General features: G+C 46.5%; 1 protein-coding gene and 1 long non-coding RNA gene across 2 annotated transcripts in view; one reads left to right on the top strand and one right to left on the bottom strand.

Moving 5' to 3' along the window:
• Positions 1–12227, bottom strand: part of PAH (phenylalanine hydroxylase) — a 277534-nt gene extending 265307 nt beyond the window's left edge. Inside the window, exon 1 of the mRNA XM_073575163.1 lies at positions 12071–12227. Coding sequence (XP_073431264.1) covers positions 12071–12112 — 42 coding nt within the window. The 5' untranslated portion in view covers positions 12113–12227. The remainder of the gene's footprint in view (positions 1–12070) is intronic.
• Positions 12228–149573: 137346 nt separating this feature from the next.
• On the top strand, positions 149574–273410 carry LOC141089001 (uncharacterized). The gene is made up of 3 exons (XR_012232124.1): positions 149574–149682; positions 232673–232876; positions 272676–273410. It is a non-coding gene; the product is annotated as an uncharacterized lncRNA (long non-coding RNA).
• Positions 273411–288358: the final 14948 nt, after the last annotated feature.

Genomic DNA, 288358 nt, shown 5'->3' with positions numbered 1-288358 from the left:
CATAAACCCACAGCAGCAACATAAAGTTCATATAACAGCATAGCGTTCATGACAGAGCTTCCCTCTGTTATCCCTGTGGTCATACAGGTTACGCAACGTCCAGTACTCAGACTCTTCAGCCTCACAGATATCTCACCCCGTCAGGGTTTACCTCGTGGCTGCTTCAGCTCACTGCAGACGTTCATTCCCTCCAGGTAACTATCAGGCACTTCCAGCCATAACACACAGCATTCACATGCTGTCAGGAAAGGAAGCCCCATCTCCCAGCGGGACCTTCCACAACGGACCAACCGGGTCCCAGCATTCACTCCATGTGACCTACCCTGGCCATTTATATGGTCCGTAGCCACGCCCACCGGGTCACATGGCTATGACCTCATCACAGGTCCTTCAACCACTCATACACACTTTACAATAGCATTCTTAAACACACCCTCTGGGTGGGTTTGTAGGTAACTGGTTGCGCCCATCTCACAAGTTACCTGGAGACTTCCCAAACACATTGAAACAGCACCTCAGCAGTATCACTGCTGATCAACATACACACAAGTCTCCATCCAAAGGCCACCCACCTTGAGATACATAACGGTCATTCGGTATTCTGCCACTCATCCTCTCTCCTGGGACATCCACACATCGCCCCCTAGCAGACACAGTGGTCACTACACCACATACCTCCCCCCTCTGTTCAAACTTGTGGGATTGAGCACACAACATTACACCAGGATCTCGAGACCGGGCACTCATTACACCTTGCCCCACAGGTCGAAAGAACCGTCTCCATCTGTCATACGGCCTCATCCCTACGTTAGGCATCCCCCACCCCCAGTGGTCAGAATTTCGGTAGTTATCTTTGGCCCTCCAGTCACGGTCTGTCTGCGTCGTCAGACACTGTTTAGTCACCATCCTTTCTCTATCTAAGCGTCTTGTAACAAATGGTACCCCACCTCGTCTAAATTTGCTTTTCAGTGCATTAACCTCACGGTTCATTGCACTTGCTGTCTCTGTAAAATCCTCCAGTTCACACTGTAATCTATGGTGCAACGTATTGGCACGTTGAGCCTCTTTCTCTGCTACCTCCACCTGGCATTTCAGCTGTTTCAGATGCACATCATTTCCCTCCGCCAGGTCTTTGTACTGCTCAGAATTTTGCCTTTCATCATCCATTTGCCTTAGTACAACCTTCAGTTTTTTTCTGTACGACGTACTTGTTTGCTTGCAGATTGTCGCACTTTAATTTCCGCATCAAGCTGTTCCTCCAGTAGTGCAACCTTTGCTTCTAACTCCTTATTCTGGCAAACTAATTGCTGATGGGCACTCTCATTCTTCTGAGCATTACTACGTTCTGTCTTCAGATCAGCATTTATCTGGTCAACCTGAAGTGTGGCCTTTCTCAGCCTGTCATTGGCTAATTCCATGTTGCCGTGTTCTTCCTCCACTTCTTCTTCCAGCTGAACAATGCGAGACTCTAACCGCCTCTTTTCTTCCAAAGCCAGAGCATCTTTACCACTGTTGTTGGCAATCACATCAGCCAGTTCATCTCTTTCCTGCTGTGCTTGTCTTTTAGTACACTCTGCAGCAGCAAGCTTCTCTTGCATATGGATCATCTATGCTTCCATACTCTCCAGTTTCTTCTTGTCTTCACTCTGTTCATCACTCAGGCTTAGCCGCTGTAAGTCTTCGTCCCACTTCTTCTCCCGCAGAAGACCTCTTATAGTTTCTGTGAGTACTCCTACCTCTTCTCTGAGGGACTTATTCAGACCTTATAGGAAAAAAGCAAAAATCACACAAGTGCTTACCGACAAAAAAGGAGAACTGCGTCCTCAGCTGCTAAGGTCAAATAAGGGTCGGTGACAGCCCAAACTAAATAAAATGGCGAAAATATACAAATTGACCTGCGCTATAGGACTTAGAAAAATAAACAATAATAAAAATAAACAATAATAAAAACCAGACAAAGAAACAACTCACTCTAAAATGTATGTATGGATAAAATAAAATAAATATATATGTATAGAATAATAGCATGTACAGTATATACGACATATCACTCACCAGTAAAAGGCAGATGAATAGATGTGATGCAAATTAGTTGCTGTGACTGCCAATCTTTGACAGAGGTGAGAAGACACACAGCAAGTGTCTTAAGGCCCTTTTAAATTTAGCGATGCACCAGCGATCCGACCAGCGATCCGACCCGGTCAGGATCGCTGGTGCATCGCTAAATGATCGCTAGTGAGCTTTCACACAGAAAGATCTCACAGCGATGCAGCAGCGACGCAGCACACGATACTCACCTTTCACACACAGCGATCCTGACGTCCACCCGCCTGCGTCCAGCGTCGCTCGTCTCACACAGCAGGAAGCCCCAACAGGAAGCAGACGACGAGAAATGGAGCCGCCCGATCTCGCGCGATCAGCGACGGACAGCAGGGGAGCCGCTCGGAGGTAAGTATCACACATAGCGATATCGCTAGCAATATCGCTATAACGTCACAAAATCAGTGACGTTTTAGCGATATTGCAAGTGATATCGCTATGTGTAAAACCCCCTTTACTCCAAGGAGTTAAATGAGCTGTGCTCCTTAACAATGCAAATGACAGCTTGTGAAAGCTGAAGAGAGTGAGCGCTACTAACAATGGCCTGAAGCCTGATAAACTCCAAGGCAGTAGGGCTGTAATAAAACCCAGCACAGGGAGAGAACTGTAGAGAGGCCAGACGCTGACTAGCACAGAGTGGAGGAAGGGCGGGAGATTGAAAGCGTCCCTGGATACCCGCTTAGAAACAGCCGCCCGAAAGTACCTGAGTGTGTGACGTCACAGCCCGTACAGGGCAACACAGGGATCAAAAAGCTGACCAACGTGTTTCAAAGGCCCAAGCTGCCTTCTTCATCAGGGTCTGATGTCACACGCTCAGGTACTTTCGGGCGGCTGTTTCTAAGCGGGTATCCAGGGACGCTTTCGGCCGGAGCGTTCCCTGTTCTTACCTTGCACTTTCAATCTCCCGCCCTTCCTCCACTCATTTAACTCCTTGGAGTAAGACACTTGCTGTGTGTCTTCTCACCTCTGTCAAAGATCAGCAGTCACAGCAACTAATTTGCATCACATCTATTCATCTGCCTTTTACTGATGAGTGATACGTCGTATATACTGTGCATGCTATTATTCTATAAATATATATTTTATTTTATCCATACATACATTTTAGAGTGAGTTGTTTCTTTGCTTATTCAGACCTTGCCACGATGCCAGGTGACCTTTGAGCTCGAAGACTTCTTTCTCTAGCTCATCTAGTCTGTGCTCCCTCTCTCTCTCAGAGCCACAGTCACCCCTAGAGTCTGAGTCACGTCGATCATCCAAGAGAACGCTTGAGTTACCCTCTGACCATGTGTCCACTCCAGTAGTCTCATCTCCCAGCTCACCATCCGTCATGTCACGAGATATCAGGTCCGTAAGCTGGGCAGATGTACCCCTTCTTACGGTCACTTTTACAACTGACCTGTCCAGCTTAGCAGGCGTCACCGTCACAATGTCTGCTAACCCAACAGTAGGAACGTCTCCATCCTCCTGCATTATATCATCAAACAAGACAAAGTTCCGTCCCCTCTCAAAGGTATGCACTAAGTTTGGTGGCATACTATCACCTTGACACTTAACCCCCTTTGTCATATCAATCATGACTCTGTCCACCGTGTAGTTCACAACGACCCCGTGGTCGCAGCGAACTCTGACGTTTTTCTCAGTCAGAGATAAAACGAGCGGAGTTCCTGTCAGAGTCACCTGACTCTTTGAGTCCAGCCTCCCTGATACTCCTTCCCAGTGCAGCATCACGGTACAAACCTGTGGCCCGTCATTATCTGGAAAATACATGCCACACTCCTCAAAAGACATACACACACACTGCGGTTCCCCAGACATGTCCACTTCGGTACCCAGTGCTGCCTCTTTTGCAAACTCGGCCCCTTTCTTGGCCACCATCCCAATTTTGGCCACTGCCTCCCTCTGGGACTCCACCCCTTTTTGGGTTACCATCTCAATTTGGGTCACTGCCCCCTCTGGGACTCCACCCACTTTTGGGCTACCACCCCAATTTGGGTCATCGCCCTCTTTCAGGATCTCCCCATGTCCGTTCTACAGGTCTTCTCAGACCACAGTTCACACAACACAGTTTGTCTCTTTTACAATACCACACAAGTCCTTGCTGGCACCACCACAGCTTCTGCTGTCACCAATCTCCGACACCTGCCGCTCACACACAACTGCTGGTGTCACTTTCGTAACCACGCCGAGTTACAGGAAGCCGCTTGTCCACTTCGCAACCCCGCCGAGTTACAACAAGCCACTTGTCACCTTCTTGACTCTCCTGAGCCACCACACGCTGAGTTGAGAAAAGAGAAAAAAAAAACACACTACACAAAACTCATGTGTCCTGTCTTTGTGCTCTTCAGGATGTCCGTCTCCTCTCCTGAGACCGTCCATCACACAGGGCGCACCGGGTGCTATTCAGGGAGCCGACCCTCCTCCCAGGGTTTCCCAACACACCGGCCTCACCAGGTCCAGGTGCTCGGCGGGTGCTATTCAGGACATTCGTCTCTGCCTGAGACTGTCCAAAACTTATGCCTCACCAGGTCCAAGGTCATACCACGTGCTCCAGGGATCCGATTCTTCTCCCAGAACCTCCCAACACTGACCCTCCAGGACCTTGCTCACTGAACCCTCCAGGTACACAGTCCTTCCCACTGACCCAGGTCAGTACAACACGAACACCTGCCCATTACCTGTGTCGGCCACACAGGTCCTTGAGTACCTCATATCCACAGAGGCACCCTAGCAATCACCAGTCTCTTTTTCTGACCCCGGTCAGTACAACACGGCTTTCATGACCGTCACCTGCTGGCCGTGCAGGTTCTCGGACCCCTCTACCACAGAGGTGTCCTATAAGTCTCTTCCACTGACCTGCTGTCAGTATATCACATGGCTTTCTAGACCATCAGCCCTCCTGGCTCAGCGTTGCCAGCACTGCACCATGTGCTTTTTGGAAACCGTTGTCCTTAGCAACCGAATTTTGCAGTCCTCTTCCATTGCTCCTAGCAACAAGGCTACAACACTGCCCATAGCATTCTCCACCAATTGTAAGGTAGCGCTATCATTCAAGGTTGGGGACACTCACTTGGCAGCGAAATAATCACGTACGGCACGGGTTTTCTATAAAACAATAACAATCCATGCGGTTTAATAGGTATCATAATGCCACAGCAGCAACATAAAGTTCATATAACAGCATAGCGTTCATGACAGAGCTTCAATCTGTTATCCCTGTGGTCACTCAGGTTACGCAACGTCCAGTACTCAGGCTCTTCAGCCTCACAGATATCTCACACCGTCAGGGTTTACCTCGTGGCTGCTTCAGCTCACTGCAGATGTTCATTCCCTCCAGGGAACTATCAGGCACTTCCAGCCATTACACATAGCATTCACGTGCTGTCAGGAAAGGAAGCCCCATCTTTCAGCGGGACCTTCCACAACGGACCAACCGGGTCCCAGCTTTCACTCCATGTGACCTACCCTGGCCACCTTATATGGTCAGTAGCCACGGCCACCAGGTCACATGGCTATGACCTCATCACAGGTCCTTCAACCACTCATACACACTTTACAATAGCGTTCTTAAACACACCCCCTGGGTGGGTTTGTAGGTAACTGGTCACGCCCGTATCACCAGTTACCTGGAGACTTCCCAAACACATTGAAACAGCACCTCAGCAGTATCACTGCCGATCAACATACACACAAGTCTCCATCCAAAGGCCACCCACCTTGAGATACATAACGGTCATTTGGTATTCTGCCACTCATCCTCTCTCCTGGGACATCCACACATCGCCCCCTAGCGGACCCAGTGGTCACTACACCACACCTTGCATAGCAATACTATTAGTACTATTAGTCAGGCAGTAAATATTGATTCCCTTCAATATTAGGCACAGTCATATTTATAATTGAGACCCAAATCTGGAACTGAATTTCAGTCCCAGTCCGTTCCTGACTTTCATCTATGGGTTCCTCCTAAATCCCTGAAAAACAGAGTTCAGGTGTTCCCCTGAGTGAGCAATTCATTAAAAAGAGAAAGATGGAGTTCAAGTGGATTCTGTCTATAGGTGCTGATTCAACAAAGTTTTTAGGGTAGAAACCTGTCCTAAAAGCTTTAAAAAGTTGCAAATTTTGTTGCCCAACAGTAAGTGAAAAATTTTGCCACTTTTGGCATTTTTTTGTTAGTTTGATTCAGCTCCACTGAAAGCGATGATGCTGGGGTGGGACAGGGGGCATGGCCACAAACCTGTCATATTAATCAAAAATGCCAGAACTTTGTACGCAGAAATGCTACTAGTAGCATTTTTGGTGTGGTGCATGGAGGCACACACCACTTAGAAGAGGAGTGAACTTCACTGAATGATGTGCGCCTCTTCTATTTTGGCAAGACTGGTTCAGCGTGTTTGTGCACTACGTCAGCCTTGATAAATTAGCCCACTGCTCTTTAGTGGCTGGGTCTATTTTATAGACAGGCAGAAATGTAGAAAACTACATACTTGTTCCCCTCTTAAATGACAGACATGACCACAAAAGAGCAGGTAGAGAGTCCCCTTAATTTCAGTTTGTCATCCCTTGACGAAGGCAGACGCTGAAACGCACATCGGGGTGGTCTCATACAAGGGACAGCCTCTGCTAACAACCTAACAGGTAATATTGATACCTACACCATCCCTCTTACCTACAGGGTGTCACTCTATGAAACCCTGACCTCGACACAATATATCTGTATATACATGTAACTGTCTATGTGATTCCTCTGGCACTATCCATAGGTGGAGACTGGGTAATAGGCATTATTGCACATGCACTTTATTTGACTTTGCAACCTATTTATAATAAAAATGTACTATGTCAGTCATTTATCAGCGTCATACAATGTAACTACCTTCATAGTAACATAATAACATAGTTAATAAGGCCAAAAAAAGACATTAATCCATCCAGTTCAGCCTATAAAATTTTGTCAGAATAAATCCCCAGATCTACGTCCTTCTAAAGAACCTGACAATAACTGTAAGATACAATATTGTTACGCTCCAGGAAGACATCCAGGCCTCTCTTGAACCCTTCGACTGAGTTCATCATCACCACCTCCTCAGGCAGGGAATTCCAGATTCTCACTGCCCTAACAGTAAAAAATCCTCTTCTATGTTGGTGGAAAAACCTCTCCTCCAAACGCAGAGAATGCCCCTTGTGACTGTCACCTTCCTTGGTATAAACAGATCCTCGGAGAGATATTTGTATTGTCCCCTTATATACTTATGTATGGTTATTAGATCGCCCCTCAGTCGTCTTTTTTGTAGACTAAATAATCCTAATTTTGCTATCTCTCTGGGTATTGTAGTTCCCCCATCCCCTTTATTAATTTTGTTGCCCTCCTTTGTACCCACTCTAGTTCCATTATATCCTTCCTGAGCACCGGTGCCCAAAACTGTACACAGTACTCGATGTGCGTACATGTTTTTTGGCTTTCTCTATTAGTGTGATATGTAGACATCATGGTCTTTTGAATCAGTGTAATGCACATATGCACTTGATTCTTTAATATACCAATCTATAATAATAAATGCCCTAACCAGCTTCCGGTTGTAACAACTTCCGTCCAGTTGTAACCGGTGACGTCACCACACACACATGCACATGTTAACCCTCAACACACCACACCGCCTCAACACACACTCCTCTCACCTTTCACCTCCACTCACGTCCACTCACTCTTTCACTCCACATACGTTCCTTTCTCTCACTCCGTTTCTCATACTCACACCGTCATCGTCGCTGCCCCGACATCTTCCTCCGCCGCCGCGATCCTGATCCAGACGTTCTCCAGGCCGCCGACATGTTCTTGCGGCGACGCCATCTTGGATTTCGTGAAATCCCGCGAGATTCAAGATGGCGTCGCCGCAAGAACATGTCGCTGGCGTGGACGACTCGGGATCCAAAAAGATGGCGTCGGCGAAATCTCGCGAGATTACGCCGACGCCATTTTGGATCCCGATGTCGTCCACGCCGGCGACATGTTCTTGCGGCGACGCCATTTTGGATCGGCGAAATCCCGCGATAGTCAAGATGGCGTCGCCGCAAGAACATGTCGCCGGCGAGGACGACGTCGGGATCCAAAATGGCGTCGGCGAAAACTCGCGAGATTTCGCCGACGCCATTTTGGATCCCGACGTCGTCCACGCCGGCGACATGTTCTTCCGGCGACGCTATCTTGACTATCGCGGGATTTCACGATACTCAAGATGGCGTCGCCGCAAGAACATGTTGCCGGCGTGGACAACATCTGGATCCAGGATGGCGCCGGCGGAAGAAGATGTCGGGGATCGTGGAGCAGCGGCGATGACGGCGTGAGTATGAGAGACGGAGTGAGAGAAGGGGTCGTATGTGGAGTGAAAGAGTGAGTGGAGATGGTGAAAGGTGAGAGGAGTGTGTGTTGAGGAGTGTGTGTGTTGAGGGTTAACATGGCAAGAGGTGTGATGCTATCGCATCCTCCCGATGCGATAGCATCAGGCCATAATCTAGTAGGTATATATTCTTATCTTCATTGTATTACAATATACATAGTTTTTCTATTTTACTATTTATATATATAATTCAACTGTACCTATACTTTTTAAACCGTTGATGTCTATATATATATAATATTCTGTTGCGGCTATTGTACATATGTATTTATTACTACTTGTCACCGTCTCTTGGGCTTTGCATTCGCCATCTCATCTCGTTGTTTTTCTCACTCTTACCTATTTTATTTTCCAAAAATCTTTATTGGGTTTTAAAGAATTTTAACACACATAGGGAAAAGAAAGGGAAAGTATAGGGATAAGGAAGGAAAAGAAGGGAAAAAGGGGGAAACAGGGTAATACAATAAAGAACTCAAAGAGTAAAATATTGCTTACAAACAGATCTATACAAATGCATAGAGTATCAGTGTTTTCTGTACTGCCTGCACAAAAAATTCAAGGCATTAAATATTTAAGTATAAACCTAACAATATAAACCTAAGACCTATTATCTAAATCTATATTCCAAATTCTAGAACTTTTACCTATTTTAATATTTTTCTCGTGATTAGTAAAGTTAGAAAGTTTATCCATTATGAACACCTAAATATGTTGTTTCCCTGAGTTACTGAATCAATATCTCTACCGATGTGTCCTGAATGATTCTATATGCCATACACACGTGTGGTGCTTAGATTCTTTCTCACCCATAATTACCCTATTGTTGGTTATTATTTATATCCTTACATGTGTTTTTTTATCTGAGACTCTCTACCGATCAAGACGTATTGTCTTTTGTAATATCATTCTGAGACTTATGTTGCAAGATTCTGTGATATCTAATAAGCCACAATTTTTTCTTTTTTTAATAAATTATATTAGTAATTCTTTTACGTGTTGACTTTTAGTAACTATCCGATAAAAATTACATTTTAATTCTCATATCGACATCTCTCTTTCCCTTTTCCTTATTACATATAAATCCCTAAAAAACAGGATTCAGCTGTGCCCTTGAAGTTCATTAAAAAAAGAAAAGTAATGCTCAATTGGATTCCGTCTATAGGAGTCACTTCACCAGAGTTTTTAGGCCAGATAACTTTCCTTAAAGCTTTAAAAAGTTGCAAATTTTGTTGCTCAACAGTATGCAAAAACTGTTGTGAATTTGGCATTATTTTGATAGTTTTTCTCAGCTCCACTGAAATCAACGGAGCTGGCATGGGACAGGGGGCATGGCCACCAGCTTGTCATATTATTCAAAAATGCCGGCGCTTTGAACACAGAAATGTTACTAGCTTACTACATCAGCCTTGATAAATTGGCCCAGTGCTCTTTAGTGGTAGTGTCCATTTTTTTTTAGAAAAGCACAAACATAAAAAAAAATGCATTCTTGTTCCCCTCTGAAATGACGGATACCACCACAAAAGAGAAAGTAGACAGTCCCCTTAATCTCCGCTTGTCTGCTTTTTATGAATGGCTCCATCAGAGGCTCATCAGCATCCAGCTTCTCAGGGACTCAGACACAAACCAATAAATCACTGATGAAGGCAGTGTACACTTAGCCTAAGGTCGGGATCACACATAAGAGAAACACAGCCGAGTCTTGCATTTTAATACCCGGCACTAGCGCCGGCACTCGGACCAGAGCATGCGGCCACATAGCAAAACATGGAGCCACACACTCTGCTCCCGATTGTCGGCGTCAGTGCATGTGAGACTCGGCCGTGTTTCTCTCATGGTTCTAGGCCCCCTCCTCTTCTCTTCTCTTTTTACAATGCCCCTATTGGTCAAACAATCAGTAGATTTGGTTTCCAGTACCATCTCTATTCTGATTACACCCAATTATACACTTCTCCTGACATCACGCCTGCCTTCTTAGAAAACACCAGTGATTGTTTAAACGCTGTGTCTAACATCATGTCCTCACTACATCTGAAATTGAACCTGTCAAAGACTGACCTCCTTGTGTTTCCTCCCTCTACTAATGCACCTATGCCCAACATTGCCATTTCTGTGTGTGGTTTCACTATTACTCCCCAGCTAAATGACCGCTGTCTTGGGATCATACTTGACTCCGAGCTTTCATTCGCCCCCCCACATCCGATCACTGGCTTGCTCTTGTTATCTGCATCTCAAAAACATTTCTAGAATTCGACCTTTTCTTACTTTTGACTCTGCAAAAACTCTTACTGTTTCTCTTATTCATTCTCATCTGAACTATTTTAACTCTCTTCTAATCAGTCTCCCTCTTACCAAACTCTCCCCACTCCAATCTGTCTTGATTGCTGCAGCCAGGATCATATTCCTCGCGAGTCGCCAATCATTACACCGATGCCTCTACCTTGTGCCAGTCATTACACTGGCTACCCATCTACTCCATAATCCAGTGCAAACTTATTACCCTCACCCACAAAGCTCTCCGTGGCTCAGCACCACCCTACATCTCCTCCCTTGTTTCAGTATTCCACCCTACCCATCCCGTCCGTTCTGCTGATGACCTGAGGTTAGCATCCTGAATAATCAGAACCTTCCACTTCCGTCTCCAAGACTATACACGTGCTGCACCAATTCTTTGGAATGCACTTCCCAGGTCAATACGATTAGTCCTCAATCCCTACAATTTTAAGCGTGCCCTAAAAACGCATTTATTCAGACTGGCCTACCGCCTCAACACATTAACCTAACTATCTCTATGTGGCATAGTCAAAAGTTTTACCATAACCAGGTTCCCCGCATCATGTTCCCACATGCTTTATGCATCTATTAGCCCTCTGTATCTGTACTGTTACACACTTAACATTATGGCTGGTCTGAACAATGAAGGCAACTGTTACCACCCACCTTTCGTGTCTACCTTTTTTCCTCATAGATTGTAAGGTTGCGAGCAGGGCCCTCATTCCTCTTAGTATCTGTTATGATCATTGTGATTATTGTTATGCTGTAATGTCTATCGTCTGTACAAGTCCCCTCTGAAATGTAAAGTGCTGCGGAATATGTCGGCGCTATAGAAATAAAATTATTATTATTATGTGTGATCCCGACCTAATAAAGATTTTTAAGCTAATATACTTCAGGGAGGTAAGAAGGACATCAATAAAAAATGATGGGTAATTAACGTACTCCTATGCATTAAAATTTTGCTATAGAAAAAAACTGCACCACAAAAGCATACTTAGTACTCAGATTCAGAAAATCATTTAACGTCCACCCACAATCTGGTATACAGAGTATAAAACATACCCAAGGTACTGACTGCTAAAGGTGACAGAATTCACTCTGACTATGATGTATAGCTTTTTTGTATTTAATTTTAGTTAAATAAAGTAAAAGTAGAAAAAACTATTGCACAGTTACTGTATTAATACGTTAATGTTTGGAAATTGCTTACAAATAAATAAAAATGTACAGATCTTAATATTTTCTATATGAAAAGAAAATCCAGTAGAATAATGAGTTTCTAAGTTGCTCCAACTTACATATGCATGTCCCCCATTCATATTGCAGGTATCTGCATTCATTCTTGTTTGAGAAATGATTCAGTCAGGAGCTGTGAGGTCACGGAAATCACCTATGTGAAGACTGAGATGTCAAAGCCAAGAGAAGAGTATTTAAAGCCCCCTCTGCTCCCAATATGCTAGTTATTTAAACACTCCTTATCTATGTCACTAAAAACACCGCTTTTCCATCATGTGAGTGGCTGGATTCAGCCATCGCCTCCTTAGTTATTTGCTTTTAGAGAAATATACACGTGGTTCCCATCAAAAAACAAATAGCAGAGATTCTAGTCTGATTTTCATCCAAAACATGTGTGGTGCACCAGAGTGGCAACAAGTCCTTCTGTTTACTGTCTGCATTTAGGCAACTCTCATTTATAATTGTTCATGGTTGTGAAGTATGATCCACACTGTTATAGGGTGGTTAGAGGGTTGTGTTCTTCCTTTCCTTGTATTCTTATTTCTCTGTCTTTTTTTTTGCTACATTACACTCGTTATGACTTGCATCATACCGTCTTAGTATACAAAACATATAAGGCTAAATTCAACATGCAACACTACAATCTCTATATATAAAAGTGGATGTACAGTTGTGGCCAAAAGTATTGACACCCCTGCAATTCTGTCAGATAATACTCAGTTTCTTCCTGAAAATGATTGCATACACAAATTCTTTGGTATTATTATCTTCATTTAATTTGTCTTAAATGAAAAAACACAAAAGAGAATGAAGCAAAAAGCAAAACATTGATCATTTCACACAAAACTCCAAAAATGGTCCAGACAAAAGTATTGGCACCCTCAGCCTAATACTTGGTTGCACAACCTTTAGCTAAAATAACTGCGACCAACTGCTTCCGGTAACCATCAATGAGTTTCTTACAATGCTCTGCTGGAATTTTAGACCATTCTTCTTTGGCAAACTGCTCCAGGTCCCTGATATTTGAAGGGTGCCTTCTCCAAACTGCCATTTTTAGATCTCTCCACAGGTGTTCTATGGGATTCATGTCTGGACTCATTGCTGGCCACCTTAGAAGTCTCCAGTGCTTTCTCTCAAACCATTTTCTAGTGCTTTTTGAAGTGTGTTTTGGGTCATTGTCCTGCTGGAAGAACCATGACATCTGAGGGAGACTCAGCTTTCTCACACTGGCCCCTACATTATGCTGCAAAATTTGTTGGTAGTCTTCAGACTTCATAATGCCATGCACACGGTCAAGCAGTCCAGTGCCAGAGGCAGCAAAGCAACCCCAAAACATCAGGGAACCTCCGCCATGTTCGACTGTAGGGACCGTGTTCTTTTCTTCGAATGCCTCTTTTTTTCTCCTGTAAACTCTATGTTGATACCTTTGCCCAAAAAGCTCTACTTTTGTCTCATCTGACCAGAGAACATTCTCCAAAAAAGTTTTAGGCTTTTTCAGGTAAGTTTTGGCAAACTCCAGCCTGGCTTTTTTATGTCTCGGGGTAAGAAGTGGGGTCTTCCTGGGTCTCCTACCATACAGTCCCTTTTCATTCAGATGCCGACGGATAGTACGGGTTGACACTGTTGTACCCTCGGGCTGCAGGGCAGCATGAACTTGTTTGGATGTTAGTCGAGGTTCTTTATCCAACATCCGCACAATCTTGCGTTGAAATCTCTTGTCAATTTTTCTTTTCCGTCCACATCTAGGGAGGTTAGCCACAGTGCCATGGGCTTTAAACTTCTTGATGACACTGCGCACGGTAGACACAGGAACATTCAGGTCTTTGGAGATGGACTTGTAGCCTTGAGATTGCTCATGCTTCCTCACAATTTGGTTTCTCAAGTCCTCAGACAGTTCTTTGGTCTTCTTTCTTTTCTTCATGCTCAATGTGGTACACACAAGGACACAGGACAGAGGGTGATTCAACTTTAATCCATGTCAACTGGCTGCAATTGTGATTTACTTATTGCCAACACCTGTTAGGTGCCACAGGTAAGTTACAGGTGCTGTTAATTACACAAATTAGAGAAGCATCACATGATTTTTCGAACAGTGCCAATACTTTTGTCCACCCTCTTTTTTATGTTTGGTGTGGAATTATATCCAATTTGGTTTTAGGATAATTCTTTTTGTGTTTTTTCATTTAAGACAAATTAAATGAAGATAATAATACCAAAGAATTTGTGTTTGCAATCATTTTCAGGAGGAAACTGAGTATTATCTGACAGAATTACAGGGGTGTCAATACTTTTGGCCACGACTGTATGTATGTATGTGTGTGTGTATCACCAACCAATCACGAAGCATCCTTCATTTTACCAGAGCTGTTCAAAAGAAGATGAGCTATGATTGGTTGCTATGAGCAACAGTTTTCCTTGCAACCAATCACTAAGCATCTCTCATTTCACCAGAGCTGGTTAAAAGTAACTGAGCTGTGATTGGTTGCTATGAGCAAGTTTTCCCACTTGACAACACCTCAGCAAACACTGACATGGTGGGAGAAATCTAGCATCCCCGGGAACATAAGCTCCCAGCCATTGTCTGCCCCCCTGAGCAGAGAGCACATGACAGAAATGAAGCCCCCTCCCTGCCCATATCCCCATCACACATCCTCCATCCCATAGGCACATCTTCCCTCTTAAAGGGATCATTGATATGGAAGTCAGAGCAAATCCATCCAGGGCTTTGGTTTTGACCCCAGGCCACTCTTAAAGGGATCCCTGGTATGGAAGTTAGGACCGTTCCACTCAGCTCTGTGGTTCCGATCCCAGGGTCTCTTAAAGGGATCATTGGTATGGAAGTTAGGGCAAATCCACTCTGCAATTTGGTACTGACCCCAGGCCTTTCTTAAAGGGATCTCCGGTATGGAAGTCAGGGCAAATCCATCCAGCGCTTTGGTTCTGACCCCAGGCTCTCTTAAAGGGTTCTCCTGTATGGAAGTTAGGGCAAATCCCTCAACACTCTGATTCTGACCCCAGGGTTCTATTAAAGGGATCATTGGTATGCAAGTCACGGCAAATCCACTCAGCGCTCTGGTTCTGATCCCAGTCTCTCTTAAAGGGATCCACGGTATGGATGTGAGGGCAAATCCACTCTGCGCTCTGGTTCTAACGCCAGGCCTCTCTTAACCCCTTCGCACCCGAGCCTGTTTTTGCCTTCGTGATGGGCCAATTATTTCAATTCTGACCAGTGTCACTTTATGAGGTCATGACTCTAGAACGCTTCAACGGATCCTGCTGATTCTGACATTGTTTTCTCGTGACATATTGTACTTCATGAAGGTGGTAAAATTGCTTAGATATGAACTGCGCTTATTTGTTAAAAAAATCAAAATTTGGCAAAAACTTTTAATTTTTATGCCCTTAAATCAGAGAGTGATATCGCACAAAATAGTTAATAAATAACATTTCCCACATGTCTACTTTACATCTGCACAATTTTGGAAACATTATTTTATTTTCTTTAGGAAGTTATAAGGGTTAAAAGTTGACCAGCGGATTTCTCATTTTTACAACAAAATTTACAACACCATTTTTTTAGGGACCACCTCACATTTGAAGTGAGTTTGGGGCGTCAATATGACAGAAAATACCCAAATTGACACCATTCTAAAAACTGCACCTCTCAATGTACTCAAAACCACATTCAAGAAGTTTATTAACCATTCAGGTGCTTCACATGAATGAATGGAATTTGGAAGGAAAAAATAAACATTTAACTTTTTTTCACAAACATTTTACTTCAGAACCATTTTTTTTATTTTCACAAGTGTAAAAAGAGAAAATGAACCACAAAATTTTTTGTGCAATTTCTCCCGAATACGCCGATACCCCGTATCTGGGGCTAAACCACTGTTTGAGTACACGGCAGAGCTCAGAACTGAAGGAGTGCCATTTGACTTTTTCAATGCAGAATTGGCTGTAATTGAAATCGGATGCCATGTCGCATTTGGAGAGCCCCTGATGTTTCTAAACAGTGGAAACCTCCAACAAGTGACCCGATTTGGGAAACTAGACCCCTTAAAGAACTTATCTAGATGTGTCGTGAACACTTTGAACCCCCAAGTGCTTCACAGAAGTTTATAACGTAGAGCCGTGAAAATAAAAAAATCATTTTTTTTCCACAAAAATGATCTTTTAGCCCCCAATTTTTATTTTCACAAGGGTAACAGGAGAAATTGGACCCTAAGAGTTGTTGTCCAATTTGTCCTGAGTACGCTTTTACCCCATATGTGGGAGAAAACTACTGTATGGGCACACGTCGGGGCTCGGAAGGGAAGTAGTGACGTTCTGAAATACAGACTTTGATGGAATGGTCTGCGGGCGTCATGTTGCATTTACAGAGCCCCTGATGTACCTAAACAGTGGAAACCCCCAATTCTAATTCCAACCCTAACCCCAACACACCCCTAACCCCAACTCTAACCATAACCCTAACCACAAACCTAACACCAACACACCCATAACCCTAATCCCAGCCCTAGCCCTAACCCTAGCCCTAACCCTAGCCCTAAACCTAACCCTAACCCTAGCTCTAGCCCTAGCCCTAACCCTAACCCTAGCCCTAGCCCTAACCCTAGCCCTAACCCTAGCCCTAGCCCTAACCTGCGTGTCTGCTTTTTTTTTCTTTACTTTTTTTTCTTTTTGTGACAAGATCGCTGCCCTGCGATCTGACTCATAGTAACGCCACTTCTCCTCTGATCTCACACTGACAGATGATCAGAGGAGAAGCAGCGTTACTATGTGACAAGATCGCTGCCTGGCACATAGTAACTCGACTTCTCCTCTGATCTCACACTGACAGATGATCAGAGGAGAAGCAGCGTTACTGTGTGACAAGATCGCTGCCTGGCACAGCTGTGCCAGGCAGCGATCAGCTGTGCCAGGCAGCGATCTAGTCACACAGTAACGCTGCTTCACCTCTGATCATCTGTCAGTGTGAGATCAGAGGAGAAGTCGCGTTACAATGAGTGAGATCGCCGGGAAACAAGCAGCTTTCCCAGCGAGCGCTCTCATTGGCTGCTGTGATGCTGACGTCATCAGGACCTGAACCAATCAGGTCTCAATGACATCGGGGGTCCCAGCATGCATTGTGCACCGGGATCCCCGTGTTATAAGGTATGTGGGGGTCCCGGGGGGCACAAAACCGCCGACAGTAGATAAATGTTGGCGCTGCACAAAGCCCAGCAAGCGCCAACGTTTATCTACTGTGGGCGGTCGGGATGCGGTTAAAGGGGTCCCTGGTACTGAAGTGAGGGCAAATCCACTCTGCACTCTGGTTCTGACCCCAGGCCCCTCTTAAAGGGATCCCTGGTTTGGAAGTGAGGGCAAATCCACTCTGCACTCTGGTTCTGATCTCAGTCTCTCTTAAAGGGATTCCCGGTATGGAAGTGAGGTCAAATCCACTCTGTGCTTTGGTACTGACCCCAGGCCTCTCTTAAAGGGATCTCCGGTATCGAAGTTAGGGTAAATCAGCGCTCTGATTCTCACCCCAGGCTTCTAATTAAGGGATCATTGGTATGGAAGTCAGGGCAAATCCACTCAGCGCTCTGGTTCTGACCCCAGGCCTCTCTTAAAGGGATCCCCGGTATGGAAGTTAGGACCGTTCCACTCAGCGCTCTGGTTCTGACCCCAGGCTGACGGGATGATGTGGGATATTAGGGGGAGTAGTCCGGCATCTGTGATGGGATGATGTGAGATATTAGTGGTAGTTGTCTGGTGGCCCTGGCTGATGGGATGATGTGAGATATTAGGGGTAGTAGTCTGGTGGCTTTGACAGGACGATGTGGGATATTAGGGTAGTCGTCCAGTGGCTCTGGCTGACGGGACGATGTGGGATATTAGGGGTAGTCGTCTGGTGGCTCTGACTGATGGGACGATGTGGGATATTAGGAGTAGTAGTCTGGTAGCTCTGGCTGACGGGATGATGTGGGATATTAGGGGGAGTAGTCCGGCATCTGTGATGGGATGATGTGAGATATTAGGGGTAGTAGTCCAGTGGCTCTGACGGGATGATGTGGGATGTTAGGGGTAGTAGTCCGGTGGCTCTGGCTGATGGGATGATGTGGGATATTAGAGGTAGTAGTCCGGTGGCTCTGACGGGATGATGTGGGATATTAGGGGTAGTAATCCGGTAGCTCTGGCTGATGAGATGATGTGGGATATTAGGGGTAGTAGTCCCATGGCTCTGACGGGATGATGTGGGTATTAGGGGTAGTAGTCCGGTAGCTCTGGCTGACGGGATGATGTGGGATATTAGGGGGAGTAGTCCGGTATTTGTGATGGGATGATGTGAGATATTAGGGGTAATAATAATAATAATAAATAATAATAAATTTTATTTTTATAGCGCCGACATATTCCGCAGCACTTTACATTTCAGAGGGGATTTGTACAGACAATAGACATTACAGCATAACAATAATCACATACAGTAGATTATAACAAATAACAAGAGGAGTGAGGGCCCTGCTCGCAAGCTTACAGTCTATGAGGAAAGAGGTAGACACGAAAGGTGGGTGGTAACAGTTGCTCTGATTGTATGGACCAGCCATAATGTTAAGTGTGTAACAGTACTGACACAGAGGGCTAATGGATGCATAAAGCATGTGGGAACATGATGCTGGGAACCTGGTTATGGTAAAACTTTTGGCTCTGCCACACAGGGATAGGTTAGGTTAATGTGTTGAGGCGATAGGCCAGTCTGAATAAATGCGTTTTCAGGACACGCTTAAAATTGTGGGGATTGGGGACTAATCGTATTGACCTGGGAAGTGCATTCCAAATAATTGGCGCGGCACGTGTAAAGTCTTGGAGACGGGAGTGTGAGGTTCTGACTATTGAGGATACTAACCTCAGGTCATCAGCAGAACGGAGGGCGCGGGTAGGGTGGTATACTGAAACAAGGGAGGAGATTTAGGGTGGTGCTGAGCCATGGAGGGCTTTGTTGGTGAGGGTAATAAGTTTATACTGAATTCTTGAGTGGATGGGTAGCCAGTGTAATGACTGGCACAAGGTAGAGGCATCGGTGTAATGATTGGTGAGGAATATGATCCTGGCTGCAGCATTCAAGACAGATTGGAGAGGGGAGAGTTTGGTAAGAGGGAGACCGATTAGAAGAGAGTTACAATAGTCGAGACGAGAATGAATAAGAGAAACAGTAAGAGTTTTTGCAGAGTCAAAAGTAAGAAAAGGTCGAATTCTAGAAATGTTTTTGAGGTGCAGATGACAAGAGCGAGCCAGTGATCAAATGTGGGGGGCAAAGGAAAACTCAGAATCAAGTATGACCCCAAGACAGCGGGCAAGTTGCTGGGGAGTAATAGTGGAACCACACACAGAAATAGCAATGTCGGGTATAGGTACATTAGTAGCGGGAGGAAACACCAGGAGTTCAGTCTTTGACAGGTTCAGTTTCAGATATAGTGAGGACATGATATTAGACACAGCGTTTAGACAATCGCCAGTGTTTTCTAGAAAGGCTGGCGTGATGTCAGGAGAAGAAGCGTATAATTGGGTGTCATCAGCATAGAGATGGTACTGGAAACCAAATCTACTGATTGTTTGACCAATAGGGGCAGTGTACAAGGAGAAGAGGAGGGGGCCTAGAACCGATCCTTGAGGAACCCCAACAGTAAGGGGAAGGTGAGAGGAGGAGGAACCGGCAAAAGAAACAGTAAAGGAGCGGTCGGAGAGATAGGAGGAGAACCAGGAGAGAACGGTGTCCTTGAGGCCAATGGAATGGAGCATAGTGAGGAGGAGCTGATGATCCACAGTGTCGAATGCTGCAGAGAGATCCAAGAGAATTAGCATGGAGTAATGACCATTTGATTTAGCTGTTAGCAGATCATTAGAGACTTTAGTGAGGGCAGTTTCAGTGGAGTGTAAAGAGCGGAAACCGGATTGGAGAGGGTCGAGAACAGAGTTTTCTGAGAGATAGCGGATAAGACGGGAGTGGACCAGGCGTTCCAGGAGTTTAGAGATGAAGGGAAGATTAGAGACAGGTCTATAGTTAGCGGCACAGTTTTGGTCGAGGGATGGTTTTTTAAGTAATGGATGTATGATGGCATGCTTAAATGAGGAGGGAAAAATACCAGAAGAGAGAGAGAGGTTAAATATTTTAGTTAGGTGAGGGGTGACAGCAGGGGAAAGGGACTGGAGGAGATGTGACGGAAATGGGTCACTGGTGCAAGTAGTTGGGCGAGAAGATGCAAGGAGCCAGCTTACTTCTTCTTCAGTGACTGGTTCAAAATCAGAGAGTGAGTTAGATGCAGTGGGGGAGGGAGGACAGTGCATGGTATGAGGGGATTTGGAGATAATTTCCTGTTGGATCTGGTCAATTTTTTCTTTGAAGTAATTGGCCAGATCGTCAGCTCGGAGCTCCGTGGTTGGGGCCTGTACTCTTGGATTGAGTAGAGAATGAAAAGTGTCAAAGAGACGTTTCGGGTTATTGGACAGTGAGGTGATGAGGGTGTTGAAATAGGTTTGTTTGGAGAGGTGAAGGGCAGTGTTGTATGTTCTAAGCATAAATTTAAAATGGATGAAATCTTCGTGTAGATTGGATTTTCTCCACAGACGTTCGGCGCACCTGGAGCACCGCTGCAGGAAACGTGTTTGCACCGTGTGCCAGGGTTGTCGCCGTCTGTGTTGTGGTGTTCTATTTATAGGGGGTGCAAATTCATCCAGGGCACTTTGAAGTGTTTCATTGTAATGCTTCAATGCAGAATCAGGACATGAGAGGGAGGAGATAGGGGCCAATGAAGACTGCAAGTTCTTCAGAAGTTTCTGGGTGTTAATGGCCTGTATGTTTCTATAAGTCTGGACAGTGGGGGTGACCTGAGCAGCCTGGCAGTTCTTTATAGAGAATGAAAGAAGATTGTGGTCAGAGAGCGGGAGAGGGGAGTTTGCAAAATCATCCACTGCACAAAGCCGAGAGAAGACCAAGTCGAGGGAGTTTCCGTCTTCATGCATTGGAGAATTAGTAAGCTGCGAAAGGCCAAATGAGGAGGTTAGAGATAAAAGGTGAGTAGCAGATGGGGAGAGGGGAAGAGCAATGGGGATGTTGAAATCTCCCATGATGAGGGTAGGGATGTCACAGGAGAGAAAATATGGAAGCCAAGTGGCAAAATGATCCAGGAACTGATGGGAGGGGCCGGGAGGACGATACACCACCGCTACTCGCATGGAGAAGGGGGTGTAGAGTCTGACGGCATGGACCTCAAAAGAAGGGAAGACAAGTGAGGGTAGTTGAGGGATAACCTGAAAGGTACATTTTGGTGATAGGAGCAGACCAACGCCTCCACCAGCTCTATTGTCTGATCTTGGGGTATGAGAGAAGTGTAGCCCCCCGTATGAAAGAGCAGCAGCAGCAGTAGTATCTGACTGCTGGATCCAGGTTTCAGTAAGAGCCAGGAGGTTAAGAGAATTAGAAAGGAAGAAGTCATGAATGAAGGAGAGTTTGTTACACACTGAGCGAGAATTCCAAAGTGCACAATTAAGAGAGACAGATGGCATGCAGGGAATATTAATAAGATTAGAGGGGTTTCTGAGTGTAGCAGTGGGGGGGTTTGACTTTCTATAACATGGGGGACCAGGGTTGGGAGCAATGTCTCCTGCGACTAGGAGAAGGAGGATAGAAAGAGTGAGCAGATGGTTAAGTGATTTGTGAGAGCGTCTCTGGTGTTGAATGGTGGGACTGCCTGGATCTGTGCAATTTAACAATGTGAAAAGAGCGTGAGTGCTATACATAGGAGAGGAAAGAAGCGAGGGGCCAATATGGATGGAGTATAGAGAGTTAATGCCAGGGCGGTGGATGTGTGTGAATGCAGCGGCCAGGATATAAATTACACAAATGCATATGGTATATATTTGTTGTACTCCAAATGTACAGGGAGTAGATGTATATAAATGTCTTACCTGTCTCCTGCCCTGTCTAACTGCCATGTTATAACTGCCAGAAGTACTTTGATACATGTACTTCGATTACATGTGCATAAATGCCACCCCTGCATAAACGCTCCCCCTAGCTATGTCTGAATATATAGGAGGTTAAGGCTAAGTTTTTTTTTTTTCTTGGCTCTCTCTTCTCGTTAATCAATCACACTAAATTGAGACACCAGGACCCAATAAAATGTTGTGGTCAAATAAACACATGTCCAGCACTACATGGATCATAAAGCACTTTGAAAAGTTTCTTGACCTCACAACATAAGGGGACAAGCAGAGTAAGTTGAAAAAACTATATACCAGATATAAGTTTGCAGAGTTGAAAACACATAGATAGCATTCAGGATTAACTGCTTGCTGACATTGAATGGAGACACAGGAGTGGATTCAGAGCAGAGATTGGAAAAGCTGGTTACCAGATATAAGTTTGCAGAGTTGAAAACACATAGATAGCATTCAGGATTAACTGCTTGCTGACATTGAATGGAGACACAGGAGTGGATTCAGAGCAGAGATTGGAAAAGCTGGTTACCAGATATAAGTTTGCAGAGTTGAAAGGGGTAGTAGTCCAGTGGCTCTGACGGGATGATGTGGGATGTTAGGGGTAGTAGTCCGGTGGCTCTGGCTGATGGGATGATGTGGGATATTAGAGGTAGTAGTCCGGTGGCTCTGACGGGATGATGTGGGATGTTAGGGGTAGTAGTCCGGTAGCTCTGGCTGACGGGATGATGTGGGATATTAGGGGGAGTAGTCCGGCATCTGTGATGGGATGATGTGAGATATTAGGGGTAGTAGTCCAGTGGCTCTGACGGGATGATGTGGGATGTTAGGGGTAGTAGTCCGGTGGCTCTGGCTGATGGGATGATGTGGGATATTATAGTGAATGTGGCTATGCGGAGTGGGCAGGGCTCTACACTCAGCTTCATATATATAGATATAATCATTATTATTTGCTATAACTAGGCGTAGTTAGTTACTATGCCTGGGCAGCGCCGGGTTCTTCAGCTTGTAATATATAAAAGAGTATCAAATCCATGCAATAAAAACAAATATGAAGTTAATTTACTACAAATTAAACACAATTACTATAATAATCTAGTAATATATCTTTACCCACACATTTACAAATGCAAAATTACTCCCCTGCTAATCTGTTCCATTTTTATATGAGGAATAATGTGTAATAAGGAATTGCTTAAAGGTGAACTATACTTTCAAGTAACTTTTCGGAATAAACTTTCAAATGTGAATTAACACTATATCTGTCCAGTATATGAACTGTAACCTGCAGTCCAAACACTTTATCCTACTGAAGGCTCTATCTTTATTTTACAACCCTCTCTGAGCTGGTGGGAGGTGAGTTGTTGCTATGATGTCTTCCATAAATGACATATCACACAGAGAGGGATTCCTGCTCTTTATTTCTCAGCACACATAGAGCAGCATGGAGGAATTTATATAGCAGTATGAAGTTGTATATATGTGAATCCAGATCTGGGGTGAGACTTCTTTGAAAGCTCAACATGATCTTTCTGTGCCTGCCTCTGCCTATTTTTTGATTCTACTCATAATTCCTCCCCTTCTTTCTGTAGAGTATGATAGGCTGTGTAATCTGACACTTCATTGTGCTGGCAGTTCCTCTTCTCTTGAGCAAGACAGAGTTGAGCTGTTTATTCAGGGTGGATGGCAAAGGAAGAAGAAAATAGTCTCATAAGAGGAGAAGGAATCAGAATTCTCTGATAACACATATTACAAACTTTATTTCAAAATTACTGACTTTCTTATATTTGACAATATATTAATGATTTATGCAAAGATTGTTAAAAATGCCAATCCCTTTTAAAGAGGAACTCTCACCAAAAGTCCTCTTTAATGAGTAATTGTTGGAATATGTTTGGTGCAACAACTCCATTCCTGTCTATGAGTGTTTAGTTGCTAGATTTGTATGCTGCTCATAAAGTTAAAACAAAAAAAAACTCCCAGAGGATCACACAGGGAGAGCATGTGACTGTATTTCCTGTTTTCCTGTGTCTGTGTATGAGAGAAGCAGCCTGATGAAGATGCTGCATAAATAGAGACACACAAATGATTTATTCCTGATCTATTAAGCTTATCATATATTGTTCCTGATTGTTCCTGAATAAAGAAGCTCTGTTGTCACATGCTTGGAGAGTATCCTGTATTGTCCGCTGCCAACAGTAATGGATTATATGTGTTAGGCGTCAGGTTTCTGCGTCTGCTCTGCAGGAATCTAGAGCCTCACATTCTGCGGTCTCCTGCTGTCTTTCTACTACAGAGGAGATTACTTTGCAGCAGACCGCTTCAGAGACTAAGTCCCTCTGTGCTCCCACTGGGCATGCTCATGAGACGATCTCCCATTGGAGATCTGGAGTCATGTGCCCAGGTCCTGTTCCAGATCTCATTGGTCCATCTCGGAAATCTGGAAGGTCCCGCACGGCTATAAAAAGCGCGCATGGCCGTTCCGCCATGCGCTAGTATAGACTATACTGCTATGTGTGAATGGTGACGGATGTATGACTCTGGTGACTGAGTCATTTGAAACCCCTTCCCTCTGATATTACGCATGGTGATAGGGAATTAGTTTAGTAGTCAGCACCAGTCAGTGGCAAGCCTTAAGCCACTGTGCTCACCGCACCGCTATGCTAGCGTCCGACATCGCGCTTGCCTTCCAGCCTTTTCGTCGAGCGGCAGTGTCCCACGCCGCGCTGCAGTTGCAGCCCCCCTTGGCGCCCGCAGTAGCGACGCCGCACACACGGTAGGTCTAGAAGGACACAGCTTCTCTGTCTTAGGGCCTGCTCCTGTGACCAGATACCGTGTTTGCATTTTAACTGAACTCTGTGACACTAACAGGTTCAGTGTTCTTTGTGATTTTGTGTTGCGGCATCTCTGTGTGTGAACAGAGCCCGCTCTGCGCAATATGGGTGAAGTTGAACCCGTGCGCATTATACTGCCATATTGCTCCTGCCATCACTCAGCAGCGGTTGTAACACCTACTGCACGGTGGACCCCGAGCGGCGAATTCACTTTATTATCAGTTTTATTTAGTGCGTTCTGCCGCTCCTAACAATATGGATGGGTGCAGAGTATATGATCATGGGGTGTGGAGGATAGCAAAAACAAAATATCAACACAGTCTAAATCACAGAAACAATAATACACAGAACAAACACGTGCATAAAAGTCATCTTGGTCCTAATATTGTGTCCCTATTACCTTCCATAAAATACAAAGAAACAATAAAATCTGATCATGTGAATAACAATGATTATCTAGTGACATGATATTATGGTTGACAACTTAATTTTTTTGGGGGGGGCAGCTCATTAATAAATCATGAACAGCCAACGATTTTTATGGACAAACCAGAAAACCATGATAAATTTTTAAGATTATAAGTGATACTTGTCTACAGTCCATAATTCTGATGTGAAAATATTAGAAGAATTCACTGCGAAGTGATAATTACAGTCATAATAATCTGTACAAGTTTCTTCAAAAATCATGGATAAATCAATTTTTTTGATTGGCAAGGTAAAAAAGTTGTGCATTTTTACAGACTGTCCAGGAAATTCTGGATAGGTCGTTACACTGAATGATGCCAGACAGGGTATGGGATATATTGGGCAACATTTGATTCTTGAACGTAAGGTGTTAAAAGGAGGAAAATGGCGTCTGAGAAACTTGCACTGGTTAGTACCTTGATTTTGGACAAATATGCTTTAGGTTTTTGATCTATAGAGTTCTACTTTATCTATCATCGCAAATACTGTGAGTGCATCTACTCATTTTAACTTTAATATCTGTGATATCTGTTTTGCTACATTCTGGGATATCTCTGGCTACCTTTTTAATTTGATTTTAAAGATATGAAATAATATTAAAGTTTCAATTATTTTAATGATCTTAGCATCTTACCTTCTTGTACAGAGATTTAGTATCCTTGGTAGTGTTTTCTCACAAAATCTGAAGAGTCACATATTTATATACAATAGGACATAGAAGAGTGCAGTAAATTAGACAAGAAACGTGAAGCAGGACTTTCAGTGTGAGAAAGGGATAAAACAGTTGTGGCAGTACATACTGAAGCAGTTCATAGATAAGGAGTTTGAAAGTTTTATTTTCCCCTGATTAAGGTCTGGTCCAGGGTTGTCATGGCCCAAAATGGTCTGAGGAGCACATTCCTTAATTGATGTAAAAAAAACATAAATCCACTACCTAAATATTGTTGCAGAACTAGTACATTAGGATTCAATATGAAATGTTAGTAATATAAAGCACTTTGCTATTCTATAAAAAATCGTATGTACTGGTTTGAGAAACATGACAGAATTCTTTAGTTGATGGTGTGTATGAGCGCAGAACCCCTTTATAAGCAAAGATAGAAAAAAATAGTATGTTCCTTTAAATATATTTTTACTGATCAGACAGCCCTGTCATTTATGCTTTTGAGGTGCTATAATGGGCAAGTGGCATTTTAAACTTTATACATTCTTTTGACACACAGTGAAAGATCTTTTGGCTAACCTGGTGCTAACCAAGACTTCCTATCTGTTACACAGTGACCTATTACTGCACCTGCTGTTTGGCACAAAAATAGGGATGAATGAACATGCTTGGTGACACTAATATCACTCGACTATCTAGGTGCCCGGATGTGATCGGCAATCAGCGAGCATTAGCCAGTGCTCTATCTGAAACTCAAATGTCCGTCCCGCATGTTTGGTGCATGTTACACACCCAATAAGCATGAGGGAATTGCCTGCACATCACTGTAATGCCATAGCCATCTTGGTAGTGGTATTGCTGTGATTGACTGGCCGTGTGACATTATCAGGGGTTATAAAATGACAATCACCCCCAGGCTCGGCTTGTCTTGTCTAGGCATTTGTGTGCACTATTTAAGTCCTGTAGTGTTGATACTGGGGCTGAAGCTGAGGCATCACACTAACAGTCCTTGTAAGAGCAAATTTTGTGCTTTGTTGATTGTATCAAATGCAATCTGCATTTAGCCTAGGGAGGAAAAGAGTTGCAGGAGCAGGGAAAGTGGCTAAATACAGTTTCCAGGCAGAAATTAAGGCTTTGCAGTTCGTTGCTAAATATATAGCTGGAGCAGTTGACCACATTTTTAACTTTTGAGTGAAAACATTGCATATATTGTCATCTATATAATACTAGGTGCTCTGTGGTACATTTTTGTGTTATACAACACAAAAAAGTGTTGAAACATTTTTTGGGATTCAATTACTCACCCATATTCTATTACGTGGACTGTGTACATTTTGATGTTATATAACACTCCAATAAAAATATTGAAACATTTTTTCTGTATTCAATTACTCATCCATGTACTATTATGTAGTCTGTGGTACATTTTAGTGTTACATAACAGTCCAAAAAAGTGTTGAAAATTTTCTCTGTATTCAATTACTCATCCATATATTATCACGTAGTCTGTGGTACATTTCCGTGGCTTGTAACAATCCCAAAAAGTGTTGACATTTTTCTGTATTCAATTACTCATCCATAGACTATTACATGCTCTGTGGGCAAAAAAACGGCATAATCAAGAGAGACTCCTGAGCGACTGACCAGAGGAATATCAGAGCCAGTGGAAGCTGCCACGACAGTGGAGATAGCAGAAGCCTTTGGTCCAGAAGTAGCTGCTTTGTTAGAACCACCAAGGTCAGATCCCAGGGGTTCCTGCATACTCAGAACGGGAGTGCAGGATCCAGGAACTGATGAGCAGACTGGAGGCCTAAGCTGGTCAAAAGAGACAAGGAGGCGAGCAAGGACCAGGGTTGGAGAAATGCTAGCTGGGCATCTAGCCGCAAGGTACCAACAGTTGGCATCCAGGAGGTTGTTACATACGACCGACAGAGGAGATGGGAGTCTATCGAGTTTGGAACCCATCATCACATCTCATTCAACCAGTGGGCAGTAGACATGGAACGCTTTCTTCAGAGGCAACATCGCTGGTATGTGATGGGTGGGTGAAGGAAGGGAGCAGGATGAACCCTCTTGAGGAATTAACGGCCTGGGAGAGGCTCCTCGAGGCCGCTCGAGATGGGGATACTACCATCCCCAAGAGATCATACTGTCTTTGGGGTTCTCCACCTCCTGTGTGAGAGCAGATGATGGTGCAGGTGACACAGGGGCTGTTAGGAGCTCCGGCACTGTCCGAAGCCAAGTAACTTACAGCCCAGGCACCTGGGAATTGGGCTCCAGGAAGCAGGTTAAGGCAGTACTCCTTTATGAGTGTAAGAGCACAGCAACTACACTTTAAAAATGTTTAAATGAGGCCCACCAGTTGTTTCCTTTCTGGGGTATATGAATGACCGGATGACCTTTATTATAATTTTTTCCTGGCTTTGAACTTTCTGCAGATATGTTAAAGTGTACGAGTATATCAGCTAAAATTTCAAAATTTTTAAAGTTCAAAAAAATTTACCCATTCAATTAGTCACCATATAGTTTAAAGCAGTCCTTGTTACATTACAGTAGTATGCAGCACTTCAGAAAATTGCTATTAAAAAAAATCTGGATTCAATTACTAATCCATACAGTATTACGTTCTGTGTGGTACATTACAGTGGTATACAACACACCAAAAAAGGGTTATACAGTATTAGGGGCTTTCTCTTACTTTGTATTGGTATATAACACTCCAAAAAGAGTTGAAAAATGTGTCTGTATTCAAATAGTCATCCATAGAGTTTTAGGTGCTCTATGTTACATTTTGGTGGTACAAAAGACTCTCAAACAGAATTTAAATATTTGTCTGTATATAGAAAGTCATCCATAGAGTATTAAGTGCTTTTAGTGCCATTTTGGTGGTATATATAAAACTCAAAAAAGGTGTTTAAAAATTTGTCTGGATTCATTTAGTCATCTATATAGTATTTGATTCTTTCTATGACATTTCAGTGGTATATATGTCTCCAAAAAAGTGTTTCAAAAAGTGTCTGGATTCAATAAGTCATCCAGACACTATTAAGCGCTTTCTGTTAAATATTGGTGGTATATAATACTCTCAAAAAGCATTGAAAATTTTTTCTGTATTCAATTAGTCATCCATAGAAAATTGAGTGCTTTCTGTGACATTATGGTGGTATACAGAACTCCCAAAAAAGTTAAAACATTTGTCTGAATTCAATTAGTCATTCACACAGGTTACACAGTACTTGCTACATTACACTGTTATGTAACAATCAAGAAAATTGTTTATTTTTTTCTGGATTCAGTTACTAATCCATACAGTTTTACGTGCTTTGTGGTACATTACGGTGGTATATAGCAATCCAAAAAATTGTTGAAACATTTCTTTGTATTAAGTTAGTCATCCATAAAGTATTAGGTGCTTTCTGTTAGATTTTGGTTGTATACAACACTCCAAAAAATCGTTGAAAAATTTGTCTATATTCAATTACTCATTCATAAAGTTTTAGGTGCTTTCTGTATAATTTCAATGGTATACAAGACTCCAAAAAAGAGTTGAAAATTGTCTGTATTCAGTCATCCACAGAGTGATAGGTGCTCTCTGTTACATTTTGGCGGTGCTTAAAACTTCCAAAAAGTTTTGAAAAATTTGTATTCAGTTAGTCATCCATAGACCATAAAGTGATTTCTGTGACATTTTGGTGGTATATAACACTCCATAAAAGAATTGAAAAATTTGTCTGTATTCAATTACTCATCCATATACTATAATGCCGGGGTCACACTAGAGTGAAATACGGTCGAGTGAGAGGCGTTAAAACCATGCATTACACACGGACAAATGATTCTCTATGGGGCAGCTCTCATCAGCCGTATATTTCTCGTCTGCATTCTACAGTCCGTGCCAATCACAGCATGCTGCGATTGTCGGCGTACTACGCCCGTAGTACGCCAATGCAAGTCTATGGGTGCACAAAGAATACGCATTACATACGGACCACACGTGTGACTTGCGAGAAATACGCAGGTCTTTTGGCAGGTGACAGGAAATGGGCCAATCCATCATCAGGAAGCTTAGACATGCTAATTAGCTCAAAAAGCGCTCCAAGCATCCAGGAAGTATGCCTCCACGGAGTCCTGCTGCGTCATGGCACCATACTTCCTCAATGTGGAGATGCTGATTGTACTAGTGCAGGAGCGCCCGGAAATCTGGGACAAACGTGATGCCCATTATGCCAACCAGGCAAGAAAGGAGGCGTCATGGAAGCGCATATGTCGCCAGATGTTCCACAATTTTGGTCATCGGTCACATGAGGAGCAGCAGCAAATGAGTAAGTACAACCCAAAAAGTGTTTAAAATTACCTCACATCAAAAAAGGCATTTAGCATCAGGCCCCCCTCTTCCTGTGCTTGGCCTTTTTGCCTCAAGAGGCGTGTAGATTTTTATGTGATCCATTGTTTTACACTGACATAATTTGGCCCAGGCCACAAGCTCCTCATCCTCCTAGCCAACCAAGTTATTGAGTGTAGTTACTTGACCCCTGAACTGTTGTGACCCTGTGTATCTGGCCTGGATGTCCCAATTATATATGCCACCCTGGGTAGAAAGCATACTCTAGAAGGCCACATGCCTAGGCTACTTGCAGCAAATTTTAGCAAGCAAATATGTGCAATTTAGAATATTTCCTGTCACATTGCAGTGGAAGATGTGATGAGATGCTGGCGCAGCATCCGTGACCAATACAGGCAGGAACGTGTAACGGGGTCTACCAAGCTGGGGTACCTCTTTCAGCACCACCCCATGTTTTCGGAGGTCCGCTCTGCGTTGGCTGGAGTCTGAATGAATCTCGCTGGCTGGAATTCCTTGGTTACATGGGCGCATATAAAAGATCACTGCTTCTCCATGTATTTCCAGTCTGACAACACTTTACTCACAGGACACAGAATATATCACACAGATACAGAGGGCAGGCCAATAGAAAAGCTGCAGGCCAGACATGCATTACAAAAGCCGAAGGTGGCCGGAGCCTGCCGATGTTTACTGTGGGAATTACAAAGGTGGGGGGAGGGCGGACAAAAGGGGAATGCTGATGCATTAGGGACATGCATCTCACATAGAACCTATTATACATACATACAACTGCACAACACATTTTGGGTGCTAAGTGGCTCCGTAACACGGCTCCCCCTTTCAGCGACGCGATCGGCATACACAGTCTGATCCTCAACGGATTGGTTTGGGGATGACCGAAGTTTATGGGGTTGGTACAAGTTCCGTTTGTCGACTTAGTCCATCGGCGTTACCGTTTTGTTTGCCGAGTCTGTGGTGGATGGTGAAGTCCAGAGGTTGTAGGGCTAAACTCCACCGCAGCAATCTGGCGTTGTCTCCAGAGATCCGATTAAGCCAGACTAGGGGATTATGGTCCGTTAGGAGGGAAAACTGTCGTCCATACAAATATGGTTGCAACTTCTTGAGTGCCCATACTACCGCCAGACATTTCTTCTCGATGGCCGCATAGCTTACTTCACGGGGCAGTAGTTTCCGACTCAGGTAAGCTACCGGGTGTTCTTGGCCGTCCTGCCCGACTTGGCTCAGTACTGCCCCCAATCCAAACATAGAAGCGTCTGTGTAAACCAGGAAACGTTTAGTTGGATCGGGTGCGGCCAATACAGGGGTATTGGTGAGGGCGTCCTTTAGTTGGCGGAAGGCTTTCTCACACTCTGAGGTCCAGGTTACCTGGCGGGGTTGGTTCTTACGGGTCAAATCAGTGAGGGGCTTGGCTACGCTGCTGTAATTGGGAACGAATTTCCTGTAATACCCCGCTGTCCCTAGAAATGCCATGACCTGGGTTTTAGTGCGTGGGATGGGCCATTTGGCTATGGCCTCAATCTTGGCTGGCTCTGGTCGCTGTTTCCCACTTCCCACCCAATGCCCTAAATACTGAACCTCTGCTTTGCCCACGTGACACTTGTTTGGGTTCAGGGTGATTCCGGCCTGGTGGATCCTGTCCAATACTGTCTCTAGGTGATTTAGATGCTCTGTCCATGTCGCACTGTAGATGGCAATGTCGTCCAGGTAGGCACAAGCATAGTCCTGGAGACCATCCAGAAGCCGGTCAGCCAGCCTTTGGAAGGTCGCCGGGGCATTCTTCATCCCGAATGGCATAACTCGAAACTGGAATAAGCCGAACGGGGTGACAAATGCCGACTTGGGAATAGCGTCAGGACTAAGGGGAATCTGCCAGTAGCCTTTGCATAGATCGATGGTGGTGAAATACTTTGCCCCCGCCAGCCGGTCTAACAACTCATCCACACGTGGCATGGGGTATGCATCCGTCACTGTTTTCTCATTGAGCTTACGATAGTCTACACAAAACCGTGTAGTCCCATCCTTCTTGGGCACTAACACTATGGGGGGATGCGCAGGGACTATCTGACTCTTCAATGACCCCTAAATGCAACATCTCTTGTATCTCTTGTCGCATCCCCTCTCGTACAGACTCAGGGACGCGGAAGGGGTTTTGTCGCAGGGGGGTCTGATCCTGGGTCTCAACCTTGTGTTGTGCCAGGCGAGTGTACCCCGGTCTCTCTGAAAACATCCTCTGTCGCAGCCTCAACAACACCTCCGCCTGCTGTCTCTCCCGGGGGCCTAGGTCTTCACCCAAGTGTACCTGGTCCCATGTTTTAGACTGAGTCCTTTCCCCTAAGACATCCGGCAAGGGAAGTCCGGCTAAATCCTCTGCTTCAGGTGCACAGATGGCCACTACCTCTTCAGGGCGCTCCCGGTAGGGCTTCAGCATATTCACGTGGAACATGCGGATAACCCTGGGGTCGTCACAATCGGCGACATTATAGGTTGTGTCGGCTATTTTCCCCACTACCTGGTAGGGCCCCTGCCATGCAACTTGAAACTTATTCTGCTTAGTGGGCTCTAACACCAGGACCTTCTATCCTATTTCCAAAGTGCGTTCTCTGGCCCTCCGATCGTACCATATGCGCTGGCGCCGCTGGGTCGCCTGCATGGTCTCACGTACAACCTGGGTCAGCTCCTGTAGGCGGTCCCGGAATTCCAGCACATAGGGTACAATAGGTACCCCTTTTATGAGGCCCTCCCCTTCCCAGTGTACCAGCACTAAGTCTAGGGGTCCCCTTACCCGTCTCCCGCATACCAGCTCGAACGGGGAGAACCCCGTGGATTCTTGGGGACCTCCCGATAGGCAAACAGGAGGTGTGGCAAGAATTTCTCCCAGTCCCTGTAGGTCCTGGTAAAAGTCCCAATGAGCTGTTTTAATGTCCCATTAAAGCGTTCACACAACCCATTGGTTTGTGGGTGGTACGGGGCGCTTCTAATGGACTTTACGCCGCACAGCTTCCACAGTTGGTTGGTCACCTCTGCTGTAAACTGGGTACCCTGGTCCGAGATAATCTCCTGGGGAAATCCAACCCATGAGAACACCTGAAGCAGGGCGGCTGCCACCGTCTGCCAGTATGTTAGGTAACGCAACCGCCTCTGGATACCGTGTGGCATAATCTACCACTGTCAATATATACTTTTTCCCGGCCGGACTGGGTTTGGCTAACGGCCCTATCAGATCGACCGCTACTCGGCTAAATGGTTCCTCCAGAATTGGGAGGGGGTGTAATTTGGCCTTGCATCGATCCCCCCTCTTGCCAATGCGCTGACAACTGTCACAGGTCTGACAGTACTGATGAACATCATAGGTTACCCCCAGCCAAAAGAAGTTTTGTGTCAGACGATGCCTGGTGCGACTGACACCAAAGTGCCCGGCCAAGGGTATATCATGAGAGATTCGCAGTAACTCCTGCCTATACTTCTCGGGAACTACCAGCTGTTGTTTTATAGTGGGGCTCGTCCCTGTGTTGTGCTGCTCTGTCATCCGGTAGAGGAGTCCCTGCTTCCATACAAACTGTTCCCCTTCCAGTACTCCTCTCCCCTCCTGTGCCTTCCCACGATATCCCTCTAATGAAGGATCCTCAAGTAACTCCCTCTTAAATTCATCTGGGGTGGCCCAAGAAATGTGTCTGGCTATGGGAATACGTGCAGGGCTGGGATGTCTTACCTGGGCCTCCTCTGAGTGTGATTCTGCCTCCGCAGCTCGAGCTTGTCTCCGGGTGGTCACAGGATAGGTCTCAGCCAGAGGGGCCACGAAGAATGCAGACAACATGGGCCCCAAGTCATTTCCCAGCAAGACGTCTGCAGGCAAATCCTCCATCAAGCCGACCTCAACAAAACCATCCCCGACTCCCCAGTTCAGGTGAATCCTGGCAGTGGGTAGTCGATGTATAGCTCCCCCTGCTACACGGACTGCCACTGTCCGGTCTGTCTTCTCTTGGTCCCTGATGAGATGAGGCTTCACAAGGGTCAAAGTTGCCCCGGAATCTCTTAGTCCCTGCATACGCTTCCCATTAACCCACACGACCTGTCAATGCTGTTGTCGATTATCTGCCCGGGCTGCCTGCACGGGGTCTACTTCATGCAGCGCTTCCTCCATCTCTTCCACCCCTTGGTTAGTCGTAGCCCCCAATGCCGGGTCAGCTTCTCCTTGGTAGCAGTGTACAGCAGCCCGGCTGAAGGTAGCTTTTCCCGCCTTTGGCCACTGGGTATGCTGAGTCCGGTTGGGGCATTGCTTTGCAGGTGGCCCAGCTGACGGCAGGTGTGGCATCGCACCCCAGGGGGACTGTGGTAGGCCGGGTTTCTAGCTGGTCCCCCTACAATCTTCGGTGGTTTGGGGCCCTCCAGGTCCATGGGCGGGCCCCTAGTGACCACCTTTGATCTGGAGAACTGCGGCCTCCTGGCATCATGATGTTCATCGGCCAGACGAGCGGCTTCCTCAAGAGTCGCTGGCCGCCTGTCCCGAAGCCATTCCTGTGTCTCGGGGTTTAGTCCATTAAAGAATCGTTCTAACAGGAAGAGCTGGAGGACGTCCTCCTTAGTGGTTGCTTGGCTCCCTTGTACCCACTGTAGCAGTGACTGCCGTAATTTACAGGCCCATTCAGCAAGGGTATCGGTTATGCGTTTTATAAGTCCGCGAAACTTTTGGAGGTAGGCCTCTGATGTCAGCGCATACCGGCCAAGATCACTTCTTTGATCCGCTCATAGTCCATACAGTCCTCATCAGCTACCGTGCGATAGGCATCCGCTGCCCGGCTTGTCAGCTTGCTGGCCAGAATCTGAACCCGTTCCTCCGGCTTCACTTGATGAAGGGCACACTGCTGCTCAAAGTCCTGCAGAAAGCCATCAATGTCTTCCTCTGCCTCCCCCAAATGTCGGAAGGCATTATACTGGATCTTTTTGTGGCTTACTGTTGAAGGTACCTGGTCGAAGGCCAGAGCTCCCCCTGCTCTCTGGCTCTCCTCTCTCCACTCTGCCATCTCCATCTTGGTCAGGTCCACTTTGGTCCGCTCTGCCATCTCCATCTTGGCTAGCTCTATCCTGGTCCGCTCGGCCATCTTTTCCTTCAGATCAGTACGCACATCAGCCATCACCTCTCGTATGATCTCTACTGCAGGGTTTAGGCCATAGAACGCCAGTCTGTTCTTTACCTCCCTCTGGAATTCGGTCTCCTCCACGTTCACATTGGGGGGCGCTGCACTGTCGTGTTTCATGATGGCTGCTCTCAAATCCGCTTTTGTTTTGTTGCTGGCGATCAACCCTCGGGCTTCCACCAGATCTTTTAATGTAGTCCTCTTTAACTTCTGGAAGTTATTTTCCATTCATTCCTTTCCTCCTGTAGAAGGGGTATCAAATCCCGCTGTCTTCCACCAGTGTAACGGGGTCTACCAAGCTGGGGTACCTCTTTCAGTACCACCCCGTGTTTTCGGAGGTCTGCTCTGCATTGGCTGGAGTCTGAATGAATCTCGCTGGCTGGAATTCCTTGGTTACATGGGCGCATATAAAAGATCACTGCTTCTCCATGTATTTCCAGTCTGACAATACTTTACTCACAGGACACAGAATATATCACACAGATACAGAGGGCAGGCCAATAGAAAAGCGGCAGGCCAGACATGCATTACAAAAGCCGAAGGTGGCCGGAGCCTGCCGATGTTTACTGTGGGAATTACAAAGGTGGGGGGAGGGCGGACAAAAGGGGAATGCTGATGCATTAGGGACATGCATCTCACATAGAACCTATTATACATACATACAACTGCACAACACATTCTGGGTGCTAAGTGGCTCCGTAACACGTAACAGAACGTCAGCAGCAGGCCAGGAGTAATGATACGGGCCACACAAAGCAAAAATATATTTATTATGATCGCCTCTCCTTCCTCGCTCCAATTCTGGATCTGAGACCATAAGTAGATACCTCACACCACGTTGCACAGATACTTTACAGGGACAAAAGTAATGTTTAGAATTTTGTCTCTGTTCGATTTCATAACAGAACTCAGTTCAACCTTACGGAGAGAGAAACTGGCTCAGATACAGAGGCCATAATTGATCCTGTGGCTGGAGGAGAAGAGGTGGCTGGCCCATCTTCTCCCCCTCCACGAAGTAAGGGTGAAGATTCCTCTCTGGAAAATCCAGTGTCTGCACCACAAACCCCACCACCAGGACTACATCCACAAGCAGGACCATCTGCTGCACACCATCTGCCATACAGGAGGAGCAGGGCAACATCAGCACCAGCCCAACTGCCCAGATCAAGGGCTCCCCACAGCCTGCTGGACCATCCCAGCGAGGAAGAAGAAGGCGCCAGATCCCTGCTCAAGATACCTGTACCAATGTTGACACGGATGTACTGAATTATCTGGCTAGAGTCAATAATGATGATGGCGAGGAGGCATACTCACACAGCCTGGCCCATTGTCTTCGGACCCTTTCCCGTGAGGTGAGGCTACGTATTTGAGGATGTTTTCAGATCCTGCTTGATGCAAGCACACACCCCAATACCCCATATGAGATACCTGAATATCTGGAGAGGTATCTGGAGAGGTGGCAGCTTTCCCCAAGGAATCTGATGCGCCTTAGACACCCCACACACATGCTTGCTCAAGAAGGCTCTGAGGATCCTCAAATACGTGGGCCTACACCTCACCCCCTTCCTCCCCCTAACCAACCTTTCCCACAGCAGCCACATATGTCTGCCTCTAGCCAACCTCACCAATAGGGCCACTTGTTCCCACCCAGTGCTGGAGGCTGGTCCCAACCTGGTTGGGGATGACATGGATTTTTTGGTGGGTATGAGCCACAGGCCTATCAGCCCCAACAAGAGGCCCCTCTACAATTTCAATCAGCCCAGTACCCACCACAATCCCAGGAGGCAGTACACTACCCACATCATGGGCAACAGTATGCCCCCACACAGGGCGATGGCCAAGTTTGCCAAAGTAGCCAGCAGCAAACACAGGCTGGTCTTCCGCCTTCTCCCCTGACCTACCAAAATTTGTAATGTAGCCATTTTGGTCTTGCATAATGGTTTTGTTGTATTTTTGCTTTTCTGAAAATGTTTTGTTTCTAAATTTTCACATATGCAAAAAGGCCACTTTGGGCCATAGCCACATTTATCATATGGCAATAATATGTTTTTCAAAACAAAAAAAAATGAGGCAAAAGTAAACATTTGTCTACTACATTTTACATCTCTGTCTCAATTATAAAAAAAAGGAGTCAGCATACTAACATATGCTTACCAAGGCAATTAAACAGTCAGAGAATCATAAGGGGTTTAAATATACAGTATATATTTAGACAGACATAAACAAAAAAATTATAACCTAGACCCAGCATGCTCTTGCATTTGCAAGCTTACCCCTCAGGTGACATAAAATAATTTGTGAAAATATCACGCACTTTGAGCCCAGAGAGCGGTCTACGTTGAGGGTTGATAGGTGGTCTCACCCTGCGCACAATGTCCGACCCACGCACAACACCAGCAGAGGAGGAACAATAATGTATCCTGGTGGTTATGAAGAGCGAAACATGCTTTGATAACTTCATTCACATTTTGTTCACTCAGCTGAATGGCAGAATGTAGGACCCGCCATTTGGCACAAAGAATGCCAAAGGAACACTCCACCAGTCGCCGAGCACGTGATAGGCGCAAGTTAAAAACTCTGCGCCGGTGGTGCAGGTTGCGTCGGGGATATGGCCTCATGTCATTGCACGTTAACTGAAACGCCTCATCTGCCACAAGGACACAAGGGACTGATTCTTGAGTGGAGCCTGGTAGCTGGCGTGATGGGGGTAGATCCAACTGGTTGGTGCGTAGCCGCCGACCCATAATGGAAGTATTGAAGACTCTAGAGTCTCCCGTCCTTCCATTGGCCCCAATGTCGACAATTATAAACTTGTATTGAGGGTCGGCCAGAGCCAACAATACAACAGAAAAGTATTGTTTATAATTGAAGAATTGGGAGCCAGAGTTTGGCGGCTTACGCACCCGGATATGTTTGCCATCAAGGGCCCCAATACAATTAGGAAACTGGCATTCCTCCTCAAAGTCCCTTGATATCCTCAACCAGTCTTCCATCATGGGCTCGGGTATGATGAGTCGATGGAGTCTTGACTAGAGTTGAGCGACTTTGCCTTTTTTTTGGGTCGAGTCGGGTTTCATTTTCATGAAACCCGACTTTCGCAAAAGTCGGGTCGAACGAAATCGGCCGATTTTTGTGAAAAGTCGAAGGCCGACTGAAACACGAAACCCAATGCAAGTCAATGGGGAACCAAAGTCGGCAGGGAGTGGAGGCCAGGAAACACACCTACAGTGCCCTTTTGAATGCCAAAAACATCAAATCTTATTCATGAATCTTTTCAACCTTAATTTACTTCATAATACTAGTTACGCACTGAAAAATGGGGGTTATTTGGCTAAATTTGTGGGGGTAGGGCTGGCTCCAGGTTTTCATGTACCCTGGGCCAAAGAGCGCCCCTTTAACACATACCACAACTCATGATGCTCCGATACGGTAGAGAAATAGCGGTATAGTACAATGAAAAATACTTCACTTTTTACATCTCATGACTGATATCCATTTTAAATTCTCCAATAGCTCCAAAAACGGACAGTATCTTACTCCATACAGTATTATGGCCACCGCATAGTGCGCTATACAGAGTAATGAGGCCCATATATTTCACCATACAGAATCATTGGTCCCATATAATGTTTGAAACAGTATATGATGAGCTCCACATAATGCTACAGTATATGTTGGTCCCCAGGAGCTAGAGTGTTTTTCTCTGTGAAGACGGCACTTCTGAACACCAACTGGCGTTGTTGGAGCCATGGATCAAGCATGGAGCAGGCTGAGGCCTGATGGTTTTTGAATGTGGAGGCAGCAGGAGACTTTGTCGTCCACACAGCAGGGGAACAGCTGACATTACTGAACCCCAATAACACAGGAGCTAGTGTGTTTTTCTCTGTGAAGACGGCACTTCTGAACACCAACTGGCATTGATGGAGCCCAGGATCAAGCATGGAGCAGGCTGAGGCCTGATGCTTTTTGAATGTGGAAGCAGCAGGAGACTTTGTCGTCCACACAGCAGGGGAACTGCTGACATTACTGAACCCCACTAACACAGGAGCTAGTGTGTTTTTCTCTGTGAAGACGGCACTTCTGAACACCAACTGGCATTGATGGAGCCCAGGATCAAGCATGGAGCAGGCTGAGGCCTGATGCTTTTTGAATGTGGAGGCAGCAGGAGACTTTGTCGTCCACACAGCAGGGGAACAGCAGACGTTACTGAACCCCACTAACACAGGAGCTAGTGTCTTTCTCTGTGAAGACGGCACTTCTGAACACCAACTGGCGCTGTTGGAGCCCAGGATCAAGCATGCAGCAGGCTGAGGCCTGATGGTTTTTGAATGTGGAGGCAGCAGGAGACTTTGTCGTCCACACAGCAGGGGAACAGCAGACGTTACTGAACCCCACTAACACAGGAGCTAGTGTGTTTTTCTCTGTGAAGACGGCACTTCTGAACACCGACTGGCGTTGTTGGAGCCCAGGATCAAGCATGGAGCAGGCTGAGGCCTGATGCTTTTTGAATGTGGAGGCAGCAGGAGACTTTGTCGTCCACACAGCAGTTCCCCTGCTGTGTGGACGACAAAGTCTCCTGCTCCCTCCACAATCGAACTACTACTGATTTTTAACCGTGCACCACTTAGGCCTCTGGCTCCACTGTCTCTAGTATTTCCCCTGGCCTCCAACCCCGCCAGTTGCTGCTCTGAAGTGGCGTCTGCACAATCCACACTACTAGTAATGGGAATGTGGACAGAGCAGGAGACCTTGCCAGACACACATCAGGGGATCAACTGACGTGACTGAGCCCCAGTAACACAGGAACAAGTGTGGATTGTGCAGACGCCACTTCAGAGCAGCAACTGGTGGGGTTGGAGGCCAGGGGAAATACTAGAGACAGTGGAGCCAGAGGCCTAAGTGGTGCACGGTTAAAAATCAGTAGTAGTTCGATTGTGGAGGGAGCAGGAGACTTTGTCGTCCACACAGCAGGGGAACAGCAGACGTTACTGAACCCCACTAACACAGGAGCTAGTGTTTTTCTCTGTGCGGACAGCACTTCTGAGTAACAACTGGCTGTGTTGAAGCCCAGGATCAATCATGCAGCAGGCGGAGGCCAACTTGCAGCAAGTTTGATATAGGTTGTGTCAGAGACACCGCACTACACTTGCTCATAGAGCCAGTTCGCGTGTCCTGAGTACAGAAGCAGTGCTAAGAGTTACCTGGGGAGCAGGGCAGCAGAGGTGACCAGGCGTGCTTCAACTATTAGTGTCAGGGTCCAGTCAGCGCTGGAAAGTAAAGAGGCACGGGACCTGCGGACACTGAAAATGAGCAAGCTTGCACGGGACCTATGGTCATGTGACTGCAAGGGGGCATGGCTTAGCGTCCTGCTTTCAGATATGACAGTACACCATACAACAACTCAGAGTCAGGCAAAACGGAGGTCACAACAGTACGGGCAAACGAGGTACAGGAGGGATAAACAGACGGGAGGTCAGACAAAGCCAAAGGTCATACACAGGATCACAGTACAGTACCAGGGATGAGACAGAGCGGATAATCAGGGCCAAGCAGAGATCAAAACCAAACAGACATAGGAGGTACCAGGCAGAATCCAAAGCGATATCCAGGGAACAGACCGAGTCATACACAGAATCAAGTAACCAGAACACAGCACTAACACACTCAGGGGTCACCACACAATGCCAAGGGCGAAAGTATAACTGACAGGGATGGGAGCATCCTGAGGCTATAAGAAGCCTCCCCCAGAACCAGGGAGAGGCCACAATCATAGCCCCAGGTGTGCAGGTAAGCCTGCATCGGGATCACAACCTTTAACCCCAGAAATGCCAGTCATCAGCACTGGTTCCAGACATTAACCCCACGTGTGCGAGTCAAACCCGCACTGAGATCATGACAGTACCCCCCTCTCAACGGGGGCCTCTGGACCCCCAGGCTTGCCCGGGTACTTAGCATGGAAAGCCCGTACCAGGCGATCAGCATGCATCAACCGGGCCGGTACCCAGGACCTGTCCTCCGGTCCATACCCCTTCCAATGAACCAGGTACTGAACCGACCACCGTACCAACCTGGAATCTACGATATGACCAACCTCGTACTCCACCTGCCCCTCGATCAAAACAGGAGAAGCAGCAGACTCGGAGTCTCCCCGAACTGCTTCAAAAGGTTTCAGTAGAGATTTGTGGAAGACTTTAGGGATCTTGAAAGAGGGTGGAAGGCACAGCCTATACGCCACTGGATTGATTTTTTCCACAATCTTGTACAGGCCAATGAATTTGGGTCCTAACTTGGCTGACGGAATCTTTAACTTAATGTTTTGCGTGGAGAGCCAAACTTTCTCTCCCACCCGAAACATGGGACCAGGTGTTCGTTTCCTGTCCGCGAAAGACTTATACCTGCCTTGAGACCTGGATATACGCCGCTGGACTTCTGCCCATGTATCTTTTAACCGCTGAACAGAGTCCTCAGCCCCGGGGCACCCCGAATCCAGACGAGAAAACTCACCAAAATGAGGACTGAACCCATAGTTAATCAAAAAAGGGAACCTACCAGTGGATTGACTCACCCGACTATTGAAGGCAAATTCAGCCAATGGCAGTGCATCGCACCAGTCACTCTGTCTAGCAGAGGTTAGACACCTGAGGATCTGTTCCAGGGACTAGTTAGTGCACTCCATCTGCCCATTGCTCTCAGGATGGTATGCAGACGAAAAGGACAGAGACATACATAATTTTTTGCAGAAAGCACACCAAAACTTAGCCACAAACACACCACGATCAGACACCACATTCAGGGGTACCCCATGCAACCGGATCACATGCTGCACAAACAACCTGGACAACGTCTCAGCTGACGGTAGTGCGGACAGGGGTACGAAATGAGCCTGCTTAGAAAACCTGTCCACCACTACCCATACCACTGAATTACCCTTAGATGGAGGGAGATTGGTAACAAAATCCATGGATAAGTGAGTCCATGGCCTTTCGGGCACTGCCAAGGGTATCAGCTCCCCTGCCGGCCGGCTATGAGAGCTTTTAGAACATGCGCAGACCCCACAACCAGCAATGAATTTTTTTATGTCCGAACCAAGGGTAGGCCACCAAAAGATCCTAGCCACCGCCAGACGTGTGGCTGAAATACCAGGGTGAGCACTCAGCTAGGATTCATGGAACTCCTGCAAGAGTTTCAGGCGAAGTTGCTCTGGGACAAACAACTTCCCCTCCGGCTTGGCCGCCGAGGCCTGCGACTGGGCCCCCTGAATCTCCCGTTCCAATTCAGATGAGACCTCTGCTATCACAACCCCAGGGTGAAGAATGGAGGACGGTGGCTCAGGGGGCGACACCGGCTGAAAACTGCTTGATAAGGCGTCAGCCTTGACCTTCTTAGACCCTGGACGAAATGTAATTGTAAACTGAAAACGGGAAAAAAAAGTGACCAACGGGCTTGTCTGGGCGTTAGTCTTTTAGCAGACTCAATGTACGACAAATTTTTGTGATCCGTGATCACCGTAACTGGGTGACTGGCCCCCTCCAAATAGTGCCTCCATTCTTCAAACGCCAATTTGACCGCAAGAAGCTCTCTATTGCCTACGTCGTAATTTCTTTCCGCAGCAGAGAACTTCTTGGAAAAGAAAGCACATGGCCTGAGGTTGGTTAGAGTGGCAGGCCCTTGGGACAACACCGCCCCCACCCCCACCTCAGAGGCGTCCACTTCCACGACGAATGGTTTGGACGGATCTGGCTGCACTAAAACAGGAGCAGACATAAAACATTTTTTCAGCATCGCAAAGGCCTCTTTTGCGAGCGAGGACCAGTTTCTCACATCCGCACCTTTGCATGTTAGATCCGTGAGAGGTTTGACCACTTGCGAAAACCCCCGGATAAATTTGCGGTAATAATTGGCGAACCCCAAGAAGCGATGAAGACCCTTAAGATCTCGGGGTTGCACCCAATCCGCAAGGGCCTGCACCTTCTTGGGGTCCATGCGAAAACCCTCACCGGATACAATTAACCCCAAAAAGGACAACTCTTGTACACAGAATACACATTTTTCCAATTTGGCATACAAATGATTTTCTCTCAGCCTTTGGAGCACAGTTCGTACATGTTCCAAATGAGAATACTTGTCGGGGGAATATATCAAAATATCATCTAAGTAGATAACGACAAAACGACCAATGAGATCCGAGAATACCACGTTGATGAAATTCTGAAATATGGCAGGGGCGTTGGTAAGACCAAATGGCATGACTAAATTTTCAAATAGTCCCTCGGTCGTGAGGAACACGGTTTTCCATTCATCCCCCTCTCGGACCCTTATCAAATTATATGCCCCCCAAAGGTCCAGTTTAGAAAACCACTTTGCCCCTGATAGTTGGTTACATAAATCGGGAATCAACGGAAGGGGGTACGTATTCCGTACAGTAATTTGATTAAGCTCCCGGAAGTCGAGACAGGGACGTAACCCGCCATCTTTTTTCTTTACAAAAAAGAAACCTGCCGCCACAGGTGAGACTGAAGGACGTATGTGTCCTTTGCGCAGACTTTCAGTAATGTACTCCTTCATAGCCAAGCGCTCAGGACCGGACAAATTAAACAGACATAGGAGGTACCAGGCAGAATCCAAAGCGATATCCAGGGAACAGACCGAGTCATACACAGAATCAAGTAACCAGAACACAGCACTAACACACTCAGGGGTCACCACACAATGCCAAGGGCAAAAGTATAACTGACAGGGATGGGAGCGTCCTGAGGCTATAAGAAGCCTCCCCCAGAACCAGGGAGAGGCCACAATCATAGCCCCAGGTGTGCAGGTAAGCCTGCATCGGGATCACAACCTTTAACCCCAGAAATGCCAGTCATCAGCACTGGTTCCAGACATTAACCCCACGTGTGCGAGTCAAACCCGCACTGAGATCATGAAAGGTTGTAGACTACTACTGATTGTAACCGTGCTCCACTTTGGCCTCTGGCTCCACTGTCTCTAGTATTTCCCCTGGCCTCCAACCCCGCCAGTTGCTGCTCTGAAGTGGCGTCTGCACAATCCACCACTAATAGTAATGGGAATGTGGACAGAGCAGGAGACCTTGCCGGACACACATCAGGGGATCAACTGACGTGACTGAGCCCCAGTAACACAGGAACAAGTGTGGATTGTGCAGACGCCACTTCAGAGCAGCAACTGGTGGGGTTGGAGGCCAGGGGAAATACTAGAGACAGTGGAGCCAGAGGCCTAAGTGGTGCACGGTTAAAAATCAGTAGTAGTTCGATTGTGGAGGGAGCAGGAGACTTTGCCGTCCACACAGCAGGGGAGCAGATGGCGTTACTGAACCCCACTAACACAGGAGCTAGTGATTTTCTCTGTGCAGACGGCAATTTTGAGCGACAACTGGCTGTGTTGAAGCCCAGGGACTACAGTTCAGGTGGTAGAAACATGAACACAACAGGAGACCTGGATACTGTTGCCAGCCAATTATTTATTCTGGTAGAGGACTGGCAAATTCTGGCGAGATCCAGGCCTTGTTCATTTTCAGAAAAGTAAGCTGGTCAACGTTATTGGAGGATAGTCGCGTGCGACGGTCTGTTAGTATACCACCTGCGTCACTAAAGACGCGTTCCGATAATACACTGGCAGCAGGGCAAGCCAGAACCTCCAATGCATACTGGCTAAGCTCTGGCCATGTATCCAGCTTTGAGACCCAAAACTTGAAGGGGGAAGAGCCATCTGGGAGTACACTGACAGGGCAAGACATGCAGTCTGTCACCATCTGATGGAAACATTGCCTCCTGCTGACTGGAGCCGTCTGTGATGGTGTAGATATTTGTGGCGGACACACAAAACTTTGCCACATTTGGGCCATAGTGGTCTTGCCTTGTGCTGAGGCACTGCCTCTGCTCCCTCTTTGTGCCGAGCTTCCTCCACTGCCTCGACGCACAAAGCTGCTTTGTAAAGCACTAGTAGCACTGCTGTCGGGTGGAATGGAGAACATGATGGACTGCACCAGTGTGTCTTGGTACTCCTGCAGTTTACGCTCCCGGTTCAACGGTGATATGAGGCTTTGTAAGTTGTCCCGGTAGCGAGGATCTAGGAGGGTGTACACCCAATAATCAGTCATGTTGAGAATGTGTGCGATGCGGCGGTCGTTTCTCAGGCACTGCAGCATGAAATCAACCATGTGCTGCAGACTTCCAACTGCCAAAGAAATGCTGTCCCCTGCTTGAGTCATCATCTCTGCCTGCTCTGCATCACCCCACCCTCGCTGTACATACTGACTAGAGCATTGTGTACCTCCGTACAAAAAAAAGAAAAGAGAAGCCAGCGTTGCCAAGGTCAGAACGCATAACATAAAGTGCATTTGCACATAACATCTAACTGTATTCAAAATGAAATATTTAGCAAAAAAATTGATCAATTCAATTGAGCCACCCCGCCGCGCCAAGGCAATCTCATGTGGGGGGTCCTACTCTACGTTTTTAATAAACACTGTGCCATTACGGCCTCCTAGATACATTAAAAGCAAGACCACTTTAAATGCAATCCGTACCTGAGCATTTCTGGATCGCTCCCATGATGCCAGAAAAGGCAAGTGAGCATGAAGGCCAACCAGGTCTGAATGCAGACGTGTCAGGTTTAGCCTCCACACATTGCCTGACCAGCAAGCATAGATGAAGGGCAATGCAGGTTCAGATACAGGTGCACAATTAAATAAAGCTTGGGGCAGGGTGGGGCTGCTGTGTATGTGTGCACAGCAGCCTAGATCCATCACAGTGAACACAGAAAAAATGGCGAACACAACCCAGCGCGCACGGCAACAGTGGTGGTCAGCCACATACCAATGTACAAAAAAAGAAAAGAGAAGCCAGCGTTGCCAAGGTCAGAACGCATAACATAAAGTGCATTTGCACATAACATCTAACTGTATACAAAATGAGATATTTAGCAAAAAAATTGATCAATTCAATTGAGCCACCCCGCCGCGCCAAGGCAATCTCATGTGGGGGGTCCTACTCTACGTTTTTAATAAACACTGTGCCATTACGGCCTCCTATATATAATTATATAATTGTGCACCTGTATCTGAACCTGCATTGCCCTTCATCTATGCTTGCTGGTCAGGCAATGTGTGGAGGCTAAAACCTGACACGTCTGTATTCAGACCTGGTTGGCCTTCATCCGCACTTGCCTTTTCTGGCATCATGGGAGCGATCCAGAAATGCTCAGGTACGGATTGCATTTAAAGTGGTCTTGCTTTTAATGTATCTAGGAGGCCGTAATGGCACAGTGTTTATTAAAAACGTAGAGTAGGACCCCCCACATGAGATTGCCTTGGCGCGGCGGGGTGGCTCAATTGAATTGATCAATTTTTTTGCTAAATATCTCATTTTGAATACAGTTAGATGTTATGTGCAAATGCACTTTATGTTATGCGTTCTGACCTTGGCAACGCTGGCTTCTCTTTTCTTTTTTTGTACATTGGTATGTGGCTGACCACCACTGTTGCCGTGCACGCTGGGTTGTGTTCGCCATTTTTTCTGTGTTCACTGTGATGGATCTAGGCTGCTGTGCACACATACACAGCAGCCCCACCCTGCCCCAAGCTTTATATAATTGTGCACCTGTATCTGAACCTGCATTGCCCTTCATCTATGCTTGCTGGTCAGGCAATGTGTGGAGGCTAAAACCTGACACGTCTGTATTCAGACCTGGTTGGCCTTCATCCGCACTTGCCTTTTCTGGCATCATGGGAGCGATCCAGAAATGCTCAGGTACGGATTGCATTTAAAGTGGTCTTGCTTTTAATGTATCTAGGAGGCCGTAATGGCACAGTGTTTATTAAAAACGTAGAGTAGGACCCCCCACATGAGATTGCATTGGCGCGGCGGGGTGGCTCAATTGAATTGATCAATTTTTTTGCTAAATATCTCATTTTGAATACAGTTAGATGTTATGTGCAAATGCACTTTATGTTATGCGTTCTGACCTTGGCAACGCTGGCTTCTCTTTTCTTTTTTTGTACATTGGTATGTGGCTGACCACCACTGTTGCCGTGCGCGCTGGGTTGTGTTCGCCATTTTTTCTGTGTTCACTGTGATGGATCTAGGCTGCTGTGCACACATACACAGCAGCCCCACCCTGCCCCAAGCTTTATATAATTGTGCACCTGTATCTGAACCTGCATTGCCCTTCATCTATGCTTGCTGGTCAGGAAATGTGTGGAGGCTAAAACCTGACACGTCTGTATTCAGACCTGGTTGGCCTTCATCCGCACTTGCCTTTTCTGGCATCATGGGAGCGATCCAGAAATGCTCAGGTTCGGATTGCATTTAAAGTGGTCTTGCTTTTAATGTATCTAGGAGGCCGTAATCGCACAGTGTTTATTAAAAACGTAGAGTAGGACCCCCCACATGAGATTGCCTTGGTGCGGCGGGGTGGCTCAATTGAATTGATCAATTTTTTTGCTAAATATCTCATTTTGAATACAGTTAGATGTTATGTGCAAATGCACTTTATGTTATGCGTTCTGACCTTGGCAACGCTGGCTTCTCTTTTCTTTTTTTGTACTTTGGTATGTGGCTGACCACCACTGTTGCCGTGCACGTTGGGTTGTGTTCGCCATTTTTTCTGTGTTCACTGTGATGGATCTAGGCTGCTGTGCACACATACACAGCAGCCCCACCCTGCCCCAAGCTTTATATAATTGTGCACCTGTATCTGAACCTGCATTGCCCTTCATCTATGCTTGCTGGTCAGGCAATATGTGGAGGCTAAAACCTGACACGTCTGTATTCAGACCTGGTTGGCCTTCATCCGCACTTGCCTTTTCTGGCATCATGGGAGCGATCCAGAAATGCTCAGGTACGGATTGCATTTAAAGTGGTCTTGCTTTTAATGTATCTAGGAGGCCGTAATGGCACAGTGTTTATTAAAAACGTAGAGTAGGACCCCCCACATGAGATTGCCTTGGCGCGGCGGGGTGGCTCAATTGAATTGATCAATTTTTTTGCTAAATATCTCATTTTGAATACAGTTAGATGTTATGTGCAAATGCACTTTATGTTATGCGTTCTGACCTTGGCAACGCTGGCTTCTCTTTTCTTTTTTTTGTACATTGGTATGTGGCTGACCACCACTGTTGCCGTGCGCGCTGGGTTGTGTTCGCCATTTTTTCTGTGTTCACTGTGATGGATCTAGGCTGCTGTGCACACATACACAGCAGCCCCACCCTGCCCCAAGCTTTATATAATTGTGCACCTGTATCTGAACCTGCATTGCCCTTCATCTATGCTTGCTGGTCAGGCAATGTGTGGAGGCTAAAACCTGACACGTCTGTATTCAGACCTGGTTGGCCTTCATCCGCACTTGCCTTTTCTGGCATCATGGGAGCGATCCAGAAATGCTCAGGTACGGATTGCATTTAAAGTGGTCTTGCTTTTAATGTATCTAGGAGGCCGTAATGGCACAGTGTTTATTAAAAATGTAGAGTAGGACCCCCCACATGAGATTGCCTTGGCGCGGCGGGGTGGCTCAATTGAATTGATCAATTTTTTTGCTAAATATCTCATTTTGAATACAGTTAGATGTTATGTGCAAATGCACTTTATGTTATGCGTTCTGACCTTGGCAACGCTGGCTTCTCTTTTCTTTTTTTGTACATTGGTATGTGGCTGACCACCACTGTTGCCGTGCGCGCTGGGTTGTGTTCGCCATTTTTTCTGTGTTCACTGTGATGGATCTAGGCTGCTGTGCACACATACACAGCAGCCCCACCCTGCCCCAAGCTTTATATAATTGTGCACCTGTATCTGAACCTGCATTGCCCTTCATCTATGCTTGCTGGTTAGGCAATGTGTGGAGGCTAAAACCTGACACGTCTGTATTCAGACCTGGTTGGTCTTCATCCGCACTTGCCTTTTCTGGCATCATGGGAGCGATCCAGAAATGCTCAGGTACGGATTGCATTTAAAGTGGTCTTGCTTTTAATGTATCTAGGAGGCTGTAATGGCACAGTGTTTATTAAAAACGTAGAGTAGGACCCCCCACATGAGATTGCCTTGGCGCGGCGGGGTGGCTCAATTGAATTGATCAATTTTTTTGCTAAATATCTCATTTTGAATACAGTTAGATGTTATGTGCAAATGCACTTTATGTTATGCGTTCTGACCTTGGCAACGCTGGCTTCTCTTTTCTTTTTTTGTACATCGGTATGTGGCTGACCACCACTGTTGCCGTGCGCGCTGGGTTGTGTTCGCCATTTTTTCTGTGTTCACTGTGATGGATCTAGGCTGCTGTGCACACATACACAGCAGCCCCACCCTGCCCCAAGCTTTATATAATTGTGCACCTGTATCTGAACCTGCATTGCCCTTCATCTATGCTTGCTGGTTAGGCAATGTGTGGAGGCTAAAACCTGACACGTCTGTATTCAGACCTGGTTGGCCTTCATCCGCACTTGCCTTTTCTGGCATCATGGGAGCGATCCAGAAATGCTCAGGTACGGATTGCATTTAAAGTGGTCTTGCTTTTAATGTATCTAGGAGGCCGTAATGGCACAGTGTTTATTAAAAACGTAGAGTAGGACCCCCCACATGAGATTGCCTTGGCGCGGCGGGGTGGCTCAATTGAATTGATCAATGTTTTTGCTAAATATCTCATTTTGAATACAGTTAGATGTTATGTGCAAATGCACTTTATGTTATGCGTTCTGACCTTGGCAACGCTGGCTTCTCTTTTCTTTTTTTGTACATTGGTATGTGGCTGACCACCACTGTTGCCGTGCGCGCTGGGTTGTGTTCGCCATTTTTTCTGTGTTCACTGTGATGGATCTAGGCTGCTGTGCACACATACACAGCAGCCCCACCCTGCCCCAAGCTTTATATAATTGTGCACCTGTATGTGAACCTGCATTGCCCTTCATCTATGCTTGCTGGTTAGGCAATGTGTGGAGGCTAAAACCTGACACGTCTGTTTTCAGACCTGGTTGGCCTTCATCCGCACTTGCCTTTTCTGGCATCATGGGAGCGATCCAGAAATGCTCAGGTACGGATTGCATTTAAAGTGGTCTTGCTTTTTATGTATCTAGGAGGCCGTAATGGCACAGTGTTTATTAAAAACGTAGAGTAGGACCCCCCACATGAGATTGCCTTGGCGCGGCGGGGTGGCTCAATTGAATTGATCAATTTTTTTGCTAAATATCTCATTTTGAATACAGTTAGATGTTATGTGCAAATGCACTTTATGTTATGCGTTCTGACCTTGGCAACGCTGGCTTCTCTTTTCTTTTTTTGTACATCGGTATGTGGCTCACCACCACTGTTGCCGTGCGCGCTGGGTTGTGTTCGCCATTTTTTCTGTGTTCACTGTGATGGATCTAGGCTGCTGTGCACACATACACAGCAGCCCCACCCTGCCCCAAGCTTTATATAATTGTGCACCTGTATCTGAACCTGCATTGCCCTTCATCTATGCTTGCTGGTTAGGCAATGTGTGGAGGCTAAAACCTGACACGTCTGTATTCAGACCTGGTTGGCCTTCATCCGCATTTGCCTTTTCTGGCATCATGGGAGCGATCCAGAAATGCTCAGGTACGGATTGCATTTAAAGTGGTCTTGCTTTTAATGTATCTAGGAGGCCGTAATGGCACAGTGTTTATTAAAAACGTAGAGTAGGACCCCCCACATGAGATTGCCTTGGCGCGGCGGGGTGGCTCAATTGAATTGATCAATTTTTTTGCTAAATATCTCATTTTGAATACAGTTAGATGTTATGTGCAAATGCACTTTATGTTATGCGTTCTGACCTTGGCAACGCTGGCTTCTCTTTTCTTTTTTTTGTACATTGGTATGTGGCTGACCACCACTGTTGCCGTGCGCGCTGGGTTGTGTTCGCCATTTTTTCTGTGTTCACTGTGATGGATCTAGGCTGCTGTGCACACATACACAGCAGCCCCACCCTGCCCCAAGCTTTATATAATTGTGCACCTGTATCTGAACCTGCATTGCCCTTCATCTATGCTTGCTGGTTAGGCAATGTGTGGAGGCTAAAACCTGACACGTCTGTATTCAGACCTGGTTGGCCTTCATCCGCACTTGCCTTTTCTGGCATCATGGGAGCGATCCAGAAATGCTCAGGTACGGATTGCATTTAAAGTGGTCTTGCTTTTAATGTATCTAGGAGGCCGTAATGGCACAGTGTTTATTAAAAACGTAGAGTAGGACCCCCCACATGAGATTGCCTTGGCGCGGCGGGGTGGCTCAATTGAATTGATCAATTTTTTTGCTAAATATCTCATTTTGAATACAGTTAGATGTTATGTGCAAATGCACTTTATGTTATGCGTTCTGACCTTGGCAACGCTGGCTTCTCTTTTCTTCTTTTCTTTCATTGTGTACCTCCCTCCTCTGGAGAGATGTCTTCCTCCTCCATTGAGTCCTCCTCATCCTGCTCACAAAGTGTCCCCTGCCTAGGCCTTTGTGAGGAACCACGTAGCGCAGACTGTCCAGAAGCAGATGGCATTTGTGACTCCTCATCCTCCACCTCTTCCAAAACCTCCTCCCTTAGTGCTTGCAGTGTTTTTTGAAGCAGGCAGATAAGGGGGATAGTCATGCTGACTAGTGCATCATCTGCACTCGCCATCCGCGTGGAATCATCGAAGGCACGCAAAACGAGGCAGATGTCCTTCATAGAGGCCCACTCAGTGGTGCTGAAGTGTGACCGGCGCACAGTGCGACTTGTTTGCGCCTGATGCAGCTGGTACTCCAAGACTGCTGCCTGCTACTTACACAACCGCTCCAACATATGTAATGTTGAATTCCACCTGGTGGGTAGGTCACATATGATGCGATGTTCCGGAAGGCGTAATCGGCGCTGCAGAGCAGCAAGGCGCGATCTTGCCATGCTGGAACGCCGCAAGTGAGCGCACTCTATGCGGACCTTGTGCAGCAGTGCATCAAGATCCGGATAGTCCCTCAGAAAGCTCTGCACGACCAAGTTCAGCACATGTGCCAGACATGGGATGTGAGTGAGGTTGCCTAGGCCCAGAGCTGCCACCAGATTTCGGTCATTGTCACACACTACCAAGCCCGGCTGGAGATTCGCTGGCGCAAACCACACGTCGCTCCCCTGCTTGATGGCATTCCAGAGCTCCTGCACTGTGTGGCTTCGATTCCCCAAAGAAATTAATTTGAGTACGGCCTGTTGACATTTGGCCACGGCTGTGCTCATATTGGTCATAACAGGCTCTTGCAGCGCTGTTTCTGAGGAACTGGAGGAGGAGTCAATGTGTAAAGACTGGATTGATTCCTGCAATCCGTGGAGTTGGCAGAACACGTACAGCGCCACTCTCCAGATCTGTACCTGGCTCCACAACATTGACCCAATGGGCAGTGAGGGAAAGGTATCGTCCCTGTCCATGGTTACTGGTCCATGCATTGGTGGTCAGGTGGACCTTGCTACTGACGGCGGTTAGTAGCGCATGTTTTATTTTTCCCTCCACATGTTTTTGCAGGGCAGGGACGGCTTGCCTGCTGAAATAAAAATGGCTGGGCACGGTGTATTGTGGGACTGCCAATGCCATGAAGTTCCGGAAGGTGTCAGTCTCCACCAGCCTGAATGAGAGCATTTCAAGGGCCAGTAGTTTGGCAATGCCAGCATTCAGAGCCTGTGCTCAGGGATGGTTTGCCGAGTATGGCCGCCTTTTATCCCATGCCTGTGCTAACGATGGCTGTAGAGTGGCCTGGGATTGTGAGGATGACTGGGAATGTGGTGCTGTGGGTGGAATGTCACTGAGTCTCCGGACAACAGTGCCAGAGGTTCTTCCTTGGCGATCCTGTGAGGAAGCCGAACCAGCTGTGTGTGAGCTGGAGGAAGACGCCCCAACACGAACTGAAGAGGTGGTAGGTGGGGCTGTACATTGGCCTACGTCTTCAGTGTGTCTGTGTAACTCCAGCTCGTGCTTGGTCCGCACATGTTTCCACATATTTGTGGTATTGAGGTTGCTGACATTTTTCCCTCTTTTGACTTTCTGATGGCACAGCTTGCATTTGACAAAGCAAATGTCATCTGCAACTGTGTCAAAAAAGGACCACGCACTGCAAGTCTTGGGAGCGCCCGTTTTGGCTTTTGGAAGAGGATTGCTCTTAACGGGTGCCGAAGTGGAGGCTACAGGCAACCAAGTCTGCCCCCTCCCTCTCCCTCACCCTCCTGTTTTGGCCGTTCGGGGAATCTCTTCCTCAGATCTGCTCCCACCACCTCCCTGTTCCTCACGCCATGATGGGTCAAGGACCTCATCATCTACACTCCCCTCTTCAAACACCTGCTTCTCCTGGGTAGTCTCGCCAGCACCGTACGCACCAGAAAGTGGCACCTGAGTCTCGTCATCATCTGATGCGTACTGAGGTGTGCTGACCATAGGCACTGGCCCACCCGCCTCTTCAGATTCGGAGGGACAAAGAAGTTGCGAATCACTGCATACTCCCTCTTCTTCACATTCTTGAATGCTGCTTGGCTGTCCCCCTCTTTCCAAGCCAACAGATTCAGACAACAGATGTAGAGACTGTGATGGCTCCTGTCCAGGGCTCTCTGACTGCCTGGGCACTTTGGCAGGTGATGAAGAGACAGATGGTTGCTCTTCAGTGCTCTGGCCCTGAGAGGACGTGGAAGTCATTGAAGTCGATGCATTAGCTGACATCCATCCGACAATGGCTTCAATTTGTTCCTCCCGCAGCAGTGGGGTACGGCGAGGTCCTACAAAGCTGCGCATAAAGGACTGTTGCCTGCTAAAACTGGGGGATGCTGACTCACTGGTGCCCGTAGCAGGCACAGAATCCCCACGTCCTCTCCCTGCAGAATCCCCACGTCATCTCCCTGCTGAAACTCCACGCCCACGCCCACGTGCCTTACTCCCTGCCTTCTTCATCTTGGTAGACTGATAAAGATAGGCAGAAAAGTACAAAGGGGGGGCTTAGTGTGCTTATTCCTGAACAGCTGGTAACAGGTATAAGAAACACTAATTTTATGAAGTGTGTGTGTGGACTACGCTTTAATAGGAGCTAATGTGGCCTACACAACTGTCAAATGGAGTGTTTGGTGAACTTTATTTTGTTTGTTTTTCTTGAAGAAAAACTAAAAGGATGTGATCAAAGATTTGAAAGTGATAGTATCACTAACTTTTTGGAGCTATTACAATGCAGGAAGGTAATCTACAATGCAAAAGATGAGGCTCCAAAAAATAGGGTAATACTAATCTGGCTGCAGCTGAAGGGCACAAGCCAGAAAAAAGGCTCCTCTATCTACTCCTATATAGTGTTTGCAACCAACCAATGTAGATGGATACGGATGGATGCACACTAATAGGAGAATAAAAAATGAGCTGCAATAAAAGAAAAATATGTGTGATGCAGTGACATACGCTAAGCGGCCTACAACCAGACGTAGCTGCAGGACACACTACTCAGCGTGAGCTGCACTCACACACAGTCAGAGACCTCTCAGACAGCCGTGAACAGTGCAGATAAGTGGGCACTAGCACTGAAAGGCTGCAGAGAGGGTCTGCTGTCTACTCCTATAGTGTTTGCAACCACCATATATGGATATGGATGGATGCACACTAATAGGAGAATAAAAAATGAGCTGCAATAAAAGAAAAATATGTGTGAGGCAGTGACGCACGCCGAGCGGCCTACAACCAGACGTAGCTGAAGGACACACTACTCAGCGTGAGCTGCACTCACACACAGAGACCTCTCAGACAGCCATGAACAGTGCAGCAAACTGGGCACTTGCACTGAAAGGCTGCAGAGAGGCTCCGCTGTCTACTCCTATAGTGTTTGCAACCAACGTATATGGATACGGATGGATGCGCAGTGCACACTAATAGGAGAATGAAAAATGAGCAGCAAAAAAATAAAAATATGTATGAGACAGTGACACGCTGAGCGGCCTACAGCCAGACGTGGCTGCAGGACACACTACTCAGCGTGAGCTGCACTCACACAGACCTTGCAGACAGCTGTGAACACTGCTGCAAGGCAATAGAAAGCTACAGTGGTGGATTATGTAGCCTGGGTAAAGCACACTATGATTGTGAAAATCGCTATCTCTAACTGTCCCTCACAGTCTTAAACAGCAGCCTGTCCCTAACTGAATTCACAGCAGAGTGAACCAGAAATGGCGGCTGCGGCGGCTTTTATAGTGCATCATGACATCATTTCAGCAGCCAAACACAGCCATGCCAGTAGTTAACATGCCTACATGCGTAACAGGATGTGCCCACACTTCTGAGGATTGTCATTGGCTGAATCAAATCAAACTGGCTCATAGCATTATGGGAACTTCCGATTCTGGTATTCGATATGCTAAAAGTATCGGAACTCAGTATCGGAATTCCGATACAGTGAATATCGGCCGATACCCGATACTTGCGGTATCGGAATGCTCAACACTAGTCATGTGATGAAAGAAGTGAAGTATTTTTCATTGTACTATACCGCTATTTTTCTGCCGTATCAGAGGATCATGAATTGTGACATGTGTTAAAGGAGCCCAGTGACACTCTTTGGCCCTGGGCCCACGAAAATCTGGATCCAGCCCTACCCCCCCACAACTTTAGCCAAATAACCCCCAGTTTTCAATGCCTAACTATTATTATAAAGTAAATTAAGGTTGACAAGCTTAAGTAATAAGAATTTATGTTTTTGGTTTTAAAATGGGCACTGTAGGTGTGTTTCCTGTCCTCAACTCACTGACGACTTTTCTTCCCCATTGACTTGCATTGGGTTTCGTGTTTCAGTCGGCATTCAACTTTTCACGATAATCGGCCGATTGAGTTCGATCAGACTTTTGCGAAAGTCGGGTTTCATGAAACCCGACTCGACCCGAAAAAAGGCAAAGTCGCTCACCTCTAATAATGACTCCAAACTGGATATAGCCCTCACACTATATAATGGCCACAGCATTAGACCCCGAACTGTTTAATGGCCACTGCATTAAACCTCATAGTGTATAATAGCTTCCACTTTAGACTGCAAACTGTATAATCGCCCCCACTTTAGCTTCCATGCTGTATAATGGCCACCACAGTAGACCCCAAACTGTATAATGGCACACACATTAGCTTCCATACTGTATAATTGCCTCCATGTTAGCCCTCATACTATATAATGGCCCCCACATTAGCCCCTAAACTGTATAATAGCCCTCACATTAGCTTCCACGCTGTATAATGGCCACCAAATTAGCCTCCAAACTGTTGAATTGCCCCCACATTAGCCCCATACTGTATAATGGCCCCCATGTTAGCCCTCATACGATATAATGGCCCCCACATTAGCCCCTAAACTGTATAATGGCCCCACATTAGACCTCAAACTGTATAATGACTCCCACTTTGATCCCAAACTGTTATATGGTCCTTACATTAGCTTTCACACTTTATAAGGGTACCCACAGTAGTCCCTATAATGTATGAAAACCTCTCACAGTGTTTTAGGGTCCCTCATAGTAACCCACACACTGTATGGGGGTATCCCAATGTTTATGTTAACCCCACAAATTTTTATTAAAATAACAATTTACTTACCTGCAAGACCTCGACTGAACAATGGACTGTCATACCGCCGGCGCACGCACAGGATGTCATCGCACTGCGCCGGAACTCTGACATCCTGTGTGTGCGTCACCACCTTGGCTGTTCTATAGACCACAGGCTTCAAGTGACCCGCTTGCCTTGTGCTGTCTGTCTGTCATGATCTGCTGAGTTCGTGGGATCAGGTAGTTTAGAGGTTAATCTGACAGCCTCACTCTGAGATTCTGGGAGGCTCACTCCTTGTCATTTATACTCAGTCCCTTGGCCGAGTGTGTGACCCTGGTGTGCTTTGTGACTGTGATACTTTATGCTTGCTTGGTTTTGATCCAGTTCTGTCCCTGTTACGAGTTCTGCCTGTTCCTTTTGTACTGCTCTGCTATTCCCATGTATGACTCTTTTGCCTTGGACCTGACTACTCTCTGACTGCCTCTTTTGTACTGCGTTGCTATCTCTGTGTATGATTCAATGCTTATGTTTTGACTATTCTCTGTTTGTCCCTGTGGAACCGCGCCATCCTCCCCGTGTATGACCCCCGCTTGTCTGACCTGAGTTTCCCTAGCCTTTGCTCCAGGATTCCTGTAATAGAACCCTATCCTGCAGCAGGACCCTAAGCCACGCCCCCTGTGGTCATATGATCATAGGTTCTTGTACTGCTAAACTACTTTCAGTGTCGCAGGTCCTGTTGTCTGAACTTTTCCTGCAATATCGGACCCCGGGTCCTCCCGTAGTCTGGGTGAGTTACCCTGTTCAGCCCCGGCAGCCTGCCGGCGCTGACAGGGTCCTGATAGTGTCACGCCACCTCCGCATACTCACCCGGCCTCCGCTCCCACGCTGCAGCCCCCCGCCGCCTGACAGCCACGGCAGTCCCTTCTGACAGGCTCGCGGCCGACGGGGTCTCTGCATGCAATGCACATGCGCCATAGGCCGCGACCGTGCCTCCCTCCTGTTACTTGTGCTCCGGCAATGCCCTGACCCGGAAGCACCTACGGACCAATGACAGTCCTGACAGGGCCATATCAGGCAGCTACCCCCTGAGGGAGGCGCCTGATCGTTGTGTTTGCTAGCACACTGGGCCCTGTTTCCTCGTGTGCTCTCTGCAGTCTCGCAGTCCTGCCTTCAGTGGTCCCTGCAGTAGCCCTGCAGTCTGGTGCTCCGTCGGTCCAGCTATCTACACTCCAGTCCTGCCTCCGGTGTTCCTGCTCCCTTCAGCTATCCACATGCCAGTCCTTCAGTCCTACTCCAGTCCTGCCTCCCATGTTCCTGCTCCACCCTGTTGTCTATGCTCCAGTCCTGCAGTCCTACTCCAGTCTAGTCTCCAGTGATCCCGCTCTGTTGTCTACGCTTCAGTCCCGCACTCCTACTCCAGTCGGTCCTGAGCCGCCCCTCTCGGTACTGGCAATCGTGGTACCCGAACCCCTGGGCCTGCTCCTATCGATCCCTATATAGGGGTCGGCTCCACCTGGCAGCTCGTCCGGGGCCCCTCGGTGCCACGGTCCAGAGGGTCCACTCCTGGAGATTTGTCTCCTGACCAGCCGTGGTAACAGTACGATCAGGCCATGGACTCCGCCGGTACTACTGCTGCTACCCAGAAGGATTTGCTCTTTTTGCGGGAGAATTAAGGACGCATCATGTCCGCCATGAAGTCTATGGACACCCGTTTGTCAGCCCTGCAGGTGCCTGATCCTGGAAATGCCACTCAACTGGCCAGTCTTAAACAGGAGCTGGGTCAGCAACGAGATACTCAAACCCAAATTCTTAGTTACATGGCCTCCTTTGATAGCCGCTTGTCAGTCCTCTAGTCTGCCACCACGATCCCGACTCCTCCCCTCGTGTCTACAGCTCTCCGGCGCCCCGCCTCGCCAAGTCGCCACGGTTTACTGGTGATCCCAAACTCTGCAGGTGGTTCTTAAATCAGTGTAGCCTCCATTTTGAATGGTTGCCTCAGCAATCCCATCTGGAGGGAGAGGCCCTGTCTTGGCTGAATCCTTTCTGGGAACGTGACGATCCCGTTGTCTCGAGTCTTCCGGTCTTCTTGGATACTTTTCGCAGGGTTTTTGACGAGCCGGGTCGGCTAGCCTCTCTCACAGAGTCTCTTTTTAACCTACATCAGGGTTCTCTCGCGGTCGAGCATTACGTGATCCGCTTTCGCACTCTCGCCTCTGAGCTTGGCTGAAACAACGCGGCTTTGGTAGGGGCATTCTGGCGCGGCCTTTCGAGCAGAACAAAGGATGAACTCGCGGGTCGGGATACCCCGACCACCTTGGAGGACCCTATCTCGCTGGCCACCTGCATTGACCTACGCTTCCAGCGAGAGACAGGAGGTCCACCAGGCCAGCGTCCTTTTCCATCCAGTCTGTCAGTCCCCTGCCAGGTCCTCGTCTCCCTCCTCGGTCAAATCCATGCAGGTAGATCGCCTCAAGCTGGCCGAGTTGCATCGGAGTGAAAGGCGGGCACAAGGTCTATGCCTCTATTGCGGAGGCTCGTCACACTTTATCCGTACCTGTCCTGAGAAACAGGGAAACTCCTCTACCTAGGTCAGGTAAGAGAGGCCTCCCTAGGTACTAATGATTCCTCTCAACCTCTTACTATATCTGTTATTTTAGTTTCAGGGGAGAGACGTGGGTCCGAGGTGGCCTATGTGGATTCGGGCTCGGCAGGTTACTTCATCCTGCGTGAAGTGAAGAGGTGGACAAATACCAGATTCCCGTGGTTACCCTATGTATTCCTCGCCTGATTGCCGCAGTGGATGGCAAACCGCTACAGGAGACCATCACCTTGGTCACTGAGGAAGTGGAGTTGCAAGTCGGAGCCTTACATCGAGAGAAGATAGCCTTTTACGTTCTGCCAAAGCTCTCCCATGCGATTCTACTCGGTCTTCCATGGTTAAGGACTCATCAGCCTGTCCTTGACTGGTCTTCAGGGGAGATACTACGCTGGGGGCACCCGTGCCAAGCTCGCTGTCTTACTTCTGTCCATCTAGCGGACTGCCCTCGGCCACCCCCAGACCTTCCGGGCCTTCTTTCAGCCTACAGTTCCTACGCTGATATCTTTGATAAGAAGGAAGCAGAGGTTCTTCCTCCTCACTGGCCTTTTGACTGCCCAATTGAACTAGTCCCCGGTTCAACCCCCAAGGGGCAGAATCTACCCCCTGTCTCCCGCAGAGACCGTAGCCATGTCCGAGTACGTCCGGGAGAACCTCACCAAAGGCTTTATACGGAAGCCCTCCTCACCCGCACGAGCCGAGTTTTTCTTCGTCAAGAAAAAGGACGGATCTCTACGGCCATGCATTGACTGTAGGGGCTTGAACGAGATTACCATCAAGAACAGGTACCCTCTTCCACTCATTCCAGAGCTGTTTGACCGCCTCAGAGGGGCTCGGGTCTTCTCCAAGCTAGACCTCAGGGGAGCCTATAATCTGGTCCATATCCACGCATGTGACGAGTGGAAAACGGCTTTCAACACTCGAGACGGCCATTACGAGTACCTGGTCATGCCCTTTGGTCTCTACAATGCTCCTGCAGTGTTTCAAAAGTTCGTCAATGAGATCTTCCGGGACCTCTTGTACTCCTGTGTGGTCGTGTACTTGGACAACATCCTCGTCTTCTCTTCGGATCTCTCATCCCACAGAAAGAGTTTCTGTCTGGTATTACAGCGTCTTCGGGAGAATAGCCTGTATGCTAAGATAGAGAAATGTCTCTTTGAACAGACCTCTCTGCCGTTTCTGGGATACATTATCTCCAACTCTGGATTTAGGATGAATCCCGAGAAGCTGACTGCCATTCTCAAATGGCCTCGCCCCGTCGGAGTAAGGGCGATACAACGGCTTCTCGGATTCGCCAGTTATTACAGGCAATTCATCTCTCACTTTTCCACAATAACCAAACCTATATCTGCTCTCACCCGTAAAGGGACTACTCCGAATGATTGGACTGCTGAGGCGGAGGAGGCCTTTCAGACCCTAAAACAGGCTTTTTCCACGGCCCCGGTGCTGCATCGTCCAAAGAGCAACCGACCCTTTGTACTCAAAGTGGATACTTCCTTGACAGGTGCCGGGGCAGTATTGTCCCAGAGATCCACCTCCGGTCATCTGCACCCCTGTGGCTTCTTCTCTAAGGCCTTCTCTCCATCCGAGTGTAACCACTCGATCAGCGACCGGGAACTCCTGGCCATAAAGTTGGCCTTAGAAGAATGGCGTCATCTCCTGGAGGGGGCTGTCCATCCCTTTGTAATCTTCTCGGATCACAAGAATCTGGTCTATCTTCAGTCGGCCCAGAGACTCAACCCTCATCAGGCCGGATAGTCCTTATTTTTTGCCCGATTTGACTTCGTGCTCCGTTTTCACCTTGGCAACAAGAATACCAAAGCCGACGCTCTGTCCAAGGTCTTCCAGCCACACGAAACAGTGGAGGAACCTTCGCATATCATTGACCCCACTAGAATCATCACAGTGGCTCCAGTGAACTGGCTTCCTCCACCTCCTGGCAAGACTCTTGTGCCTGAAAACCTCAAGCTAAAGGTCCTTCTATGGGGGCACTCCTCCAGACTGGCCGGCCATGCCAGAACTAAGAAGACCCTTGCCCTTATCACGCGTCACTACTGGTGGACCACGATTCGCCAAGATGTGCTCGATTTCGTGGCCTCTTGTCCCTCCTGTGCAAAAAACAAAGTGCCATGACGACCTCTGCCCGGCTTGTTGCTTCCGTTGCTCGTCCCTGCGGTTCCTTGGGAAAACATTGCCATGGATTTCATCACCGACCTACCCCGTTCTTCTGGCTGTACAGTCATCTTGGTGGTGGTGGATCGTTTCTCCAAGATGGCCCACTTCGTCCCTCTGCCCGGTCTTCCCTCGGCTCCTGAGTTGGCCAAAGTTTTTATCCATCAGATCTTCAGACTCCATGGACTAGCTCAACGCATTGTGTCTGACCGAGGGGTTCAGTTCACCTCCAAGTTCTGGCGGGCACTTTGTAAGCTCATGAACATTTCCCTCGACTTCTCCTCTGCCTACCATCCACAGTCCAATGGGCAGGTGGAGCGTACCAACCAGACGTTGACTGGGTACCTACGTCATTTCTCCAACGCCCACCAGAACGACTGGGTTGACTTACTCTACTGGGCAGAGTTCGCCTATAACAACCATGCTGGCGAGTCCTCGGCCAAGTCTCCATTTTTCATTGTGTTTGGCAGACATCCTGGTGTTCCCCTTTCGATAACCCCTGCCTCCAAGGTACCCGCGGCCAACGCCTTGTCCTCTGAATTTTCCAAGATCTGGGCTGAGACCAACACGTCACTCAAGAGGGCTGCTGATCGGATGAAGAATTATGCCGACAAGTCTGGCTCTCTTCCAAATTTATCCAGTTGAATCTGCCTTCTTACAAGTTGGGTCCACGCTACATTGGTCAGTTTGAAATTCTTGGACGTATCAACGAAGTCGCCTACAAATTGAGGTTGCCTGCTTTGCTCCGGGTCCCGAACACCTTCCACGTCTCTCTCCTGAAACCTGTAGTACTGAATCGCTTCCATTCCATGTCTGATCCTGGTTCTCAGCCGGTTGGTGCCGATGATGTCTTTGAGGTGGAGGACATCATCGCCATGAAGAAGGTTAGAGGTAGGACTCTTTTTCTTATTGACTGGAAGGGCTTTGGTCCTGAGGAGAGGTCCTGGGAACCTCGGGAGAATATCAATTCTCCCTGTATCCTCAAGAGATTTTTTGCTAATCTCAGGGGAGGGCGGCTTAGGGGAGGGGGTACTGTCACGCCGCCTCCGCATACTCACCCGACCTCAGCTCCCACGCCGCAGCCCCACATCGCCCGACAGCCATGGCAGTCCCTTCTGACAGGCTCGCAGCCGACGGGGTCTCTGCACGTAATGCGCATGCACCATAGGCCACGCCTCCCTCTTGTTACTTGTGCTCCGGCAATGCCCTGACCCGGAAGCACCTACGGACCAATGGCAGACCAGACAGGGCCATATCAGGCCACTTCCCCCTGAGGGAGGCACCTGATCGTTGTGTTTACTAGCACACTGGGCTCTGTTTCCTCGTGTGCGCTCTGCAGTCTCGCAGTCCTGCCTTCTGTGGTCCCTGCAGTAGCCCCGTGGGTCCAGCTATCTACACTCCAGTCCTGCCTCCGGTTTTCCTGCTCCACCCTGCTATCCTCACTCCAGTCCTTCAGTCCTACTCCAGTCCTGCCTCCGGTGTTCCTGCTCCATTCAGGTATCCACACACCAGTCCTTCAGTCCTATTCCAGTCCTGCCTCCTGTGTTCCTGCTCCATCCTGCTATCCACACTCCAGTCCTACAGTCATACTCCAGTCCTGCCTCCCGTGTTCCTGCTCCGTCCTGTTGTCTATGCTCCAGTCCTGCAGTCCTACTCCAGTCTAGTCTCCAGTGATCCCGCTCTGTTGTCTACACTTCAGTCCCGCACTCCTACTCCAGTCCATCCTGAGCCGCCCCTCTCGGTACCGGCTATCGTGGTACCCGAACCCCTGGGCCTGCTCGTAACGATCCCTGTATAGGGGTTGGCTCCACCTGGCAGCTTGCCCGGGGCCCCTCGGTACCACGGTCCAGAGGGTCCACTCCTGGAGATTTGTCTCCTGACCAGCCGTGGTAACACTGTGGTGTGCTGTGCCTGTCTACAATAACATATTGCCAATCTACCAGTTTTCCGAAGGACTGTCAGTACAATGATGAAGCTGTTCACCTGACATTGCCACTGATGATCCAAATCCCAGTGGACCCTGGTATCTGATGAGGTTTGTCTGGTGATAACGCTAGCCTTGACCTCAATATCAGTACAAGAGAAGTAATGCAATGTATTTACAAAGTTTCTCAACCTTTAGCTTTGATTATACCTACAGTATGTGTATACACTGTAAAATGGTACAACCCAAGATCAAACTCTAGTTTAAAGTTCAGATCAAACACAGAGCATTTGAATAGTAAACCATCGTCTCTTTTATTAGTACAAATATCAAAATTTAAAAGGCATTCATGTTAACAAAATTAGTGCAAGAAAAAAGGGACAGGCGACTCCCATTAGAATGTATTTTGCTGCATAGTATTGAACCTCATAGCTAATAAACATAAGACCAATAACCCCTTTGATTCAATTTGTATATACTGGTAGAAACCCATACTAAAATATCTGCTGTTCAATTAGAAACATGCAAGGTGCACACACTCAACGGCTAGTGCACATAGGCTGAGATGACCTCCAATCTAGGCTAACCTAATGATGTATTGGCGTTATGTTTATAAATAATAACTCACTATGACCTATACAAAAAGGTATACATAATGTCCAATAAGTACTAGAGCTACTGAGGCCATTACCTGGATCCTGGCAGCATTAATATAAGTCCCGTGGGAGACACTTCCCTCCACCCCGACGTGCACGTTTCGCCCAGCTTCCTGATTTGTCCTGTTGCGTTTAGCTGACTTTGCCCGTGTCTCTCTAGCCCTCTCCTACCCGTCCCAACTCTGTGGGTCCCTGTGTGTTTGGACTCTTCGGTGCCCGACTTTGCTTTGGCTCAGACCTGATTCTGTCCCTTCCTTCAGGTACTTTCACTACGGACCGGTACTGACCATTTTGGCTCCTCTGACTCTGTGTGTGGGATTCCCCTTGGTACTACGCTACTCTCTGGAATCGACCCGGCTTGTCTGACTATTTTGCTGTCACCTGGTGGTAGCCTCGCTGCAGTGCTGCTGGTTTGCTCTGAGCAGGATTCCAGCCCTCTCTCTACTCTGCTGCCATCTACTGGGGTTTGCGTTACTCTGCATTTGCCTGCAGTGTGAGATTGCTGCTGCAGTGATCACAGATGAGTCACACAGACCAAACAACAGACAGCACAGCTCTGGATCAATGAGGATCGCTTGCCACTGGACACCAATTATTTCTTTCACAGGAACACAGAGTGGCGATAGAACCACTCTACATGCCAGATCTGTGGGAAATATGGTATGCAGAGCAGCGATCATTATTTTATATTGACCATTTTGGCACCGATTGGTCAGTAGCTATTGATTGACCAATAGGGGCCAAAACTGTTTATAAACAGAGATGATGCCACAGTCACCCCATCCCTTTCACTTGCTGTATTTGCCACCTTCAATTTTTTTTTTAAACTTTATTGATAAAACATGATTGGCTGGTCAAAATTGATCCGTCAATCACAGCCAATGCCAAAGTGCAGGATGGTCTTCTGTCAGAGACAGCAGTCATCTGTACTCGGTCAGAGAGCGAATCAACGCCGTTACTGAATCTTGCAGCTCCACACATGCGGTTTGAGGGAACGTACTTCCTGCAGCACCACATGTCTTGAAGAGGTTAAAGCGAAAATAAATTACTTTTCTCTTTTGCACTGTGAAGACTGACAAACCTTCCTTGTTGTTTGAGATACTGTAGCACACTGGAAGTATTACCCTCAGCTTTCAAGAATCCCATTGAGACAGAACCCATGTTCAAGTATTTCCATAATTCTTAAAAAAATTTGCAAAAATGAAGTTACATAAGCAAAGAGACAGATGTCTACCGCACCAGCCGCAAGACACTTTACTGCTAGGAAGTTGAGCAGTCTTAAGATGAACTAAGTCATTATTTAAGGGAAAATATGTATTGCATGTCACAATTAACTTTAGGGACAGAATTATAATGATTGCACAGATTGCTTCCTTTTGATGCAGGCACAGATTATTGTGTATAAAATGTCCTTTTCTCATGGTATGTTTTGCATTGTTCTTTGGTGACTGTAAGTCATAATAGGTATTAGTTACATATTTACATCCATAGCATCATTTCCCGTTATTATAAAACATTGCGTAAAGTATTATCACTTTACTGCTTAGTACATGCTTTTAGACAACGTTTTGTGTTATAGTCTATGCTTGCATGCTTCAGAATAGAAGTGGGAAACATTTTTCACAACTGATTTGACAATTTCAGGAAAATTCCACAATGATATAACAAAGCTAAAAAGATAGCAACTTGCTTACAGCTTTGCAAGGAGAAAAAGGCAAAAATGTGGAATAAAGTTTACAGATAGTGTGTGACAATACAACAGTGTAGAACGGTTCTACTATCCTTTTACCCATATCCATATATGTGGAAGTCACTTTGACATTACTAAGGCTGTGTTTGCTTTAAAGAGCTTGAAGGTTGGATACAATTGTAGGAGACCTGTAGGAGTTTTACATACGTCTTTTCAGGACAATTTATTCAAACTTATTTTGGGGAAAAATTTGCTTAAGTTGGTGAATTTGAATATCAAAAGATTACATCATCTCTATTAAAGACCCATAACAAATGGGGGTGCTGCTGTAGTTTTTGCATTGGAGCCTACAAGCTACAAGTGATGCTACTGTAATCACAAAAATGACCTACCTAAATAGCAACTAGGGATGAGTGAATGCAAACTATAAGGTTTGGGGTTCGTACTGACCACCCAGTGTCCGGTGCTGAACTTTGGACACTGATTTTTTCCTGGATGTCTGTTTTACTGTTCGAGCTCGGTGCCTAATAATGTTTGTTGAAAGGCTGCAGCGCAGCCAATCAACAAACATTTAGGCTGTGGGCACTTCAGGAGCCATCACAGCCATGCAAAGTATTAGCATGGCTGTGATTGGCCAGCGCAACATGTGACTTGGCCTGAATAAAGGTAGGATCACAGATTGTGCTGCCATTTTACTCTTAGCCTGGTGTAAAGTTCCATAACAGTCTGGTGTAGCCTGCCCTTACAGCCTGGTGTAGAGTACCATAACAACCTGGTACAGTGTGCAATAACAGCCGGGTGGAGCATGGTCTAATAGTCTGGTGCAGTGTTCCCTAACAGACTGATGCACAGTGCCATAATACCTAGTGTAAAGTGCCATAACAGCCTAGTTGAGCCTACTCTAACAGCCTGGTGCACATTGCCATAACAGCTTGCTTCAGAGTGCCATAATAACCTGGTGCAGCCTGCCCTAACAGTCTGGTGCACAGTACCATATCAGCCTGGTGTAGCATGTCAAAACAGTCTGGTGTAGCGTGCTACAAGAGCCTGGTGCAGTCTGCCCTAACAGCATAGTGTAGAGTGCCATAACAGCTGGGTTCAGCGTGCTCTAACAGCCGGATGAAGCTTGTTCTAATAGCCTTGTGTATAGTGACATAACAGTCTGGTGCAGCCTGCCCTAACAGCCTGGTGCATAGTGCCATAACATCCTCATATAGAGTGCCATAACAGCCTGTTGTAGAGTGCCATAACTTCCTGATGCATCCTGCTCTAACCGCCTGGTGCAGAGTGCCATAACAACCCAGTGTAGAGTGCCATAACAGTCTGGTGCAGCCTGTCTTAACAGCCTGATCCACAGTGTCATAAAAGCCTGGTGTAGCGTGCCATAACAGCCTGGTGCAGCATGCTCTAATAGCCTGGTGCAGCATGTTCCAACAGCCTGGTGCACAGTGCCATAACAGCCTGGTGTAGAAAAATATAAAAGCTTGGTGCAGCCTGCCCAAGCATCCTGGTGTCAATGCCATAACAGCCTGGTGTAGAGTGCTATAACACAGTAGTTTAGCATACCCTAACAGCCTGGTGCACAGTGCCATAACAGCCTGTTTTTTTAGTGCCATAACAGCCTGATGCAGCGTGCCCTAATAGCATTGTCATGATCCAGACCAGGTTTTGGGTCTTGTCTCTCCTATCCTGGTCTGGACATTCAGGGGTTAATTTTCTCTGCCTCATTCTGGTTCTGGGTCTGCTATTTCTCTGCGCTGCATCCTGCAGGCAGTGCCAGTTATATTTCCTGCCTATGGCGTGTGTAGCTGGCTCTGGTGAGACCCTGATTTGTCCTGCTGCACTTAGCTGACTTTGACTGCGTCTGTGTACCCTGCTCCTGCCTGTCCCATCTATGTGTGTCTCTGTGTGTTTGGACTCCCTGATTCTGTCTCTTCCTCCTGGTACTTCTGCTTCGGACCAGTACTGACCTTTTTGCACTCCTCTGACTCTGTGTGTTGGGATTTCTCTTGGTACTACGCTACTCTCTGGTATTGACCCGGCTTGACTGATTATTCTGCTGCCACCTGGTGGTTGCCTTGCTGCAGTGCTGCTGGTATGCTCAGAGCAGGATTCTAGCAATCTCTATTCTGCTGTCATCTAGTGGAGTTTGCGTTACTCTGCATTTACCTGCAATGCTACAGCGTGACAAGCATAGTGCACAGTGCCATAACAACTTGGTGCACAGTGCCATAACAACCTAGTGTAGAGTGCCATAACAGCCTTTTCCAGAGTACCGTAACAAAGTAATAATCTGCTGGGCACTTTCTCTTTTCTACTGTACAATTTTTTTGAGTGAAAAAAAATAAGATGAGTGTCAAATAGGGAATGTGGGCTTGACTGTGATGCTGGTGGTGGTGTAGCTGCTTCAGGGAGAGGATGTGGTCATTCTGTGCCTGCTATGTGCCCAAATGAAATAACTTACTCTGGTGCACGCAGACAACAGAACGTTCTTTGTAATTTTGTAGGCCTGAGTATCTCTGGATGAATTAAGAGGCCCAAACATGTTCAGGCATTATCTGTTCCTTCACATTATCTTCAGCCCGATTCCCTGCTGAAAGCGAAGAGTTGGCACCTGCAGACCATAGTCATCTGGCTTCTACCTCAACCCCTTGCAAATCATCCAAGGAGTCTTAGCCCCAAGTTATACTGCAGTCACTTTTGCATTTTGATAATTCTGCTGGCTGGGGTTCTGTGGGCCATTCACCTTGCACTATCCCAAAAATGAAATAGATTTAGTGCACTGATGCCCTACCACTTGTTCAGTTGAAGAATAAGTACGTGAGACAGTTAGCGCACACAGTCATCGGACCACCACCGCACATATCTGATGATGATGAAACACAGGTACCAACTGCTGTGCCTTTCTGCTGTGTGCAAACCATCAAGGAGTGCAGGTAAGGAATGGGTGGAAGATAATGTGGGTTACGATGAGTTACTAGACCCCACGTGGAGTGAAGGCGATTTGTGTGGAATGTGCAGCTTTGAGGAAGAGCACGAAGCCACGCTGTCCCAGCTGCACAGCAAAAGAGGGAACGAGATGCAAAAGCGACACCTAGCCAGTACTTTATCTGCTCCTGCCCACTTGCCAGCGAAGCACCATGACTTTTTAATCAAAAAATGTGCTGATAGCTCACCTGACCCACAGATGCACGGAACTACATTGGGATGAAACGAGACATCCAAAATCAAAGGTAGATTTTTCCAGCTTCTGAATAAAAAATCTTGAAAACTTTATTAATCCAACATGGAAAATAAATAAAAATGCCTTACAATGAAAAGTGAACCACAGGGGTTAGAGCTCTAACCCCTGTGGTTCACTTTTCACTGTAAGGAGTTTTTATCAATTTCCATGTTGGATTTATAACGTTTTCAAGATTTTTTTATTCAGAAGCTGGAACAATCTACCTTTGATTATAAATGTTCTGAAACTGAGCAACACCTGCATGACAAGGCATCTACATTTAAAGCATGAGCTGCAGTGGAGAACACACCTGAAAAACCAGGGAAGAACTGCTCCTCCTGCTCCCTCTTCAGATGCAATCTCGGCTTCTTCCTGATGCTCCCAATTAAGAGGGCCACCTGATTGTCTGCAAAGAGTGCATGTGACAGCACCACCAGCAGCATTACCAAGCATCTCCACACTGTCCCATGGAAGCATTGAGCTATCCATCCCTCAAAACACTGGAGAGAAAGTGCAAGTACCACCCTATCCACTCACGCATGAGCCCTGGTCCTGAATTAAAGCATTTCAAAATGTCTGGCCTTTGAAATGCTGCCATTCCTAGTGGTGGAAATGGACAGTTTTAAAAAACTGATGTCGGTTGCTGTCCCACAGTACGTGCTTCCCAGCCGCCACTACTTTTCCAGGTGGGTTTTCCCTACCCTGTACACACATGTTGAGGACAAAATTAGGTGTGAACTACGAAACTCCATCAATGGCAAGGTCCATATAACCACCAATACGTGGACCAGTAAACACGGCCAGGGACGTCTCCCTAACTGCCCATTGGGTATATGTAGTGGCAGCTGGGCCTGATGCAGAAGACATTCTTCATCCACCTAGGATTGCTAGATGTTTCTCTGTCCAGGTTGTCTCCTCCTCCTACTCTGCTTCCTGCACCACCCCCTCATCCGGTCAGCGTAACACCTGCACCACCAACTTCAGCACAGCCAGGGGAAAACAATAGCAGGCTCTACTGAATTTCATCTCTTTGTGGGATAGATCACACCCCAGCAGTTTCTATGGATTATTATTATTATTATTATGCTTTTCTTATATAGCACTCTTATTCCGCAGCGCTTTACATACATGATCATCACTGTCCCCAATCACAATCTAAATTCCCTATCAGTATGTCTTTGGATGGAGATCTAACAGAAGATTGATGAGTGGTTGGGGCCCCTGAACCTCAAGCCTGGTCTAGTGGTGTGTGACAAAGGGAAAAATCTTATAGCAGCTCTGTGCTTAGCTGGTTTGACACACATCCCTTGCCTGGAGCATGTGCTGAGTTTGGTGGTGCAGATCTTCCTGAAAAATGACCCTGATATGTCAGAGTTGCTGCAGAAAGTGTAAGTCATCTATGCATGCTTTTAGTGTTCTCACCCTGCTGCTTGCCTCTCTGTGCTGCAGTATCATTTCTGCCTTCTTTCTCACCGCCTCATATGTGACGTATCCACAAGGTGGAACTCTACTTTGCATATACTGGACCTAGAAAGGACAAAATGAAAAAACCCTGCTATAATTAAATAAGTCAAAAGTGCATTTAAATCATACAGAGTTCTTAGTAATACTGTATTTGATCAAACATTGTCGATGGTGGGACGGCTTTTATGCAATGTTTGAGGCCTGGACCCTGCAGTGGTGGCCGCCGGCGGTACTGTATTTGCCGCGGCCACTGGTGAGAACAGGGCAGCTGCAGGTGGCAGGGAACAGGCCGCAGCCGCGGGCTGGGGCGAGATGGCAGCGGCCACGGGCGACCGCGGGTAGGCCGCAGCCGCGGGCTGAGGGGAGGCGGCAGCAGCCGCGGATTGAACTGGGGCCGCAGTGGCTGCGGGCTGGAGCGGGGCAGCAAGTCCCGGATAATCGCCTCGGTACCGTCCTTCTGGAGTCCTCAGTGAGCGTCCTCCCTGGCACTGGTGAGTCGCTCCCGCTTTCAGCCACTCCCACGGTCTCCTGCTGTCTCTGTGTCGGTCTGCTGACTCATCGCCCCGGGAATTCCCCGCCTCTTTTGTACTGGTCCCTCCCCCAGCCCATCTGTCTGTCACAACGGTCCGTCCCTGAATTCTGTCCCCCGGGGACAGTTTCCCCGGAACCCAGATGACGACTCACCTTGTTCTGGCCCGGACACTCGACGGGGGCCGTTCCTCCCACACTCCCCCGCCCTGTATGCTCACCAGTCCTCGGGCGAGGGTTTTTGTAGATTCTGGTTAGCTTTTTGGGACGACAGTCCATGTCGCCATACGAACTGATCCTGTTCGTAACGTTCAGGGGGTTTGCCAGCTGTTGACCACTCGGAGCGTCGAAGCTCAGGTGTAGTTGAGTCTTCTGGGGTGATGGAGGGTGGTCGATTAGTTGGTTCTGGTGGGGTGCCCGGGTCTACTGTAGTGCCACTATTAGGGCGACCCGCAGATGTGACGGGGAAGTACTCTTCGTCATCCAGGTCCCAGACCGGGGGCAGGAGCTCAGGGACCTGGAGGGTCGCTTCAAGCCGCGGGGGATCAGTAGACGTACAAGGTCGTAACATGTTACGGTGCACAACCCGAGTGAGAGGTGCGTTGTTTCCTTTGGATTGTATTTCATACACAGGCCCGTCTGGGCTTATTTGGTGCAACACTCGATATGGGTTCACTTCCCACCGTGGTTCTAACTTGTTTTGGGGGCGTTGATCAAGCACGAGTACCCGATCCCCAGTCTGAAAGTCAATGGGTGGGGGCAGTGCTCCCCCCTGGTGTTCTAGATCCTGGAGTTTTGTATGGACGATACGGTGGAGGGTCTGCAGCTGGTGCCGTTGGTTACGGACCCACGAGGATACCCCGGTCCAGGGTTGGGGTTCTTCCGGGTTCAATTCCACCTCCGTAATTACTTTTCCTTCCCGTCCGAACAGCAATGAGTAGGGGGTGTAACCAGTCACTCGATGCACCCGATTGTTATATACCCACACCAGCTCGAGGACATATTCAGGCCAGCGGGCCCTGCGGTCGTTTTCCAGGGTGCACAGCATTTGGATTAGCATACAACTGAATCGTTCGCAAGCTCCGTTTCCCTGCGGGTGGTATGGCGTAGTCCGCTATTTATTGATACCGTAAAGATGGTGTAGCTCTTCCATGACTTTTCCTAGGAAGCACGCCCCTTGGTCTGAATGTATTCATTGTGAACAGCCGTACACTTGAATAAAGTTCTTACAAATCGCATAGGCGGCCGACTCCGCTGTTTGGTCTCGGGTGGGGGTGACCACTGCAAACTTGGTGAAATGGTCCACCATAACGAGACAATGTTCATACCCCTGATAGGAAGGACCTATGGTTAGATAGTCCACCGTAAGAAGCTCCAGAGGGCCTGATGTTACAATAATTTGAACCGGGGCTCGTTGCGTGGGGGGTTTAGCGACAGGTTTGACAAACTTCTTCTACAGCAGCGTGCAAGTGTGGGTGGTACACTATCTGCTGCAGCCATTGTAAAGTCTTTTGAGCACCAAAATGAGCCCCCTTTTCATGGGCTTCCCGGGCCAGTTGGTTGAGATGGGCTCCTGGCACGATTACCTGCCATATCGTAGCTGACGTGGTTTGTGACATGGCTTTTCTATATAAAAGTCTTTTTTTGATGGCTAGTTTTTCCCAGCAACATCAGCAACATATCTTGGGTCAAAGTCTGTCTTTGTGTGCCCGTGGGCAATTTACCGGTGGCCACCCATCGGCGCAGGAGTCCAATTTCTGTATCTTCTTGTTGCTGCTGGATCCAGTTGTCGCGGGGCTGTTCTAGCATCCCTCCTAGGAGTCCCGGGTGAGGCGCTTTTTGCGTCTGGACTGTAAGCGCAGCGGTGGTGAGGGCGATCGGCGTCTCGTCTGCCTCTAATTCGTCATCTCGAATTCTCCCTGGGGTGGTGTGTTGGATGCTGGAGAGCACGTCGGCGTGCACGTTTTCAGCTCCCCGTTTGTAGATGATCTTATATTTGAATTTGACCATCTGAGCCACCCACCGCTGCTCTAGGGCCCCCAGTTTGGCATTCTCCAAATGGGCTAACAGGTTGTTGTCGGTCTGCACTACTACCAAGGAGCCCGCCAGGTACTCTGCGAATTGCTCCGTCATTGCCCACACTACCGCGAGGAGCTCGAGCTTAATGGAGCTGTAATTGTCCGGGTTGCATTCTGAGTCGTGCAGCGACCGGCTACCATAGGCGATCACTTTCTCCCGGCCATCCTGCACCTGTGACAACACAGCTCCCAGTCTCTGAAGGCTCCCGTCGGTATGCAGGATGAACGGTTGCGAGAAATCCGCATATGCCAACACCGGGGCGTCCGAGAGAGCAGCCTTGAGATCTTGAAACGCATCCTCTTGCGGCTGCTGCCACCGGATCTTCCATCCATTCGCCCCAGCGGGAGCCCCCTTCAGCAGGTCCTGCAGGGCTCGAGCTCGGCGTGCAAAATTCTTCACGAACCGATGGTAATAGCCGGCTAGCCCCAAGAAGGCCCGCACATCCTTCAACGTCTCGGGGGTAGGCCACCCCTGGATGGCAGCGACCTTTTTCAGGGATGGTCGGACGCCCTCTGCCGAGTCTGTATGCCCCAGGTACTCGATTTGGGTGCGGAACAGGTGGCATTTCTGGGGCTTTATGTTTAACCCGTACTTCTGCAGCCGGCCGAGCACCTGCCCCAACTGCTTCAGGTGGTCCTCGAACGTGGCGGAGTAGATGATAATATCGTCGAGGTATATCAACGTGGCTTCAAAGTTGAGGTCTCCAAGACACCGCTCCATCAACCGCTGGAAAGTTCCTGGGGTGTTGGCCAGCCCAAACGGCATCCGATTAAACTCGAACAGTCCAATGGGAAGGATGAATGCCGTCTTGGCCCTGTCTTCCTCTGACATTGGCACCTCCCAGTACCCACTGGCCAGGTCAAGGGTTGAAAAGTATGTTGCGTTCCCCAGGGCGGACAGAGACTCTTCTATGCGGGGCAGTGGATACGAATCCTTGATGGTGCAGGCGTTCAACTTCTGATAATCCACGCAAAAACGCAAAGTGCCATCTTTTTCCGAACCAAGATAATAGGGGCCGCCCAAGGGCTTTGGCTTTCTCGTATGACCCCCTTCCGGAGCATTTGGGCTAGCAGAGTTTTCACTTCCTGGTATAGCTGCGGTGGTATTTGCCGATATCGCTCCCGGATGGGGGCCGCTCCTGCCGTGGGGATCCCATGCGTGATGGCCTTGGTACATCTGAAGTCATCCTCGTGGCTAGCGAAGACACTGTAAAATTGTCCAAGAAGTGTCTCTACTTGGAGAAGCTGGGCTGGCACTTGGCCGGAAAGTTCGGCCCGCATTCTCTCCAGAATGACTCGACCCTTTTCTTGGGCCAAGGATGCTGCAGCCTGTTGGGTTCGTACCGTCACTGCCCAGGGATCTTCGGGTTGCACTCTTAACTGGACCGCGGGGTCCAGCAGCATCTCCTCCAATGGCCTTACTAGTTTGGCCATCTCGGCCCGGGGCTTCAGGGCGATATCCTGATCTTCCAGGTTGACACAACGTATCAAGATGGTCTCTTCCCGCACTGTGGCCAGGGAGTGGGCCACCAGGATGCCAGGGTGCAGGTGCTCCGAGTAACATGGTTCCACCTGCATCTCCACGCCCTCCAGTGGTATCAGGGCACAGATCGGCAGAGCCACCACCGTCTACCCCGGAGGAAGCACGAGTGGAGGGGCCGCCGGTGCGATGACCTTGCCCAGCGCCTCACCCTCCTGACACTCCTGGAGCACTCGCGCTTCCCGCTCCTCGTTGAGTAGATTGCCGAACTCCTGCAGTATGTTCATGCCCAAGATGATCGGATGACGGTCGTTAGTCTCTCCTTGGGTTAGGACCACTCCCCGGCGGCCGAGGGATTTACCACATAATGTCATCTTGAGCCACACCACACTGGCGACAGGTACCGGCAGTTGGTTTGCGCCCACTATTCGCATCATGGGCCCCCATTGGGGCCTTGCCGCTTCCGGAAAATGCTGCCGGAAGTATGTTGCCGGCATGGTCGTTACCTGTGACCATGTATCCACTATGCAGCGTACAGCACGACCTTCGACTTCGGCCCATACTATTGGGCACTTAGCAACCAGTTCTTCGGGACTTCCACCACCCCTCGCTGTGGCTTCGGACTCCAAGCGGAGTCCCCCATGCCCAGAGCCCTCTAGTTTAATGTCCACCGGGGTGGGTATTTCCCACGCCGTGGACACTCCCGTGTGAAGTGCCCAGTTCTCCACACTCATAACACCGGGGCGGTGAGGCTCGGCCACCCCAGGTATTGCGAGGCCCCCAGGGCCCAGAATTGTAGCAAGGTCGGCCGGGCGCGGGCTCCGTTCTTTTCCTCACTTCAGCCTGCTCACCCCGGACACTCTTCAGTTCTTGTCTCATTTCCTCAATCCATTGAGTTTCTTCGACAACGCTTATGGAAGACTCCAGGCTCCGGGCCTTCCCCACAGGAGCCGTCATCCCCTGGTCTTGCTCTCGCACCCGGGCCTGACTCCACACTTCAGAGAAGGCTAAATGTAGGTTCATTCGGACCTGTTCCCGCAACGCCTGCTTGATTAGCGGGTCCCGGAGTCCAGTCACTAACAGGTCACGCAGGGTAATGTCGATGGGTCCTACCCCTATTCCGTCCTTCCTTTCTATGGCGCTGTGTAACTCATGGAGGACGTTCATATTCTCAACTCCCCCACGTCTGTTGGATCCCCGTGGGTTTCTTCCAGGATCTGTAAGACCCTGGCGAAGGTGTTGCGACGCCCCGAGGGTCTCAACATAACCAACTTCCGGGCTTCCCCATCTAGCGCCATAAGGGCCACCTCAACCTCTAAATCGGGGGTCATGGGGTGCATACGGAAGAGGCCCCGCATACATTTGGTCCAGCTCCACAACAGGGTATCGTAGCCAGAAAACCGGGGTAAGTTACTTAGCATAGCCCCCAGGGAGATGCTGGAGCGGGGACCCCCATCATCAGCAGTGTCCGCAGCCCCACTCTGATCAGACGCACCACCATCTGCGCTCGGAGACTGCCGACTATGCCAAATGTGGTGTTTTCAGGTACGCAGGATGCAGTGACGAGTCACGAGACAATTAGGTGCTTTCTATATTTACGTTTATAAGACTAACGGGAACTTTCCTCAGTCCCAGCCTGATCACCAAAAGGGGTAATACGGGTTGCCCTCGCAGGGGTTCTATACAAGCACACACAAATGGGTACAACATGACTACTTCCGGAAACAGCCGATCACTAAAGGGCCGCGGTATGGCTGACTACGGGTCCTTAATTATAAAGTCAACTTAGCCGTCCAGACGTCCCTCGCCGTTTGGGTTGGTGGTCTTTCGGCATAGTAGTTGCTGGGCCCAGTTGCTGAGGCGATGATGAAGTCTTCGCGCACTCCGGCGTGCTGATGACACAGGAGCCCCACAGGCTCCGGTTCTTGGACGGTTCTTGGACGGTTGGGCCGCAGCCCCTGGCCTGGGGCAAGCGGCAGCGATGTGTGGTGGCGAATGACAGGCCACCTGCGCAGCTAACGGCTGCGGTGGGGGGTCCGCGGTCAGCAGAGGCCCGGCCCCTGCTATGGACCGGAGCGGGACAGTGGTGGCCGCCGGCGGTACTGTACTTGCCGCGGCCACAGGTGAGAACAGGGAGGCAGCAGGTGGCAGGGAACAGGCCGCAGCCGCGGGCTGGGGCGAGATGGCAGCGGCCACGGGCGACCGCGGGTAGGCCGCAGCCGCGGGCTGAGGGGAGGCGGCAGCAGCCGCGGATTGAACTGGGGCCGCAGTGGCTATCGCATCGGGAGGGCACAGTGCTCTGCATGCAGAATTTCCGTTACAAACAGAGAGATATGCTCACCTTCCGATGGCCCCGATCTCCTCTCCATGCTCCCGGCATCTTCCGGTCCAAGTAGTGCTTAGTGTGGTCTTTTGTACAAAGCATTACTGGGAACAGAAGATGCCGGGCGCGTGGTGAGGGATGGAAAGAGTCCGGGGGCCGTCGGAAGTTGAGTATATCACTATTTTTTATTTTAATTCTATTTTTTACAGGTTTATGGTACCCAGGGCCTGGAGAAGAGTCTCCTCTCCTCCGGACCTTGGGTACAATCAGCACATTGAGCGCTGCGCCGGTCATCCCCCGGCTCCATCGCCGCTGACCTCCGTGTGGCAGGAGATGACCTGTGGCAACCATCGGGAGATCAGCAGCTAGCACCACACATCTCCCAACGGTAAAGGTGGCGTGCGTCATTCGAATGCCGCTCCAATTCAAGGCCAGACTGTGCCTGTCACTAATTGGTCTCAGCCGGCCGCGACCAATCAGCAACACAGGATTTCTGTTACTGACAGACAGAATTAGACGATTATATAGTAGATGAAGGAGGCAACATTATACCCTATGAGGGGGCTACATTATATTTCATTGGTGGCTGCATTATACTATATGAGGGGGGCTGCATTATACCCTGAGGGGTTACATTATATTCTATGGGGGGCTGCATTGTAGCTTAAGAGGGGGCTGCATTAGATAATATGAGGAGTTGTGATGTACTGTGTACAATTCATATGGCATCTTGTGCTTGGGTGCGAAGAAAAACACAGGAGACACAGGTGTGATTAGGAAGGACTTGTATTACTTCATACAAGTAAGCCAAAAGGGTTCACACAGTTTGCAAATTCAGAGGCAGGAGACACAGCAGGCCAGAGTGAACATTAAGCACAGCAGAACTTCCACAACAGGTTCATGGTCTCTCTCTGTTACTTCCCTTGCAACTGTGTATTTATCAGGCAGCAGGTTTCCAGTGTCCACAAGTGTTCAAAAGTTCCTCAGCAGGAGATGGCTAACTGCAGACTTGATTCGATATGGGAGGAAAAGTAGTTGTTGACCATAGTTGACAACTGCTGTCTCCTGTCACTTTCCATCGATGCAGTATTGCCAGTTGTGTGAGCGGCCCATGAAAAATCAGTCCACAACATTGTCATGAAACCCCTGTCTCCAACGCCACTTCTGCTGTGTGCACCACAAACACCTCTGCCAAGCTGCCCCCGGCCCGTACGGCTCGTGTGAGAACCATCACCGCTGCTGTGTGCTGGGAATGCCTCAACCAACCGGTTAACCAGAGTTGCTTGTTTAGCAGCCAATATTAGGTCAAGGTTCTGTGGCATGATGTTTTGTAATTTGCCTTTATAGTGTGGATCCAGGATGCTGGCCAACCAGTAGTCGTCATCGTTCATCATTTTGGCAATGCGTGGGTCCCTTTTTCGGATCTGCAAGGCATAATCTGACATGTGGGCCAATGTTCCCGGTGTCAATGATGCACTGCGAGTGCTGGGTGGAGGAGCACTTTCTGGCAAATCCACATCCCTCCAGTCACGCACAAACCCTGTACCAGACCTTGCCACGCCAACATTTTCACTTGCCCCATGAGATGCATCCTCCTCCCCTAAGTAATCATCCCCATCATCATCCTCCTCCTCCTCTTCTTCCTCCACCTCGTCCAGGAGAGGTCCCTGAGCAGACAATGGCTGAATGTCATCAAGGATTCCCTCCACCTCTTCCTCCTCGTCAACATTGGCTGCAGACGCCTGCTCCTTAAGGTGCGTCACTAGAGGATAACGGAGATTTTGAATTTCTGCACACACTTGTGGACACTGGACACTTTTGGATTGTGTGAGGCCCACTGAATATCACAGCGCTATGTCACAGGCTCGATGTCGCAGGTGTGAAAAATGTCGCTAGAGGATAACGGAGATTTTGAATTTCTGCACACACTTGTGGACACTGGACACTTTTGGATTGTGTGAGGCCCACTGAATATCACAGCGAATATCACAGCGCTATGTCACAGGCTCGATGTCGCAGGTGTGAAAAATGTCGCTAGAGGATAACGGAAATTTTGAATTTCTGCACACACTTGTGGACACTGGACACTTTTGGATTGTGTGAGGCCCACTGAATATCACAGCGCTATGTCACAGGCTTGATGTCGCAGGTGTGAAAAATGTCACTAGAGGATAACGGAGATTTTGAATTTCAGCACACACTTGTGGACACTGGACACTTTTGGATTGTGTGAGGCCCAGTGAATATCACAGCGCTATGTCAAAGGCAGAAATTGGCTAGTGTATGACAAACTACAAGGTGTATATAGAATTGGGCAGAATAGGAATCTCCCTAGAGTGTAGGTCTGTAAGAACGGAACAAGTCCTCAACTTATCCTGACAGAGCGACACACAGATGGCTTCACTGTGGCCGTGATAACAGCCGTTACACGGTATTGAGAGAGGAGCCTGAACATACACGGCTGTCCGGTGTATGTAAAATTGTCAAGCTCCGTGTTTTTTAAGTATACGGACTGACACACGCTGTCTCTCTATAGTTCTGAATGTGATCAAACAGCAAATATATTTAACTGTTTGAAAACTAGACAAAACTAGAAGGTGCAGGTCTGTAAGAACGGAACATGTCCTCGACTTATCCTCACAGAGCGACACACAGATAGCTTCACTGTGGCCATGATAACAGCCATTACACGGTACTGAGAGAGGAGCGTGCACGTACACGGCTGTCCGGTGTACGTAAAATTGTCAAGCTCCGTGTTTTTTAGGTATACGGACTGATACACGCTGTCTCTCTATAGTTTTGAATGTGATCAAACAGCAAATATATTTAACTGTTTGAAAGCTAGACAAAACTAGAAGGTGCAGGTCTGTAAGAACGGAACATGTCCTCGACTTATCCTTACAGGGTGACACACAGATAGCTTCACTGTGGCTGTGATAACAGCCGTTACACGGTACTGTGTGAGGAGTGTGCACCGCTGTATGGTGTGAAAAAATGCACGCTCAGTACCTCACCAGGACAAAAAAAAAATTGGGATTGCTTTTAAAAAAGCAGTTTGCAGAGCAGTGGGTAAACAGCAATGCAGCCGTCAGGAAGCCTTAGAAGGCAGCCTAACAACCAACACCGCTGATCCAGCAAAATATAGCCTCCACTTGCACTGCACACACAGTGACTGGTGTGTTGTACAGGCAAAATCGCTAGCAGCAGAAGCAGTTTTTGGTGTCTTCTTCCCTGCCTAATGCTCTCCCTACAAAATCAGCAGCAGCAGCTCTCCCTATTCTGAGATCAGCATGAGTAACATGGCGGTCGGTGTGCACGCCCTTTTATACCCCCTGTGACGCCCACCAAAGCAAGCCAATCACTTGCATGCCCTTCTGAAAGATGGTGGTGACCCTTGCCTATGTCATCACGTTGCCCACAGTGTCCGTGGATCCTGATTGGCTGAAAAAGAGCTTAAAACAAACTTTTGAAACGCGACTTTGGCGCTTAAGTCGCCGACCTCGTGGCCGACCTCATCCTAGGGTCGGGTTTCGTTTCATGAAACCCGACTTTGCCAAAAGTCGGTGACTTTTGAAATTTTTCGACCCGTTTCGCTCAACTCTACTCAAAAGGAATAGATAGCCCCCAAACATATATTGTCGGTGAGACAAGATGAAACACAAATGCAGGCATAAAAATAGGCTGAGCAAATGATGGGGCCCAAACTGACTAGATAGGACAGGAAAGGAAAGACACTCTCTGCAATCACTCAAAAACCCAGGAAAATCCAACACGTCTGATGTGCAAAAAAACCCACTGAAGTCACACGACTTCTCCCCCACTATATCAGCACTCGGGTATGAACTAGAAGCAAAGCAAAAGAGACCAATATAATCGGGGACTGAACAAACTGACACAGGCTGTTACATATGGAGCAGTGGTCCAGCACAGCCCCCAGAGGAGCAAGCTGAACCCGCACAACAAGCAGAGAGAGACAAAAACAGATCATATGCAAAGGATTAGCAAATGAGCACTTAGCTGAACAATGCAGGATCAGGGCAGGAAACATCAGACCTCAGAATGCAAAGGAAGGCAATCACCAGCATTGATTGAAGGAAGTCTGCAGACTTAAACACTCCAATCAGTAACCCCAGACCTCCAATCGTCATCATCATCATCAGGTGGCAGACCTCTGTCTATCTGGCCAGCTCCGCTACCTCCAGTAACCACCGGAGGGAGCAGGGGGAGCTTTGGCTCAGAAGTCTGAGCCAGGGAATTCCTAACAGTACCCCCCCATGAGGAGGGGTCACCGAACCCTCATCCATGCCACCAGGCCGATCAGGATGGGCCCGGTGAAAGGCACAAATCAATCTCTTGGCATGGATGTCAGCAGCAGAGACCCAAGAATTATCCTCCTGGCCATAACCCTTCCACTTGACCAAGTACTGAAGTCTCCGTCTATCCAGACGAGAATCCATTATCTTCTCTATCTCATGCTACAAATTACCCTTAACCAGTACAGGTTCAGGGGGCGCCGCCATGGGAATTACTGGCTCCACAAACCTTTTCAACAAAGATTTATGAAAAACATTATGAATCTTAAACATAACTGGAAGAGCCAAAGGGAAAGAAATGGGGTTAAGGATTTCCAAAATCTTATAAGGTCCAATAAACCTTGGCTTAAATTTTGGAGATGCAACCTTCTTGAGGACAACCAAACCCTATCACCCACTTTAAACCGGGGACCAATGGTCCTATGCCGGTTGGAAAACCATTGGGCCTTTTCCTGAGAGTGGGACAACTTATCCACTACTTGGTTCCAAATCTGCTGCATTCTCTCTACCACAGAATCCAAACCTGGGCAGGCAGAAGTTTCCACCTGCCCCGAAGAAAATCGAGGATGAAACCCAAAGTTACAAAAGAAAGGAGATATCAAAGTTGCAGAACTAGCCCTATTGTTTTGTGCGAATTCGGCCAATGGCAAAATTGAGACCCAATCATCCTGATCAGCAGATATGAAACATCTCAAATAGGACTCCAACGTCTGGTTTGTTCTCTCAGTCTGCCCATTGGTCTGAGGATGAAATGCAGAGGAGAAAGACAACTGAATTCCCAGTTAGGAACAAAAAGCTCTCTAAAATCTGGAAACAAACTGGACTCTTCTGATCAACACAATGATCTCAGCAATCCCATGCAGATGAACCACTTGTTGTAAAAACATGGGCACCAACTCAGAAGAAGATGGCAACTTTGGGAGTGGTACAAGATGGACCATCTTAGAAAATCTATCGTAGATCACCCAAATAACACTCATTCTCTGAGAGACAGGGAGATCAGAGATAAAATCAATTGAGATATGGGTCCACGGCCTCAGGGCACTGGCATGGGCATCAACAAACGACTAGCACGAGAACAAGGCTTGGATCGAGAACAAGTCCCACAGGACTGCACAAAATTCCTGACATCATGAGATAAGGCAGGCCACCAAAAAGACCGACTCACCAAATCTCTGGTACCAAAGATACCTGGATGACCAGCCAACGTGGAGCAATGAATTTCAGACATTACTCTTTTCCTCCACTGGTCAGGGACATACAATTTTCCCATAGGGCATCATTCAGGTTTATCCTCCTGAAATTCCTCCAGGGCATGTCTCAAATCACGAGAGATGACGGAAAGAACTACACCCTCATTTAGAATGGTAGTAGGCTCGGTCACATCAAGTGAATCTGCAAAGAAACTCCTGGAAAGGGCGTCCGCCTTAACATTCTTAGTGCCCGGAAGAGGGGAGACCACAAAATTAAAACGTGTGAAAAACAAGGCCCACCTAGCCTGTCTAGGATTCAAGCATTTGGCTGATTCCATATAAATCAAATTCTTGTGGTCGGTGAGGACTAAAACTTGATGTCTAGCTCGCTCCAACCAATGTCTCTACTCTTCAAATGCCCATTTCATGGCCAACAATTCCCAATTCCCCACGTCATAGTTACGTTCAGATGGGGAAAATTTTCGAGAAAAGAAGGCACAGGGATTCATCTTAGAAGTTACCGGATCTCTTTGGGACAAAACGGCTCCTGCACCAATCTCAGAAGCATCTATCTCCACCTGAAATGGGAGTGAGACATCAGGTTGCCATAGAACCGGAGCAGAAGTGAATCTCCGCTTAAGCTCCTGAAATGCCGAGACTACCTCTGGAGACCAATTCACCACATCGGTGCCCTTTTTGGTCAAATCAGTCAGTGGTTTAACCATACCTGAAAAATTACTTATAAATTTACGGTAGAAATTAGCAAAACCCAAAAACTTCTGGAGAGCCTTTAAAGAAGTGGGCTGAACCCAATCATAAATGGCCTGTACCTTGGCCGGGTCCATTTCAATAGCAGACGGGGACAAAATGAATCCCAAAAACGAAATCCTCTGTACACCAAAGAGACACTTCGATCCCTTAACATACAGAGTATTTTCCCTCAAAATCCAGAACACAGTCTGGACATGTTCCACATGAGAATCCCAATCACTAGAAAAGATCAAAATATCATCCAGAAAAATGATCAGAAACTTATCCACAAAATCCCAGAAAATATCGTTCATAAAAGATTGGAAGACGGAAGGGGCATTAGTGAGCCCAAAAAGCATCAACAGGTACTCAAAATGTCCCTCCAGGGTATTAAACGCTGTCTTCCATTCATCCCCGTGCTTGATGCGAATAAGATTATATGCCCCCCCTGAGGTCAAGTTTGGTAAACCAACAGGCACTTTTAACTCTGGAAAATAAATCAGAAATCAGGGGTAACGGGTACTGATATTTAACAGTGATTTTGTTAAGGGAACGATAGTCAATACATGGCCTTAATGAGCCATCTTTCATGGCCACAAAAAAAACAGCACCTAAAGGTGAAGAGGATGGTCTGATATGACCCTTCTCCAATGACTCCTTGATATAAGATCGCATAGCATCATGCTCAGGTACCGATAAGTTGAAAAGTCGTCCCTTGGGAAATTTACACCCGGGCATTAACTCAATTGAGGAGGCAAAGACGTAGTCTAACTCTCACTAAATACTGTTAGGAACGGCGGAACGCACTAATAAATAAATAATAAAGTGCGTTCGCCGCTCGGGGTCCACCGTCCAGGTGTTATAACTGTTATAACTGTGGACCCGCTCGGGTTCCACAGTCCAGGTGTTATAACTGCTGCTGAGTAATGCCAGACGTGCTATATGGCGGTATAATGCGCACGGGTTCAACTTCACCCGAAGTGCGTAAAGTGGATTCTGTTAACTCACAGAGGCGCAGTAACATAAACATACAAAAGGCTGAGCCTGTTAGTGTCACAGGTCTCAGGTAAATGCACACACAATATCTAGTCACAGGAACAAGACCCAAGGCAGAGGAGCTGCATCCGTCTAGACCTACTGTGCATGCGGCATCGCTACTCCGGACGCCAAAGAGGGCTGCAACTGCAGCGCAGCGTAGGACACTGCCGCTAGTCAACAAAGCAAGGAAGCAGGAACAATGTCGGACGCTAGCACTGTGGATGATGCTGTAGTGGCTTCAGGCTTGCCACGCGCTGGCGCTGACTCTAATCCAAGTCTCTGTACACATTCGTAATATCAGAGGGAGTGGATCTTAATGAGTCATTCGCAGGTTCATACATCCATCGTCATTCACACAGTAGCAACTAGAGACTATACTTTTTTTTATAGCCGGGACTTTCCAGAAGCTTCCAGATCTCCGAGATGGACCAATGAGATCTGGAGCAGGACCTGGGCACATGACTCCTGGTCTCCAAAGGGAGATCGTCTCATGAGCATGCCCAGTAGGAGAACTGAGGGACTTAGTCTCTGGAGCGATCTGCTGCAAAGCAATCTCCTCTGCGGTAAATAGACAGCAGGAGACCACAGAATGTGAGGCTCTGGATTCCTGCAGAGCAGATGCAGAAACCTGACGCCTAACAAAATACATCAGAAAAATCAGCCAAATAGTCAGGAATATCATGAGACGGGGGAGAGGTGGAGAAAACAGGAGTGTCACTAAGAACACATTGGCAACCCCAACTTACCACAGACACATATTTCCAATCCAAAACAGGATTATGGGTTTGCAACCAAGGAAAGCCCAGAGCAATAGTATCATGCAAATTGTGCAACTCCAAAAATTTACAATTCTCTTGGTGGTCCGGTGCGACCCGCATTATCACCTGGTTCCAAAACTGGGGTTTATTCTCAGCCAAAAGAATAGCATCAATACCCCTCAAAGGGATAGGAGTCCGAAGGGGTATCATGAGAAAACCACAATGCTTGGCAAAGTCAAAATCCATCAGATTCAAAGCTGCTCCTGACTCAACAAAAGCCTTAGCGGAAAATGTAGACAAGAAGCAGATCAAGGTAATCGCCAAAAGGAACTTATGCTGTACACTGCCCACTGCAAATGCGTGAGCAAAGCTCTTTTCTCGCTTAGGGCAGACAGAAATAGTATGAGAGGCGTCCCCACAAAAAAACACAACTTATTACGCCTTCTGAACCTCTGACATTGTGCCCTAGACAAAACCCTATCACATTGCATGGGTTCAGAAGTTCATTCGAAAGGCGGCACCGCCTCTCGTGTAGTTTTACGTTCACGTAAACGCAGATCAATTTGGATGGCCAATGACATAGAGTCGTCAAGACCAGAGGGGACAGGAAATCCCACCATAACATCCTTTACGGTTTCTGCCAGACCCTTCCAAAAGACAGCTGCTTGGGCATCATCATTCCATTTAGTAAGGACCCCCCACTTTTGGAATTTTTGGCAATATAACTCTGCAGAATCCTGACCCTGGTTCAATGCCAATAAGGTTTTCTCAGCTTGATCAATGGCATTAGGGTCATCATACAACAACCCTAGGGCTTGAAAAAACACATCCACATTAGCCAGAATAGGATCTCCGGGTGTCAAAGAAAAAGCCCAATCCTGGGGATCGCCGCGAAGCAGGGAGATGACAATTTTAACCTGCTGCACAGAGTTCCCTGATGACTTATGTTTCAAAGCAAAAAATAGTTTACAATTATTCTTAAAATTCAAAAATTTAGACCGATCCCCAGAAAACACATCAGGAGTAGGGATTTTTGGTTCAACAGCAGATGATTGAGCGAGATAGGCAGAAATTCCCCGCACTTCAGCAGCAAGCTGCTCAACATGATCGGACAATTGCTTAGTCTCCACATAAAATCGACAAAAAACATACCGGACTAGCATAATACCAATTGCTGGAATAATGAAGAGATCCAGAAAAAAATTGTATAAAAGTAATTATTTATTAACAATACACAAAAAACATAACAAAATAAAAAATAAAAAATGCCCAAAAGAAGGCGCAAATAGCCCTAAACAAATGAGATGTAAACAGGCATAATAATGTAGCTCAAAAGTGTACTTATAAAAATGAAAAATGAACACTTGAAAAGTGAAAAGTGCAAAAAAAGCCTTCAAAATACACTGCTGTATATAAATGGTTAAATATCTAAATATATCAGAAATATCCTAAACAGCATAATGAATCTGAAGGGCAAATATACTGGCAACATGACATAATTGTCTAAGTCCACAAGTAAATCAGCCTAGGGAAAACCGCTAACAATTAGACCCAAAATGATCTACTATGGGTGTCTAATTAAATAGCACGATACATGTAACAGTTAAATGTGGAACAGCAAGATGCTAATATCTAAGTCCTCATACAGATCTATCTAAGCTGACCACTTTACAGTACATAATAAGGCCAGAACAAAAGTGCATAAATACCTGATCACAGTGGACTCAAATAACACATGGGCATCGCAGCCTCCTCCACCCCAACGCGCGTTTCACAATAAGCTTCTTCTACGCCCCCGGAATTATGTCATGTTGCCGGTATATTTGCCCTTCAGATTCATTATGCTGTTTAGGATATTTCTGATATATTTAGATATTTAACCATTTATATACAGCAGTGTATTTTGAAGGCTTTTTTTGCACTTTTCACTTTTCAAGTGTTCATTTTTCATTTTTATAAGTACACTTTTGAGCTACATTATTATGCCTGTTTACATCTCATTTGTTTAGGGCTATTTGCGCCTTCTTTTGGGCATTTTTTATTTTTTTTTTTTATGTTTTTTGTGTATTGTTAATAAATAATTACTTTTATACAATTTTTTTCTGGATCTCTTCATTATTCCAGCAATTGGTATTATGCTAGTCCGGTATGTTTTTTGTCGATTTTATATGTCTTTGAAGTGCCAGTATAATACTGTGTTTGGACAATACTAGTATAAATATTAGTCTCCACTTAGACAGAAAAACCTCCTACGGCCCCAGAGAAAAGAGTAAAAAATATACAAAAATAAATTCTGACACTCTTTTTTTTTTTTTTTTTACAATTCTTTCCTTCTTTGGAGCACCCTAGAGTCTACAGTAAGGCTGGTGATTCTGTTATGAATGGGTCACTGAGGAGGATGGCAGGAACAGGCTAAGCCACCAGAAAACCAGAGACATTGGTAACTAAGCGGATTGCAGACCCCTGATCCTATCCACACAACCAGCAGTAGCCGTGGAGCGTACCTACGAAGTCCTAGACGCCTCGGCACAGCTGGAGAGCTAACTAAGCCTAAAGCAAGAAAGGTGAAATCTAAACTGCCCCGGAGCAGACCCCAAAAGGAATAGATAGCCCCCAAACATATATTGTCGGTGAGACAAGATGAAACACAAACGCAGGCAGAAAAATAGGCTGAGCAAATGATGGGGGCCAAACTGACTAGATAGGACAGGAAAGGAGAGACACTGTCTGCAATCACGCAAAAACCCTGAAAAATCCAACATGTCTGATGTGCAAAAAAAACACTGAAGTCACACGACTTCTCCCTCACTATATCAGCACTCTGGTATGAACTAGAAGTAAAGCAAAAGAGACTAATATAACCGGGGACTGAACAAACTGACACAGGCTGTAACATATGGAGCGGTGGTCCAGCAGAGCCCCCAGAGGAGCAAGCTGAACCCGCATGACAAGCAGAGAGAGACAAAAACAGATCATATGCAAAGGATTAGCAAATGAGCACTTATCTGAGCAATGCAGGATCAGGGCAGGAAACATCAGAACTCAGAATGCAAAGGAAGGCTATCACCAGCAGGAATTGAAGGAAGTCTGCAGACTTAAATACTCCAAACAGTAACTCCAGACCTCCAATCGTTATCATCATCAGGTGGCAGACCTCTGTCAATCTGGCCAGCTCCACTACCTCCAGTAACCACCCGAGGGAGCTTCGGCTCAGAAGTCTGAGCCAGCGAATTCACAACACTGCTATATCATTAAGACATGTACTACCTTAAATTATACCCTGATATTAGCGTGTTTTACCACACAATTGGTGGTCTTGTATTCAATTCTATGTAGCTACATAGGGGGCACCTACAATGATTTTCTCGAATGGGCCCAAGGTGCTCTAGTCCGATGCTGTTAGTAACCCTATATAGACCTCTTTTGTTCTGTCTTCTTTCCAAGTAAACATACTTTATCATTACCATATAAGAGCCAGAGTTTAAATGAGGATCCTCTCAATTTTAGAAAAGCTACTGTAACCCTGCCATAATAATTCAGTAGGCTACATAATTTTACATATGATGTCTACAGGAAAAAGGTGGATTTGTGCTCAGAAATGTTATAGGATAATCACTTCTGTGCATAGGGAAATGCTAGGTGCTGTAAATATGCTTTTATATTAGTTATTTCCAAAGGTACAGAATTTAGACAGGATATTTATTAGAATATTCATCTCACCCTTTCTACTGTTTATTATTTTCCTGATTGATAGTTTTGCGTAGTGTTATTTTTTTTATTTTTGTACTTAAATGTTAGTATATTACTACATATTAAAATTTAAAGCATATATGTGTATATACACACACACACACAAAAGTACATTCAAAAAAGAAAAAAAAAATTCTTCCGTCTTGATATCATTTTTTACATTTTTTAGTCACTTAATTTTGTGAGAACTCAAAGTATCATAAAGGTAAAATAAATGAAAAATTGTTACAAGTTTCACTGTAGTGGACTTGTGGCAAACTTCTCACAATATATGCAAAATACCGCCTTACAGTTCTCATTAACCTGTGCATTACTATTTGCTTTCTAGAATAGTGGGAGCATCTTGGGTTGGCTTAAGGTACTGTCACACTTAGCGATGCACCAGCGATCCTGACCAGCGATATGACGCGGTCAGGATCGCTGGTGCATCGCTAAGTGGTCGCTAGTGAGCTGCCACACAGGCAGATCTCACCAGCGACATCGCAGGGGTCGGGGGTCGCTACTTACATGTCAGACGAGGGGATCCTGACGTCCTCACGCCCGCGTCCACGCGTCGCTCGTCGTCACAGCAGGAAGCCCAGCAGGAAGCTGACGAGAAACTGTCCAGGACGTTCTCGCGCGATCAGCGATAACCAGCGGGGGAGCGGTCGGAGGTAAGTATCAGGCATAGCGATATCGCTAGAAATATCGCTATTACGTCACAAAACCAGTGACGTTATAGCGATATCGCTTAGTGTGACAGGCCCTTTAGATCACTGCCAGACAGAACATTTCTTTGTCGATTAGAGCCCCCGTTGTTTATGTGATTTGACATGTGAGTCCATTTTTATTGCTCCGATAATCTTGTCCTTTTCAATTTGCAGGGTTTGTGGACCAGATTCCTAGTCTGTGGCATTATGTGCTAATCTCAGGGTAATGAAATTAAAAGACACATTACGCTATGCTTGCTGAAAATGAGATGCAAATATAATGCAAATGAAGTGTTGGCAGTCACAGACCTCTATTTATCCCTTTTTCATTATATAAACCTAGAATGAGTATTCTACATTATTATGTTCAGCGAGTCAGCGTTAAATCCACCATTATGAAAAGATGCCTACTGCCAGATCTTAAATGGCACAAATAAATCATTCACACAATAAATGATCTCTGCCTACTGTCTGCATTTCTGCCATCAGGCAAATAAGCCCTTGGGGATGTCCTTGCTGCCATTGTGCCTAATCTAAAGACGACCCTGGAGTAAATGAGAACCACAGCTTTCTTGTTTACTGAATTTCCCATGTGTCTTGATTATGATAATCAGTAGAAGAAATTTCCAAAGCACATCAACTCGCAAGTAAGTGGCTGGGAAAAGTAATTAAACATTCAATCGCCATACACAGATTCCGGACAATAGTAACACATTAAGCCATGACTTGTGATTAAACATGCTGCATGCTTCATTAGTGCTATCCATGTGAATTTTCCAACAGGCATCACTCTAATGGCATGGGTAACACCTACTGACTCGGTGCCAGCTCCCTGGGTACAGCCTGGAACATTGTACATTCACATAAGCCTTGTTATCACTGGCCGGAAACAGAGGTCACATCTTGTATAAAGGAACACTGAGGTTCATGAAGTCAGTCGCATCTTGTAGGGAAACCTTATCCCATACTGTCATACAAGTTTTCCGCTCACTATTTTTTACATAAATCAATCATGATTCGTTGAGTCCTTTGAGCAGGGGGTTGGACCAGATGTCCCAGGAGGTCCCTTCCAACTCTACCATTCTATTCTATGATTCTCCTCAAACTTTTAGTCAACGCTGCTGGTAATGATATAAATAGTATTTTGTTGTAGTTGATCATAACAGCAAAGAGAAAAGCTTCTGTTTTCAGGAGGCCAAGAAATTCTTCATCTCTTTCAAGTCATAAAATAATTTTATAATTAAGGGCCTGATCCTTTGTTTTTTTGCCCTTATTTTGTGTCAAGTTTTTGGTGTTTTATGCCTTTTCTTGTTTGTTCCATATTTTTCTTTCCATTTGCACATTTTTAAACTCACTGTTTTCTGGTCATTTGTACTTTTTTTTTCTATATTCGCCTCTGTGGGTGACGTTTAAAGGTTTCAAATGTTTTTCTCTGATTCGAAAGTCACAAATTTTGTTACAAATGTACTACAGTTTCACCTAGACAAAATAAAGTGCATTTTTTATTTTGCACAAAATTCATGAACCCCATGCCATTTTGATGAGCAAATATCACAAGGCAAAAATAGCAAAATTAGTTTAAAAAAATCATAAATGATGACTAGTGTAGAGGTAGCAATGAAGCTGCGAAGGGGTAGGTATAGCTGAAAAAACTTGTAAAACCTTTTAAGGGACTATACAAGCAGCAAAAACATTGATTCACTAATATATTGCAAATATATACCAATAGACATCTCATATCACACAGTAAAACTGGTACATATACACATTAACACACATGCATATACACAAACACTCATATACACAAACTGATATATATGTAGATAAGTACACATATCTATAAAACACACATCTACAGTAAACAAACTGATGCATACCCTGTCACCACTCGAGCCTTGACGGGTTGGCGCGATCGAGGGGGTTGTGGACCCACTGTGCCACAAACTAGGCTACCCTGGAAGGGGCGTAACTAATACAGCTACCTTGTGCGGCAGGTAGCTGCCAGGTGCGATTCCAGGGTGCTGTCTGGGTGTGGCTGCTGATCCCACTGGGGAACAGAATGCTAGGACAGGTGCAGGTGACAGGCACGACTAGCAGACAGGCAGGTGAGCATGGCAGGCATGGCTGGTACTCTGGCAGGCGGGCACGGCTGAAACACTGGCAGGCAGGCATGGCTGAGACACAGGCAGGTGGGTATGGCTGAGACATAGGCAGGCGGGCACAGCTGAGACACTGACAGGCGGGCGTGGCTGAGACACTGGCAGGCAGGCACGGCTGAGACACTGGCAGGTGGCACAGCTGAATGGAAAGTTACAGGGACTCAGGCAAGAAGGAGTGGTGTATGGAATAGGTAGAGACTTGTTCACACAGGAAGTGCAGGCACTGGTATGGGAAGGATGGAAATATAGATGGATATGAAGGAACAGGTTTGGACCTATTCACACTGGAGAAAAGCCGCAAGGCTGCAGAGAGGAGCTACAGTTAGCAGCAAGAGGTTCTGCAGCAGCAGAAACAGAACAAAGCAGGACAACAGGAGTGCAGAGCACAGGCAGAGCCTCAAGAGTTTAAACAACATCCCCAAACATGAAGGGGGATATAGAGGCATTGACACAGTATTAATTAAAATGATTTTATTCAAGTATGTTAAAATAATGGCTCCTAAACAAGGAATCCTCATAGGTAAAAAAAAACAGAGGTATAGAAAAACCCAGAATGCTATAATGTCATGCGATATATAGTTGCACACATAGCAAATAAAAAGTGTACAAGAAAATATATTATGTAACTAACAGAGCAATAAAAAGTGCGCCGTGCAGTTATGCCACATAATAATCAGTACAAAAAATATCAAAAATTATACATAAATTCATACAATCCAAATAAGCATTATAAAGTGCACCGTGCAAATGCGCTACATGAGGGCCAGTTAATGAAATGCAGTATATAGTACACCATTCCTTGTAGTTTTCTGACCAAAATGTCTCATACTGCATATAACATAAATGGCAAGATAAAAATTAAGGTGCACCGTGCACTGCTCCTAGAGGCTACCAGCCAAAAATGTTTGATCCAGCAGTCATTATATATCACAACTGATTCAAATGTACTACTCACAATGGAAAGTTCGTGGTTAACCAGACCACCCGGACGTACCCCGTCAGCACTGTTTCGCCTAACCGGCTTCCTCAAACAGGGGCATATGTAAGTGCATACAAAAGTGCCTTTTAAATGCCGTTTATACACTGCATTTCATCAACTTGCCCTCATGTAGCGCATTTGCACGGTGCACTTTATATTGCTTATTTGGATTGTATGAATTTATGTATATGTGGCGCCTCTGAGGCTTGGTCGCCACAGAGGTACTGCACCTCCTCCTGAGGTGTAGCATCCCACCGTCCAGGTAAGGTGGAGACTCCTGACCACACTCCAACACCTGCACCCCACACCACAAAGTAGTGTAGCAAAGCACCATCGGCGGCTCCCTGCTTGGAGTATAGCAAAGCACCCATTGGTGGCTCCCTGCTTGGAACGCGAAACGTGCTGGGAGGTGGGTGGAGTTAGATGACATTACAAGGAGCGGGAAGAGTTTAGGAAGAGAGGTCAGTTGGTTAGAGAGTTGGAGAGGAGAAGATCCCCGGAGAGAGGGATGGAAGGATGGAGGTGCTGCAGCGGATCCCAGTGATCTCGGTCTGCTGGCACGGGAGAGGAAGAGAAAGAGCAACATAGACTGAAAGCCTGATTCTCCATAGAAGGAAGGATTAGTATGGAACGTGAGGAGTCAAAGAGAACAGAGGATGTGGGTTAGAAGAGAACCCTTCCTAGAAGTTCTAAGCGCAAGGCCGGGGCCCGGTCCTCAAGGTTGTATGGACATTAATGGTCCTGCAGCAGACACCGGAGGAATAGAAGTAGTGACTGCTTTATTCCCACACAAGACTTGGGGGCACAACAGCAACTGGATAGTGAGCCAGGACTTAGTAGCGAGGAATCCCCGAAGCAGGTTACAGCTGTCTGCCGTACAAGTAGAGTTCATAGGAACATCTGACAGGAGGAACTCCAGTATAACTCAGTACTAGGAGTACTTCATCTAAAGGCGCTATAAGAGGAGACGTTCAGAAAGGCACATGTTGACGGAGTGTTGGAAAGGAGAATTCCATCTGGCCTGGAGGTTGACTGAGTCCCTGACCCGGAAAACACGGCACGGAGGCAGGCACCTGTTTGTACAACAGACTGTGAGTAAAGCTTTGGAACTACATGCCCTGGTTTCCTCCACTTATTCCTGCGCCAACCTGCCCAGCACTGCTACATCCCTTGCGCCTGACACTACACCATCTACGTGTCACTTCATTTACTCTGCCCTGGGACAACAGCCCTGCCTGTGGAGGGCTATAACATCATTGCTGAACCACACCATCTGTCCCAGAGGATCTGTCTGCAGCCTCGGCTTATATCTTCATTGCCGAACACCACAGGTGGCGTCACGAATCACTTATAAGCTTTCATCACCACAAGCACACTGAAACAACCCCTTTTAACAATGGGCGCCCAGGGCCACGGGCCGGGTTACAGCTGCCGTGACATCTCCTATTGAAGCTCATCGGGCCCGGTACCGAGTACCCACAGCCCTGGGTGTGAGGGCGTCCCATATAATTTTTGATATTTTTGTACTGATCATTATGTGCGCACTTTTTATTGCTCTGTTAGTTACATAATATATTTTCTTGTACACTTCTTATTTGCTATGTGTGCAACTATATATCTCATGACATTATAGCATTCCTGGTTTTTCTATACCTCCGTTTTTTTTTTTTACCTATGAGGATTCCTTGTTTAGGAGTCATTATTTTAACGTGCTTGAATAAAATCATTTTAATTAATACTGTGTCAATGCCTCTATATCCTCGTTTATGTTTGGGGATGTTGTTTAAATTACTTGAATTTAGGTGGCTTGTTATAAAAGAACTGTGTTTGGTGAGAGCCGCAAGAGTGCAGAGCCGCAAGATTGCAGGGCACAGGCAGAGCCGCAAGATTGCAGGGCACAGGCAGAGCCGCAAGAGTGCAGGGCACAGGCAGAGCCGCAAGAGTGCAGGGCACAGGCAGAGCCGCAAGAGTGCAGGGCACAGGCAGAGCTGCAAGAGTGCAGGGCACAGGCAGAGCTGCAAGAGTGCAGGGCACAGGCAGAGCCGCAAGAGTGCAGGGCAGACAAAGCCACAAGAGTGCAGAGCACAGGCAGATGGAGAGGACACAAGGATAGACACAGCAGGGAAAAGAGCCACAGACAAGGAGACCGAGAGACAGAGGTAGGACTGAGTTCAGACAAGGTAATGGTATGAGACAAGGTACAGGAACAGAGACACAGGGACCCGGATATAGTGCCTCCTGGAGGGCAGAGAGGACAGGTACGAGACAAGGCAAGGCAAAATAGCACAGGGACCAGGATATTCTGCCTCCTGGAGGGCGGACGGACAGGTACAAGACAAGGCTAGGAACGAGGACTCAGAGACCAGGATATTCTGCCTCCTGGAGGGCAGACAGACAGGTACAGATACAGGAATAGGAATCTAGCCTCCAGTGAATGCGAAACACAGGACAGGACCAGGCAACTCAGTATCAAGACACTAACTGAGTGGAGGCATTGCAAAGGCAGCTTCCACCAGGTGGAGCTGCCCTAAATACCAGAGACCTCTTGGTGACTGGCCGGGAGCACATTAGGCAAGTGCACACTGATTCCATAAGAACCAGAGAGTGCCGGCACCGCCCCCCTATGCACAAAGCCAGGAAGCATGCAGAGAGCAGGCAGGAAGCAAGAGGCACACAGCAGAAAGCCAGCAGCAGACAGAACTCACAGTATGGCCTAGAGCAGTGAGTAAGTTGGTGTGTGGGGGATGGGAGGCTGATATGAATGAGTCACCGAAGGAGGAAAAAACAAAAATACAAGCTAAGTCCAGAAAACCGGAGAGGTTGGTAGCTATCGGATTGCAAAACCCTGATCCTATCCATAACAACTAACAGTAGCCGTGGAGGGTTCCTACGATGCCCTAGACCCCTCGATCACAGCCGGAGAACTAAATAGGCCTAAAGAAAGAAAGGGGAAATCTAAACTGCCCCGGAGCAGACCCCAAAGCAATAGGCAGCCCCCAACATATAATGATGGTGAAGCAAGATGAAAACACTAACACAGATAGAAGGATAGGTTGAGCAAACGATGGGGCCCAAGCTAACTAAAAAGGACAGGATAGAAAAGCTGCTGTCTGCAATCCACAAAAAACCCTACCAAAAAATGTCCCAACCGTCTGATAGGAAAAACAGGCCCTGAAGTCGCTAGGACTTCAAAATGACTATATCAGCACTCAGGTAAATTCTGAAGACAGAGCAAAGAGACAAACTGATCAGAGACAAAATTGGAACTCAGCACACCCCCGACCGGGGATGGCTGAACTCCAAAAAACAAGGCAAACAAAACAAAACTAATAAGTTCAATAGCAGAGCAAAAACTTATCTTTGGGAAGCAGGAATCAGACTGGTCTCCAAGAATACAGCAGAGAAATCACCAGCGACTCAGAAGGGCGTCGTCTGCCTTATATCCAGTCAGCAGTTCCTGTTACCCAGTCATCATCTACCAGATCAGGTGTTTGGTAATCAGCCTCACTACCTTCCTTCACCAGAAGAGGGAGTTCATCAGACATCGACGGTGAAGGGGAAAATGAACTCACAACAGTACCTCCCCCTTGAGGAGGGGTCACCGAACCCTCATCCACACCACCAGGGCGATCAGGATGGGCCCGATGAAAGGCACAAACCAATCTTTCGGCATGAATATCGGATGCAGGGACCCAAGAATTATCCTCCTGGCCATAACCCTTCCATTTAACCAAATACTGGAGTCTCCGTCTAGCCAGGCGAGAATCCAGTATCTTCTCAACCTCATATTCCACGTTACCTTCAACCGGGTCAGGAGGTGCCACCACAGGAACTACTGGCTCAACAAACCTCTTTAACAGAAACTTATGAAACACGTTATGGATCTTAAATGTAACAGGAAGAGCCAATCGAAAAGAGACTGGATTAAGAATCTCCAAAATCTTGTAGGGTCCAATAAATCTAGGTTTAAACTTTGGAGAAGCCACCTTCATAGCGATATTCTTTGATGACAACCAAACCATATCACCCACCTTAAACTGGGGACCAATGGTCCTATGCCGGTTGGAAAACCGCTGGGCCTTTTCCTGGGAGAGAGACAACTTATCCACCACTTGGTCCCAGATCTGGTGCATTCTCTCCACCACAGTGTCAACACCTGGGCAGGCAGAAGGCTCCACCTGCCCTGAAGAGAATCGAGGATGAAAGCCAAAGTTACAAAAAAAGGTGACATCAAAGTGGCAGAACTAGCTCTATTATTTAAAGCAAATTCGGCCAAGGGCAAAAATGAAACCCAATCATCCTGATCAGCAGAAATAAAACATCTCAAATACGACTCCAAAGTCTGGTTTGTTCTCTCTGTCTGCCCATTGGTCTGAGAGTGAAACGCAGAGGAGAAGGACAACTGAATTCCCAGCTTGGAACAGAAAGTCCTCCAAAATCTAGACACAAACTGAACTCCTCTGTCAGATACAATGTTCTCAGGAATCCCGTTCAAGCGAACCACCTGTTGCAAAAACAAGGGCACAAACTCTGAGGAAGATGGCAACTTAGGGAGTGGTACAAGATGGACCATCTTAGAGAATCTATCACAAATCACCCAAATAACAGTCATTCTCTGAGAGACAGGCAAATCCATTGAAATATGGGTCCATGGCCTCCTGAGCACCGGCAAAGGCATCAACAACCCACTAGAGCGAGAACAAGGTTTAGACCGAGAGCAAGTCCCACAGAACTGCACAAAATTCCTGACATCACGAGAAAAGGCGGGCCACCAAAAAGACTGACTCACCAAATCTCTAGTACCAAAAATACCTGGATGACCAGCCAATGCAGAGCAATGGACTTCAGACATCACTCTCTTCCTCCACTGGTCAGGAACATACAATTTTCCAATGGGACAACGCTCAGGTTTGTCCTCCTGAAACTCTTCCAGAGCACGTCTCAAATCGGGCGAGATGGAAGAAAGAACTACCCCCTCACCTTAGATGGTAGCAGGCTTGGTCACAACAGGAGAATCAGCAAAGAAACTCCTAGAGAGGGCGTCTGCCTTGACATTCTTAGTGCCCGGAACAAAAGAGACCACAAAATCAAAACGTGTAAAAAACAAGGCCCATCTAGCCTGTCTAGGGTTCAAGCGTTTGGCTGACTAGAGGTAAATCAAATTCTTGTGGTCAGTAAGGACCACGACTTGATGTTTAGCTCCCTCCAACCAATGTCTCCACTCCTCAAATGCCCATTTCGTGGCTAACAGTTCCCGATTCCCCACATCATAGTTACGTTCGGATGGGGAGAACTTTCGGGAAAAGAAAGCACAGGGATTAATTTTAGATGTTACAGGATCCTTTTGGGACAAAACAGCTCCTGCACCAATCTCAGAAGCGTCCACCTCTACCAGAAACGGGAATGAGACATCAGGTTGCCGCAAAACCGGAGCAGAAGTGAACCTTCGCTTCAGCTCCTGAAAGGAAGAAACAGCCTCTGGAGACCAATTCAGCACATCAGCACTCTTCTTAGTCAAATCAGTCAATGGTTTGGCAATACCAGAAAAATTAGCTATAAATTTACGATAAAAATTAGCAAAACCCAAAAACTTCTTGAGTGCCTTCAAAGAAGTGTGCTGAACCCAATCATAAATGGCCTGTACCTTGGCCGAGTCCATTTCAATAGTTGATGGAGACAAAATAAATCCCAAAAATGAAATCCTCTGTACACCAAAAAGGCATTTCGATCCCTTGACATACAGGGAATTCTCCCTCAAAATCCGGAACACAGTCCGAACATGTTCCACATGAGAGTCCCAATTCTTGGAGAAGATCAAAATATCATCCAGATAGATGATCAAAAATTTATCCACCAAGTCTCGGAAAATATCATTCATGAAGCACTGGAAGACAGAAGGGGCATTAGTGAGCCCAAAAGGCATCACCAGGTACTCAAAATGTCCCTCCAGAGTATTAAACGCCGTCTTTCATTCATCCCCATGCTTAATGCGAATAAGATTATATGCCCCCCTGAGGTCAAGCTTTGCAAACCAGCAAGCACCTTTAACTCTGGAGAATAGATCAGAAATCAGGGGAAACGGATACTGATATTTAACAGTAATTTTGTTGAGGGAACGATAGTCAATACAAGGCCTTAATGACCCATCTTTCTTAGCCACGAAAAAAACCCCAGCACCTAAGGGTGAAGAGGATGGACTAATATGATCCTTCTCCAACGACTCCTTAATATAGGATCGCATAGCCTCGTGCTCTGGTACAGATAAATTGAAAAGTCGACCCTTGGGAAATTTACACCCAGGGCTCAGCTCAATTGCACAGTCATAACTCCTATGGGGAGGCAAAGACGCATACTCATTCTCACTAAATACATCATAAAAATCAGCCAAATAGTCAGGAACATCATGCGACTGGGGAGAGGGGGAGAAAACAGGAGCATCACTAAGGGAACACCGACAACCCCAACTCACCACAGACACAGATTTCCAATCCAAAACTGGATTATGGATTTGCAACCAGGGAAACCCCAGAACAGTGGTATCATGCAAATTATGCAACACCAAAAATCTGCAATTCTCTTGATGGTCTGGGGCGACCCGCATTACCACCTGGGTCCAAAACTGAGGTTTATTCTTCACCAAAGGAGTAGCATCAATACCCCTCAAAGGGATAGGCGTCCGCAGAGGTGTCATAGGAAATCCACAGCGTTTAGCTAAATCCAAGTCCATCAGGTTCAGAGCTGCTCCCGAATCCACAAAAAGCCTTAGCGGAAAATGTGGACAGGGAGCAGATCAGAGTAATTGCCAGAAGAAACTTAGGTTGAACACCACCCACAGCAAATGTGTGTGCAAAACGTTTCTCTCGTTTAGGGCAGACAGAAATGATATGCGAGGCATCACCACAGAAGAAACACAGCTTATTACACCTTCTGAACTCCTGACGCTGCGCCCCAGACAAAACTCTATCACATTGCATAGGTTCAGACATTTGTTCAACAGGTGGCAACACCTCTCGTGCGGTTTTGCGTTCACGCAAACGCCGATCAACCTGAATGGCTAATGACATAGAATCGTCAAGACCAGAGGGAACAGGAAATCCCTCCATAGTATCTTTTACGGTTTCTGACAAACCTTTCCGAAAGAGAGCTGCCAAGGCACCATCATTCCAGGTAGTAAGGACCGCCCACTTTTGGAATTTTTGACAGTACAACTCTGCAGAATCCCAACCCTGGCTCAATGCCAACAGGGCCTTTTCAGCCTGATCAATAGCATTAGGTTCATCATACAACAACCCCAAGGCTTGAAAAAATGCGTTCACATTAGTAAGAGTAGGATCATCAGGTTTCAAAGAAAACGCCCAATCCTGGGGATCGCCGCGCAGCAAAGAGATGACAATTTTAACCTGCTGCGTGGAGCTCCCCGACGAGTTAGGCTTCAAGGCAAAAAATAATTTACAATTATTCTTAAAGTTCAAAAATTTAGACGGATCCCCAAAAAACACATCAGGAGTAGGGATCTTTGGTTCAGCAGCATGTGAATGAGCAAGATAGGCGGAAATTCCCCGCACTTCAGCAGTGAGCTGCTCCACACGATCAGACAATTGCTTCATCTCCATTGAGAAAGAAAAAAAAATTCCCCCTGCAGCCTCAGAGACATAGAGGAAAAAATATACACAAAAAAAAAGGATTCTGACAAACTCTCTTTTTTTTTTTTTTTTTTACTATTCTTTCCTGCTATTGAGTACCCTAGGATCTGCGGTATGGCTGGTGATTCTGTTATGAATAAGTCACCGAAGGAGGAAAAAACAAAAATACAAGCTAAGTCCAGAAAACCGGAGAGGTTGGTAGCTATCGGATTGCAAAACCCTGATCCTATCCACAACAACTAACAGTAGCCGTGGAGGGTTCCTACGATGCCCTAGACCCCTCGATCACAGCCGGAGAACTAAATAGGCCTAAAGAAAGAAAGGGGAAATCTAAACTGCCCCAGAGCAGACCCCAAAGCAATAGGCAGCCCCCAACATATAATGACGGTGAAGCAAGATGAAAAAACTAACACAGATAGAAAGATAGGTTGAGCAAACGATGGGGCCCAAGCTAACTAAAAAGGACAGGATAGAAAAGCTGCTGTCTGCAATCCGCGAAAAACCCTACCCAAAAATGTCCCAACCGTCTGATAGGAAAAACAGGCCCTGAAGTCGCTAGGACTTCAAAATGACTATATCAGCACTCAGGTAATTCTGAAGACAGAGCAAAGAGACAAACTGATCAGAGACAAAAATGGAACTCAGCACACCCCCGACCAGGGATGGCTGAACTCCAAAAAACAAGGCAAACAAAACAAAACTAATAAGTTCAATAGCAGAGCAAAAACTTATCTTTGGGAAGCAGGAATTAGACTGGTCTCCAAGAATCCAGCAGAGAAATCACCAGCGACTCAGAAGGGTGTCGGCTGCCTTATATCCAGTCAGCAGTTCCTGTTACCCAGTCATCATCTACCAGATCAGGTGTTTGGTAATCAGCCTCACTACCTTCCTTCACCAGAAGAGGGAGTTCATCAGACATCGACGGTGAAGGGGAAAATGAACACACAACAGGAGGCCATGCAGTGATGCCGGAAGAGTTGTTACAGTACCCCCCTTTACGCTCCCTATTCTTCAAGCCTGCCAGAACGACTTGTAGAAGAAGGATAGGAGCACACACAGTCAAAGCCATCATGACATCTCTCAGGTAGAATGAGGTAGATGTGATGTCAGAGATCCCAGACTGCCAAGTCTCTTTGTGCTCAGCGAGGTCAGCTCCCAAGGCTGTCGATACAAAGGCCAGGACCTCCTCCTGGTTGGTAGAAAACAGGGACTTGGAAGCATCAGTTTTGACCTCTAAATCAACCGGCCACCTGAAAACTGAAGACACCCTCACTGGGTCCAACTTCAGTCCGTTATCCCGAGAAAACTGGGGCTCCTCCATTGGATCAGAGGGAAGCACCTTCGCCTTGGTATCTTCACTAACCGGCCACATGGAAGCTGAGGGTACCCACATAGGATCCATCTTCTGCCTATTATCTAAAGAAAATAGGACCTCTTCCTCCGAGTTGGTTAAAAACACAGATACAAAGGCCTCTGTTCCAACTTTTTCATCCACCTGCCACATGGAATCTGAAGGCATCCTCACAGGATCAATCTTCTGCCCATGGTCCAGAGGAAAACTTTCAAGTGACAGGAATGTTCCTGGGAACTGGTCACTGGTATTGTCACAGGAGGTGTGTGGAGAGGGAGCCACTGTTTCCTTTTCTTCAGTGACGTCAGCACACCATGACTCAATAGCCAGCAAATCAGGTGGAGAAGGTGACAACACTGTAGACTGACCTTGAAGTATTGGAACTAGACACCTCTGGTTACTTGGTAGTTCCAAACACAGCACCACGCTGGGTCTTCTGGCCGGAATGGGCAGTAGAGTACCCGGCTCAGAACAACTGATGGGCAAACTGGTCAGCACATGAAAAACAAACTTCTCCATATATAACGCTCTGATTTGGAGCTGTAGTTGCCTCTTCAAAATTGGACTGTTGATAAGTAGGGCTCGGCCAACACCAAACACCCTCACCAGATTCTGGAGCAGCTGAACAGGAACCACACACTGACTCCATCTGGCTTGAAGCTTTAATACTTCTGCAGGGTCGAAGCTCCTACAAGGCACCGGAACAGTCACAGACATTTGTGGAGAGGAGGTACTCTCAATAAGGACAGCATCTCCTACTGGCCCAAGTTTCTGGGACTTTAGCTCCTTTGGACAGAGACTGTCTGGGTGTTCCACACAACCGCAGCGATACTGTATGCGCTTCTTAAGACTGGTTTCAGGCTGCTCCTTTGCCAGCCCACTCTTATCAGTCTTCTTGGGTTCTACTCAGGTAGCTGCCTTAACAGGTAGAGGAACAGGAGAATTTTGGACGGTCGTGGTCTGACGTGGCAGTTTCCTCACTGGTTTCATCCATCTGGAGCACCTCTCCGATCTAGAAAGGGAAGACTTTGCAGGAGCAGCTGGGCAAGGCACATCAAAGACTTTACCGAAGGCCACCAGGAAGGCCTCTAGCTGCCCTAAATACCAGAGGCCGCTTGGTGATTGGTGGGAGCACATTAGGCAGGTGCACACTGATTCCATAATAGCCAGAGAGTGCTGGCGCCGCCCCTCATGCACACAGCCAGGAAGCATGCAGAGAGCAGGCAGGAAGCAAGAGGCACACAGCATGGAGCTGGCAGCAGACAGAACTCACAGTATGGCCTGGAGCAGTGAGTAAGTTGGTGTGTGGGAGATGGAAGGCCATGCAGTGATGCCAGCAGGGTTGTTACACACGCACTGATAAAACACTGATATATAGCAGTGTTGCATGTTAAATGTCAAGTTATGAATTGCAATAGGCTTACAGGATTAGAATCTGTAAGAGTACATAAAAGCATCAGCAGAACCACCATCATTACATTAATACATCATCAAAACAATCATCACTACATGAGTACATCACCAGAAGTACCTTCAGTACAGAAATACACAACCGTTACTACATGAATGCAGCACCAGAACCATTATCACTAAAGGAATACAGCACCAGGACCACTATCAGTACATACTGTATATACATTACCAGAACTATCATCAGTACATACATACAGCACCAGAAACACCCTCAGTATATGAATACATTACCAGAACTATGATCAGTACATGAATATATCACCAGAAATATTATCAGTACATAAATGCATTACAAGAACCATTATTAGTACACAACTACATTTCTAGAATTGTCAATAGCACTTATATACATCAGAACCACCATGAGAACATAAAAATATCACCAGAACCACCATTAGTCAACAAATACATTACCAGTACAAGAATACACCACTGGGATCAGTTCTGTATTCATGTACAGATGATATCATTAGTACCTGAATACATCACGAAAACATACATCAATAAATGGATACATCACTAGAATCAATATCATAACATGAATACAGTACCAGAACCATCATCAGTACATATAGACATCATCGGGACCATCATCAGTACATGAATTTAGCACCAGAACCATTATTAGTATCCAAATACATCACAAAAACCCATCAGTACACAAATACATCACTAAAACCACTATCAGTACTTGTATACATCACCAAAACCACCATCAGAACATAAACACAGCACCAGAACCATCATCAGTACATAAATACATCAATAAAACCATCATTACATGAATATAGTCCCAGAACCATCATTAGTACTTGATTACATCACCAGAACCAACATAAGTACATCAATACATTGCCAGGACTACCATCAATGCACAAATATAGAATCATCATTAGCACATGAATACAGAACCACCATCAGTGCATGAATACAGCACCAAAACCATTGCCAGAACATGAATACACCACCTGAACCCCTATCATTACATTAATACATCACCAGAAACACCATCAGTACATTAATCCATCTTCTGTACATGAATACAGTACCAGAGCCATCATCAGTACAAACATAAAAAGATACATTACTGCAATGACCATCAATACTTGTACACATCGCCAAAACCAAATCACCAGAACTACCATCAGTACATGAATACAGAACTATCATTAGTACATGACAACTGAACCACCATCAGAACATGAATACAACAGCAGAACCATCAAAAGTACATGAATACATCGCCATAACCATCATCAGTATATGAATACATCACTAGAATGACGGATAGTACATAAATACATCACCAGAAACATCATCAGTACATAAATACATGATCAGAACCGCCACCAATACATGAATGCAGTCCCAGAACCATCATCAATACATGAATACATCACCAGAACCACCATCAATACATGAATGCAGTACCAAAACCATCATCAATATACAAATACAGTACATCCTCATAACCATCTTAAGTATAATCCCTGGACATCCCTTGTGCCCCGACGCGCGTTTTGCACTACTTCTTCTGGAGGGGCAGAAGGGATTCACTCCAGCTGACATTGTAAGGTATTAACCTTTCCTTGCCCACCTTTTTGCGGCTAGCGCCGTTTATGAAAATGACAAAAATCTTGGCACTCAATATGTGAAATATTCAAACACTTTTATTTTGTGCATCCAGACAGAAAGGTTTAAACGTTTTCGGTCCGGCATAGGACCTTCATCAGAAAAATCTCGTTTACTGAAATATACATACAAAAAAAGAACAAAAACAAGGCGTTAATTGCTGTCCGCATCATCACAGAAATACATACTAACAAAAGACATGACAAAAATATATGTTCCAACTTCATAAAAAATTCAAAGGAGAGAGAGATGGCTAGTAGAGGTACTAAGGGTGCTTTGCTGAGTCAGGCGATGGTAACTCCAAAGGTGCTGTGTTGGTCGTTAAGGAAGAGGGATCCTATAAGTGAGTATTGTTGAGCATAGAAGGAACTACAACAGATAATAACTCGTAGTAGTATGGTGCGCCCTTGTGCTTTGAAGAATACAGGTATAGCGATATCTCATACATGTGCAATCTAGTGCTTCCAAGATGGCTAGGAATAGAAGTACACCAATACCTGAAATAAATAAATCCTTGCAAAGGTAGCCAAAATAAGGACAAAGTAGAGAGTCTAAAAGCAAAATGGAGGTTCTAATTAAATGCAATAGATGTGACACAATGTATATGGCAGTCATATAGCAGCACAGAACCAACTATGTGTGGTCATATAGACTGAAAAAAGGTCTAAGAAGGAATACCTGGATGGCCAGTGGAAATGTTAAATGGCTGGCGTCTGGAAAGCGTATGTGGACTGAGCCGTTCAAAATTAGAACAGGCAGCTGCAAATAAATGGCCTATCAACCAGTGAAATACAAGAGGGAGACAAGGAATAGGTTGAAGGAAGATAAATATACCTGTACAGCGTAGGGCTTCAGAAAAGGGACCTCTAGGGTCACTAAAATAAGGAGTGAAGACAGCGAAGATACAGATTAGATACTAGAAAAAATGATCAAAGAGTGGAACAGGCTGCCTTGAGAGTTGGTGAGTTCTCCTCCAATAGAAGTCTTCAAATAGAGATTGGACAGACATCTGACTGGGATGATTTAGTGAATCCTGCTTTGAGCAGGGGGTTTGACCAGATGACCCAGGAGGTCCTTTCCAACGCTACCATTCTATGGAAATGATTGTCTCATAGTGGGTAAAGTGTAAAAGATAGAATGAAGTAAAAACATTTTTTTTAAATAATTGTAAAAATATCAAAAAAATAATAAATAATATCAAATCAATATTTATTCTATCACTAAATATTTGAATTAAAAAAATCTAAAAAATAAAAGTACACATATTTGTTATCCCCGCGTCCGTAATGACCCGACCTATAAAACTGTACAACTAGTTAACCCCATTAGTGAACCCCATAAAAAAAGAAAAACAAGGCAAAAAACAAGGCTTTATCATAATACAGTCGAACAAAAAGTGGAATAGCACTCGATCAAAAAGACGGATATAAATAACCATGGTACCGCTGAAAACGTCATCTTGTCCTGCAAAGAACGAGCTGCCACACAGCATCATCAGCAAAAAAATAAAAAAGTTATAGCTCTCAGAATAAAGCGACGCAAAAATAACTATTTTTAAATAAAATAGTTTTTATAAAAAAAGCACCAAAACATAAAAAAAATATAAATGAGGTATCTCTGTAATCGTACTAACCCGAAGAATAAAACCACATTATCAATTTTACCACATGCGGAATGGTGTAAACGCCCCCCCCCCCAAAAGAAATTCATGAATTGCTGGCTTTTGCTCATTCTGTCTCCCAAAATTTGGAATAAAAAGCGATCAAAAAAAGTCATTTACCCAAAAATGGTACCAGTAAAAACATTAACTTGTCCCATAAAAAACAAGAACTCACATGTGTCTGTAGGCCAAAATATGGAAAAATTATAGCTCTCAAAATGTGGTGATGCAAAAACTATTTTTTTGCAATAAAAAGCGTCTTTTAGCATGTGACAGCTGCCAAACATAAAAACAGGCTATAACACCTCTTTCACATGTCCTGATATTTCCGGTACCGTAGATGTCAGTGTTTGTAATATTTGTGGCACACGTGTGGCATGCATGTGCCCCATCAGTACCACAAGGACGGGTGCCAGGGAAGAAGCATTAGGCTATGTGCCCACGCTAGCGTTTTTAAACGCTCAGGAAAAGGATCCCCTTTCCCAGAAAACACGCGTCTTTTTCCGTGCATTTCTTGCGCGATTTTTTATGCGTTTTTGACGCGCTTTTTGACACGCGATTTCTGGGAACATTGGGGAAGGCTAAAAACACTGAGCAATGCAGGAATGAATGAGCATGCTGCGTTTTTAGCCGCTAAGCGATTCCTGAGCGGTTAAACGCATGCATTGGCACAAAAAGCCAAAAACGCATTCTAATTAATTTGATGCATCTTTTAAGCATTTCTGCAGCGTCTGAGCCGGCACAAACGCTGCAGAAACGCTTAACAAAACGCATCGTGGGCACACAGCCTTACAGTAAGCGCTGTTCCACGGCACCAGGTGCTGAACACGGCTCTCATCATTCTTCCCTGCTCTGCCGGCAATCGGCACAAGCATGGAAGAATGATGAGAGCTGTGTTCAGCACCCATCGCCAGGGAACATGGCTTACTGTAATGCTTCTTCCCTGCTGCCGACGCATGTCACATGGATGACAGCCATGTGTGTTATGCATATGCACGTGTGCTAAATGTTTTGTGGCCCGTGCTGAGATTAAAAAATGCAAATAAAGTCCGTGGAGCCTCATTTAAGAGTCTCAAACACGGGAGCAATGCACATAGGATTTCACTGATTGAGCGCCTTTGCTGGCTGCCGCAGTGTTTTCTTTGACTGGTCTCCCTGAGGTCAGTGATTGTTTTGAGATTAAAAAATGGACATATCAGTGTGTTTTTCCCATGGACACATGGTTCATGGAAACACACTGACATGTGCACAGATCCAATCACTTGAATAGGCAAATAGCGCTCCGTTCCTCCCGAGTCTCTAAGCATGGCTGCCCAATGGTACAAAATTCTGTGACACACCCATGGAGTCAATATGATCCCTGCACCCCTAGATGAATTCATTGTGAGGTGTAGTTCATAAAATGGGTCACTTATGGGGGGGTTCTGCTGTTTTGACACCTCATGGGCTCTCCCAGTGGGTCATGGCACCTGCAAACCATAACAGTAAAATCTGGCGCTCCTTCCCTTCTGAGCTCTGACATGTGCCCAAACAGTGGTTTACACCCACAAATGAGGTGCATTAAAAGAGATCTGGATACACATGATGAGAGCATTATACTGCCTCTGTACAAATCTCTGGTTAGACCGCACATGGAGTACTGTGTACAGTTTTGGGCACCGGTGCTCAGGAAGGATATAATGGAACTAGAGCGGGTACAAAGGAGGGCAACAAAATTAATAAAGGGGATGGGGGAACTACAATACCCAGAGAGATTAGCAAATTAGGATTATTTAGTCTAGAAAAAAGACGACTGAGGGGCGATCTAATAACCATACATAGGTATATAAGGGGACAATACAAATATCTCTCCGAGGATCTGTTTATACCAAGGAAGGTGACGGTTACAAGGGGGCATTCTCTGCGTCTGGAGGAGAAAAGGTTTTTCCACCAACATAGAAGAGGATTCTTTACTGTTAGGGCAGTGAGAATCTGGAATTCTCTGCCTGAGGAGATGGTGATGGCGAACTCAGTCGAAGGGTTCAAGAGAGGCCTGGATGTCTTCCTGGAGCATAACAATATTGTATCTTATAGTTATTGTTAGGTTATTTAGAAGGACGTAGATCTGGGGACTTATTCTGACAGAATTTTATAGGCTGAATTGGATGGACTATAGGCTGAATTGGATGGACTAACGTCTTTTTTCGGCCTTACTAACTATGTTACTATGTTATGGGGTATCAGAGTACTCAGGACAAATTGCACAATTACTCTTGGGGTCCAATTTTTTCTGCTACCCTTGGGAAAATAAAAAAATTGAGGTCGAAAAGATCATTTTTGTGGAAAAAATGATTTTTTATTTATTTTTATGTCTCTACGTCATTAACTTCTGTGAAGGGGTTCAAAGTGTTCACACATCTAGATAAGTTCCTTAGGGGGTCTAGTTTACAAAATGGTGTCACTTGTGGGGGGTTTCCACTGTTTAGGCACATCAGGGGCTCTCCAAATGCGACATGGCGTCCGATCTTAATTCCAGTCAATTCCGAGCTGGTGTAAGGCCCTCATTTCTTTAAAAGTGAACACTCCTGGTAGGGTGTTCATCTGCTGGATTGGGTGTAGTGAAATACTGTTGGTCCTTATTATACTATTTCCACTGTGGTGAAATTGATGCCACTTTTGTGGTGTCTTCCAGTAATTTTTGGAAATGTGAACACTCCTGGTTGGGTGTCCATTTGCTGGATTGAGTGTAGTGGAAGACCTGTTAGTCCCTACTATCTATACTGTGATTAAATGAATACCAGTTTTGTGGTGTCTGCCAATAGTTTTTGGAAATGTGAACACTCCTGGTTGGGTCTCCTTCATGCGTGTTACCTGTAGCAGTAGGTCTGTGAGACCGTTAGGCCGCCACTTCCTTTCACTCAGCTACCTGTGTTACTATCTTTAAATTTTTCTGACAAAGGTAGTCTAGAAAACAGATATTTGTGCCACCTGAGTGTGGCTCAGCATGAAAGCAGGTAGAGGTGTTGCATGTGTTATCAGAGATCCCAGAAAAGGGGCCCTACACCGATCCCTCACCCACCTCCTCTTACTGTGACGTTCATTGGAAAGCTGTAAATGTTGTCCCAGACCCCGACACCTCATGCCTGGCTGATTGCTGCAGTTCCATGCTGCAATTTGTACTGTGGGTGAATTTAAGCCACTTTCCTGGTATCTGTCCCTCACTTGATGTGTTTTGGCAGCATTTGGGGCCGTTCTAAGATGTTGTGCATGCTTTTGTTTTTGCCTCACATTGACTATAATGGTGTTCGGCTATGTTCGGCGAATATTCGACAAATTAATCGGCGAATATTGCAAATTCGGCGAACGTAATCCAAATCAAATATTGAAATATTCGCTCATCTCTACTGGAAACACTGAACTTCTCTTTCAACTCCAAACCAGGAAGTAGAACCACTATTACTGGCAACTCCCAAGTGCCACTGGCAAGCATATATATCAGAGAGGAATGGCCAACACAAAACAGTTGAGACAATTCAGGATGGAGGGCTCCAGGAGATCAACCTAACTGATTGACCCTTGCAATAACAGTGTAAGGAAAACCTGAATGTTTAACATGATGGTGAAGCAGTTCTAATCAGTGTGTAACGGGTGTACAAGGACAGGTTTGTGCCCCACTACCCTTTGCCCGTGTTTATACGTTCTTAAAATAAGCTGGTACTTTTAATATGCCCTATAATGCTGCTATATTGTGTATGGGTGCATTTATAGGTTTGGTTGAGTGGCTATATATATATATATAAGCTGAAGAGCCCGGTGCTGCCCGGGCACAGTAACTAACTGTGGTTAGTTATAACAAATTATAATTATCCTCCATCCCATAGTCCTGTGCCCATATACCCATCATACATATCCACCATCCCATAGTCCAGCGCCCATATACCCATCACACATCCTCCATCCCATAGTCCCATGCCCATACACCTGTCATACATATCCTCCATCCCATAGTCCAGTGCCCATATACCCATCATACATATCCTCCATCCCATAGTCCCGTGCCCATATACCCATCACACATCCTCCATACCATAGTCCCGTGCCCATATACCCATCATACATATCCTCCATCCCATAGTCCCGTGCCCATATACCTGTCATACATATCCTCCATCCCATAGTCCAGTGCCCATATACCCGTCATACATATCCTCCATCCCACAGTCCAGTGCCCATATACCCATCACACATCCTCCATCCCATAGTCAACCATTATGACATCATAATGAGCGGCGGGGCTTGATGACATCAGCGTCGCCATGGCAACCATTGTGACATCATAATGAGGGGTGGGGCTTGATACGCACACACTGTTTCCCCATTATGTAGATAGGGGCATTATGACATCATAATGAGGGGCGGGGCTTGACACGCACACACTTTTTCCCCAGTATGTAGATAGGGGCAAAATTGTTTGGTGAATTGGAACGCGCTGGGTTAAAATTTCACCTCACAACATAGCTTAGGACGCTCTCGGGGTCCAGACGTGTGACTGTGCCAGATTTTGTGGCTGTAGCTGCGACGGTGCGGATGCCTATCCCAGACATACATACATACATACATACACACTTTGAGCTTTATATATTAGATATATATATACAGTTATGGCCAAAAGTATTGACACCCCTGCAATTCTGTCAGATAATACTCAGTTTCTTCCTGAAAATGATTGCAAACACAAATTCTTTAGTATTATTATCTTCATTTACAGTCATATGTTAAAATTTGGGCACCCCTATTAATGTTAACCTTTTTTCTTTATAACAATTTTGGTTTTTGCAACAGCTATTTCAGTTTCACATATCTAATAACTGATTGACTCAGTTATATTTCTGGATTCAAATGAGGTTTATTGTACTAACAGAAAATGTGCAATCTGCATTTAAGCAAAATTTGACCGGTGCAAAAGTATGGGCACCTCAACATAAAAGTGACATTAATATTTCGTAGATCCTCCTTTTGCAAAAATAACAGCCTCTAGTCGCTTCCTATAGCTATTAATGAGTTCCTGGATGAAGGTATTTGTGACCATTCCTGTTTACAAAACAATTCCAGCATGGACAGCCCGCTTCAAATCATCCTACAGATGTTCAATGATATTCAGGTCTGGGGACTGGGATGGCCATTCCAGAACATTGTAATTGTTCCTCTGCATGAATGCCTGAGTAGATTTGGAGCGGTGTTTTGGATCATTGTCTTGCTGAAATATCCATCCCCTGCGTAACTTCAACTTCGTCACTGATTCTTGCACATTATTGTCAAGAATCTGCTGATACTGAGTTGAATCCATGCGACCCTCAACTTTAACAAGATTCCCGGTGCCGGCATTGGCCACACAGCCCCAAAGCATGATGGAACCTCCACCAAATTTTACTGTGGGTAGCAAGTGTTTTTCTTGGAATGCTGTGTTTTTTAGCCTCCATGCATAACGCCTTTTTGTATGACCAAACAACTCAATCTTTGTTTCATCAGTCCACAGGACCTTCTTCCAAGATGTAACTGGCTTGTCCAAATTGCTTTTGCATACCTCAGGCGACTGTTTGTGGCGTGCTTGCAGAAACGGCTTCTTTCGCATCACTCTCTCATACAGCTTCTCCTTGTGCAAAGTGCGCTGTATTGTTGACCGATGCACAGTGACACCATCTGCAGCAAGATGATGCTGCAGGTCTTTGGAGGTGGTCTGTGGATTGTCCTTGACTGTTCTCACCATTCTTCTTCTCTGCCTTTCTGATATTTTTCTTGGCCTGCTACTTCTGGGCTTAACAAGAACTGTACCTGTGTTCTTCCATTTCCTTACTATGTTCCTGACAGTGGAAACTGACAGGTTAAATCTCTGAGACAACTTTTTGTATCCTTCCCCTGAAAAGCTATGTTGAATAATCTTTGTTTTCAGATCATTTGAGAGTTGTTTTGAGGAGCCCATGATGCCACTCTTCATAGGAGAATCAAATAGGAGAACTACTTGCAAGTGGTCACCTTAAATACCTTTTCTCATGATTTGATACACCTGGCTATGAAGTTCAAAGCTCAGTGAGGTTACAAAACCAATTTAGTGCTTCAGGAAGTCAGTAAAAAGTAGTGTTCAAATCTAGAAAATGATAAGGGTGCCCATACTTTTGCACCGGTCAAATTTTGTTTAAATGCAGATTGCACATTTTCTGTTAGTACAATAAACCTCATTTGAATCCAGAAATATAACTGAGTCCATCAGTTATTAGATATATGAAACTGAAATAGCTGTTGCAAAAAACAAAATTGTTATGAAGAAAAAAGGTTAACATTAATAGGGGTGCCCAAACTTTAACATATGACTGTAACTCCAAGTAAATCAAACTTCTGTGAAATCAAACTATCCACTTAGGAAGAAACACTGTTTGACAATAAATTTCACATGCTGTTGTGCAAATGGAATAGACAATAGATGGAAATTTTTGGCAATTATCAATACACCCTCAATAAAAGAGTGGTTCTGCAGGTGGGGAACACAGACCACATCTCAGTACCAATGCTTTCTGGCTGATGTTTTGGTCACATTTGAATGTTGGTTGTGCTTTCACACTCGTGATAGCATGAGAGGGACTCTACAACCCACACAAGTGGCTCAGGTAGTGCAGTTCATCCAGGATGGCACATCAATGCGACCTGTGGCAAGAAGGTTTGCTGTGCCTGTCAGCATAGTGTCCTGAGGCTGGTGGCGCTACCAGGAGACAGGCCAGTACATCAGGAGATGTGGAGGGGGCTGTATGAGGGCAACAACTCAGCAGCAGGACCGCTACCTCAGCCTTTGTACAAGGAGAAACAGGAGCACTGCCAGAACCCTGCAAAATGACCTCCAGCAGGCTACAAATGTGCATGTGTCTGCATAAATGGTTAGAAACCGACTCCATGAGGATGGTCTGAGTGCCTGACGTCCACAGATGGGGATTGTGCTCACAGCCCAACACCGTGCGGCCCTCCAAAGAAATGCCACCCCACACCATTACTGACCCACTGCCATGCTGAGGGATGTTGCAGGCAGCAAATCGCTCTCCACGGCGTCTCCAGACTCTGTCATGTCTGTCACATGTGCTCAGTGTGAACCTGCTTTCATCTGTGAGGAGTACTGGGCGCCAGTGCTGAATTTGCCAATCCTGGTGTTCTGTGGCAACTGCCAAGCGTCCTGCACGGTGTTGGGCTGTGAGCACAACCCAGCTGATGAAAATGATAGTAGTGTAAATCATATACAGAAATGAAATCAATTACCAGTAGTACTGCTACTGAAATTTCCCAGTACTTACTGATTAATGTGAATGTCCATAGAGAGCTCCCTGGACAGGACGCTGGGTTATGGAGCTGACTGAACAACTGGGAGTAAACTACTATCATTTTCATCAGCAGTGTCTACCAAACAGATGAAATCCATATTTATTTCCTGTTATACTCTCTACATTAGCTCAATCACTGAGTGAGTGTTTATTTTTTCTTTTAATTTCAGTATGATGCGGTGATTCGTTATCACGTTTATAGGATTTTAGTTTAGTTAGGAGAGGCCAACTGGGTGTAAGTTAGAGAGCTTCCTGCATTTAGCTAGTAGGGGCTGGGAGCCCGGACAGGACAGTTGAGTCCCGTAACTTTTAAGCAAGGAGCGCAGCCGTACATGGCCTATGGGCTGACGGTCACATGTTAGTGGCGGAATACAGCGCAGCATCAAGATGGTAGCAGCTAACTTCATAGGAACAATCCCAAATGTCCAGTGCAAAACGGACAGGAAACTTCTGAAGCGGATTAGTCTGACCAGTCATGAAGCTGCGGTACCAAAGGCGAAGGTACAACCCTGCAATAATCCTGGAGGAGTGAGCGACAGCACGGGGAAAGGAATGGTTATATGAAGAATCTTGTGCTGTTTCTGTGACAAAACTGCACGCGCTGTGTAAAGAACTGAGCAAAATTGTTTTGTTGGAAATAGTTCTCGACTCTGACTGTCATTGTTTCGTAGTTAAAGGAAGTGGACCCCAGCAGACTAGAGTGAACTCTGATGTGCAAGTAAGTGAACCCCCAAGTGCACAACAGAAGGGACAATGTGTTTGTGACGGTGGCCCAGGGTGCGACCGAGCAACCATCGGTAGCCACGACTACAGCCCTGGCCTGCAGGAGGTTATGAAGCCAGACGGTGCAATCTTCTGGCCCCTCTCTATCGTGATACCTATAATGTCCCTTCACATCGTGATCCTTCCACACTATCCAGTGTCGATACTTTGCGTGCTTCTCATACTTCAGCCGACCATATTGTCCCCTCACACTTTTTTAACCCCCAACAAAACTTCCCTGTATCTTTGTCTCCATTGGAGCACTTACTTGCCCAATGACTTTTCCTTTTCTCTGGTTCAGCAGTGATAGCAGCATGATCAAGTGACCACCTCTTGCTGATACACGTTGCTCTGACCCCAGACGTGCCCATGATCAGAGCTTTAGTTGTATTCATGTCTGAAAGACAAGCTAAAAATTGACAGCAGGAAATCGACATTTTAACTGTTCCTCAAGCTGGCAGTCGGTTTTAACAACTGGCATGGAGAAGGTCCCAATCTCACTCCTGGGAGACACTGATAAATGAGATGCTAATCACATGGCAGAAGCTGCTTAATGGCACTCCACTGCGGACTGCATCCGGAGAACATGCCCCATGCCCCACATGCACACCCTGCCTAGTTGTGCCTCTGCTTACATACAATACATAGCATTTCTTAATATACTGTACCACAATGTGTTTAGTTATACCACATCACAGGAAGGTGTTGTGATGCAGAAAACTCTAAATTAACACTTAGCACAGCAAAAGCCATTGAACATGGTTAGATGCTAAATTACACTTTCTCTAGTCACCTTCCATGACAGCTACATCGGAGGATGTCTACCCCGCCCTAATAGGGGACGGGAACAGGAAGAGGTTAAATATCCCTCCCCTTCCTGCAACCACCAGTGTTTTGCTGTCCCCTATGGGGCATGAAGAGGTCTACGATGGTGCTGCCGTGGCCGGCGATCGGGAGCACCCCACGCCCAGTATCAGCTGGGATACCTGTCAGATGCTGGGCAGCCGAGGTCGGGGGCCTTGCTCTCCTCCTCCGATGGCTGCTTCCGTCTCCGCCTGCATGGTGGGACTCGGGACTCTCCCGCCTCTCCTGCGCCTCCTTTGGGGGTAAAGCGAGGTGGTGATGTGCACATCTGGGTCCTCCAGATAGCTCCCCGGCTTCCTCCTCCATGCTGCCGGTTCCCGGGGGTTCACGCTGGCTGGGGGTGGCATTCCTCCACTTTGGGCGTTACTGGGCTTTCCACTGGGGCGCGCGTCGCTTAGGGGCGCGCGTCACTTCCCGTCTGTCCCTATGTGTTCCACGGTGGAGCGCACGTGCGTGCCGGGGGGCGCGTTACTCCTGGGACCGGCGGTCACATTCTGGGGTGTCCTCATGTGGTTCCCCCCATTGGGCCAAAGGGAGGAGGAGGTGCACAAACAACGCTGGACCCTCAATCTTTCAAGGTCCGGGTGAGGAGATCACCAGGTAAGACCTGTGTGACACTGACTGTAGACGGCATGGACGGTGACAAGCCCTCTCTCTCTGCATCTGCAGAGCCCAGCATACCCCCTCCCACTGTAAGTAGCAGGCGTCGGCCCTGGCTATCCAGCATTATTTACTAAAATGGCATAGCATACCTCTCTCTAATATGGGGAGAAAAGGTCTCTGACCCTATGAGAACCAGCCACAAGTGTAAAATGTGTGCTGCCAGACTCCCTCGACATACGGGGAAAACTCTGCCCGTCCTGTACAGAGAGGTCCTTCGCGCTGAGCAGCCCTCTCTCCTGGATAGCATCAAATCCCTCATAATACAGGAGGTTCACTCCTCCATGGCTCCCTTCTCCCAGACCGCCTCCCTTTAGGAGGAGGAAGAAAGCTCTGATAGAATCAGACTCAGACAAAATTCAGTCCTCGGATTCAGAGGACGCTCGGGAGATTGAGGGTTCCTCTTCCACGTCCACCCCTAAAACCAGGGAACAAGAAATATCACTTGGTTCCGGGAATGTGGGTGAGCTAATCAGTACGGTTAAGAGCACCATAGGGGTGGAGGAGGAAGAAGTTAAATACACGGTACCGGATGAGATGTTGGGCTGAAGCCCAAAGGAGGTGTCCTGTACACGATAACGTACAGAATCTGATCCTCCATATATAAAAATGAGGCCTCCTCCCAGCTCAAAGATCCAATGGATCGAGGAAAAATATATATATATAAAATATATATTTGAGAGCTTATCAAGGAAGTCCTGGGACACCTCTACAAATCTGCTAGAAAGCTAATATGGCTTTCACATGCCCTGTCTCTGTGATTACGCACAGACTCAGGACACCTTAGGGGGAAAGATACCTGATGCCCTACCCGTACTGCAGAAAGCAATGAGGTTCCTAGCCGATGCTTCCGCTGGCGGTCGCTAACAACTTGGGACCAGGCCAGGACCAGGAAGACCAGCCTGTAATTCGCAGGACTCGGGTAATTCTTTAATGCACCGGCTCTTCTAGGCTGAGCATGACTGCTCTCACCAGGTCCGGGTAGCCGCAAAAGCGGCCGTCCTCTCTAACTCCTCTAGAGGAGTGCCTTGGATAAAATCCTAAGGGAGGCGACTTATCTCCAAATGGTGTGCCATCCCCTTCCAGGGCCACTATGGGTTCAAGCCTGTCCTGGATAACATCCTGGACACAGCTTCGGACCAAAGCATCTATTCCGAAACATAGAAATCCTAGGAGATGGATTTTTCATCCCTCCCGTGACCAAACCTCTGTCAACAGCTAATCTAAGCTGAATTTGCATGCCCTCATCAGATCACAGCCGCTAAGTAGCTTGAGGCTGGGCCAGTACCGGCATGAGAGCTGGGCCAGTACCGGCATGAGAGACTGGCTGAGATTCCCTGGTCCTGTTGACATACTCAGGAAGAGTATAGGGAGACAAGGGCAGGAACTTCCCTGTCCCTAACCAGCAACAGACCCAGATAAGCAATGACGCCCGGTTGGGGGTCGTCTCTCGCTCTTTTTTTTACCCGCTGGCAGTCCATCTCCACAAATCAGTGGGTCCATCGTACCATATGAGATGGACAAAAAAAAAAAAATGGGTTCGAGAGTCCTTCCCCGTAATGCTTAGGGGTAACCTCCCTACAGCCTCCACTCCATCAGGGCTCCTTACCAAAGATCTGCTCCGGTAGAACGCGAGGGTGCCAAATCGGGAGGACACCGCCATTATGCACGTCCCTTCTTGGTGAGGAAGCCATCAGGGAAGAACCGAATCATCATAAACCTGAAGCCATTAAACAAATCGGTCCGGTACAGGCAATTCAAAATGGAGTCAATCAGGGGCAGTCCCGCTCATCGGACTGAGCTCGGTAATGGCAACGGTAGAGCTGAAGGGTGCATATTACCATGTGCCAATCCATCCGACCACGTATCTTTCTAAGATCATGGAGGAAGCAGTGATTTTCATGCGGCGCCAGGGGATAGGCATTATCCCATATCTAGACGACTTCCTCTTCTCTATACCATCTATCTCATGTCAGAAGATGGACGTAGGAAAAACCCGGAGATATTAAGATCCCTTGGTTGGATACCGAACCTGGTCTATCCCTCCACGAGAGGGAAGCTTCTGGGAGTTCTCTCTGACTCAAGGGGAAGGACATCCTTCCTACCTATGGTTTGTCAGGTCAACCTTGTCCACCAAGGACCTGGTTCAGGACTAGCGGGCACTGACCCTCAGTCTATGTATGATCTAGGATCTCAGACCACATGCACCCAGGCGGTTTCTTGGGTTCAGGCCCACAAAGCCATGTGCTTTTACATTCCAGGATCCACCTAGCCTACGCAGCTACAAATTCCATTGTCCTAAAGGATTCCCCCTCCCTGGTCAGGTGGTGGTTGAACTACCGAAATCTTCAGAAGGGAGTCAGCTGGATTCAGCCTCCCCTGAAAACACTCCACTCAGATGCCAGCCAACGAGGCGGGGGCGCAGTAGTAGAGAGATCCTATTTTCAGGGGCGATGGCTGCCGAGCATCAGCACCAGTTCCTCAAATCTGAGAGAACTGAAGGCGTTAGGAAAAGCACTAAAAGACGTCATCGCTAATCCAAAATCGCCACGTCTGCACCTACTCAGGCCACTGTGGTCATGTTGTCCATCTCCAGCCAAGGGGGAACGAAGTACGCTGGCCTGAAAGCAATAGCAACAAGGATCTTCTCCTAGTCAGTGCGCCTGAAAGGATCAGACAACACCCAGGCAGATTTCCTCAGTCGAGAAGACGTTCATCCGGAGGAGTGGTGCCTGGACCATGCGGTATTCATGTCCCTAGCCTCCAGATGGGGTGGAGGTGGACCTAGCCGCCAACAGGCAAAATGCGAAGACAGGGGTATTCATCTCCCACAACCATATGGACGGAGTGCAAGGAATAGGTGCCCTTCACCCAATGGTGGGATTCCAACTTCGCATATACCTGCCCACCCACACCGATGCGGGCAAAAAACATCTCAGGAAATCCAGACGGACCGAGTTCCCACAATACTAAACGCCCCGCGGTGACCCAGAAGAAGTGGTACAGTGCCCTACCTGCCATGGCCCAGGAAGGTCCTGGCTTCTGCCCCAAAAAAGGGCGACCTCCTTCACCAAGGTCCTCTGCTACACCCAGACGTAGGCAAAGGGAACCGGGCAGCATGGTTATTGAGGCCGAATTCCTAAGAGCCAAATAGCTCTCAGATAGGGTAATCCAAACCCTTCAGGAAAGCCTAAAACCAATAACCAAGGCCATCTATGCCAAGGTCTGGGAAAGGTTTACGCCCTGGTGCTCTCCAGGCACCCCTGATCCCTTCTATCTCAGTGCAGCACAGACCCTAGATGTTTACAAAAGGTCTGGAACAGAGCCTTTTCCCCAGCACTAAAGGTATAAATATCAGCTCTTAGCACCTTTTTTGATCTTGACCTGGCCAGCCACCGCTGGATCCTACAGTTTATGGCTTCAGCTGCCGGGATTCGTCCTATACTCCGCAGTCAGGGGCCTCTTTGGGATCTCAACACCGTGCTCAAACCTAAGATCTATTTGAGCCTCTAGATTCCTTGACCATGGAAACCTAACCCTTTAACCGTCCTCTTAGTCGCAATTACTGAGGCTAGACGTATGGGAGAATTGCAGGCCCTGTCAATTCAAGAAGCTTACCTTGCAATCATTACAGATATTATCTTGAGATTAGATCATGCTTGTCTTCTCAAAATTTCATAGGAATCAGGACATTGTACTGTCCTCATTCGGCCCAAGCTCTTCCAACCCTAAGGAAGAGACCTTCCACACTCTCGACATTTGCAGAGTGGTCCTGTCTACCGAAAATAGAGTGAAGCCTAGCGGATTCACCAGAATCTATTCATCCAGTTCTCAGGACGAAATAAGGCAAGAAGGAGTCAAAAAACACGATTGCGAATTGGATCACAATCTATCTGCCTGACTTACGCACCACAGAAGCTGGCTCCACCCGCCTCACTGAGGCACATTCTACCCATGTGATAGCAACGTCATGAGCAAAAAAAAAAGAAAAGGGGAATGCTTCGTCAGAGCGGATATGCAGAACCGCCCTGGTCGTTCATCCACACGTTCACCAGGCGTTACAGGCTAAATTTCAATGGGGATTTAACATTTGGCAGACGAGTGCTGCAGGCCGTGATTCCCCCCTAAAGAAATTGGCTGTTGGTATTACTCCGATGTAGCTGTCGTGGAAGGTGACAAGAGAAAATAGAATTAGACTTACCGGTAATTCGGTTTCTAGGAACCTTCCACGACAGCACTAATTTCCCTCTCTATCTGATATTCTTATTGGATGATTCCTGCACTTTGGTGATAACTATTCATACTGGTGTCCAGGAAAACACTGGTGGTTGCAGAAAGGGAAGGGATATTTAACCTCTTCCTGTTCCTGTCCCCTATTAGGGTGGGGTAGACATCCTCCGATGTAGCTGTCGTGGAAGGTTCCTAGAAACCGAATTACCGGTAAGTCTAATTCTATTTTTCTGCACCACAATATCTTGCTACATCATGACATGTTTTCAGTTAAAAATACTACATCTGAATCTCATTTTAAATTCCCAAAAGGCAAAATTCATCAACAAATACAGGAAATCAAGACATTAGTATTTTCCTACTAATTTTTGCCACAATTTTTATTTTTGTCACTGCATTTCATGTTTAATCAACTTTTTTTTTGTAGTGGCGTGGAAAGAACACGAGTTCTATCATTCTATCTTGGTTTTAATTGCATTAACTACATGGTATAGGTGACATGTTACAGTGGTTGTCCTTTACTGGACAATCTCTTCATAATTGCTTAAGGGCACCACATTAAATAATTTAAAAAAACATACATTTATCGCCTGAACTGGTGCAGTTCCTGTGTTGTCGGCACTGTGATTCTCAGCAGTCGCATTACTTTAAGTCATATGACCGCTGCAGCCAATCAGTGGCTATTGCCCGGTTGCAGTCTTTTAGTATTCCAACAAAGCAGATGTCCAAGGGAAAGTGTTTATAAGATAACGAGTGCAAAATCACAAAAATGTTGAATTGAGAGTTAGTCACACCTCAGTTCCTATCTGATTGCATCCATTGTCCATAGTAATATGAGGAGTTCAATGGTTGAAAACAGAAAATCATATGGATACCAGAGCTTATTTCATCTAGCCATAATTAAAGGGAATCTGTCAGTAGGCTCAACGCTCCTAAGCCTTCTATATGGGAAGGTAGGTCATAGAAAGTTGAATAAAATAATAACTTAATATCTGTGATCCACTGTCTTCTTCCAGGGAAATCCATGTTTTTCAAATATGTAATGAGCTGGTAAGATTCTGCCTCCAGAGCTTATTTTAAATTAAAGTGGGCATTAATGGTGTGAGACATGTAATAGCTGACATTTTGCTCTCATGTCTGATTTTAAGCATAAGCAGCTGTAGTCTTCTCACAGTACTTCAACTTCCATCCCCTAGGTAGCCAGTGTGGAGGAATGGCAGTACAGCAGAGTTGACAGCTATGTGAGAGAAGTGCAAATGTGATTATTATGTTTGCAATGAGACAAGGTTCAACTCTGCTGTGCTGTTAGTTATAATGAAGCGCAGTTCTGTTGCACAGCTCACAGCACTATGAGAGGACAAGTGCTGCTGCAAATGTTTGTAAGGATATGTAGTTCACTTCTGTTGTACTGTGTGAGCTCTGCTGTACTGTGTTAGCCCTGATCTACAGTGCTCTGTGTCATTATGAGAGCAAGTGTCAATTATTACATGTCTTATACTGGTAACCACCCCCCTTTTAATTAAAATAATCTCTGGAGGCAGATTCTCTAGCAGTGTCCAGTGTCCAGATCATGGTCCTGAATAAATATTCGGAACAATGTGGATTTTGCTGGAACAAGACAGCGGATCATGGATATAAAGAAAGGAGAGATTCCCTTTAAATTGTAACCCAGAAATCCAAATAAGATATTTATTGTAATTTTCTAGGATTCCCTTTTATAAGATGCAGACACGATCCTTTGGTAAATAGAAATTTGCAACCTAGCATGCCAGTAAATGTAATGCAAATCAGAGGTTATATAAAGCAGATGCTTATTCCTACCCAATGTGACGTCATTTGTTTATTCTCTGTTCATTTACAATATATACTAATTACTGTTACTTCTGTATACTGTTTTCTACATCATTCTTGATGTACAGCAATGTCTATGAGAAAAAATCATACTGCTGACATCTAGTGGTATCTCTGTGAAATTACATTTCACATAGAATATTTGCATATATAATCCAAATCATTATGCAAGTGCAATTTTTCTGTTTTTCCTAAAAGGTCAATACAAAATGAGTCAGTATAATGTTCAAAACATAAACCGTTAGAATATAAATCAAATAAAAAAACACTCCCAATGGTAACAGTATTTTTATCAAAATCGAAAAAATCAAAATACAGTTTCCAAACATTTTATGGGTTGTAAATAACTGAAAACGGTCATTTGCTGAATTTATGGTTGATACCTTTTAATGGCTAACTGAAAAGATGTCTAGCCTGTCTGTCTAGCCTGATGAAGAGACCTGATAGTCTCGAAAGCTTGCAATGTGTTACCATCTTTTCAGTTAGCCATTAAAAGGTATCAACCACTGAGGACTCTCAATCCTGAATATTTTGCTGAATTTATAGCATTCAGAGGTCGAATTTACTGGTATCAAAAGCTTTTTCAATTAAAAACATCTTAACAGGCCAAGTTACACATTACCCCCTTACTGACATATGACGTACTGTTCCGTTCATGTGCCCTAGGCCTAAATGACCATGATCAGAATAGTACGTCATATGCGATCAGCCGCGCTCAAAGGGGAGGGGGGCGTGGCTGATCGTGTCCGGGTGTCAGCTGATACTCACAGCTGAAACCCGGCACTAAGTGCCAGGAGCGGTCACGGACCACTCCCGGCACTTTAACCACCGGCACACTGCGATAAAACATGATCGCAGTGTTCCAGGAACAGGCAGAGGGGCTGTCAGCTGCCAGCCCCTCTGCCTTTGGATCGTAGACCCCGCGGCATGACTCTGAGGTCAGTGTGCAACTTCGTGCAGCACTGACAGCTTCTACAGCATGCAGATCTGCATGCTATAGAAGCGACCAGCCTGCACAAAATGAGTGTCCCATAGTGGGACAGGGTGTAAAATATGATTTTTTATTTTTACGGCTCTACATTATAAACTTCTGTGAAGCACTTGGGGGTTCAAAGTGCTCACCACACATCTATATAAGTTCCTTAGGGGGTCTACTTTCCTAGATGGTGTCAGGCTAGTTTCACACTTGCTTTTTTTTGCAGCGCGTTTTTCCCGCAAAAAAACGCATTGAAAAACGCATACAAAAGCATACAACTGCTGCGTTTTTTTCAAGCATTTTTATGAGCATGCATGAAAAAAACGCAGCGTTTTTATGCGTTTGTATGCGTTTTTAGTGCGTTTTTACCGCGTTGGCGTTTTTTTCCAACATTAGGTGGCCCCTCACACTAACCCAAACCATGACTTTACTAACCCTAACCCTGACCCTAACCCTAACCCTAACCCTGACCCTAACCCTAACCCTAACCCTAACCCTTAACCAAACCATACTTAACCCTAACCCTGACCCTAACCCTTAACCAAACCATACTTAACCCTAACCCAAACCCTAACTAACCTTAACCCTAACCCTAACCCTGACCCTAACCCTAACCCTAACCCTAACCCTGACCCTAACCCTTAACCAAACCATACTTAACCCTAACCCTGACCCTAACCCTGACCCTAACCCTTAACCAAACCATACTTAACCCTAACCCTGACCCTAACCCTGACCCTAACCCTAACCCTAACCCTAACCCTGACCCTAACCCTAACCCTAACCCTGACCCTAACCCTAACCCTAACCCTTAACCAAACCATACTTAACCCTAACCCTGACCCTAACCCTTAACCAAACCATACTTAACCCTAACCCTGACCCTAACCCTTAACCAAACCATACTTAACCCTAACCCTGACCCTAACCCTGACCCTAACCCTAACCCTAACCCTAACCCTGACCCTAACCCTAACCCTAACCCTGACCCTAACCCTAACCCTAACCCTTAACCAAACCATACTTAACCCTAACCCTGACCCTAACCCTAACCCTGACCCTAACCCTTAACCAAACCATACTTGACCCTAACCCTAACCCTGACCCTAACCCTGACCCTAACCCTTAACCAAACCATACTTAACCCTAACCCTGACCCTAACCCTAACCCTGACCCTAACCCTAACCCTAAACCCCCTTAACTAACCCTAACTTTACCCAAACCCCTAAATTCCATTGTCTAAACTAATGGTAAAAAAAAAACGCATGTGCAAAAAAACGCATACATAAGCATGCCAATGCGCACATATGCTCACCATAGACTTATAATGGGTGTCTTGCTGTAAAAAAACGCGTTGCGCGCGCATGCGTTTTTTTGAGGCAAATCGGACGCACAAAAAATGCAACAAGTTGCATTAACGCATGCGCGGTAAAACGCGTACAAACGCATGTGTAAGCACACATAAGCGCATCCCATGCAAAGTATAGGAAAAAAAACGCATGCGCTATTTAGCGCTAAATTACCGCGAAAAAAAACGCAAATGTGAAACTAGCCTCACTTGTGGGGGGGTTTCCACTGTTTAGGCAGATCAGGGGCTCTCCAAACACGACATATCGCCCGATTTCAATTCCAGCCAATTTTGTATTGAAAAGTCAAACACAAACGGCGCTCCTTCCCTTCCGAGCTCTGCCATGTGCCCACACAGTGGTTTACCTGTACAACAACTTTTGGGGTCCTATTTCTCCTGTTACCCTTGGTAGAAAAAAAAACAAATTGGATCTGAGTCAAATTTTTTGTGAAAAAAGTTAAATGCTCATTTTTTTTAAACATTCCAAAAATTCCTGTGAAGCACCTGAAGGGTTAATAAACTTCTTGAATGTAGATTTGAGCACCTTGAGGGGTGCAGTTTTTAGAATGGTGTCACTTTTACATATTTTCTATCATATAGACCCCTCAAAGTGACTTCAAATGTCAAGTGGTCCCTAAAAACAATGGTGTTGTAAAAATGAGAAATCTCTGGTGAACTTTTAACTTTTAAACCTTATAACTTCCTAAAAAATAAAAAAAAATGTTGGTTCCAAAACTGTGCTGATATAAAGCAGACATGTGGGAAATGTTATTTATTAACTATTTTGTGTGATATATTTCTCTATTTTAAGGGCACGAAAATTCTAATTTGGAAAATTGCAAAATTTTCGCCAAATTTCCGTTTTTTTTCACAAATAACCACAAGTCATAATCAAGAAATTTTACCACTATCATGAAGTACAATATGTCATGAGAAAACAAAGTCAGAATCACCAGGATCCATGGAAGTGCTCCAGAGTTATTACCTGGGACAGTGGTCAGAATTGTTAAAATTGGCCTGTTATTAACATGCAAACCACCCTTGGGGGTAAAGGGGTTAACATAGGACCCCTTCTTTGATATCACATTGATGATTCTTGCATCCATTGTACATGTGAGTTTTGGGATAGATTCTGCTTACTTTTCTTTGCAGGATGTCAAAATAGCCTCCCAGAGCTGCTGTTTTGATGTGAACTTTCTCCCTCTGTAGATCTTTTCCTTGGGGAAAGGTTCTCAATAGGGATGAGGTCAGGGGAGGATGGAGGCCACACAATTAATTTCTCTCCTTTTATACCCATAGCAGCCAATGGCGTATTCTTTGCAGCATGATATAACGCTTTGTCATGCAAGAAGATGATTTTGCTACAGATGGCATAGTTCTTATTTTTGTACCTTGGAAGACAGTGGTCAGTCAGAAACTCTATATACTTTGGCAATGTTATTTTCACACCCTAGGGGTGGTTTTACACTTACCTCATTTTTGCAGGCCGATTTTGCGGCCCCCAATAGATTTCTATGGGGCCACAAAATTGGCCCGCAAAAATTCAGTGGTGCCCCATGTGCCGTACAGCCGTGAGGGCCGTATATACGGCCTTGAAAAAATATCGAGCTTGCTCAACATTTGTCATGGCGTACAGACACGGCACCCATTTAAATCAATGGGGCCGCAAAAACAAACCGGAAGTTTGTTTTTGCGGCGCGCCATCATTTCGGGTATTGCGGAACGCCGTTTTTTTCTCCAATACTATTTCCATAGTGTTAGGAAAAAAACGACGATCCTCAAACATTTTTTGTGGGCCGTTATTGCGGTACACCACAAAAAATGCGGCGATACGTCCCGCAAAACAGGCCGCAATAACGGACCTCAAAATATGCGGTAAGTGTAAAACCACCCTAAGGGACCCTAAAGGGATCTATGAGATACCTCCCCATGATTTCAGCCCAAAACATGACTAGGACACCTCCTTGCTTATGTTACATCCTTGCTGGGACTTGGTGTCCACCCACTAGTCCATCTATATGGACTATACAGGGTTGCACGGCACTCAATCATTAATCAACACTGTTTTAAAATTAATCTTCTTGTATGTCTGGACCAACTGCAACCATTTCCTCTTGTGAGCACTGTTTAGGGGTGGCTGAATAGCAGTGCTGGCAGCGGATTATTCAGGATACTGTCCAAGCGTGTGACAAGGGAGATTCTTTATTCAGGAACAAATAGGAACAATATATGATAAGTTAAATAGATTAGGAATAAATTATTTGTGTGTCTTTCTCTGCAGCACCTACAGCAAGCTGCTTCTCTCATACACAGACACAGGAAAACAGGAAATACAGTTACATGCTCTCCCTGTGTGAGCCTCTGGGAGTTTTTTTTAACTTTGTAAACAGTATGCAAATCTAGCAACTGAACACTCATAGACCGGAATGGAGTTGTTGCACCAAACATATTCCAATAAATAGGTTTAAGCACAACTCCAAACCTTTGGAAGATCCTACACTTTAAGGTTCTGGGAAGTCCAGAGGTACCAACAGCTTCATGTACTTGTTTGCTGCTTTGTCTTTGAATTTGTCTGGCTAAAACCTTCCCCATTATGGCTTAGTCTGCATAAATCTGTACTCTGTATCCGCCACAAATTGTTTCACAGGACAATTATCATGCTTAAGCTTTCATACCTTCTCCAATGCATTGCACTATTTGATGCTTTTCGGCTTTTCGGCAGCAGAGAGAACAATTATCTTTCCCATATTGCTTTTTAACAATGTGAGAAAAATTCAGCTGAAAAAGATGCAGCCTTACCAATACCAGGTCAGATTACCATTGCACTTGCAGAATGCAGGAGACTGCCATGATAAAGGCAGGGGCAGCACAGGTGCAAAATACTGATGGAGCAACCACTCACAAACCTACTGTCATTATCCAAGTTGGGCTTTACTATTTGTGATCTCTTGCCTGACCTGATTATTAGCGGGTTAACTCTTCTGGCCTCTGTTTGGTGTGTGCTCGGCTATTTCTTCCTGTTGCTGTTGGCAGACCATGTCAGTTATAGTTACTGCCTCTGGCTTGAGCAGCTGACCCCGTTGTGCCCTGGTTTGTCCTTTGCTGTCTCTGACTCCCTGTGCCTGTCCTCTCCCTATACCCTGTCCTGACCTAGTTATTCCCCTCCCCGTGCTTGGATCCCTTAGTGTTTGACTTGGCTTGTATTCTGACCTGGTTCTAGTCTCACGTCTTGGATTTCCTGCTCCCGACCGGCTCTGACCTTCTGGCTTGCCTCTAAATTCACTTTTGCTCTGCCCGCTCTGCTTGTGTTACCAACTCGGCTTTTCTGACAAATCTACCATCCCCGTGCTGTGGCCCCATGGCTGCCCCGCAGATCTATGTAGGTGGTGTGCTACTCTATTGCACCCTGGTGGTGGTTACACGGTCTCGCTCTGCAGCCTCGTGATACCTACCAATTCATGATGGGTGTGGCTGCCTAGTACTGAAAATGTGCAAAGTTGAACTTGGTATAGGACGCCAGTCACACGGTGTCTTTTTCCAGCTTCTGTTGTTGGCGCCCGTACTATTAAATCAGGTGTCAGAAGCTTTGGCATGCACTCAGTTGTAAGGTGAGGGTCTGGTGTAATTGGGTTGCGTGACCTCTATTTCAAAGTAAGAAAATTCACTGCACACTCTTGGCATAGGTGATGCAAAATGTTTTAATTATCAGTGAAAGAAGTCATTAACGCAAAGAAATGTATGACAAGATAATACAACTAGTGATGAGCAAATACATTCAGCACTATTTGCAACTCGCACGAATAGTACGCTATTCGGGCTGTAGGCGAGTAATTTGGTATTTATTCGCCTCGGTATATTAGAGTGACCTGCCCAGCATGTTTGGCGCTTTATTTGCAGCCAATGAACATGCTGGGCTGGCTTGCCAATCACAGTAATGCCGGCACCATCTTTGGTGTTACATTACTGTAATTGGCTAACCTTACAGCATCATAGGGGATATTTAATCCCTGCCGGCGCCATCTTGCACACATTGCAGCCGGAAACAGCATAGTGTGAGCGTAGGGAGAGAGTAGTGTGAGCATAGGGAGAGTGAAAGGAGCGTATAGAGAGAGTTTGTGATTCCAGAAAGCTCTTTGAAGAGCTCATGAGGATGACGATTAGTTCTTTGTTAGGTGGAGATAGCGTAGGGAGAGATGAAATATGAGGGAGAATGAAAGGCAGGCACCTGGGTGTTATCTCATCATCATTGCAAGTACATGCTGGAGATCTCTGCTAGTTTTCATTGTGTTGTATAGTTTAGTAACAGGCTGTGGGATTAGGGAGAGATTGGCAAGGTTTCACCCACTGCCATAATATACAAAGCAGCTCTTTTTTGAGCCAAAATAATTCACTGGTCAACACAAAAAAATCATCAGCAAAGGTAATATGTCTATTTTGTGGAGTCCGATGTGCTGATTCCAAAAATATGCTTATTAAAGTTTCTGAGATAGAAGTATTTTTGCTATTACGTTATTTCTGCATTTTCAATCTATGTGGTTTTTCCTATGTTATTCCCATTTATTTGCTTTTCTTAACTGTGAATTTGCTTACAGGGACAACATCAGTAAAGGTTTTAGTGAGTTTTATGGGAAGGAGTATTGATAGTGCAGGTAACCAATGACTGCTTCTCGTAAAGTCACATGTTATGGGGAGGAGCTAACTGTTATTAGGCGGTAAGATTGTTAGAGGATTTCCACTGCATTTCTGGGAGGGCAAGAAAACAGCTCAGCCACTGAGGTGTAACTGAGTGAGGGTCTCCACAGAGAGAGAACCTGAAAGCAGCCAATATCACACCGAGAAACTGCCTGTCTGCAAAGCAAATGTTCATCCGTAAGGAATAGGCTGACCCGTTTACCTCACAACTGTATATAGTTATTTACCAGATTACCTCCAGCAAAATCAGTTCTAAATACAAGCTGCCTCTGTCATCTCTGAGGAAATATCTACATTAGGGATGGGCGAATCTACTCGTTAGGACTCGTTACTCTGCGAGTAGTAGGGGACTCGCAGGAGTCGGTACTCTGCGAGTTTCCAAGCGATTACTCGCACAGTAACGAGTCCAATACAAATCAATGGCAATCCTAGTTTTTTCAGAGTTTAATTCAAGCAATCCTAGTTTATTAGCGATTTTGTGTCCCCCTGCTGACACAAAATCGCTAAGAAACTAGATTGCTTGTATTAAACTCTGAAAAAAAAAAAAAATAGGAGTCTTAGCGATTTTGTGTCCCCCTGCTGGCTAGTGTTGAGCTTTCCGATTGGCTGCCGAAATGACGTCATCATGATGCGCTGTCTGTGCGCATCATGATGCGCCGTCAGTTCGGGCCTTCGGGGGGGCTGTGCCGACTGTCCGGGGGTCTGTACCGGCCTGCCGGTGGTCTGTGCCGGCCTGCAGGTGGTCTGTGCAGGCTCCGGTGGTCTGTGCCGGCCTGCCGGTGGTCTATGCAGGCTCCGGTGGTCTGTGCCGGCCTGCCGGGGGGCTGTGCCGGCCTGCCGGGGGGCTGTGCCGGCCTGCCGGGGGGGCTGTGCAGGCTCCGGGGGGCTGTGCCGGCCTGCCGGTGGGCTGTGCAGGCTCCGGTGGTCTGTGCAGGCATCGTCCGATGGGACTACAAGTCCCATCGGGCGATGCCTGCTACCATGACAGTGATTGACACATTAGCCAATGATGGGACAGTAGTAGTCCCATCATCCGGCTAATGTGTTGAATGAAAAAAAAAAAAAAAAAAAAAAAAATTACATGCTACATACATGCTACATACATACAACATGCATACTACATATATACTACATGCAACATACATACTAAATGCATACTACATACATACTACATATACTACATGTAACATATATACTACATGCTACATACATGCAACATACATGCTACATACTACATGCATACTACATACATACTACATACATACAACATATATACTACATATATACTACATGTAACATACATACTACATATATACTACATGCAACATACATACTACATATATACTACATGCAACATACATACTACATACATGCTACATGCATACTACATACATACACTACATGCATGCAACATGCATACTACATATATACTGCATATATACTACATGCATGCAACATACATATATACTACATACAATACATACATATAGACATACAGTACATATAACATAGAGTACATACTTACCGTCACTTGTCACTTTGATCCCCGAAGCCATTGTCACCTGAGGGTTAAATATCAAAATAAAAAAACACCAATATACTTACCCCGATCCGCAGAAGTCCTCGAGGGTCCCACGTCGATCTTGCGTGGAGAACAGCAGCATCAGCTGATGCTACCGTTCTCTACCAGCTCCAGGAATACAATGACGGAAGGTAGGTATCCTTCCGCACTGTATTCCTCCACCACTGTAAAAAAAAAGTCCCTAGTCTCACTTTATGCCATTGCTGCATGGGAATTTCCCACGCAGCAATGGCATAAAGTGAGACTAGGGACTTTTTTTTTTTTTAAAGTGGTGGAGGAATACAGTGCGGAAGGATACCTACCTTCCTTCATTGTATTCCTGGAGCTGGTAGAGAACGGTAGCATCAGCTGATGCTGCTGTTCTCCACGCAAGATCGACGTGGGACCCTCGTGGACTTCTGCGGATCGGGGTAAGTATATTGGTGTTTTTTTATTTTGATATTTAACCCTCAGGTGACAATGGCTTCGGGGATCAAAGTGACAAGTGACGGTAAGTATGTACTCTATGTTATATGTACTGTATGTCTATATGTATGTATTGTATGTAGTATATATGTATGTTGTATGCATGTAGTATATATGCAGTATATATGTAGTATGCATCTTGCATGCATGTGGTATGTATGTAGCATGTATGTAGTATGTATGTAGTATGTATGTAGCATGTATGTAGCATGTAGTATATATGTAGTATGTATGTTACATGTAGTATATATAGTATATATGTTGTATGTATGTAGTATGTATGTAGCATGCATATAGTATGTAGTATGTATGTTGCATGTATGTAGCATGTAGTGTGTATGTATGTAGCATGTAGTATATATAGTATATATGTAGTATATATGTTGTATGTATGTAGCATGTATGTAGTATGTATGTTGCATGTATGTAGCATGTATGTAGTATGTTGCATGTAAGTAGCATGTAGAGTGTATGTATGTTACATGTAGTATATGTAGTATATATGTTGTATGTAGTATGTATGTAGTATGCATGTAGTATGCAGCATGTATGTAGTATGTATGTTGCATGTACAGTGGGGAAAAAAAGTATTTAGTCAGTCAGCAATAGTGCAAGTTCCACCACTTAAAAAGATGAGAGGCGTCTGTAATTTACATCATAGGTAGACCTCAACTATGGGAGACAAACTGAGAAAAAAAAATCCAGAAAATCACATTGTCTGGTTTTTTTTCATTTTATTTGCATATTATGGTGGAAAATAAGTATTTGGTCAGAAACAAGCAATCAAGATTTCTGGCTCTCACAGACCTGTAACTTCTTCTTTAAGAGTCTCCTCTTTCCTCCACTCATTACCTGTAGTAATGGCACCTGTTTAAACTTGTTATCAGTATAAAAAGAAACCTGTGCACACCCTCAAACAGTCTGACTCCAAACTCCACTATGGTGAAGACCAAAGAGCTGTCAAAGGACACCAGAAACAAAATTGTAGCCCTGCACCAGGCTGGGAAGACTGAATCTGCAATAGCCAACCAGCTTGGAGTGAAGAAATCAACTGTGGGAGCAATAATTAGAAAATGGAAGACATACAAGGCCACTGATAATCTCCCTCGATCTGGTGCTCCACACAAAATCCCACCCCGTGGGGTCAGAATGATCACAAGAACGGTGAGCAAAAATCCCAGAACCACGCGGGGGGACCTAGTGAATGAACTGCAGAGAGCTGGGACCAATGTAACAAGGCCTACCATAAGTAACACACTACGCCACCATGGACTCAGATCCTGCAGTGCCAGACGTGTCCCACTGCTTAAGCCTGTACATGTCCGGGCCCGTCTGAAGTTTTCTAGAGAGCATTTGGATGATCCAGAGGAGTTTTGGGAGAATGTCCTATGGTCTGATGAAACCAAACTGGAACTGTTTGGTAGAAACACAACTTGTCGTGTTTGGAGGAAAAAGAATACTGAGTTGCATCCATCAAACACCATACCTACTGTAAAGCATGGTGGTGGAAACATCATGCTTTGGGGCTGTTTCTCTGCAAAGGGGCCAGGACGACTGATCCGGGTACATGAAAGAATGAATGGGGCCATGTATCGTGAGATTTTGAGTGCAAACCTCCTTCCATCAGCAAGGGCATTGAAGATGAAACGTGGCTGGGTCTTTCAACATGACAATGATCCAAAGCACACCGCCAGGGCAACGAAGGAGTGGCTTCGTAAGAAGCATTTCAAGGTCCTGGAGTGGCCTAGCCAGTCTCCAGATCTCAACCCTATAGAAAACCTTTGGAGGGAGTTGAAAGTCCGTGTTGCCAAGCGAAAAGCCAAAAACATCACTGCTCTAGAGGAGATCTGCATGGAGGAATGGGCCAACATACCAACAACAGTGTGTGGCAACCTTGTGAAGACTTACAGAAAACGTTTGACCTCTGTCATTGCCAACAAAGGATATATCACAAAGTATTGAGATGAAATTTTGTTTCTGACCAAATACTTATTTTCCACCATAATATGCAAATAAAATGAAAAAAAAACAGACAATGTGATTTTCTGGATTTTTTTTTCTCAGTTTGTCTCCCATAGTTGAGGTCTACCTATGATGTAAATTATAGACGCCTCTCATCTTTTTAAGTGGTGGAACTTGCACTATTGCTGACTGACTAAATACTTTTTTTCCCCACTGTATGTAGCATGTAGTATATATGTAGTATGTATGTTACATGTAGTATATATAGTATATATGTAGTATGCATGTTGCATGCATGTAGTATATATGTTGTATGTTGCATGCATGTAGTATGTATGTAGTATGTAGCATGCATGTAGTATGTATGTTGCATGTAGTATATATGTAGTATGTATGTTACATGTAGTATATATGTAGTATGTATGTTGCATGTAGTATATATGTAGTATGCATGTTGTATGTATGTAGCATGTATGTAGCATGTCATTTTTTTTTTTTTTTTTTTTACATTCAACACATTAGCCGGATGATGGGACTACTACTGTCCCATCATTGGCTAATGTGTCAATCACTGTCATGGTAGCAGGCATCGCCCGATGGGACTTGTAGTCCCATCGGACGATGCCTGCACAGACCACCGGAGCCTGCACAGACCACCGGAGCCTGCACAGCCCCCCGGCAGGCCGGCACAGCCCCCCCCCGGCAGGCCGGCACAGACCACTGGAGCCTGCACAGACCACCGGAGCCTGCACAGCCCCCCGGCAGGCCGGCACAGCCCCCCGGGAGGCCGGCACAGACCACCGGAGCCTGCACAGACCACCGGAGCCTGCACAGCCCCCCGGCAGGCCGGCACAGACCACCGGAGCCTGCACAGCCCCCCGGCAGGCCGGCACAGACCACCGGAGCCTGCACAGACCACCGGCAGGCTGGCACAGACCCCCGGACAGTCGGCACAGCCCCCTCGAAGGCCCGAACTGACGGCGCATCATGATGCGCACAGACAGCGCATCATGATGACGTCATTTCGGCAGCCAATCGGAAAGCTCAACACTAGTCAGCAGGGGGACACAAAATCGCTAAGACTCCTATATTTTTTTTTTTCAGAGTTTAATACAAGCAATTCTAGTTTCTTAGCGATTTTGTGTCAGCAGGGGGACACAAAATCGATAAGAAACTAGAATTGCTTGTAGTAATATCTCTCTCTCCCCAGCACAGGAATCGCTGCAATACTCGCATCCCCATTCATTAACATTGGACTCGCTAGACTCGCAACGAGTAGCGAGTTTCCGACTCGGACTCGTTACAGTCTAGCGATTCCGAGTATTTCAGGATTCGCCCATCCCTAATCTACATATAGTCGGTCGGCTCATTGCATTTTTTTTAGTTTGCCACCATTGAACTGAACTTGCTCTACTGTTTGTTCCTGATTTAAAGGAGAAAAATGCCCCAACATTGTATCAATCATCCGAACAGATTCTGCTATGTGTGTGGTTCTTTTAGACCAAAAGGCCAAGTACGTTCAATCACCCATGATATTAAAAAGATGTACCAGATGTACTTTATGTGTCCACTTGATGATCAAGACAAAAGCTGGGCTCCTCATGTGATATACTCAAGTTGTTCAAATGGTCTTCGTGACTGGTTGAATATGAGGAAAGTGGCTATGCCATTTGCTGTTCTCATGATTTGGAGAGAACCCAAAAATCATTGTGATGACTGCTATTTTTGTTTTGTCAAACTGAAGGGCTTTTCTACAAAGAACAAACATAAGATTAATTACCCTGAACTTGAATCTGCGATTAGGCCAGTTCCGCATGATGGTACCTTTCCAGCTCCTGTGCCACCGTTGTCTGGATTGGATGAAAATGAAGTAGAATATGAAGACTATGGAGCTGAAGCTACTGTCAAAGACATGGAGACCTCAAGTCAAGATGAGTATGTACCTGATGGAGCAGCCGAGCAACCAGAATGCTTTCCTCAACATGAATTAAATGATATCAGCAGAGACCTTTCATTGTCAAAATATAAGCTGAACTTCTTGCATCGCGGTTGAAAAAGAAGAATCTTCATGATGTCAAAGTGTGTTATTACCGAAACAGAAGTAACACTTTAACACAATTTTTCACAGTTGATGGACCAATGGTGTACTGTAACTGTTAGGCGTCAGGTTTCTGCATCTGCTCTGCAGGAATCCAGAGCCTCACATTCTGCAGTCTCCTGTTGTCTTTCTACTGCAGAGGAGATTACTTTGCAGCAGACCGCTCCAGAGACTAAGTCCCTCTGTGCCCCTACTGGGGCATGCTCACGAGGCGATCTCCCATTGGAGATCAGGAGTCATGTGCCAAGGTCCTGCTCCAGATCTCATTGGTCCATCTCGGAGATCTGGAAGGTCCCGCACGGCTATAAAAAGCGCGCATGACCATTCGGCTATGCGCTAGTATAGACTTTACTTGCTATGTGTGAATGGTGACGGATGTATGATTCTGGTGACTGACTCATTATAAAACCCCTTCCCTCTGATATTACGTATGTGAATAGGGAATTAGTTCAGCAGTCAGCGCCAATCAGTGGCAAGCCTTAGGCCACTGTGCACACCGCACCTCTATGCTAGCGTCCAACATTGTGCTTGCTTTCTGGCTTTGTCGTTGAGCGGCAGTGTCCTACGCCGCGCTGCAGTTGCAGCCCTCCTTGGCGTCCGCAGTAGCGACGCTGCACACACGGTAGGTCTAGAGGGACGCAGCTCCTCTGTCTTAGGTCCTGCTCCTGTAACCAGATACCGTGTGTACATTTACCTGAGGCCTGTGACACTAACAGGCTCAGCGTTTTTTGTATGTTTATGTTGGGGTGCCTCTGTGTGTGAACAGAGCCCGCTCTGCGCACTTCGTGTGAAGTTGAACCCGTGCGCATTATACCGCCATATTGCTCCTCTGTCATTACCTAGCAGTGGTGTAACACCTACTGCACGGTGGACCCCGAGCGGCGAACGCACTTTATTATTTATTTTTATTTAGCGCGTTCCGTCGTTCCTAACATTATACTAGCGCCAGGGTATGGCTAGCGATGGCAGAACAGCAGCAACTCTTACAGTATATTCGGCAGCTGGAGGGCCAGTTGGCTACTCTTGAGAGTGCTATCTCAGCTGCGAAATCCACTGAAACTGCTGTACAGGCAATCACAGACGCAGCTTCACGTATGTCCACGTCCTCCCACGCACCGACAGTTACCCGCCTCCCGTTGCCCGATAAATTTTCTGGCGATGGTGCCTCCTGTAGGGGTTTCGTCAGCCAGTGCTCTATCCAGCTGGAGTTACTGGCTGCGAGATTCCCTACGGAACGGGCCAAGGTGCGGTTTATTGTTTCCCTTCTGTCGGGCAAGGCGTTGGAGTGGGATACGCCACTATGGGAGCGTGGTGACCCAGAGGTTCGGACCACTGCTCAGTTTTTGACAGCTATTAAGCCGGTCTTCCTGGGACCATGGGTCACGCACGACACCTCTCTTCAGCTACTTGCATTAACTCAGGGATCCCTCTCGGTTAGTCAGTATGCCGTTTGTTTTCGGACACTGGTTTCCGAGCTGGAGTGGTCTGACAAAGTCCTCATCCCTGTGTTTTGGAGAGGTTTGGCGGAGCATGTTAAGGATGCTCTCTCTACCAGAGAGGTTCCTGCAAGTTTGGAAGAGCAGATTGCCATTTCCACCAGCATTGATCTCCGTTGTTCGGAGCGTGGCCTGGAGCGTGCTCAATCCAATCGGAAGGTTACCTCGGCTCCCAACTTTTTTGAGCTTCTGGAACCACCCGAGTCAGAGGTGTCTTGGAGGTGTCTTGCGCCGTTCTCGAGGCGCGTTCGGCGCAAAACTCAATTTGCGGTTGCCATTGTCAACACGCTGTTTCTCAGGACAACAGTGCCCCGCAATGGCCAAACTCTGTGCCGCCTGGCAAGACCTTTGTCCCCCCTCACCTTCGGCCGAAGGTTCTCGTGTGGGCACACGCGTCCAGGGCGGGTGGTCACTGTGGCTACATGCAGACCACAAAACTCCTGGCAGGGTCGTATTGGTGGCCGCACAGGGCTCGGGACATTAAAAAATATATTCAGGCATGCGCCTCTTGTGCTCAGGTAAGCCTCCTTAAATAGAGAGTGGAGACGTCCGCCCACACACCGCGGCGTCCCACTTCAACTTATGCTCTGGGCGGTTTTGCCGCTCCCGTTGTCTCCCACGTGTCCCTTCTTAAACCTGGCAATCTTGCCGCCTCTGATACCTTCCATGTGTCCCGGTTTTACGTGTCACCTATCGGGACATCAGACTTGCCTTCGGACGAGTCTGAGGCCTATGCCTCTGATGGGCACAAGGTGGTGGATTGGAAGGCTCAGAGAGGAGGGGGCCCTAGGAGGGGGGGTAATGTTAGGCGTCAGGTTTCTGCATCTGCTCTGCAGGAATCCAGAGCCTCACATTCTGCGGTCTCCTGTTGTCTTTCTACTGCAGAGGAGATTACTTTGCAGCAGACCACTCCAGAGACTAAGTCCCTCTGTGCCCCTACTAGGCATGCTCATGAGGCGATCTCCCATTGGAGATCAGGAGTCATGTGCCCAGGTCCTGCTCCCGATCTCATTCGTCCATCTCGGAGATCTGGAAGGTCCCGCACGGCTATAAAAAGCGCGCATGACCGTGCGGCCATGCGCTAGTATAGACTAAACTTGCTATGTGTCAATCTTGCAAAAGACCCTGCTTTAACTAAATAAGTAAAAGCAAACGTGCATCTAAATAATACAGAGTTTTTAGTAATACTGTTTTTGATCAAAAGTAGCATGAAAGCCATCCCACCACGACACAGTCTTTTGCAGGTTTTATGTTTTATGGCCAATGTCAACATGCATATATGCTGCATGTGTCAACTCAAACCAAGCTCAATTTTTGTGTTTTTTCTTTGTATTTTTTGCATTTTGTGCAAGCTGGGGTGTGGCCTCCCTCTCCTGAGCTGGAAATTGTATATAAGTCTTGCCCTGACTGGTGTCTACTGTTTGGGACCCAGTCCTTGTGTCTGCCCTTGTTCACACATTGAAGTCAACTTTGACACAAAGCAAGGTTTTTAATATTAGACAGTGTAGGACTATCCCGAACAGAGTAACCGTGTCGTGGTGGGATGGCTGTCATGCTACTTTTCATCAAAAACAAGAAAAAAGAGGGGGAGAAGCCAGCGCTGCTTGTGGTCAGAACTAGAGTTGAGCGAAACGGGTCGAAAAAATTCAAAAGTCGCCGACTTTTGGCAAAGTCGGGTTTCATGAAACGAAACCCGACCCTAGGATGAGGTCGGCCACGAGGTCGGCGACTTACGTGCCAAAGTCGCGTTTCAAAAGTTTGTTTTGCGCTCTTTTTCAGCCAATCAGGATCCACGGACACTGTGGGCAACGTGATGACCTAGGCACGGGTCACCACCATCTTTCAGAAGGGCATGCAAGTGATTGGCTTGCTTTGGTGGGCGTCACAGGGGGTATAAAAGGGCGTGCACGCCGACCGCCATCTTACTTCTGCCGATCTTAGTATAGGGAGAGGTTGCTGCTGATTCTGTAGGGAGAGCGTTAGGCAGGGAAGAAGACAAAAGAACTGCTTCTGCTGCTAGCGATTTGGCCTGCACAACACACAAGTCACTGTGTGTGCAGTGCAAGGGGAGGCTATATTGTGGTGTATCAGTGGTGTTGGTTGTTGGGCTGCCTTCTAAGGCTTCCTGACACGCTGGCATTGCTGTTTACCCACTGCTCCGCAAACTGCTTTTTTAAAAGCAATCCAATCTCCCTTATCCTCTAGTCACTTTGGTAACAGCTGTGCCATCGAGCGTGTCACATAGCTCTCAGATATCAGTGGGCCTCACACAATCCACAAGTGTCCAGTGTCCAAAAGTGTACGCAGAGATTCAAAATCTCCATTATCCTCTTGTCACTTTGGTCACAGGCAGCTGTGCCATCGAGCGTGTCACATAGCGCTCAGATATCAGTGGGCCTCACACAATCCACAAGTGTCCAGTGTCCAAAAGTGTACGCAGAGATTCAAAATCTCCATTATCCTCTCGTCACTTTGGTCACAGGCAGCTGTGCCATCGAGCGTGTCACATAGCGCTCAGATATCAGTGGGCCTCACACAATCCACAAGTGTCCAGTGTCCAAAAGTGTACGCAGAGATTCAAAATCTCCATTATCCTCTCGTCACTTTGGTCACAGGCAGCTGTGCCATCGAGCGTGTCACATAGCGCTCAGATATCAGTGGGCCTCACACAATCTACAAGTGTCCAGTGTCCAAAAGTGTACACAGAGATTCAAAATCTCCATTATCCTCTCGTCACTTTGGTCACAGGCAGCTGTGCCATCGAGCGTGTCACATAGCGCTCAGATATCAGTGGGCCTCACACAATCTACAAGTGTCCAGTGTCCAAAAGTGTACGCAGAGATTCAAAATCTCCATTATCCTCTCGTCACTTTGGTCACAGGCAGCTGTGCCATCGAGCGTGTCACATAGCGCTCAGATATCAGTGGGCCTCACACAATCCACAAGTGTCCAGTGTCCAAAAGTGTACGCAAAGATTCAAAATCTCCATTATCCTCTCGTCACTTTGGTCACAGGCAGCTGTGCCATCGAGCGTGTCACATAGCGCTCAGATATCAGTGGGCCTCACACAATCTACAAGTGTCCAGTGTCCAAAAGTGTACGCAAAAATTTAAAATCTCCATTATCCTCTCGTCACTTTGGTCACAGGCAGCTGTGCCATTGAGCGTGTCACATAGCGCTCAGATATCAGTGGGCCTCACACAATCCACAAGTGTCCAGTGTCCAAAAGTGTACGCAGAGATTCAAAATCTCCATTATCCTCTCGTCACTTTGGTCACAGGCAGCTGTGCCATCGAGCGTGTCACATAGCGCTCAGATATCAGTGGGCCTCACACAATCCACAAGTGTCCAGTGTCCAAAAGTGTACGCAGAGATTCAAAATCTCCATTATCCTCTCGTCACTTTGGTCACAGGCAGCTGTGCCATCGAGCGTGTCACATAGCGCTCAGATATCAGTGGGCCTCACACAATCTACAAGTGTCCAGTGTACAAAAGTGTACGCAGAGAATCAAAATCTCCATTATCCTCTTGTCACTTTGGTCACAGGCAGCTGTGCCATCGAGCGTGTCACATAGCGCTCAGATATCAGTGGGCCTCACACAATCTACAAGTGTCCAGTGTCCAAAAGTGTACGCAGAGATTCAAAATCTCCATTATCCTCTCGTCACTTTGGTCACAGGCAGCTGTGCCATCGAGCGTGTCACATAGTGCTCAGATATCAGTGGGCCTCACACAATCCAAAAGTGTCCAGTGTCCAAAAGTGTACGCAGAGATTCAAAATCTCCATTATCCTCTCGTCACTTTGGTCACAGGCAGCTGTGCCATCGAGCGTGTCACATAGCGCTCAGATATCAGTGGGCCTCACACAATCCACAAGTGTCCAGTGTCCAAAAGTGTACGCAGAGATTCAAAATCTCCATTATCCTCTTGTCACTTTGGTCACAGGCAGCTGTGCCATCGAGCGTGTCACATAGCGCTCAGATATCAGTGGGCCTCACACAATGCACAAGTGTCCAGTGTCCAAAAGTGTACGCAGAGAGATTCAAAATCTCCATTATCCTCTCGTCACTTTGGTCACAGGCAGCTGTGCCATCGAGCGTGTCACATAGCGCTCAGATATCAGTGGGCCTCACACAATCCACAAGTGTCCAGTGTCCAAAAGTGTACGCAGAGATTCAAAATCTCCATTATCCTCTCGTCACTTTGGTCACAGGCAGCTGTGCCATCGAGCGTGTCACATAGCGCTCAGATATCAGTGGGCCTCACACAATCCACAAGTGTCCAGTGTCCAAAAGTGTACGCAGAGATTCAAAATCTCCATTATCCTCTCGTCACTTTGGTCACAGGCAGCTGTGCCATCGAGCGTGTCACATAGCGCTCAGATATCAGTGGGCCTCACACAATCCACATGTGTCCAGTGTCCAAAAGTGTACGCAGAGATTCAAAATCTCCATTATCCTCTCGTCACTTTGGTCACAGGCAGCTGTGCCATCGAGCGTGTCACATAGCGCTCAGATATCAGTGGGCCTCACACAATCCACAAGTGTCCAGTGTCCAAAAGTGTACGCAGAGATTCAAAATCTCCATTATCCTCTCGTCACTTTGGTCACAGGCAGCTGTGCCATCGAGCGTGTCACATAGCGCTCAGATATCAGTGGGCCTCACACAATCTACAAGTGTCCAGTGTCCAAAAGTGTACGCAGAGATTCAAAATCTCCATTATCCTCTCGTCACTTTGGTCACAGGTAGCTGTGCCATCGAGCGTGTCACATAGCGCTCAGATATCAGTGGGCCTCACACAATCCACAAGTGTCCAGTGTCCAAAAGTGTACGCAGAGATTCAAAATCTCCATTATCCTCTCGTCACTTTGGTCACAGGCAGCTGTGCCATCGAGCGTGTCACATAGCGCTCAGATATCAGTGGGCCTCACACAATCCACAAGTGTCCAGTGTCCAAAAGTGTACGCAGAGATTCAAAATCTCCATTATCCTCTCGTCACTTTGGTCACAGGCAGCTGTGCCATCGAGCGTGTCACATAGCGCTCAGATATCAGTGGGCCTCACACAATCTACAAGTGTCCAGTGTCCAAAAGTGTACGCAGAGAATCAAAATCTCCATTATCCTCTCGTCACTTTGGTCACAGGCAGCTGTGCCATCGAGCGTGTCACATAGCGCTCAGATATCAGTGGGCCTCACACAATCTACAAGTGTCCAGTGTCCAAAAGTGTACGCAGAGATTCAAAATCTCCATTATCCTCTCGTCACTTTGGTCACAGGCAGCTGTGCCATCGAGCGTGTCACATAGCGCTCAGATATCAGTGGGCCTCACACAATCCACAAGTGTCCAGTGTCCAAAAGTGTACGCAGAGATTCAAAATCTACATTATCCTCTCGTCGCTTTGGTCACAGGCAGCTGTGCCATCGAGTGTGTCACATAGCGCTCAGATATCAGTGGGCCTCACACAATCCACAAGTGTCCAGTGTCCAAAAGTGTACGCAGAGATTCAAAATCTCCAATATCCTCTCATCACTTTGGTCACAGGCAGCTGTGCCATCGAGTGTGTCACATAGCGCTCAGATATCAGTGGGCCTCACACAATCCACAAGTGTCCAGTGTCCAAAAGTGTACGCAGAGATTCAAAATCTCCAATATCCTCTCATCACTTTGGTCACAGGCAGCTGTGCCATCGAGCGTGTCACATAGCGCTCAGATATCAGTGGGCCTCACACAATCCACAAGTGTCCAGTGTCCAAAAGTGTACGCAGAGATTCAAAATCTCCATTATCCTCTCGTCACTTTGGTCACAGGCAGCTGTGCCATCGAGCGTGTCACATAGCGCTCAGATATCAGTGGGCCTCACACAATCCAAAAGTGTCCACTGTCCACAAGTGTGTGCAGAAATTCTAAATCTCCCCTGTCCTATAGACACCTTTTACCTTTTTTTACATTACTATATAGTTTGTTGGATTTTGTCTACATTTCTACCAAAAATGAGGAAGGCTGGTGGAAGAGGCCGTGGAATTGGGCGGGGGTTGGCAGCTGGTAATGATGGTGTTGGTGGTGGATCTGATGGTAGTGGCAAGAGCAAAATAGGACCGAATGCAGGAGGTGCTGACCCTGCGTCATCGTCTGGCTACATAAGGCCTCGAACGCTTAGTTTTCTAGGAGTTGGCAAACCGCTTTTAAAGCCAGAGCATCAGGAAAAAGTTTTGTCTTACATTGCTGACTCAGCCTCCAGCTCTATCGCCTCCTCTTCTTCAGTTGTAAAAAGTAAAAGCACTGAGTCGTCATTGGAGGCTCATGTTCATGAACCACACCTTTCCTTGTGTCCTTCACCCCAACCAAGATTGAAGGATGACGCAGGCCATACTACTGATTACTCCATGGAGCTGTTTTCACATACCATGCCTGGATTATCAAGTCAAATGGTGAATTACCCAGGCCAAGATGAATCTGACATGGAGTGCACTGATGCACAGCCGCTGATGCATGATTCTGCTGGTACATTCACTCAGAGCACTACATTGTCCTCGCAGTGTACAGAGCCAGATTTTGACCCTGATGAGACTCAGGTGCCCCTTCCCGCACACTATACCACCATACACGGTGACACAGAGAAAGGTGCACATGACATAGAAGAGGAGGTGATGGATGACCCAGTTGTTGACCCAGATTGGCATCCATTGGGGGAAGAGGGTGCTGCTTCCAATAGCTCAGATGAGGAACATCCACAGCAGACATCGACATCGCAACAGCTGTTATCTGGCAGGCCCGGAGCACTCCAAAGACAGGTTCCAAACATCAAAAGAGTTGCTGGACAGCTTGTCCAGAGGGTCAAAAGATCACAGCGTGCTAGGCCGCAAAATGTCTGCCAAAGTAGGAAGAGTGCAGTGTGGCACTTTTTTGAACAAAATCCTCATGATCAGGCCAAGGTTATCTGTAAGAAGTGCGCAAAGACCTTTAGCCGAGGGAAAAATCTGAAAAATTTGAATACCAGTTGCATGCTTAGACATTTAACCAGCATGCACATGCAAGCGTGGACACAACACCAAACCTCAAGTGCCACATGTGCAACTGATCACAACGAAGGTAGTCAGCAACGCTACATTGTTTCCCCCACTGTAAGCCCACCGGTTAGCACAGCAGCAAATGTTGAGGTGTCGTTGCAAGGCCACAGCAGTCAGGGAATCCCACTGTTATATCAACGAAAGACTGATTCTAGGCCATCAGAAAGAACACCAACTCCATCACCATCATCAACCCTCTCTCAGTCCGCCCTGTCCACCGCTACTTCCACCATATGCAGCTCTCAAGTCCAGCTCACCCTCCCAGACACTATGAGTAGGTCAAGAAAGTACTCAGTCTCTCATCCGCGTACACTGGGTTTGAACGCCCACATTGCCAAACTAATCTCGTTTGAGATGATGCCCTTTCGGTTGGTGGAAAGCACAGCTTTCCGTGAACTCATGGCCTATGCAGTACCACGCTATGACCTACCCAGTCGCCACTTCTTCTTTCGCAAAGCCATCCCAGCCCTCCACCATCATGTGAAAGACCGCATTGTCCATGCACTCAAGCAGTCAGTGAGCGGAAAGGTGCACCTCACAACTGATGCATGGTCCAGTCGGCATGGCCAGGGCCGTTACGTGTCCATCACTGCGCACTGGGTTAATGTGGTGGATGCAGGGTCCACAGGGGACAGCGGTGGTGGGACAGTGCTGCCTAGCCCACGGTATAGGAAACAGTTGGCTGTAGGCGTTCGACCCTCCTCCTCCTCCTCCTCCTCCAGAAGCGAAAGCTCGTCCACAGAGCGCAGTCGTACGAGCACTCCATCTGCAGCTGCCACTGTTGCACACGATGTGTCCCCCTATCGAGCAGCTAGTGGAAAGCGTCAGCAGGCTGTGTTGCAGATGATGTGTTTGGGCGACAGACACACCGCCGAGGTGGTGGCCGAGTACTTGAAGCGACAAACTGAGTCATGGCTGGGCAGTGTACATCTTGAGGCAGGCAAGGTAGTTAGTGATAACGGCCGTAATTTTGTGGCAGCCATAGCCCTTTCAAAACTCAGCCACATACCTTGCTTGGCTCACACATTGAACATGGTGGTGCAGTGCTTCCTCAAAAATTATCCGGAGTTAACAGCCCTGCTCCAGAAGGTGCGAAGACTGTGCGCGCACATCCGCCGGTCGCCTGTACACTCCGTTCGTATGCAGAAGCTGCAGCGATTGCTCCACCTTCCCAACCACCGCCTCATTATCGACATTGCAACAAGGTGGAACTCCACCCTGCACATGGTGGAGCGGATGTGCGAGCAGAGGCAGGCCATAATGCATTTGTGGGAGGATACACGGCCAGGCACTTTGAGAGCAGACATGGAGTTGACAGGCGTGCAGTGGTCGAAGCTGAAAGACCTTTGTAAAGTCCTTCAGTGTTTTGAGGAATGCACACGGCTGGTAAGCGCAGACGACGCCATCCTAAGCATGAGCATCCCACTTATGCGTCTGCTCATGCAAACTTTGACGCACCTTAAGGAGCAGGCGTCTGCAGCCAATGTTGATGAGGAGGAAGAGGAGGAGGGAATCCTTGATGACATTCAGCCATTGTCTGCTCAGGGACCTCTCCTGGACGAAGTGGAGGAAGAAGAGGAGGAGGAGGAGGAGGATGATGGGGATGATTACTTAGGGGAGGAGGATGCATCTCGTGGGGCAAGTGAAAATGTTGGCGTGGCAAGGTCTGGTACAGGGTTTGTGTGTGACTGGAGGGATGTGGATTTGCCAGAAAGTGCTCCTCCACCCAGCACTCGCAGTGCATCATTGACACCGGGAACATTGGCCCACATGTCAGATTATGCCTTGCGGATCCTAAAAAGGGACCCCCGCATTGCCAAAATGATGAACGATGACGACTACTGGTTGGCCAGCATCCTGGATCCACGCTATAAAGGCAAATTACAAAACATCATGCCACAGGAGAACCATGACCTAATATTGGCTAATAAACAAGCAACTCTGGTAAATCGGTTGCTTGAGGCATTCCCAGCACACAGCAGCGGTGATGGTTCTCACACGAGCCGTACGGGCCGGGGGCAGCTTGGCAGAGGTGTTCGTGGTGCACACAGCAGAAGTGGCGTTGGAGACAGGGGTTTCATGACAATGTTGTGGACTGATTTTTCAAATACCGCTCACACAACTGGTAATACTGCATCGATGGAAAGTGACAGGAGACAGCAGTTGTCAACTATGGTTACAAACTACTTTTCCTCCCATATCGATGGTCTCCCACACAGGTCATTCCCCTTTGACTATTGGGCCGCTAAACTGGACACCTGGCCTGAATTGGCCCAATATGCCTTACAGGAGCTCGCTTGCCCAGCTGCAAGTGTGCTATCGGAAAGAGTCTTCAGTGCAGCTGGATCAATCCTTACAGAAAAAAGGACCCGTCTGTCAACCCAAAATGTGGATGATCTAACCTTCATTAAAATGAACCACGCATGGGTTTCCAAGGATTTTGTCCCACCTTCCCCTGATGACACATAGGGTGACAGAAAAATGGCATGCTTTGGTCCACCTCTTCCTGGTACTTCACCTATTTCGCCTTTTGCATCAGCTGAATGTCCAACATCAACATATGCCACTTTCTAAAACTCCCTAACTGTGCTGCCTCCCCCCCCATGGCCGGGGTCACCACCTACCGCACGACACCGTGCGAGTGCCGTTGCCCTGGACAGGTGGGTAGGCCGACTCTTGGGCGCGGGCACTGGCACAGGGTCCCTCATAGTGCAATCAAGTGTCTCTGACGGCGGTGGTGCACACCCGCCGTCAGACACACCGCTGTACTATGAGGGGCCCAGTGCCAGTACCGACGCCCACGAGTGGGCCCCCCTTGCTTGGGCAGGGCCCCAGCATTTGCAATCTTTACCTCTCCCTGCTCCTCCTCTGTGTAATCTGGGCCGTCAAATCCATACTGTGCCTGACACCGTCTGAGCCTGCCTCCTGAGACATATATTTTGAATGTGTACGCTATCCATACATGTTATCCGGGGATACGGTACCCTTTCTAACCTTTGTGCAATGACGTGCAATCCATACTGGGCCTAACACCGTCTGAGCCTGCCTCATGCTGTATAGACATATATTTTGAATGTGTACGCTATCCATACATGTTATCCGGGGATACGGTACCCTTTCTAACCTTTGTGCAATGATGTGCAATCCATACTGGGCCTAACACCGTCTGAGCCTGCCTCATGCTGTATAGACATATATTTTGAATGTGTACGCTATCCATACATGTTATCCGGGGATACGGTACCCTTTCTAACCTTTGTGCAATGACGTGCAATCCATACTGGGCCTAACACCGTCTGAGCCTGCCTCATGCTGTATAGACATATATTTTGAATGTGTACGCTATCCATACATGTTATCCGGGGATACGGTACCCTTTCTAACCTTTGTGCAATGACGTGCAATCCATACTGGGCCTAACACCGTCTGAGCCTGCCTCATGCTGTATAGACATATATTTTGAATGTGTACGCTAACCATACATGTTATCCGGGGATACGGTACCCTTTCTAACCTTTGTGCAATGACGTGCAATCCATGCTGGGCCTAACACCGTCTGAGCCTGCCTCATGCTGTATAGACATATATTTTGAATGTGTACGCTATCCATACATGTTATCCAGGGATACGGTACCCTTTCTAACCTTTGTGCAATGACGTGCAATCCATACTGGGCCTAACACCGTCTGAGCCTGCCTCATGCTGTATAGACATATATTTTGAATGTGTACGCTATCCATACATGTTATCCAGGGATACGGTACCCTTTCTAACCTTTGTGCAATGACGTGCAATCCATACTGGGCCTAACACCGTCTGAGCCTGCCTCATGCTGTATAGACATATATTTTGAATGTGTACGCTATCCATACATGTTACCCGGGGATACGGTACCCTTTCTAACCTTTGTGCAATGACGTGCAATCCATACTGGGCCTAACACCGTCTGAGCCTGCCTCATGCTGTATAGACATATATTTTGAATGTGTACGCTATCCATACATGTTATCCGGGGATACGGTACCCTTTCTAACCTTTGTGCAATGACGTGCAATCCATACTGGGCCTAACACCGTCTGAGCCTGCCTCATGCTGTATAGACATATATTTTGAATGTGTACGCTATCCATACATGTTATCCGGGGATACGGTACCCTTTCTAACCTTTGTGCAATGACGTGCAATCCATACTGGGCCTAACACCGTCTGAGCCTGCCTCATGCTGTATAGACATATATTTTGAATGTGTACGCTATCCATACATGTTATCCGGGGATACGGTACCCTTTCTAACCTTTGTGCAATGACGTGCAATCCATACTGGGCCTAACACCGTCTGAGCCTGCCTCATGCTGTATAGACATATATTTTGAATGTGTACGCTATCCATACATGTTATCCGGGGATACGGTACCCTTTCTAACCTTTGTGCAATGGCGTGCAATCCATACTGGGCCTAACACCGTCTGAGCCTGCCTCATGCTGTATAGACATATATTTTGAATGTGTACGCTATCCATACATGTTATCCAGGGATACGGTACCCTTTCTAACCTTTGTGCAATCACGTGCAATCCATACTGGGCGTGAGAACGGCTGGCGAGCTGTTAAGCAAGCTACAGCACCTGTCCAGACAAATACAGGGATTCCCTAGCGAGGAGACTTATTTGATTGTTTTCAATGTTGGGACAGCAATTTTTGGGGAGCACTATACTCTGGAGAATGATAGATGGGGCCCACCATACACTGGAACATTCCAAAGGTGGACATCATACACTGGAACATTCCAAAGGTGGACATCAGACACTGGAGCAGCATTTACAGGGCCCATTATACACTAGAGCATTAGAAATGGGGCCCATTATGTTTGGAGCATTATTTGGGCCCATAAGACAGTGGAGCTTCATCCATGGGGACCAACATATACTGTAGCATTATGTGGAGCTCATCATATACTGTTTCAAACATTATATGGGACCAATGATTCTGTATGGAGAAATAGATGGGCCTCGTCATGAGATGTAAAAAGTGAGGTATTTTTCATTGTACTATACCGCTATTTCTCTGCCGTATCGGAGCATGATGAGTTGTGGTATGTGTTAAAGGGGCGCTCTTTCGCCCAGGGCACATGAAAACCTGCAGCCAGCCCTCCCCCCCCACAGTTTGTAGCCAAATAACCCCCATTTTTCAGTGCGTAACTTGTAATATGAAGTTAATTAAGGTTGACAAGCTTAAGAAAGAAGAATTGATGCTTTTGGCATTCAAATGGGCACTGTAGGTGTGTTTCCTGTCCTCCTCTCACTGCCGACTTTTATTCCCCATTGACTTACATTGGGTTTCGTGTTTCGGGACGACCCCGACTTTTCCCTATAATCGGACGATCTTGCTCGACCCGACTTTTGGAAAAGTCGGGTTTCACGAAACGAAACGCGACCCTAAAAAACCAAAAGTCGCTCAACTCTAGTCAGAACGTAATACATAAAGTGTGAAAACACACATTGGTTTCTATCTGTATTCAAAAATGAAACATTTAGCCAAAAATTGATCAATTGTTTGAGCTACCCCGCCACGTCAAGGCAGTCTCGTATGGGGAGTCCTACTCAACGTTTTTTATGTTCGCTGTGCCATTGCGGCCTCCTAAATGTATAAAAGCAAGACCTCATTACATGCACACTAGTCAGGCAGTGTGGAGGTTGGACCTGAAATGTCTGCATGGACCTGGCTAACCTTTATCTGCGCTTGTCCTCTCTGGTGCCATAGGAGCGATTCTGAAATGCTTGAGGTACAGTGTGCATGTAATGAGGTCTTGCTTTTATACATTTAGGAGGCCGCAATGGCACAGCGAACAAAAAAAACGTAGAGAAGGACTCCCCATACGAGACTGCCTTGACGTGGCGGGGTAGCTCAAACAATTGATCAATTTTTTGCTAAATGTCTCATTTTTGAATGCAGATAGAAACCAATGTGTGTTTTCACACTTTATGTATTACGTTCTGACCACAAGCAGCGCTGGCTTCTCCCCCTCTTTTTTTTTTTAATCAAAAACAGTATTACTAAAAACTCTGTATTATTCAGATGCACGTTTGCTTTTACTTATTTAGTTACAGCAGGGTTTTTGCTCACTTTGTCTTTTCCAGGTTTTATGTTTTATGGCCAATGTCAACATGCATATATGCTGCATGTGTATCAACTCAAACCAAGCTCAATTTCTGTGTTTTTTCTTTGCTATGTGTGAATGATGACGGATGTATGATTCTGGTGACTGACTCATTATAAAACCCTTCCCTCTGATATTACACATATGGATAGGGAATTAGTTCAGCAGTCAGCGCTAGTCAGTGGTAAGCCTTAGGCCACTGTGCACACCGCACCTCTACGCTAGCGTCCGACATTGCGCTTGCTTTCTGGCTTTGTCGTCGAGCGGCAGTGTCTTTCGCCGCGCTGCAGTTGCAGCCCTCCTTGGCGTCCGCAGTAGCGACGCTGCAAATACGGTAGGTCTAGACGGATGCAGCTCCTCTGCCTTGGGTCCTGCTCCTGTGACCAGATACCGTGTGTGCATTTCCCTGTGGTCTGTTACACTAACAGGCTCAGCCTTTTTGTATGTTTATGTTGGGGTGCCTCTGTGTGTGAACAGAGCCCGCTTTGCGCACTTCGGGTGAAGTCTAACCCGTGCGCATTATACCGCAAAATTGCTCCTCTGTCATTACCTAGCAGCGGTGTAACACCTACTTCACGGTGGACCCCGAGCGGCAAATGCACTTTATTATTTATTTTTATTTAGTGCGTTCCGCCGTTCCTAACAGTAACAATGTGAATGGCCTCTTTGAAGAACTGAATAAAGAGTACTTTGTTCCAGATTGGAGATTGTTTATTGACTCATCCCAGAGAAGTATGAAAGCAGTGTTGCTTCACAATGGAAATATGAAACCATCAATCCCTATTGCTCACTCATGTCATCTAAAGGAAAGTTATGAAAATCTGTCAGTTGTTTTGGATGCTATACAATATAATCATCAATGGAATATCTGTGGAGATTTGAAAGTGATTGGTCTGCTAATGGGAATGCAAGGAGGTTTCACAAAATATTGTTGTTTCTTGTGTTTATGGGACAGTAGAAATACAGTAGAGCATTATGTTCATCGTATTTGGGGACAGAGAAGCATCTATGCTCCAGGTAGAGACAATGTTCAGCATAATCCTTTAGTTGCTCCAACAAAAATCTTTCTTCCTCCGCTACATATAAAATTGCGATTGATTAAAAATTTTGTGAAAGTCATGGCAAAGACAAATTCACAAGGGTCCAGTACATTGCACAGAAATTCTCCAGTATTTTACCTGCAAAACTGAAGGAAGGTGTATTTGTTGGTCCTCAGATCAGAGAGCTTATAAGAGATGATGTGTTGGAAGGAACTCTAAATGATAAGGAATTGAGATCTTGGAAAAGCTTCAAGTGGATCTGTGAAAACTAGAGTTGAGCGACTTTTGGTTTTTTAGGGTCGCGTTTCGTTTCGTGAAACCCGACTTTTCCAAAAGTCGGGTCGAGCAAGATCGTCCGATTATAGGGAAAAGTCGGGGTCGTCCCGAAACACGAAACCCAATGTAAGTCAATGGGGAATAAAAGTCGGCAGTGAGAGGAGGACAGGAAACACACCAACAGTGCCCATTTGAATGCCAAAAGCATCAATTCTTCTTACTTAAGCTTGTCAACATTAATTAACTTCATAAAACAAGTTACGCACTGAAAAATGGGGGTTATTTGGCTACAGACTGTGGGGGGGAGGGCTGGCTCCAGGTTTTCATGTGCCCTGGGCGAAAGAGCGCCCCTTTAACACATACCACAACTCAACATGCTCCGATACGGCAGAGAAATAGTGGTATAGTACAATGAAAAATACCTCACTTTTTACATCTCATGACGAGGCCCATCTATTTCTCCATACAGAATCACTGGTCCCATATAATGTTTGAAACAGTATATGATGAGCTCCACATAATGCTACAGTATATGTTGGTCCCAATGGATGAAGCTCTACTGTCTTATGGGCCCAAATAATGCTCCAAACATAATGGGCCCCATTTCTAATGCTCTAGTGTATAATGGGCCCTGTAAATGCTGCTCCAGTGTCTGATGTCCACCTTTGGAATGTTCCAGTGTATGTTGGGCCCCATCTATCATTCTCAGACGGTGTTAGGCCCAGTATGGATTGCACGTGATTGCACAAAGGTGAGAAAGGGTACCGTATCCCCAGATAATATGTATGGATAGTGTACACATTCAAAATATATGTCTATACATCAGGATGCAGGCTCAGATGGTGTTAGGCCCAGTATGGATTGCACGTGATTGCACAAAGGTTAGAAAGGGTACCGTATCCCCAGATAACATGTATGGATAGGGTACACATTCAAAATATATGTCTCAGGAGGCAGGCTCAGTCGGTGTTAGGCCCAGTATGGATTGCACGTGATTGCACAAAGGTTAGAAAGGGTACCGTATCCCCAGATAACATGTATGGATAGCGTACACATTCAAAATATATGTCTCAGGAGGCAGGCTCAGACAGTGTTAGGCCCAGTATGGATTGCACGTGATTGCACAAAGGTTAGAAAGGGTACCGTATCCCCAGATAACATGTATGGATAGCGTACACATTCAAAATATATGTCTCAGGAGGCAGGCTCAGACAGTGTTAGGCCCAGTATGGATTGCACGTGATTGCACAAAGGTTAGAAAGGGTACCGTATCCCCAGATAACATGTATGGATAGCGTACACATTCAAAATATATGTCTCAGGAGGCAGGCTCAGACGGTGTTAGGCCCAGTATGGATTGCACGTGATTGCACAAAGGTTAGAAAGGGTACCGTATCCCCAGATAACATGTATGGATAGCGTACACATTCAAAATATATGTCTCAGGAGGCAGGCTCAGACGGTGTTAGGCCCAGTATGGATTGCACGTGATTGCACAAAGGTTAGAAAGGGTACCGTATCCCCAGATAACATGTATGGATAGCGTACACATTCGAAATATATGTCTCAGGAGGCAGGCTCAGACGGTGTTAGGCCCAGTATGGATTGCACGTGATTGCACAAAGGTTAGAAAGGGTACCGTATCCCCAGATAACATGTATGGATAGCGTACACATTCAAAATATATGTCTCAGGAGGCAGGCTCAGACGGTGTTAGGCCCAGTATGGATTGCACGTGATTGCACAAAGGTTAGAAAGGGTACCGTATCCCCAGATAACATGTATGGATAGCGTACACATTCAAAATATGTCTCAGGAGGCAGGCTCAGACGGTGTTAGGCCCAGTATGGATTGCACGTGATTGCACAAAGGTTAGAAAGGGTACCGTATCCCCAGATAACATGTATGGATAGCATACACATTCAAAATATATGTCTCAGGAGGCAGGCTCAGACGGTGTTAGGCCCAGTATGGATTGCACGTGATTGCACAAAGGTTAGAAAGGGTACCGTATCCCCAGATAACATGTATGGATAGCGTACACATTCAAAATATATGTCTCAGGAGGCAGGCTCAGACGGTGTTAGGCCCAGTATGGATTGCACGTGATTGCACAAAGGTTAGAAAGGGTACCGTATCCCCAGATAACATGTATGGATAGCATACACATTCGAAATATATGTCTCAGGAGGCAGGCTCAGACGGTGTTAGGCCCAGTATGGATTGCACGTGATTGCACAAAGGTTAGAAAGGGTACCGTATCCACAGATAACATGTATGGATAGCGTACACATTCAAAATATATGTCTCAGGAGGCAGGCTCAGACGGTGTTAGGCCCAGCATAGATTGCACGTGATTGCACAAAGGTTAGAAAGGGTACCGTATCCCCAGATAACATGTATGGATAGCGTACACATTCAAAATATATGTCTCAGGAGGCAGGCTAAGTCGGTGTTAGGCCCAGTATGGATTGCACGTGATTGCACAAAGGTTAGAAAGGGTACCGTATCCCCAGATAACATGTATGGATAGCGTACACATTCAAAATATATGTCTCAGGAGGCAGGCTCAGATGGTGTTAGGCCCAGTATGGATTGCACGTGATTGCACAAAGGTTAGAAAGGGTACCGTATCCCCAGATAACATGTATGGATAGCGTACACATTCAAAATATATGTCTCAGGAGGCAGGCTCAGACGGTGTTAGGCCAAGTATGGATTGCACGTGATTGCACAAAGGTTAGAAAGGGTACCGTATCCCCAGATAACATGTATGGATAGTGTACACATTCAAAATATATGTCTCAGGAGGCAGGCTCAGACGGTGTTAGGCCCAGTATGGTTTGCACGTGATTGCACAAAGGTTAGAAAGGGTACCGTATCCCCAGATAACATGTATGGATAGCGTACACATTCAAAATATATGTCTCAGGAGGCAGGCTCAGACGGTGTTAGGCCCAGTATGGATTGCACGTGATTGCACAAAGGTTAGAAAGGGTACCGTATCCCCAGATAACATGTATGGATAGCGTACACATTCGAAATATATGTCTCAGGAGGCAGGCTCAGACGGTGTTAGGCCCAGTATGGATTGCACGTGATTGCACAAATGTTAGAAAGGGTACCGTATCCCCGGATAACATGTATGGATAGCGTACACATTCAAAATATATGTCTCTACATCAGGAGGCAGGCTCAGACGGTGTCAGGCACAGTATGGATTTGACGGCCCAGATTACACAGCGGAGTAGCAGGGAGAGGTAAAGATTGCAAATGCTGGGGCCCTGCCCAAGCAAGGGGGGTCCACTCGTGGGCGTCGGTACTGGCACTGGGCCCCTCATAGTACAGCGGTGTGTCTGACGGCGGGTGTGCACCACCACCGTCAGAGACACTTGATTGCACTATGAGGGACCCTGTGCCAGTGCCCGCGCCCAAGAGTCGGCCTACCCACCTGTCCAGGGCAACGGCACTCGCACGGTGTCGTGCGCTAGGTGGTGACCCCGGTCATGGGGGGGAGGCAGCACAGTTAGGGAGTTTTAGAAAGTGGCATATGTTGATGTTGGACATTCAGCTGATGCAAAAGGCGAAATAGGTGAAGTACCAGGAAGAGGTGGACCAAAGCAAGCCATTTTTCTGTCACCCTATGTGTCATCAGGGGAAGGTGGGACAAAATCCTTGGAAACCCATGCGTGGTTCATTTTAATGAAGGTTAGATCATCCACATTTTGGGTTGACAGACGGGTCCTTTTTTCTGTCAGGATTGATCCAGCTGCACTGAAGACTCTTTCCGATAGCACACTTGTAGCTGGGCAAGCGAGCTCCTGTAAGGCATATTGGGCCAATTCAGGCCAGGTGTCCAGTTTAGCGGCCCAATAGTCAAAGGGGAATGACCTGTGTGGGAGAACATCGATATGGGAGGAAAAGTAGTTTGTAACCATAGTTGACAACTGCTGTCTCCTGTCACTTTCCATCGATGCAGTATTACCAGTTGTGTGAGCGGTATTTGAAAAATCAGTCCACAACATTGTCATGAAACCCCTGTCTCCAACGCCACTTCTGCTGTGTGCGCCACGAACACCTCTGCCAAGCTGCCCCCGGCCCGTACGGCTTGTGTGAGAACCATCACCGCTGCTGTGTGCTGGGAATGCCTCAAGCAACCGATTTACCAGAGTTGCTTGTTTATTAGCCAATATTAGGTCAAGGTTCTCCTGTGGCATGATGTTTTGTAATTTGCCTTTATAGCGTGGATCCAGGATGCTGGCCAACCAGTAGTCGTCATCGTTCATCATTTTGGCAATGCGGGGGTCCCTTTTTAGGATCCGTAAGGCATAATCTGACATGTGGGCCAATGTTCCCGGTGTCAATGATGCACTGCGTGTGCTGGGTGGAGGAGCACTTTCTGGCAAATCCACATCCCTCCAGTCACGCACAAACCCTGTACCAGACCTTGCCACGCCAACATTTTCACTTGCCCCACGAGATGCATCCTCCTCCCCTAAGTAATCATCCCCATCATCATCCTCCTCCTCCTCTTCTTCCTCCACCTCGTCCAGGAGAGGTCCCTGAGCAGACAATGGCTGAATGTCATCAAGGATTCCCTCCTCCTCTTCCTCCTCATCAACATTGGCTGCAGACGCCTGCTCCTTAAGGTGCGTCAAAGTTTGCATGAGCAGACGCATAAGTGGGATGCTCATGCTTAGGATGGCGTCGTCTGCGCTTACCAGCAGTGTGCATTCCTCAAAACACTGAAGGACTTTACAATGGTCTTTCAGCTTCGACCACTGCACACCTGTCAACTCCATGTCTGCTCTCAAAGTGCCTGGCCGTGTATCCTCCCACAAATGCATTATGGCCTGCCTCTGCTCGCACAGCCGCTCCACCATGTGCAGGGTGGAGTTCCACCTTGTTGCAATGTCGATAATGAGGCGGTGGTTGGGAAGGTGGAGCAATCGATGCAGCTTCTGCATACGAACGGAGTGTACAGGCGACCGGCGGATGTGCGCGCACAGTCTTCGCACCTTCTGGAGCAGGGCTGTTAACTCCGGATAATTTTTGAGGAAGCACTGCACCACCAGGTTCAAGGTGTGAGCCAAGCAAGGTATGTGGCTGAGTTTTGAAAGGGCTATGGCTGCCACAAAATTACGGCCGTTATCACTAACTACCTTGCCTGCCTCAAGATGTACACTGCCCAGCCATGACTCAGTTTGTCGCTTCAAGTACTCGGCCAGCACCTCGGCGGTGTGTCTTTCGCCCAAACACATCATCTGCAACACAGCCTGCTGACGCTTTCCACTAGCTGCTCGATAGGGGGACACATCGTGTGCAACAGTGGCAGCTGCAGATGGAGTGCTCGTACGACTGCGCTCTGTGGACGAGCTTTCGCTTCTGGAGGAGGAGGAGGAGGAGGAGGGTCGAACGCCTACAGCCAACTGTTTCCTATACCGTGGGCTAGGCAGCACTGTCCCACCACCGCTGTCCCCTGTGGACCCTGCATCCACCACATTAACCCAGTGCGCAGTGATGGACACGTAACGGCCCTGACCATGCCGACTGGACCATGCATCAGTTGTGAGGTGCACCTTTCCGCTCACTGACTGCTTGAGTGCATGGACAATGCGGTCTTTCACATGATGGTGGAGGGCTGGGATGGCTTTGCGAGAGAAGAAGTGGCGACTGGGTAGGTCATAGCGTGGTACTGCATAGGCCATGAGTTCGCGGAAAGCTGTGCTTTCCACCAACCGAAAGGGCATCATCTCAAACGAGATTAGTTTGGCAATGTGGGCGTTCAAACCCAGTGTACGCGGATGAGAGACTGAGTACTTTCTTGACCTACTCATAGTGTCTGGGAGGGTGAGCTGGACTTGAGAGCTGCATGCGGTGGACAGGGCGGACTGAGAGAGGGTTGATGATGGTGATGGAGTTGGTGTTCTTTCTGATGGCCTAGAATCAGTCTTTCGTTGATATAACAGTGGGATTCCCTGACTGCTGTGGTCTTGCAACGACACCTCAACATTTGCTGCTGTGCTAACCGGTGGGCTTACAGTGGGGGAAACAATGTAGCGTTGCTGACTACCTTCGTTGTGATCAGTTGCACATGTGGCACTTGAGGTTTGGTGTTGTGTCCACGCTTGCAAGTGCATGCTGGTTAAATGTCTAAGCATGCAACTGGTATTCAAATTTTTCAGATTTTTCCCTCGGCTAAAGGTCTTTGCGCACTTCTTACAGATAACCTTGGCCTGATCATGAGGATTTTGTTCAAAAAAGTGCCACACTGCACTCTTCTTACTTTGGCAGACATTTTGCGGCCTAGCACACTGTGATCTTTTGACCCTCTGGACAAGCTGTCCAGCAACTCTTTTGATGTTTGGAACCTGTCTTTGGAGTGCTCCGGGCCTGCCAGATAACAGCTGTTGCGATGTCGATGTCTGCTCCTCATCTGAGCTATTGGAAGCAGCACCCTCTTTCCCCCAATGGATGCCAATCTGGGTCAACAACTAGGTCATCCATCACCTCCTCTTCTATGTCATGTGCACCTTCCTCTGTGTCACCGTGTATGGTGGTATAGTGTGCGGGAAGGGGCACCTGAGTCTCATCAGGGTCAGAATCTGGCTCTGTACACTGCGAGGACAATGTAGTGCTCTGAGTGAATGTACCAGCAGAATCATCCATCAGCGGCTGTGCATCAGTGTAGAGTTGAGCGAAACGGGTCGAAAAAATTCAAAAGTCGCCGACTTTTGGCAAAGTCGGGTTTCATGAAATGAAACCCGACCCTAGGATGAGGTCGGCCACGAGGTCGGCGACTTACGTGCCAAAGTCGCGTTTCAAAAGTTTGTTTTGCGATCTTTTTCAGCCAATCAGGATCCACGGACACTGTGGGCAACGTGATGACATAGGCACGGGTCACCACCATCTTTCAGAAGGGCATGCAAGTGATTGGCTTGCTTTGGTGGGCGTCACAGGGGGTATAAAAGGGCGTGCACTCCGACCGCCATCTTACTTCTGCCGTTCTTAGAATAGGGAGAGGTTGCTGCTGATTCTGTAGGGAGAGCGTTAGGCAGGGAAGAAGACAAAAAAACTGCTTCTGCCGCTAGCGATTTGGCCTGCACAACACACCAGTCACTGTGTGCAGTGCAAGGGGAGGCTATATAGTGGAGTATCAGTGGTGTTGGTTGTTGGGCTGCCTTCTAAGGCTTCCTGACATTCCTGCATTGCTGTTTACCCACTGCTCCGCAAACTGCTTTTTTAAAAGCAATCCCAAATTTTTTTTTTTGTCCTGCTGAGAAGAAAAAAAAACTGCTTCTGCTGCTAGCTATTTGGCCTGCACAACACACCAGTCACTGTGTGTGCAGTGCAAGGGGAGGCTATATAGTGGAGTATCAGTGGTGTTGGTTGTTGGGCTGCCTTCTAAGGCTTCCTGACATTCCTGCATTGCTGTTTACCCACTGCTCCGCAAACTGCTTTTTTAAAAGCAATCCAATCTCCCTTATCCTCTAGTCACTTTTGTCACAGCTGTGCCATCGAGCCTGTCACATAGCGCTCAGATATTCATTGGGCCTCACACAATCCAAAAGTGTCCAGTGTCCAAAAGTGTGTGCAGAGATTCAAAATCTCCCTTATCCTCTAGTCACTTTGGTCACAGCTGTGCCATCGAGCCTGTCACATAGCGCTCAGATATCAGTGGGCCTCACACAATCCAAAAGTGTCCATCCAGTGTCCAAAAGTGTGTGCAGAGATTCAAAATCTCCCTTATCCTCTAGTCACTTTGGTCACAGCTGTGCCATCGAGCCTGTCACATAGCGCTCAGATATCAGTGGGCCTCACACAATCCAAAAGTGTCCAGTGTCCAAAAGTGTGTGCAGAGATTCAAAATCTCCCTTATCCTCTAGTCACTTTGGTCACAGCTGTGCCATCGAGCCTGTGACATAGCGCTCAGATATCAGTGGGCCTCACACAATCCAAAAGTGTCCATCCAGTGTCCAAAAGTGTGTGCAGAGACTCAAAATCTCCCTTATCCTCTAGTCACTTTGGTCACAGCTGTGCCATCGAGCCTGTCACATAGCGCTCAGATATCAGTGGGCCTCACACAATCCAAAAGTGTCCATCCAGTGTCCAAAAGTGTGTGCAGAGATTCAAAATCTCCCTTATCCTCTAGTCACTTTGGTCACAGCTGTGCCATCGAGCCTGTCACATAGCGCTCAGATATCAGTGGGCCTCACACAATCCAAAAGTGTCCATCCAGTGTCCAAAAGTGTGTGCAGAGACTCAAAATCTCCCTTATCCTCTAGTCACTTTGGTCACAGCTGTGCCATCGAGCCTGTCACATAGCGCTCAGATATCAGTGGGCCTCACACAATCCAAAAGTGTCCATCCAGTGTCCAAAAGTGTGTGCAGAGATTCAAAATCTCCCTTATCCTCTAGTCACTTTGGTCACAGCTGTGCCATCGAGCCTGTCACATAGCGCACAGATATCAGTGGGCCTCACACAATCCAAAAGTGTCCAGTGTCCAAAAGTGTGTGCAGAGATTCAAAATCTCCCTTATCCTCTAGTCACTTTGGTCACAGCTGTGCCATCGAGCCTGTCACATAGCGCACAGATATCAGTGGGCCTCACACAATCCAAAAGTGTCCAGTGTCCACAAGTGTCTGCAGAAATTCAAAATCTCCCCTGTCCTATAGACACCTTGTACCTTGTTTTACATTACTATATAGTTTGTTGGATTTTGTCTACATTTCTACCAAAAATGAGGAAGACTGGTGGAAGAGGCCGTGGAATTGGGCGGGGGTTGGCAGCTGGTAATGATGGTGTTGGTGGTGGATCTGATGGTAGTGGCAAGAGCAAAATAGGACCGAATGCAGGAGGTGCTGACCCTGCGTCATCATCTGGCTACATAAGGCCTCGAACGCTTAGTTTTCTAGGAGTTGGCAAACCGCTTTTAAAGCCAGAGCATCAGGAAAAAGTTTTGTCTTACATTGCTGACTCAGCCTCCAGCTCTATCGCCTCCTCTTCTTCAGTTGTAAAAAGTAAAAGCACTGAGTCGTCATTGGAGGCTCATGTTCATGAACCACACCTTTCCTTGTGTCCTTCACCCCAACCAAGATTGAAGGATGACGCAGGCCATACTACTGATTACTCCATGGAGCTGTTTTCACATAACATGCCTGGATTATCAAGTGAAATGGTGAATTACCCAGGCCAAGATGAATCTGACATGGAGTGCACTGATGCACAGCCGCTGATGGATGATTCTGCTGGTACATTCACTCAGAGCACTACATTGTCCTCGCAGTGTACAGAGCCAGATTCTGACCCTGATGAGACTCAGGTGCCCCTTCCCGCACACTATACCACCATACACGGTGACACAGAGAAAGGTGCACATGACATAGAAGAGGAGGTGATGGATGACCCAGTTGTTGACCCAGATTGGCATCCATTGGGGGAAGAGGGTGCTGCTTCCAATAGCTCAGACGAGGAGCATCCACAGCAGACATCAACATCGCAACAGCTGTTATCTGGCAGGCCCGGAGCACTCCAAAGACTGGTTCCAAACATCAAAAGAGTTGCTGGACAGCTTGTCCAGAGGGTCAAAAGATCACAGCGTGCTAGGCCGCAAAATGTCTGCCAAAGTAGGAAGAGTGCAGTGTGGCACTTTTTTGACCAAAATCCTCATGATCAGGCCAAGGTTATCTGTAAGAAGTGCGCAAAGACCTTTAGCCGAGGGAAAAATCTGAAAAATTTGAATACCAGTTGCATGCTTAGACATTTAACCAGCATGCACTTGCAAGCGTGGACACAACACCAAACCTCAAGTGCCACATGTGCAACTGATCACAACGAAGGTAGTCAGCAACGCTACATTGTTTCCCCCACTGTAAGCCCACCGGTTAGCACAGCAGCAAATGTTGAGGTGTCGTTGCAAGGCCACAGCAGTCAGGGAATCCCACTGTTATATCAACGAAAGACTGATTCTAGGCCATCAGAAAGAACACCAACTCCATCACCATCATCAACCCTCTCTCAGTCCGCCCTGTCCTCCGCTACTTCCACCAAATGCAGCTCTCAAGTCCAGCTCACCCTCCCAGACACTATGAGTAGGTCAAGAAAGTACTCAGTCTCTCATCCGCGTACACTGGGTTTGAACGCCCACATTGCCAAACTAATCTCGTTTGAGATGATGCCCTTTCGGTTGGTGGAAAGCACAGCTTTCCGCGAACTCATGGCCTATGCAGTACCACGCTATGACCTACCCAGTCGCCACTTCTTCTCTCGCAAAGCCATCCCAGCCCTCCACCATCATGTGAAAGACCGCTTTGTCCATGCACTCAAGCAGTCAGTGAGCGGAAAGGTGCACCTCACAACTGATGCATGGTCCAGTCGGCATGGCCAGGGCCATTACGTGTCCATCACTGCGCACTGGGTTAATGTGGTGGATGCAGGGTCCACAGGGGACAGCGGTGGTGGGACAGTGCTGCCTAGCCCACGGTATAGGAAACAGTTGGTTGTAGGCGTTCGACCCTCCTCCTCCTCCTCCTCCTCCTCCAGAAGCGAAAGCTCGTCCACAGAGCGCAGTCGTACGAGCACTCCATTTGCAGCTGCCACTGTTGCACACGATGTGTCCCCCTATCGAGCAGCTAGTGGAAAGCGTCAGTAGGCTGTGTTGCAGATGATGTGTTTGGGAGACAGACACACCGCCGAGGTGCTGGCCGAGTACTTGAAGCGACAAACTGAGTCATGGCTGGGCAGTGTACATCTTGAGGCAGGCAAGGTAGTTAGTGATAACGGCCGTAATTTTGTGGCAGCCATAGCCCTTTCAAAACTCAGCCACATACCTTGCTTGGCTCACACCTTGAACCTGGTGGTGCAGTGCTTCCTCAAAAATTATCCGGAGTTAACAGCCCTAGTCCAGAAGGTGCGAAGACTGTGCGCGCACATCCGCCGGTCGCCTGTACACTCCGTTCGTATGCAGAAGCTGCAGCGATTGCTCCACCTTCCCAACCACCGCCTCATTATCGACATTGCAACAAGGTGGAACTCCACCCTGCACATGGTGGAGCGGCTGTGCGAGCAGAGGCAGGCCATAATGCATTTGTGGGAGGATACACGGCCAGGCACTTTGAGAGCAGACATGGAGTTGACAGGTGTGCAGTGGTCGAAGCTGAAAGACCTTTGTAAAGTCCTTCAGTGTTTTGAGGAATGCACACGGCTGGTAAGCGCAGATGACGCCATCCTAAGCATGAGCATCCCACTTATGCGTCTGCTCATGCAAACTTTGACGCACCTTAAGGAGCAGGCGTCTGCAGCCAATGTTGATGAGGAGGAAGAGGAGGAGGGAATCCTTGATGACATTCAGCCATTGTCTGCTCAGGGACCTCTCCTGGACGAGGTGGAGGAAGAAGAGGAGGAGGAGGAGGATGATGATGGGGATGATTACTTAGGGGAGGAGGATGCATCTCGTGGGGCAAGTGAAAATGTTGGCGTGGCAAGGTCTGGTACAGGGTTTGTGCGTGACTGGAGGGATGTGGATTTGCCAGAAAGTGCTCCTCCACCCAGCACTCGCAGTGCATCATTGACACCGGGAACATTGGCCCACATGTCAGATTATGCCTTGCGGATCCTAAAAAGGGACCCCCGCATTGCCAAAATGATGAACGATGACGACTACTGGTTGGCCAGCATCCTGGATCCATGCTATAAATTCAAATTACAAAACATCATGCCACAGGAGAACCTTGACCTAATATTGGCTAATAAACAAGCAACTCTGGTAAATCGGTTGCTCGAGGCATTCCCAGCACACAGCAGCGGTGATGGTTCTCACACGAGCCGTACGGGCCGGGGGCAGCTTGGCAGAGGTGTTCGTGGTGCACACAACAGAAGTGGTATTGGAGACAGGGGTTTCATGACAATGTTGTGGACTGATTTTTCAAATACCGCTCACACAACTGGTAATACTGCATCGATGGAAAGTGACAGGAGACAGCAGTTGTCAACTATGGTTACAAACTACTTTTCCTCCCATATCGATGTTCTCCCACACAGGTCATTCCCCTTTGACTATTGGGCCGCTAAACTGGACACCTGGCCTGAATTGGCCCAATATGCCTTACAGGAGCTCGCTTGCCCAGCTGCAAGTGTGCTATCGGAAAGAGTCTTCAGTGCAGCTGGATCAATCCTGACAGAAAAAAGGACCCGTCTGTCAACCCAAAATGTGGATGATCTAACCTTCATTAAAATGAACCACGCATGGGTTTCCAAGGATTTTGTCCCACCTTCCCCTGATGACACATAGGGTGACAGAAAAATGGCTTGCTTTGGTCCACCTCTTCCTGGTACTTCACCTTTTTCGCCTTTTGCATCAGCTGAATGTCCAACATCAACATATGCCACTTTCTAAAACTCCCTAACTGTGCTGCCTCCCCCCCCATGGCCGGGGTCACCACCTAGCGCACGACACCGTGCGAGTGCCGTTGCCCTGGACAGGTGGGTAGGCCGACTCTTGGGCGCGGGCACTGGCACAGGGTCCCTCATAGTGCAATCAAGTGTCTCTGACGGTGGTGGTGCACACCCGCCGTCAGACACACCGCTGTACTATGAGGGGCCCAGTGCCAGCACCGACGCCCACGAGTGGGCCCCCCTTGCTTGGGCAGGGCCCCAGCATTTGCAATCTTTACCTCTCCCTGCTCCTCCGCTGTGTAATCTGGGCCGTCAAATCCATACTGTGCCTGACACCGTCTGAGCCTGCCTCCTGATATATAGACATATATTTTGAAAGTGTACGCTATCCATACATGTTATCCGGGGATACGGTACCCTTTCTAACCTTTGTGCAATCACGTGCAATCCATACTGGGCCTAACACCGTCTGAGCCTGCCTCCTGAGACATATATTTTGAATGTGTACGCTATCCATACATGTTATCTGGGGATACGGTACCCTTTCTAACCTTTGTGCAATCACGTGCAATCCATACTGGGCCTAACACCGTCTGAGCCTGCCTCCTGAGACATATATTTTGAATGTGTACGCTATCCATACATGTTATCTGGGGATACGGTACCCTTTCTAACCTTTGTGCAATCACGGGCAATCTATACTGGGCCTAACACCGTCTGAGCCTGCCTCCTGATGTATAGACATATATTTTGAATGTGTACACTATCCATACATGTTATCTGGGGATACGGTACCCTTTCTCACCTTTGTGCAATCACGTGCAATCCATACTGGGCCTAACACCGTCTGAGAATGATAGATGGGGCCCACCATACACTGGAACATTCCAAAGGTGGACATCAGACACTGGAGCAGCATTTACAGGGCCCATTATACACTAGAGCATTAGAAATGGGGCCCATTATGTTTGGAGCATTATTTGGGCCCATAAGACAGTAGAGCTTCATCCATGGGGACCAACATATACTGTAGCATTATGTGGAGCTCATCATATACTGTTTCAAATATTATATGGGACCAATGATTCTGTATGGAGAAATAGATGGGCCTCGTCATGAGATGTAAAAAGTGAGGTATTTTTCATTGTACAATACCGCTATTTCTCTGCCGTATCGGAGCATGATGAGTTGTGGTATGTGTTAAAGGGGCGCTCTTTCGCCCAGGGCACATGAAAACCTGGAGCCAGCCCTCCACCCCCACAGTCTGTAGCCAAATAACCCCCATTTTTCAGTGCGTAACTTGTATTATGAAGTTAATTAAGGTTGACAAGCTTAAGTAAGAAGAATTGATGCTTTTGGCATTCAAATGGGCACTGTTGGTGTGTTTCCTGTCCTCCTCTCACTGCCGACTTTTATTCCCTATTGACTTACATTGGGTTTCGTGTTTCGGGACGACCCCGACTTTTCCCTATAATCGGACGATCTTGCTCGACCCGACTTTTGGAAAAGTCGGGTTAAACGAAACGCGACCCTAAAAAACCAAAAGTCGCTCAACTCTACATCAGTGCACTCCATGTCAGATTCATCTTGGCCTGGGTAATTCACCATTTCACTTGATAATCCAGGCATGTTATGTGAAAACAGCTCCATGGAGTAATCAGTAGTATGGCCTGCGTCATCCTTCAATCTTGGTTGGGGTGAAGGACACAAGGAAAGGTGTGGTTCATGAACATGAGCCTCCAATGACGACTCAGTGCTTTTACTTTTTACAACTGAAGAAGCGGAGGCGATAGAGCTGGAGGCTGAGTCAGCAATGTAAGACAAAACTTTTTCCTGATGCTCTGGCTTTAAAAGCGGTTTGCCAACTCCTAGAAAACTAAGCGTTCGAGGCCTTATGTAGCCAGACGATGACGCAGGGTCAGCACCTCCTGCATTCGGTCCTATTTTGCTCTTGCCACTACCATCAGATCCACCACCAACACCATCATTACCAGCTGCCAACCCCCGCCCAATTCCACGGCCTCTTCCACCAGCCTTCCTCATTTTTGGTAGAAATGTAGACAAAATCCAACAAACTATATAGTAATGTAAAACATGGTACAAGGTGTCTATAGGACAGGGGAGATTTTGAATTTCTGCAGACACTTGTGGACACTGGACACTTTTGGATTGTGTGAGGCCCACTGATATCTGAGCGCTATGTGACAGGCTCGATGGCACAGCTGTGACCAAAGTGACTAGAGGATAAGGGAGATTTTGAATCTCTGCACACACTTTTGGACACTGGACACTTTTGGATTGTGTGAGGCCCACTGATATCTGAGCGCTATGTGACAGGCTCGATGGCACAGCTGTGACCAAAGTGACTAGAGGATAAGGGAGATTTTGAATCTCTGCACACACTTTTGGACACTGGATGGACACTTTTGGATTGTGTGAGGCCCACTGATATCTGAGCGCCATGTCACAGGCTCGATGGCACAGCTGTGACTAAAGTGACTAGAGGATAAGGGAGATTTTGAATCTCTGCACACACTTTTGGACACTGGATGGACACTTTTGGATTGTGTGAGGCCCACTGATATCTGAGCGCTATGTGACAGGCTCGATGGCACAGCTGTGACCAAAGTGACTAGAGGATAAGGGAGATTTTGAATCTCTGCACACACTTTTGGACACTGGACACTTTTGGATTGTGTGAGGCCCACTGATATCTGAGCGCTATGTGACAGGCTCGATGGCACAGCTGTGACCAAAGTGACTAGAGGATAAGGGAGATTTTGAATCTCTGCACACACTTTTGGACACTGGATGGACACTTTTGGATTGTGTGAGGCCCACTGATATCTGAGCGCCATGTCACAGGCTCGATGGCACAGCTGTGACTAAAGTGACTAGAGGATAAGGGAGATTTTGAATCTCTGCACACACTTTTGGACACTGGATGGACACTTTTGGATTGTGTGAGGCCCAATGAATATCTGAGCGCTATGTGACAGGCTCGATGGCACAGCTGTGACAAAAGTGACTAGAGGATAAGGGAGATTGGATTCCTTTTAAAAAAGCAGTTTGCGGAGCAGTGGGTAAACAGCAATGCAGGAATGTCAGGAAGCCTTAGAAGGCAGCCCAACAACCAACACCACTGATACACCACTGTATAGCCTCCCCTTGCACTGCACACACAGTGACTGGTGTGTTGTGCAGGCCAAATTGCTAGCAGCAGAAGCAGTTTTTTTTTCTTCTCAGCAGGACAAAAAAAAAAAATTGGGATTGCTTTTAAAAAAGCAGTTTGCGGAGCAGTGGGTAAACAGCAATGCAGGAATGTCAGGAAGCCTTAGAAGGCAGCCCAACAACCAACACCACTGATACACCACTATATAGCATCCCCTTGCACTGCACACACAGTGACTGGTGTGTTGTGCAGGCCAAATCGCTAGCAGCAGAAGCAGTTTTTTTGTCTTCTTCCCTGCCTAACGCTCTCCCTACAGAATCAGCAGCAACCTCTCCCTATACTAAGATCGGCAGAAGTAAGATGGCGGTCGGCGTGCACGCCCTTTTATACCCCCTGTGACGCCCACCAAAGCAAGCCAATCACTTGCATGCCCTTCTGAAAGATGGTGGTGACCCGTGCCTATGTCATCACGTTGCCCACAGTGTCCGTGGATCCTGATTGGCTGAAAAAGAGCGCAAAACAAACTTTTGAAACGCGACTTTGGCGCGTAAGTCGCCGACCTCGTGGCCGACCTCATCCTAGGGTCGGGTTTCGTTTCATGAAACCCGACTTTGCCAAAAGTCGGCGACTTTTGAATTTTTTCGACCCGTTTCGCTCAACTCTAGTGAAAACTTCAAAGGAAAACAAAAATCTCCAGAATACGTTGAAGGTGTTGAGGAACTTCTGAATGCATACCACTGTCTTGGATGTCGCATGTCTCTGAAAATGTTTGCATTCTTATTTATATTTCCTCCCTCAAAATCTTGAGGATGTAAGCGATAAAAAAAGCGAGCGGTTTCACCAGGACATTAAAGTAATGGAACACTGCTACCAGGGTTTTTTCAATGACTCAATGATGGCAGATTACTGTTGGATGTTATATAAGGACAACTCTGAAAAATGTCAAGCACTTTTAGGCTGTGTGCACACGATGCAGATTTGCAGCGGTTCCGCAGCGGATTTTACCGCGCAGAAACGTTGCATATCCGCATTGTGATGTACAGTAGCTAGTGTTGAGCATTCCGATACCGCAAGTATCGGGTATCGGCCGATATTAGCGGTATCGGAATTCCGATACTTAATTCCGATACTTTTTTCATATCGGATTCCGGGATCGGAATCGGAATAGGAAGTTCCCATCATGCTATGAGCCTGCTTGCTTTGATTAAGCCAATGGGAATCCTCCGAAGTGTGGGCACATCCTGTTAGGCATGTAGGCATGTTAACTATTGGCATGGCTGTGATTGGCTGCCGAAATGATGTCATGATGCACTATAAAAGCCACCGCAGCCGCCATTTCTGGTCACTCTGCTGTGAATTCAGTTAGGGACAGGCTGCTGTAGAAGACTGTGAGGGACAGTTAGAAATAGCGATTCCACCAAACATCTAGTGCTTTACCCAGGCTACATAAACCACCACTGTAGCCTTCTTTGCCCTAGCAGCAGTGTTCACAGCTGTCTGCAAGGGCTGTGTGAGTGCAGCTCACGCTGTGGAGTGGGTCCTGCAGCCACGTCAGGCTGTAGGCCACCCAGTGTGATCACTGCTGCCTCATACATCTTTTATTTTTTGAGCTGCATTTTTTAAATAATTTCAATCTAGTGTGCTTCCATCCGTATCCATATACGTTGGTTGCAAACACTAGTAGTAGACAGCGGAGCCTTTCTGCAGCCTTTCAGTGCTAGTGTCCACTTTGCTGCACTGTTCACGGCTGTCTGAGAGGTCTCTGACTGTGTGTGAGTGCAGCTCACGCTGAGTAGTGTGTCCTGCAGCTACGTCTGGCTGTAGGACGCTCAGCGTGCGTCACTGCCTCACACATATTTTTATTTGAGTGCAGCTCATTTTTTCTTCTATTAGTGTGCATCCATCCGTCTCCATCTACGGTGGTTGCAAACACTATATAGGAGTACACAGCGGAGCCTTTCTGCAGCCTGTCAGTGCCAGTGCCCACTTAGCTGCACTGTTGACGGCTGTCTGAGAGGTCTCTGACTGTGTGTGAGTGCAGCTCACGCTGAGTAGAGTGTCCTGCAGCTACGTCTGGTTGTAGGACGCTCAACGTGCGTCACTGCCTCACACATATTTGTCTTTGAGTGCAGCTCATTTTTTCTTCTCCTATTAGTGTGCATCCATCCGTATCCATCAACATTGGTTGGTTGCAAACACTATATAGGAGTAGATAGAGGAGCCTTTTTTTCTGGCTTGTGCCCTGCCGGCGCAGCCAGATTAGTATTACCCAATTTTTTGGGAGCCTCATCTTTTGCATTGTAGGTTACCTGCCTGCATTGTAATAGCTCCAAAAAGTTGGTGATACTATCAGTTTCAATTCTTTGTTCTCATACTTTGAGTTTGTTTCAAACAAAGAAACCACATAAAAAGTTCACCAAACACTACATTTTGAACTTGTGTAGGCCACATCAGCTCCTATTAAAGTCTAGTCCACACACACACACTTCATAAAATTAGTGTTTCTTGTACCTGTAACCAGCTGTTCAGGAATAAGCACACTAAGGCCCCCCTTTGTACTTTTTTGCCTATCTTAAGCAGTCTTGCAAGATGAAGAAGGCAGGGAGTAAGGCGCGGGGGCGTGGGCGTGGGCGTGGAGTTTCAGCAGGGAGAGGACGTGGGGATTCTGCAGGGAGAGGACGTGGGGATTCTACAGGTAGAGGACGTGGGGATTCTGGGCCTGCTGCGGGCACCAGTGGATCAGCATCCCCCAGTTTTAGCAGGCAACAGTCCTTTATGCGCAGCTTTGTAGGACCTCAACGTACCCCACTGCTGCGGGAGGAACAAATTGAAGCCGTTGTCGGATGGATGGCAGCTAACGCATCGACTTCAATTACTTCCGCATCCTCTCAGGGTCAGAGCACTGAAGAGCAACCATCTGTCTCTTCACCACCTGCCAAAGTGCCCAGGCAGTCAGAGAGACATGGACAGGAGCCATCACAGTCTCTACTTCTGTTCTCGGAATCTGTTGGCTTGGAAAGAGGGGGCCAGCCAAGCAGCATTCCTGAATGTGAAGAAGAGGGAGTATGCAGTGATGCGCAACTTCTTTGTCCCTCTGAATCTGAAGAGGCGAGTGGGCCAGTGCCTATGGTCAGCACACCTCAGTACGCATCAGATGATGACGAGACTCAGTTGCCACTTTCTGGTGCGTACGGTGCTGGCGAGACAACCCCGGAGAAGCAGCTGTTTGAAGAGGGGAGGGAAGATGATGAGGTCCTTGACCCATCATGGCGTGAGCAACAGGAAGGTGGTGGTAGCAGCTCTGAGGAAGAGATTCCCCTACCGGCCAAAACAGGAGGCAGAGGGAGGGGGAAGACTTGGTTGCCTGTACCCTCCACTTCGGCACCCGTTAGGAGCATTCCTCCTTCCAAAGGCAAACCGGGCGCTCACAAGAGTTGCAGTGCGTGGTCCTTTTTTGACACAGTTGCAGATGACATTTGCTTTGTCAAATGCAAGCTGTGTCATCAGAGAGTCAAAAGAGGGAGAAATGTCAGCAACCTCAATACCACAAATATGTGGAAACATGTGCGCACCAAGCACGAGTTGGAGTTGCAGAGACACCCTGAAGACGTAGGCCAACGTACAGCACCACCTACCACCTCTTCAGTTCGTGTTGGGCCCTCTTCCTCCAGCTCACACACTGCTGGTTCGGCTTCCTCACAGGATCGCCAAGGAAGAACCTCTGCCACTGTTGTCCGGAGACCCTGTCAGATTCCACCCATAACAGCACGTTCCCATCCATCACAGCCATCGGTAGCACAGGCATGGGATAAAAGGCGCCCTTACTCGGCAAACCATCCCCGAGCACAGTCTCTGAATGCTGGCATTGCCAAACTTCTGGCAGTTGAAATGCTGTCATTCAGGCTGGTGGACACTGACACCTTCCGGGACTTAATGGCATTGGCAGTCCCCCAATACAACGTGCCCAGCCGCTTTTATTTCAGCAGGCGAGCCGTCCCTGCCCTGCAGAAACATGTTGAGGGCAAAATAAAACATGCGCTACTAAACGCCGTTAGTAGCAAGGTCCACCTGACCACCGATGCGTGGACCAGTAACCATGGACAGGGACGATACCTTTCCCTCACTGCCCACTGGGTCAATGTTGTGGAGCCGGGTATGGATCTGGAGAGTGGCGCTGTACGTGTTCATCCAACGCCACGGATTGCAGGACTCCAGTCTGTACACATAGACTCCTCCTCCTACTCAAGTTCCTCAGAAACAGCAGAGCAGGAGCCTGTTACGACCGATATGAGCACAGCCGTGGCCAAACGTCAACAGGCTGTACTCAAATTAATTTCTTTGGGGAATCGAAGCCACACAGCGCAGGAGCTCTGGAATGCTATCAAGCTGGAGAGCGATGTGTGGTTTGGGCCAGCGAATCTCCAGCCGGGCTTGGTAGTGTGTGACAATGGCCGAAATCTGGTGGCAGCTCTTGGCCTAGGCAACCTCACACACATCCCATGTCTGGCACATGTTCTTAACTTGGTCGTGCAGAGCTTTCTGAGGGACTATCCGGATCTTGATGCACTGTTACACAAGGTCCGCATAGAGTGCGCTCACTTGCGACGTTCCAGCACGGCAAGATCGCGCCTCGCTGCTCTGCAGCGACGATTTGGCCTTCCGGAACATCGCATCATATGTGACCTACCCACCCGGTGGAATTCAACGTTACATATGTTGGAGCGGTTGTGTGAGCAGCAGGCAGCAGTCATGGAGTACCAGCTGCATCAGGCGCAAACAAGTCGCACTGTGCGCCGTTCACACTTCAGCACCATTGAGTGGGCCTCTATGAAGGACATCTGCCTCGTTTTGCGTGCCTTCGATGAATCCACGCGGATGGCGAGTGCAGATGATGCACTAGTCAGCATGACTGTCCCCCTTATCTGCCTGCTTCAACAAACACTGCAAGCACTAAGGGATGAGGTTTCAGAAGAGGTGGAGGATGAGGAGTCCCAAATGCCATCTGCTTCTGGACAGTCTGCGCTACGTGTTTCCTCACAAAGGCCTAGGCAGGGGACACTTTGTGAGGAGGATGAGGAGGAGTCGATGGAGGAGGAAGACATCTCTCCAGAGGAGGGAGGTACACAAACCTCTACTCAGTATGTACAGCGAGGGTGGGGTGATGCAGAGCAGGTCGAGGTCACGCCTCAAACAGGGGACAGCGGTTCTTTGGCAGTTGGGAGTCTGCAGCACATGGTTGATTTCATGCTGCAGTGCCTGAGAAACGACCGCCGCATCGCCCACATTCTCGTCTCGGCTGATTATTGGGTGTACACCCTCCTAGATCCTCGCTACCGGGACAGCGTACAAAGGCTCATACCAACGTTGAACCGGGAGCGTAAAATGCGGGAGTACGAAGAGTCACTGATGCAGTCCATAATGTTTTCCATTCCACCCGACAGCATTGTTGCTAGTGCTTTACAAAGCAGCTCTGTGCGTCGAGGCAGTGGAGGAAACTCTGCACAAAGAGGGAGCAGAGGCAGTGCCGCAGCACAAGGCAAGACCACTATGGCCCAAATGTGGCAAAGTTTTGTGTGTCCACCACAATTGTCTACACCATCAGCGACGCCTCGAGTCAGCAGGAGGCAACGCTTCCGTCAGATGGTGTCAGACTACATGTCTTGCCCTGTCGCTGTACTCCCAGATGGCTCTTCCCCCTTCAAGTTTTGGGTCTCTAAGCTGGATACATGGCCAGAGCTTAGCCAGTATGCATTGGAGGTGCTGGCTTGCCCTGCTGCCAGTGTATTATCGGAACGTGTCTTTAGTGCCGCAGGTGGTGTACTAACAGACCGTCGCACGCGACTATCTTCCGATAATGTTGACCGGCTGACTTTTCTGAAAATGAACAAGGCCTGGATCTCCAAAGACTTTGCCATTCCTCTTACAGACTAAATTAGTGGTTGGCAACTGTATCCAGGTCTGCTGGTGTGTTCATTTTTCTACCACCTGAACTATAATCCCTGTGCTTCAACACAGCCAGTTGTCGCTCAGATGTGTCGTCTGCACAGAGAAACACACTAGCTCCTGTGTTACTGGGGTTCAGTAATGCCAGCTGATCCCCTGCTGTGTGGACGGCAGAGTCACCAGCTCCATCAACATTCAAACCACTACTGATTTTTAACCGTGCCCAACTTAGGTCTCTGGCTCCACTGTCTCTACTATTTCCCCTGACCTCCAACCCCGCCATCTACATCTCTGAAGTGGCGTCAGCACAATCTACACTTGTTCCTGTGTTCCTGTGGCTCAGTCCCATCAGTTTATCCCCTGATGTGTGTCCGGCAAGGTCTCCTGCTCTGTCCACATTCCCATAACCAGTAGTGGGAATGAGGACAGAGCTGGCGAACTTGCCGGACAAACATCAGGGGATCAACTGATGGGACTGAGCACCAGTAACACAGGAACAAGTGTAGATTGTGCTGACGCCACTTCAGAGATGTAGCTGGCGGGGTTGGAGGCCAGGGTAAATAGTAGAGACAGTGGAGCCAGAGGCCTAAGTGGAGCATGGTTAGAATCAGTAGTAGTCCACAACCTCCATAAAAACCGATGCCCATTGGCCTCTGCATGCGGCATGCGTAATCCTGGGCTCCAACAGCGTCAGTTGGTGTTCAGAAGTGTCGTCTCCACAGAGCCAAACACATTCGTTCAAGTGTTAGTGGGGTTCAGCACTGCCAGCTGTTCCCCTGCTGTGGAGATGGCAAGTCTCCTGCTGCCTTCACCTGCCAAAATCCAGTAGGCCCCAGCCTGCTCCTCGCCTAATCCTGGGCTCCAACAGCGTCAGTTGGTGTTCAGAAGTGTCGTCTCCACAGAGCCAAACACATTCGTTCAAGTGTTAGTGGGATTCAGCACTGTCAGCTGTTCCCCTGCTGTGGAGATGGCAAGTCTCCTGCTGCCTTCACCTGCCAAAATCCAGTAGGCCCCAGCCTGCTCCTCGCCTAATCCTGGGCTCCAACAGCGTCAGTTGGTGTTCAGAAGTGTCGTCTCCACAGAGCCAAACACATTCGTTCAAGTGTTAGTGGGGTTCAGCACTGTCAGCTGTTCCCCTGCTGTGGAGATGGCAAGTCTCCTGCTGCATTCACCTGCCAAAATCCAGTAGGCCCCAGCCTGCTCCTCGCCTAATCCTGGGCTCCAACAGCGTCAGTTGGTGTTCAGAAGTGTCGTCTCCACAGAGCCAAACACATTCGTTCAAGTGTTAGTGGGGTTCAGCACTGTCAGCTGTTCCCCTGCTGTGGAGATGGCAAGTCTCCTGCTGCATTCACCTGCCAAAATCCAGTAGGCCCCAGCCTGCTCCTCGCCTAATCCTGGGCTCCAACAGCGTCAGTTGGTGTTCAGAAGTGTCGTCTCCACAGAGCCAAACACATTCGTTCAAGTGTTAGTGGGGTTCAGCACTGTCAGCTGTTCCCCTGCTGTGGAGATGGCAAGTCTCCTGCTGCCTTCACCTGCCAAAATCCAGTAGGCCCCAGCCTGCTCCTCGCCTAATCCTGGGCTCCAACAGCGTCAGTTGGTGTTCAGAAGTGTCGTCTCCACAGAGCCAAACACATTCGTTCAAGTGTTAGTGGGGTTCAGCACTGTCAGCTGTTCCCCTGCTGTGGAGATGGCAAGTCTCCTGCTGCCTTCACCTGCCAAAATCCAGTAGGCCCCAGCCTGCTCCTCGCCTAATCCTGGGCTCCAACAGCGTCAGTTGGTGTTCAGAAGTGTCGTCTCCACAGAGCCAAACACATTCGTTCAAGTGTTAGTGGGGTTCAGCACTGTCAGCTGTTCCCCTGCTGTGGAGATGGCAAGTCTCCTGCTGCATTCACCTGCCAAAATCCAGTAGGCCCCAGCCTGCTCCTCGCCTAATCCTGGGCTCCAACAGCGTCAGTTGGTGTTCAGAAGTGTCGTCTCCACAGAGCCAAACACATTCGTTCAAGTGTTAGTGGGGTTCAGCACTGCCAGCTGTTCCCCTGCTGTGGAGATGGCAGTCTCTCCTGCTGTCTCCGCATTACAAAGACAGTAGGCCTCTGCCTACACCCTCCTATTTCCTGGGCTTCAACACAGCCAGTTGTAGCTCGGAAGTGCCGTCCACACGGAAAGAGACACTTGCTCCCGTGTCTCAGTGGGGTTCAGTAACGTCAGCTGATCCCCTGCTGTGTGGATGGCAGTCTCTCCTGCTGTCACCTCATTGAAAATACAGTAGGCCTCTGCCTACACCCTCCTATTTCCTGGGCTTCAACACAGACAGTTGTAGTTCGGAAGTGCCGTCCACACGGAAAGAGACACTTGCTCCCGTGTCTCAGTGGGGTTCAGTAACGTCAGCTGATCCCCTGCTTTGTGGATGGCAGTCTCTCCTGCTGTCACCTCTTTCAAAATACAGTAGGCCTCTGCCTACACCCTCCTATTTCCTGGGCTTCAACACAGCCAGTTGTAGTTCGGAAGTGCCGTCCACACGGAAAGAGACACTTGCTCCCGTGTCTCAGTGGGGTTCAGTAACGTCAGCTGATCCCCTGCTGTGTGGATGGCAGTCTCTCCTGCTGTCACCTCATTCAAAATACAGTAGGCCTCTGCCTACACCCTCCTATTTCCTGGGCTTCAACACAGCCAGTTGTAGTTCGGAAGTGCCGTCCACACGGAAAGAGACACTTGCTCCCGTGTCTCAGTGGGGTTCAGTAACGTCAGCTGATCCCCTGCTGTGTGGATGGCAGTCTCTCCTGCTGTCACCTCATTCAAAATACAGTAGGCCTCTGCCTACACCATCCTATTTCCTGGGCTTCAACACAGCCAGTTGTAGTTCGGAAGTGCCGTCCACACGGAAAGAGACACTTGCTCCCGTGTCTCAGTGGGGTTCAGTAACGTCAGCTGATCCCCTGCTGTGTGGATGGCAGTCTCTCCTGCTGTCACCTCATTGAAAATACAGTAGGCCTCTGCCTACACCCTCCTATTTCCTGGGCTTCAACACAGCCAGTTGTAGTTCGGAAGTGCCGTCCACACGGAAAGAGACACTTGCTCCCGTGTCTCAGTGGGGTTCAGTAACGTCAGCTGATCCCCTGCTGTGTGGATGGCAGTCTCTCCTGCTGTCACCTCATTGAAAATACAGTAGGCCTCTGCCTACACCCTCCTATTTCCTGGGCTTCAACACAGCCAGTTGTAGTTCGGAAGTGCCGTCCACACGGAAAGAGACACTTGCTCCCGTGTCTCAGTGGGGTTCAGTAACGTCAGCTGATCCCCTGCTGTGTGGATGGCAGTCTCTCCTGCTGTCACCTCATTCAAAATACAGTAGGCCTCTGCCTACACCCTCCTATTTCCTGGGCTTCAACACAGCCAGTTGTAGTTCGGAAGTGCCGTCCACACGGAAAGAGACACTTGCTCCCGTGTCTCAGTGGGGTTCAGTAACGTCAGCTGATCCCCTGCTTTGTGGATGGCAGTCTCTCCTGCTGTCACCTCATTCAAAATACAGTAGGCCTCTGCCTACACCCTCCTATTTCCTGGGCTTCAACACAGCCAGTTGTAGTTCGGAAGTGCCGTCCACACGGAAAGAGACACTTGCTCCCGTGTCTCAGTGGGGTTCAGTAACTTCAGCTGATCCCCTGCTTTGTGGATGGCAGTCTCTCCTGCTGTCACCTCATTCAAAATACAGTAGGCCTCTGCCTACACCCTCCTATTTCCTGGGCTTCAACACAGCCAGTTGTAGTTCGGAAGTGCCGTCCACACGGAAAGAGACACTTGCTCCCGTGTCTCAGTGGGGTTCAGTAACGTCAGCTGATCCCCTGCTGTGTGGATGGCAGTCTCTCCTGCTGTCACCTCTTTCAAAATACAGTAGGCCTCTGCCTACACCCTCCTATTTCCTGGGCTTCAACACAGCCAGTTGTAGTTCGGAAGTGCCGTCCACACGGAAAGAGACACTTGCTCCCGTGTCTCAGTGGGGTTCAGTAACGTCAGCTGATCCCCTGCTGTGTGGATGGCAGTCTCTCCTGCTGTCACCTCATTCAAAATACAGTAGGCCTCTGCCTACACCCTCCTATTTCCTGGGCTTCAACACAGCCAGTTGTAGTTCGGAAGTGCCGTCCACACGGAAAGAGACACTTGCTCCCGTGTCTCAGTGGGGTTCAGTAACGTCAGCTGATCCCCTGCTGTGTGGATGGCAGTCTCTCCTGCTGTCACCTCATTGAAAATACAGTAGGCCTCTGCCTACACCCTCCTATTTCCTGGGCTTCAACACAGCCAGTTGTAGTTCGGAAGTGCCGTCCACACGGAAAGAGACACTTGCTCCCGTGTCTCAGTGGGGTTCAGTAACGTCAGCTGATCCCCTGCTGTGTGGATGGCAGTCTCTCCTGCTGTCACCTCATTCAAAATACAGTAGGCCTCTGCCTACACCCTCCTATTTCCTGGGCTTCAACACAGCCAGTTGTAGTTCGGAAGTGCCGTCCACACGGAAAGAGACACTTGCTCCCGTGTCTCAGTGGGGTTCAGTAACGTCAGCTGATCCCCTGCTGTGTGGATGGCAGTCTCTCCTGCTGTCACCTCATTCAAAATACAGTATGCCTCTGCCTACACCATCCTATTTCCTGGGCTTCAACACAGCCAGTTGTAGTTCGGAAGTGCCGTCCACACGGAAAGAGACACTTGCTCCCGTGTCTCAGTGGGGTTCAGTAAAGTCAGCTGATCCCCTGCTGTGTGGATGGCAGTCTCTCCTGCTGTCACCTTATTCAAAATACAGTAGGCCTCTGCCTACACCCTCCTATTTCCTGGGCTTCAACACAGCCAGTTGTAGTTCGGAAGTGCCGTCCACACGGAAAGAGACACTTGCTCCCGTGTCTCAGTGGGGTTCAGTAACGTCAGCTGATCCCCTGCTGTGTGGATGGCAGTCTCTCCTGCTGTCACCTCATTCAAAATACAGTAGGCCTCTGCCTACACCCTCCTATTTCCTGGGCTTCAACACAGCCAGTTGTAGTTCGGAAGTGCCGTCCACACGGAAAGAGACACTTGCTCCCGTGTCTCAGTGGGGTTCAGTAACGTCAGCTGATCCCCTGCTTTGTGGATGGCAGTCTCTCCTGCTGTCACCTCATTCAAAATACAGTAGGCCTCTGCCTACACCCTCCTATTTCCTGGGCTTCAACACAGCCAGTTGTAGTTCGGAAGTGCCGTCCACACGGAAAGAGACACTTGCTCCCGTGTCTCAGTGGGGTTCAGTAACTTCAGCTGATCCCCTGCTTTGTGGATGGCAGTCTCTCCTGCTGTCACCTCATTCAAAATACAGTAGGCCTCTGCCTACACCCTCCTATTTCCTGGGCTTCAACACAGCCAGTTGTAGTTCGGAAGTGCCGTCCACACGGAAAGAGACACTTGCTCCCGTGTCTCAGTGGGGTTCAGTAACGTCAGCTGATCCCCTGCTGTGTAGATGGCAAAGTCTCCTGCTGCCTACACAGTCATACCACTACTGATTTTTAACCGTGCTCCAATTAGGCCTGTGGCTCCACTGTCTCTCGTATTTCCCCTGTCCTCCAACCCCGCCAGTTACAGCTCCGAAGTGGCGTCTGCACAATCCACACTTGTTCCTGTGTTACAGGTGTTCAGTCCGGTCAGTTAATCCCCTGATGTGTGTCCGGCAATGTCGCCTGCTCTGTCCACATTCCCATTATTGCCGGACACACATCAGGGGATTAACTGACCGGACTGAACACCTGTAACACAGGAACAAGTGTGGATTGTGCAGACGCCACTTCGGAGCTGTAACTGGCGGGGTTGGAGGACAGGGGAAATACGAAAATCAGTGAAGCCACAGGCCTAAGTGGAGCTTGGTTCAAATTAGTAGTCTACAACCGATCTTAAAATTTCTTCAATGCAGCCTCAGCCTGCTCCGTGCTTGTCCCTGGGCTTCAACACAGCCAGTTGTTGCTCGGAAGTGCCGTCTTCACAGAGTAAAACACTAGCTCCTGTGTTTGTGGGGTTCAGTAACGTCAGCTGTTCCCCTGCTGTTTTGATGGCAATCTGTCCTGCTGCCTCCCAATTGACAGCACATCAGGCCTCAGCCTGCTAAGTGCTTGTCCTGGGCTCCAACATCGCCAGTTGCTGCTCATAACTGACTTTGGCATGGGTACTCCCTCCTGCCCAGCTTGGTTCCAGCCCTGCCTGCTGTTTCCGGGAAGTGTCAATGTCAGTTTGCCACCCCAAGTTGCCATGTCGTGTTGCGGTTGGGTTAGCCGAGGCTAGGGTGCCAGCAGTTTAGGTGCTTCCTATGTGGACTGCGGGTTCTGGTAAGAAAGGCTTGTTCCATAGTGCCAGTAGGACAAGCACCCCCTGTAGGACTGTGTGATTCGGTAACTGCGGCCAGCTTGCGGCATGCCAACTTTGCTTTTCAGGGGTAACTTCTGATACCCCTCCGTGTTCCAGCACCGTCAGCTGGTTCTCGTCAGAGCCTTTGGCCTAGGTGCCTCCATCTCGGTATCCGAGTTCCGGCAACGTCTGCTGGTCCTTGGTAGTGCTTTGTAGCACAGGTACCTCCTGCTTAGTAACCGGGTTCCAGCACCGTCAGCTGGTCCTCGGTTGTGCCATTGGCTCTTATTCCTTCTGCTGCCCCTCCGGGTGCCAGCACTGTCAGCTGGTCCTCGCTATTTCCATTTGCTCTTGCAGCTTATGCTACCCCTCCGGGTTCCTGCACCGTCAGCTGGTTCTCGGCAGAGCCTTTGGCCTAGGTGCCTCCATCTCGGTATCCGAGTTCCGGCAACGTCTGCTGGTCCTTGGTAGTGCTTTGTAGCACAGGTACCTCCTGCTTAGTAACCGGGTTCCAGCACCGTCAGCTGGTCCTTGGTTGTGCCATTGGCTCTTATTCCTTCTGCTGCCCCTCCGGGTGCCAGCACTGTCAGCTGGTCCTCGCTATTTCCATTTGCTCTTGCAGCTTATGCTACCCCTCCGGGTTCCAGCACCGTCAGCTGGTTCTCGTCAGAGCCTTTGGCCTAGGTGCCTCCATCTCGGTATCCGAGTTCCGGCAACGTCTGCTGGTCCTTGGTAGTGCTTTGTAGCACAGGTACCTCCTGCTTAGTAACCGGGTTCCAGCACCGTCAGCTGGTCCTTGGTTGTGCCATTGGCTCTTATTCCTTCTGCTGCCTCTCCGGGTGCCAGCACTGTCAGCTGGTCCTCGCTATTTCCATTTGCTCTTGCAGCTTATGCTACCCCTCCGGGTTCCAGCACCGTCAGCTGGTTCTCGTCAGAGCCTTTGGCCTAGGTGCCTCCATCTCGGTATCCGAGTTCCGGCAACGTCTGCTGGTCCTTGGTAGTGCTTTGTAGCACAGGTACCTCCTGCTTAGTAACCGGGTTCCAGCACCGTCAGCTGGTCCTTGGTTGTGCCATTGGCTCTTATTCCTTCTGCTGCCTCTCCGGGTGCCAGCACTGTCAGCTGGTCCTCGCTATTTCCATTTGCTCTTGCAGCTTATGCTACCCCTCCGGGTTCCAGCACCGTCAGCTGGTTCTCGTCAGAGCCTTTGGCCTAGGTGCCTCCATCTCGGTATCCGAGTTCCGGCAACGTCTGCTGGTCCTTGGTAGTGCTTTGTAGCACAGGTACCTCCTGCTTAGTAACCGGGTTCCAGCACCGTCAGCTGGTCCTCGGTAGTGCCATTGGCTCTTGTTCCTTCTGCTGCCCCTCCCGGTGCCAGTACCGTCAGCTGGTTCAAGAGGACAAAGAACAGGAAGACAACCACCAAGATGCAGAACAACAAGAGAGAGAAGACCAAGAAGCATAAAAAAAACAAAGCAGAAGAACATTAAGCATAAGACTAATACTCTGAGCAAATGATATTATCTTATTTATAAGCAGAAGAAGACTAAGCAGTGTATGGGGGTGAGTCCGTTCCTCCTCGTGGTGCCCCTGGAAAAGGCCTGCTGCTGCAGGCCAAACTGAACGCGGACAAATCCTGTTGTAAATCTTTTGTGACAGGCAGAACGGAAGGTGTAAACTTCTAACTTTTCCAGATAACAACTACAGGAATGCCTGACACAAACAAGAATATGATGAAGAAGAATAGGAAGAAGATGAAGAAGTTGAATATGTAGAATAATAATTGTTGAATAAGAAGAATATGAAGAATGTAAGAAAAGGAAGAAGAAGAAGAAGAATGTAAAAAAAGGAAGTAGAAGAATTTAAAAAAGGAAGAAGAAGAAGAATGTAAAAAAAGGAATAAGAAGAAGAATGTAAAAAAAGGAAGAAGAATGTAAAAAAAGGAAGTAGAAGAATGTAAAAAAAGGAGGAAGAAGAAGAAGAAGAATATAAAAAAAGGAATAATAAGAAGAAGAAGGTAAAAAAAAGGAAGAAGAATAAGAAAGAAGAAGAAAGAAGAAGAAGACATACATGTCTGGCAAAATATAAATGAGGCTAACATAGTCAATATCTTTGTAACTCCTAACATCTTTAAAAAAAAAGTTTAATTCCTGCTATTCCATTTGATTGGGCTAAACCTCTATGGCTTTAATGTCTCCTCCACCTCCCACAATACATTCTACATTATTCTTAGTTGTTTTTCTTCATGTAGAATTAACCTACAAGGAAAGAAAGTTTTTTTTTTAATTCCGATATTTTGGCCCCATTGACTTTCATTGGTTCCCGGTATCGGAATCGGCGATACCGATACTTTTTTTTAAGATCGGCCGATCCATTCCGATCCGATATTTTCAAGTATCGGCTGGTATCGCTCAACTCTAACAGTAGCCTTAAAATCAATGTAAAAAAAAAACCGCTGTGCAGACGCTGCGGATTTTTCCGCGCGGTTTTCCCACGGTACAAAATCCGCAGCATGTTACTTCTTTTGTGCGGTTTTCCATCTCCCCTGTCACCAAATCCGCAGGGGGAAAACCGCATGAAAACCGCATGAAAAATGGAATAAATCCGCAGGAAAAATGCAGGTCATTTGACCTGCGGATTTCTTCCATTCTGCGCGGAAAAATCCGCAGGGCCAAAAAGTACGTCTGCACTCAGCCTTAATTTCTGCTAATAGTTTGGTTTCTATTTTGCATGTGAAATTATTTTGGTTCAATAAAAACTGTTTTGTAAGGTGAAGCATTTATTTCTGATTTGTAGATAACTGTTTTCTGAAGGTCGTCAGTATATTTCCTATGACTTATAATAATAATGATGCTGATCCATGGAAACTATACATGCTACAGAAAAACTATATACATTTTTGAAATCAGGACAAAATGATGATTCAGAAAAGTACAAAATCACCTGCGATGATTACAAAAAATATTTTTTTGTAGACCTGTGATTAGTTAGTACCAGCATATACTAAGCCAATTTTTTGGAGCTACATAATATGGCTGAATACCAGTATATTAAAGAAAACCTTTTTTTTACAGCTAAATAATATTCCTCAGTTCCAGCATATAGTAAAATCCTTTTTAAAAGGTAATTACTAAATAATATTACTCGCCTATTGCTGAAATAGCTAATATTTATCTAGCAGTTGTGCGACTTGCGCAAAACCTACAAAGCTATGGAAATGTCACTATTTACCAGTAATTTACCTGAGTCTGCTGTTGGTGTGTCTCATAAAGGCAATATAAAAATTAAAAAAAAACCTATTGGTTAAATAAATAGCGTCTCTTTATCTAGCAGTTGTGCGACTGGCGCAAACACTGCAGAGATACGCAAATAATTTTCCTTACTCTGCTGTTGCCATGTAGTGTGTGGCTACATGAATTTCTATGCAGCCGCACACTCCATTCCGAATCGCCGCCGGCAGTGCTGGGTATTGATGCAAGAGACTCGTGCGACTTTCGCGCATCACACTCGCAAGTGTGACCCCAGCCTTAGTCTTCTTTTGCCATGTGTCAGCAATAAATATAAAAAAAATACTATTTTTCTATTGGTTAAATAAATAGCATAGTTAGGTCCATATATATTTGGACAGACCAACATTTTTCTAATTTTGGTTCTAGACATTACCACAATGAATTTTAAACAAAACAATTCAGATGCAGTTGAAGTTCAGACTTTCAGCTTTCATTTGAGGGTATCCACATTAAAATTGGATGAAGTGTTTAGGAGTTTCAGCTCCTTAACATGTGCCACCCTGTTTTTAAAGGGACCAAAAGTAATTGGATAGATTAAGTAATTGTAAATAAAATGTTCATTTCTAGTACTTGGTTGAAAACCCTTTGCTGGCAATGACTGCCTGAAGTTTTGAACTCATGGAAATCACCAGACGCTGTGTTTCCTCCTTTTTGATGCTCTGCCAGGCCTTCACTGCGGTGGTTTTCAGCTGCTGTTTGTTTGTGGGCCTTTCTGTCTGAAGTTTAGTCTTTAACAAGTGAAATGCATGCTCAATTGGGTTGAGATCAGGTGACTGACTTGACCATTCAAGAATATTCCACTTCTTTGCTTTAATAATCTCCTGGGTTGCTTTGGCTTTATGTTTTGGGTCATTGTCCATCTGTAGTAAGAAACGACGACCAATCAGTTTGGCTGCATTTGGCTGGATCTGAGCTCACAGTATGGCTCTGAATACCTCAGAATTCATTCAGCTGCTTCTGTCCTGTGTCACATCATCAATAAACACTAGTGACCCAGAGCCACTGGCAGCCATGCATGCCCAAGCCATCACACTGCCTCCGCCGTGTTATACAGATGATGTGGTATGCTTTGCATCATGAGCTGTACCACGCCTTTGCCATACTTTTCTCTTTCCATCATTCTGGTAGAGGTTGCTCTTGGTTTTATCTGTCCAAAGAATGTTCTTCCTGAACTGTGCTGGCTTTTTTAGATGTTTTTTAGCAAAGTCCAGTCTAGCCTTTTGATTCTTGATGCTTATGAGTGGTTTGCACCGTGCAGTGAACCCTCTTTATTTACTTTCATGCAGTCTTCTTTATGGTAGATTTGAATATTGATACGCCTACCCCCTGGAGAGTGTTGCTCACTTGGTTGGCTATTGTGAAGGGGTTTCTCTTCACCATGGAGACTATTCTGCGATCCTGCGATCATCCACCACTGTTGTCTTCCGTGGGCGCCCAGGTCTTTTTGCATTGATGAGCTCACCAGTGCTTTCTTTCTTTCTCAGGATGTACCAAACTGTAGATTTTTCCACTCCTAATGTTGCAGCAATTTCTCAGATGGGTTTTTTCTGTTTTTTGCAGCTTAAGGATGGCTTGTTTCACCTGCATGGAGAGCTCCTTTAACCGCATGTTTCCTTCACAGCAAAACCTTCCAAATGCAAGCACCACACCTCAAATCAACTCCAGGCCTTTTATCTGCTTAATTGAAAATGACATAACGAAGGGATTGCCCACACCTGTACATGAAATAGCCTCGGAGTCAATTGTCCAGTTACTTTTGGTCACTTTAAAAACAGGGTGGCACATGTGAAGGAGCTGAAACTCCTAAACCCTTCATCCAATTTTAATGTAGATACCCTCAAAAGAAAGCTGAAAGTCTGAACTTCAACTGCATCTGAATTGTTTTGTTTAAAATTCATTGTGGTAATGTCTAGAACCAAAATTAGATAAATGTTGTTTCTGTTCAAATATATATGGACCTAACAGTACCTTTATCTAGCAGTTGTGTGACTGGCGCAATCCGTGCAGAGATAAGCAAATGTCACAATTTACCAGTGGCAATAATTTTACTTGGTCTGCTGTTGCCACGTGTCAGCAAGGCGGTATAAAAAAATGCAAATTTTCTATTGGTCAAATAAATAGCATAACTTTATCTAGCAGTTGTATGACTGGAGCAGTCCGTGCAGAGATACGCAAACGTCACAATTTACCAGTTGCAATAATTTTCTCTAGTCTGCTGTTGCCATTTGGCAGCAAGGCAATATGAAAAAAATACTAGTTTTCCATTGGTTAAATAGTGTATCTTTATCTAGCAGTTGTGCGACTGGCACAATCCGTGCAGAGATAAGAAAATGTCACAATTTATCAGTGGCAATAATTTTACTTAGTCTACTGTTGCCGTGTGTAGTAAAGCTGATATCTGAAAAAAGAATTAGCCACACATTGCTAGATACAGGGAATTTGTACATAATACTTCTGCGAGGGTACTTGTGAAAAATAAAGCCAGGATTTTTTTTTCCATAACGCACTCAATATGGCAAAGGGTGACGTTAAGGGACGTGGATGTTTTGGTTCCCGTCAAGGCCGTGTGACAGATCAGAAGGTGAATGTATCTCATTCTAGCTTTCTGTCAAAATTTGGTCAGTGTGCTACACCACTGTCTTTTCAAATAATTTTATTGGTTTTCAGGTAGGAAGGGAGGAAAGAAAGGGAATGGGAAGTAAAGAACCTTGTACAGGTACGGAAAAAATTTAAAACTAGAGAACCCACAAATAGGCATTGAATAGCATATAGCAAATAACAACAAAAAAGGAAAAGAAAATCGACAATCCTTATTATGGGGTAACATTCTTGGAAGGAGATACATCGGCCATGTTTAGGCCTCAAAATATAATACCTCTTAATAGGTGTATTTGATATGGAATTTGTTGTTCCAAGTCTTCCATTTTTTGTATATTTGTGGATGTGATTGTTGTTAATCGCAAATCTGAGTTCTAAATCACTATTTTGGCCTATTTTATCAAGTATGTCCGAAAACTTAGGAACCTCGAATTTCTTCCACCATTGTGCTAACATGGTCTTAGTCACTAAGAGGATGTGGATGATAATATGTCTTACCGAATCATCAAATTGTTCCATGTCTAATGAAAGAAGTGCTCTTTCAGGCGTAATTGTGAAGTCCTTAGCAATGAGGTTAATGTGCTGTGTGAGTGCTACACCACTGTCGAACCCAGACAAGGGCGAGGATGTTGTGGGTTGCATAGCAGACAAAGGAGCCAGTGTGTTGACAAGCAGCACCACAAAGTCTTCCACATAGTCCAGTCTCAGTAGCCAAGAGGCTGAGACTCTGAATCCTCAACCTGGTCCTCCTTCCTCCCCCATCAAGAGTCCCAGGAGACATATGACCCCAACGCTGGTCACTCCAAAGAACTGTTTACATTCCCTTGTAATTATTCAGGCCTCTCAACATGCACCATTAAAGAGGGTCATGACAGGGGTGTAGTGCAGTGATGCCCAAAAATTTGAGCACCCACGGCCAGGAGTCTGAAGAGGTGGAAGATAATTATGATTCACAGTTGCCATCAGATCAGCCTAAAATCGCAACTCAGAAAGAGGATCAGATTGATGAATTGGAAGACGATGCAAAGAGAGTTGTATCCATAGCACAAAAACAGGCAAGAAGAGGTAGTGGTTTGACTAGAGGGAGAACTTGGTCAACTGATGCCTCCTGCCCACAACCTGCGGTTCCACAGACACAACAGTCAGCAACCACACTCAGTTCATTTTCCAAGTGCAGCGTTCTGTTGTCCCTGTCCCTGACATTTTACAGGAAGCAGAAACATCCAGCCACCCACAGGTCCAAACGCTTAACACTCACATTGCCAGATTTCTAGCCCTGGAAATGTTGCGATTTTGGCTTATGGAAACTGAGACTTTCCGTGACCTCTTGACCGTGGCAGCCCCATGGTACTTGATTCCCACCTGCCAATATTTTTCCCAGTGTGCTGTCCCCGTGTAACATAAGCACCTGTTACACAATTTCAGTAGTGTTGAGCATTCCGATACCGCAAGTATCGGGTATCGGCCGATATTAGCGGTATCGGAATTCCGATACTTAATTCCGATACTTTTTTCATATCGGATTCCGGGATCGGAATCGGAATAGGAAGTTCCCATCATGCTATGAGCCTGCTTGCTTTGATTAAGCCAATGGGAATCCTCCGAAGTGTGGGCACATCCTGTTAGGCATGTAGGCATGTTAACTATTGGCATGGCTGTGATTGGCTGCCGAAATGATGTCATGATGCACTATAAAAGCCACCGCAGCCGCCATTTCTGGTCACTCTGCTGTGAATTCAGTTAGGGACAGGCTGCTGTAGAAGACTGTGAGGGACAGTTAGAAATAGCGATTCCACCAAACATCTAGTGCTTTACCCAGGCTACATAAACCACCACTGTAGCCTTCTTTGCCCTAGCAGCAGTGTTCACAGCTGTCTGCAAGGGCTGTGTGAGTGCAGCTCACGCTGTGGAGTGGGTCCTGCAGCCACGTCAGGCTGTAGGCCACCCAGTGTGATCACTGCTGCCTCATACATCTTTTATTTTTTGAGCTGCATTTTTTAAATAATTTCAATCTAGTGTGCTTCCATCCATATCCATATACATTGGTTGCAAACACTAGTAGTAGACAGCGGAGCCTTTCTGCAGCCTTTCAGTGCTAGTGTCCACTTTGCTGCACTGTTCACGGCTGTCTGAGAGGTCTCTGACTGTGTGTGAGTGCAGCTCACGCTGAGTAGTGTGTCCTGCAGCTACGTCTGGCTGTAGGACGCTCAGCGTGCGTCACTGCCTCACACATATTTTTATTTGAGTGCAGCTCATTTTTTCTTCTATTAGTGTGCATCCATCCGTCTCCATCTACGGTGGTTGCAAACACTATATAGGAGTACACAGCGGAGCCTTTCTGCAGCCTGTCAGTGCCAGTGCCCACTTAGCTGCACTGTTGACGGCTGTCTGAGAGGTCTCTGACTGTGTGTGAGTGCAGCTCACGCTGAGTAGAGTGTCCTGCAGCTACGTCTGGTTGTAGGACGCTCAACGTGCGTCACTGCCTCACACATATTTGTCTCTGAGTGCAGCTCATTTTTTCTTCTCCTATTAGTGTGCATCCATCCGTATCCATCAACATTGGTTGGTTGCAAACACTATATAGGAGTAGATAGAGGAGCCTTTTTTTCTGGCTTGTGCCCTGCCGGCGCAGCCAGATTAGTATTACCCAATTTTTTGGGAGCCTCATCTTTTGCATTGTAGGTTACCTGCCTGCATTGTAATAGCTCCAAAAAGTTGGTGATACTATCAGTTTCAATTCTTTGTTCTCATACTTTGAGTTTGTTTCAAACAAAGAAACCACATAAAAAGTTCACCAAACACTACATTTTGAACTTGTGTAGGCCACATCAGCTCCTATTAAAGTCTAGTCCACACACACACTTCATAAAATTAGTGTTTCTTGTACCTGTAACCAGCTGTTCAGGAATAAGCACACTAAGGCCCCCCTTTGTACTTTTTTGCCTATCTTAAGCAGTCTTGCAAGATGAAGAAGGCAGGGAGTAAGGCGCGGGGGCGTGGGCGTGGGCGTGGAGTTTCAGCAGGGAGAGGACGTGGGGATTCTGCAGGGAGAGGACGTGGGGATTCTACAGGTAGAGGACGTGGGGATTCTGGGCCTGCTGCGGGCACCAGTGGATCAGCATCCCCCAGTTTTAGCAGGCAACAGTCCTTTATGCGCAGCTTTGTAGGACCTCAACGTACCCCACTGCTGCGGGAGGAACAAATTGAAGCCGTTGTCGGATGGATGGCAGCTAACGCATCGACTTCAATTACTTCCGCATCCTCTCAGGGTCAGAGCACCGAAGAGCAACCATCTGTCTCTTCACCACCTGCCAAAGTGCCCAGGCAGTCAGAGAGACATGGACAGGAGCCATCACAGTCTCTACTTCTGTTCTCGGAATCTGTTGGCTTGGAAAGAGGGGGCCAGCCAAGCAGCATTCCTGAATGTGAAGAAGAGGGAGTATGCAGTGATGCGCAACTTCTTTGTCCCTCTGAATCTGAAGAGGCGAGTGGGCCAGTGCCTATGGTCAGCACACCTCAGTACGCATCAGATGATGACGAGACTCAGTTGCCACTTTCTGGTGCGTACGGTGCTGGCGAGACAACCCCGGAGAAGCAGCTGTTTGAAGAGGGGAGGGAAGATGATGAGGTCCTTGACCCATCATGGCGTGAGCAACAGGAAGGTGGTGGGAGCAGCTCGGAGGAAGAGATTCCCCTACCGGCCAAAACAGGAGGCAGAGGGAGGGGGAAGACTTGGTTGCCTGTACCCTCCACTTCGGCACCCGTTAGGAGCATTCCTCCTTCCAAAGGCAAACCGGGCGCTCACAAGAGTTGCAGTGCGTGGTCCTTTTTTGACACAGTTGCAGATGACATTTGCTTTGTCAAATGCAAGCTGTGTCATCAGAGAGTCAAAAGAGGGAGAAATGTCAGCAACCTCAATACCACAAATATGTGGAAACATGTGCGCACCAAGCACGAGTTGGAGTTGCAGAGACACCCTGAAGACGTAGGCCAACGTACAGCACCACCTACCACCTCTTCAGTTCGTGTTGGGCCCTCTTCCTCCAGCTCACACACTGCTGGTTCGGCTTCCTCACAGGATCGCCAATGAAGAACCTCTGCCACTGTTGTCCGGAGACCCTGTCAGATTCCACCCATAACAGCACGTTCCCATCCATCACAGCCATCGGTAGCACAGGCATGGGATAAAAGGCGCCCTTACTCGGCAAACCATCCCCGAGCACAGTCTCTGAATGCTGGCATTGCCAAACTTCTGGCAGTTGAAATGCTGTCATTCAGGCTGGTGGACACTGACACCTTCCGGGACTTAATGGCATTGGCAGTCCCCCAATACAACGTGCCCAGCCGCTTTTATTTCAGCAGGCGAGCCGTCCCTGCCCTGCAGAAACATGTTGAGGGCAAAATAAAACATGCGCTACTAAACGCCGTTAGTAGCAAGGTCCACCTGACCACCGATGCGTGGACCAGTAACCATGGACAGGGACGATACCTTTCCCTCACTGCCCACTGGGTCAATGTTGTGGAGCCGGGTATGGATCTGGAGAGTGGCGCTGTACGTGTTCTTCCAACGCCACGGATTGCAGGACTCCAGTCTGTACACATAGACTCCTCCTCCTACTCAAGTTCCTCAGAAACAGCAGAGCAGGAGCCTGTTACGACCGATATGAGCACAGCCGTGGCCAAACGTCAACAGGCTGTACTCAAATTAATTTCTTTGGGGAATCGAAGCCACACAGCGCAGGAGCTCTGGAATGCTATCAAGCTGGAGAGCGATGTGTGGTTTGGGCCAGCGAATCTCCAGCCGGGCTTGGTAGTGTGTGACAATGGCCGAAATCTGGTGGCAGTTCTTGGCCTAGGCAACCTCACACACATCCCATGTCTGGCACATGTTCTTAACTTGGTCGTGCAGAGCTTTCTGAGGGACTATCCGGATCTTGATGCACTGTTGCACAAGGTCCGCATAGAGTGCGCTCACTTGCGACGTTCCAGCACGGCAAGATCGCGCCTCGCTGCTCTGCAGCGACGATTTGGCCTTCCGGAACATCGCATCATATGTGACCTACCCACCAGGTGGAATTCAACGTTACATATGTTGGAGCGGTTGTGTGAGCAGCAGGCAGCAGTCATGGAGTACCAGCTGCATCAGGCGCAAACAAGTCGCACTGTGCGCCGTTCACACTTCAGCACCATTGAGTGGGCCTCTATGAAGGACATCTGCCTCGTTTTGCGTGCCTTCGATGAATCCACGCGGATGGCGAGTGCAGATGATGCACTAGTCAGCATGACTGTCCCCCTTATCTGCCTGCTTCAACAAACACTGCAAGCACTAAGGGATGAGGTTTCAGAAGAGGTGGAGGATGAGGAGTCCCAAATGCCATCTGCTTCTGGACAGTCTGCGCTACGTGTTTCCTCACAAAGGCCTAGGCAGGGGACACTTTGTGAGGAGGATGAGGAGGAGTCGATGGAGGAGGAAGACATCTCTCCAGAGGAGGGAGGTACACAAACCTCTACTCAGTATGTACAGCGAGGGTGGGGTGATGCAGAGCAGGTCGAGGTCACGCCTCAAACAGGGGACAGCGGTTCTTTGGCAGTTGGGAGTCTGCAGCACATGGTTGATTTCATGCTGCAGTGCCTGAGAAACGACCGCCGCATCGCCCACATTCTCGTCTCGGCTGATTATTGGGTGTACACCCTCCTAGATCCTCGCTACCGGGACAGCGTACAAAGGCTCATATCAACGTTGAACCGGGAGCGTAAAATGCGGGAGTACGAAGAGTCACTGGTGCAGTCCATAATGTTTTCCATTCCACCCGACAGCATTGTTGCTAGTGCTTTACAAAGCAGCTCTGTGCGTCGAGGCAGTGGAGGAAACTCTGCACAAAGAGGGAGCAGAGGCAGCGCCGCAGCACAAGGCAAGACCACTATGGCCCAAATGTGGCAAAGTTTTGTGTGTCCACCACAATTGTCTACACCATCAGCGACGCCTCGAGTCAGCAGGAGGCAACGCTTCCGTCAGATGGTGTCAGACTACATGTCTTGCCCTGTCGCTGTACTCCCAGATGGCTCTTCCCCCTTCAAGTTTTGGGTCTCTAAGCTGGATACATGGCCAGAGCTTAGCCAGTATGCATTGGAGGTGCTGGCTTGCCCTGCTGCCAGTGTATTATCGGAACGTGTCTTTAGTGCCGCAGGTGGTGTACTAACAGACCGTCGCACGCGACTATCTTCCGATAATGTTGACCGGCTGACTTTTCTGAAAATGAACAAGGCCTGGATCTCCAAAGACTTTGCCATTCCTCTTACAGACTAAATTAGTGGTTGGCAACTGTATCCAGGTCTGCTGGTGTGTTCATTTTTCTACCACCTGAACTATAATCCCTGTGCTTCAACACAGCCAGTTGTCGCTCAGATGTGTCGTCTGCACAGAGAAACACACTAGCTCCTGTGTTACTGGGGTTCAGTAATGCCAGCTGATCCCCTGCTGTGTGGACGGCAGAGTCACCAGCTCCATCAACATTCAAACCACTACTGATTTTTAACCGTGCCCAACTTAGGTCTCTGGCTCCACTGTCTCTACTATTTCCCCTGACCTCCAACCCCGCCATCTACATCTCTGAAGTGGCGTCAGCACAATCTACACTTGTTCCTGTGTTCCTGTGGCTCAGTCCCATCAGTTTATCCCCTGATGTGTGTCCGGCAAGGTCTCCTGCTCTGTCCACATTCCCATAACCAGAAGTGGGAATGAGGACAGAGCTGGCTAACTTGCCGGACAAACATCAGGGGATCAACTGATGGGACTGAGCACCAGTAACACAGGAACAAGTGTAGATTGTGCTGACGCCACTTCAGAGATGTAGCTGGCGGGGTTGGAGGCCAAGGTAAATAGTAGAGACAGTGGAGCCAGAGGCCTAAGTGGAGCATGGTTAGAATCAGTAGTAGTCCACAACCTCCATAAAAACCGATGCCCATTGGCCTCTGCATGCGGCATGCGTAATCCTGGGCTCCAACAGCGTCAGTTGGTGTTCAGAAGTGTCGTCTCCACAGAGCCAAACACATTCGTTCAAGTGTTAGTGGGGTTCAGCACTGTCAGCTGTTCCCCTGCTGTGGAGATGGCAAGTCTCCTGCTGCCTTCACCTGCCAAAATCCAGTAGGCCCCAGCCTGCTCCTCGCCTAATCCTGGGCTCCAACAACGTCAGTTGGTGTTCAGAAGTGTCGTCTCCACAGAGCCAAACACATTCGTTCAAGTGTTAGTGGGGTTCAGCACTGTCAGCTGTTCCCCTGCTGTGGAGATGGCAAGTCTCCTGCTGCCTTCACCTGCCAAAATCCAGTAGGCCCCAGCCTGCTCCTCGCCTAATCCTGGGCTCCAACAGCGTCAGTTGGTGTTCAGAAGTGTCGTCTCCACAGAGCCAAACACATTTGTTCAAGTGTTAGTGGGGTTCAGCACTGCCAGCTGTTCCCCTGCTGTGGAGATGGCAAGTCTCCTGCTGCCTTCACCTGCCAAAATCCAGTAGGCCCCAGCCTGCTCCTCGCCTAATCCTGGGCTCCAACAGCGTCAGTTGGTGTTCAGAAGTGTCGTCTCCACAGAGCCAAACACATTCGTTCAAGTGTTAGTGGGGTTCAGCACTGCCAGCTGTTCCCCTGCTGTGGAGATGGCAAGTCTCCTGCTGCCTTCACCTGCCAAAATCCAGTAGGCCCCAGCCTGCTCCTCGCCTAATCCTGGGCTCCAACAGCGTCAGTTGGTGTTCAGAAGTGTCGTCTCCACAGAGCCAAACACATTCGTTCAAGTGTTAGTGGGGTTCAGCACTGCCAGCTGTTCCCCTGCTGTGGAGATGGCAAGTCTCCTGCTGCATTCACCTGCCAAAATCCAGTAGGCCCCAGCCTGCTCCTCGCCTAATCCTGGGCTCCAACAGCGTCAGTTGGTGTTCAGAAGTGTCGTCTCCACAGAGCCAAACACATTCGTTCAAGTGTTAGTGGGGTTCAGCACTGCCAGCTGTTCCCCTGCTGTGGAGATGGCAAGTCTCCTGCTGCCTTCACCTGCCAAAATCCAGTAGGCCCCAGCCTGCTCCTCGCCTAATCCTGGGCTCCAACAGCGTCAGTTGGTGTTCAGAAGTGTCGTCTCCACAGAGCCAAACACATTCGTTCAAGTGTTAGTGGGGTTCAGCACTGCCAGCTGTTCCCCTGCTGTGGAGATGGCAAGTCTCCTGCTGCATTCACCTGCCAAAATCCAGTAGGCCCCAGCCTGCTCCTCGCCTAATCCTGGGCTCCAACAGCGTCAGTTGGTGTTCAGAAGTGTCGTCTCCACAGAGCCAAACACATTCGTTCAAGTGTTAGTGGGGTTCAGCACTGCCAGCTGTTCCCCTGCTGTGGAGATGGCAAGTCTCCTGCTGCATTCACCTGCCAAAATCCAGTAGGCCCCAGCCTGCTCCTCGCCTAATCCTGGGCTCCAACAGCGTCAGTTGGTGTTCAGAAGTGTCGTCTCCACAGAGCCAAACACATTCGTTCAAGTGTTAGTGGGGTTCAGCACTGCCAGCTGTTCCCCTGCTGTGGAGATGGCAAGTCTCCTGCTGCATTCACCTGCCAAAATCCAGTAGGCCCCAGCCTGCTCCTCGCCTAATCCTGGGCTCCAACAGCGTCAGTTGGTGTTCAGAAGTGTCGTCTCCACAGAGCCAAACACATTCGTTCAAGTGTTAGTGGGGTTCAGCACTGCCAGCTGTTCCCCTGCTGTGGAGATGGCAGTCTCTCCTGCTGTCTCCGCATTACAAAGACAGTAGGCCTCTGCCTACACCCTCCTATTTCCTGGGCTTCAACACAGCCAGTTGTAGCTCGGAAGTGCCGTCCACACGGAAAGAGACACTTGCTCCCGTGTCTCAGTGGGGTTCAGTAACGTCAGCTGATCCCCTGCTGTGTGGATGGCAGTCTCTCCTGCTGTCACCTCTTTCAAAATACAGTAGGCCTCTGCCTACACCCTCCTATTTCCTGGGCTTCAACACAGCCAGTTGTAGCTCGGAAGTGCCGTCCACACGGAAAGAGACACTTGCTCCCGTGTCTCAGTGGGGTTCAGTAACGTCAGCTGATCCCCTGCTGTGTGGATGGCAGTCTCTCCTGCTGTCACCTCATTCAAAATACAGTAGGCCTCTGCCTACACCCTCCTATTTCCTGGGCTTCAACACAGCCAGTTGTAGTTCGGAAGTGCCGTCCACACGGAAAGAGACACTTGCTCCCGTGTCTCAGTGGGGTTCAGTAACGTCAGCTGATCCCCTGCTGTGTGGATGGCAGTCTCTCCTGCTGTCACCTCATTCAAAATACAGTAGGCCTCTGCCTACACCCTCCTATTTCCTGGGCTTCAACACAGCCAGTTGTAGTTCGGAAGTGCCGTCCACACGGAAAGAGACACTTGCTCCCGTGTCTCAGTGGGGTTCAGTAACGTCAGCTGATCCCCTGCTTTGTGGATGGCAGTCTCTCCTGCTGTCACCTCTTTCAAAATACAGTAGGCCTCTGCCTACACCCTCCTATTTCCTGGGCTTCAACACAGCCAGTTGTAGCTCGGAAGTGCCGTCCACACGGAAAGAGACACTTGCTCCCGTGTCTCAGTGGGGTTCAGTAACGTCAGCTGATCCCCTGCTGTGTGTATGGCAGTCTCTCCTGCTGTCACCTTATTCAAAATACAGTAGGCCTCTGCCTACACCCTCCTATTTCCTGGGCTTCAACACAGCCAGTTGTAGTTCGGAAGTGCCGTCCACACGGAAAGAGACACTTGCTCCCGTGTCTCAGTGGGGTTCAGTAACGTCAGCTGATCCCCTGCTGTGTGGATGGCAGTCTCTCCTGCTGTCACCTTATTCAAAATACAGTAGGCCTCTGCCTACACCCTCCTATTTCCTGGGCTTCAACACAGCTAGTTGTAGTTCGGAAGTGCCGTCCACACGGAAAGAGACACTTGCTCCCGTGTCTCAGTGGGGTTCAGTAACGTCAGCTGATCCCCTGCTGTGTGGATGGCAGTCTCTCCTGCTGTCACCTTATTCAAAATACAGTAGGCCTCTGCCTACACCCTCCTATTTCCTGGGCTTCAACACAGCCAGTTGTAGTTCGGAAGTGCCGTCCACACGGAAAGAGACACTTGCTCCCGTGTCTCAGTGGGGTTCAGTAACGTCAGCTGATCCCCTGCTGTGTGGATGGCAGTCTCTCCTGCTGTCACCTCTTTCAAAATACAGTAGGCCTCTGCCTACACCCTCCTATTTCCTGGGCTTCAACACAGCCAGTTGTAGCTCGGAAGTGCCGTCCACACGGAAAGAGACACTTGCTCCCGTGTCTCAGTGGGGTTCAGTAACGTCAGCTGATCCCCTGCTGTGTGGATGGCAGTCTCTCCTGCTGTCACCTTATTCAAAATACAGTAGGCCTCTGCCTACACCCTCCTATTTCCTGGGCTTCAACACAGCCAGTTGTAGTTCAGAAGTGCCATCCACACGGAAAGAGACACTTGCTCCCGTGTCTCAGTGGGGTTCAGTAACGTCAGCTGATCCCCTGCTGTGTGGATGGCAGTCTCTCCTGCTGTCACCTTATTCAAAATACAGTAGGCCTCTGCCTACACCCTCCTATTTCCTGGGCTTCAACACAGCCAGTTGTAGCTCGGAAGTGCCGTCCACACGGAAAGAGACACTTGCTCCCGTGTCTCAGTGGGGTTCAGTAACGTCAGCTGATCCCCTGCTGTGTGGATGGCAGTCTCTCCTGCTGTCACCTTATTCAAAATACAGTAGGCCTCTGCCTACACCCTCCTATTTCCTGGGCTTCAACACAGCCAGTTGTAGTTCGGAAGTGCCGTCCACACGGAAAGAGACACTTGCTCCCGTGTCTCAGTGGGGTTCAGTAACGTCAGCTGATCCCCTGCTGTGTGGATGGCAGTCTCTCCTGCTGTCACCTCATTCAAAATACAGTAGGCCTCTGCCTACACCCTCCTATTTCCTGGGCTTCAACACAGCCAGTTGTAGTTCGGAAGTGCCGTCCACACGGAAAGAGACACTTGCTCCCGTGTCTCAGTGGGGTTCAGTAACGTCAGCTGATCCCCTGCTGTGTGGATGGCAGTCTCTCCTGCTGTCACCTTATTCAAAATACAGTAGGCCTCTGCCTACACCCTCCTATTTCCTGGGCTTCAACACAGCCAGTTGTAGTTCGGAAGTGCCGTCCACACGGAAAGAGACACTTGCTCCCGTGTCTCAGTGGGGTTCAGTAACGTCAGCTGATCCCCTGCTGTGTGGATGGCAGTCTCTCCTGCTGTCACCTTATTCAAAATACAGTAGGCCTCTGCCTACACCCTCCTATTTCCTGGGCTTCAACACAGCCAGTTGTAGTTCGGAAGTGAAGTCCACACGGAAAGAGACACTTGCTCCCGTGTCTCAGTGGGGTTCAGTAACGTCAGCTGATCCCCTGCTGTGTGGATGGCAGTCTCTCCTGCTGTCACCTCTTTCAAAATACAGTAGGCCTCTGCCTACACCCTCCTATTTCCTGGGCTTCAACACAGCCAGTTGTAGCTCGGAAGTGCCGTCCACACGGAAAGAGACACTTGCTCCCTTGTCTCAGTGGGGTTCAGTAACGTCAGCTGATCCCCTGCTGTGTGGATGGCAGTCTCTCCTGCTGTCACCTTATTCAAAATACAGTAGGCCTCTGCCTACACCCTCCTATTTCCTGGGCTTCAACACAGCCAGTTGTAGTTCGGAAGTGCCGTCCACACGGAAAGAGACACTTGCTCCCGTGTCTCAGTGGGGTTCAGTAACGTCAGCTGATCCCCTGCTGTGTGGATGGCAGTCTCTCCTGCTGTCACCTTATTCAAAATACAGTAGGCCTCTGCCTACACCCTCCTATTTCCTGGGCTTCAACACAGCCAGTTGTAGCTCGGAAGTGCCGTCCACACGGAAAGAGACACTTGCTCCCGTGTCTCAGTGGGGTTCAGTAACGTCAGCTGATCCCCTGCTGTGTGGATGGCAGTCTCTCCTGCTGTCACCTTATTCAAAATACAGTAGGCCTCTGCCTACACCCTCCTATTTCCTGGGCTTCAACACAGCCAGTTGTAGTTCGGAAGTGCCGTCCACACGGAAAGAGACACTTGCTCCCGTGTCTCAGTGGGGTTCAGTAACGTCAGCTGATCCCCTGCTGTGTGGATGGCAGTCTCTCCTGCTGTCACCTCATTCAAAATACAGTAGGCCTCTGCCTACACCCTCCTATTTCCTGGGCTTCAACACAGCCAGTTGTAGTTCGGAAGTGCCGTCCACACGGAAAGAGACACTTGCTCCCGTGTCTCAGTGGGGTTCAGTAACGTCAGCTGATCCCCTGCTGTGTAGATGGCAAAGTCTCCTGCTGCCTACACAGTCATACCACTACTGATTTTTAACCGTGCTCCAATTAGGCCTGTGGCTCCACTGTCTCTCGTATTTCCCCTGTCCTCCAACACCGCCAGTTACAGCTCCGAAGTGGCGTCTGCACAATCCACACTTGTTCCTGTGTTACAGGTGTTCAGTCCGGTCAGTTAATCCCCTGATGTGTGTCCGGCAATGTCGCCTGCTCTGTCCACATTCCCATTATGGGAATGTGGACAGAGCAGGCGACATTGCCGGACACACATCAGGGGATTAACTGACCGGACTGAACACCTGTAACACAGGAACAAGTGTGGATTGTGCAGACGCCACTTCGGAGCTGTAACTGGCGGGGTTGGAGGACAGGGGAAATACGAAAATCAGTGAAGCCACAGGCCTAAGTGGAGCTTGGTTCAAATTAGTAGTCTACAACCGATCTTAAAATTTCTTCAATGCAGCCTCAGCCTGCTCCATGCTTGTCCCTGGGCTTCAACACAGCCAGTTGTTGCTCGGAAGTGCCGTCTTCACAGAGTAAAACACTAGCTCCTGTGTTTGTGGGGTTCAGTAACGTCAGCTGTTCCCCTGCTGTTTTGATGGCAATCTGTCCTGCTGCCTCCCAATTGACAGCACATCAGGCCTCAGCCTGCTAAGTGCTTGTCCTGGGCTCCAACATCGCCAGTTGCTGCTCATAACTGACTTTGGCACGGGTACTCCCTCCTGCCCAGCTTGGTTCCAGCCCTGCCTGCTGTTTCCGGGAAGTGTCAATGTCAGTTTGCCACCCCAAGTTGCCATGTCGTGTTGCGGTTGGGTTAGCCGAGGCTAGGGTGCCAGCAGTTTAGGTGCTTCCTATATGGACTGCGGGTTCTGGTAAGAAAGGCTTGTTCCATAGTGCCAGTAGGACAAGCACCCCCTGTAGGACTGTGTGATTCGGTAACTGCGGCCAGCTTGCGGCATGCCAACTTTGCTTTTCAGGGGTAACTTCTGATACCCCTCCGTGTTCCAGCACCGTCAGCTGGTTCTCGTCAGAGCCTTTGGCCTAGGTGCCTCCATCTCGGTATCCGAGTTCCGGCAACGTCTGCTGGTCCTTGGTAGTGCTTTGTAGCACAGGTACCTCCTGCTTAGTAACCGGGTTCCAGCACCGTCAGCTGGTCCTCGGTAGTGCCATTGGCTCTTGTTCCTTCTGCTGCCCCTCCCGGTGCCAGTACCGTCAGCTGGTTCAAGAGGACAAAGAACAGGAAGACAACCACCAAGATGCAGAACAACAAGAGAGAGAAGACCAAGAAGCATAAAAAAAACAAAGCAGAAGAACATTAAGCATAAGACTAATACTCTGAGCAAATGATATTATCTTATTTATAAGCAGAAGAAGACTAAGCAGTGTATGGGGGTGAGTCCGTTCCTCCTCGTGGTGCCCCTGGAAAAGGCCTGCTGCTGCAGGCCAAACTGAACGCGGACAAATCCTGTTGTAAATCTTTTGTGACAGGCAGAACGGAAGGTGTAAACTTCTAACTTTTCCAGATAACAACTACAGGAATGCCTGACACAAACAAGAATATGATGAAGAAGAATAGGAAGAAGATGAAGAAGTTGAATATGTAGAATAATAATTGTTGAATAAGAAGAATATGAAGAATGTAAGAAAAGGAAGAAGAAGAAGAAGAAGAATGTAAAAAAAGGAAGTAGAAGAATTTAAAAAAGGAAGAAGAAGAATGTAAAAAAAGGAATAAGAAGAAGAATGTAAAAAAAGGAAGAAGAAGAATGTAAAAAAAGGAAGTAGAAGAATGTAAAAAAAGGAGGAAGAAGAAGAAGAAGAATGTAAAAAAAGGAATAAGAAGAAGAAGAAGGTAAAAAAAAGGAAGAAGAATAAGAAAGAAGAAGAAAGAAGAAGAAGACATACATGTCTGGCAAAATATAAATGAGGCTAACATAGTCAATATCTTTGTAACTCCTAACATCTTTAAAAAAAAAGTTTAATTCCTGCTATTCCATTTGATTGGGCTAAACCTCTATGGCTTTAATGTCTCCTCCACCTCCCACAATACATTCTACATTATTCTTAGTTGTTTTTCTTCATGTAGAATTAACCTACAAGGAAAGAAAGGTTTTTTTTTAATTCCGATATTTTGGCCCCATTGACTTGCATTGGTTCCCGGTATCGGAATCGGCGATACCGATACTTTTTTTAAAGATCGGCCGATCCATTCCGATCCGATATTTTCAAGTATCGGCTGGTATCGCTCAACTCTAAATTTCAGCCATGCTCTGGCCAAAGCAGTCACAGGGAAGGTCCACCTAACCACAGATACGTGGACAGTTCTTGTGGATAGGGATGATACATTTCCCTGATGGCACACTGGGTGAACCTGGTGGAGTCTGGGACAGAGTCGGAGGGTGGGACATAACACATTTTACCCACACCAAGAATAGCAGGCCCAACTTCCATCAGGGTTTCAGTCTCCTCGTATTCCCGTTCCTGTCTCTTCTCCTCTTCTTCGGAACTAGCCTCACCCATCACTCTTCAGCTGGGAGGTCTGCAGCACTACCTTGGCAGAGTGGCAGCACACTCTGCTAAAGCTCATATGTTTAGGTGCTGAGACAACGCTCACAACGCAGCAGAGCTGGTGAAAGGGACAAAAGAACAGACTGATCAGTGGCTCTTCCTGTTGAACCTCCAGCCAGGTCTGGTTGTGTGCAACAATGGGCGTAACTTGGTGGCGGCTTTAAAGCTTGGCAAGCTGGTACACATTCCATGCATGGCCCACGTGCTAAACTTGGTTGCACAGCGGTATTTAATAACATACCCTTACTTGCTGAACTTATTTATCAAGGTATGCCGTGTCAGCGCACATTTCCAAAAGTCATCTCAGGCTTTCGCCGGACTAGCTTTGCTGCATCAGCACTTTAATTAGCCTAGTCACTGACTGATTTGTGACCTGCCCACACCTGGAATTCGACCTTTCATATGTTGGCAAGGCTTAAGGAGCAGCAGAGGGTAGTGTCTGAATTCCAGCTTCTCAATGCCCTTCAGAGTAACACTCAGCCCTCACACATAACAACTGCTGAGTCGATGTGGATCACTGACATATGTGAGGTTCTTCAAAACTTTTAGTACTGCACTAAGATTGTGAATGCTGATGATGCTATTATCAGTGTAACCATCCCGCTGCTCTGTCTATTGAAATGATCATTGCAGAATCTCAAAGAGGAAGCTTTGAATGCCAAGCAGGTGGCTATTGAACAAGATTGTACAGTGGCTGATACCACGCTACCCAGTCTCACACACAGTATTCTCAAACCACATTGTGTGATGACAAGGCACAGGAGGAGGAGGAACAGGATTTCCTCCCGCACATGGCTGTCAAAGGAAAATACAGACAGTCTGACTCTTCTAAAATTGAACAAGGGCTGGATTTTCTCCGACTTTGTAAGCCCTACGGATGATAGCAACGTTATGTAAATGCAGGCCAAATTTTTTGGGGGGAAGTAGTCTCCATCCCTTACCATCCAAAACCATTTTGTTCAGGAAATCAACTCCTCCTGCTTCTACAACAAGTACTTAGTGTTCATCTATGTATACCCCACGTGGGTAATGTTCTGCACCTTTTGAAACCTTTGCACATTGTGCAATGGTGAAACTTCTACTCTATATCTCTACCTCTTGTAATTACTGCTAAGTGTATTGTGATGTCCCCATCACGGCATCTTTCAGATGGTCTGAGAGAGACCCCATGCCTTTTTTTTTTCAAACTTTTGCACATTGTGCGATGGTGAAACTTGCACTCCCTATCTCTACCTATTGTAAAAACTGTAAAATGTTTTGGGAGGTTCCCATCACGGTCTCTTTCAGCCTGTATGATACAGCTCCCTTGGGGTAATTTTTGGAAACCTTTGTACATTGTGCAATGGTCAAATTTCTACTCTCAGTCTCTATATATTCTATTACTATATTTTTATTATTGTGTTGCCCTTCTCAAGCTCTCTTTAAGTATGTCTCTGGTAGCCTGATGTTTTTTGGGTCTGCACTTGGACATTTTGGAACATAAATGCACTTATATGCTAAACACAATTCTTCAGGTTTCAGCCTTAAGCAGAATAATATCAGTAATGAAACACGATCTATATATGCTAATAGTTTGAAAATCTTACCCACACATTCCTTTATAAAGGGAAATTCAACATAATACAGTTGCGGCCAAAAGTATTGACACCCCTGCAATTCTGTCAGATAATACTCAGTTTCTTCCAGAAAATGATTGCAAACACAAATTCTTTGGTATTATCTTCATTTAATTTGTCTTAAATGAAAAAACACAAAAGAGAATAAAGCAAAACATTGATTATTTCACACAAAACTCCAAAAATGGGCCATACAAAAGTATTGGCACCCTCAGCCTAATACTTGGTTGCACAACCTTTAGCCAAAATAACTGCGACCAACCACTTCCGGTAACCATCAATGAGTTTCGTACAATGCTCTGCTGGAATTTTAGACCATTCTTCTTTGGCAAACTGCTCCAGGTCCCTGATATTTGAAGGGTGCCTTCTCCAAACTGCCATTTTTAGATCTCTCCACAGGTGTTCTATGGGATTCAGGTCTGGACTCATTGCTGGCCACCTTAGAAGTCTCCAGTGCTTTCTCTCAAACCATTTTCTAGTGCTTTTTGAAGTGTGTTTTGGGTCATTGTCCTGCTGGAAGACCCATGACCTCTGAAGGAGACCCAGCTTTCTCACACTGGGCCCTACATTATGCTGTAAAATTTGCTGGTAGTCTTCTGACTTCATAATGCCATGCACACGGTCAAGCAGTCCAGTGCCAGAGGCAGCAAAGCAACCCCAAAACATCAGGGAACCTCCGCCATGTTTGACTGTAGGGACTGTGTTCTTTTCTTTGAATGCCTCTTTTTTTCTCCTGTAAACTCTATGTTGATGCCTTTGCACAAAAAGCTCTACTTTTGTCTCATCTGACCAGAGAATATTCTTCCAAAACATTTTAGGCTTTTTCAGGTAAGTTTTGGCAAACTCCAGCCTGGCTTTTTTATGTCTCGGGGTAAGAAGTGGGGTCTTCCTTGGTTTCCTACCATACAGTCCCTTTTCATTCAGACGCCGACAGATAGTACGGGTTGACACTGTTGTACCCTCGGACTGCAGGGCAGCCTGAACTTGTTTGGATGTTAGTCGAGGTTCTTTATCCAACATCCGCACAATCTTGCGTTGAAATCTCTTGTCAATTTTTCTTTTCCGTCCACATCTAGGGAGGTTAGCCACAGTGCCATGGGCTTTAAACTTCTTGATGACACTGCGCACGGTAGACACAGGAACATTCAGATCTTTGGAGATGGACTTGTAGCCTTGAGATTGCTCATGCTTCCTCACAATTTGGTTTCTCAAGTCCTCAGACAGTTCTTTGGTCTTCTTTCTTTTCTCCCTGCTCAATGTGGTACACACAAGGACACAGGACAGAGGTTGAGTCAACTTTAATCCATGTCAACTGGCTGCAAGTGTGATTTTGTTATTGCCAATACCTGTTAGGTGCCACAGGTAAGTTACAGGTGCTGTTAATTACACAAATTAGAGAAGCATCACATGATTTTTCGAACAGTGCCAATACTTTTGTCCACCCTCTTTTTTATGTTTGGTGTGGAATTGTATCCAATTTGGCTTTAGGACAATTCTTTTTGTGTTTTTTCATTTAAGAAAAATTAAATAAAGATAATAATACCAAAGAATTTGTGTTTGCAATCATTTTCAGGAAGAAACTGAGTATTATCTGACACAATTGCAGGGGTGTCAATACTTTTGGCCACAACTGTACCTGTTAGCATACGCCATATACTGCTCATATGTGCAGCACCCCAGTAGGTGAGTGTAGTGCTAAGCTGTTAATGGCCATCAAGAACCTATATTGGTAGCCTGTCTTTAAGGAACATTAAAGATATTAGACAGTAACAGTTCAGCTTAAATTAGCCTTCTATTTTCTGTAATTTTCCCAACACCTGAACCGCATAGTTTCTAGTGAGAACATGCATGTTTATAGTATCATCCAGTACCACACAATTTCTTTTAGTGGGTAAGTGTATATTTCAAGCATTCATCCAATCTATTATATAATTGTCTAATTCTGTCTGTCTGCATGTAATGGAAATCCCACCTCACTGATTGGACGCGGCAGTTAGGCCACGACTAGAGTTGAGCGAAACGGGTCGAAAAAATTCAAAAGTCGCCGACTTTTGGCAAAGTCGGGTTTCATGAAACGAAACCCGACCCTAGGATGAGATCGGCCACGAGGTCGGCGACTTACGCGCCAAAGTCGCGTTTCAAAAGTTTGTTTTGCGCTCTTTTTCAGCCAATCAGGATCCACGGACACTGTGGGCAACGTGATGACATAGGCACGGGTCACCACCATCTTTTAGAAGGGCATGCAAGTGATTGGCTTGCTTTGGTGGGCGTCACAGGGGGTATAAAAGGGCGTGCACGCCGACCGCCATCTTACTTCTGCCGATCTTAGTATAGGGAGAGGTTGCTGCTGATTCTGTAGGGAGAGCGTTAGGCAGGGAAGAAGACAAAAAAACTGCTTCTGCTGCTAGCGATTTGGCCTGCACAACACACAAGTCACTGTGTGTGCAGTGCAAGGGGAGGCTATATTGTGGTGTATCAGTGGTGTTGGTTGTTGGGCTGACTTCTAAGGCTTCCTGACACGCTGGCATTGCTGATTACCCACTGCTCCGCAAACTGCTTTTTTAAAAGCAATCCAATCTCCCTTATCCTCTCGTCACTTTGGTCACAGGCAGCTGTGCCATCGAGCGTGTCACATAGCGCTCAGATATCAGTGGGCCGCACACAATCCACAAGTGTCCACTGTCCACAAGTGTACGCAGAGATTCAAAATCTCCATTATCCTCTCGTCACTTTGGTCACAGGCAGCTGTGCCATCGAGCGTGTCACATAGCGCTCAGATATCAGTGGGCCGCACACAATCCACAAGTGTCCAGTGTCCAAAATGTACGCAGAGATTCAAAATCTCCATTATCCTCTCGTCACTTTGGTCACAGGCAGCTGTGCCATCGAGCGTGTCACATAGCGCTCAGATATCAGTGGGCCGCACACAATCCACAAGTGTCCACTGTCCACAAGTGTACGCAGAGATTCAAAATCTCCATTATCCTCTCGTCACTTTGGTCACAGGCAGCTGTGCCATCGAGCGTGTCACATAGCGCTCAGATATCAGTGGGCCGCACACAATCCACAAGTGTCCAGTGTCCAAAAGTGTATGCAGAGATTCAAAATCTCCATTATCCTCTCGTCACTTTGGTCACAGGCAGCTGTGCCATCGAGCGTGTCACATAGCGCTCAGATATCAGTGGGCCGCACACAATCCACAAGTGTCCACTGTCCACAAGTGTACGCAGAGATTCAAAATCTCCATTATCCTCTCGTCACTTTGGTCACAGGCAGCTGTGCCATCGAGCGTGTCACATAGCGCTCAGATATCAGTGGGCCGCACACAATCCACAAGTGTCCACTGTCCACAAGTGTACGCAGAGATTCAAAATCTCCATTATCCTCTCGTCACTTTGGTCACAGGCAGCTGTGCCATCGAGCGTGTCACATAGCGCTCAGATATCAGTGGGCCGCACACAATCCACAAGTGTCCAGTGTCCAAAAGTGTACGCAGAGATTCAAAATCTCCATTATCCTCCCGTCACTTTGGTCACAGGCAGCTGTGCCATCGAGCGTGTCACATAGCGCTCAGATATCAGTGGGCCGCACACAATCCACAAGTGTCCAGTGTCCAAAAGTGTACGCAGAGATTCAAAATCTCCATTATCCTCTCGTCACTTTGGTCACAGGCAGCTGTGCCATCGAGCGTGTCACATAGCGCTCAGATATCAGTGGGCCGCACACAATCCACAAGTGTCCAGTGTCCAAAAGTGTACGCAGAGATTCAAAATCTACATTATCCTCTCGTCACTTTGGTCACAGGCAGCTGTGCCATCGAGCGTGTCACTTAGCGCTCAGATATCAGTGGGCCGCACACAATCCACAAGTGTCCAGTGTCCAAAAGTGTACGCAGAGATTCAAAATCTCCATTATCCTGTCGTCACTTTGGTCACAGGCAGCTGTGCCATCGAGCGTGTCACATAGCGCTCAGATATCAGTGGGCCGCACACAATCCACAAGTGTCCAGTGTCCACAAGTGTCTGCAGAAATTCAAAATCTCCCCTGTCCTATAGACACCTTGTACCTTGTTTTACATTACTATATAGTTTGTTGGATTTTGTCTACATTTCTACCAAAAATGAGGAAGGCTGGTGGAAGAGGCCGTGGAATTGGGCGGGGGTTGGCAGCTGGTAATGATGGTGTTGGTGGTGGATCTGATGGTAGTGGCAAGAGCAAAATAGGACCAAATGCAGGAGGTGCTGACCCTGCGTCATCGTCTGTCTACATAAGGCCTCGAACGCTTAGTTTTCTAGGAGTTGGCAAACCGCTTTTAAAGGCAGAGCATCAGGAAAAAGTTTTGTCTTACATTGCTGACTCAGCCTCCAGCTCTATCGCCTCCTCTTCTTCAGTTGTAAAAAGTAAAAGCACTGAGTCGTTATTGGAGGCTCATGTTCATGAACCACACCTTTCCTTGTGTCCTTTACCCCAACGAAGATTGAAGGATGATGCAGGCCATACTACTAATTACTCCATGGAGCTGTTTTCACATACCATGCCTGGATTATCAAGTCAAATGGTGAATTACCCAGGCCAAGATGAATCTGACATGGAGTGCACTGATGCACAGCCGCTGATGGATGATTCTGCTGGTACATTCACTCAGAGCACTACATTGTCCTCGCAGTGTACAGAGCCAGATTTTGACCCTGATGAGACTCAGGTGCCCCTTCCCGCACACTATACCACCATACACGGTGACACAGAGAAACGTGCACATGACATAGAAGAGGAGGTGATGGATGACCCAGTTGTTGACCCAGATTGGCATCCATTGGGGGAAGAGGGTGCTGCTTCCAATAGCTCAGATGAGGAGCATCCACAGCAGACATCAACCTCGCAACAGCTGTTATCTGGCAGGCCCGGAGCACTCCAAAGACAGGTTCCAAACATCAGAAGAGTTTCTGGACAGCTTGTCCAGAGGGTCAAAAGATCACAGCGTGCTAGGCCGCAAAATGTCTGCCAAAGTAGGAAGAGTGCAGTGTGGCAGTTTTTTGAACAAAATCCTCATGATCAGGCCAAGGTTATCTGTAAGAAGTGCGCAAAGACCTTTAGCCGAGGGAAAAATCTGAAAAATTTGAATACCAGTTGCATGCTTAGACATTTAACCAGCATGCACTTGCAAGCGTGGACACAACACCAAACCTCAAGTGCCACATGTGCAACTGATCACAACGAAGGTAGTCAGCAACGCTACATTGTTTCCCCCACTGTAAGCACACCGGTTAGCACAGCAGCAAATGTTGAGGTGTCGTTGCAAGGCCACAGCAGTCAGGGAATCCCACTGTTATATCAACGAAAGACTGATTCTAGGCCATCAGAAAGAACACCAACTCCATCACCATCATCAACCCTCTCTCAGTCCGCCCTGTCCACCGCTACTTCCACCATATGCAGCTCTCAAGTCCAGCTCACCCTCCCAGACACTATGAGTAGGTCAAGAAAGTACTCAGTCTCTCATCCGCGTACACTGGGTTTGAACGCCCACATTGCCAAACTAATCTCGTTTGAGATGATGCCCTTTCGGTTGGTGGAAAGCACAGCTTTCCGCGAACTCATGGCCTATGCAGTACCACGCTATGACCTACCCAGTCGCCACTTCTCTCGCAAAGCCATCCCAGCCCTCCACCATCATGTGAAAGACCGCATTGTCCATGCACTCAAGCAGTCAGTGAGCGGAAAGGTGCACCTCACAACTGATGCATGGTCCAGTCGGCATGGCCAGGGCCGTTACGTGTCCATCACTGCGCACTGGGTTAATGTGGTGGATGCAGGGTCCACAGGGGACAGCGGTGGTGGGACAGTGCTGCCTAGCCCACGGTATAGGAAACAGTTGGCTGTAGGCGTTCGACCCTCCTCCTCCTCCAGAAGCGAAAGCTCGTCCACAGAGCGCAGTCGTACGAGCACTCCATCTGCAGCTGCCACTGTTGCACACGATGTGTCCCCCTATCGAGCAGCTAGTGGAAAGCGGCAGCAGGCTGTGTTGCAGATGATGTGTTTGGGCGACAGACACACCGCCGAGGTGCTGGCCGAGTACTTGAAGCGACAAACTGAGTCATGGCTGGGCAGTGTACATCTTGAGGCAGGCAAGGTAGTTAGTGATAACGGCCGTAATTTTGTGGCAGCCATAGCCCTTTCAAAACTCAGCCACATACCTTGCTTGGCTCACACCTTGAACCTGGTGGTGCAGTGCTTCCTCAAAAATTATCCGGAGTTAACAGCCCTGCTCCAGAAGGTGCGAAGACTGTGCGCGCACATCCGCCGGTCGCCTGTACACTCCGTTCGTATGCAGAAGCTGCAGCGATTGCTCCACCTTCCCAACCACCGCCTCATTATCGACATTGCAACAAGGTGGAACTCCACCCTGCACATGGTGGAGCGGCTGTGCGAGCAGAGGCAGGCCATAATGCATTTGTGGGAGGATACACGGCCAGGCACTTTGAGAGCAGACATGGAGTTGACAGGCGTGCAGTGGTCGAAGCTGAAAGACCTTTGTAAAGTCCTTCAGTGTTTTGAGGAATGCACACGGCTGGTAAGCGCAGACGACGCCATCCTAAGCATGAGCATCCCACTTATGCGTCTGCTCATGCAAACTTTGACACACCTTAAGGAGCAGGCGTCTGCAGCCAATGTTGATGAGGAGGAAGAGGAGGAGGGAATCCTTGATGACATTCAGCCATTGTCTGCTCAGGGACCTCTCCTGGACGAGGTGGAGGAAGAAGAGGAGGAGGAGGAGGATGATGGGGATGATTACTTAGGGGAGGAGGATGCATCTCGTGGGGCAAGTGAAAATGTTGGCGTGGCAAGGTCTGGTACAGGGTTTGTGCGTGACTGGAGGGATGTGGATTTGCCAGAAAGTGCTCCTCCACCCAGCACTCGCAGTGCATCATTGACACCGGGAACATTGGCCCACATGTCAGATTATGCCTTGCGGATCCTAAAAAGGGACCCCCGCATTGCCAAAATGATGAACGATGACGACTACTGGTTGGCCAGCATCCTGGATCCACGCTATAAAGGCAAATTACAAAACATCATGGGACAGGAGAACCTTGACCTAATATTGGCTAATAAACAAGCAACTCTGGTAAATCGGTTGCTTGAGGCATTCCCAGCACACAGCAGCGGTGATGGTTCTCACACGAGCCGTACGGGCCGGGGGCAGCTTGGCAGAGGTGTTCGTGGTGCACACAGCAGAAGTGGCGTTGGAGACAGGGGTTTCATGACAATGTTGTGGACTGATTTTTTCAAATACCGCTCACACAACTGGTAATACTGCATCGATGGAAAGTGACAGGAGACAGCAGTTGTCAACTATGGTTACAAACTACTTTTCCTCCCATATCGATGTTCTCCCACACAGGTCATTCCCCTTTGACTATTGGGCCGCTAAACTGGACACCTGGCCTGAATTGGCCCAATATGCCTTACAGGAGCTCGCTTGCCCAGCTGCAAGTGTGCTATCGGAAAGAGTCTTCAGTGCAGCTGGATCAATCCTGACAGAAAAAAGGACCCGTCTGTCAACCAAAAATTTGGATGATCTAACCTTCATTAAAATGAACCACGCATGGGTTTCCAAGGATTTTGTGCGAGTGCCGTTGCCCTGGACAGGTGGGTAGGCCGACTCTTGGGCGCGGGCACTGTCACCGGGTCCCTCATAGTGCAATCAAGTGTCTCTGACGGTGGTGGTGCACACCCGCCGTCAGACACACCGCTGTACTATGAGGGGCCCAGTGCCAGTACCGACGCCCACGAGTGTGCCCCCCTTGCTTGGCCAGGGCCCCAGCATTTGCAATCTTTACCTCTCCCTGCTCCTCCACTGTGTAATCTGGGCCGTCAAATCCATACTGTGCCTGACACTGTCTGAGCCTGCCTCCTGATGTATAGACATATATTTTGAATGTGTATGCTATCCATACATGTTATCCGGGGATACGGTACCCCTTCTAACCTTTGTGCAATGACGTGCAATCCATACTGGGCCTAACACCGTCTGAGCCTGCCTCATGCTGTATAGACATATATTTTGAATGTGTACGCTATCCATACATGTTATCCAGGGATACGGTACCCTTTCTAACCTTTGTGCAATGACGTGCAATCCATACTGGGCCTAACACCGTCTGAGCCTGCCTCATGCTGTATAGACATATATTTTGAATGTGTACGCTATCCATACATGTTATCCAGGGATACGGTACCCTTTCTAACCTTTGTGCAATGACGTGCAATCCATACTGGGCCTAACACCGTCTGAGCCTGCCTCATGCTGTATAGACATATATTTTGAATGTGTACGCTATCCATACATGTTATCCGGGGATACGGTACCCTTTCTAACCTTTGTGCAATGACGTGCAATCCATACTGGGCCTAACACCGTCTGAGCCTGCCTCATGCTGTATAGACATATATTTTGAATGTGTACGCTATCCATACATGTTATCCGGGGATACGGTACCCTTTCTAACCTTTGTGCAATGACGTGCAATCCATACTGGGCCTAACACCGTCTGAGCCTGCCTCATGCTGTATAGACATATATTTTGAATGTGTACGCTATCCATACATGTTATCCGGGGATACGGTACCCCTTCTAACCTTTGTGCAATGACGTGCAATCCATACTGGGCCTAACACCGTCTGAGCCTGCCTCATGCTGTATAGACATATATTTTGAATGTGTACGCTATCCATACATGTTATCCGGGGATACGGTACCCCTTCTAACCTTTGTGCAATGACGTGCAATCCATACTGGGCCTAACACCGTCTGAGCCTGCCATATGCTGTATAGACATATATTTTGAATGTGTACGCTATCCATACATGTTATCCGGGGATACGGTACCCTTTCTAACCTTTGTGCAATGACGTGCAATCCATACTGGGCCTAACACCGTCTGAGCCTGCCTCATGCTGTATAGACATATATTTTGAATGTGTACGCTATCCATACATGTTATCCAGGGATACGGTACCCTTTCTAACCTTTGTGCAATCACGTGCAATCCATACTGGGCCTAACACCGTCTGAGCCTGCCTCATGCTGTATAGACATATATTTTGAATGTGTACGCTATCCATACATGTTATCCGGGGATACGGTACCCTTTCTAGCCTTTGTGCAATGACGTGCAATCCATACTGGGCCTAACACCATCTGAGCCTGCCTCATGCTGTATAGACATATATTTTGAATGTGTACGCTATCCATACATGTTATCCGGGGATACGGTACCCCTTCTAACCTTTGTGCAATGACGTGCAATCCATACTGGGCCTAACACCGTCTGAGCCTGCCTCATGCTGTATAGACACATATTTTGAATGTGTACGCTATCCATACATGTTATCCGGGGATACGGTACCCCTTCTAACCTTTGTGCAATGACGTGCAATCCATACTGGGCCTAACACCGTCTGAGCCTGCCTCATGCTGTATAGACATATATTTTGAATGTGTACGCTATCCATACATGTTATCCAGGGATACGGTACCCTTTCTAACCTTTGTGCAATCACGTGCAATCCATACTGGGCGTGAGAACGGCTGGCGAGCTGTTAAGCAAGCTACAGCTCCTGTCCAGACAAGTACAGGGATTCCCTAGCGAGGAGACTTATTTGATTGTTTTCTATGTTGGGACAGCAATTTTTGGGAAGCACTATACTCTGGAGAATGATAGATGGGGCCCACCATACACTGGAACATTCCAAAGGTGGACATCAGACACTGGAGCAGCATTTACAGGGCCCATTATACACTAGAGCATTAGAAATGGGGCCCATTATGTTTGGAGCATTATTTGGGCCCATAAGACAGTGGAGCTTCATCCATGGGGACCAACATATACTGTAGCATTATGTGGAGCTCATCATATACTGTTTCAAACATTATATGGGACCAGTGATTTTGTATGGAGAAATAGATGGGCCTCGTCATGAGATGTAAAAAGTGAGGTATTTTTCATGGTACTATACCGCTATTTCTCTGCCGTATCGGAGCATGATGAGTTGTGGTATGTGTTAAAGGGGCGCTCTTTCGCCCAGGGCACATGAAAACCTGCAGCCAGCCCTCCCCCCCAACAAATTTAGCCAAATAACCCACATTTTTCAGTGCGTAACTTGTATTATGAAGTTAATTAAGGTTGACAAGCTTAAGTAAGAAGAATTGATGCTTTTGGCATTCAAATGGGCACTGTAGGTGTGTTTCCTGTCCTCTCACTGCCGACTTTTATTCCCCATTGACTTACATTGGGTTTCGTGTTTCGGGACGACCCCGACTTTTCCCTATAATCGGACGATCTTGCTCGACCCGACTTTTGGAAAAGTCGGGTTTCACGAAACGAAACGCGACCCTAAAAAAGCAAAAGTCGCTCAACTCTAGCCACGACCAATCAGTGACAGTTGCTTAGTCGTCGTGGCAGCACTGCCGCATTGCTTATTGTACAAGCACATTACAGCCATTAAAGGCATCACTGCTGCGTTGCTCATTACACGGGCACAGTCCTGTATATATTCTGGAGTACAATATATTAGGTTATTAGGTAACAGTAGAATAGTAACTGCAGCTCTGGATGTAACTTGCGTACAACACAATAGGTGACAGCAGAAAAGTGAATGCAGCTCTGGGTGTAACTGGAGTACAATACATTAGGTAAGATCTGAACAGTGACTGCAGCTCTGGCTGTACCAGGAGTATAATACATTAGGTAAGAGCAGAACGGTGACTGCAGCTCTGGGTGTAAATGGACTACAATACATTAGATAACAGCAGAACAGTGACTGCAGATCTGGGTGTAACTGGAGTACACTACATTTGATAAAAGCAAAACAGTGACTGCAGCTCTGGGTGTAGCAGGAGTACATTAGGTAACAGCAGAATAGTGACTGCAGAGAGGAGAGAAAGAGTCCGGGGGCTGTCGGGAGGTGAGTATTTTTTATTTTAACAGAGACTCTAGAATACCTGATGTGATAGAATCGGGCCACCATCTAGTTACTGCATAGTTTCGTTATTAATGTTTAGTGAGAATCAGGAGAGCTTTTGGTATGGTTTATCTGGTGACGTATTTGTCTGGTGTTGATTGACATCTACAGAGCTGGCCACTCAGTACGAGGGATATAGTTTTGGACAAATAGAACCTGTCAGAGCTTGTGTAACATTTGGTTACACAGGCATTGTTTTTTCCAAACAAGACATAAGCTGGGGAAGATTTCAGGTAACACAGAAGCCTGTTAACCTGTGGACTAAGAAGAGGATGCCTGTGGTTCCACAGTGTGGATATCCCAGGAATTTCTCTGTCCTCACTGTTCTGCTTCTCACAGTTGATGTTTCCGGACTGATGATGCGTTATTCCTGGTCAAGTTTTTCTCATGTAATGTGCAATGCAAGTACTTTACCTTTGTAATTTGAATCATGCAAAAGTGTGTGCAATATCACACTATTTCCTATTTTCTGTAATCTTTTAATTATTGAATAAAATGAATCGCCTTCTCTAAAGCCATATCTGACCCCTTTAAGCACTTGGCAAAACAGTGAGCAGTGCGCCTGGGTACAAAATATGTGTATGACAGTGAAACAACTGGCCCTTCCCCTGTGTTATGTCATTCCCAATCTTTTGTCCAGGAAGGAGGCGCTGAGGCTTCCTGTCCACAACCTGCGATTACTCAGACACAAAAGTCAGCAGCCATGTCCAGTTCATTGCCCCAGCACAGCGTTCAATTGTCCTTTGTCAGCATACACAGTATGTGTGTTCATAAATTGTTTGTTAGATAGGGCATGCATATTCGTTAGCAATTTACAATGTCCGGTACTGGACAAAGACCATTGCTGACTTTTCCAGGCTCCTAAATGAGTCTTGTGTCTCTTTATTAAACTGTTGCTTCCTTTACATTTTCTAAATTTGGGTCCTTACAAATAAGGTGGTGGGGTATTTGCCAGTTTCTGCATATTTTAAGCACGTCTAAGAGACTGGGTTAATATGCTCGACAGACCTATTGTTACCTGAGTAATACACTCCATAGACCTCGACACTTTCAGGGATAAAGAGGGTACAGAAAGTATTCAGACCCCATTACATTTTTCACTCTTTGATTCATTGCAGTTATTTGGTAAATTCAAAAAAGTTCATTTTTTTCCTCATTACTGTACACTCTGCTCCCTATATTGACTTAAAAAAAACAGAAATGTAGAAATTTTTGCAAATTTATTAAAAAAGAAAAACTGAAATATAACATGGTCATAAGTATTCAGACCCTTTGCTCAGACACTAATATTTAAGTCACATGCTGTCCATTTCCTTGTGATTCTCCTTGAGATGGTTCTACTCCTTTATTGGAGTCCAGCTGTGTTTAACTAAAATGATGGGACTTGATTTGTAAAAGCACACACCTGTCTATATAAGACCTCACAGCTCACAGTGCATGTCAGACAAAATGAGAATTATGGTCAAAGGAACTGGCCAAGGAGCTCAGAGATAGAATTCTGGCAAGGCACACATATGGCCAAGGTTACAAATGAATTTCTGCTGTACTCAAGGCTCCTAAGAGCACAGTGGCCTCCATAATCCTTAACTGGAAGAAGTTTGGGACCACCAGAAGTCTTCCAAGACCTGTCCATTCAGCCACTGAGCAATCGTGGGAGAAGAGCCTTGGTGAGAGAGGTAAAGAAGAACCCCAAGATCACTGTGGCTGAGCTCCACAGATGCAGTAGGGAGATAAGATAAAGTTCCACAAAGTCAACTATCACTGCAGCACTCCACCATTCGGGCCTTTATGACAGAGTGGCCCAACGGAAGCCTCTCCTCAGTGCAAGACGTATGAAACCCGCATAGAATTTACTTAAAATACATGAAGGACTCCCAGATTATGAGAAATAAGATTCTCTGGTTTGATGAGGAGCCACAGATTAGATATTAGAAAAAACTTTTTAACTGTTAAGGTGATCAATGAGTGGAACAGGCTGCCACAAGAGGTGGTGAGTTCTCCTTCCATGGAAGTCTCCAAACAGAGGCTAGACAGACATCTGTCTGGGATGATTTAGTGAATTCTGCTTTGAGCAGGGGGTTGGACCACATGACCCAGGAGGTCCCTTCCAACTCTACCATTCTATGATTCTATGAGACAAAGATAGAATTATCACCAAAAAGTTCTAAGCGTATGTGTGGAGAAAACCAGGCACTGCTCATCACCTGTCCAATACAATCCCAACAGTGAAACATGGTGGTGGCACCATTATGCTACGGGGGTGTTTTTCAGCTGTAAGGAAAGGATGACTGGTTGCAATTGAAGGAAACATGAATCCGGCCAAGTACAGAGATATCCTGAATGAAAACCCCTTCCATAGTGCTCTGGACCTCAGACTTGGCCGAAGGTTCACCTTCCAACAAGACAATGACCCTAAGCACATAGCTAAAATAACAAAGGAGTGGCTTCAGAACAACTCTGTGACCATTCTTGACTGGCCCAGCAAGAGCCCTGACCTAAACCAAATTGAGCATCTCTGGAAAAACTGGAAAATAGCTGTCCTCCAACGCTCATCATTCAACCTAACGGAATTGGAGAGGATCTGTCAGAAAGAATGGCAGAAGATCCCCAAATCCAGGTGTGAAAACTTGTTGCATCTTACGCAAGAAGACTCATTGCTGTACTAGCTAAAAAGGGTGCATCTACTCAATACTGAACAAAGGGTCTGAATATCTATGACCATGTGATATTTCATTTTTTCATTTTTAGTAAATTTGCAAAAATTTCTACATTTGCTTTTTTCATTCAAGATTGAGTGCAGAGTGTACATTAATGAGAAAAAAATGAAATTTTTTGAATTTACCAAATGGCTGCAATGAAACAAAGAGTAAAAAATGTAACGTAGTCTGGATACTTTCCGTACCCACTATATCCTGCAGTTACGCCCTTGTTGCTCAAAATCATGCTAAAGATACATTATGCCTGCTTGGGTAGTTTCCAGCAGTGCGTAGACTTGTGCAAATTGCACAATAGCACTCTTGTCCCTTTCCTTTGAGGAGGCTGCTTCCAAGTAAAATGAGGCTTGTACATGTTCCTGACATGGGTTTCAAGCCTGACAGACTGACCACAATACAGGCCCTCGCTTGCATACACTGTATTCAGAATTTAATTCTAATGCTTTTGGTGTCTAGTAAAATCCAATTTACTGACATTGAGCATACAGCTCACCCAACTCCTGTATTATATTCACCTTAGGCTGGTTTCACGTTAGCGCTTTTTAAGCGCACGCACGGCCGGGGGTAGCTCCGCCCCCGAGCCGGCTCTCTGCCCGGCGTGCCTGCCCCTTGCTTGTAGCGCCGCCTCCTAGCGCACAGCGGCGCCTGCGATCGGCGCACCCTATCTTTAGCATAGGGTGCGCAGATCGTGTGCAGGCCGTGCGCTAGTTGCGCTTTGACCTGCGCTGCGCACTTTTGACGGTGCGCCGTGCGCGCCAAAATCAAACTTTTCAGATTTTGGTGCGCACGGCGCACCGTCAAAAGTGCGCAGCGCAGGTCAAAGCGCAACTAGCGCACGGCCTGCACACGATCTGCGCACCCTATGCTAAAGATGGGGTGCGCCGATCGCAGGCGCCGCTGTGCGCTAGGAGGCGGCGCTACAAGCAAGGGGCGGGCACGCCGGGCAGAGAGTCGGCTCGGGGGCGGAGCTACCCCCGGCCGTGCGTGCGCTTAAAAAGCGCTAATGTGAAACCAGCCTTACAGTGGCTTCACTCGCTATGACAGTTGTTCCATTGGGATCCGGTGGCAAAAATGAACTGTTGAGCTTACAAAACACAGATTTCACAGCACCTGCTGGCCCTCTGAAAATGTGAAGCGAGGGAAACATAATGAGATGGCGGTGGTGGTGGCAGGTGAAACCCAAAATTCAAATGGGCATTTTAGCTGGCATTATAAGGTGTTGGGGAATATGTATTCAACTATCTTTATAACTTTTTGGCATGAAGGAGGGTCCTTCCAAAATGTAGGAGTGAGAGCCCTCACAAATGTTAAAGGAAAAACTAAAGCCAAAATGCTCCATGTGAACATATGCTAAAGGGAGGTACACTTTTTTTGCATTTTTATTTAGCGTTATATACATGTAATTATGAAGGAAAAAATGTTTCTTAGCATTTTTTCCTTTAAAAAAAAATTTTGGTTTGGTAAGTATTTTTAAAAATCCGTAAGGCTGGTTTCACATTTGCGTTTTTTAGCGCTGGAAAAAAACGCATATGTGCGCATGCGTTTTTCCCCTATATTTAACATGGGTGCGCATACCTGCGCGCTGGTAAGCGCATGTATGCGATTTTCATGCGCTGCGGTTTTTTGGGGTGTGCGTTTGTATTTTCCAGACGCAGCATGTTGCATTTTTTGGCCCTGCAAAAAAGCGCATGCGCACATATGCGCACGTTTTGAGCTAAAAATGGCCATTATAGCCTATGGATGCGCATACATGCGCACTGGCATGCTCATGTATGCGTTTTTTTGCACATGCGTTTTTTTTTGGTTAACCATGGAATTTAGGGGTTTGGGTTAGAGTTAGGGTTAGTTAAGGGGGTTTAGGGTTAGGGTTAGGGTCAGGGTCAGGGTTAGGGTTGGGGTTAGGGTCAGGGTTAGGGTTAAGTATGGTTTGGTTAAAGGTTAGGGTCAGGGTTAGGGTTAGGGTTAGGGTCAGGGTTGGGGTTAAGTATGGTTTGGTTAAGGGTTAGGGTCAGGGTTAGGGTTAGGGTTAGGGTCAGGGTTAGGGTTAAGCATGGTTTGGTTAAGGGTTAGGGTCAGGGTTAGGGTTAGGGTTAAGGTTAGTTAGGGTTAAGTATGGTTTGGTTAAGGGTTAGGGTCAGGGTTAGGGTTAGGGTTAGGGTCAGGGTTAGGGTTAGGGTTAGGGTCAGGGTTAGGGTTAGGGTTAGGGTTAGTTAGGGTTTAGGGTTTGGGTTAGGGTTAAGTATGGTTTGGTTAAGGGTTAGGGTCAGGGTTAGGGTTAGGGTTAGGGTTAGGGTCAGGGTTAGTAAAGTCATGGTTTGGGTTAGTGTGAGGGGCCACCTAATGTTGGAAAAAAACGCAAACGCGGTAAAAACGCACTAAAAATGCATACAAACGCATAAAAACGCTGCGTTTTTTTCATGCATGCTCATAAAAATGCTTGAAAAAAACGCAGCAGTTGTATGCTTTTGTATGCGTTTTTTCAATGCGTTTTTTTGCGGGAAAAACGCGCTGCAAAAAAAAGCAAGTGTGAAACTAGCCTAAAACCGGTGCAATAATCTTACATTTTTTCCAGTTGTGAGTCAGAAAGGCATGCAGGCATCTTCTCCATGCTGTTCCCATTTAGTTTTAGCTCTTTCCCATCAATTTCACCTTTTTTCTCATGCTCCCAGAACTGTTTGTTGGATCCAGCAGAAAAATATTCGGCTTTCCCATTGACTTGCATAGAATTTGTTATTCGGTACAAATACACGGATATTAGAAATGATTTGTGCCGATTTTCCCAAATCTGAATATTTCACTATTCGATCATCACTAATAATGACCCCTTTCATTTAAAACAAGCCCTGGAGGCAGATTCTCATGCAGATCAGTATCCGGCCCATAGTCCAGAGCAGCTCATTTGCATATAACAAAAATGTGGATTTCTCTGGAATAAGACATCAGATCGCAGATATCAAGATATACCGTATATACTCGCGTATAAGCCGAGATTTTCAGCCCATTTTTTGGGCTGAAAGTCCCCCTCTCGGCTTATACGCGAGTCACATACCGGGGGTTCGGCGGGGGGAGGGGGAGCGCGGGTGTCAGATCATACTTACCCCCCGACACGTTTCTGCAGCCCCCTGCTTGTCCCACGGTCTCCTTTCCTTCCTTCAGCAGTCACGTGGTACCACTCATTAAAGTCATGAATATGCGCATATTTATGACTTTAATGAGCGGTACCACATGACCGCTGAAGGTAGGAAGGGAGACCGTAGGAGAACGGGGCTGCAGAGATGTGCCAGGGGGAGGTAAGTATATGATATATTCACCTGTCCCTGTTCCAATGCTGCTCGCGGCTGTCTGGCCACTGGGTCCCTCTGTCAGTGACGTTCAGGCAGCAGAGGATGCGATGACATAGCCAGTGCACGCCCTCTGCCTGTACACTAACTGACAGAGGGACCCAGCAGGCAGACAGTGGTGAGCAGTGCTGGAACCAAGACAGGTGAATATCTTAGGTGCCGGGTCCTGAGCCAGCGGCGACACCTGTCCCCCATAGCGCTCTGATGTCCGCCTGCTCAGCACACTTGCACCTGGCCCCCAGGGACAAGAGGTGAGTATGTCTTTTTTTTTCTTCTTTTTTTTAATAGCTGCAGCAGCGGCAGCAGCAATGTATGGGGACATAATCTATGGGAGCAGCATATGGGGGCATATTCATTGGAGCATCTTATGGGGGCAGCATATGGGGGCATATTCAATGGAGCATCTTATGGGGGCATATTCATTGGAGCATCTTATGGGGCATATTTATTGGAGCATCTTATGGGGGCAGCATATGGGGGCATATTCATTGGAGCATCTTATGGGGCATATTCATTGGAGCATCTTATAGGGGCAGCATATGGGGGTATATTCAATGGAGCACCTTATGGGGGCAGCATATGGGGGCATATTCATTGGAGCATCTTATGGGGGAAGCATATGGGGATATATTCATTGGAGCATCTTATGGGGGGTATATTCATTGGAGCATTTTATGGGGCATATTCATTGGAGCATCTTATGGGGCAGCATATATAAGGGCATATTCAATGGAGTATCTTATGGGGGCAGCATACGGGGGAATATTCTATGGAGCATCTTATGGGGGCAGCATATGGGGGCATATTCTATGGAGCATCTTATGGGGCCTATTCTATGGGATATTTTATGGGGCAGCATATCGTCGGGCATAATCTATGGAACATCTTACGGGGCCATAACCTTTATGGAGCAGCATATGGGGCATATTATTCTATGGAACATCTTATGGGGGCATTATTAACTTTTGTGCAGCATTATATGGGATGTATTTTGTATGGAGCATCTTATGGGGCCATCATGATCTGTATGAAGCATTATATGGGGCTCCTGATTCAATATGGATATTCAAAAACATTTAACCTACTGATTAATTTTACTTTTATTGGTATCTAGTTTTATTTTTGAAATTTACCAGTAGCTGCTGCATTTTCCACCCTAGGCTTAAACGCGAGTCAATAAGTTTTCCCAGCTTTTTGTGGCAAAATTAAAGGGGTCGTCTTATACACGGGGTGGCTTATACATGAGTATATACGGTAATTTTATTCAACTTTTTACGACTTGCATGCTCATACAGACGGCTTAGGAGATTTGAGGGTAAAGGCATGCTGGGATTGGAATTTTAGTACAACTGGAAAAATACAGGTTGCAAATCCCTTGTTTAGTGCATATGTGAATGGATATGAATATGGATTCTCACTTATTGAAAACAAATTTTCTCATAAATAGCAGACATGGATTTGAGGACAACATATATGGCATTGCTAAGGTTTTCTTTTTGCTACAAGTTATCTTCTTCAAAAAAAGTCTACTGATTTTATTGATGGTTATGGTCATCTAGAGGAAAAGCAATGTCAGAAAATGGGGGGGGGGATTTCCGAAACTGTGAAATTCCCCCTATTAATTAAACACACGGTAATAGTGAACATGAAAGGAGGTTGTCTATCAAACGTGTTTAAGTGATTGAAAGCGTCCTGGTTTTACTACCGTAATGAAAGCTATAGTGAATTCTGCAGAAAATGTTTTTTTTGTGCTTTACATTCAACATGCAAATTACATTTGGTTCCTCTATGGGGAAAAGTGGAGGGCAATTATTTACCATACGAAGCATTGAAGTTATTTATCCTGATTCTCTGAAACAAAGTGTAACTCTATTGTAGCATATTTGCATGTCAATAGCCAACATGCCATGACATACAGTAGTATTATACAGGAAAATTCTCACAGAGTTAAAGTTCACTGTGTAAAAAGTTACGTTTTATACCTACAGGAACTGTGCATATTGTAAGCAAACCAATGAGTATTCCTTAACAAAATAGAAAGGAGGTTTAAATCGAGATGGAGGGTATAAAATGCAACTGTCACAAAGGATTCAGATGGCTTTAAAGCAAATGATTTGACATTAGATAATTTGTCCTTCTGACTATGAAAAACTACCCAAAAAAGGAAATTAAAAAAAATGTATATACAGTATATATGCCGTAATTTTTATAAATGCTGTTCAATAAAAATCATTGTAATAAGAGCTTATATGGATAAAAATTCCTGAGGTGCTTCCGTTTAACCCTTTCGCGCCTGAGCCTGTTTTTGTCTTCGTGACCAGGCCAATTTTTTCAATTCTGACCAGTGTCACTTTATGAGGCCATAACTCTAGAACGCTTCAACGGATCCTGCTGATTCTGACACTGTTTACTCATGACATATTGTACTTCAGGATAGTGGTAAAATTTCTTAGATATGAACTGCGCTTATATGTTAAAAAAATCGAAATTTGGCAAAAATTGTGAAAATTTTGCAATTTTCAAACTTTTAATTTTTATGCCCTTAAATCAGAGAGTGATATCGCACAAAATAGTTAATAAATAACATTTCCCACATGTCTACTTTACATCTGCACAATTTTGGAAACATAATATTTTTTTTTTGGAAGTTATAAGGGTTAAAAGTTGACCAGCGATTTCTCATTTTTACAACAAAATTTACAACACCATTTTTTTTAGGGACCACCTCACATTTGAAGTGAGTTTGGGGGATCAATATGACAGAAAATACCCAAAAGTGACACCATTCTAAAAACTGCACCTCTCAATGTACTCAAAACCACATTCAAGAAGTTTATTAACCCTTCAGGTGCTTCACATGAATGAATGGAATGTGGAAGGAAAAAATAAACATTTAACTTTTTTTCACAAACATTTTACTTCAGAACCATTTTTTTTATTTTCACAAGTGTAAAAACAGAAAATGAACCACAAAATTTTTTGTGCAATTTCTCCCAAATACGCCGATACCCTGTATGTGGGGCTAAACCACTGTTTGAGCACACGGCAGAGCTCAGAAAGGAAGGAGTGCCGTTTGACTTTTTCAATGCAGAATTGGCTGGAATTGAGATTGGATGCCATGTCGCATTTGGAGAGCCCCTAATGTGCCTAAACAGTGGAAACCCCCACAAGTGACCCCATTTTGGAAACTAGACCCCTTAAAGAACTTATCTAGATGTGTCGTGATCACTTTGAACCCCCAAGTGCTTCACAGAGGTTTATAACGTAGAGCCATGAAAATAGAAAATCATTTTTGTTCCACAAACATGATCTTTTAGCCCCCAATTTTTTATTTTCACAAGGGTAACAGGAGAAATTGGACCCCAAAAGTTGTTGTCCAATTTTTCCTGAGTACACTGGTACCCCATATGTGGAAGAAAACTACTGTTTGGGCACACGGTGGGGATCGGAAGGGAAGTAGTGACGTTTTGGAATGCAGACTTTGATGGAATGGTCTGCGGGTGTCATGTCGCGTTTGCAGAGCCCCTGATGTGCCTAAACAGTGGAAATCCTCCACAAGTGACCCCTTTTTGGAAACTAGACCCCCCCAAGGAACTTATCTAGATGTGTGGTGAGCACTTTGAACCCCCAAGTGTTTCACTAAAGTTTATAATGTAGAGCCGTGAAAATAAAAAAATCATTTTTTTTCCACAAAAATGATCTTTTAGCTCCCAATTTTTATTTTCACAAGGGTAACAGGAGAAATTGGACCCTAAGAGTTGTTGTCCAATTTGTCCTGAGTACGCTGGTACCCCACATGTGGGGGGGGACCACTGTTTGGGCACACGGTGGGGCTCGGAAGGGAAGTAGTGACGTTCTGGAATGCAGACTTTGATGTAATGGTCTGCGGGCGTCATATTGTATTTACAGAGCCCCTGATGTACCTAAACAGTGGAAACCCCCAATTCGAATTCCAACCCTAACCCCAACACACCCCTAGCCCTAACCCTAGCCCTAACCCTAACCCTAGCCCTAACCCTAGACATAGCCCTAGCCTGCCTACCTGCTTTTTTTTTCTTTACTTTTTTTTTTATTTTTGTGTTTTTTATTTTTTGTATTTTTGACTCATAGTAACGCCACTTCTCCTCTGATCTCACACTGGCAGATGATCAGAGGAGAAGCAGCGTTACTATGTGACAAGATCGCTGCCCGGCACATAGTAACGCCACTTCTCCTCTGATCTCACACTGACAGATGATCAGAGGAGAAGCAGCGTTACTGTGTGACAAGATCGCTGCCTGACACAGCTGTGCCAGGCAGCGATCAGCTGTGCCAGGCAGCGATCTAGTCACACTGTAACGCTGCTTCACCTCTGCTCATCTGTCAGCATGAGCTCAGAGGAGAAGTCGCGTTATAATGAGGGAGATCACCAGGAAACAAGCAGCTTTCCCAGCGAGCTCTCTCATTGGCTGCTGTGACGCGACGTCATCAGGACCTGAACCAATCAGGTCTCGATGACGTTGGGGGTCCCAGCATGCATTGTGCACCGGGATCCCCGCATTATAAGGTATGAGGGGGTCCCGGGGGGCACAAAACCGCTGACAGTAGATAAACGTCGGCGCTGCACAAAGCCCAGCAAGCGCCAACGTTTATCTACTGTGGGCGGTCGCGAAGAGGTTAAAGGTGTAATCCCAGAATGTAGTCTAATCTGGCCTTCAACTGAATAACCATACTGATGGGAACACTTTGCTATTCCAATATTTTTGGTTTATTCAAAAAGGTTACAAGTAAAAAAAAAAAAAAAAACTTCATTTTAAGTGACTTTGAGAGGTCTATGTGACAGAAAATACCCAAAATTGCACCCCTCAGAGTGCTCAAAACCACATTCAAGAAGTTTATTAACCCTTTAGGTGCTTCACAGGAATTAAAGCAATGTGGAAAAAAACCATGAAAATATTACATTTTCCCACAAAAATGTTGCTTTATCCCTAAATTCTTCATATTCACAAGGGTAACAAGAGAAAATGGACAATAACATTTATTACTCAATTTCTCCTGAGTACGTTAATGCTCCATATGTGGTGAAAAACTACTGTTTGTGGACACGGCAGGGTTCAGAAGGGAAGGAGCACCATTTGACTTATGAAGCTCTAAATTATCTGGAACAGACAGCAGACGCCATTGCGATTTTGCACAGCCTTGATGGGCCTAAAAAGTAGAAACCGCACACAAGTGACCCCTTAAGTTGCAGAACAGCAGACATGTGACTCCATTTTGTAAATCACATCCCTCTGGGAATTTATCTACAGATGTAGTGATGATTTTGGGTCCATGGGTGTTTTCCAAAAACAAACAGCAATATGTTGCTGAGCGAAAATTGCAAATCTGCCATTGTGATGCCCAGTACATTGTAGTGCCCAGTTCCTTGTAGTGCACATACATTATACCCAGCTCATGCTTCTGGAGACACACCCCTCGTAAATTAAGCAAGCTATCATTACTACAGTGCTGACAAACTTGTGGACGCTAAATGTGGTTTAGGCACACTGAGGCTCAGAAGAGAGGGTCATTTGGATTCGGGAGTAGAGAAGAGTGATCTTGTTTGGAAAAAGTTGCCAATCTCAAATTAGGCACGAACGTTGCACATTCGTATTCGTGTTCAGATTCCCAAGCTTTTTTTTCCTAAAAATCAGCAAAACTCTGCCAAAGTTTGGTAAATGACGGAGTTCACTAAGGGCTCTTTCAGACATCAGTGATTCAGCATGAGCCACAAAACGTCCCGCACCCATAAACACTGATGACACAAGGATGACAACCCTTTGTCATCTGTGTGAAACGTACTGGCGCCTTGGAATCAGCAATACTGTTTGCGCTGTTTCCTGGCGCTGGTTGCTGAAAAAGACAGCTCTCATCACTGTTCCCTGCTTGCTCTGCAATCAGCGCTAGCAGGGGACAATATTCAGAGTTGTATTCATGTGTTAACAGCAAAAGCAGGTGGCAAATGATGGGAATAATCATTAGCCGCCGCCTGCGCTATAAATAAAAAAAATATAAAAATAAAATGACCTGTATTTTTGATAACCAGCCAGGCAAAGCTGACAGCTGCAGGCTGCAACCCTCCGCTGTCAGCATTAGAAAGGCTGGTTATCGAGAATAGAGGGTCCCCCATGATATATTTTTTTAATTATTTAAATAAATAATTTTAAAAAACGGCACGGAGTTCCCCCTATTTGGTAAGGGGCCATTGATATTGGTCATCCAGCCTAAAAATAGCAGACCCAGAAAAGGCACTTTGACGTCACCACTAGTCACCGATGCTGCTCTCGTAGCAGCTTATTCCTCTGTGGTTCTCAGCATGGACAGTCACATCTTGGCACCGACCAGGTTGAAAACTGTTTATCATGGATTAGAGGTGGGACATTGGGATGGGCGAATCCTGAAATATTCGGAATCGCTAGGCTGTAACGAGTCCGACTTGGAAACTCGCTATTCGTTGCAAGTCTAGCGAGTCCAATGTTAATGAATGGGGATGCGAGTTTTGCAGCGATTCCTGTGCTGGGGAGGAGGAGAATGGGGATGCAGATTTTTTTTTTTTTGCAGAGTTTCTTAGCGATTTTGTGTCAGCAGCTGGACACAAAATCGCTAAGAAACTAGGATTGCTTGTATTAAACTGTTAAAAAACTAGCTAGGAGTTCTCTCTCTCTGTTTTGCAGCGATTCCTGTGCTGGGGAGGAGGAGAATGGGGATGCGAGGAGAGAGAGAGAGAGAGAGAGAGCGAACGAACTCCTAGCTAGTTTTTTCACAGTTTAATACAAGCAATCCTAGTTTCTTAGCGATTTTGTGTCCAGCTAGGACACACAAAACTAGCTAGGAGTTCACTCTCTCTCTCTCCCCTCCAGCACAGGAATCGCTGCAAAACTCGCATCCCCATTCTCCTCCTCCCCAGCACAGGAATCCCCCAGCACAGGAATCGCTGCAAAACAGAGAGAGAGAACTCCTAGCTAGTTTTTTCACAGTTTAATACAAGCAATCCTAGTTTCTTAGCGATTTTGTGTCCAGCTGCTGACACAAAATCACTAAGAAACTCTGCAAAAACTAGGATTGCCATTCATTTGCATTGGACTCGTTACTGTGCGAGTAATCGCTTGGAAACTCGCAGAGTACCGACTCCTGCGAGTCCCCTACTACTCGCAGAGTAACGAGTCCTAACGAGTAGATTCGCCCATGGGACACAATGGCGGACAGGTGAGGGATATGGTTATTTTTCATTTTTGTTTTATTACAGGAGACCATGGCTTCTGTGGAATGGGTGATGATGTGAGTATGGTATAATTTAGATTAAATAAAGGAGTCTATGTCATTATTTCAATAAAAGAATTTTACTCTGGCTGTGTGTTTAGTTACAATTAGAGTTGAGCGATACCATCCGATACTTCAAAGTATCGTATCGGATGGTATCGGCCGAACTTTAAAAAAAGTATCGGTATCGCCGATTCCGATACCGGAAGTCCCATTCAAGTCTATGGGACTTCCGGTATCGGAATAAGAAAAACCCTTTCCTGCCCTTGTACAGCCTCTCTGGGGTCTGTACGGGCCTTTCGGGGGGCTGTGCCGGCCTGCCAGGGGGTCTGTGCAGGCTCCGGTGGTCTGTGCCGGCCTGCCGGTGGTCTGTGCAGGCTCCGGGGGGCTGTGCCGGCCTGCCGGGGGGCTGTGCCGGCCTGCCGGGGGGCTGTGCCGGCCTGCCAGGGGGTCTGTGCAGGCTCCGGTGGTCTGTGCCGGCCTGCCGGTGGTCTGTGCAGGCTCCGGGGGGCTGTGCCGGCCTGCCGGGGGGCTGTGCCGGCCTGCCGGGGGGCTGTGCCGGCCTGCCGGTGGTCTGTGCAGGCTCCGGGGGTCTGTGCAGGCATCGTCCGATGGGACTACAAGTCCCATCGGGCGATGCCTGCTACCATGACAGTGATTGACACATTAGCCAATGATGGGACAGTAGTAGTCCCATCATCCGGCTAATGTGTTAAATGTAAAAAAAATTACATGCTACATTCATACTACATACTACATACATGCTACATTCATACTACATACTACATACATGCTACATTCATACTACATACTACATACATGCTACATTCATACTACATGCAACATACATACTACATATATACTACATGCATGCTACATACATACCACATATATACTACATACATACAATACATTCATACAATACATACATAGACATACAGTACATATAACATAGAGTAACATACTTACCAATACTTGTCACATTGTTCCCCGAAGCCATTGTCGTCTACGGAATAAATATTAACATAACAAACCACAAAAATACTCACCCACGATCCGAAGCAGTCCACGAGTGTGTCCCACGACGATCTTGGGTAGAGAACTGCAGCATCAGCTGATGCTGCCGTTCTCTACGGGCTGCAGGAATCCAATGACGGAAGGTAGGTATCCTTCCGCACTGTATTCCTCCGCCACTTAAAAAAAAAAAAAGTCCCTAGTCTCACTTTATGCCATTGCTGTGTGGGAATTTCCCACACAGCAATGGCATAAAGTGAGACTAGGGACTTTTTTTTTTTTAAGTGGCGGAGGAATACAGTGCGGAAGGATACCTACCTTCCGTCATTGGATTCCTGCAGCCCGTAGAGAACGGCAGCATCAGCTGATGCTGCAGTTCTCTACCCAAGATCGTCGTGGGACACACTCGTGGACTGCTTCGGATCGTGGGTGAGTATTTTTGTGGTTTGTTATGTTAATATTTATTCCGTAGACGACAATGGCTTCGGGGAACAATGTGACAAGTATTGGTAAGTATGTTACTCTATGTTATATGTACTGTATGTCTATGTATGTATTGTATGAATGTATTGTATGTATGTAGTATATATGTGGTATGTATGTAGCATGTAGTATGTATGTAGTATGTATGTAGCATGCATGTAGCATGTAGTATGTATGTAGCATGCATGTAGTATGTATGTAGCATGCATGTAGTATATATGTAGCATGTATGTAGTATGTATGTGGTATGTATGTAGCATGTAGTATATATGTAGCATGCATGTAGTATATATGTAGTATGTATGTAGTATGTATGTAGCATGTATGTAGTATATATGTAGTATGTATGTAGTATATATGTAGCATGCATGTAGTATATATGTAGTATGTATGTAGTATATATGTAGTATGTATGTAGCATGCATGTAGTATGTATGTAGCATGTATGTAGTATGTATGTAGTATATATGTAGTATGTATGTAGCATGTAGTATGTATGTAGTATTTTTTTTTTTTTTTTTTAACATTTAACACATTAGCCGGATGATGGGACTACTACTGTCCCATCATTGGCTAATGTGTCAATCACTGTCATGGTAGCAGGCATCGCCCGATGGGACTTGTAGTCCCATCGGACGATGCTTGCACAGACCCCCGGACATCAGCACAGCCCCCCGGCAGGCCGGCACAGCCCCCCGGCAGGCCGGTACAGACCCCCACAGGGTGCACAGCCCCCCGGCAGGCCGGCACAGCCCCCCGGCAGGCCGGCAGAGACCCCGGGCAGTCCACACAGCCCCCCGGCAGGCCGGCACAGCCCCCCGGCAGGCCGGCAGAGACCCCCGGAAGGCCCGAAATGACGGCGCATCATGATGCGCACACACCGCGCATCATGATGACGTCAGGCCGTCAATCAACTGAACTTCCGATTCCGATGCCGAATTCCGATATTGAAAAAATATCGGAAGTCGGTATCGGAATTCCGATACAGCAAGTATCGGCCGATACCCGATACTTGCGGTATCGGAATGCTCAACACTAGTTACAATATAACTATAGGATTAGGCGTCTCATAGAAACCTCTCCATTACTAAGCCATAGGCTTGATTTCACCGGACAATAAATAAGTGACATCAACCCTACAAATATGAACCCCAATTGCCATCGCCACAGGGCAAGTGGGAGGAGCTGGGCAGAGCTTAATACTCCTATTGCGAACTTGTATACCGCTGCTGCACCATTAAAAGAAGCATCCTTTGAAGGGCTACATATTTTCTTTTTGCTATTAATACTGTACAGTTTACAGACATATAAATAAATACCTAAGTTAAAGTGGCAAAGCGTGCTGTAATGGATGGGGAAGTGGACGAGCTGCTGATGATGCATGCAGAGGCTGCGGCCATGTGCCAGGTGAAACTGTGCCTGCTGCAGGAGCACAACAAACATGCTCATCCATGAGAACTAGTTTGCTGTCTCACTCTGCAGGGGGTCGCGGGACACCACTCTTGAAGCCAGAACAGTGAGAACAGGTGTTCGGCTCGTTGGCAGAGATGTTTCCAGTATGTTTCCCAGCACCACCTTGTATTCCACGTGGTCCCTTCTCACTAGTCAATGGTATTGACCACATCACTGTTCGAACTCTGCTCCTCCTTCCTCCCACCATGGTGAGTCCCAGGTGACAATTGATCGCACAATTGGACACTCTGAGGAGCTCCTTACATTTTTATTCATTGATTCTGGCCTCTTACCATGCATATTTCAAGAGGGACATGAGGAGCTTAGGTGTAGTGATGCCCAAATATTTCAGCAGCCACAGTCAGAAGTAGATGATGGTGGGAAAAGGCAATTAGTGTCACAAGAGGTAGATGATGACGAGACACAGTTGTCAATAAGTGATGATGTTAAGTCAACAAGTCAGGAGGACCAGAGTGCAAAAGTGAAAGACGAGGTGGTGGACAATGAAGTCACTGACCCAACCTGGGTAGATGCTGATATAGAAGGGTTAATGGTAACCCTTCTATATCAGTGCCATGCAGAACGAAGCAAGAAGCGCAGATGGGGAGGGATCCACAGCACCACAACAGACAGGAAGAGGCAGTGGGGTGGCCAGAGAGAGAAGGTGGGTAACTGTTCCCCAGAGCACCCTCACTATTCAAGTTCAATTGTTTTTCTAAAGAAAGTGCAGAAGATAAAAGAATGGTCATTTGCAATTTGGGCCATACCAAGATCAGCAGGGGCCTGACCACTAGCAGCCTGACCACCAGTATGCTCAGGCTCATGTCGTGAAAGCATCCGACCAGGTGGACCAAACGTCTGGTCCATAACGCAGATGTAGATGCCTCCTGCTTTTTACTTGTCATTCCACATTGTCCAGTTCTTGTCCAGGTGCATCATTCAGCTGTCCCTACCCCAGATCTTTGAGCGCAAGCGAAAATACCAAGCCACCAACCCACAAGCTCAAACAATAAAAGGGCAGATTTTCAGATTGCTTTAGGGGGTCATCATGCAACTCTCACTCTTAATTTTTCCAAGGTGTTTATGATGCCTTCCTTTATAATTTTTGTGTATGAGGTCTACCTCTACAATTCTTTTACATATATATATATATATATATATATATATATATATGTAAGGGAGGGCCAGGGCTGTAGTCATGGCCGCACACTTATTCATCTCTGTGCCCTGACCTCCTCTTACATGAAAATGATGTCCATTAATCAGCATACCTGTGTTTCCTGGTCCAGCTCCTTCAGGATCTTCCCTCTGCTGCAGGAGACCCTCGCCAGACAGATTTGCAAGAATTGAAACACAGTCCATACCAACTTTAACAACTTTACTGACTTTAGGACACAGCACATCCAGTTCTGTTACAGCATTAGCGTCACGTTTCAAGCAGTACATATCTTCCACTTTCTCTGTACTTCTCTTCTCTCACTGTTGCACAGCACGTACCCAGGTCGGACCGTGACACACGGCCCCTCAGCGTCCTCCCCATTCAGACACACTTTCATTGGTGGTTCCCTTAGCTGTCTCGCCCTGGCTGTGAGAGAATGCGCCCAGGATGAGATCTGCCACATGGTGAGTGACCTGCCCATCCTTTCTGCTGTGTTCACAATTAGAGCACAGGCTTCTCCTTGCACTGACACTGCTCTCACTGCTGTCACTGCTGCAGTTTTCTTCCCACTGGCCCTGGATGGCTGGGCTTAAGCTTCAAATGTTACGGGGCCACTGTGTTGTCCCCAGGGCTTTAGCCCCCTGGACGGTGGAGGGCTCTCTGGCCCCAACTGAGCTGCTCCAGCTCCCTAGCCCGACTGACTCAATACAGGAAATCTTGCAGCTTAACTTACAGTAAGCCCATCCTAAGCTAAACATGTCCTGACTTGTCTATTATTTGAAGAACTGTGTGCACTGAAATGCCCTCCATCTTGTTGCCAAATGAAGGTACTGCACTCTCCCTATAAACCACAGTGCACAACCTATGTACATGGCAGCAACAAGATATAAGACAGTATACATAAAGACATAGCAAAACATATATACGGTACATATTATAGATTTAACTTCTAAGGTAATACACCAGTAGGTGCAGCAATACCCTTCCTAAGAGTTGTAATACACTATAAGTGTAGCAGTACCATAACAACATTTTAGTTATAGCCATACATATACCCCTAGGAGGTAAATGTATTTCAGCCCTTGCACTCAGTGTATAGGCATAGTCTAGGAGTCTCACTTCTTAAAAAATGGGGAAAAATGTTTTGTTGAGGCCCTCCTGTACGTGTCTTCCCTTCATCTAAATTTTGTCAGCCCTTGCACTTAGTGCCTAGGCTTTATGAGTCTAGGAGTCCCACTACCTAACAATATTAACAGAATGTGTATGAGGCCCTCCTTTATGTCTAAGGTCGGAGTCACACTACCGAGTGCTATGCGAGAAAACATCAAGAAGCACTTGGCCCAGTGTTAATCTATGTGGCCGATCACATCACCATATATTTTCCCAGGTATACTCGACATGCATGTAAAATCGCAGCATGCTGCAATTGGCACCAAGACTCAGCTGATACTCGCCAATGCAAGCCTATGGGTGCAAAAAAAAATCACACAGCAATCAGACCATGTGAGTGCAGTCTGATTTTTACACACCGATGTCCTTTGAAAAGCCGGCAATTCATCTGCTGCATACAATAAAATCACAGTGACAGGTTAGAAAAGAATAGATAGACTAGATATATGCACATATAATACATAGATATATAGTTGTCAGTGACACACATGTATATACAGTATGGATATATATGTGTATATATATATATATTTTATATATATATATATATATATATATTTTACATAGATAGAAGAAAAGCCGGCAATTCAGCAAAGGTGTAATGTAAAATCACAGCAGGAGCCGACAGGATAGAATAGATGGATTATACAGTAACTACACATAGAATAGGTAGAAATACAGATGTCTGTCTCAAATACAATTAGTACAGTGTGTGTGCAGCTTACTATACATGCATTTAATTAATAGAAGATTATTTTCCTGAGAAAAAACGGGGTGGGCTCCCATGTAATTTTCTTAGCCAGCAAAGGGAAAGCTGACAGCTGGGGGGGCTAATATTTATAGCCTGGGAAGGGGGTAATACCCATGGAGCTTTCCAGGTGATTAATATCAGCTCATACTGTATACTTAGCCTTGACTGGCTATTAAAATGGGGGACCCTAAAAAATGATGTATTGTCCCCCTATAAATAATACCAAGCAAAGGTTATGTGGAGAGCTGCAGGCTGATATTAATAGCCTAGGAAGGAGCCATGGATACTGCCCCCAATGGCTAAAAACATCAGCTCTCAACTGCCCCAGAAAAGGCACTTAGCCTCGCTTTTCCCACTTGCCCTGTAGCGGTGTTAAGTGGGGTAATAATTTGGGGGTTTATGTCACCTTTGTACTGTCTGGTGACATCAAGCCCTGAGGTTAGTAATGGAGAGGCATCAATAAGATGCCCCCATTACTAACCCCAAAGTCATAAAAACACAGACACCCAGAAAAAAGTCCTTTAATTGAAAGAATGACACAGACTTCTTTAATAATCTTAATTAAACCATACTTATGACCTCATCCATTCCACTGAAGCCATTGCCGTCTGAAAAAGAGTTAAAAAAACTAACAACAATATTCCTTACCTTTCCGCAGAGATGATGACAATCCATTTGTCCCACGATGGGTCCAGCTCTGCTACATCTAGATGGTAGGCTGCATGGTTGTATGAAGGTTGCAAGAACTGCCCTGTTGAAGCAACAGTTGGTGAGAAATGGTTGTCATCCTGCAAGCATTCCATTTACCCCTGCAAACCCTATGTTTTAATTTTCCAATAAAGAAGAAACATTTTAAAGGATGGTGAGTGCGTTTTTTCTTCTTTTTCCTATTATGCTGTTCATACTATTTTATACACATCCATGTTCCTCCAAGGTCTGGTTCCCTGCATATCCAACTCATTAAAGGGAGTATCTGTGGATGGTGCCAGCACACATCTTTGCTGCATATAACCAAGAGTTTTGTCAAAGCCAAATGCCAGGAAGAATCAACAACGAAGCAGATAAGTTAAAAACATGACATATCAACAAGAGATTTTAAAAAAACGCGTTTTTGATGTTGGAGATTTTCTGCATCATTTCTGCACCAATAAAGTAAATTAGGTTACTTGCATTTTTTTCATTGCATTTTTTAGTGTGTTTTTTTTTACATGTGTCTGGTTGTGTTGTGATGCTACGGTTTTTCTTTATCTCTTATTGGTATGTCATATGTTAAATAAAGCTGTTTTGTTTTTTATACTTCCTGGTATTTTGCTTTGACAAAACTTTATTGATATAGTTATATGTGGATTGCATGTGTCTTCGATGCATTTCGGTCGGCAGCGGAAATTAACTAAAAATTCTTGTGCATTTTTCACATGCGAATTTTCCACATCTAATGCATGTCTAAGGGGAAAATTCACACATAAAACTCAGCTTCCTCACAAGAGACACTGCCATGTTACGGATTTGAAGAACACATATCAGGTCAGTTTATGTGGAGTTAAAAAAAACTAAATTCCATCCACTTTACTGCAACTGCAAGTTGCCTCATTTTGAACATATTGAAAATATGTAGCATCAAAAACTCATCATTGGCACACAGCCTAAGGCCTCCTTCTCACTTCCTTGTGGTTCCTGTTAAGGATAAAACATGTGTACATAGGTGACATCCATGTGACATCCGTGTTTCCGTGCTTGCTGTCCGTGTGTCAGTGTGTCCTTACATAGTTGCATAGTTAGCAAGGCCGAAAAAGACCTTTGTCCACCCAGTTCAGCCTTTATTCCATCAGACTAAATCCCCAGATGTTTGACCTTCTAAAGAACCTAATAACTGTGAGATACAATATTGTTACGCTCCAGGAAGACATCCAGGCCTCTCTTGAACCCCTCGACTGAGTTTGCCATCACCACATCCTCAGGCAAGGAATTCCAGATTCTCACTGCTCTAACAGTAAAGAATCCTCTTCTATGTTGGTGGAAAAACCTCTCCTCCAGATGCAGAGAATGCCCCCTTGTGACCGTCACCTTCCTTGGTATAAACAGATTCCCGGTGATATTTGTATTGTCCCCTTATATACTTATACATGGTTATTAGATCGCCCCTCAGTCGCCTTTTTTCTAGACTAAATAATCCTAATTTTGCTAATCTCTCTGGGTATTGAAGTTCCTCCATCCCTTTATTAATTTTGTTGCCCTCCTTTGTACTCGCTCTAGTTCCATTATATCCTTCCTGAGCACCAGTGCCCAAAACTGTACACAATACTCCAAGTGCGGTCTTACCAGGGATTTGTACAGAGGCAGTGTAATGCTCTCATCATGTATATCCACACCTCCTTTAAAGAACCCCATGATCCTGTTTCCCTTGACAGCCACTGCTGGCACTGGCTGCTCCAGGTAAGTTTATTATTAACTAGGATCCCCAAGCCCTTCTCCATGTCAGATTTACGCAGTGGTTTCCCGTTCAGTGTGTAATGGTGATATTGATTCCTTCTTACCATGTGTATAACCTTACATTTATCATTGTTAATCCGCATCTGCCACCTTTCGGCCTAAGTTCCTAACTTATCCAGATCCATCTGTAGCAGAATACTATCTTCTCTTGTAGTGACTGCTTTACATAGTTTTATATAATCTGCAAATAGCGATATTTTACTGTGTAAACCTTCTACCAGATCGTTAATAAATGTGTTGAAGAGAATAGGTCCCAACACCGACCCCTGCGGCACCCCACTGGTCACAGCGACATGTACCAGGCAATGAGAGTTGTATTAAGCAGCAGCTGTGTAACTCCTGTGTAAAATGAAGAATTAAAGTAAAAAAGTTTGTAGACGCCACTCCATTACTAACCCCTAGGCTTGATGTCACCTGACAAAACAAAGGTGGCATCAACCCCAACCCTATTACCCCACTTGCCACCGTCACAGTGTAAGTGGGAAGAGTGATGCTAAGCACCAGATTTGGCGCATCTTATGGATGCGCCATTTCTGGGGTGGCTAAGGGCTGATATTGGTAGCCTGGGGGGGCAATATCTCTGACCACTTCCCAGGCTATTGATATCAACCGACAGCTGTCTGTTTAGCCTTTGCTGGTTTGAATTTATAGGAGGAGTCTATGAAATTTTTTTCTGGAGTCCCCTGTAAATTCATCAGGAAAGGCTAAGCAAACATCTGTGAGCTGTTATTAATAGTCTGGGAACCTTTTTGCATATTGTCCCTTTTCCCAGATCATTAAAATCAGCCCCCAGTCATGGGCTTTCCCTCTGTTGGTTATGAAAATTGCACAGGAGCCCACACCATTTTTTAATTTAATTCTTTATTTTGCATCGGAGTTACACAGCTGCTGGTGAATACAACTCCCAGCATTGTAGCCTGGTCGAACTTATCACTGGAGACCAGATGACAATGATGAGAGCTGCCTTCAGCAGTCCGCATCTGGGAACAACGCACACTGTACTACTTTTTCCCAGGCGCCGGCGACTGAAGACAACTCTCATCATTGTCTCCTGATCACTCTGATCTCAGCGCGAGCAGGGGACAATGATGAGAGATGCCGTCAGCAACTGGCACATGGTAACAGCATGAACTGTACCGCTTATTTCCAGGCACCGATACGTGTCACGCTCATAACACATGAATGTCATCCATGTGTCATCAATGTGCACGTGTGCGGCATGCATTTTGTCTGTGCTGAGCAAAAAAAACTGTCATGTCTGTGGGTTATTCACACAGACACACGGTCCATGTGATCCAATAGATACAATGGGTGTGCATGAGTCAGTATTTGCGGCCCTTAAAAGACGGCCCACATACATGCCCAAAAACAGATGTATGAAGAAGGCCTAAAGTGAGTTGCAAACGTGTTGCATGTAGTAGTGCTAGGTCAGAGTCACATTAGCGTGTCACATCGATACGTTGATATCGCTTGGCTCCTTCTCTGTTGTGAGCGGGAGCCGAGTGTGCTCCGATCGGCTCTCATGAAAGTATTGTAGCACAGCTATAGAGGAGACAGAGAAAGTAATTTCTCCATCTCATCTACTGCCGGCGTCTGAGTGAATTGCACTGCACTCTGGCGATATACACTTACTGTATATGGGTGCGTGCGATTCAAACTTTGCATGCTGCGTTTTTTTCTCGTCCGATTGCGATCCCATCAGAGCAGGAAAAAAACGCCATTGAGAACACAAGCATAGGAGCCGATTGACATTAGTGTATCACATCCGATGTGAGCGCTAGTGTGTCTCCGGCCTTCGGTTGAATTCACATTGGTGTCTGGAGTTCCATTTTTCTGTTCTTTTATATGAACAGTAAAAATATGAAAAATAGATCTGTTGTATGACTGACACAAACGGCGGCGCCATATGGCCTTGATTAACTATGATGGAATCCATTTGGCTGTCATTTTTACTCTGAAAATAATGTGCAGTATTGCTTTTTTTCTAGCAAAACTTGTGGAACATGCAACAAAGCCTCCTAACACAGGCTCTGACACAAGTGTGAGCTTAGGATCACCTGCAGTATTTCTTTATAGCTAAATCCATTCATGAGATTGCATTGCGCGTGGCGTTGTAGACATTTGTCCCCTAGAGGGTGCTCTATGCTCATTAAATACACTAGAGAGGACATTGAATCGGAAAACTTGGAAGTGAACTTGTTTTTACCTCAGGAAGCTGCACCTGTCTGTATCATGTTCTGTGGGTAAAGAGGTTAATGATAAAAGAAAAGGAACGTGTCAGCCTGTCACAACTGGTTTCTACTCCTGAGTGCATTGCTCAAGAAGCTTATTACTCTTCCATCCATTCATGCTCATTCAGTAAATCAATCCATATTTATTAGCTATTCTATTGGCCTTAAATGGGACCTGTCACTTACCGTATTTCATTTTTACCTGGTGTAAAGGCCACTATTCGCCTAAATCTGGCGTTGCTTATTTTTTTTGTCCGTGAGCCTCTCAAATCCAGCGATATGGCCCTCTCTTCCCTGTACATAAATCAAAATCTTTTTAGCCAACCGGGAGTGGTGACTTGGGTAATTAAACTAGATTTTTAGATAAGGAAGACGGTGCCAAACTTTGGAGGTAGAAGTGGTTCGAAAAGGCCAAAATCAAGTTTTTTGGTAACCACCACATTGCAATAAAATGCAGTAACAGGAGGTCAAAACATTGTATCTACCCCAATATGGTATCAATAAAAATGTCAGCTCAGGGTGCAAAAAATAAACTCCCACACCATCCCAGATCAGGAAAAATGGGGACGCTATGGGTCTCGGAAAATGACAACATAAGCAACATATTTTTTTCTTAGGGTTCACAAGTTGCGGATTCCATTGCGGATTTTTCCGCGCAGATTCTGCTGAATCCACAGGTAAAATTACCTGCATTTTACCTGCGGATTCCCTGCGGGTTTTCTGCAGATTTTGTGCGGATTTTGCCTGCATTTTTGCAGCTGCGGATTCCTATAATGGAAGAGGTGTAAAAACGCTGTGGATTCTGCACAGAGAATTGACATGCTGCAGGAAAAAAACCGCTGCATTTCTGCGCAGAATTTTCCGCACCATGTGCACAGCGGTTTTTGTTTTCCTTAGGTTTACATGGTAGTGTACACCACATGGAAAACTGCTGCAGATCCACAGGGTCAAATCCGCTGCGGATCCGCAGCCAAATCCGCGACATGTGCACATGCCCTAACAAATTTTGGATTTTTTTTTCACCACTTAAATAAAAAAAAGGACTAATACATGTTTGGTATCTACAAACTCATAATGGCAGGTCAGTTTTAGCTTTTAGTGAACATTGTAAATAAAAAAAATTATGCAATTGGGGAATTGCACATATTTTGCAATTTCAGCACACTTGGAATTTTTTTCCCCGTTTCCCAGTACACTATATGGTAAAATCAATGGTGTCGTTCAAACGTACACCTCGTCCCGCAAAGATCAAGCCCTCACATGGCCATAGAAAAATAAAAAAAAAATATGGCTCTGGGAAGAAGGGGAGCAAAAAATGAAAATGCAAAATTGGAAAATCCCAAGGTCATGATGGGGTTAATATGGATGGTCCCTAAACACCAATAACCTATCTTTCCATATGCCACATCATCTGAATAGTGAGTAATAAGGAAAGCAGGAATAGCTCGGAATTAAAACCTTGCATGGGAAGGATGGGCTGATAAGGGCGCTGAACCCTGGAGGGTGCCGCCACCCTGATATATACTACAAAATATAAAAATAGGGCCCGCACACCTTTAGAATAAAATGAATGTACATACACAATGTGTCAGCACACTGAGATTAATTGATACATAAATTTCAATATTTCTGTAGACATTAAGGAGGCAAGGTACTTAGTTAGAGTTTTTTTTTATCAAAGAGCCCAAAAGACATTCAACCACTTCAAGCTGTACCTTTTAATGTGGATGTTCCCTAACCACTATATGTCTTAATTCTCTATGTGCCAAACCAGCCTTGTCTGAACAGGGAGTGAAAAGGAAACCAGACATATCTCTGCAAACATTTTAATCTCATGCTGAATTCTGAAATATTTGAAATATAGCTAAATCAAAGCTTGGAATAAATAATTCAGGACCGTATTTCCTTACACATTATCTGAAAGAGTTAAACCTATCCCCACTAATATTTACCTCAATGGTGTACAACAGTTAGGTCATTTGTATTTCTACCGGTCTTATTTGCATAGATTTCCCTAAACAAAGGGTGAAGTAGAGAAAGAGTTAACGCTTGAAATAATCTGAAGGACCTCAGCCCAGAGTACAGAGGTTAAGTATTATTTCTATACAGTTCCTTTCCAGCGCTGCAATAAGTCAATATTTATCCATTATTGGTTGACATACAGGGCTAAAAGAGAGGAGAGAAATGATTTATAGACCAGAAGTGGCTTTTCCCCTGTGTGCTCACTACTTTGTGGAGAAGAAGGGTGGGTCTCCTATGGACTTACGGAGATGATGGACAGAGAACATGTGACCACACAATGGAGACACACGACTGACCTCAGCCACTGGCTGCTATGTCTAAAAGTAATTTCCACTTCTTAAAGAGGTGGAAGAACAAGCTAGTAATAGGGTAAACAAACACCTGGGCTGTAATGTTACTCTTTGAGGAATGGATCTTGAGAGCCTTGGCTTTCTGCCTGCTAGACTAGACACACATAGCTGATAAGCTCCAAGTAGGAATGTCCAGACATTTCCAAGAAGCTCTTTCCTCTTTGCATTCATAAACATAACACCAGACAGTTGATGAAGATGGAGATTAGATGGCAACATCTATGGTTCCAAAACAGTCAGATACAATCAGCTGAAATCATTAAAATCATGACTGCAAATTTTTGGACATGTCTAAACAATATTTTGTTGAGTGCAGTTAGTAATCATGATGAGGGGTGTATTAAGTGTATTAATGGTGGGAGGCAGAGGTAGCAGTTGTGTCTGGAGCCCAAGAATCCTCTGCCACATAAGAAGACATCATCATTATAGATATAGTCACTACAGCTAATCATTGGTCAGCACGCTGGTGGGTTCAAATCCCACCAAGGACAACATCTGCAGGGAGGTTGTACGTTCTCCCTGTGTTTCCTTGAGTTTCCTCCCACACCCCAAAGGTATCCTGATAGAGAATCTAGGTTGTGAGTCCCAATGGCAACAGTGCCAATAAAGTCTGTAAAGTCCTCTTGAATTAAAGGAGCTATATAAGTGTAATAAATAAATAAATTGGTCTTAGCGCTCTTCTGCTGTCTAACTTGGCATCACTACTGTAGACAGTGATCGCACCAGGAAACACTTGTTGTATATGGAAATTTACCACTGCAGCCCTGTAAACAAAGACCGATAAGGGGGAGCAATGGAAAAGGGACGAAGGTTGCAGGGCTTCAATAGGTAGATGTAATTTATTTTACATCAACCCCTTTATCAAAAATCATCATGCTTTTGACCAGCTAATGGTTATTTTACCATGTGGCATAATTATGCTGACTTTAATGCCTGCAACTCTACAACAAAGTATATGTTTTTCAGAATTTGCAACAAATTTCCCAAGTTGAAATGCAGAGAGCAAAATCTGTGGCCAAGCTCCTATAAAGTCCAGGTAGGGAGGAAATACCAGTTGCTTGAGAACAAGTTTTATCTAGTAAATGTACCTTTCTCATCAAATTTATTCCGCCACTGTGTCTTGTCTTTTCTATTAAAACCACTATTTGATGTATAATAAAATGTGGATACAACTATTTGGAAAGTGTTTGGTGCTCGGCCCTGCTAGGGTTGTGACGGTAGCAGGTAAAAAGATTTGTAAAAATGATTTGCTGTTTCTAGAACATTAATACAATAAGAGATATTTCTAAATAAAAATACAATTCTGGTTTGGTATTAAGAAACAAAATAGCACAATAACTAAATAATACACATCATTTAATAATTTCTCTTAAAGGGGTTTTCTAAGTTTGGACAATTTTTTAGAACAGGCCATCAATATATGATCTATGGAGGTCCAAGTCTCAGCACATTTGCCAACCATCTGTTCCAAGTGGCGGTTGTGTTCTGCTCTGCTTACCTTCATGCCATCTTTGTAGCAGCTGTATTGGGTATTGCAAAACGCTTCAAAATCTTGTAAATCTGCTGGTACATAGAAGTCATGCAGGTAAACAGAGCAGAAGAGAAATAGCTAATTGTGAGGGGTGCCAAGAGTTGGACCTCCACTAATTGGTTATTGATGGTCTACCGTAAGAAGAGAACATTAACTAGAACTACTGATGGAGTCATTTTGACTCCTTTCGTTTTTTATTTCTCTTCTGTGACTACATTTTTCAGAATTCCGGCTTGAAACTCGGTGAATTTTCCTCAAATATGATGTGAAAAAAGATTTTGTGAGAATAAATAATTTTGGTGAAAAATTTGCGCGTTTTTTTCAAAATTTACCAAGAACTACTGAAGGGAGTCATTTTGACTACCTACTATATTTTGAGGTCCTTTTGTCACTAAGTGTTGCTATAAAGTTTTGTGCATAATTTTTTCACTCTGTCTTATTTACCCTGATGTTCATATAGATGTAGTTCAATTTACATGTCAACTTTTCACATTTTCCTTGTGTTTTACCTGCTTGTATTACTGTGTAATACTGAACAAAATAGCTTGTTTACTCTAGGCTCTTATCTTATCAGATTTGATGAGAAATCTACTCGATCGGAGAGACTGCAAACGGACAAGTTTGCTCTATTTTCTACTGTGTGGGACAGGTTTATTGAAAATTGTATTGCGTGTTACAAACCTGGCCCATACATAACGGTGGATGAGCAACTTTTCCCAAGCAAAACTAGGTGTCCATTCACGCAGTACATGCCTTCCAAACCAGATAAATATGGCCACAAATATTGGCTAGCTGTTGGTAAGGAGAGCAAATATCTGGCAAATGGCTTCCCTTATCTAGGCAAAAGATGACACACGCCGTGCTGAGGACCGTTTAGCTGACCATGTGGTAATGAAGTTATTGGACCCGTTTTTGAAAAAAGGTCGCAATGTTACAACTGATAATTATTTTACTTCAGTAAAATTAGCTAAACAGCTAAAAAGCAAAGGAACAACCATCGTGGGAACACTGAACAAGATAAGGCGAGAAGTGCCTAAAGAAATAAAATCCATGAAAGAGGAATTGTACAACACTAAAGTGTTTAGAAATGAAGACAATTTTACACTTACAGTATATCAAGGAAAGCCCAACAAAAATGTTGTCATTTTGAGTTCCGTCCATCCAGATGTTGTTGTTGCGTCTGATTCCGCTAAAAAAACTCCAGAAACGGTAAAGTTTTACAATGAAACAAAATATGGAGTAGATGTAGTGGATCAGATGGCACGAAAATATACCACACGAACATGCACAAGGAGATGGCCTGTTCATGCATTTGAAAATGCCTTAGACTTTGCGGGTATAAATGCATGAATAATATTCAAGGAGATTACTCACCAAAAAATGTCACACAAGGCATTTTTGCAAACGCTTGTGAGAGAGTAGAGTGGTCCTTATGTCACAGATAGGGAAAAGGGTTCCACGTCCCAAGTTTCTACATGCTCAGAAGTGATGGTTCAAACAAAATTATGCCAGATCAAAGAAAAGTGCAAGAAAAATAGATCTGTCAGCAATTGTAAGACTTGTGGTAAGTCTTTGTGTGGGCAATGTACTGCCATAAATCAAAGGCAATGCCTAAAATGCGAAACACCAAATGTTTAGAAGGTGAATTCTGCGCCATATTTTCATTTTTATGCTCCTCCACCTACATTTTCTCTGCTTTTTGTTCTTCAGTTGTTGTTTATATGTGTGCACTTGAATAAAAAAAAATGTTTGAAAAACGTCTATTATAATTATTGTTATTTTCTGTAGAAAAATAAGAAAAGCAGAAAAAAAACAATCAAAAGCATTACTGTTGGATCTCACAATAATAATACATTACAAAAAATATAATTATTAATAAATAACCACAAATGAAACTCTAAAAATAAACGAAAACAAGCAAGGAGTCAAAATGACTCCTTTCAGTAGTTCTAGGCGGGGTCACGAGTCCAGTAGTCCTAGTGTTAATATTCTGAACCTGGAAAACTCCATAAAATGAGATGTCCGCCTTGGGCAAGCCGTGATTTTTTGGAAGATTCCCCAGATTCTACCTGTTGGGGTATTCATCCACTGAGCATCCATAGCTGTGATTTAAGTGGCTTCTGCATCATGTGCCTTAGGTGCTGAGTGGGAAAATACAAGTCACCATCTTTGGTTTATTTAGCTACAAGACTGGGACAGTGAACTGAATATTTGATCTAGGTAAAGGAAAACCTATCTGTGAGTTTCTAAGGGGGCTTCATTAAAGAGGACTGCCCTGGACGTAAACCCAATAAACTAAAAATAATGAGCCAATTGAATAAGAAGAGGAGTCATAGAGCGTTTTCAATGACAAGTAAATTATATAACCATTTTATTTAAATTAAAAAATACACATTTAGTGGCGTACCACGTGTTCAACCTCTGCACAGGAGCTTAATAGATGAGGGTGCCCACTATCACCTTAAAAAACTGCCTATTGTCTAAGTTAATTTTCATGGCTCACAATTACAGGTGGATTAGAGCATGAATTTGGGCAGGGGCAGACATATCATTGGTGCAATCTGGGCAACCACACAGGAGTCCAAAAGGTAAGGTGGCCACCTTTAAAGGTGGATTTGTGTATCATGATGAGCCACTGGAAAGGGCCCATATATTGTTCTTGCACAGGGGCCCTCTTCTGTCTGTGTCCTGAATTAGGGAGTAGGGTATGTTTAACTATTTAAGGGCAAGGGGTCCATAAATTCTTGTATGGCGGCCCTCTGCCATCTGTGTCCTCTCCTTTTGTACATGACTGTTGATACTTTCCTAAACGAGAGCAATTCCCACTCACTTGTAGCATTCATCCTGAAAGCTGTAGAACATGCAAATCTAAATCAGGGTGACCTTTACTTCTACAAACATTTTATGTTAAATTCTTTACACTTCAGTTTATTTTTATCCCAAATCCACCCTAAGTGCAATCTATGCAAAAACAATAAAAGTAAAAGAATAAACAGAACGAGTGATGACATGTGAGCAATGTATAGACTTCAGCTTCAAGATGCAAATAACATTTTCATATAACAGCCCTCAACTATGGAAAATACTCAGAGATTTGCATAGACGATAATAATGTGAATTTTATTACACTTTTCTATTGGGCTATCTGGTTGTCGGCATGTCTGACGGAGACTGTGTTGCCACCCACTGCATCTCTTCTCCTGTAGATGAGGTGTTTCTTTACAAACTACAGCGTCCAGTTGTCATATTAATTATTACACAGGGTAATGACTGAAATAGTCAAAATAAGGAGGGGGTGAGGGAACTCAAGAGAGGCCTTTCTTGGTGCTCAAAGATTTCGAAAAGGAAGGCTTACAACAAAGCATTAATTGGTCTGCAGAAATAGTCTGACAAGGCATGGAAGATAGGTTTCATACAGCCAGGCAATTGTGAAAGGGGGAAGAGGCCTGTGAATAGACCCCACGCTTCTTTTCTAAACTCTCTTGCTGAGCAAAAAATGGACTGCATCTTGAATACAGGCCTGATCTTGAATGCTATACCCAGCAGAGAAAGAAAAAAATGCACCATTTATTGAAAGTTTCTTCCAGCTATTCATGGTGTTGTGTGGGGAGAATCAGCTGGATTTGTTTACCATGAAAGACCCTTATTTTATTTTCTCTCCTCCGAGTAAAGAAAGACTCGGTCCTACAACTCCGACCGGTCCTACTGTAACAAAATGATGTGTAACAAATGTACAGACGCTCCTAATGGATTGTAGTCATTTACAGACGAACGACTTTATTCTGCCAGTTCAAGAAAAGGTATTTAATGTAAATGGCTCTTTAAGAAAGAAGAAAAAAAACACACAGCTTATCCGTCTATATGGGACATAAAAAGGACTACGTAGAGTGGTTTCTAAGGGGGGTTCTAAGCTAATAAAATGGTGACAGTTCAGGATTAAATCGAAAAAAAGAAATAGGTAAAAAGGATTATTCTGGCTGGTAAAATTAGGTACACTTATCCCAGTCAGCCATACCCAGCTCCTAATATTTAGAGGTCTCACAAACAATCATTGTGCTAATCATGTTGATTTGCTGAGAATAAAACGCTTTATGTGATTAAACGGAAAAATGTAAATTAAAATATCATGTCCATTTTTTTTAAACTCAGGTCACTGTCTTAGAAAAAAATTTAAATGGAGTGTATTGAGTTAATCATGAATAACAGATATTTGTTTGTTTTTTTTTTTCAAAGCAACTTTTGGCATATCACTAAAATATGCCATTCCTTACAGATCCATGGGTATTCACCATCTGGGATTCCTTACTAATGACTTGGATAAGCTGATTGAATAGGGATGAGCGAGTATACTCGTTAGGATTTGGTACTCGGCGAGTAATGAGGTACTCGCGGTACTCGAATCCTAGCGAGTAAATTTCACTACTCGCCTCGCAATATTCATATCTCCCGCCCGGCAAGTTTTAGCCAATCACAGTAAAGCCGCTGCCTTTTTTGTTGTGGCATTACTGTGATTGGCTGGCTGTGCAGCGTCACTGTATCACTAGAGCCTATGGAGAGCGGTTGTATCAGCTGATGTGGCAGCTCTCCAAGGGAGATCGACATGGGACCCTCGTTATTATTGGATTACGGCGGAAAGGTAAGTATAGGTTGCATTATTATTTAAATTTTTTTACAGGTGATCAATGGCTTCAGGGAATTAGGTGTGTGCGGTGAGTATGTATTCTATGTTATGTGTTGTATGTTATGTGTATGTACTGTATGTTATATGTTGTATGTTCTGTATGTATTTTTTTTTTTTACATTAACCACATAAGCCGGATGATGGGCATACTACTTTCCCATCATCCGCTAATTCTGTTACTGTAGCGGGCATAGCCGGATGGGACAAGTAGTCCCATCGGACGATGCCCGCACAGAGCCAGCAAAGCCGGCACAGCCCCCACAGGCCCCACAGCTCCGCACAGCCCCACACACACACACAGCCCCACCGACCCCAGAACACATTCTCCACGCACACATAGTCTCCGCCCACACACATTCTCTGCCAATTACTCGCATTTCCCATAGACTTTCATTGGACTCAGTACTCGTTATGAGTACCCGAGTATTAGGAGCTACTCGTAACGAGTACAGCGAGTCCGAGTATTTCACTACTCGCTCATCCCTATGATTGAACTATTAGTATGTAGTGATCGGAGGACCATGGATGTTTGGGTCCGTCGGGTTCAGCCGAACACTTAAAAAAGTTTGGTTTGGGTACTCAAATCGGGAACCCATTCAAATTAATGGGGATCAGAACATCCGTCTTTTCCCACTGGTGTCTTCTGTGTGACACTGCAAGAAACACCGGCTTTGATCGGCGGTAAGTTCGTTACTGACGATCAGAGTGCTCCGGTTTCCATGCTGATATGATGTGAGCCAGCAGCTGTGACCAGCGGTAAAAAGGTTAGCAGGTAGCAGGCATCGTACGCTTGGTTTCGCTGACAGCAGTGTTCAAGAGAGTATTCATCAGTCGGCGCCTGTGCAATAAATTAAATAATTAAATAAAATGACCTGGGGACCCCTCTATTTTTGTCTAGTAGTGCAGAAAAAAACGACAAATGCGGGCTGCAGCCCTCAGCTTTAAGTGATATCTTGGCTGGCTTTCCAAAATAGAGGGGTCCCCACGCCTTTTTTTTTATTATGGCATGAGGTTCCCCTTCATTTTTGATAACCAGCCAAGCTAATCTGCTGCCTGTGACCGCTGGTAATCTCAGCTTAGTGTCTCCTGGATTGACAGCTGAATGGTGGCATCATGCCAGCGCTCAGCCATGCAATCTAGATGTAGCTGAGTTGGCCTCTTTGTTGGAAAAATGAATTGTCGTCGGACAGGTGAGGAATATGGTGTTCTTATTATTTTTAATTTTACAGTAATGAGCAAAAGAGAGAAAGGAGTGTTAATATCAATTAAGGGAATTTTTTTCTGTATGTTTATTTCAGTTAAAGGACTTTTTTCTGTGTGTTTTTTAACGTAAACTTATGTTAGAAAACTCCATTACTAACCACCTGAACATAAAAAAGTAAAAAAAACAAATCATGAGGAAACAGCCTAACCAAGCCCAATCAAATGACAAATGCACTGACAGGATGCAGCCGGCCTCCATTATATAGGCTGGAGTAGCACAGGTGCTACCTACTGATAAAAGCAGCCACTCACAAACCTACCAAAATTATGGAGGGGGTGGCTGCCTAGTAAAAAAAACACTAGCATATGTGTATGCATAGGACGCTATTCACATAGATATGTGTGATGCAGGTGTCTGGCTTGCAGCCAATTGATGACGCCCAAAATTTTATAATAGGCGGGCTGCCCAGCACCAAAAAAATGCAACATACTAGGAATGACGCCCCAGTATACCCAGCCATCAAAAAGAGTCCCGGCTGCATCCTGCAAAAAGATAGTAAAAAGTGCAAAAAAGAAGATGACAAGATAATTACTAACCCCTGGGTTTGATGCCAGCTGACATTACAAATCTTACATCAAACCCACAAATATTACCCCACTTGCCACCCCACCAATGCAAGCGGGAAGAGCCGGGCAAAGTGCAAAAATTGGCGCATCTAATAAATGAGCCTTTTCTGGGGTGGCTGCAGACAGCTATTTTTAGGCTGGGGAGGGTCAATACCTATGGGCCCTTCCTAGTCTGTCTGCTTCCCCATGCCATTTTTTTAAAATTATATAAATTATTTTTTAAAAAATGGAGTGGGAGCCCCTCTATTTTTGATAACCAGCTAAGATAACGCTAAAAGCTAAGGGCTGCAGACCGCAGCTGTCAGCTTTGCCTGCACTGGTTAGCAAAAATAGAGAGGACCCCACTGCATTTTCTTATTTTATTTTTTTATTGCACCGCACCGGCTGATGAACATTCTCACCGTTGTACATCTGCTCTCGTTGCTGTCAGTGAGACCAGGCATACAATGATGAGAGTAGTACTCTCCTCTTCCAATGCCTGTGACTAGCGGCAACCTTTTTACCGCCGGTCACAGCTGCTGGATCACATGCTGTCATTTGTATGACAATGTGGGAATTGCAGCGCTCTGCCCGTCAGCAATGAACTTACCGCTGATCAGACCCGGTGTTTCTCTCACTGTCACACAGATGACAGGTTGGGAAATGCTGGATGGTTGGGCTGCCAAACCCAAACAGTTACATGGACTTCATCTCATAGATGTGCGATTCATGTCGGGAACTTGTAAATCTGAGAATGAGGTATTCCATTCCATGTTCTAAGGTGAATTCTGGCCTTTCAATCCAGGTTGGTGAGTGAATGGTCCCCTGTTAAGGAAGATGGGGAAGATGAATTTTAGTGTTCTTCACCCAAGTTTGGTAAAATCTATCAAGGTAAAAAAATTTACAACATTGTCCAATTCATTTTTTTTGTCTGAAAATTCTCATATTGTGACCAGTTAATTTGTTATGCCACACGACAAACATTGGTGGCATACCTCCACAATCCCTGCTGATCAGTAGTAAAAATAATAGCAGCACTTGCAAAGCTCTGTGTCACTCGATCACCTGCCTACTGTGCCTTTCCAGGTGGTTGCATGGTCACCCTTTACAGTCAATTTTATTTGATAGCAATTAGGGATATACCTAGATAATCTTGGGCCCCCATAGCAATGTACTGAATTGGTCCACCTGCATTTTGAGGCCCCTGCAATCATGGCAACAGCCAATCAGGTTCCCACAATTGTGACGTGGAAGCGCAATATAGTTGACAGAGGGGTTGGGGTCCTTTGTCTAGCCACTTAAATGCTGTGGTAGCTGTTAATCATAGTATCTAAGTTAAACTATCAGACCTACTGATAGGAGATCGCTAATTTACAAAGCATTTACACTCGCCAGTAGCCAGTAACTTCTGATTTGAGAGCTATATCTGATCTCAGCAGTTTAACCTCTTAAATGAGCATGTGAATTCACTCCACACATCTCCTTCATAACCTAATTTCTGTCAGAAGTATACAACAGATGCCAGGAGAAGTGGGAGGACACCTGCCAGCGGTTGGGGCTGTTCTGCACTGGCCCCATATTAGCTGTGTGGCATGGCACATTTGTCGGGGTACTGTTTGTTCCTGTTGGAAACTAGTGACATATACTGGCGATATGCCACCAATTTATGTAATAAGACAGCCCCATTAATGCATATTTCCAATAGAATTTGATCTAACCAGTGTGATCCCCTCTAATATAAAACTGCTTTATTTCTATTATTGGTAGTTATGCGAAGCCAGATCTCTACTAAGAAACGAGTTACACCATGATAATATATTATACTGTAAATGTTTGCCCCCTGTGACATCAAATATTGTAGGCCAATGTGTTTACTGTTTATATATCTACCATTACGGGATACTGGACCTACCAATGCCTATAACAATGCTTTGTACTTCCGAGGTAGCTTTAATGAGCACTTTTATTTTATGGATGTCCAAAGTTCACTCATGAAAGGTTTCTTCTGAGGTATTTGCATTCATCTCTATCTGATCTTTTCAGTACGTTATTACCCTCATACACAGACCATTCATCTGCTGGTAGTTTTTACAATGATCTAAGTGGTGTAATGCACACATGTATGTAAAATATATATACATATATATTATAATTGGTACTACCACCATACCGTACAAAATGGGCACAACTAAATAATCAAGGGCTAATTTCTGGGCTACAGCTACAAGTAATCGGGGCATTGATGTCCAGGAGAAATACCGTATCTACTAATCAATCATTATTATTATTATTTATTTATAAAGCACCATTGATTCCATGGTGCTTCACATGACAAGATGTTACAAACAAATTACAGGTATCACTTACAGTAAACAAACTAACTAACTGAGTGTTGCCAGTTTTTTCATGGACAGCACTTGCACCAAAAATACGGTCATCTAAACATAGCCTAAGGGACATTTTGATCCGTGAGTTGGATATATCACCATGATTGTTATGCATTCTTCCACGTATGACGCTGTGTTGATTCCAGCATACAACTAAACCTTTCATCCACTCCCAGTAACAAGACAGTATGGGTGCTTACTAGAGTTGAGCGAAACGGGTCGAAAAATTTCAAAAGTCGCCGACTTTTGTCAAAGTCGGGTTTCATGAAACGAAACCCGACCCTAGGATGAGGTCGGCCACGAGGTCGGCGACTTACGCGCCAAAGTCGCGTTTCAAAAGTTTGTTTTGCGCTCTTTTTCAGCCAATCGGGATCCACGGACACTGTGGGCAACGTGATGACCTAGGCACGGGTCACCACCATCTTTCAGAAGGGCATGCAAGTGATTGGCTTGCTTTGGTTGGCGTCACAGGGGGTATAAAAGGGCGTGCACGCCGACCGCCATCTTACTTCTGCCGATCTCAGTATAGGACGAGGTTGCTGCTGATTCTGTAGGGAGAGCGTTAGGCAGGGAAGAAGACAAAAAAACTGCTTCTGCTGCTAGCGATTTGGCCTGCACAACACACCAGTCACTGTGTGTGCAGTGCAAGGGGAGGCTATATAGTGGTGTATCAGTGGTGTTGGTTGTTGGGCTGCCTTCTAAGGCTTCCTGACATTCCTGCATTGCTGTTTACCCACTGCTCCGCAAACTGCTTTTTTAAAAGCAATCCCAATTTTTTTTTTTTTGTCCTGCTGAGAAGAAAAAAAAACTGCTTCTGCTGCTAGCAATTTGGCCTGCACAACACACCAGTCACTGTGTGTGCAGTGCAAGGGGAGGCTATATAGTGGTGTATCAGTGGTGTTGGTTGTTGGGCTGCCTTTTAAGGCTTCCTGACAGGCTGGCATTGCTGTTTACCCACTGCTCCGCAAACTGCTTTTTTAAAAGCAATCCAATCTCCCTTATCCTCTAGTCACTATTGTCACAGCTGTGCCATCGAGCCTGTGACATAGCGCTCAGATATCAGTGGGCCTCACACAATCCAAAAGTGTCCAGTGTCCAAAAGTGTGTGCAGAGATTCAAAATCTCCCTTATCCTCTAGTCACTTTGGTCACAGCTGTGCCATCGAGCCTGTCACATAGCGCTCAGATATTCATTGGGCCTCACACAATCCAAAAGTGTCCAGTGTCCAAAAGTATGTGCAGAGATTCAAAATCTCCCTTATCCTCTAGTCACTTTGGTCACAGCTGTGCCATCGAGCCTGTCACATAGCGCTCAGATATTCATTGGGCCTCACACAATCCAAAAGTGTCCAGTGTCCAAAAGTGTGTGCAGAGATTCAAAATCTCCCTTATCCTCTAGTCACTTTGGTCACAGCTGTGCCATCGAGCCTGTCACATAGCGCTCAGATATTCATTGGGCCTCACACAATCCAAAAGTGTCCAGTGTCCAAAAGTGTGTGCAGAGATTCAAAATCTCCCTTATCCTCTAGTCACTTTGGTCACAGCTGTGCCATCGAGCCTGTGACATAGCGCTCAGATATCAGTGGGCCTCACACAATCCAAAAGTGTCCAGTGTCCAAAAGTGTGTGCAGAGATTCAAAATCTCCCTTATCCTCTAGTCACTTTGGTCACAGCTGTGCCATCGAGCCTGTCACAGAGCGCTCAGATATTCATTGGGCCTCACACAATCCAAAAGTGTCCAGTGTCCAAAAGTGTGTGCAGAGATTCAAAATCTCCCTTATCCTCTAGTCACTTTGGTCACAGCTGTGCCATCGAGCCTGTGACATAGCGCTCAGATATCAGTGGGCCTCACACAATCCAAAAGTGTCCAGTGTACACAAGTGTCTGCAGAAATTCAAAATCTCCCCTGTCCTATAGACACCTTGTACCTTGTTTTACATTACTATATAGTTTGTTGGATTTTGTCTACATTTCTACCAAAAATGAGGAAGGCTGGTGGAAGAGGCCATGGAATTGGGCAGGGGTTGGCAGCTGGTAATGATGGTGTTGGTGGTGGATCTGATGGTAGTGGCAAGAGCAAAATAGGACCGAATGCAGGAGGTGTTGAGCCTGCGTCATCGTCTGGCTACATAAGGCCTCGAACGCTTAGTTTTCTAGGAGTTGGCAAACCGCTTTTAAAGCCAGAGCATCAGGAAAAAGTTTTGTCTTACATTGCTGACTCAGCCTCCAGCTCTATCGCCTCCTCTTCTTCAGTTGTAAAAAGTAAAAGCACTGAGTCGTCATTGGAGGCTCATGTTCATGAACCACACCTTTCCTTGTGTCCTTCACCCCAACCAAGATTGAAGGATGACGCAGGCCATACTACTGATTACTCCATGGAGCTGTTTTCACATACCATGCCTGGATTATCAAGTCAAATGGTGAATTACCCAGGCCAAGATGAATCTGACATGGAGTGCACTGATGCACAGCCGCTGATGGATGATTCTGCTGGTACATTCACTCAGAGCACTACATTGTCCTCGCAGTGTACAGAGCCAGATTCTGACCCTGATGAGACTCAGGTGCCCCTTCCCGCACACTATACCACCATACACGGTGACACAGAGGAAGGTGCACATGACATAGAAGAGGAGGTGATGGATGACCCAGTTGTTGACCCAGATTGGCATCCATTTGGGGAAGAGGGTGCTGCTTCCAATAGCTCAGATGAGGAGCATCCACAGCAGACATCGACATCGCAACAGCTGTTATCTGGCAGGCCCGTAGCACTCCAAAGACAGGTTCCAAACATCAAAAGAGTTGCTGGACAGCTTGTCCAGAGGGTCAAAAGATCACAGCGTGCTAGGCCACAAAATGTCTGCCAAAGTAGGAAGAGTGCAGTGTGGCACTTTTTTGAACAAAATCCTCATGATCAGGCCAAGGTTATCTGTAAGAAGTGCGCAAAGACGTTTAGCCGAGGGAAAAATCTGAAAAATTTGAATACCAGTTGCATGCTTAGACATTTAACCAGCATGCACTTGCAAGCGTGGACACAACACCAAACCTCAAGTGCCACATGTGCAACTGATCACAACGAAGGTAGTCAGCAACGCTACATAGTTTCCCCCACTGTAAGCCCACCGGTTAGCACAGCAGCAAATGTTGAGGTGTCGTTGCAAGGCCACAGCAGTCAGGGAATCCCACTGTTATATCAACGAAAGACTGATTCTAGGCCATCAGAAAGAACACCAACTCCATCACCATCATCAACCCTCTCTCAGTCCGCCCTGTCCACCGCTACTTCCACCATATGCAGCTCTCAAGTCCAGCTCACCATCCCAGACACTATGAGTAGGTCAAGAAAGTACTCAGTCTCTCATCCGCGTACACTGGGTTTGAACGCCCACATTGCCAAACTAATCTCGTTTGAGATGATGCCCTTTCGGTTGGTGGAAAGTACAGCTTTCCGCGAACTCATGGCCTATGCAGTACCACGCTATGACCTACCCAGTCGCCACTTCTTCTCTCGCAAAGCCATCCCAGCCCTCCACCATCATGTGAAAGACCGCATTGTCCATGCACTCAAGCAGTCAGTGAGCGGAAAGGTGCACCTCACAACTGATGCATGGTCCAGTCGGCATGGCCAGGGCCGTTACGTGTCCATCACTGTGCACTGGGTTAATGTGGTGGATGCAGGGTCCACAGGGGACAGCGGTGGTGGGACAGTGCTGCCTAGCCCACGGTATAGGAAACAGTTGGCTGTAGGCGTTCGACCCTCCTCCTCCTCCTCCTCCTAATCCTCCTCCAGAAGCGAAAGCTCGTCCACAGAGCGCAGTCGTACGAGCACTCCATCTGCAGCTGCCACTGTAGCACACGATGTGTCCCCCTATCGAGCAGCTAGTGGAAAGCGTCAGCAGGCTGTGTTGCAGATGATGTGTTTGGGCAACAGACACACCGCCGAGGTGCTGGCCGAGTACTTGAAGCGACAAACTGAGTCATGGCTGGGCAGTGAACATCTTGAGGCAGGCAAGGTAGTTAGTGATAACGGCCGTAATTTTGTGGCAGTCATAGCCCTTTCAAAGCTCAGCCACATACCTTGCTTGGCTCACATCTTGAACCTGGTGGTGCAGTGCTTCCTCAAAAATTATCCGGAGTTAACAGCCCTGCTCCAGAAGGTGCGAAGACTGTGCGCGCACATCCGCCGGTCGCCTGTACACTCCGTTCGTATGCAGAAGCTGCAGCGATTGCTCCACCTTCCCAACCACCGCCTCATTATCGACATTGCAACAAGGTGGAACTCCACCCTGCACACGGTGGAGCGGCTGTGCGAGCAGAGGCAGGCCATAATGCATTTGTGGGAGGATACACGGCCAGGCACTTTGAGAGCAGGCATGGAGTTGACAGGTGTGCAGTGGTCGAAGCTGAAAAACCTTTGTAAAGTCCTTCAGTGTTTTGAGGAATGCACACGGCTGGTAAGCGCAGACGACGCCATCCTAAGCATGAGCATCCCACTTATGCGTCTGCTCATGCAAACTTTGACGCACCTTAAGGAGCAGGCGTCTGCAGCCAATGTTGATGAGGAGGAAGAGGAGGAGGGAATCCTTGATGACATTCAGCCATTGTCTGCTCAGGGACCTCTCCTGGACAAGGTGGAGGAAGAAGAGGAGGAGGAGGATGATGATGGGGATGATTACTTAGGGGAGGAGGATGCATCTCGTGGGGCAAGTGAAAATGTTGGCGTGGCAAGGTCTGGTACAGGGTTTGTGCGTGACTGGAGGGATGTGGATTTGCCAGAAAGTGCTCCTCCACCCAGCACTCGCAGTGCATCATTGACACCGGGAACATTGGCCCACATGTCAGATTATGCCTTGCAGATCCAAAAAAAGGGACCACCGCATTGCCAAAATGATGAACGATGACGACTACTGGTTGGCCAGCATCCTGGATCCACGCTATAAAGGCAAATTACAAAACATCATGCCACAGGAGAACCTTGACCTAATATTGGCTAATAAACAAGCAACTCTGGTAAGTCGGTTGCTTGAGGCATTCCCAGCACACAGCAGCGGTGATGGTTCTCACACGAGCCGTACGGGCCGGGGGCAGCTTGGCAGAGGTTTTTGTGGTGCACACAGCAGAAGTGGCGTTGGAGACAGGGGTTTCATGACAATGTTGTGGACTGATTTTTCAAATACCGCTCACACAACTGGTAATACTGCATCGATGGAAAGTGACAGGAGACAGCATTTGTCAACTATGGTTACAAACTACTTTTCCTCCCATATCGATGTTCTCCCACACAGGTCATTCCCCTTTGACTATTGGGCCGCTAAACTGGACACCTGGCCTGAATTGGCCCAATATGCCTTACAGGAGCTCGCTTGCCCAGCTGCAAGTCTGCTATCGGAAAGAGTCTTCAGTGCAGCTGGATCAATCCTGACAGAAAAAAGGACCCGTCTGTCAACCCAAAATGTGGATGATCTAACCTTCATTAAAATGAACCATGCATGGGTTTCCAAGGATTTTGTCCCACCTTCCCCTGATGACACATAGGGTGACAGAAAAATGGCTTGCTTTGGTCCACCTCTTCCTGGGACTTCACCTATTTCGCCTTTTGCATCAGCTGAATGTCCAACATCAACATATGCCACTTTCTAAAACTCCCTAACTGTGCTGCCTCCCCCCCCATGGCCGGGGTCACCACCTAGCGCACGACACCGTGCGAGTGCCGTTGCCCTGGACAGGTGGGTAGGCCGACTCTTGGGCGCGGGCACTGGCACAGGGTCCCTCATAGTGCAATCAAGTGTCTCTGACGGTGGTGGTGCACACCCGCCGTCAGACACACCGCTGTACTATGAGGGGCCCAGTGCCAGTACCGACGCCCACGAGTGGGCCCCCCTTGCTTGGGCAGGGCCCCAGCATTTGCAATCTTTACCTCTCCCTGCTCCTCCGCTGTGTAATCTGGGCCGTCAAATCCATACTGGGCCTGACACCGTCTGAGCCTGCCTCCTGATGTATAGACATATATTTTGAATGTCTACGCTATCCATACATGTTATCTGGGGATACGGTACCCTTTCTAACCTTTGTGCAATCACGTGCAATCCATACTGGGCCTAACACCGTCTGAGCCTGCCTCCTGAGACATATATTTTGAATGTGTACGCTATCCATACATGTTATCCGGGGATACGGTACCCTTTCTAACCTTTGTGCAATCCATACTGGGCCTAACACCGTCTGAGCCTGCCTCCTGAGACATATATTTTGAATGTGTACGCTATCCATACATGTTATCCGGGCATACGGTACCCTTTCTAACCTTTGTGCAATCACGTGCAATCCATACTGGGCCTAACACCGTCTGAGCCTGCCTCCTGTGACATATATTTTGAATGTGTACGCTATCCATACATGTTATCCGGGGATACGGTACCCTTTCTAACCTTTGTGCAATCACGTGCAATCCATACTGGGCCTAACACCGTCTGAGCCTGCCTCCTGAGACATATATTTTGAATGTGTACGCTATCCATACATGTTATCCGGGGATACGGTACCCTTTCTAACCTTTGTGCAATAACGTGCAATCCATACTGGGCCTAACACCATCTGAGCCTGCCTCCTGATGTATAGACATATATTTTGAATGTGTACGCTATCCATACATGTTATCCGGGGATACGGTACCCTTTCTAACCTTTGTGCAATCCATACTGGGCCTAACACCGTCTGAGCCTGCCTCCTGATGTATAGACATATATTTTGAATGTGTACACTATCCATACATGTTATCCGGGGATACGGTACCCTTTCTAACCTTTGTGCAATCACGTGCAATCCATACTGGGCCTAACACCGTCTGAGCCTGCATCCTGAGACATATATTTTGAATGTGTACGCTATCCATACATGTTATCCGGGGATACGGTACCCTTTCTCACCTTTGTGCAATCACGTGTAATCCATACTGGGCATGAGAACGGCTGGCGAGCTGTTAAGCAAGCTACAGCACCTGTGGTTTGCACACGCAAGTTTTTCATTTTTTCAGGAATGACGGTTAGGCCTAATTCCGGAACTGCGGTTGACCTGCACTTACTGGGAAATCATTGTTCGCGGGTAATAATTGTAATCAGTGATCCCCATCACTAACGTTGTTCAGCGGGTTATCTGCACCTGTAAGCGACAAACGCTGGCCTTTTCAGTGTAGCGCACATGCAGCCACGGACATGTAAGGGCATGACACACCAGTTATTGGCCAATCTCATGTGCCAGAGCCTCACGTGTCCCTCTAGTAAGCCGGACTCGGACCGCGGGGCATGACGGAGTCTCGTTCGTTAACGGAATTAAGCTTGCAAGGTGTGCATCTGTTCTGTAGCTGGCATGGTTGAGGTTTCCCAGGTGGAGTCGAATTTAACCGTAGGCTCCACTCCTGGTGGTGCCCTTCTGGACATTCCTTTAAGGTTCAGCTTTGCAACCATACTGGCCACGTAAAACAAACACTTTGCCTTCATGAACGCTGTTTGGAGGGTCATGACTTGTGGGAATAATGCCGCACAATCAGTTAACCTGCTAGAGAGATCCTTCGTTGCTCCCAAGCATGACATCACAATCCCTAGGAAGAAGGTAATGCCACTGTGGCGACCGTACTCCTGGGGGCGACACAAGTGCACTGTTGCCCAGCCACTGCTCGATGAATCTGCTGGTACATTGACCCAGACCACTACATTCCCCTCGCACGCTACCCGGCCTGAATCTGACCCTGATGAAACTCAGGTTACCCTTCCCATATACAGTTCCATCTTACACGGTGACAAAGAGGAAGCTGCAGATGAAAGTGCAGGTTCGGCCCACCCGCCATCAGACACACCACCGTACTATCAGGGGCCCTGTGCCAGTGCCGTCGCCAACGAGTGGGCCCCCTCTGCTTGCCCAGGATCACAGCACTTGCAAAGTTGAAATACTGTGCAGTGAGATGGAAGATGGGGACGACGAGGAGTCTAGACTAGTACAGGGATTCCCTAGCGAGGAGACTTATTTGATTGTTTTCAATGTTGGGACAGCAATTTTTGGGGAGCACTATAATCTGGAGAATGATAGATGGGGCCCACCATACACTGGAACATTCCAATGGTGGACATCAGACACTGGAGCAGCATTTACAGGGCCCATTATACACTAGAGCATTAGAAATGGGGCCCATTATGTTTGGAGCACTATTTGGGCCCATAAGACAGTGGAGCTTCATCCATGGGGACCAACATCTACTGTAGCATTATGTGGAGCTCATCATATACTGTTTTAAACATTATATGGGACCAATAATTCTGTATGGAGAAATAGATGGGCCTCGTCATGAGATGTAAAAAGTGAGGTATTTTTCATTGTACTATACCGCTATTTCTCTGCCGTATCGGAGCATGATGAGTTGTGGTATGTGTTAAAGGGGCGCTCTTTCGCCCAGGGCACTTGAAAACCTGCAGCCAGCCCTCCCCCCCACAACTTTAGCCAAATAACCCCCATTTTTCAGTGCGTAACTTGTATTATGAAGTTAATTAAGGTTGACAAGCTTAAGTAAGAAGAATTGATGCTTTTGGCATTCAAATGGGCACTGTAGGTGTGTTTCCTGTCCTCCTCTCACTGCCGACTTTTATTCCCCATTGACTTACATTGGGTTTCGCGTTTCGGGACGACCCCGACTTTTCCCTACAATCGGACGATCTTGCTCGACCCGACTTTTGGAAAAGTCGGGTTCCACGAAACGAAACGCGACCCTATAAAACCAAAAGTCGCTCAACTCTAGTGCTTATGTCTACTATTTATTGGGATGATATGGACAACAATGGGAGATAACAGGTGGTATAGTAGAACACAGTAGTAGATGAGATCAGGGGTTGTTGCACAAAGTTGTAGATGATATCAGAGATTGTTGAAACATCATGGGGGCTGCATTATGGCTGTTAACACAGATGCATAACACATAATTGCATTAACCTTACCGGAATCCGCTTGTTATAAGCAGTGGTTTTGCAGAGAGCTGAGCACAAGTGAGTTCGTCAGAAGTCCAGAAGAAATAGTTACGTGCAGCAAACCCGGGAAGTAAGAAGGGCGGTGCTGAACAGTTAACCATTTAGAGAAACAGAAGATTCCAAACAGATTAATGAGAAAGAGAAGGGTAACTATGACACACCTAATGGCCATAGCTGGAACAGCACTTAAAAAATATCTTGCTGCACAGAATGGGCAGAACGCTCCACGCTTGGCATCAACAGATGCCACAATTTGGCTCTTTTGGCTGAGGGCGGTAAGCGCATGCTTGCCGTGATGCCATCCTTTACCGGATTCCTTGGCTTGCAGGTGATGCTGACTTGCAGGACTGGGCCACATGATGTAGACAGGCGATGGTTCAAACAAGTGATTTCTAGCTTGAGAACCTGCTGAACCAATCAGATTCCAGGTGATAGCTTGAAACCCCTGTATGCAGAGCAGACACTTGAATACGGAGCTCTGCGTCAGCATCAGGATCCAGTAGTTCGAACGTATTGGGCCTGTCGATGTGGGGCATAGAACGGTATAAGGAAGCAGGGCCTGCGAACCACATAGTTTCCTTAAGATAACTTGGAGCGAGGGATATAGTCGCATGGCCCGCAGGATTGAGGTGAGTAGGCACATAGTGCCACTGATTAGGGCAGGTGGATCTTCTTATCCTCAGTACCCGGTTGCTGGCGTAGACCTAAAAGCGTCGAGTTTCGTTACAGATGTATCCTAGTACACCTTGCTGTCAGTGTAGAACTCTGCATCTTTGATCTCCAGATTCATAGCATCCGAGATAAGCTCGACCAACTCGACTGCGAGGACAGCAGCACAGAGTTCCAGTCTGGTTATCGTGTGTTCACAGAGTGGTGCCAGTTTAGTCCGGCTCATCACAAACCCGATGTGGCTCTGTTTGTCCATGTCTATAGTTTTGAGGTATGCTACTGCTGTGATCGCTTTGACTGATGCCTCACAGAAGATACAAAGTCTTTGTGTCTTGACATTTGTGGATGGCACAGGAGCATATGGTCGGTTAACACGAAGGTTGGTCAAGGCCTCAAGAGAACTCCTCCACTCTTCTCACAGGTCTGCTTTTCTGCTGGAAGTGGATTGTCCCAATCATACGTATCTTGGGTGAAGTCTCTTAGCATCATTTATCCTTGGAAAGTTACTGGAGCCACGAATCCCACGTGATCGTATAGATTATTCACAAAAGAGAGGACTCCTCTGCGCATGAAAGGTTTCTCTTCTTTGCTGATCTGGAAGGTGAAGGTATCTGTCTTTAGATCCCAAAGCAATCCAAGGCTCCGCTGCATGGGAAGGGAGTCGATGCTTAGGTCTAGGTCCTTTAGATCGCTGGAAAAGTCTTGAGAGGGAAATCCTTCCATCAACTCTCGGCTGTTGGAGGAAATCTTGTGTAACCTTAGGTTCGACTGGGCAAGCATTTCCTGAGCCCTTTTTAGTAGACTGATTGCAGCCTTATTTGTCAGTGTGGACTTCAAACAATCGTCTACGTTGAAGTCTTTTTCTGCAAAGGATCTGACATCTGACCCATACTTTTCTTAGCCCTCTTTGGCAGAATTTCGGAGGCCGTAGATAGCGACTGCTGGGGAAGGTGTTATGATTGGGTCACCGAGGAGGAAAGCAAGACCAAGCTAAGCCACAGAAAACCAGAGATGTTGGTAACTAAGCGGATTGCAGACCCCTGATCCTATCCACACAACTAACAGTAGCCGTGGAGCATACATACGATGATTCTAGATGCCTCAACACAGCTGGAGAACTAGATAAGCCTAAAGCAAGAAAGGGGAAATCTAAACTGCCCAAGAGCAGACCCAAAAGGAATAAATAGGCCTCAAACATATATTGTCGGTGAGACAAGATGAAAACACAAACACAGGTAGGAAAATAGGCTGAGCAAACGATGGGGCCCAAACTAACTAGGCAGGACAGGAAAGGAAAGACACTGTCTGCAATCACGCAAAAAACCCTGCAAAAAATGCCCAACACGTCTGATAGAAAAAACACAGAAGTCACTAGACTTCGCCCACTATATCAGCACTCTGGTATATTCTGAGAACAGAGCAAAGAGAGGCCAATCTAATAAGGGACATAAACAAACTGGCACAAACAGTAACATAAGGATGGAAATTCAGCACAGCCCCAGCAGGGGCTGGCTGACCACACAAAACTGAAATGGACAAAACCAAATCAAATGTGAACAATAGCAAAAGAACACTTGGCTTGAGCATGCAGGGACTGAGCTGGAAACTAAGACCTCAGGAGGCAGGAAAAAATCACCAGCAGGGATAGAGGGAGTCGGCTGTCTTAAATCCAAACAGAAACTCCAGATGTCCAATCGTCCTCCTCATTATCAGGTGGCAGACCACTGTTAATTAGATCAGCTCCATTACCTCCTGTAACCACCAGAGGGAGCCCGGAAAGAGAACTCGCGATCCCTCTGTCAATATAACCAGCTCCACTACCTTCACTAGTAACCATAGGTAGGCCAGAAAGTGAATTCACAACAGTACCCCCTCCTTGGGGAGGGGTCACCGAACCTTCATCCACGCCACCAGGCTGATCAGGATGGGCCCGGTGAAAAGCACGAACCAATCTATCGGCATGAATATCAGAAGCAGAGACCCAAGAATTATCCTCCTGGCCATAACCTTTCCATTTGACCAAGTACTGGAGTCTCAGTCTAGCCAAACGAGAATCCAATATTTTCTCTACCTCATATTCCACACTGCCTTTAGCCAATACAGGGTCAGGAGCTGCCGCCATAGGAACTACTGGCTCCACAAACCTCTTCAACAGAGATTTATGAAACACGTTATGGATCTTAAGCGTAACTGGAAGCGCCAATCGAAAAGAAACAGGATTAAGAATCTCCAAAATCTTATAAGGTCCAATGAATCTTGGATTGAACTTTGGAGACGCAACCTTCATAGGAATATTCTTTGACGACAACCAAACCATATCACCCACTTTAAACCGGGGACCAATGGTCCTATGCCGGTTGGAAAACCGTTGGGCTTTTTCCTGAGAGGGACAACTTATCCACCACTTGGTCCCAAATCTGCTGCATTCTCTCTACCACAGTGTCCACACTTGGGCAGGTCGAAGATTCCACTTGCCCTGATGAAAATCGAGGATGAAACCCAAAGTTACAGAAAAAGGGCGACATCAAAGTGGCAGAACTAGTTCTATTGTTTAGCGCAAATTCGGCCAAGGGCAAAAATGAGACCCAGTCATCCTGATCAGCAGATATAAACAACTCAAATAGGACCCAAAGTCTGGTTTGTTCCATCAGTCTGCCCATTGGTCTGAGGATAAAACGCAGAGGAGAAAGATAACTGAATTCCCAGATTGGAACAAAAAGTTCTCCAAAATCTGGAAACAAACTGGACTCCTCTGTCCAACACAATGTTCTCAGGAAACCAACGAAACTGAACCACCTGTTGTAAAAACAAGGGCACCAACTCTGGAGAAGATGGCAACTTTGGGAGTGGTACAATATGGATCATCTAAGGCCTGTTTTCATACATACGTTTTTGATGTCAGTTGCAATCCACGAAAATGGCGGAAAACTGAACCGTCTCCGTTCTCACAAAGTGTGCCACCGGACCGTTGTTTTGACGGATCCGGCGAAGGAGAATTTTTCACGATCCCAGAACGGCATTCAGGGTTAAAAATGTTCCCGGAGAAAAGCTGCCGGGCCTGCGCAGTTGAAAATAGCGGACCGTCAACAAAAAAAAACGTTGCAGAGTCCGTTTCATCCGCCCGGGAGACGCTAAAATATTGGCGGATCCGTCAAAAAACGGGTGTGACGGACGACCATCAGTCAAGATCCGCCACTAATGTAAGTCTATGGGCGAAAAAACTGATCCGCCCCTTTTTCGTCTGATCCGTTTTTTGTCAGAAATTGGCAGATTTTGACTGACGCCTAAAAACTGATGTGTGAAACAGGCCTTAGAAAATCTATCACAAATCACCCAGATAACAGTCATTCTCTGAGAGACAGGAAGATCAGAAATAAAATCCATTGAGATATAGTTCCATGGCCTCTTGGGCACTGGCACGGGCATCAACAACCCACTAGAACGAGAACAGGGTTTAGACCGAGAACAAGTCCCACAGGACTGCACAAAATTCCTGACATCACGAGATAAGGCAGGCCACCAAAAACATCGATTCACCAAATCTCTGGTACCAAAAATACCTGGATGACCAGCCAACGCGGAACAATGAATTTCAGACATTACTCTCTTCCACCACTAGTCAGGAACATACAATTTTTCCATAGGGCAACACTCAGGTTTGTCCTCCTGAAATTCCTCCAGGGCACGTCTCAAATCGGGCGAGATGGCAGAAAGAACTATCCCCTCACCTAGAATGGCAGTAGGCTCGGTCACAATAAGAGAATCCGCAAAGAAACTCCTAGAAAGGGTGTCCGCCTTAACATTCTTAGTGCCCGGAAGAAAAGAGACCACAAAATTAAAACGCATGAAAAACAAGGCCCACCTAGCCTGTCTAGGATTCAAGCGTTTGGCTGATTCAAGATAAATCAAATTCTTGTGGTCGGTGAGGACCACAACTTGATGTCTAGCTCCCCCCAACCAATGTCTCCACTCTTCAAATGCCCATTTCATGGCCAACAATTTTTGATTCCCCACATCATAGTTACGTTCAGATGGGGAGAATTTTCGAGAAAAGAAGGCACAGGGATTCATTTTAGAAGTCACCGGATCTTTTTGGGACAAAACAGCTCCTGCACGAATCTTAGAAGCATCTACCTCCACCTGAAATGGAAGTGAGACATCAGGTTGCCGTGGAACCGGAGCAGAAGTGAATCTCCGCTTAAGCTCCTGAAATGCCGAGACTGCCTCAGGCAACCAATTCACCACATCAGCGCCCTTTTTGGTCAGATCAGTCAGTGGTTTAACAATACCAGAAAAATTACCTATAAATTTACGATAGAAATTAGCAAAACCCAAAAACTTCTGGAGAGCCTTCAAAGAAGTGGGCTGAACCCAATCATAAATAGCCTGTACCTTGGCCGGGTCCATTTCAATAGCCGACGGAGACAAAATAAATCCCAAAAATGAAATCCTCTGTACACCAAAGACGCATTTCGATCCCTTAACATACAGGGAATTTTCCCTCAAAATCCAGAACACAGTCCGGACATGTTCCACATGAGAATCCCAATCACTGGAAAAGATCAAAATATCATCCAGATAAATGATCAAAAACTTATCCACAAAGTCCCGGAAAATATCGTTCATAAAAGATTGGAAGATGGAAGGGGCATTAGTGAGCCCAAAAGGCATCACCAGGTACTCAAAATGTCCCTCCGCAGTATTAAACGCCGTCTTCCATTCATCCCCGTGCTTGATGCGAATAAGATTATATGCCCCCCTGAGGTCAAGCTTGGTAAACCAGCAGGCACTTTTAACTCAGGAAAATAAATCAGAAATCAGGGGTAACGGGTACTGATATTTAACAGTGATTTTGCTAAGGGAACGATAGTCAATACAAGGCCTTAATGAACCATCTTTTTTGGTCACAAAAAAACCAGCACCTAAGGGTGAAGAGGATGGTCTAATATGACCCTTCTCCAACAACTCCTTGATATAAGATCGCATAGCATCATGTTCGGGTACCGATAAGTTGAAAAGCCGACCCTTGGGAAATTTACACCCGGGCATTAACTCAATTGCACAGTCATAATTCCTATGAGGCGGCAAAGACAGAGACTTACTCTCACTAAATACATCAGAAAAATCATCCAAATAATCAGGAATATCATGAGACTGGGGAGCGGTGGAGAAAACAGGAGTGTCATTAAGAACCCCAACTCACCACAGACACAGATTTCCAATCCAAAACAGGATTATGAGTTTGCAACCAAGGGAAAACCCAGAATAATAGTATCATACAAATTGTGCAGCACCAAAAATTTACAATTTTCTTTGTGGTCCGGGGCGACCCACATTATCACCTGGGTCCAAAACTGGGGTTTATTCTCCATTAAAGGAGTAGTATCAATACCCCTAAAAGGGATGAGTCCACAGGGGTATCATGGGAAAACCACAATGTTTAGCAAAGTCCAAATCCATCAGATTCAAAGCTGCTCCTGAATCCACAAAAGCCTTAGCGGAAAATGTAGATAAGGAGCAGATCAGAGTAATTGCCAAAAGGAACTTAGGTTGTACATTGCCCACAGCAAATGTGTGCGCAAAATGTTTCTCTCATTTAGGGCAGACAAAAATAGTATGAGAGGCATCTGCACAGAAAAAACACAGCTTATTACACCTTCTAAACTCCTGACGTGGGTCCTAGACAAAACCCTATTACATTGCATCAGTTCAGACGTTTGTTCAAATGGCAGCAACGCCTCTCGTGTAGTTTTACGTTCACGTAAACGCCGATCAACTTGAATGGCTAATGACATAGAATCATCAGGACCAGAGGAAACAGGAAATCCCACCATAACATCTTTTACGGTTTCTGCTAAACCCTTCCGAAAGAGAGCTGCTAAGGCACCGTCATTCCATGTAGTAAGGACCACCCACTTTCGGAATTTTTGACAGTATCCTGCCCTGGTTCAATGCCAATAGGGTTTTTTCAGCTTGAACAATAGCATTAGGTTCATCGTACAACAACCCCAAGGCTTGAAAAAATGCATCCACATTAGTCAGAATAGGATTTCCAGGTATCAGAGAAAAAGCCCAATCCTGGGGATCGCCGCGCAGCAAAGAGATGACAATTTTAACCTGCTGCACAGAGCTCCCCGATGAGTTAGGCTTCAAGGTAAGAAATAGTTTACAATTTTTCATAAAATTCAAAAATTTAGACCGATCCCCAGAAAACACATCAGGATTAGGGATTTTTGGTTCAATAGCAGGTGATTGAGCGAGATAGGCAGAAATTACCCACATTTCAGCAGTGAAATGCTCAGCACGATCAGACAATTGTTTAATCTCCATTAAGGAAAAAAAAATCCTCCTACGGCCCCAGAGAAAAAGAGGAAAAAATATCTATAAAAAAAAAAAAAAAAATTCTGACACTTTTTTTTTTTTTTACAATTCTCTCCTGCTTTTGAGTACCCCAGAATCTACGGTTTAGGCTGGTGATTCTGTTATGATTGGGTCACCGAGGAGGAAAGCAAGACCAAGCTAAGCCACAGAAAACCAGAGATGTTGGTAACTAAGCGAATTGCAGACCCCTGATCCTATCTACACAACTAGCAGTAGCCGTGGAGCGTAAATACGATGATTCTAGACACCTCGACACAGCCGGAGAACTAGATAAGCCTAAAGCAAGAAAGGGGAAATCTAAACTGCCCCAGAGCAGACCCCAAAGGAATAGATAGCCCTCAAACATATATTGTTGGTGAGACAAGATGAAAACACAAACGCAGGTATGAAATAGACTGAGCAAACGATGGGGCCCAAACTAACTAGACAGGACAGGAAAGGAAAGACACTGTCTGCAATCACGCAAAAAACCCTACAATAAATGCCCAACACGTCTGATATAAAAAAACCCTGAAGTCACTAGACTTCGCCCACTATATCAGTACTCTGGTATATTCTGAAAACACAGCAAAGAGAGGCCAATCTAATAAGGGACAAAAACAAACTGGCACAAACAGCAACATAAGGAAGGAAATTCAGCACAGCCCCAGCAGGGGCTGGCTGACCACACAAAACTGAAATAGACAAAACCAAATAAAATGTGAACAATAGCAAAAGAACACTTAGCTTGAGCATGCAGGGACTGAGCTGGAAACTAAGACCTCAGGAGGCAGGAAAAAATCACCAGCAGGGATAGAGGGAGTCAGCTGTCTTAAATCCAATCAGAAACTCCAGATGTCCAATCGTCCTCCTCATTATCAGGTGGCAGGCCTCTGTTAATTGTATCAGCTCCATTACCTCCTGTAACCACCAGAGGGAGCCCGGAAAGAGAACTCGCGATCCCTCTGTCAATATAACCAGCTCCACTACCTTCACTAGTAACCAGAGGTAGGCCAGAAAGTGAATTCACAACAGGAAGGGCTGTTTCTGAAGATGTGCACCCTCATCCGGTATTCTGTGATGTCTTTGTCCGGATTGTTGTCACGGTACCAAAAGAACCTCAAGTAGTTTCTGTGTTCCTCTTTGACGAGAAAACAGTGGAACATCTGTTGTATGTCAGCCATAAATGCCACTGTATCTCTGCGGAAAGAGGGTAGTACTTCCAGAAGTCCGTTGTTGAGGTCTGGACCCAACAGTAGGACTTCATTCAACGAAACATCTTCGCATTTGGTGCTTGAGTCGAATACCACTCGTATTGGACCTGGCATTTTAGGATGGTATACTCCAAAGATGAGCAGGTACCAACACTCCTCTGAGGGCTGAAGTGCAGGTGCAATCTCTGCATGGTTGTTTTGGAATATCTTCCCCATGAAGGTAAAGAAGTGTTCTTTCATTTCAGGTGACTTCTGAAGCTTGTGCCTGAGGGAGATGAATCGGTTGTAGACCAGTTCCCTATTGTTGGGTAGGCGTCTTCTCTGAGGCTGAAATGGTAAAGGTGCGACCCAACTGTTTGATTCGTATTTGACTATTTGTCCATCCATGATGTACAGGAACATCCTATCTTCTATGGACATCGCTACGTTTGTCCTGTGGAAGACAGTACATCCCATGTGGTTTTGTTCACCTTCACAGGCGTGGTCTTTGTTGGTAGGTGCTGAGAAAGGGCAAGGTATTGGGTGCTGTTTGGCCATTCCTTTACCAGCAGACTATTGTGGCATGGCTGGAAGAGAGACAGCCGTCCATTTTCTAGTATGCTGGTAAGCATACTGTTGACTGAGGCCGGCTTGTGTGCACCTCCTAGACAGACGTCTCCTATGATCACCCATCCAAGGTCGAGCCTCTGTGCATAGCGCTCCTGGAGCCGTTTATACATTCTCTAGTCTTGTGGACTCTTAGTTTATCTCTTCCCAGGAGTAGAGCTATTGGGGTTCCTGGATCCATTTCAAGTATCAGGTGGGCTATATGCTTCAGATGGGGGTGATATGTCGCCACCTCCTGTGAAGGTATCTCTGACCTGTTGTCAGGAATCTGGTTGCACTCCAGGATGTTCGGTAATGATAGGCAGGTTTGGCCATCTATGGACTCTACTTTGTATCAGATTGTTTTTCTCCCTGCCATCTGAACGGTACCCAAAGAAGTCCTCAGGGTGTAGGGAGAACCAGGGCCTACAATGCTGAAGTTGTCAAAGAGGATGGACCTGGCTAGGGACCTGTTACTTTGGTCATCCAGGATTGCATATATTTTGAAGGCTTTGTCCTTGTGGCCTGCAGGAGAGACTCGGACAAGGCAGATTTTTTAACAGGACCTTCCTCCTGTGAGTCTGTTACAGATCTCCGTACATTTAGAGCTGACCTCATGGGTGTCTTTGTCAGTGTTCTTGTGCTTCCTATCGTGCTCCTCTGCTTGCGACAACACTCATGGAGGTGATCCAGTGTGCAAGGCTGTATTGTGATTCGTGCTGCTGCATTCTGTACTTTTCACGCTAGCTTCACAGTTCCTGGTCAAGTGAGAGGTTGTGGCACAACATTTGAAGCAGATATTGCTCTCCTTGAGGAAACTATTGTGATCCTTCGAAGACTTCTCCCTGAAGGCTCTGCATTTCAGTAGAGGATGTGGTTTCTTGTGTAGAGGACAATGTTTACTGACATCCTGAGGTTTGCTCTTATCTGGAGGGGGTTTATTCACCTTGTGAGGAGGGCCTGTTGAAACAATGTTAGTTTTGTGGACTGCCACAGGTGTCTTATCTGGTTTGACACAAGGGACAGTGGAACATGACAGAGTAAAGTCAAAACTAAGGTCATTTCTGATCCTAGATTGTTCGGTAACAAAATCAACAAATACAGTGAAAGGAGGGAATGATACATTATGATTTTGCTTATACCGTGAACCACATGTAATCCACTTTTCTTGTAGGTTGTAAGAAGTTTCTGTATTATCGGATTGTTACCCTTAGCGGTGTCTAACAATGCCAATCCGGGCAAGTCTCCTTCCTCCTGAGCAATCTGTAACTCAATCAATAAATCACTCAGTTCTCTAAGCTTTAGATAACCTTTAGGTCCTATCTTAGGAAAATCATCAATTCTTTTATTTAAAGCATTCTCTATGACTTCTACTGTCCCATAGCATTCATCTAGTCTTTCCCACACTTTACGTAGGCCTGTGCGAGGATGCTTTACATTAATGTCTCTCAGTCTTTTGGCATGCTCGACCAACTCACTTCTGAGCCACTTTACCAGGAGATTTAACTCCTCACTACAAGAAAGGTCCAGACCATGAATAGCATTCCAGAACGAGGTTCGCCATGACCTATAGTTCTTGGGTTTGTCAGTGAACTTTACACGTCCCTTTGTAACCAGTTCTCAGCAGGCAAAGAACTTTGCAAAGTCATGGGTGGCTCCATCAGCGCTGGCATGAGCCGGTGTGTAATCGTCATGTCCAGTGTGTGGTGCATCACCATACCTGTAAGACGCTTCTGACTCCGGATAGTCTGTGCGGTACCTTGTCGGTGAAGAAGGTGTCTCTTTAAGGCAGGATGGGAGCTGTACCTTCTTCTCAATGGAACAGTAGCTGTGGTCGACATCTATGTGCTGGATGTCTCCTCGCCTATGGTAGTGAAGTTTGGGATTGGATCGCTGGTAATCTGCATAAGCTGATCGATATGATGCGTCAGAGCTGTCATCCACGCCGGAATGTTGACGGACATACTCTGCCATGCGCTGCGCTGGATCTTCCTGCTCTAGATCTGGTCCGAGAATGCTGCTGCGTCTCTCAGAATCAGGATTCTTCATAGCTTCCAAATACTCTGCCTTAGCTTTTGTAGCTACTGTCTCTTTGTCTGCCGCAAGTTTTTCTAGCTCTGCCTGCAATCGTACAGCTTCCGCTTCTCTTTGTGCCTCGTGCTCTGTTTGCCTCAGCTTTAGACGCATCTCTCATTCGGCGAAGGCGGATCTTGCTTTGGCTGCTTCGGCTTTGGCACGAGCGACAGCAGCGAGCTCTGCTATTGATGACCTGCTAGAACTTACTCGTGACCTCGTTTCGAGTGAAGGTGTGCTGTTTTGAGACATTGTGCATTTAGCTGCGAACTGCTGAGTATATTGGTGGGAAACTGAGTCTATGTATGGCAGGCTTCTGCATGGCGGAAAAGATGAAACACTTTTTGGCAGGCTGCAGTAGCATTCTGCAGCTTTATGGTGGATGCTGTGATACCCGTATGCAGAGCAGTGTTGGTGTTAGCGGTCCTGTACAGCAGGGCTTCCCAACTCCAGTCCTCAAGGCCCACCAACAGATCATATTTTCAGGATTTCCTTTGATTGCACAGGTGAAGCAATTATCACCTGAGCAATATTAAGGAAATCCTGAAAACATGATCTGTTGATGAGCCTTCAGGACTGGAGTTGGGGAACCCTGCCGTACAGTCTATGCAATCACCGCATGCGACCGACGGTCCTTTACAGAGACCTGGGCTCTTACTCCCTGCGGCTGTATGGCGGCTGCTGTAATACCCATATATGGTGCAGTCTGGGTGATGGCGGTCCCTTAAAGCCTATGTAACCACCGCTTGCGACCGGCGGGCCCGTTTTTACTGAGCCCTGGGCTCTTATTGCCTGCAGCTGTATGGCGGCTGCTGTGATACCCGTATGCAGAGCAGTCTGGGTGATAGTGGTCCCTTACATCCTGTGTAGTCACTGCGTGTGACCAGCGGTCCGTTTTTACTGAGCTCTTGTCCTTTGCGGCTGTATGGCGGCTGCTGTAGTACCCATATGCAGAGCAGTTTGGGTGATAGTGGCACCGTACGGCCTGTGTAACCACCACCTGCGATCGGCGGTTCCATTTTTACTGTTCTGCCTTCTTCCACGTATGATGCTGTGTGGATTCCAGCATATGGCTAAACCTTTCATCCACTCCCAGTAACAAGACTGTATGGGTGCTTAAGTCTATTATTTATTGGGATGATATGGACTATAATGGGAGATGATAACAGATGGTATAGTAGAACACAGTAGTAGATGAGATCAGGGGTTGTTGTACAAAGTTGTAGACGATATCAGAGATTGTTGAACGCAGTTATGGATGATTCACGTAAAATCCATAAAAAAATAATGCAGCATGTCAGATAATGCAGCATGTCAGTACTAGTAGACAATATCATAGCAATACAAGGTACTATCACAAAAGTAGCAATGATACAGGATGCTGTTATATCAGTAGAATGCATTATATAGAAGCTGAGCAATACAACACACACAGCAGTAAAGGAGAAAGAGATATCTAAAATAACTCATGGCTGCCAGTTTTGCACTCACTGAACAGAGGATGCATATAACTATCATGCAGTGCAATAAGCAATAGCATTACAGGAGCTAAACATGCATTGCAAACATCATGGGGGGCTGCATTATGGCTGCTAACACAGATGCATAACACATAATTGCATTAACCTTACCGGAATCCGCTTGTTATAAGCAGTGGTTTTGCAGAGAGCTGAGCACATGTGAGCTGTCAGAAGTCCGAAAGAAATAGTTACATGCTGCAAACCCGGGAAGGAAGAAGGACGGTGCTGAACAGTTAACCATTTAGGGAAACAGAAGATTCCAAAGACATGAATAAGAAAGAGAAAGGTAACTGTGACACCTAATGGCCATAGCTGGAACAGCACTTTAAAAATATCTTGCTGCACAGAATGGGCAGAACAATGATTTTTGCGGACAAATTAGTACTCAATATATACGGACATGGGAACAGCCCCGTAGACTATAATAAGTTTGTGATCTAACCAAGAATATCACAGAATATCACAAAACATGTATGTGAAAAACGGATGTGTGAATGAGGTCTAACAGGTCACGTATTTATCACTTCATAGAGAGTTCTGAACCATGCAACACCTAAAGACCATACAATACCCACTGAAATCTTGACAGACATCTTTCTATCTATCTAGAGAAAAAAAAATGTTCTCAACTGAAACAAAACGTTGCTGAGCCCTAATGGGCCATTAAGCCACATTAATGGCTTATTTTTCTAATTCTTTAAATGGAGTCCTGCTTTTGTTTTTTATCTATATATCTATCTATTTATCTATCTATCTATAGTGGGTACAGTAAGTATTCAGGCCCCTCTAAATTTTTCACTTTATTTCATTGCAGCCATTTGGTAAATGCATAAAAGTTTTTTTTTTCTCATTAATGTACACTCTGCACCTCATCTTGACTGAAAAAAACAAATGTTGAAATTTTTGCAAATTTATTAAAAAAGAACAACTGAAATATCACATGGTCATAAGTATTCAGACCATTTGCTCAGTATTGAGTAGAAGCACCTTTTTGAGCTCGGGCAGCCATGAGTCTTCATGGGAATGATGAAACAAGTTTTTCACACCTGGATTTGGGGATCCTCTGACATTCTTCCTTGCACATCCTCTCAGGTTCCGTCAGGTTGGATGGTGAACGCTGATGGAAAGCCTTTTTCAGTTCTCTCCAGAGATGCTCAGTTGGGTTTAGGTCAGGGTCTAGCTTGGCCAGTCAAGAATGATGCTGCAAAAATTATTTTGATACCTTGGCCAGATCTGTGCCTTGCCACAATTATGTCTCTGAGCTCCTTGGCCAGTTCCTTTGACCTCATGATTCTCATTTGATCTGACATACACTGTGAGCTGTGAGGTCTTATATAGACAGGTGACTTTACAAATCAAGTCCTATCAGTTTAATTTAACACAGCTGGACTCCAATGAAGGAGTAGAACCATCTCAAGGAGGATCACAAGGAAATGGACAGCATGTGACTTAACTATGAGTGTCTGAGCAAAGGGACTGAATACTTATGACCATGTGATATTTCAGGGGTTTTTTTAAATATATTTGCAAAAATTTCTACAGGCTTGAGAAAGGTCTGCACTCAAGACAGAAACGTCGCCACATGGGCTATTAAAATCACTTTTTTCTTTTTGAATATGGTGTGCTGCCTCTATCTTTTTTGATTTTTTACTTACAAGGACTGGTATGTACCTGTGAGGCTTTGCACCCTACTCTTACCTGTGCTGTTCTTCTACTTTTTCTTTTTTAGATAGATAGATTTGGAAAAAGAGGCAGTGTAGAAGGGAGGACCGGGCTGCTGAAGTACCAAGTCTGGAACTGCTGGGGGCGCACCGCCTGTTGCTGGAGGGAATGCAATTGCAGCCAGAGTGAGCCGATAACCTAGGCGAAGGGGACATGGCCAGGACAGTAAGGTGCTGCACGGGAACAGGCAATCCTGCCAGAACACTGGGCAGGTGTGGATTGCAGCCGCAGTGAGAGGTACGTTAGGCCGCAGCGTGCAGAGATGGAGCGGCTGCGTGAGGGACTTACTGATATCGGCGTGTGTGCAGGGTAATGTGCGCCAGGCAGAGCATTGCTGCACGGATGTCCGGGTGTCAGCCGGCACACAGAGGCGCACACGCAGAGCGCAATTGTGCAGAGCAGCCATTCAAGTGAGGGCGGCTGCTCAGAAAGACACATGCCGAGTTGAACTTAGCGGAGAGCTTTATCCTTTTGCTTTGCGGGCAAAACCGGAGACCTCCCGCAGCAATCAGAAGTAGGATCGTGTATAGGGTGGGAACGCCTGAAGACACCACAACCACCACCGCCGGCATTTCACTACCCTTGGGATCTTAAGCAAGTGACGAGCTGTGAAGCCACGATAAGTGAGACAAAAGACTTTCTGCTTAACCACTCATTATAACGTTTAACTGTTGCATTCACTTTTTGCCTGTTATCTCCCTGCGAGGAGATCCTTACTGTTAAGAGATTACATATAGTTAAACTGTTCTGCAGCATTTGTGTTACTGCGTCCCAGTACCTGCTTATTACATTAGCACTCCAGTGTTTTCAAAAATACAAAAGGGACTTTAATAGCTCTGCTGGTGCGGCGATGTTTCGGCTACAATGAGCCTTTTTGAAGCCGAAGCCAAAATGTCACCACACCACCAGGGCTATTAAAGTCTCTTTTGCATTTTTGAAAACACTGGAGTGCTGCCTCTTTTGGCCAAACTCTATATCCTATTGCAGTGAGGGAAGTCCATGCCTGGGGAGCTGCACCCAAAGAATTGCTATATGTATGCTTCTCCAACTTCTTGCTCTAGATAGATACAAGTGCTTCTCACAAAATTAGAATATCATCAAAATGTTAATTTATTTCAGTTCTTCAATACAAAAAGTGAAACTCATATATAGAGTCATTACAAACAGAGTGATCTATTTCATGTATTTATTTCTGTTAATGTGTTAATGTTGATGATTATGGCTTACAGCCAATGAAAACCCAAAAGTCATTATCTCAGTAAATTAGAATAATTAACAAAAACATCAGCAAAGGCTTCCTAAGCATTCAAAAAGGCCCCTTAGTCTGTTTCAGTAGGCTTCACAATCATGGGGAAGACTGCTGACTTGACAGATGTCCAGAAGGCAGTCATTGACACACTCCACAAGAAGGGTAAGCCACAAAACGTCATGGCTAAAGAAGCTAGCTACTCAGAGTGCTAAATCATAGCATATTAATGGAAAGTTGAGTGAAAGGAAAAAGTGTGGTAGAAAAAGGTGCACAAGCAAAAGGGGTAACCGCAGCCGTGAAAGGATTGTTAAGAAAAGGCCATTCAAAAATTTGGGGGAGATTCACAAGGAGTGGACTGCTGCTGGAGTCATTGCTTCAAGAGCCACCACACACAGCCGTATCCAAGACATGGCCTACAAGTGTTGCATTCCTTGTGTCAAGCCACTCATGACCAATAGACAAGGACAGAGAAACGTCTTACCTGGCCCAAGGAGAAAAAGAACTGGTCTGTTGCTCAGTGGTGCAAGGTGTTTTTTTCAGATGAAAGGAAATTTTGCATTTCAATTGGAAAGCAAGGTCCGAGAGCCTGGAGGAAGAGTGGAGGGGCACACAATTCAAGCTGCTTGAGGTTTAGTGTGAAGTTTCCACAATCAGTGATGGTTTAGGGAGCCATGTCATCTGCTGGTGTAGGTCCACTTTGTTTAATCAAGGCCAAAGTCAGCGCAGTCGTCTACCAGGAAATTTTAAAGCACTTCATGCTTCCCTCTGCTGACAAGCTTTTTGGAGATGGAAACTTCATTCTCCAGCAGGAATTGGCACCTGTCCACACTGCCAAAAGTACAAATACCTGGTTTAAAAACAACACTGTGTATCACTGTGCTTGATTGGCCAGCATACTCACTTGACCTTAACCCCATAGAGAATCTTTGGTGTATTGTCAAGAGGAAGATGAGAGACACCAGACCAAACAATGCAGACGAGCTGAAGGCTGATATCAAAGCAACCTGGGTTTCCATAACACCTCAGCAGTGCCACAGGCTTATCACCTCCATGCCACACCGCAATGATACAATAATTGATGCAAAAGGAGCCCCAACCAAGTATTGAGTTCATTTACTGAATACACATTTCAGTAGGCCAACATTTCGGATTTTAAAATCATTTTTCAAGCTGGAGTTATAAAGTATTCTAATTTACTGAGATAATGACTTTTGGGTTTTCATTGGCTGTAAGCCATAATCATCATCAACACTAACAGGAATAAACACTAGAATTAGATCACTCTGTAATGACTCTATATAATATGAGTTTTCACTTTTTGTATTGAAGAACTGAAATGAATTAACTTTTTGATGATATTCTAATTTTGTGAGAAGCACCTGTAGATAGATAGATACCAGATAGATAGATAAATAATAATTAAAGAAAATTTGTCAGCACTACCAAAAGAAACCGGGTGCAATAACACCTGTTAAGGTAATGTCCAAACCTCCAAAATAGCATATCAGAAAAAAACAGGCAGCACTCCAAAAATTAAAGTGAAAAATCGTGGCTTTACTGATCCATTAGCAGCAACGTTTCGGCAGATTTCTCTGCCTTTCTCAAGGCTTTCACTTTAATTTTTGGAGTGCTGCCTGATTTTTTCTGATTTGCTAGATAGATAGATATGAGATAGATATGATATAGATAGATATGAGATATATAGATATGAGATAGATAGATAGATATGAGATAAAGAGATATGGGATAGATAGATAGATAGATCTTTATTTAATGTGCTGTATATCTATTAAATAGAATCCTTGGAACATTAGTTGAACCCCAAGTCTGTCTGGTAAGGCTCTATTTCCCCTGGATGACATGCTAGAAGTGCAGGGGTTAAACTATGAAGACCTTTGTGTGTCAAGCAGCAGGGAGGGAGAACCTCCTGTGACATCACACATCAGACTGACACTTCATGGCCAGGCACAGGGTGATCTCCTGATAAGGGAGTTCCTATCCTGATATGGTACTCAGACTGGCGGCACTGCCAGCGCTCGGCAGCTTGATCACAGATCGCTGTGTGACTAATGGGCTTTTATACCTCCCTTTTTGCCCTATAATCTATCTGGTCACTGCGGTGGTGACAGGTGCCTGGGGCACAGGTCACCCAACATCAGCAAGGTGTTGTTACCTGTGGCGACCTGTGAATGTACAGTAAACAGTATACACATGTGGGCACAGAAGTAGGTATTTAGTTTAAATAGTCTAAATAATAGTTGAATTATAAATTATAACTATAATTTTATCAACTGTGCAGGGTTTTCTTAAATATACTTAATCTCTGATAATTCCACAAAAGTAAAAGTCCATGTCAGTAAATTCTGGTGACGATTGTGGCCTTTTATCCATGCTCTATCTACCTATCCACTTTTAATAATAAAAAAATAAAATAATTATACACTATGTGCCTATATATATAGCACCTTAAAAAAATTTAAAAAATATAATTATGGTACTTAGAAAAAATTGGTTGATATGTTCAACACTTATCTCATCCGCTGTGTATATACAGTATATATAAATATATATTGTGAGAAAGTCACTGGTAAGGTAATAGAGGGGAGATATATGACTCTCTAGGCTTAATGGCGTCAGTGATGTGAAACCGGAGTATTTTCCTCCAGCACACTATGTGTTGCGTGTAGTGTTGAGCGATACCTTCCGATATCGTGAAATATCGGATCGGACCGATACCCAAAAAGTATCGGATATTTGCCGATTCCGATACCGGAAACCAATGCAAGTCAATGGGACAGAAATATCGGAATTAAAAAAAACCCTTTCTTTCCTTGTAGGTTAATTCTACATGAAGAAAAACAACTAAAAATAATGTAGAATGTATTGGGGGAGGTGGAGGAGACATTAAAGGCATAGAGGTTTAGCCCAATCAAATGGAATAGCAGGAATAATTTTTTTTTTTAAGACGTTTGGAGTTACAAAGATATTGACTATGTTAACCTTTGTTATATTTTGTCAGATATGTATGTTTCACTACTTACATGCTCTTCACCTTCTTTTTTACTCTCCCAAACTTTCTCCTTCATGATCCTCAGCAGCAGCATCGTTTTCATCAACTTCTTCTTCACCTCATTCATCTTCTTCTTCACCTTCTTCCAATTATTCTTTTTTTTACATTCTTCTTATTCATCTTATTCAACTATTATTCTTCTTCATATTCTACTTTTTCATCTTCTTCCTATTCTTCTTCTTCATCATATTCTTATTTGTGACAGGCATTCCTGTAGTTGTTATCTATAAAAGTTTGAAGATTACACCTTCCGTTCTGCCTGTCACAAAAGATTTACAACAGGATTTGTCCGCGCTCAGTTTGGCCTGCAGCAGCAGGCATTTTCCAGGGGCACCACAAGGAGTAACGGACTCGCCCCCATACACTGCTTAGTCTTCTTCTGCTTATAATTTAGATAATACCTTTTGCTCTGATTTTTAGTCTTGTGCTTAATGTTCTTCTGCTTTTTGTTCTTCTGCTTCTTGGTCTTCTGCTTCTTGGTCTTCTGTCTCTTGTTGTTCTGTATCTTGGTGGTTGTCTTCATGTTCTTTGTCCTCTTGGTCATTTTCTTCAGGGTCATCTTTCTGGTCTTCTTTGGGGTGGTCTTCAGGGTCGTCATCAGGGAGATCAATAGTGATTACCAAAAACCATTTCAAAAAGCTTGAACTTGGAAATGTAGCAGAAGGTACAAGAAGGCTGAGGAACTGCCGAGAACCAGCTGACCGTACTGGAACCCGGATGGGTAGCAGAAGGAACAAGAGTCAATGGCACTACCGAGGACCAGCTGATGGTACTGGAACCCGGTTACTAAGCAGGAGGTACCTGTGCTAGAAAGCACTACCAAGGACCACCAGACGTTGCTGGAACTCGGATACCGAGATGGAGGCACCAAAGCCAAAGGCACTGCCGAGAACCAGCTGACGGTGCTGGAACCCGGAGGGGCAGCAGAAGAAACAAGAGCCAATGGCACTGCCGAGAACCAGCTGATGGTGCTGAAACCCGGAGGGGCAGCAGAAGGAACAAGAGCCAATGGCACTGCTGAGAACCAGCTGACGGTGCTGGAACCCGGATGGGTAGCAGAAATTACCCCTGAAAAACAACGTTGCAAGGCTGCGAGCCGGCCGCAGTTACCGAAACCCACACTCCTACAGGGGGTGCCTGTCCTATTGGCACTACAGAACCAGCCTTTATTGCCAGATCCCGCAGCTCACATAGGAAGCACCTAAACTGCTGGCACCATAGAGTCGGCTAACCCTACCGCAACACGACAGATCAACGTATTGGTGCCAAAGTGACGTTGACACTTCCCGGTAACAGCTGATGTGCTGGAACCAGGCTGGGCAGGAAGGAGTACCCGTGCCAAAGACACTGCCGAGAACCAGCTGACGTTGCTGGAAACCGGAGGGGCAGCAGAATGAACAAGAGCAAATGGCCCAACCGAGGACCAGCTGACGGTACTGGAACCAGGTTACTAAGCAGGTGGTACCTGTGCTAGAAAGCACTACCAAGGACCAGCAGACGTTGCTGGAACTCGGATACCGAGATGGAGGCACCTAAGCCAAAGGCACTGCTGAGAACCAGCTGACGGTACTGGAACCCGGAGAGGCAGCAGAAGGAACAAGAGCCAATGGCACTACCGAGGACCAGCTGACGGTAATGGAACCCGGTTACTAAGCAGGAGGTACCTGTGCTAGAAAGCACTACCAAGGACCAGCAGACATTGCTGGAACTCGGATACCAAGATGGAGGCCCCTAAGCCAAAGGCACTGCCGAGAACCAGCTGACGGTGCTGGAACCCGGAGGGGCAGCAGGAGGAACAAGAGCCAATGGCACTGCCGAGAACCAGCTGACGGTGCTGGAACCCGGATGGGTAGCAGAAAGTACCCCTGAAAAACAACGTTGCAAGGCCGCGAGCCGGCCGCAGTTACCAAAACCTACACTCCTACAGGGGGTGCTTGTCCTATTGGCACTACGGAACTGGCCTTTATTGCCAGATCCCGCAGCCCACATAGAAGGCACCTAAACTGCAGGCACCATAGAGTTGGCTAACCCGACCGCAACACAACAGGACAATGTATTGGTGCCAAAGTAACGTTGACACTTCCCGGAAACAGCTGGCGTGCTGGAACCAGGCTGGGCAGGAGGGAGTACCCATGCCAAAGACACTGCCGAGAACCAGCTGACGGTGCTGAAACCCAGGGTAAATAACCCGGTTACTAAGCAGGAGGTACCTGTGCTAGAAAGCACTACCAAGGACCACCAGACTTTGCTGGAACTCGGATACCAAGATGGAGGCCCCTAAGCCAAAGGCACTGCCGAGAACCAGCTGACGGTGCAGGAACCCGGAGGGGCAGCAGAAGGAACAAGAGCCAATGCCACTGCCGAGAACGAGCTGATGGTGCTAGAACCCGGATGGGTAGCAGAAAGTACCCCTGAAAAACAACGTTGCAAGGCCGCGAGCCGGCCGCAGTTACCAAAACCTACACTCCTACAGGGGGTGCTTGTCCTATTGGCACTACGGAACTGGCCTTTATTGCCAGATCCCGCAGCCCACATAGAAGGCACCTAAACTGCAGGCACCTTAGAGTCGGCTAACCCAACCGCAACACGACAGGACAATGTATTGGTGCCAAAGTAACGTTGACACTTCCCGGAAACAGCTGGTGTGCTGGAACCAGGCTGGGCAGGAGGGAGTACCCATGCCAAAGACATTGCCAAGAACCAGCTGACGGTGCTGGAAACCGGAGGGGCAGCAGAATGAACAAGAGCCAATGGCACTACCGAGGAGCAGCTGATGGTGCTGGAACATGGTTAAGCAGGAGGTACCTGTGCCAGAAAGCACTACCAAGGACCAGCAGACGTTGCTGGAACTCGGATACCGAGAAGGAGGCACCTAAACGAAAGGCACTGCCGAGAGCCAGCTGATGGTGCTGGAACCCAGAAGGGCAGCAGAAAGAACAAGACCCAATGGCACTACCGAGGACCAGCTGACGGTACTGAAACCCGGTTACTAAGCAGGAGGTACCTGTGCCAGAAAGCACTACCAAGGACCAGCAGACGTTGCTGGAACTCGGATACCAAGATGGAGGCACCTAAGCCAAAGGCACTGCCAAGAACCAGCTGACGATACTGGAACCCGGATGGGCAGCAGAAGGTACCCATGAAAAACAAAGTTGCAAGGCCGTGAGCCGGCCACAGTTACCGAAATCCAACAGTCCTACAGGGCGTGCTTGTCCTATTGGCACTACGGAACCAGCTTTTATTGCCAGATCTCGCAGCCCACATAGGAAGCACCTAAACTGCAGGCACCATAGAGTCGGCTAACCCGACCGCAACACGACAGGACAAAGTTTTGGAGGCAAAGTGACGTTGACACTACCCAGAAACAGCTGGCGTGCTGGAACCAGGCTGGGCAGGAGGGAGTACCCGTGCCAAAGACACTGCCGAGAACCAGCTGACGGTGCTGGAAACTGGAAGGGCAGCAGAATGAACAAGAGCCAATGGCACTACCGAGGACCAGCTGACGGTGTTGGAACATGGTTACTAAGCAGGAGGTACCTGTGCCAGAAAGCACTACCAAGGACCAGCAGACGTTGCTGGAACTCGGATACCGAGAAGGAGGCACCTAAGCCAAAGGCACTGCCGAGAACCAGCTGACGGTACTGGAACCCGGATGGGTAGCAGAAGGTACCCATGAAAAACAAAGTTGCAAGGCCGTGAGCCGGCCGCAGTTACCAAAACCCAACAGTCCAACTGGGGGTGCTTGTCCTATTGGCACTACGGAACCAGCCTTTATTGCCAGATCTCGCAGCCCACATAGGAAGCACCTAAACTGCAGGCACCATAGAGTCGGCTATCTTGACCGCAACACGACAGGACAAAGTTTTGGAGGCAAAGTGACGTTGACACTACCCGGAAACAGCTGGCGTGCTGGAACCAGGCTGGGCAGGAGGGAGTACCCGTGCCAAAGACACTGCCGGGAACCAGCTGGCGGTGCTGGACCCAAGATAAATACTACAACAGAGTGGAGACAGAGGCCTAATTGGAGCAAGTTTAAAATCTGTAGTTGTGTGAGTGTGGACAGAGCAGGTGAAATTGCTGGACACACAACTGGGTGTTCTGAATGAGTCACCGAGGAGGAAAAACAAAAACAATCTAAGCCACAGAAAAACAGAGGAGTTGGTAACTAAGCGGATTGCAAACCCCTGATCCTATCCACACAACTAGCAGTAGCCGTGGAACGTACCTACGATGATCCTAGATGCCTCGTCACAGCCGGAGAATTAAATAAACCTAAAGCAAGAAAAGGGGAAATCTAAACTGTCCCAGAGCAGACCCCAAAGAAATAGACAGCCCCCAAACATATATTGTCGGTGAGACAAGATAAAAACACAAACACAGATAGGAAAATAGGCTGAGCAAACGATGGGGCCCAAACTAACTAGAAAGGACAGGAAAGGAAAGATGCTGTCTGCAATCACGCACAAAACCCTGCCAAAAAATGTCCAACACTTTCTGATAACAAAAACCCTGAAGTCACTAGACTTCAATTCCCTATATCAGCACTCTGGTATATTCTGAAGACAGAGCAAAAAGAGACCAATCTGATCAGGGAAAAAAAGCAAACTGGCATAAACAGAGACATAAAAATGGAAATTCAGCACAACCCCAGCAGGGGCTGGCTGACAACAAAAACTGAGAAAACCAGACCAAATCTCATGTGAAAAAATAGCAGAGCACACTTAGCTTGAGAAGGCAGGAACAGAACTGTAAACCAGAACCTCAGGGCAGGGAAATCACCAGCACAGAATTAGGGAGTCTGCTGTCTTAAATCCAGTCAAAGACTCCTGACAGTCCTCCACAGGTGGCAGGTCTCTGCCATTTAGATCAGCTTCATTACCTACTGTTACCACTAGAGGGAGCCCGGATGGAGAACTCACGACTCCTCTGTCAACACATCCAGCTCCACCACCCTCACCAGAAGCCAGAAGTAAACCAGAAAATGAGTTCACAACAGTACCCCCCTTGAGGAGGGGTCACCGAACCCTCATTCACGCCACCAGGCCGATCAGGATGGGCCCGGTGAAAAGCACAAACCAATCTGTTGGCATGAATGTCAGAGGCAGGGACCCAAGAATTGTCCTCCTGGCCATAACCCTTCTACTTGACCAAATACTGGAGTCTCCGTCTAGCCAGACGAGAATCCAGTGTTTTCTCCACCTCATATTCCACATTACTCTCAACCAACACAGGGTCAGGAGGTGCCGCCATAGGAACCACTGGTTCAACAAACCTCTTCAACAGAGACTTATGAGACACGTTATGGATCTTAAATGTAACTGGAAGAGCCAATCGAAAAGAAACCGGGTTAAGAATCTCCAAAATCCTATAAGGTCCAATAAATCTTGGCTTGAACTTTGGAGACGCAATCTTCATAGAGATATTTTTTGATGACAACCAAGCCATATCACCCACTTTAAACCGGGGACCAATGGTCCTATGCCGGTTGGAAAACCGCTGGGCCTTTTCTTGAGAGAGGGACAACTTATCCACCTCTTGGTCCCAAATCTGCTGCATTCTCTCTACCACAGTGTCAACACCTGGGCAGGCTGAAGATTCCACTTGCCCTGAAGAAAATCAAGGATGAAACCCAAGGTTACAGAAAAAGGGCGACATCAATGTGGCAGAACTAGCTCTATTATTTAGGGCAAATTCGGCCAAAGGCAAAAATGAGACCCAATCATCCTGATCAGCAGATATAAAACATCTCAAATAAGACTCCAAAGTCTCGTTTGTTCTCTCAGTCTGCCCATTGGTCTGTGGGTGAAACGCAGAGGAGAAGGATAACTGAATTTCCAGCTTGAAACAAAAAGCTTTCCAAAATCTGGAGACAAACTGGGCACCTCTGTCCGACACAATGTTCTCAGGAATCCCATGCAACCGAACCACCTGTTGTAAAAACAAGGGCACCAACTCTAAGGAAGATGGCAGCTTTGGGAGTGATACAAGATGGACCATCTTAGAAAATCTATCACAAATCACCCAGATAACAGTCATTCTCTGAGAGACAGGAAGATCAGAAATAAATCCATTGAGATATGGGTCCATGGCCTCTTGGGCACCGGCAAGGGCATCAACAACCCACTAGAACGAGAACAGGATTTAGACCGGGAACAAGTCCCTCAAGACTGCACAAAATTCCTGACATCACGAGATAAGGCGGGCCACCAAAAAGACCGACTCACCAAGTCTCTGGTACCAAAAATACCTGGATGACCAGCCAACGCGGAGCAATGAACTTCAGACATCACTCTCTTCCTCCGCTGGTCAGGAACATACAATTTTCCCATAGGACAACGCTCAGGTTTGTCCTCCTCAATTTCTTCCAGGGCACGTCTCAAATCGGGCGAGATGGCAGAAAGAACTACCCCCTCACCTAGGATGGTAGTGGGTTTGGTCACAATAGGAGAATCAGCAAGAAAACTCCTAGAAAGGACGTCTGCCTTAACATTCTTAGTGCCCGGAAGAAAGGAGACCACAAAATCAAAACGCGTGAAAAACAAGGCCCACCTAGCCTGTCTAGGATTCAAGCGTTTGGCCGACTCCAGGTAAATCAAATTCTTGTGGTCAGTAAGGACCACAACTTGATGTCTAGCTCCCTCCAACCAATGTCTCCACTCCTCGAATGCCCACTACATGGCCAACAATTCCCGATTCCCCACATCATAGTTGCATTCAGATGGGGAGAACTTTCGGGAAAAGAAGGCACAGGGATTCATTTTAGAAGTCACCGGATCTTTTTGGGACAAAACGGCTCCTGCACCAATCTCCAAAGCATCTACCTCTACCTATAATGGAAGTGAGACATCAGGTTGCCATAAAACCGAAGCAGAAGTGAACTTCCGCTTCAGCTCCTGAAATGCCAAAACAGCCTCTGGAGACCAATTCAGCACATCAGCGCCCTTCTTGGACAGATCAGTCAGAGTTTTGGCAATACCAGAAAAATTAGCTATAAATTTACGATGAAAATTAGCAAAACCCAAAAACTTCTGGATGGCCTTCAAAGAAGTGGACTGAACCCAATCATAAATGGCCTGTACCGTAGCCGGGTCCATTTCAATAGTTGATGGAGACAAAATAAATCCCAAAAATGAAATCCTCTGTACACCAAAAAGGCATTTCGATCCCTTAACATACATGGAATTCTCCCTCAAAATCGGGAAAACAGTCCGAACATGTTCCACATGAGAATCCCAATCAGTGGAAAATATCAGAATATCATCCAAATAGATGATCAAAAACTTATCCACAAAGTCCCGGAAAATATCATTCATGAAGGATTGGAAGACAGAAGGGGCATTAGTGAGCCCAAAAGGCATCACCAGGTACTCAAAATGTCCCTCCGGAGTATTAAAAGCCGTCTTCCATTCATGCCCATGCTTAATGCGAATAAGATTATACGCCCCCCCTGAGGTCAAGCTTAGTAAACCAGCAGGCACCTTTAACTCTGGAGAATAAATCAGAAATCAGGGGTAACAGATACTGATATTTAACCGTAATCTTGTTAAGGAAACGATAGTCAATACAAGGCCTTAATGAACCATCTTTCTTCGCCACGAAAAAAACCCGAGCACCTAAGGGTGAAGAGGATGGTCTAATATGACCGTTCTCCAACGACTCCTTAATATAAGATCACATAGCCTTGTGTTCAGGTACAGATAAGTTGAAAAGCCGACCCTTGGGAAATTTACACTCAGGTCTCAACTCAATTACACAATCATAACACCTATGAGGAGGCAGGGACGCAGATTTACTCTCACTAAATACATCATAAAAATCAGCCAAATAGTCAGGAACATCATGAGACTGGGGAGAGGTGGAGAAAACAGTAGTGTCACCAAGAGCACACTGACAGCCCCAACTCACCACAGACATAGATTTCAAATCCCAAACTGGATTATGGATTTGCAACCAGGGAAAACCCAGAACAATAGTATCATGCAAATTATGCAGTACCAAAAATCTACAATTTTCTTGGTGGTCTGGGGCGACCCGCATTATCACCTGGGTCCAAAACTGAGGTTTATTCTCCGCCAAAGGAGTAGCATCAATACCCCTCAAAGGAATAGGCATCCGCAGAGGTATCATGGGAAAACCACAACGTTTAGCAAAATCCAAATCGATCAGATTCAAAGCCGCTCCTGAATCCACAAAAGCCTTGGCGGAAAATGTGGATAAGGAGCAGATCAGAATAATTGCCAAAAGAAACTTAGGTTGTACGCCACCCACAGCAAATGTGTGTGCAAAACGTTTCTCTCGTTTAGGGCAGACAGAAATAATATGAGAGGCATCTCCACAGAAAAAACACAGCTTGTTACACCTTCTATACTCCTGATGTTGCACCCTAGAAAAAAAACTATCATATTGCATAGGTTCAGACATTTGTTCAAAAGGTGGCAACACCTCTCGTGTAGTTTTACGTTCACGTAAACGCCGATAAACTTGAATGGCTAATGACATAGAATCGTCAAGACCAGAGGGAACAGGAAATCCCACCATAATATCTTTTACGGTATCTGATAAACCCTTGAGAAAGAGAGCTGCCAAGGCACCATCATTCCATGTAGTAAGGACCGCCCACTTTTGGAATTTTTGACAGTATAACTCTGCAGAATCCTGACCCTGGTTCAATGCTAATAGGGCTTTCTCAGCTTGATCAATAGCATTAGGTTCATCATACAACAACCCCAAGGCCTGAAAAAATGCATCCACATTAGTCAGAATAGGATCTTCAGGTGTCAAAGAAAACGCCCAATCCTGGGGATCGCCGCGCAGCAAGGAGATGACAATTTTAACTTGCTGCGCAGAGCTCCCCGATGAGTTAGGCTTCAAGGCAAGAAATAATTTACAATTATTCTTAAAATTCAAAAATTTAGACCGATCTCCAGAAAACACATCAGGAGTAGGGATTTTGGGTTCAACCGCATGTGATTGAGCGAGATAGGCGGAAATTCCCCGCACTTCAACAGCAAGCTGCTCCACACGATCAGACAATTGCTTAATCTCCATTAAGGAAAAAATCCTCCTACGGTCCTAGAGAAAAAGAGGAAAAAATTCATAAAAAAAAAAATTCTGACACTTTCTTTTTTCCTGCTTTTGAGTACCCTAGAATCTGTAGTATGGCTGGTGATTCTGTTATGAATGAGTCACCGAGGAAGAAAAACAAAAACAAGCTAAGCCACAGAAAACCAGAGGGGTTGGTAACTAAGCGGATTGCAGACCCCTGATCCTATCCACACAACTAGCAGTAGCCGTGGAGCGTACCTACGATGATCCTAGATGCCTCATCACAGCCGGAGAACTTGATAAACCTAAAGCAAGAAAAGGGGAAATCTAAACTGCCCCAGAGCAGACCCGAAAGAAATAGGCAGCCCCCAAACATGTATTGTCGGTGAGACAAGATGAAAACACAAGCACAGATAGGAAAATAGGCTGAGCAAACGATAGGGCCCAAACTAACTAGAAAGGACAGGAAAGGAAAGATGCTGTCTGCAATCACGCACAAAACCCTGCCAAAAAATGTCCAACACTTTCTGATAACAAAAACCCTGAAGTCACTAGACTTCAATTCCCTATATCAGCACTCTGGTATATTCTGAAGACAGAGCAAAAAGAGACCAATCTGATCAGGGACAAAAAGCAAACTGACATAAACAGAGACATAAGAATGGAAATTCAGCACAGCCCCAACAGGGGCTGGCTGACAACAAAAACTGAGAAAACCAGACCAAATCTCATGTGAAAAAATAGCAGAGCACACTTAGCTTGAGAAGGCAGGAACAGAACTGGAAACCATAACCTCAGGGCAGGGAAATAACCAGCACAGAATTAGGGAGTCGGCTGTCTTAAATCCAGTCAGAGACTCCTGATGTCCACTCACAGTCCTCCTCCTCAGGTGGCAGGTCTCTGCCATTTAGATCAGCTTCATTACCTACTGTTACCACTAGAGGGAGCCCGGATGGAGAACTCACGACTCCTCTGTCAACACATCCAGCTCCACCACCCTCACCAGAAGCCAGAGGTAAACCAGAAAATGAGTTCACAACAGCTGGGGATTAGCTGACATTACTGAACCCCAATAACACTGGAGCACATGTTGACTGTGCAGACAGCACTTCTGAGCAGCAACTGGCGGTGTTCGAGCCCAGGGTCAATAGTACAAACAGAGTGGAGGTAGAGGCCTAATTGGATCAAGATTAATATCTGTTGTAGACTACTACTGATTTTAAACTTGCTCCAATTAGGCCTCTGGCTCCACTCTGTTTCTAGTATTTACCCTGGGCTCCAACACCGCCAGCTGCTGCTCAGAAGTGCCATCTGCACAGTAAGCACTTGCTCCTGTGTTATTGGGGTACACTAATGTCAGCTGATCCCCAGCTGTGTGTCCGGCAATTTCTCCTGCTCTGTCCACATTCCGACTACTACTAGTGGGAATGTGGACAGAGCAGGAGAAATTGCCGGCCACACAGCCGGGGATCAGCTGACATTACTGAACCCCAGTAACACAGGAGCAAATGTTGATTGTGCAGACGGCACTTCTGAGCAGCAACTGGCGGTGTTGGAGCCCAGGGTAAATACTAGAGACAGAGTGGAGCCAGAGGCCTAATTGGAGCAAGTGTAATATCTGATGTTGTGTGAATGTGGGGGGAGCAGGAGACATTGCCGGACACACAGCAGGGGAGCAGCTGACGCTACTGAACCCCACTAACACAGGAGCTAGTGTTTTTCTCTGTGCAGACGGCACTTCTGAGCAACAACTAGTGGTGTTGGAGCGCAGGGTCAATCATGGAGTAGGCTGAGGCCTAATTGGAGCAAGTTTAATATTTGATGTTGTGTGAATGTCGAGGGAGCAAGAGATGTTGCCGGACACACAGCAGGGGGGCAGCTGGCATTATTGAACCCCACAAACACAGGAGCTAGTGTTTTTCTCTGTGCAGATGGCACTTCTGAGCAACAACTGGTGGTGTTGGAGCCCAGGGTCAATCATGGTGTAGATTGAGGCCTAATTTGAGCAAGTTTAAAATCTGCTGTTGGGATGAATGTGGAAGGAGTAGGAGATGTTGCCGTACACACAGCAGGGGAGCAGCTGACGCTACTGAACCCCACTAACACAGGAGCTAGTGTTTTTCTCTGTGCAGACGGCACTTCTGAGCAACAACTAGTGGTGTTGGAGCGCAGGGTCAATCATGGAGTAGGCTGAGGCCTAATTGGAGCAAGTTTAATATTTGATGTTGTGTGAATGTCGAGGGAGCAAGAGATGTTGCCGGACACACAGCAGGGGGGCAGCTGGCATTATTGAACCCCACAAACACAGGAGCTAGTGTTTTTCTCT

The sequence above is a fragment of the Dendrobates tinctorius genome, unplaced genomic scaffold (assembly GCF_039654945.1).
Source record: "Dendrobates tinctorius isolate UK_male_01 unplaced genomic scaffold, ASM3965494v1 ptg000043l, whole genome shotgun sequence".
Lineage (NCBI taxonomy): Eukaryota > Metazoa > Chordata > Amphibia > Anura > Dendrobatidae > Dendrobates > Dendrobates tinctorius.
Note: the sequence above shows the minus strand (reverse complement) of the source record. Positions and strands in the feature narration are given on the sequence as shown.